Raw genomic sequence first — 234,637 nt, forward strand, 5'->3', positions numbered from 1 at the left:
CTCAGAATCCGGCTGCTGCAATTCAGGGACTCACCACAAGAGGCAGCCATTCCTAGGTCCTGGGAAATTTCAATGAAAACCACACAGAGAAAAATTAGCTGTGTTTCACCCAGGAAGATAAACTATTATTACTGGTAACAATGCTGCTTATACTCCTTTTTGAGCGGATTGGGGGGGGGCGGAATAACTGCATGGATACAGCAGAGTGGGGTTCACCCTGCTCCAAATTCTGCTCCACCCCCTCTCCCTCTGCAGAAGAGCGGAGAAAACAACAGCCCAATTAAATGTATTCATGCATTTAACATACCCAATTAAATGTATTCATACATTTAACATACGTCTAGTTTGGCCCTACGAAGCTGTGCAAGAACTAGGAGAGCCACTTTAAATCAAGAAGCCTTTTGCTAACTGTTTGCTACCACAAGGTCTGGGGAGGGGGGGGGATCTGTTTGTCTCCAGGGCAGAATAGTTTAGAGAGCCAGACCTAATTAAGACATCTGAAATCCATCATTTTGTCCGATTGGGGAAATGTAATGCCTCCCACAGTGCTCATTGCACTGAGTTCAGAGTGTCTAACAACACAATTTATTTTGAAGTGGCATTTCCAAATCAGAGAGACCAATCAACATATTTTTTCTGCCCCACTCGGTGAGTGAAGTTCCCCATGTGACTTCAGTACGCTAAGTTAGAGCTGCACCGTAATTACACTGTGAATTGTCTCAGAAAGCAGCAAAGCTCAGGGGTTGCCCTGGTTACACTTTGGGAAAGAAGGGCAAAGAATCCTAATTTGTTGAGAGTCTCCTCTGCTGACAACAGAAAGGTAGAGCCACTGGTCTGGAGCAGTTAAAACTTTCCTGGGGCCTCTGGAAGTCAGGGGTGGGGAACCCCAAGCCTGTGAACAAATTGTGGCCATCCAAGCCTTTGTATCAGGCCCTTAGGTTTCTCCACAAGCCACACCTCCTCCGTAGGCAATGCCCTTCATTTATCCTGCTCCACATCTTCCTCCAGTTCTTTTGCCTGGTTGAAATGTATCTGGATAAAGAGAGGTGCATGGGGGAGAGACAGATAGAGAGGAATCTCGGTCGTTGAATGTCTTGGCTGCCTAACATTTTAGAAGCCGAACACCGAAAACCCAGAAGTGAATTCTTCTGTTTTCAAATGCACGGAGTCGAACGGCTTCCACAGTGCATTTTTCCCATTTTCACCATTCATTTTGCCGAGAGCCCTTTGATTTTTCGGTTTTCGAACGTTTCAGAAGTCGAATGGACTTCCGGAACAGATTATGTTAGAAAACCAAGGTTCTACTGTACACAGGTGATCAGGGAAGGATCACTTGAAGTCTTAACCATCTTGGGTTTTAGGTCTCAGATGAAGACATTTGAGTTGCCTCTGAATCTCGTGCAAACTACTGAGGCAGAGCAAGCAGGATTCTTCTGAAATGAAACATTTTGACAGAAGATATGAAGATCCCTCTCAGACCCTCCAAGTGACCCTATTTTCCAGGGACAGTCTCAGATTTAGATAAATTGTCCCGGTTTCTGATTTGATCTCAGAATGCCCCACTTTTCTTTAGGACGTACCTATTTTCATCAGAGAAATCTTAGAGGGTATGGAGTTATGTGGCACCCCCACCCCCACCCCGAACCAAGGAGATAGGTAACTAGACAACCTTTAGAAGGCATCTGAAGGCTGCCCTGTATAGGAAAGTTTTTTAAATGTTTAATGGGTAATATATAAATAATAAAATGATGATGATGATAGAATAGGACATCCCTATTTTCATCAGAGAAATGTTGAAGGGTATGCCCTGTTGGATACAGACCAAAGGCCCATCTAGTCCTAGTTTCTAGGCCCATCAGAGGACTGCAAAGCCTGCAAGCATGAACAGAGAGCAGCAGTGGTATCCCCACCCCCTCCAGTTCTCAACAACTGGTACTCAGAAGCATGTTGCAACTGATGTTTGCAATCACATACCCTCCAACATTTCTCTGATGAAAATAGGGATGTCCCATTCCATATTGATAATTTTACTATTTATACCCCCACACATCGGACTGGGTTGCCCCAGCCAACATATATAAAAACATACTATAACCATACCTGCCAAGCTCCCCTCTGAAAAATAAGGGACCCGACCGAAAGTAGCATACCGGAAGTAGCGCAGTGGCCATTTTGGAACTGGGCGGAGCATGCTCAGAAGCGACTTTTGATACTGCTGTGCCCAGTTCCAAAATGGCCACCGCACCAGAAGTCGCGCCGCAGCCATTTTGGAACTGGGCATAGCAGCATCAAAAGTCGCTTCTGAGCATGCTCTGCCCAGTTCCAAAATGGCCGCTGCGCCAGAATAAACCGGGGGGAAACAAAAAAAATGTGGGTTTTTTTGCTGGGGACAGCTGGAAAACGGGGGTTTCCCGGGGAAAACGGGAGACTTGGCAGCTATGACTATAACATTAAACACTAAAGCAACTACTACTACTACTACTACTTCCCTATACAGGAATGCCTTCAGACAGCTTAGGGGGTCGGATAACTCCATACCCTCCAACATTTCTCCAATGAAAATAGGGACATTCCAAGGAAAAGTGGGACATTCTGGGATCAAATCAGAGACTGGGACAGCTTCTCTAAATCAGGGATGTCCCTGGAAAATAGGGACACTTGAAGAGTCTGCCATCATGGCTGGTACTCCTCCATGGAAGCAAAAAAACACGTTTTCCTAGAACAAAACAACTCTCATTCTTTCAGAATGAGTGATATTTGCAACCTCCATTTTAAAGACTTCCATTTTAGAGTATTTTGAATTAGGGGCCTGTTCTTTCCCTTTAAAAAAAAGGAAGTGACAGTATACTTTTTAAAGGCTATATTAACATTGGCCAGAGTGCCATGTAGACAACTAAATGATAGAGTCAACATTTCATTTTAGACCTCTGTTGCTGATCTGGAGAGAGGGCGGATGGGGGGGGGCAGAGCACAGATGTGATTGTTAGTGCCAATTATGGTGTGGTATTGTGATCAGGGAAAGACAATATATGTGTTCAGCAAATCACTTAAGAACAGCTGTTCATTTCGCAAAGGTCAGCCAAATAAAGAACATGTGGGATTGCTGTCTTGCCACTACTAATATGGTACAACATTTATTCGATACCCTAAAGGTGAAAGGTGTTGTTCCTGCTGCCAGCTCACCAAATGTACCATCTTGTTAACATTGCAGATACCGGTTTTATTTATTCTTACTTCTGTTGCTAGATAGAGGAGTGGGGGTGGGGATAAAATCCTTAGATTTTTGATCATCACAAACCTAATCTTTATACTTTCATCACCAAATACCTGCTGAAATGGAAAATATAATAGGCTTCAGAATAATTCCATACTGTGAGCGGTGGCTGCAAAAGGTAATTCTGAGCTAACTTCATTTCCATGGCAATTTCCTAAAGTTTGTTTTTCTCTACTGGAACTTGAGATCTTATGCAAATGAGCTCTTCTTTGTCACAAAATAAACTCCCTCAATTCCCATTCCACTAACTCACAGGCTCTTGGGCAGCCTAACTGCATTTTGTGGCTTCCACACAAGAACCTCCTTGTAGAACGTGTCTAAAATACTAACTAGGGGCTTATCTAGATGTCTTCCACGTCCAAGCAGTTTTACAATATTTTTTTCCTGGCACTTCCCCCAGGAACACCCACATTTTGCCACTAAATCAGAGTAAAAGAAATCCTTGGAAAATCCTATTTCTGTTTGTGGAGTTTCCCAGGAAAAAGTGCTGTGACCAAAACACACACACACACACATATACACCTGGGACAAGGAGCTTTAAAGACGAGGCCTGTGCCTAGAAACATGGTGCAAAAGGAAGTCTGGATGAACCCATCGACTGTTCACTAGGGGTACATTCAGACAGGAGGAATGTTGCATTAATTTTCCTCATTGAATTGCTGGTGCTTCCGCCCTACTGTCTAATATTTCTTTCACACTGCAGTACCTGTGAATTGGGGCTCTTTGACCAATTTGCCAGCATGCTGCACTAAATTTCATTCACATTAGTAGGCGTGGTATACAACAACGAATTGGCAGGTGGAGAAGATGGAACTGAGCCAAAGTACTGTTTGAGACAACAGTCATTAGCTGCAGACAAAATATCATCACAATAACCAGGCTTGCTGTAGCTCAGGCAGACACCTTAATTCTCTTTGGATTTCCTCTACCTCCACAAGCTTAGAATTCCAGAACACTAGGCAGACAGTCACGAAATTAAAAGACGCCTGCTTCTTGGGAGAAAAGCAATGACAAACCTAGACAGCATCTTAAAAAGCAGAGACATCACCTTGCCGACAAATGTCTATATAGTTTTCCCAGTAGTGATGTATGGAAGTGAGAGCTGGACCATAAAGAAGGCTGATCGCCGAAGAATTGATGCTTTTGAATTATAGTGCTGGAGGAGACTCTTGAGAGCCCCATGGACTGCAAGAAGATCAAACCTATCCATTCTTAAGGAAATCAGCCCCGAGTGCTCACTGGAAGGACAGATCGTGAACCTGAGGCTCCAATACTTTGGCCACCTCATGAGAAGAGAAGACTCCCTGGAAAAGACCCTGATGTTGGGAAAGATGGAGGGCACAAGGAGAAGGGGATGACAGAGGACGAGATGGCTGGACAGTGTTCTCGAAGCTACGAACATGAGTTTGACCAAACTGCGGGAGGCAGTGCAAGACAGGAGTGCCTGGCGTGCTATGGTCCATGGGGTCACGAAGAGTCGGACACGACTAAATGACTAAACAACAACAACAATTTTAATCAGAGAAATGTTGAAGGGTATGCCCTGTTGGATACAGACCAAAGGCCCATCTAGTCCTAGTTGGCATATCACCTAGTCCTAGATGGCATATTACCGTATTTTTCATGCAAAAAAGAAGCAATTGTGGATTCAGTCAGGCCATTTTCCTGACCCATTGGTCATTAAAAACAGGGGCTCTGAACTTTAATTGCTCTAATTGCTAGACTAACAAATAATGGGCTTGTTTTAATTAGTGAGATTAATTGGTGAGGGGCAATTTTAATTGTTGGGGCTGCAAGTTAAGGGCATGTTTGCCTATTCATTGAAAAACAGGAAAATGGCACTAGCACAATGCAAATATATTTGGTGTGAGACAGTTCATCATTTTGTATCTGCCATTTTTCATATACGCAGAGTTACTTTGTGTTTTATAAGGCAGCATAATGACTGGGGCAGTCAACAACTAACAATCAAAATTCCATCTTTCCTGTTGCTCATTCAAAAAAAAAAAAAAGAGGATCAATAATTTACTATTCATTCAATCCACTTAAATGTATTGTGTTATATTTCCTCAGCCTTTTTATGCTACTGTAACGACTCTGCCTTTAAACTGTAACCACCAGCCACCATTCTTCCATAAAATTAGCCTGACTCATTTCAAGCCACAAGTGTTGTTCTAAGGAGGAACTGTATAGAGCAGCTGCCTTTTGAAGTGAGACGGTAAGGCACTGAGATCACATCCACATTATACATTGAAAGCAGTAGTGTACAACTTTACGTAGTCATGGCTTCCCCCAAAGAATTCTGGGGGTTGTAGTTTGTTAAGGCTGGTGAGAGTTGTAAGGAGGCCCCTATTCCCCACCACAGAGTTTTCTATGAAGAGGGACTGATTGTTAGACCACTCCAGGAACTGTACCTCTGAGATGGATATAGGGGTCCCTTTCAACTCTCATCAACCTTAACAAGCTACAGTCCCCAGATTTTTTTTGAGAAAGCCATGAGTGTTTAAAGTGGTATGATACTGCTTTAAATGTATAGTGCAGATGGGTCCTGTGACACAACAATCATTGCCAATCTGATTGTCCTGTTTCTTTCTTTCTTTCATTCATTGAAATTTTTAAAACACTTGCCAATGCATGTACAGTGGTACCTCGGTTTATGAACACAATTGGTTCCGGAAGTCTGTTCATAAACTGAAGCGTTCATAAACTGAAGCGAGCTTTCCCATTGAAAATAATGGGAAATGAATTAATCCGTTCCAGACAGTCCGCGGAGTACTTAAACTGAAGCGTTCATAAACTGAAGCGAACTTTCCCATTGAAAGTAATGGAAAGTGGATTAATCCGTTCCAGATGGGTCTGCGGCGTTCATAAACCGAAAATTCATAAACCGAGGTGTTCATAAACCGAGGTTCCACTGTACAGATGTTAAGTCTTGTATCCGCATGGCATCAAAAACAGACTTGGACAACCTTTTGCATTACAGGTTAATCTCACTTCCATTGTGTATATATCAATCTGGAACATCATATATATATTCTTGTGTGTGTGTGTGTGTGTGTGTGTGTGTGTGTGTGTGTTCTTTAAATATATGTTCTTCTTGCTCTCTTATTCTGTGTGTTAAACCTGCAAGTTCTGCATATTTTAACATCTTTTAACATCTTAAATTGCCAATCCTCTTTATCTGGGACCTTGCTCACTTCTCATTTTGGGGCTAACAAAGCACAGGCTGCTGTTGTTGCATAAATAAGCAGGCTTTTCTGACACCTGGGAATTTCTCTCTGGGTTATTCCCAATAAGGACGACTCCAGTCTTTTTGGGAACGTTGTTTTAAACATTTTTTCAACTCATTGTAAATCATTTCCCAATATTCTTTTATCTTTTTACATGTCCACCACATATGAAGAAAGGTTTCCTCCATTTCTTTACAATTCCAACACATCTCTGATTCTACTTCAGGCATCCCCAAACTGCGGCCCTCCAGATGTTTTGGCCTACAACTCCCAAGATCCATACCTAACAGGACCAGTGGTCAGGGATGATGGGAATTGTAGTCCAAAACATCTGGAGGGCCAAAGTTTGGGGATGCCTGTTCTACTTTATACATCTTAGCCAACCTACTCAGAGTTAGAAACTATCTATGAATCATTTTCAGATAGTTCTCTTTCTGTGTGTAACAGGCAGTAAGTTTCAAATTATTTTTTCCAGAGTATCTACCAGAGGTTTAAATCTGTATTGTGTCCTATCTATTGCCCAGTGGGTCATTGTAGCTTTTACTAGCTTGTCTTTTGTTTCCCATTCTAACAGGAGGTTGTACATTTTAGGCAGAAGTTTATCCACGTTTTTAATAGTTCTCTTCCAAATTGTGAGCTTTGGTTCAAAAACCCATTTTAAAAATCTATCTTATCATGTACCTGGTGATATTGCAACCAGTCTGTAACTTGGCTCCTTAAATTTTTCATAGGTTTCAATCTGGGTTGCCTCCCTGTAAAGTCCAGCACATCCCTGTAGGTGGCCCAATGTCTATCCATACTGACTCTCTTAATTATAATTAGCTTTCCCATACCAAAGACATGCATGCCAGCCAAATTTTAATTCATGGCCTTCCAGGTCTAAAATGTCTGTATAGGGCTTCCGGGTTCAGCGCCAGCGCCGATCGGCGGGGTCTCGTCTCGTCTCCGAGACGGCCCGTCCCTGCTAGGAGTGGGGAGGGCAGCGAGAGCGACGCTGCGCCCCTTAGAACCTCGGGAAGGGCGTCCCGGGGGCAATTTGCTCGGCACAGCCCAAATCCGGACTCCCCAACTCTTCGGTTAGCTCTAATAAGAGCTCCGGAGCGAGGAGGGTAGAAGTCGCGGGGGCCATTTTGAGCGGCAACGTTATTCTAGCAGGGAGAAGCTTCAAGCCGAAGGCGGAGAGCGCTGGATTCTTCCGAAAATAAAACGATTGGAAAAGATTGTAAGTAACCTCATGATTTGGATTATAAAACAATTTGGATCTGGGAGAGAGGGGAGAAAAGAGGAAGCCACCCCCCCCCATGGCAACAAAAGAGACAGTAAATAGAAACCCGAAGCCATAAACAGAAGATTTGCAATTCAAAGGATCCCTCAAAGGCATCAAAGAGAATCTCCCCTTTGATGCAGGGTGAGAAGGGGAGAGAGACTGTGGTTTATGACTGCCCTGCAGCAAGAGGTAAAGACTGAGAAAAATCTTTCTTTTCCTCGGGAGCCGGCAGCCCAGGCAACCCAGTGAGTTGATCAGGATTTATGAGTCAATTTTTATTTAATTTAGTATTTCTGGACTTTGTGGAATTTCTTTTCTGGTTTAAATGTTTGTGAAATGTGAGTTCGAACTTTATTGTTAATAAGACTTGAAGAATGCAGCCAGCTTGTTAAAATGGAGTCGAGAAAATAAACTGTGATCATATTCCACCCCACGTGACAAGTTTTGACCTTGGCAGGATTGAATTATGTCAACAAAAAAGTGTTCCCCTGAGTTCCAGCGGTCTGTTTTGACCTTAATGTGGGAAACAAGAATAGAGCTATGTCAAGAGGAGACACGACGGCAAGAGTTACAGAAAAAATTTCAGATGGTGATGGCAGAATATGATTTTTTAGGAGATGAAGCTTTTGACACTGAAAAAGATGAATGGGAGAATGACAATGATGATGACTGTGATTTGGAAGGAAAAGATGAAGATGAGGACTGTGATGATTCAACACAAAATGAAGCACACCACGGAAAAAATGATGACTTTACTCCACAAAAAGTTGGATGGAGTGCCCCGCTTTTGAGGGGGGCACGATTGGTATTATTGGAACTCCAGAACGCCCACAGGGAAGAAGGAAAAAATATGCAGAGAAGAGAAGAAATTCAGGGGCCCTGTATGGTGGCCTGGATGGCAAAAGACTGTAAACAGGGGGTGGGGTGAAGGGAAAGTGATGTTGTGATTACATGGATGGATTAACAGGTTTATAACTGGTCTGCTGATTATGGAATTTGCTGGATTGGGGGGGTGGAGCCGGTAATCGGGGATGTAAGGTTAAATTGAGAATAGTTATAGTTTTAAAAGTGAATGGATTTTGGAAAATGTGAAAATATGGAGGCTTATAGAGGGAGAAAAAATTAGGCACGGGAAGATAAAATGGGAGTTTGATTTTTCAGTGATTTGAAGTTGTATAAGATACAAAGGTGTATTTCTATAAAGTAAGAAACTGTTGCAGATGATAAAAAAGGGATGAAAACCGGGGAAGGGGGGGAGGGGAAGCCCACAAAATATGGTTTTAAAATCATGAATGTAAGAAAATTTTTTCTGTTTTGTATTGTTTTTTTCTCTTTTTTTGCCCTTTCTTTTTTTTCCTTTTTCCTATTTCTATTTTTCTCTTTTTTTTTTTTGGTATGACAATAGATGGTTGGATGGATGGCCTCCTGCGTACTGCCCTGGTTTGCTGGAGCTCCCTGGTGGCAGGGGGGGGGGGGCTTTGGGGTCAGGGGAGGGGGAGGAGGACAGAAATCCAAGCATAAAATGGAACATCTCTGACTGTTCACATACATGGGATACTTCTGTGGCAGGGGAGGACCCATGTGGGTGGGTAGGAAGGAGGTGGAAAAGGTGTTTATGTATGTACCGTTTTTTTTGTTTTTTTTGTATTCTGTAAAATTAATAAAAAGTATGTTTAAAAAAAAATGTCTGTATAATCCAATATAATCCATTCCTTTAACCAACACAAACAAGCTGCCTCATAATACAATTGCAGATCTGGCAGGGCAAAGCCTCCTCTTCCTTTCATATCTAAAAATTATATATATGTGTGTGTGTGTGTGTGTGTGTGTGTGTGTGTCTGTGTGTGTGTATATATATGTTTAATCTTTGGCTTTCCCCCCTGCCAGATAAATGGGGAGGGGGATTTCTCCATTCGTTGAAGCAACTTGAGTTATTTACAATCAGAATTGATTGGAATAAAAACAGCATCCTAGGGAGAACATTCGTTTTAATGGCTGACATTCTACCTAACAGGGGAAGTTTCAGCGTCCCCCAAATCTCCAGTTCTTTCTTAGCCTCTTTCCACAGTTCAATATAGTTATTTTCAAATAGGTTTTGGTTGTCAATCTGGAATGTTTAGATAATTTATCCATAGTGCCTGCTGTGACTGAGATGGGAGGGAGATTGCTGTACTATTGTTAATGAATGATATACACTGAGACCATAAAGCATTGAAGTCTGCTTTTGTGTGTGGATGGAAGGCACTTTTCTTTTGCCTAAGGCAGCAAAATGTCTTCGACTGGCCCTGCTTTTGTTTAATCTATGGGACGATAGCAATCACCTTCTTTATCTCTCCTAGCTGTTCCTCCTCCTACCCCTCATATCTAGCACTGCCTCAGCAGTGATTGTGACCTGAATCCTCTGACTCTCACAGTAGCTTCTTCCATTCTTATGAAACAGGGATGGGGAGCCTGTGGCCCTCAGATGTGGTTGGACTAAGTCTCCCATCATCTCTGAACACTGAGCATCCTGGCTGAGGCTGATGAGAGTCGGAGCCCAGTGAGATCTGAAGGGGGGACATCCTTGTTGCTAAAGCTGCTTCCAAGGCAAGCCTGCCAACTCAACTCTTCTTTTAGGCAGGCTTTTTTTGCTGCTGAGGTTTTAGAGAGTAGGAAGTTTTGTTCTTTTATTTAATAGGTGGCTATATATTACAGGATTTATGTTGTTTTTACTGTTTTATGGAGCTTGAGAGCAACTCACAGTGGTTTTGCTGTAATAAGTGGGATATAATTCATTTATTTGTACTTAATAAATAAAACACAGCTTTCCTGGGAGGCAATATTATGGGTTTTGTTTTTTTTCTTCCTGAAAGTTTGAATGACCGAGTGCAAATACGCCATTCTCGGTGCACCCTATTATGTCCATTTACACGAGCCATCCTTTGAACTGACTGTGCAACATGTTTTCTTGTGGGCTGCCAGGGAACCAGCCACATTTATTGCTGAGTGTCCTCTGCTTCTTCCAGTTGTGAGAAATAGAAGGAGAATTCTACAGGGTTTTGTTTCTGCAGCATTTAGTTTCCAGCACACAAGAAGGGCACAGTGGATGCAAATACACACATCTTGGGCAGGTAGCACAGTTACTATCCTTGCGTCGAATCTCCAAAGAGGGCATCTGCAGCCATGATGCTTCCTCTCAACCTACCTCCAAACTTTCAAGTCTCATTCTGCAGTTTCAAAACTGCAAAACTGTCTGCATCTCACACTCACTCCTGCAAAGTGTGGGTCCCGTGCTGGTGAATTGCCCATTCAGGAATACACCCAAAGGTTGCCTCCAGAGTGGCAACATTTCATGGGAGGGATTCAAGCATGTGCTGGATTTTGGGTTTGTACAATTAAACCAAGCATGCCAAATGGCCAAGGAAAATGCGGGTTGCAAGTCAGCAAGCAGCTGGGGGAGGAGGAGGAGGAGAGGACAGACAGTGCAGAAACAGCTGTGAGTAGAGGGAGACTCTTTCCCCCGTCCTCTGGACCCCCTGGGAAACTCAACAAAACTGCTGCATCTGGAACTGGGTGACGAGATTCCAGCTGAATCAGACACAGTTTTGGGCAGCCAGAGGAAGCACCATCCACCTTGGGCCTCCCCATAACGGGCAAGTCTTAAGTGAGAGACTAGGGTGATGTCCGCTGTTTCCAGGAACTGTTCTCATTGTGAGACTTTCATAGGTGATCTGAGAGTTGCTTGGACCGTGGTGAGAGCTTTAGTAAGGTAAAGGTAAAGGGACCCCTGACCACTAGGTCCAGTCGTGACCGACTCTGGGGTTGCGGCGCTCATCTCACATTATTGGCCGAGTACAGCTTCCAGGTCATGTGGCCAGCATGACAAAGTCGCTTCTGGTGAACCAGAGCAGCACACGGAAACGCCATTTACCTTCCCGCTGTTGTAGCGGTACCTATTTATCTACTTGCACTTTGACATGCTTTCGAACTGCTAGGTTGGCAGGAGCTGGGACCAAGCAACGGGAGTTCACCCCGTCATGGGGATTCGAACCACTGACCTTCTGATCAGCAAGCCCTAGGCTCAGTGGTTTAACCCACTGCGCCACCCGTGTCCCTATACGTATATATTCAGATGCTGTCAGCGGCTCCCAGCTGGTTGCCCAGGAAAGTATAGAGACAAGGGAAAGTTTCTTACCGTCTTTTTTTTTATTTCAGTCTTTACAGAGAGAGGCTATAGAACCCAACCTCTTGGATAATGTGTTGTTCCGAGTGAATCTCCACCCCTTGTCTCTCCCACTTCCTCATTTGTCATGTCTACAGGTGCTGCTACTTGCCCTCTGTCTTTGAGCTCTTTGCTTTCCTACTTTTGAGGCTCGCCGAGTTCTGGGAGATGGAGGGTCTGGAATGTTTTCTAATGGAACTGCGTCAGCCAGCTGCTGCTGCTACTGCTCCTCCTCCTCCTCCTCCTCCTCCTCCTCCTCCTCCTCCTCCTCCTCCTCTCCCATGATTTTCCAACCTCCCTCATCTGCCTCTGAGCTGTGACCTCCCACAACCCCCTGTTGTAAATCTATGCTGTCTTCCTCTTCCTCCTCCCTGGAAGGGTCAGGATGGGGAGGTGGTCTCCATCATTCCTCCTCTGCAAAGTCCCTGACAATGTGACTGTGTATTTTTATAATATTTTGTTTCAGTTGTCTGGTTTCTTTTTTCGTACACTGCTTTGAGATATTTTAAATATATTAAGCATTATAGAAATTAAATCACCAGTCAACATCTGGAGGGCCAAAGGATCCACCCTTCTGGCTTTTATAGCTTGCCTGCAAATTCTTTCACACATGATGGTCAATGTGCTCCTTATACAGAAGCCTCCTTGGGGATGGTAAGACTGGATCTAGACACATCAAAAAAGTGTTTCAGGAAAACATGCTGTAAACCTCAAAGTGGGAAATCGCGTTGGCAAAAGATGGAACTCCACAGCGCCATCTGGTGTCACAGTGTTATAACACTTTTTCTTTACTAATGTAGCTGAGTCCAAAGTCTCCGGAACCCCCAAAAGGTCAAATAAGATAAGATATCTTTATTGTCATTGTCCCCTTGGGAGAACAACGAAAATTACTCGGTTGCTACATCCACTCAGATAAAGCATTCCGCATAATCCAAAATTACAAAACCTAATTAAAAACAGTAAATATAATACAAATAACAAGCAAAATAAGATGACTTCAAAGTCCAGGCTTTCCATTTAAGGCCAAAATCACTCTAGAGAAGAAACTGTTCCTGAGACGGCTCGTTCTTGCCTGCATAGTTCTATATCTCCATCCCGATGGCAGGAGCTGAAAGAAATGGTGACCAGGGTGTGTTGGATCTCTTGATATGTCTAGTGCTTTTCTATGGCACCTGGTGGTGTAGATTTGTTCTAAGGTGGAGAGTGAGCAGCCAATAATGCTCTCTGCTGTTTTAATAATTCTACACAGCCCTGCTCTGTCCTGAGAAGTACAGCTTCCGTACCACACACATAAACCGTACGTGAGCACGCTCTGTATGGCACAGTGATAGAAGGCAAGCAGCAGCTTTTGTGGAAGATGGTTTTTCCTTAAAATTCTCAAAAAATACAGTCTCTGCTGTGCCTTCTTCACAAGCCCCCTTGTATTAACACTCCAGGACAGATCCTCTTGTAACACAATGCCTAGAAATCTAAACGTTGTTACCCTCAGGGATGCCTGTCCCACAAGCCTTCCTCTTGTCACTGGGAGATTATTATTAAGTACCTGAGAATCCCCAGGGTTCCTCATCACACACATTGGATGCTAATGTGCCCTTTGGCATTCTATTGCCTGAAATCGCTCTAAGAGAAAACATTATTTTGCTCAGACGTCTTCTGCAACCACACAGAAGAGCAATTACTTAAGATAATACAAGACTCCACACAATGGGTGTGTAGGACGTGGAACGTTTACCCTTGCTGAATTTGTCTCTTTTTCTTTGCTGCTGCTGCTATTCTTGTGCTGGAAATTTCCTTGACACAAATTGCTACTTGGTCCCTGACTCACAGCTGCCTTTTTTTAGTTTCAACTTGAGTCCTCTGTGCCACAGAATGACTTTCTGCTTTCTACCAAGCAGGCAACTAGCAATTAGTCAAGGGAGTAAAAATACTGGAATACAGCAAGCCATCAGTAAGTGTTCCTTTTTTTTACGACTGGTGAGCAACTACCACATTTTCAGGAGTGGGGGAATCACAGGAGGAGCTGAGAATTCAGAGCATTCAGGACAGAAGTGTGTATAAAGTTTATTGGGCATTTGGACTAGTCTCTCCAACCAAAGATTGACATCAGTAACTGGCAAATAAACTGGCCAATGCACAGAGGCCAAGTCTCTTCACTCTCCACCCCCTCCTTCTCCATCTTATGCTGTTGTCTTTGCCCTTGCAAGCACATTCATCCATGGCTGAAAAGCTCCAGGCCGCCATATTGATTGTCTTAGGAGTGAATGAGAATTTTCAGCTAAACACAGTATGGTGTAGTGGTTAAGAGCGGTAGACTCGTAATCTGGGGAACCGGGTTCGCGTCTCCGCTCCTCCACATGCAGCTGCTAGTCACACTTCTTTGAAGTCTCTCAGCCCCACTCACCTCACAGAATGTTTGTTGTGGGGGAGGAGGGGAAAGGGGAATGTTAGCCACTTTCAGACTCCTTCGGGTAGTGATAAAGCGGGATATCAAATCCAAAACTCTTCTTCTTCTCTTCCAGCACTTCCTTTCCCCATTGACTGCCAGCTGTGAGGAACAGCTTGCCTGAGGCCAAAGAGGTTCCCTTTTCAAAGACACCAGAAGTAATTCGTAAATTTTCCTTACGCTGGATTTGGCTCCTGGTTGCCCACCTTTGAATTAATCCAGCTAACCTACGGCGTGGAGTGGGGAGGAGATATATGTCTTTTTATTGCATTTGTAACATTCACCTTTCCTCCAAAAAGCTCAAGGTGGCCTATGCAGTTCTTCATTTTATCCTCACAACATCCTGGGGGGCCACACACCAGGGGTGGGTGGGGCCAGGGGGTATGGGTGGGTGGGTGCTCCAACATGTGTGCATGTTTATGCCAGCTGTGGGGTGACCACACCCACTTTTTGTCCATGCTTACCATTGGCATGAGGCTCCCTTAAGCAACTGGAACATTGTGATATGGCCCTCTGATCCAAAGAGGTTAGCCAGCCTGAATTAAAGCACAGACAATTAAAGCAGGAGGCAATCAGTGAGAGAAGCTTCCCACTGACACAGCAGGGGAACAAGAAAAGTAAGGTGTGTGCAGTCAAAAGGAGTGAAGTGATTGTTTTAAAGTTTAAGCAAACATATCTGGGAAGGGTCTCAAAGATTCAGGGTGCCACCTTAGTAAAGGCCCTGCCCAGGTGTCACCTGCCTAACATTTGAATAGGGAAGTACCTGGAGAACACACAGAGAGAGAGAGAGAGAAGAGAGAGAACAGAGCTTGAATTCTAGGAAGATCGTATGGGAAAAGACCAAATTGGCGAGGATCATAATATTTCCCATTAAACATTTAATGTTGTCATTATGCCCCCATAATGTTTTCCTTGCTTTGGGCTGATTCGAACCACAAAAATCTTCTTCTTCTTCTTCAGCTCATGCAATTTTGAGCAATAACATTGTCAATTTCTGTTGGTTGGAAAGCAATCACCCCCTAAGTAATGACACAATAAATCCATGCTATTATATCAGGACATCATGTTCTCCAAGTGGCGTGCAACCATTTTAGCGAGGCTATTTTGTATCAGGTTATTTGAGAAACATGGGAAACAATTAGGCAGAATGCAGCTTTCGCAGCAGGGATATAAATAATAAGTGGAACAGAACATGTTGTATCATCTGCAGAGGGAAATTAGTAACTCTGGACACATTACATTATCAAGTAGCCTTATTTACAACCAAAAATAACAATTACGGAGATAACCGGGGTGAAATTAGTGGTATCATGGCTTGTTTCTTGGCATTATAAAAGTCACTGTTAAGTTTTGCTTATTAATCCCTCTCCGCAGGACATAAAATACAGGAAATATACGAGATGGAAATAATTCAGTTTAGGCATGCAAATGATGATATAAAAGGCATGGAAATAATTCAGTTTAGGCATGCAAATGATGATATAAATGATGATATAAAAGGTGATATAAAAGAGTAGGGGAATGAACTCTCTAGTTTGTGATGTTGATGAGGTGGGAGTGGGGGACAGTCAATTTGAAAACTGCTAAATCCAGAAGACAAAACCACTTTGAGTCAGGCAAATGTAACACACACACACACAAATTGGGCAGCAGCAATTTGTCTGCTTTCCCCCCAGTAATGTTTTGTTGTTGTTTAGTCGTTTAGTCGTGTCCGACTCTTCATGACCCCATGGACCAGAGCACACCAGGCACTCCTGTCCTCCACCGCCTCCCGCAGTTTGGTCAAACCCACGTTGTAGCCTCGAGAACACTGTCCAACCGAGGACGAGATGGTTGGACAGTGGACAGTGATGTTTAGCTACAGTAAAATAGGTGACACGGCATTATTGCGTTGTTTGTTTACCTGGGCCCATTCCACTGCATTGGCTGGTCAGAAAACCTCATGAAATGATGATGGGATGTAAGGTCATGCATCTTGGTTTACTAAATATGAACAGCGAAGACAAAGGAGGAGGAGATTCGGAGGCCCTTTCAGCTCTGCACTTCCTTCTTCCTTTGCCTCCATTGTTTCCCCCGAGTTGAATTTTAAATTGGAAGCTCCTTTCAGCAGAGCGGCCTTTTCTCTTGTACTCTGCAAACATAGCTGGGCAACCTGTGGGACTCCCACTCTCATGACACGGGGAATCCAAGACATCCAATGAAGCTGAAAATTGGGAGATTTGGAACAAACAAGAGGAAGTCCTTCTTCACACAGAATGTGGTTAAATGGTGTAATTCCTTCGCAACTTGATAGTTTTCACAGAGGATTAGACATATTCATTGGGGGTAAGGCTATCTGTATCTGTGTTCTACCTCCGCTATTGAAGGAGTATGTTTCTGAATACCAGTTGCTGAGAATCACAAGTGGGGAGAGTGCTTTTGTGATCAGGTCCTGCTTTCAGGCTTCCAATAGGCACCTTGTTGATCATCTAAACCGCATCCAAGATGGCAGACGGAGCTCCGTTCGTAAGTAGAAACATTTGTAAGTAGAGTTATTCGTAAGTAGAGGTACCACTGTAGTTGTTTATCTCCTTGATATCTGGTAGGAAAGTGTTCCACAGGGCGGGAGCCACCATCGAGAAAGCCCTCTGCCTGGTTCCCTGTAACCTCACAGTGAGGGAACTGCCAGAAGGCCCTCGGAGCTGGACCTCAGTGTCCAGGCTGAATGACGGAGGTGGAGATGCTCCTTCAGGTATACTGGGCCTAGGCTGTTTAGGGCTTCAAAGGTCAGCACCAACACTTTGAATTGTGCTCAGAAACGTACTTTAGCAAGCCACCTTATACACTCCCCTTCAATTACAGCTTTGTTCAGAGTTTGTATGTGCGTGTGTGTATGTGTTTGTCCATGTCCATGTGGTTTAGGCTACATGAATTACTACCACGTCCATCCCTTTCTTCATACCATATCCAATTAACTGCCGTGACAACAACTAATTAGAGTGGAGCTAGTAACTTTCGTTCTTCTTTTCCTTGCTGCCGATTAACTTAGCAGACAACAGGCGAAGGCACATCAAATTAGCTTCTATTTTCCTGTGAAATTCATCTAAGGATAGAATACACAAGTCCGCTTCTTTTCTTCTCATTGCCTGCTCAGCTTCTTCTCTCAAGATGGTGCCAATTGCCATAGATTCAATGAGAAAGGGAAGGGAATCAGTGCTTCGTGTGGAGTCTCTGCTCAGTGGCACATAGAGTGATCAATGCAAGGACCATGGCAGCTTAATATTTCAAAGTACAGTTGGGGAATCACAGCTTTTAATAAGCCACAAATCTTGTGGGGAGGAAATATAATTTTATGTGACTCTTGGGTTTTTTTTGGGGGGGGGTAAAAGAATAAATAAAAATCAGCTGGGTGTCTGGGTTCAAAACACAAGGTTGAACACACTCTCCAGCAATAGAGAGGCCCCCAGTAGTACAGTTTAAACTTACAAAAGTCAAGCAGCACAGTTAAGTGTTAGGAAAGCAGGCTGTTAAACTTTTTGTCTCATTTAGTCTGGTCATGGGACCGAGACAGCTCTGGTAGCCTTAACAGATGATCTCCGTAGACAGCTGGATCGAGGTGGGTCGGGACTGCTGATTCTTTTAGACCTGTCAGCAGCCTTCGATATGGTCGATCATGACCTTTTAGATCACCGCCTTGCCGACGTGGGGATTCAGGGCACAGTCCAACAATGGCTGCGTTCCTTCATCTCAGGTCGGGGACAGAGAGTGGCGCTAGGGAGGGAGTTGTCGCCGCGGCACCCCTTGGTGTGTGGAGTCCCGCAAGGCGCAATCCTTTCCCCAATGCTTTTTAATATCTTTATGCGCCCCCTTGCCCAGATTGTCCGGAGTCTTGGGCTGGGTTGTCATCAATATGCTGATGACACCCAGATCTATCTGTTGATGGACGGCTGCCCTGCCTCGGCCCCGGACACACTCACCAGGTGCTTGGAAGCTGTGGCTGGATGGCTACGTGGGAGCCGACTGAAGTTAAATCCTTCGAAGACAGAGGTCCTCTGGCTAGGTCGGGGCGACATGGGGTTGGGGGGCCAACTCCCATCTTTTGCAGGGGCTCAATTGGTACCAGCGCCTTCTGTCAAGAGTTTGGGTGTAACCTTTGACGCCTCCCTTTCCATGGAGGCGCAGGTTGCATCCACAGCAAAGGTGGCATTTTTCCATCTCCGCCGCATCAAGCAGTTGGTCCCTTACCTCTCTCGCCCCGATCTGGCCACAGTGATCCATGCGACGATCACCTCCAGGCTTGACTATTGTAACTCGCTCTACGCAGGGTTGCCCTTAAAGCTGACCCAGAAACTCCAGCGGGTGCAGAATGCCGCGGCGAGGCTCCTTACAGGGTCCCGGCCGCGGGATCACATTCATCCAGTGCTTTACCAGCTGCACTGGCTCCCGGTGGAGTACAGGATCAGGTTTAAGGTGCTGGTTTTGACCTTTAAAGCCCTATGCGACTTGGGACCCTCGTACCTACGGGACCGCCTCTCCTGGTATGCCCCGCGGAGGACCTTAAGGTCCACAAACAATAATATTCTGGAGATCCCGAGTCACAAGATGGCTAGATTGGCCTCTACTAGAGCCAGGGCCTTTTCAGTACTGGCCCCAACCTGGTGGAACGCTCTTTCCCAGGAGACCAGGGCCCTGCGGGATTTGTCATCTTTCCGCAGGGCCTGCAAGACAGAGCTGTTCCGCCTGGCCTTTGGGTTAGACTCAGCCTGACCCCTGTGTTTTTCTCCCTCATGGCTTGGATTTATGGCCTACTTGAAATGAGGCTGCACTTTAAATTTTAATACTGTATTTTAATCTGTATTTTAACTAATTGTTTTTATGTTTTATTGTGGTTCTGTTGGTGTCAGCCACTTATGGCCTACTTGAAATGAGGCTGCACTTTAAATTTTAATACTGTATTTTAATCTGTATTTTAATTAATTGTTTTTATGTTTTATTGTGGTTCTGTTGGTGTCAGCCGCCCTGAGCCCGGTTTTTGACTGGGGAGGGCGGGGTATAAATAAAAATTTATTATTATTTATTATTATTATTTATTATTGCAAAACACTCCCCTCTTTCTGCCACACTTGTAATGAGCAGATTACACACTGTTAAGTATGTTTAAAATGCTTTACTTACAAAATGTTACAGAGGTCAGATTCATGCATTTATCCAAGCGAAATAAGAGCAGCTGCATAGAATTTGGGCACCTAGAAATCAGAACACTCTCTTGAAGCCAATGACATCAGGGTGGGGGAGAGGTGTAAACTAGGAATTTTATCAGTAGGACATAGGATGCGCGTGTGTGTGCATTTGGAGAGAGAGAGAGAATATCATAAAATCATAGAATTGGAAGGGACCTGGGTTTATGTAGTTCATTCCAGGAAGACCATCCCTCATAAGGCTTGGTTTCCAAAGTCCTTTATCAGGGTAATGCAATGATAAACAAACTCTACTTCTGTCTGAATGGGTCCTTTTGTTGTCTGCCTTCCATGCTTCTCAAACTATTGGTTAGCCTGACCATATCAGCCAAATCCTTAGGGGTCAGTCCTCCACAGATGCTGGATTAACCAAAAGGCCACAATAGAATTGTACACAGCTACATATGTACATAGTGGGACACGAGTGGCGCTGTGGGTTAAACCACAGAGCCTAGGGCTTGCTGATCAGAAGGTCGGCGGTTCGAATCCCCACGGCAGGGTAAGCTCCCGTTGTTCAGTCCCAGCTCCTGCCAACCTAGCAGTTCAAAAGCACGCAGTGCAAGTAGATAAATAGGTACCGCTCTGGCGGGAAGGTAAACAGCGTTTCCGTGTGCTGCTCTGGTTTGCCAGAAGCGGCTTAGTCATGCTGGCCACATGACCCGGAAGCTGTACGCCGGCTCCCTCGGCCAGTAAAGCGAGATGAGCGCTGCAACCCAAGAGTCGTCCACGACTGGACCTTTGGTCAGGGGTCCCTTTACCTTTACCTTACATATATACACAAGCTCTTTCCACATCCCTTGCACACTCTTAGGCCTTTCCACCATCCTGTAAGGGAAACTGAGCAGAAATGGCAGAAAATAAATAATCATTACCATTTAAAAAAAAACCAGGCTTATTGCATGCTGATGAAAATCCAGCACTTTGATTTGTTCAGCATAATGCCTGGCTCTGCTTCACTGCCTGCCTGCTCTGGGCTTTGCCTCTCAGTCAAAGCAAAGATGTAATTGGAACTCTTGCAGCGACCTTGGTTGAATTCATTGGCCTCTGCGCTTGCTGGAAAGGGAGAGGATAATGAGAAGCATATTTCATTCGTGCGCAAGTAACAGCTTATCAGTTAAGTACTTAGGACGTAGGTTAGTGTAACCCTCAGAGGAAGGAAGGGATCGTCAAAAGCCCTCCCCTAACCTGGCAGTTTAAAGGTGCTTGTTACTGAGGATTGGGGAGAAATTCAATTCAGTTTGTGTTTGGAGGCAAATCGATCAATCTCATCCTTCCTGAAACAGCATGCAAACTGGGGTAGGGGGGTGGACAGCCATCCTTCACAATTTGCACCTGTTTGAATTTTGGCATGCAGTTTTTCAGCCAAATAATGTGTACCAAAATACATGTACCGGGAGAAGCGTGGGGCAGCTGCTGCCGCACCTTTCCTGGGGCTGCTGAAGATCTGCCTGCCCTGGTAAAGGTAAAGGGACCCCTGACCATTTTAGGTCCAGTCATGACCGACTCTGGGGTTGTGGCGCTCATCTCGCGTTATTGGCCGAGGGAGCCGGCGTACAGCTTCCAGGTCATGTGGCCAGCATGACAAAGCCGCTTCTGGCAAACCAGTTTACCTTCCCGCTGTAGCGGTCCCTATTTATCTACTTGCACTTTCACGTGCTTTCAAACTGCTAGGTTGGCAGGAGCTGGGACCGAGCAACGGGAGCTTACCCTGTTGTGAGCTTGTGGCTTCCACAAAAGCTTGTGTGTGAGAGAGAGGGGGGAGGGGGAGAACACTTGTAGTCGAAAAAATATGAGGCAAATAAAGAAAGGGTGGTTCACAAAAGCTGGTCATGGGGAAAAAAAGCTGACTCACAGATGCAGAAAACAAAGTGGGCACCCTAAGTCACTCACCATAGAGAACAGATACGAAACAGATGCATTGAGCCTCGGAATTTATTGTTTCAGAATGCAACAAATAAAAGCCATTTCCCTATAAATCTGTCTACCTGTGTTGTATTTTGATTCCTAAGGAAATAAGTCAACCACGACAGTGCAGCAACGTTATCTGCCTTCAGGAACCAATCTGAGAGTTGTGGGTGGGGGAGATATATGTGGACTTCCCCCACCCGACCAGGAAATTGCAATTTTTAGCTGCTGTCAAAAAGCTACCGGTCAATTTTGGGTCTCTCTGGAAGACTATATTTGCAGAACGGAGGAATAAGCATATCCAGAATCTGCTAGCCCATGCCAGGCAGGGCAAAAAAAAAAAAACTGTGGAGGAGCAGGTTTGGTAATTCTGATGGGTTTCTCCCTGTTCCTTTCACTTGGTTCTCATGTGGCAGATTCACATCACCAGCTCCATGCCTGGCATCATTTTCTTCATGGTTCTAGTTACAGGTAGGTAGCCGTGTTGGTCTGAGTCGAAGCAAAATAAAAAAATTCCTTCAGTAGCACCTTAAAGACCAACTAAGTTTATATTTTGGTATGAGCTTTCGTGTGCATGCACACTTCTTCAGATACACTAGAAACAGAAGTGTCAGACCCTATATATATACAGAGGGTGGTGGGGGTGGGTGGGAATGGGAGATGGGCTGATGGGAGTGGTAAACCTGTAGATGGGTGTTAATGGCTGCTGATGGCTGCAATTAGTCCTGGGCTGAGGTGCTAAAGAAAGCTTGATCATGCATAATGAGATAAGAATCCGATATCTCTATTCATCCCAGGTGCTTCCATGGTTTTAAGCTTGGTAATGATTTCCAATTCAGCAACTTCCCTTTCCAGTCTGTTCCTGAAATTTCTCTGTAATAAAACAGCTGCTTTGAGATCTTGTATAGAATGTCCTGGGAGATTGAAGTGTTCTCCTACTGGTTTTTCAGTCTTATGGTTCCTGATGTCAGATTTATGTCCATTTATCCTTTGGCGTAGGGTTTGGCCTGTTTGTCCAATATAGAGAGCTGAAGGGCACCATTGGCATTTGATGGCATACACAATGTTAGAAGATGAGCAATTAAATAGTCCTGAGATGGTATGTTGGATGTTGTTGGGGCCAGTAATGATGTTGTCCGGGTGTATGTGGCAGCAAAGTTGGCATCTGGGTTTATTGCAGGCTCTGGTACCAGTGTCCATGTTAAGTCTGGTGGTTGTATTATTGTGGGTGAGGAGTTGTTTAAGATTGGGTGGCTGTCTGTAGGCCTAGAAAGGGAAGTTGCTGAATTGGAAATCATTACCAAGCTTAAAACCATGGAAGCACCTGGGATGAATAGAGATATCGGATTCTTATCTCATTATGCATGATCAAGCTTTCTTTAGCACCTCAGCCCAGGACTAATTGCAGCCATCAGCAGCCATTAACACCCATCTACAGGTTTACCACTCCCATCAGCCCATCTCCCATTCCCACCCACCCCCACCACCCTCTGTATATATATAGGTTCTGACACTTCTGTTTCTAGTGTATCTGAAGAAGTGTGCATGCACACGAAAGCTCATACCAAAATATAAACTTAGTTGGTCTTTAAGGTGCTACTGGAGGAATTTTTTTATTTTTCTTCATGGTGTTTGGGTTGAGAGGAAAGAAGGAGCTGTGCACCCCACAGATCCAAGGCCTCATTCAATCCACATTGCCACGCCACTTTTTTCCCTCCTTGTGCTGTCAGAGGACTAGTTAGTGGACACATTTGAGAAGATGGAAATGTTTCAAAGAAGGAGCCTTCAAGGACAGGTCTCCCTCTCTGCCTGTGGACCTGCCTCTCCCTATGTGGAGATTCTCAGAGACCGCAGGACTGCGCCCTCAGTCAGTGGACATTCATCCTGTGTTAATCCTGATCGTGGGGTGCTTACAGATCTTCCCATTAACCATCCATTCATCTCATACTTTTCAATGGATTTCCACATCACTTTCAAAACCACAAAAGTCTAATCCTTTCTTGAAAGTGGGTTTGTGGCACCAGGAACAGTGAAATGTACAGCCCGGGTAGGCGTTTGAAGCTCTCCTGGAAAAATAATGACAATCTGGTGACATCTATTACATAATTCCCTCATTCAGAGCAATGATGTCGTCCCCCCCCCCTATTAATTGTTTGTGGTTTTCTTCATCTTGAAAATATTTTACTTTTCTTTACTTTTAAAGAAATAGATTTGTCTGGTTTGGAGGAGAATGTGGGTGGGCTTTGTGCTCCTCTCCCCTGGTACCCTGATTTTCAAGGGTAGCTGAATTTTCTGGAAAAGAGTCGAGGGTTAGGCAAGGCTGGGGAGGGAGGTGAGAGGGTGTTATGAGCTGGGGCCCAGATTAGGAACATGGAAAAACCGCTCCTGGAAGTTGTGGTGAGATCCACAGAAGAAGACCTTTGTCAGAAATGCCCAGCGCTGGCCTTTGAGGAAGAACAACCTTTTTATAAAAGACTACAGATGGATTCACCAGTTTATCCAGCTGAGTCAGAGGCCTCTCCATCACCAGAGAGGAGATTTGTTGCTTCTACTCCAGCCTGCCCCACAGCACCCCCTCCAGCCTGCTCCACAGCTCCACCTTTGTCCATAAGCCAGTGCAAGAAACCTTCACACAGGGCTGTTATCATCCCTATAATTTCACCTCAGACAAGCTGGCCAAGGGAATCTTATTCTGCAAGGAAATGTGGTATGGATGTGATCCCTCCCCTCCGAAGCACTCTAGGCCAGTTTCCTTTAGCTTTGCACAGGGGCAAATGAAGGTGTTCTGGCACCTGGGGCAGCACCGAGGGCATGCACCCAGGGGGCATTGCCACACAGCACGCATTTGCGGCATAGCCACACACAACGCATGCACTGTATGCAGTGGCTCCGTACTTGCGCGCTATGCAACAGAGCCACCAGCAAGCTGCCCCAGCGCCATACAGAGATGCAGCCACTGCAGGGATGAAGCCGCTGCAGCCGCTCACAGAGGATCACGGGTGGCAGCACACTGTGCAGCAGAGCCGCCGGGAAACCGCCGTACGGGGATGCTGCCACCCGGGATCCTCCGCTCACAGAGCCACGAGCAGAGGATCCTGGTGCTAGAGTGCTAGAGTGGCGGCAGCGGCAAGCCGCAAGCAAGCCACGGAGTGAGGTTTTAAAGAAAGCCTTGCTCTGCAGCTTGCTCGCTCACCGGCTCGGCGTGTGCTTTGCTTGTTCCTGGGCGAGGGGTGGGCCAGGGAGGGGCATCAGCGGCAGCTACTGACGCCCCTCCCTGGCCCACCCTTCGCCTCCGCCCCAGCAGGAAGAAGCAAAGCACGTGCCGAGCAAGTGAGCGAGCAGCCAGCTGCCGAGTGAGGCTTTTAGCGGGCAGCGGCTGGCTGCTCGCTCGCTCGCTCGTGGGGGGCGCGCCGAGTGTCACCCTCCCCAGAGTGGAACCCGGGGCGCCCCGCCCTTGCTACGCCCCTGACTTTGGTCTGGATAAGCTGGAGGCCCTGCTGTGGAAGGAGCACAAGGTCAAGCTGTGGAAACTGTGTTTGGAGCGAGGCTACAGTGACAGCCTGAAGTTCTTGGAGGTGGTACCTGGTATCAGGCTCAAATCCTCAGGCAAAGGGACTTTCCGGTGCCTTGTGCAGTTGGACCCAGTGGAGAAATGGTGTGGTGAAGCGGACAGAGGATCAGACAGGGAGATCTGGCTTCAAATCCCCAGTCAGCTATGAGGCCCCTATCACATGGCTACAGTGCTGTTTTTAATGTTTGATGCTTTATTATGCTTTATATATTCTGTAAACCGCACAGAGTGGCTGGGGAAGCCTAGCCAGATGGGTGGGGTATAAATAATAAAATTATTATTGTTGTTGTTGTTGTTTAGTCATTTAGTCGTGTCCGACTCTTCGTGACCCCACGAGGCACTCCTGTCTTGCACTGCCTCCCGCAGTTTGGTCAAACTCATGTTCGTAGCTTTGAGAACACTGTCCAGCCATCTCGTCCTCTGTTGTCCCCTTCTCCTTGTGCCCTCCATCTTTCCCAACATCAGGGTCTTTTCCAGGGAGTCTTCTCATCTCATGAGGTGGCCAAAGTATTATTATTATTATTATTATTCAAAAATGTTTGGCTGATTAACAATCCCCCTCCACCAAATACAATAAAAATGTGAGTAAACCTTTCTAGCACAAGTTTTAGAAACAGGCCTCATTCAAGGTGTTTGGTCCTCTCATGACGTCATTCTGCAGAAAAGTAAAAATGCTATTGTTCTGCCATGTCTCAGAGAGATAATTCATGTAGATTCTGTGGTTCTCTAGATTTGATTTTCTTTCTTTAAAAAAAATAAATCCACATTATATTATACCAGCATAATCTGCAAAGCCATCACTTGCAGATAAAATAAAATGATGCTGGCATTAACAAAAGTATAAAATCCATAAACAAATCATATCCTTTCAATCTTCAAAATCATTAAAGTGAAGCAAAGAGCCAAACACAAACTATCATTCAAAATGCTAATATTTCTCTTGAAACATTCTTCTTAAAATAGTGATTTAAATCCATTACAAAATGGTCCCAGGATGCTATCTATGCAATTTTAATTTGTATTTATTTCTTCACTGTGTTTGAGCAACTTAAATGGATGTGGAAAGTTTCAACCATATAGGGTGTGTTCCTGAAACTTTTAAGCCTTTTTTCTATATTTGGTTCTCCATTGCCTTCGCTAGAGGTTGCAGAAAAATTCAGTCTAGAGCACATTTTAAATGCAAACTTCCCTACTTTGCAGTTTCTGAAACTATATGTGAACCTACATGCAGCTATCCTTCAAAATGTAGACTTCTCTGAATATTGTGGTGCAATTCATAGAACTGCATATGTTCACTAATATTTACAAGTGCATTATATTAAGAAGATTGGTTGCAAAAATGGGCACACGAGACAAAATTGCATATAAAATGTATATATTATACCCCGAAAATAAGCCATACCCCGAAAATAAGCCATAGTGATAGGCAGTTTAAACTGCACCATACTGGGCACCACAGTTCAAGAAGGATACTGATAAGCTGGAACGTGTCCAGAAGAGGGCAACCAAAATGGTCAAAGGCCTGGAAACGATGCCTTATGAGGAACGGCTTAGGGAGCTGGGTATGTTTAGCCTGGAGAAGAGAAGGTTAAGGGGTGATATGATAACCATGTTCAAATATATAAAAGGATGTCATATAAAGGAGGGAGAAAGGTTGTTTTCTGCTGCTCCAGAGAAGCGGACACGGAGCAACGGATTCAAACTACAAGAAAGAAAATTCCACCTAAACATTAGGAAGAACTTCCTGACAGTAAGAGCTGTTCGGCAGTGGAATTTGCTGCCAAGGAGTGTGGTGGAGTCTCCTTCTTTGGAGGTCTTTAAGCAGAGGCTTGACAGCCATCTGTCAGGAATGCTTTGATGGTGTTTCCTGCTTGGCAGGGGGTTGGACTGGATGGCCCTTGTAGTCTCTTCCAACTCTATGATTCTATGATTCTATGATTCTATGATTAATAAAAAATAAGACATCCCCTGAAAATAAGCCACCGTGGGTTTTTTTGAGGAAAAATAAATATAAGACGGTGTCTTATGTTTAGAGAAACACGGTAGGAGAAATGTGCACTGGAGAGCCAGTTTCTTCTTTACGATTACAGTGGAACCTCGGTTTACGCCTACCTCCGTTTACGAAAGCCTCCGTTTACGAACACCGTGGACCCGGAAGTGTTTACAGCTGGGTTCCACGGCATCGGATGCGCATGCGCAGAAGCGCTCTATCAGCGCTTCGCACACACGCAGAAGCGTGCCTTCGGCAAGCGAATGCCTTGGCAAGCGAACGCCTCCGCAGAATGGATTGCGTTCACAAACTGAGGTACCACTGTACTTAAATTTTGTTGTATGTTGCAACTGTTAGAGTGAATTACCATTTTTTTCAGATGTTATAAGCAGGGCCCAATACATTTTGGCAGCTGAGGAAAACCCCAAAATGGCTTTTCCGCCCACCAGGGAAGAAGGGATGAAGGAAGGTCTACTTCAGGAGCAAGGGGGGGAATAAAGATCAACATTTGAATCTGCTGCCCCTGTGGCTCCTGCCTCCTTGCCTAATGGTTGGGCTGGCCCTGGTCGTAAATCACCCACAGCAGGCTTCTTCTATTGAGAGATCACATGCAAATAAATCAGCTCTGGAAAATAAGAGACAGGAAATTCCGAAATTGACAGATTAAACCACCCTTGCTCTGCCCATGCTATTGTTATTCCAGTTTGTGTCGTATTATCAAAGAGACTAACCACTGATGGTTTGTATGTACAAAGCCAATTATATACCCTTAGAGAATTTCTAGGGAGATTTGGGGTGGTATTCAATGCAAGTCCTACTCAGAGTAGACGCACTGAAGTTAATGGACATGACTCATTTATGTTCATTAATTTCAGTGGATCGACTCTGCGTGGGACTTAGCTAAACACAACCCTTGGATTTAAATTGGTCATAGGTATTCTGTTGAATCATTTATACATACAGCATCTTCAGAGCACTTGCTTTAGAGTGAAATTAGAAAATCAAATAAAGCAAACAAAAACACTTTAGTAATAATAATAATAATAATAATAATAATAATAATACAAGATCATGTAAACATTCAATCTGTGTTATTTATTAGTCCACATATTTAAGTCGCCACTAAATACTGTGTCCTGCAATGCACATACTGTATGTGAACTAGCTTGCCACATCCAAAAACTCAACTAAATGTTTTCTGCAGTCTGGCCCACTTAGCATTTTTAACAGGCACACCTTGTGCTTTGGAGTTTCTTTGTATGCAGATGTCCCCCCCCCCAATCTTGAAATGGCACCTCCATGCAGCTTAAATAACAACCAAGGTGGAATCTACACACATATAAAAATGTTGCAATTTTTTTTAAAAAAATCGTTTTTGAAAAATATATTGAATTTGCCACAGCTCGCCATTGCCTCTAGTGTTACATTTGTATAATGCACTTTACAACACACTTGCAACATTTTGTTTGCAGCTGTATAGCTGAGTCCCTAGCCATTTGTGCACTACAGGAAGGGGGGGTGGGAGCAGGTGAAGAGAGCTTTGAACAGTTGGAAATGCATTCACCATACATTTCCCAGGTAAGCTCAGTTCAGATGCAATTTTGTACCCAATCCATGCATCCAGCTTGGACTTTTAAGCTCCTGCAAGTGTCTGTGTTTAAAAGAAAAAATCTGAAAACAATGAACATTGAAAGGTGGAGGGGGTGGGGGTTTTTTTGGGGGGGGAGATAATGGAAGAAGGGCAAAAAATATGGAATCAGATTCTTCCCCCTCCCAACACCACGTAATTTCTGGCATGATTGTTGAGAAAATAAAAATTTGCACAAGGCAGAGGGTACAAACCTGTTCCAACCCCCTTTATTATGCAAACCATGGCTTCCGATTCACCCTCCTGGCTAACACTACTTCCATATTCCAAACTGTCTTCCTTCCCTCTGGATGGAAGCCAAGATGGTTAGCTGCTAACTTCTCCACACAGGGACAGCCGTCGAAGAAATGATACAGCCACAGTTGTTTAGGCAAACAGCTTTTTGCACTGATGGGGGAACAGCCAGATGTGACGGCTGGAAATAGCTTAGAAATGTGCTTTTAACGAAAACAGAATAGCAAAGGGTGCCTGACGCCAGCTGCTAAGGTAAATGCAACAAGCTCAGGAGCTGCTCTGTGTCCAGCCACTCAGCAGCCTCCGACATGTCTCTGTGTTTTATTACATACCCGCTGCCATGCAATCACAGGCAAGTGATTCTTACCCCATCAGAGAATGCCAAGCCACAGCTAGAATTTGTAATGTAATGGCCAATTGTGAAATGTTTTGTTATTCTCTTGCAAAAGCCCGAGTGTCCCATCTCAGGGCCCTGTCGTGAGATCTCACATTGCCTTCCCCATTCGTCACTGAATGTCTTTCCTCTCACCATTTGCATTCCTATTTTGAATGGGAGGGCTTTTGCACAGAGAAATGCACTGGAATCTTAGGGAGCACACTAGCTATTGGAAAACTAAGTTTTGATTCAGTCTAGGAGATGCAGAATATGCTGGCTTGTCCCAGAATTTGCATAGATCAGACTCCTCAAGCATCTCTGCCACAAAGGTCTTTAAGAAAGAAGAGGAGGAAGAGGAGGAGGAGGAGGGGTTTGGATTTGATATCCCGCTTTATCACTACCCGAAGGAGTCTCAAAGTGGCTAACATTCTCCTTTCCTTTCCTCCCCCACAACAAACACTCTGTGAGGTGAGTGAGGCTGAGAGACTTCAAAGAAGTGTGACTAGCCCAAGGTCACCCAGCAGCTGCATGTGGAGGAGCGGGGAAGCGAACCCGGTTCACCAGATTACGAGTCTACCGCTCTTAACCACCACACCACACTGGCTCTCCACCACAGTGACTATTGCTGTTGTTATTTTTAATTTTCCATCTCCGCAACCACCGTTGCTAAAACCGACCCATCCATTATGTCTGTCTGGAGAACAGTGTGGTGTAGTGGTTAGAATGATATACTGCACTAAAGGTTCAAATCCCTGCTTGGCCATGAAGCTCACCAGTCTCTGCCTCTCAGCCCAACCTGCCTCACAGGGTTGTTGTGGAGAATCAATGAGGTCAGGAAGACCCATGTATGCCACCTTGAGATCCATGGGAAAAGAGGTAGGATATAAAGGCAATGATAATAACAATAAATAAATATTAAAAGGTTGAGTGGGAAAGTTCCTAGAATGCAAATAACAGAATTTTGGCATGGTGTTGGAAAAGCTATCCTTTGTCTTCAGTCTCCTGCTGAGCCTCTCTGCCCAATTTGCTTATCCGTCTCCTGCATGGATCCTGACTTAGATACAACCGAGCACCAAGGGAGATTTACAGTAAAGAGAAACCATAAATCCATGTGGTATTGTACTGGCGGTTTAATGGAAACATTAAGTATATGAGAATTTATGCATTCTTAGCAGTAGATAACATGCTACAGTAAACAAGAGGCCACTACAAATGTCTACCGTTGCATTTCATCCCAATAAAACATGATAGACTTCAGTGAGTGTTGCAGCGAAGCAAGTTGTGCTGGTGGGAATAAACAGAGATATATAGAGGAAACAGCGCTTATGTTATGACCAGATTTTAAGGGTCACTGCAGACATTTACCCTGATCATTCAGTGCATTTTGCAGGCACATCCCTGCCTGAAAGAGATGCTAAGAACATAACAGAAGATTCCCTTGTGTCAGGTCTGGCTCAAGACATTTTGCTGCCAGAGGAGAAAGACAAAATCCTGCCCCCTGCCCTTTACATACAAAAGTCAACCAGACTGACAACTTAGTGATGGGATGACCCACCCATCACACCTGAAAGCATCTGCCTTGCTTTAGGGCAGGCTGTTTGGCACATGAAGCCCTATTCTCCTGCACATTGTCACCACTCAGTAAACCCTCTGGGAGGTCCTCAGAAAAGTTATTCAAGTGTTTCAATGGAGGGGAGGACCTCTACTCATTTCCAAGCCAGTTCAAAGAAGCTTGGGAGCATTTGCCCATCCCTGGCAATGTGTCAGGGACTGTGCTGAGGAGGGCTACACTGAGGACAATATGGTGGGAGTCACCCCTGCCCCCTGCTCCTGGCTCCTGTATCTTCCCAGGAACAGGAGGGCAGCGTAGATTTGGAACAGTGATTTGCAGAGGGGCATAGTTCAGAAGGCAGAAGCTGGGAAATACTGGATGGGGACAGGGCCAGATTTAGGTTTGATGAGGCCTTAAGCTACTGAAGGTAATGGGGCCCTTTATATGTCCAGCTGTCCTTTGTCAACAACAAATTGTCACTGTTTTTTGTGTTGAATATATGAAACCTGGTAATTTATGGACCTAACAAGTACCTAAAGCCATTTGCACATAACAAAATATGTATTTTATCAAAGTAATTGTTGAACTGAAATACAATTAAGAAGAAGTGTGGGTTAAACCACAGAGTCTAGGGCTTGCCGATCAGAAGGTCAGCAATTCGAATCCCTGCAATGGGGTGAGCTCCCGTTGCTCGGTCCCAGCTCCTGCCCACCTAGAGGTTCGAAAGCACATCAAAGTGCAAGTAGATAAATAGGGACTGCTCCGGAGGGAAGGTGAACGGTGTTTCCGTGCGCTGCTCTGTTTCGCCAGAAGCAGCTTTGTCATGCTGGCCACATGACCCGGAAGCTGTCTGCGGACAAATGCCGGCTCCCTCAGCCTATAGAGCAAGATGAGCAGTGCAACCCCAGAGTCGTACACGACTGGACCTGATGGTCAGGGGCCCCTTTACCTTATATTAAAAGTGAAATAATCATTAAGCTCTAACCGTATGTAGGTTTTATTTTATTTGTTTTTATCTTATATTTTGGAAATGTACATCCAATTTTTTTCTTTAACTTTTTTTGGGGGGGCAAGAGAGTGGGGCCCTAAGCTATAGCTTGTTTAGCTTATACGTAAATCCGGCACTGGATGGGGAACAGCTAGAAGAAGAAGAACAGTGGAAGAGAGGGGGTTAACAGATTCACAGTCGTTGAGCAGCATTCCTCCACTGCCCTCCCCAAATTCAAGAAGAACTCAGAAAGTCTCAGAACAGAAAGCGCAGAGGGTACAAGCTCAGATTACAAGATGTAGGAGTGACGTACATTAATAGGGACGGAGGGGGTGTACCTTAATTGGGAGCAACGCCATTTCAAAGGAGACATGTTCTTTTGTCTCTCACTGTGATCATTAAAGAATCTAACTGGTAAGACATTCCTTTCGTTTGAACTTCTTATTTACTGCCACGGGGGAGGAAGCCGATTCCCGGAAGCCTGGCACTATGTGAGGATGGATCATCATCTAAACAAAGGATGAAGAACCTCAGGCCTTGGGACTGCCCACAGGCCAAACCCAATTCCCTGCCACTCATCCTATTGCAACCTCCTTGAGCATTTTTGTCTGGCTGGAGTGTGTATTCAGTCTCTGACAATGCCTCGTTTGCCTGGATGTAGGAAAGAAAAGAGTGTTGAATGCATGTAGATGCTACCCTTCTATAAAAAGCGGTTCTACTTGCTGTGGGTTTGAGCCCCACTTGGGCAAAAGATTCCTGCATTGCAGCGGGTTGGACTAGATGACCCTCATGGCCCCTTCCAACTTTACAGTTCTATGATTCTATGTGGCTCCCAGAATGTGGCCCAGAATGGAATGTGGCCCTCTGGCTGAAAAAGATTCCCCATCCCTGCCCTAAGTGTTTATGGTTTCCATCCTGTAGCCATGTGCCAGGGAGTAATCTCAGCAAGACTTATTTCTGGTGTCTAGGGATTGCACTGTGTTTGAAATTTTACTTCTTTACTTCCAAATATTTTGCATTTCATAAGTCTCCAGCCATGTAACACCAGGAGAAGAAATATGTCTTTGCTGTCCGTATTCTAATAGTATTAATCCATTTTACTTATTTCTAAAGTATATACATCCTTCAAGCTCAAGGAGCATAAAAACAATCATTAGAAAGACATTGTGCAACAGGCAACATCCATTATAGTACTGCATGGAAAGAATCATCAGCACAGACCCTCCAAAGGCATCAAAATCCAAGCTGTCACTCAGTTAACAAGATTTGTCTATTATCCACTCCCACAGCACATTTGGGCTCGACCTTCAAGTGACCTTGATATTTACAATATTTAGTAGTTGAAACTTTCACAACTGTGGACAATAAATTAAAGACACACAACACAACACGAAACACAACATGACACAACACAGAAGTGGCAAGGGTCAGGTGTCTTAAATTAGGTTGACCTCTATAGATTTGGTTACAGGTAGGTAGCCGTGTTGGTCTGGATCGAAGTAAAATAAAAAAATTCCTTCAGTAGCACCTTAAAGACCAACTAAGTTTTTATTTTGGTATGAGCTTTCGTGTGCTGAAGAAGTGTGCATGCACACGAAAGCTCATACCAAAATAAAAACTTAGTTGGTCTCTATAGATTTATTATTATTATTATTATTATTATTATTATTATTATTATTATTATCCCATACAACCCACTTGCAGATTAAATAGATATATTTTTTTAAAGATCTTGGAAATGGGCCTGTTTGCTCTTAATTTTAGAGATTCTAGCTACTGATGGAAGTGGACCGTGGGATAAAGAGTCAGTAAGCCCCCTTCGGCAGGTGGTAGTTTCTGAAACCATTAAGAACTGAGCTTGAACTCTTACCTAATGTCGGGACCTGACTTATTATTACTACTATTAATTATAGCAGTAATAATAATAATTGAATTTGTATTCTTCCTGTTCCCCTGAAGGAGCCCAGTGCAGCAAACCGATCCACAACTTGAAACGAAACCAAAATCAAAATGTTATAAAAGCATTAAAATGTTCCAAAATGAATTACAGTTAAAAGCATCTACAATCAGTTACAGTTAATTCCCCCCCCCCCCGGCAAAAAAGTAGTTTGTGTTAAAACATTATTCTGAACAGCGGTATCAGAGTTCTTAGAACAGTAGTCTCCAGCCAGCAAATACCTGGGTAAACAGGAGAGTTTTCAAATACCTCCCAAAAGTTAAAAATGATGGAGACAAAGGGCATAAAGGCACAAAGCTGAGCAACAGTCTCCTAATACTATTTTCTGGTACTGATCCTGCAAGTAGGAGTGGAATCACTCTAGTATAGACTCCAACTCCCACCTCCTTCAGTTATTTCAGATCAACACTGTGGCCAATGGCGTCAAGAGTCAAGGAGCGGTCAAGGAGAGCTCACTGCCAGCATGTGCCCACATTTTGCTAGTAAACCTACTCAACACTGTCCATGGAGTTCTCCTACTCTGTCTTCCTGCCCTTATTTCTCAATATAGCCCTGTCCTGGGACAATGCTTCCGGATACCAGTTGCTGGAATCCACAAGAAGGGAGAGTGCTCTTGTGCTTGAATCCTGCTTGTGTGTTTGCCATAGGCATCTTGTTGGCCACTGTGAGAACAGGATGCTGGACTAGATGGGCCACAGGCCTGATCCAGCAGGTTCTTCTCATGTTCTTATGTTCTTATGTCATACCCTCCAACCACCCCCCTTTTACTGAGACATCTCGGATTCACAGAAGCATTCCCGACTTCCATTGGGATCTGGGAATGTCCCACTTTCTCCCTCCAGAATCACCGCCGCGAAGCTCAGGAAGGAGGATGAGCCAGCTGGCTTAGCCTCTCCATGGCCACCACTGCTGGCCTCCTCCCTTTGGCAGCTCATAGTGCCTGCTGGGTGGAAGAGGAGAGGCGGCTGCTGCCGAACCTCAATCCCGGGGGACACAGTGGAACCAGCAGCTGCCTGCTGCAGGAGCTGTCAGCATTGCTGGTGATGGGAGGATGATCTCTCTACAGGGGCTGCTCTCACTGCCACTGCTTCTCTCTTTGTCTTTGTCCCCGGGTCAGGCCTGACCTGGAAGTGGATTTGTGACCTGGAGGCACTGGGCTGGTGCTGAGGAAGTGGCCTCTGCAGCAGTGGCATAGTAATAGGGGCGGGTGGTGTGCTGCCCCAGGCAGCAGGCTGGGTGGGGGCAGCAGGCTGGGCGGGGCTGACCACCTCCGACAGCCGCCGCCACTGCCACGTGACGCGGCCACCGCCATGGAGGATAGGCCCCGATGCAAGCGAGACTGCCTTACTCCGCGGCTTGCGGGGTTTGCTGTGGCGCCGTGGTGCGTGCCTCCTGTGTGCACCTGTGCCGCCGCCGCCACAATGTGTGCATCGTATGTTGTGACGCGTGCGTCGTGATGCATGTGTCGTGACGCACGATGCATGTGCGCGATGTGCACTAATATGCTGGTGAATTTTCTGAGGACTTTTTAATAGATATATAAAAGATCACAGCCCCCGGCGGGGTGCCTTCGCATTTGCCGCCCCGGGCAGCCAGGCAGCTAGCTATGCCACTGCTCAGCAGCTCCAGCACCTGCTGGAACCCAGCAAAGGAGAGATGCAGCACTGCTGCCACCGCCACTCCTCTCCATTGTTCCCTTGTGTCCTGGGGTAAGAATGTTGGTGGGTATGTTATGTATTTCCATTTCTGCTACCTTTCATCTGTGGGATGTACAGTCAAATGCAACGTTCCTTATTTCCCTAGAGTGGGCACAGGCGGGGGCCATCCAGTCAGTGTAACTTCCTGTTCCACTGGTCTGGAACACACACACCCCGGCATGTGACCTGGGAGACGGTCATGGCTCTGGCTGACTCCATAGAAGAGCCGAGTCATGCAGCCATTTTCTCAGTCTTCCTTGCTTGCTTCGTCTTGCTTGCTGTTCTTTTGCTGCCATGCTGCTCTCCTGCAGCCATTTTGTGTTCTTAATGTAATTTTGCTGTCTGCCGGCTCTCAGCCAGCAGCACATGAGTTCAGTCTCCATATGAGATGAACTCACACTGTTTGTTATGCAACTACTAAGAAAAGCCTGCCTTTCAGGGATGAAACTGTGAATTGAAATGTGAGTAAACGTTTTGTTACTTTACTCAGAAAGACCCTCATGTCTTCATTCTTTTAAGAGACATTAAAGGGGACACCAGGAAATGATCTTAACGAAGAGATTCAAATGAATCCACAAACTAGCTTAGCCCACTGCTGTGTCCCTGGGCTTGGCGCGGCGCGGCTGGGGCTGCTGCCGGCTCCTGCCGGCTGTTGCGGCTTCGCGCGCCACCCGCTGAGCCCACTGCTGGGTCCCTGGGCTTGACGCGGTGCGGCGCGGTGCGACTGGGGCTGCTGCCGGCTCCTGCCGGCTGCTGCGGCTTCGCGCACCACATCGTCAACTGCCACTTATTGCTGCCACTCGAAATCTAAAATGGAACATCCCAGCAAACAGATTCATGATGTGGGACTTTCCATTTGTCCACCTTAGCCTGTAGATTTAGCCCATTAAAGAGCAGTCAGGATTTCACAAATAATGCTAATGAAAAGCAATCTTACTTTCTTTTTCTTTCTGTTTTGTCTTGTTGGGCAAAAGTGTTTCATCTTCGTAGACATTTCATGTTTTTGCCTGCCAAGCAGGACGAGCAAGTATTGATGAGTACCTCATTTTCTGCTCCACTTGATACCTTTACAAAACATATTTCACTCTCCGCTAACCTGTTGGATGTGGAGAGGAGGGAACGAGAGGTGAGGATTTTCATATTAGTTACAAGCAGTTGGCTCTCAACACCTTGGAGGGATTGCAGAGCTCATTGAGCGGATGGCATAAAGGGGAATGGGATGCGTCCTTCCATCCAGTCATCATTCAAGCACATTTTCTTCATGGCGGCCATCTGCAAGCGAATCTGGCGACCCCCGATTCCTAATAGGTCGAGTGGAAATGAAAGCCAAATCAACCGCTATGGATGTAGGCTGATTTTGGGCCCAAATGTTAATTTATCTCTTAAATGCTCCCTTCTTCCCCATTTTGGGTTTTCATTGCGCTGCACAGACAATTAAAATGGGATTACAAACACCATCAAAAATGAAGTATAATGGCAGACAAAGTATTAGAACAAACAACTGCATCATTTAAAAAAGGAAATAGATTTCTTTGACCATCCCATGTCGCTCTTTTTTAACCTGCTCTGTATTCAACTATATACATATATGCACACACAAATAAATAAATAAAATCCTTGCTTTTATAAAAATGTGCAAGCTTTACTACAGAGAAAAGAAATGCAGTGAATCACTGTGTTTATTGCTCCGGTACTAAATAAATATTACAGAGTTTTCAACCAATCTATTTCCCCAGTTTGCAGGTATGCAGATTCCCAGGGGAAATGAAAGCAGATTCCAGATTGCACATTCCAGATTGCAAATTTCAGGTCTACCTTCAAAGATTTCAGAAGGAAAGCTCTTTATCTTTTGAAAGCTGACATCCTGGTTAGGCTGAAACTGGAGGAACCTTTTGGGCTATATTAGGCAAAATTGTATACACGAATGGATACATTAGGAGAAACCTGCACTAATATGCTGGTGACTTTTCTGAGGACTTTTTAATAGATATATAAAAGATCACAGACTGATGTGGAAATGTAGAGATCGAAACTTAAGATGGGAGGGGGCGAGAAACTGAAACTGAAATTCACTCAACCATAATGTCCTCAAGCTTTAATTTTCTCAGTTCGAACCAGGCAGTGTGTTGTGGATATTACAGTCATACCGCAGGTTACAGTTATTTCAGGTTGCGTCTTTTCGGGTTGCGCTCCACGCCGAACCTGGAAGTTCCAGAACGGGTTACTTCCAGGTTTCAGCGCGTGCACATGCGCAGAGGCGCTAAATTGCACTTTGCACATGCGCAGAGGCGCCAAATCATGACCCGCGCATGCGCAGACATGCAGACATGGGTTGCAAATGCTGCGGGTTGCGAACATACCAAAAACAAACAAAAACACCTGCACTTAAGAGACTCCAGGCTGTGTTGAATAAAGTGCCTATATATTTCTCTATTTCTCTAAGTCTATGGGCTTTGCAAGGAGGAGGACTATCCAGAATTTGGCCTGTGGTGCGCTGAAGAGTTTGGGTTGTAGTTGTTTTAAAGCGCAGAAGTAGAGACTTTTTTAAAAGTTAAAAGCTGCATTTAAGGCTTTTAAAAAAAGAAAGAAAATCCATGTTGCTCTGCTTTAACAGACAGATTTAGAGCTTTTCTGAACTCCGCGGGTAGCATTCTAGAAAGGCTCACATTGGGAAGCCTTTCAGAGACCTCTAAAGGCCTATGGGGGGAGGCCAACTGGAAGGTACAAACAACCACTCAAAGGAAAGGCTGATGTGAAGCTGCAATGTTTTTTTAATGTTAAAAAATGAATAAACAAGAATATGCACAACTTGGTCACTTCTTGATTATTTTAAGGTAAGAAAGAGACATATTTTCCCCCTGCCACACTCCTCCCCATAGTGAATTGTGGAGCAAAGTGGAAACCTTTTGCTTCCCCCACAAAAGGCCCTGGACCAATTTATCTGCAAACCCACTCATGAGGGGTTCCTGTGCCCATAAATTTCACCCGCTTTGGCCAAAGGGAGGAAGTTAAAGGGGACAGGGGGAGTCATGCATGGAAAGGCACTTGCAAAAGGCACCCAGTAACCTAAGCAAAAGAAAACATATCACTAAAATACAGCAAAACTCCTTCGTCAGCGATGCGTTTTCCTCTAATACATTATCCAAAATTGCCGCATTTGCAGATTGCTGAGTACTTTCGCTTCTCCTGAATTGTGCACAGCATCACTATATCCATTACTAGCACATGTCAAACGGATGCCACTTTTTCAAAGTTTTTTGTTTGCTGTTTAGCATTACTGAAGGAAAGTTCTGCGTAGCTCAGTGCATCAGCTGCAGCTCAATAGATCCCATGGCCTCATTCGGTTTACCCTAATTTTCCAGTTCAGGTAGTTCCCTGAACCACCACCTCGCAGATTGAAAATCTTTTTAATGATGAATTGTTAGCACACCTCCCGAAGCTTTCTCAGGTAAGGAGGGGCAGAAATGGATAGTCGCGGAAGTCTCCCATTTGGGTCGATACCTTCATTAACTACATCTAATTCGTCCAATTGGATTGATACATTAGCTGCAGAATGAGGTCAAAGTAAAGTCCAATCAGATGTTACAATGATTCACTGAACTCCACGGTTGTTTTATAGATTAGGCTGTTGACTTCGGGGACTGGAGCACACTTCTCAGCATGGCTAATTGGATTTCTAGGCACCCAATGAGAGAGCCTTTCATCTTGGAAAAATGTATAGCTTAGGAAATTGGAAGTGCTGTTCCAATTCAGCAGCTTGAGTATAAACCTGATTACAGGGGCTGCCCCGGTGCAGTGGTTACGGCCCTGGGTGTGAGCACTGGAAATGTAGGTTCAAATCTAAGATCAACTCAAAGGGTGGCCTTGAGTTAAGGCAAGGGGTGTGGAGCGTATCTGTTGGTTTGCCTGCCATAGTGCAAATTGCATATTGGCAGTTGCAGATAAATGTCCCAGATCAAGCAACAGCTTTCTGAAGAATCATGGATCCATGAAAAGAGAGGGGAGGGGAGGGAGAGAGAAAGAGAACGAGAGAGTGGCGGGGTGGGAACGCACAAATAGTTGTGTGCAATTGAGCTAATTCACTGTAAAGAATGAGGAGGGAGCATTCGTGAGACCAGAATAGTTTGCTGGTGATTGTTTTAGATTGGGAATGTGGTAGTTGTTTAGCCTAAACACATATACAATAGGTACCCATCCTTTGACATGGTAGGAAATTATGATCAACACACACATTGGCCTGGTTCCATTAGCTCAGATGGTTAGAGTGTGGTGCTGATACTGACAAGGTTGGAGGTTTGATCCCCACATGGGACAATTGCATATCCCTGCATTGCAGTGGTTTGGACTAGATGATTCTCGGGGTCCCTTCCAACTCTACAATTCTATGATTCTAAGCTACCTTCGGTTGTTCTACCCATGTGTGAAACCAGCATGAGAAGAGAAAGCAAGGACAAGTGTGTTAAGCTCTGCTCCCACCACTGTTGGTCTCCATGAGTTGTAAGGTGAGCTTCTGAAGTGGGGAGCGACCTGGAGGCTCCCCATGTAATTTGGAACCCCATGTAATTTGGAACCCTGGAACAGGGCCGGCTCTAGGGGTAGGCTGGGTGGCGCCGGGTCGGCAGGGGGGCGCTGCATGGCAAAGCCGCACGGAAACCACGCTGCGCCCACCCACCAGCCGCGGGAAGAAACAGGGCGGGGCGGGGGCGCCGGAGCGATCCACGCACCACGGCGCCAGGGCACCCGACCCGCTTAAGACGGACCTGTCCTGGAAGAACAAGGTTCTAAACCATGTGCAGATACCTAGAAACTCCCCGCTTCAGAAGTTCACCCTCCAACACATGGAGGGTGATGTGGGCAGCGAAAGGAGGATGTAGCTCTCCCCCTCATACATGTAGGAACACCTGAAGAGCATCTGCACTAACAGGGGAATTAACAGAATAAAAGTGCTGCTTCTTGATTCTGTGTCTGTCATTGATTTTCATGGAAAGTTTAACACAGTGAATGGTAACCACTGAATCACTCCAATTGGATCAGTGTGGGTAGAGAAATATGTTTTGTTGCTATTTATTTTCACTCGGGAATTGCCTCTTTTTTTTGGAAGGGTTACACAGGAAATGTATTCTGGCTATTCAGATGGCTAACGGGTCTTTGGAGAGGACCATGTAACATATAACTGAAATTTATAGTTATTGGTAAAAAGCAGTGATCTTTGCTTTCACAAAAGGTAAACATAAAAAGTTGAGTGCACTTTGGTGGCTTGTTATGTATTGGGAAACTTTATTTCACTGTAATCAAATAGCGCTTTAGAATCCAGACCTATGACACTTCCGACTATAATCATTTTACAGTCTTATTTCAACATTGCTGTCCATTGTACACAGATGAATGAGGTTAAAGAAGGAAGGTTTGTACATCTCTGCATGGCAGACAATCCAAAAGAATGCTTTGCATGCTTAGAGCACCTTCTGTACTGTTGAAATACACGTCAATAGGTTAATATAAACAATTGGTGTTAAATACTCTTTGTACAGAATGCTCCTGGTCATCTGTCAATTCAGAAAATCCAACTCTTTGGTAAGAACACTGGTGATCTTTGCTTCTTTCAGTACACTGACATTAGTTTGCCTGTCTTCCCAAGTGATGTATAAATTTTTTCGGAGACACCATTAATGGAATCTTTCAAGGAGATAGAGATGGCTTTTATAAGTGGTCCATGTTTCACAAGCATACAGAAAGGTTGGTAGCACAGTAGCTTTGTAAACAAGCATTTTGGTTTCTCTGTGAATGTCCTGGTCTTCAAACACTCTGCCCTTCAATCAGAGGGAAAGCTGGATTCGCAGAGCTCAGGCGATGCTGGATTTCAGCATCAGCGTTGGCCCTTGTTGAAAGGTAACTGCCCAGGTAGGAAAAGTGATCGACACAGTGGCAGAGGAAGCTTCTCCAGCACCCGGAGCGGCAACCCGCGACGCCGCGCACTGCATCACGGGTTGCTGCCGCCGGTGCTCCGGCACTGATCCCGGCACCGTCCATATGGTGCTGGAGCGGTGGCGGCAGCAAGCCAAAGGATAAATGGACATAAATCTGACATCAGGAACCATAAGACAGAGAAACCAGTAGGAGAACACTTCAATCTCCCAGGACATTCTATACAAGATCTCAAAGCAGCTGTTTTATTACAGAGAAATTTCAGGAACAGACTGGAAAGAGAAGTTGCTGAATTGGAACTCATTACCAAGCTTAAAACCATGGAGCCACCTGGGATGAATAGAGACATCGGATTCTTATCTCATTATGCATGATCAAGCTTTCTTTAGCACCTCAGCCCTTGCTTCCCCCCCCCCCCAGGACTAATTGCAGTCATCATCAGCCGTTAACAGCCATCCACAGGTTTACCACTCCCATCAGCCCATCACCCATTCCCTCCCACCCCCACCACCCTCTGTATATATATAAGGGTCTGACACTTCTGTTTCCAGTGTATCTGAAGAAGTGTGCATGCACACGAAAGCTCATACTAAAATAAAAACTTAGTTGGTCTTTAAGGTGCTACTGAAGGAATTTTTTTATTTTGCTTCGACTCAGACCAACACGGCTACCTACCTGTAACTGTCATATGACTGTATGTGTTTTCATTCCACAGAGTGGAAGTGACGTAGACAGGATGTTTGTCTTACTGTGTTCCTAAGTGGAACTGTTGTTCCTTTGTTCTCTCTCTTTGCTGTGTGATGCTAGAGAGAGAGGGAGCCATAATGAAGAGCTCCGAATCTGTTTATATGTAAATAAAGTAGCTCAGCCAGAATGCTGTGCTACTGAGTCTGTCACGCAACTGTGCAAGCCTCTGCGGATCCTTAAAGTGTGCTGGTGCTTCACATCACCAGTCACGGTGATGTTCGGGCTGAAGAACACTCAAGAAGCTCCCGAACGATCTCCCAGGAGGGAGGGAACATGCCAGTCGGGTATGTGTCTCTGCCATGACCTTACTCACGAGTAGGCACCCTCCTGGACATGCTGACAGTTTCATGCTTGTTGGTGCAATACTTTGGGTTTTTGGATATTGAGCGATAGGCCAAGGTTTTTGTAATCTTCTGCGGATATATTTAGGATGGTTTGGAGGTCATCCTCTGACTGTGCACACACTAAGTTGTCATCAGCATATTGAAGCTCTATGATGGAAGTAATGGTAACCTTACTCTTTGCTTTCAGCCTTGTGATGTTATAGCAGTCTGGAATTGCCCTAGTGTAGCAAGCTAAGCATATCACTGTAGTTCCATCAGCACATGCGATTCTGTTCATTTGTCACATTTGGGGGAAAGATGGAATTCCTTTCTCTGGCGGGCTGGAAATGCTCCAGGCCAGCTTGCACAAATGGACCCTTCACTATAGTCTTACGCTTCCTTACCCGCAAGAGATTTGTTCGTGTGTCAGTCTCTTAATCTTCGGCTGCGAGGTCCCTATTTGTTTGATGCGACTTTTCAGACAAACCTCACAAAGAAGTGGATGGACCTCTTGAAATCAATAGGATTAAGTTGCTTAAGCCTATTGAGATCAATATTTATTATTGAATAATAATAATAATAATAATTCTCAAGGTGGTTTACACACACCTACCGCTCTCCATTTCATCCCCACAACAACCCACAAGTGTGCATCATGGCAGAGTGGAGATTCAAACCCGGACCTCTCACATCCTAGCCCAACACTCTAACCTCTGCACCACGCTGTCTCTATTCTAAGAGCCTACTCTGGGTATTACCTAGCTGGATATCACCCAATTTACATGAAAAAAATATTAAACAATACAGGCAGTGACCGTTTTAGACACATCCGATATGTGTGCCGAGTGGCACAAAAACATCACAAAAAGGGACGGAACAGGGAGAGGCAGGGACGGAATGGGGTGTTTGCAGGCTTTTTCAATGGTGTTTCAAATATACGTGATTTCACTTAAAAGTGCAGCGCCTTGGAACGGATCCCCTGCATAAAGTGGGAGGTGCCTGTACTTTTCCTTTTTTTAAAGAGCACTCCCAAGCTGCAAGGGAAATTTAAATGTCAGATTCCTCCTCCCCTCAGAGCAAGATTATCTTTGACTAGCCTGTGGTACTGCCAGATTTAAATGGGGAAGGGCTGGAGAAAATGCTCTCCAGGTGGCCCACCCACACCAATTTCTCTCCCCCACCCCCAAGCTGTTTTGGCTGCTGCACCTAACTGTCAGGGGACCACTAGGGGTCAGCAGAGAGTCCCAGAAGTGGGGACAAAGGCTCTCTGATGCAGTTAAGAGCCTGGGGTGGCAGTGATGCGGAGCCGTCCACAGGAGGTGGTGCTGACCCTTAGGAAGCGGTGCAGAGCCTTGAGGATACTGAGGAGGAAAGGTCCTCAGAGGAAAGAGTTGGAGGGTCAGACCAGAGCGCTGGGGGGGGGGAGGTGCCAGAGGAGGCAGCACCAGCCCCCCAGCTGGGCAGTTCAAATGGGGAGGGTTCTCCACCAGCCCCATCACCCCAACAACAGAGGGGTGAAAAGAGGCGTGCAGAGAGGAGGAGATTCTGAATGCCCAGTGCATTCTGTTGGCGGAAGTCACGAAAGGCGGTGCTTCCAGATTCTGATTCGGAATAGTACACTCATGCTTTTTGTTTCTCTGTCTTGTACATATGTATAGAATAAAACTCTGTAAAAACCACCCACAGAGTTTGGAGCGGATTACTCATGAGGAAGCCCCCCAGCACCATTACACTAACAACTTCCATTAAAAAGTGTTTGGGTAAGGACAGAAAAGGGCATCATTCATTCCCTTTCCTGCTGGCTGCCTGCTTGGTCCCTCAGGGTCCCCTGCTTCCTTCTCTTCCTCTTCCTTACCAGGTGGCAGCGGCAATGGCAACAGCAGTCCCTGCAACTTCTTTTAAGAAACCCAGATTGCCTATATGATACCTCCAGTGGCAGAAGTAGAATACCTTTGAATACCAGTTGCTGGAAGTCACAAGCAGGGAGAGACGTTTTTTCATTCAGGTCTTATTTGGGAGTTTCTCATGGTTGTTGATGCAAGGAAAAATAAAATTGGTATATAAAAACTAGCAGGTTCAGAAGCAAAAGAGGATGGGTGGAACAATTACAGGCATACCTCGGTTTACAACCACCTCAGTTTACAAACACCGCGGATCCATCTGGAACGGATTAATTCACTTTCCATTACTTTCAATGGGAAAGTTCGCTTCAGGTTAAGTACGCTTCAGTTTAAGTACAGACTTCCAGAACCAATTACACTCATACTTCGGGTTAAGTACGCTTCAGGTTGAGTACTCCACGGACCCGTCTGGAACGGATTAATCCACTTTCCATTACTTTCAGTGGGAAAGTTCGCTTCAGGTTAAGTACAGACTTCCGGAACCAATTGTGGTTGTAAACCGAGGTACCACTGTAATATAAACTGTGCCTGTGCATACTCACACACCCCTCTGTATTATCCATCCACACATAATAAATAATAATAATAAAATTTTATTTATACCCCTCCCTCCCCAGTAAGAGCTGGGCTCAGAGTAGCTGACATCAATAAAATTACAATAAAACGTAAAAGAAAGAAAAACAATTGATTAAAATGCAGATTAAAATACAATTTAGATTTAAAAATTGTTTTAAAATGCAGTCTCATTTTAAAATGGCCCAAATCAAAACCCAAAGGCCAGGCGGAACAGCTCCTGCGGAAATATGTCAAATCCCGCAGGGCCCTGGTCTCCTGTGAGAGAGCGTTCCACCAGGTCGGGGCCAATACTGAAAAGGCCCTGGCCCTAGTTGAGGCCAATCTAGCCGCCTTATGGCTCGGGTTCTCAAAAATATTGTTATTTGTGGACCTTAAGGTCCTCTGCAGGGCATACCAGGAGAGGTGGTCCCGTAGGTACGAGGGTCCCAAGCCGCATAGGGCTTTAAAGGTCAAAACCAGCACCTTAAATCTGATCCTGTACTCCACGTGGAAGAAGCAGCATTATCAGAGTTGCAGGACATGTTCCAGACAGGCAAGAACAGTCAGGGAGGGTGGAAGCAGGTCTGATGAGCGGTGTCCCTGTGGAGGGGCAAAATTTGGCCCCAGGGTCTCAGGTTCCCCGTGACTCTTCACAATTACGTCTTTTGCTCTTCACACTCCTGTCTTTTGGAGCCAGATTCACCAACTTGCAGTTAACAGCACACAAAACTGAAGCTTAAGAAGACAAAGAATGAAAACCAAGATGCCAAAATTAAAAAATTCATGTTGAGGTTGTAAGGCCAGCAGTTTCCAAGTTGACATTTCAATGATGAGCAGCAGTTTGTGCTACCGCCTGTTTTAGTGGCACTGATGCAGGTTTGGTCAAAGAATGGTGCCTACTGTCACCATCAAATTAGAGGTTTGTGCCTCATAGGACAGAGATGACCCTATGTGCCAGGCACATTTTAAAAGCATTTGAACAGCTCACAGTCCCCAAAATCTGACATGGTGGAACCAGATTAACTGAGATCTAGAAAAAACCAAACCAGATTTTTCATGGGGGGGGGGTCTCTGGGTAGTAGTCAACCAAGAATAGACCCATGGAAATTGCTGGACATGATTAAGCTTGCTCCATCAGTTTCAGTGGGTCAAACTTAGTGAAAAACCCACCCTAAGTCTCATGCGGCACAAACATATCCGCTTACCCCATTCCGTCAACCCATTTCGGGGGCTCATCAAGGTTCTTGCCTATGAAAGCATAAGCCACAGTACATTACTCAGGGTTTTCAATGCATTCCTCTAAGGAGAAGTATTTAAACCTGAGGACCGAGTCCTGGAAGAGCAGTGCGAAGAAGCACAGGGTTTCTCTCTGTCCCTGTCTCTGGCAATTCAGTAAAGCCGTCGCCAGCTGTGCAGAAAAGAGTTTACGGTATTGTGGAGGATAAATGAGGCTGAAACGAGTGGATCCATAAACAATTGTGTTAGTGAAAGTAGAGGTGGCAGTTGGGGTGATATAGAATCCTCTTTTTTTCTCAGATAGCATCAGGACCAAGTGCTCATTTCCATCCCAAGGGAATCGAAAATGATTATTGCAGGGCGGAAAGCTTCCCGCAAACAGGGAAGAAAATCCAGAGTCTAAATGGGTCTCCCCTCTCAGCTTGGCTCTCTCTCTCTTTCTCATCTTATCCACTAAATGGTATGATGATTGTTAATCCCAGGAGGTAAGAGGCCAGCTCAGCAGCCTTTGCTGTAAACACCACAGGGGCCCTGCCCTGCCTCCTCTATAAAAAACAACAACCCAACAACAACTCTGATTTTATGGTTTCCTTAAGGCTCCATTTTTCTAGCTCATGTCGCGAAGCTTAAATCCAAGGAGATAAAAATCTTCCTTCCCTTCTCAGAAGCATTCTTGTTACCGTTAGCTTCTCCCAACACTTTTTCATCATCTCTGTAATAAATGTTGCCTCGGGCCTCCTTGTCTCAGACTCACTCAAAACACCTCGCAGGGATGGTCTATTCCCTCCCCCTCTCTCTCCACCATAGGCCAACTTTCCTTTTCCTATCTTGTGCAGAATCCACTTATCATAAACAGTGGGGGGGGGGTTAAAGGAGGAAGTGCGTCACCCAGAAAGAGGACAACATTCACAGGAACTGATTTCTGCTTCTAGATCTTGGGTAGCCAAGGTGGTGGCCTCCAAAACAGGTCAGCTTCAGCCAGCATGGCCAACCTTTGGGGTTATGGAATTGTAGTCAGTGTCATACAAACATGGGGGGCTGTCCCGGGTGCCATCCTGAGGGGGGGGGGGTATTGACAAAATGCCAGATGAACGTGCCCACTCCTGGCCTCCGAAAGAAAGCAGCGGCTTCAGGCAAACAACGCTGCCACGCTCCTTCCGCCATCAGTTGCCCCTGGCAGGAAGGGAGAAGTGGGGTGGGGTGGGGTGGGGTGGAGGCTGAGGGTGGGGAGAGGTCAGCGTGAGCTCGAACCTCCAGGACACCGACTCTCAAGCCTGGCAGCAGCTCCTCCTCCTCCTCCTCCTCCTCTCCTCCTCTCTCCATCTCCTTGCCTCGTCTCGTCTCCTCTCCATGCTTGCCTTGGGAGGCCTCTGCGGCGGTGAGTCCTTTGGGTGAATGGGTGTGTGTGTGCAGAGGAGTCTGTTGGGGGGCTGAGAGATGAATGGGAGGATGGGACCCAAGGCCTTGCGGCAACCCCCTGGGACGCTCACCCCGCCACTGGGTGCACAGCATGTGTGCTGCTCTGGGAACCAGATTATCTAGCTCTGCCTCTGGTTGTAGTTCAGCAACATAAGAACACAAGAAGTGCCTGCTGCTTCAGGCCTATGGCCCATTTGTCCAGCACCTTGTTCTTCCAGTGACCACCCAGGTGCCTGTGGGAAAACACTCAAACACAAGAGCACTCTTTGCTCCTGGTTTCCACTGGCTAGCATTCAGAAGCATTTCTGCTTCCAACCATGGGGGCAGAGCAGAGCCATCATGGATGGTAGCCAATACCTGGAGGGATACCATCTTGGCTACCCCTGCATATTTAAAAATAATTGCCATAATTGTAATAGAAATTCAGCATAGTATATCTGGAAGATATTTGTATTTCGAGGAGTCAGTGATCTAACTCGGTTGCCCTCTTCCTGCCCCCTGTTCCTCCCTTTCCCCTATCTTTTGTTAAGGTCTTTGATGACTGAGAACAGTCTTTAATGTCCTAATTTGCGGAAGGAAGTGATAGTGCTGGGTACCTTCACTTTCTTTGATGTTAGACATTCTTTGGAGAACGTGAGACACTGGGAGAGGTGGTTAATGAATAATCTTCACATAGCCAGTCGAGCAAGTCACACAGCCTAACAGGTTAGCTATCTATAAATCAGATGGTGTTGGGCATAGTTTCTGAGACGTTTGTGCACAGACTGATGGCTACAGGGCCGTGCAAACAGAGGCTACCTGGGGGGGGGGTCACTTTGCCACTTCTTGAGGGCTTCCAAGTGGCAGATTGAGGTACTAGCTATATATATATATATATTGCTTGCTGTTTAGAATAAAACCCCAATATTATCTTCTGAGGCCCTCCTTCGTGTGCCTCCTCCTCAACAGGTCCAGCGGGTGGCAACACGAGAACAGGGGTTCTCTACAGTGGCTCCCTGTCTATGGGATGCTCTCCCCAGGGAAGTTCGCCTGGTGACTTCATTATACACCTTTATGCGCCAGGCCTGGTGTACACTGACATGCCAGGGATTAAACCTGGGACCTTCTGCACGCAAAGCAGATGCTTTGCCACTAAGTTCCAGCTTTCTGCAAAATAAGATACCTGGCCACCATATTTGCCTCCCACCAGCACAGAGAACAGGGATGAGAAGCCTGTGGAGCCTTACAGACATTGCTGGACTACAGCTCCCATCCAGATGAACTTTTGAGAAGCGTGTTGCAGCATCTGAAGAAGCTTGAAGCGGGGTGGAGAGCTAAAGCTGTGAACTGCCATACATTTAAAGCACATGACTTTGCCCCAAAGAAAACCTACATGTTGCAAAGATTCTATGGGGAAAGCTAAGTCTTTAAAGATTTGCTGCCTACACAGCCAGAGTTTTAATCTGCAGATTAGGTCCTGAACAATTTCCATTCCAGCTAATTATTAAAAGAACTTTGTAACTAACAACCTGTGCTTCTCCTCCTCCCTCCCAACCCGCTTTCCTTTTGTGCTCTGTCTTTTAGATAGGACACCTGTAAGTACAGACTATGTTTATTATTATTAATTACTACTACTACAACTACTACTACAACTACTACTACTACAGTAGAACATGGCTTCTACCAGCGACCCAGATCAACTCACGAATGGACCTCTGGAACGGATTCCGTATGTGAGTAGAGGTTCCACTGTATTCTGAAACCTGAAGCATGGAGATCCAGCATCTCATATTGACAAAATATGAGCAAGGCATCCTCTAATGGCAAAAAAAGAGGGAGAGGGAGAGGGAGAGGAGGCAGAAAATAGGCACGATATCTGTTTACCATACTGGAGCATGGGAAGCCACTGTGTATCATTGCTCTGCCTATGTAACTCACTCAGAATCAGGAGGACTAGAAACATTTCAACAACAATGACAATTGCAATCTTCAGAATTCTAATTAGGGACCATGGCCTGCACACACACACACACACACACGTGGGGGGGCAGGAGGTGGAGAGAACACATTATGTTGTTATTCTGCAGCATCACTAGACAAACTATCAATTTTCGATCCATCCCATATTCGTGTGGAAATAAAACAAAGCCCAGTTTAGAATTGAGACACCAACAGATTTTATAGTTCCTGCTGTGCTGCTGTTTTAACAAGCCAGATATCTGAAGGAGGACAAAGCTAGCAGGTTTTTTAAAAAAGAAAAAGAAAGAATAAAGCAAAATAAACCATGCTAATCATTGTTTGCAGAAGCTACTGAAGATACGAGGAGTGGAGGGAGGAAGGAGAGGCAAAAGTCCATAGAATGAGGGAAAGGGGGTGAAGATAAGAGCTACAAGACTTGGCAGAGTGTAATTGCCTGTTCCTGTAGCCTGTCCGTGACAAGCATGAACTGATAAGGCCTGTCTCTCTGCGTCTCTCCTATTTAATTAGAAGAATGGATAGATATCATCTTCCCAGAGAGACGCTGCGCAGTAGCCTGGCACACAAGGCAAGCCTGTGTTTGAAGCAGTTTCCCCTTCAAAAGAGTCATAATCAAGAAAGGATGAACATGCATTACTGAAGCCCTGGAGATTTCCCTTCAAGCGGGAGGGCAGATGCGATGGGATGGGTGGGAAGAAGGAAGGCTTCACTCTGCCTGCTCTTCCCAGTCAGTAAATTAACTTTACTGCTAGTACACTTTCAAGTCTTGACGCTTCCCTGTCCCACGGAGTGCCCAGTGGTAGGGGCTTCCCCAAGCATCTGCTCTTTCGGCATTCGGCACCTGGTCTTCCATCAGAGACAGATTTAAGGGAGGGAGAATGGGTTGAACGCACTGGGTGCAGAGGCACCACAGAGGGCACCCCAACAATGATGTAGAAGGGGAGAGGTGGGCCACCAAATTTCAGGGTGCCGCTGGAATTTGAGGTACCCCCAAGGTCTGCCACATGACATGGCTGGCGAAGTGCACAGCAAAATAAAAAAGAAGTGCAAATTCCAAAGGATGGCTGTGTTTTGGTCTGCATATAGTTTCGGGAAGTGTAAATTTGATAGGTTCACCACAAATGCAAATGAAATCAGATTTTATTTAGCCCAATACTCTTTCCTAGTATATGATATTTGAGGCTATTAAGTAGTGGTTCGCCTCGTTGCCTGTGGCAAAGAAGACGTACCTTTGGGCAACTTGTTGGCGAAGCTCTTCAAGAGCGGATTCCTTTGTTTCCTTCAGGCCACAAGTGACTAACACAATTACATAACTAATTTGCAAGACTGGGACATTCTGCACCTAAAGCTGCCAGATGCTGCGCTGCTTTTGCATGTGTGTGTGTGCAAAAAATATTCAGCTTAATGAACACATCCCAGCTGCAAACCATTGTTACAATGAATAAATTCTTCCTAATGTTTAACTTAAGAACTTTGGAAGCCAAAGAATAGGAACCACATGGGGACAGCCGATGCCAAGTTTCAGAGAACAGGCACAGTAGGTTGAAATATCCTAGAACAATGCACAACTTACAGGTTTCCGCATGTACAATCTCAGTATGTGCCTGTTTCCTGATACCTGGAATCGTCTGTCGCTATGTGGCACCTATTATTTGGCTTTTGGGGAATGCCTTATTCAAAAGTTCCTAGGGTGAGTTGCAAGCACGATCACCCTTCAGGGTTCAGCTCCATCCTCCTCTTGAAATTTAAATCTCTTGGAGGGTGGGTCTATGTCTATGGCGAGCACAGATAAAAATGCATGCGCATGGCCATCTCAAGGCACCATACAGTGCACAGCATGTCATTGCACTCTCTCCAACTGCTGAGTAGATTCGGAACTGTTGATAACATGCTGCAGGGCTATTTCATTTTTCTAATGTACTTTCGACTAGAGCAGACAAACACCATCTTGGATTTCGTATTGACCGAGCACAAGGCTATTGCCGAGTAAATTAATGCAGCAGACACCCTTCCTATTTGAAGAGCTGTCAGAAGATAGTCCTCTGTTTGTAGGGTCATCTGGGGCAATTCCAGGGTAAAGAGAAAGGGAGCCTTGAAGTTGCCCATCAACATGCCTGTAGAAGGAGCAGGGGTGTGTCCTTCAGAAACCTCTCCCCTAGGCACTGTATTTCAATTTCAATTATAGTAATTCTTTCTGCATTTGGGTCTATACATTTTTAAGGTAAAGGTAAAAGGACCCCTGACAATTAAGTCCAATCACGAACGACTCTGGGGTTGCGGCGTTCATCTCACTTTACAAGCCGAGGAAGCCGGCGTTTGTCTGCTTCCGCAGACAGTTTTTCCGGGTCCTGTGGCCAGCATGACTAAGCCGCTTCTGGCAAAAGCAGAGCAGCACACGGAAACGCCGTTTACCTTCCCGTCAGAGCAGTACCTATTTATCTACTTGCACTGTGTGCTTTCAAAGTGCTAGGTTGGCAGGAGCTGGGACCGAGCAACGGGGGCTCACCCTGTCGGGGGGATTTGAACCGCTGATCTTCCGATCAGCAAGCCCAAGCAGCACAGTGGTTTAACCCACAGCGCCACCTGCGTCCCCCTTTTTTTAAAAAAGAAATGCAAATCAGGGTCCACCAGACTACCTACTACTAGTAGTAGGTTCTTGGTTCATGACCTGCCAATGCTGACTGTGACGGAGCCCAGCCAGGATTGGACCTCAAGAAGTCCATTTTTGCCATTGTGGTGGGGAAACAGGTGATGTGGCCAGAGGTGTGTGCCATGATGCGGGGCAAGGAAGCATCAGATGGGTCAGAGGCAGGTACCGGTAGTGTCATTCATGGAATCTACAATAGGCAGGAGATGAACTTCTAGTCCAGGGATGGTTAAGTTGTGGCCCTGTAGATGTTGTGTGACCCAGCCCAGCCAGCATGGCCAGCAGTCAGGATTGAAGTGAACTGTAGCTTAGCAACATCTGGAGGGCAACTGGTCCCTGATCTTTCGGCTAGAAGCATCGTTGATGCCTCCAAATAAAGGGTGAGGGAGGGGAGAGAACTGAGAGAGCAGGGAAGGAGGGAGGAGGATGCCCTGCCCAGTTCTCACATGCAAATAGAGGACTGTCCTCTGTAAAGTAAAACATCCAGCTCAGCCCCCACTCCCCAATATTTTAAGCAGAATCTGGCCAGGAATGCTAGGGAAATCTCATCCCTTTATTCAAGGGTACAGGTTTTTCTATGGAATCCCATAGAATCCCCACACACACATACACATAAAAGTACAGGAGCGTGTTTTTCCTCTACCCTAATCTAATGATATTATATGAGTATGAGTGGGCACTGTATAACACTGAGAGAACAATTTAAATAAGGGCATTAGAAAGGATATAGCAGAATGGGTGTATTGTAGGAAATCCCAGAAGCACAAATGAATGGCATGTTCATTTTGCAGCAGTTACGACTAAATTCTATATTTTAAAGCCTTGTCCTTAAGACTCTGTGAACATTTATTTTATCTTATTTGAAAAGAGCTGAAATGATTTCTGCTTTTACATAGCACTATGGTGTTTCGAAAGGAAATTAATCAGTATGTCTGCCCCTCTCCCTTGAACAGTTTGATTGCTCTCTCCAATGGAAGAATTCAGGCTTTTAGTGTTCTAGCTCCAGCTCTCTGGAATGAGACAGGCACCTTGTGAAGATATTTAAGTGTCTACAGAAGACGTTTGTGTTTAGGAAAGCTTTCCCTGAGCCGGTCACTTATGGAAGATTAATTTTATATTTGATGGACTAGTTTCATTGTTTTTAGTTTGTATGGATAGTTTTGTTGTTTTAGAGTTTGCTGAATTGATTTTATCATTGCTAGAGGTTGTGTTTCAGTGTTTTATTCTGGTTCTACTGAGTGCACCACTTCAGAGGCTTTATCCCTTAAAGCAGTCTATAAATTATAATAATAGTAATAATATAGAACTGGGGATCTTTCCCTGGTCTCAAATGCTTTTTGCTTTATAAGATCATTTTTTTAAAAAAACTCTCTTTTTTTCTAGCTGCAAAGCTTAAACAACACAAGAGTAATCATCTAGGGTTCTTTTGGGAATTTTTAACAGAAGTGGGGTATGTGAACTCCCTTGAAAAGCATTGCATCTAAGGAAAAAATCACGCATGGCATTTTGATTCTGCCCTTCCTCTGAGGAGGAAAGAGTGACCTATAGCAGGACAGAAGGAAGATGGGGGGGGGGCATAAAAAGCCCTCCTGAATCTTGGCCCTCCAGATATTTTGGGACTACAATTCCCATCATCCCTGGCGACTGGTCCTGTTAGCTAGGGATGATGGGACTTGTAGTCCCAAAACATCTGGAGGGCCAAGTTTGGGGATGCCTGATGTAGAATATAGTCATTGTGGATAGTTGCCATTGACAGTCTTATCTTCCATGAATTTGTCCAATGCTCTTTTAAAGCCATCCCAATTGGTGGCCATCCCTGCCTCCTGCAGGAGGGAGTTCCATAGTTTAACTACGCGCTCTGTTAAGAAGTACTTTTTTTCGTCTTCCCTGACTCTTCCAACATCAGTTTCATTGCATGGCAAATGGGTTCTGGATGAACAAATGCAAACCTTGCCAAATTGTCTCAAGGCAATTTTTTTAAAAAAAAAATGTAGTATGAACACCAACAATTGGGAAACACTGGCCTGTGAGTGCTCCAATTAGAGACCAGCCTTTACCAAAGGCGTCATGGGTATATGAAGACACTCCAACTCAGGAAGCAAGAGAGAAATGTGCTAAGAGGAAGGCACGCTTGGCAAATCCACACCGTGATCAACTACTGCCCAGAAACCTATGTCCCCACTGTGGAAGGATGTGTGGATCCAGAACTGGCCTCCACAGTCACTTACGGACTCATTGTTAAAACCATGTTCAGGGAAGACAATCTTACTTGGCTACAAGTGATCGCCAAAGGCAGGAAGGAAGGAAGTTCTTTTAAAATGAGATTCAGAAGTAATACAAAAGTAATACAAATACAAAAGTGAGTGTGAAGATTAAAGGTTTTATTCTACACAGCAAGCAATATTCTACATACCAAGCAAGCACCTCAATCTGCCACTTAGAAGCCCTCAAGAAGCGGCAAAGAGACTCCCCCAGGTAGCACGGCCCCATGGCCATCAGTCTGTGCACTACCTTCTCTCTCTAACTCTGCCCACAACCATCCGACTTACAGATGGCTAGCCTGTATGGTTTGCCCGACTGGCTTCGTGCAGCTCACTAGCTACGTGCAGAGTATTCATCAGCCACCTTCTCCCAATGCCTCACTTTCTCGAAACAATGTCCGACATCAAAGAAGGTACCTAGCCCTATCACTTCCTTCCAACAGATTAGGACATTAAAGGCTGTTCTCATGCCATCAAATAACTTAACAAGAGATAAGAAGAGGAAGGAACAGAGGCAGGAAGGTCAAGCATGTTAGATCACTAACTCCTCATTACAATTTATATTCCTGATAGATTGCCCATGGTAAAGGTAAAGGACCCCTGGGCGGTTAAGTCCAGTCAAAGGCGACTGTGGGGTTGTGGCATTCATCTCATTTTCAGGCCGAGGGACCAGCATTTGTCCACAGACAGCTTTCTGGGCATAGGTACCAAGTTCCAGATTGAAAAATCTGGGATCAGCAGCGCTGCGGCACCGGAAGTCACTTCTACGCACTTCCAGACATGCGTAGAAGCGACTTCCGATGCTGCTGTGCCCATTTCCAAAATGTCCGCGGCACCGAAAGTCACTTCTACGAACTTCCAGACATGTGTAGAAGGGACTTCTGATGCCGCTGTGCCCATTTCCAAAATATCCTCAGTGCCAGAAGTCGCTTCTACGCATTTCCGGAAGTGCATAGAAGCGATTTCTGGCGCTGCAGACATTTTGGAAATGGGCAGAGTGGCGCCAGAAGTAACTTCTATGCATGTCCAGAAGTGTGAAGAAGCGACTTCCGGTGCCGGCGCGGCACCAGAAGAACATGGCAGCCGGCAGGAGCTCCGTAATCCGGGGGAATACGGGGTATTTTGCCATTCGGGACACCTGCGGGAAACGGTAAGAAAATATGAGGGTTTCATGGGGAAAACGGGGTACTTGGCAGCTATGTTTCTGGGTCATGTGGTCAGCATGACTAAACTGCTTCTGGCGCAAGGAGATACCGTGACAGAAACCAGAGCACATGGAAACGCCGTTTACCTTCCCACCGCAGTGGTACCTATTTATCTACTTGTGCTTTCAAACTGCTAGGTTGGCAGGAGCTGGGACAGAGCAAGAGGAGCTCACCCCATTGCAGGGATTCGAACTGCCAACCTTCCAATTGGCAAGCCCAAGAGGCTCAGAGGAGGCTAGGCTAGATGGACTTTTGGCTTGGCCCAGCAGGGCACCTCTGTTCAACATCATCTAATGAAGTAGAACATCCCAAATCACCCCTCCCCTTCCCAAACACAAACACCCTTCATGAAACAACCCATTTAAAGGAAGAAAGAGGCTTTCATCTCAATTTTTCATTGATAACTTTTTTTCATTTCTGCTCCCTCACCCTTTGTTCACTTCCCCCAGTAGATATTAAGCAACAGGTGAGGTGTCTGTGCGCCTGGAGGGAAGTGAGGAAATCCATTCCTGTTGCAAAGGTCTCAGTGAAAGAGTCTACAGCGCTGAGATTGGCAGTGAGCCATTCCTCACAGAAAGTAATTAACACGGCAGGCAAATTTGGCCTCCCTTTCAGTGCTTAAATGCATCAATTTGTCGAGACACTTAACAGCAAACTCATCCATCCAGCACAGGTCCCTATGTCGGCAAAACAGCACCACCCACATAGAAAAAGTGTGTTGGGGGCTATCAGTAGGCTTGGAGGAAGCTTGAAGTTTGTGCAAGTGCAGAAAATATTTGAGGACACACCCCAAGCTGTCTAATGAGGACTGAGGATGCTCATTGGCCTCAGAATTGTGTTGGAGGGGAAGCAAATGGGAAAGCTGGAGGAGGGAGGGGGAATGGAATGGTATAGTCTGATAAAGGGCTTGGCTGGGTGGAAACCTGAACAGAAGCGCTCCACGCTGTAATTTTAAAAATGTAATTAACTAAATAAATACCCTGCCCTTCCACCAAAAGCAGCCTAAGTCGGCAAATGTACAAGCAATAATGCAATTTAAACATCTAAAGAAATTCCAGTCCAGATGCTGACCGAGAAAGATCTCCACTTAAAAGTCTCGTTGAAAGAGGAAGGTCTTTGGTAGGTGTTGCAATGACAACAGAGGTGGCACCTGTCTAACATTTAACAGGAAAGTAGGACAAACGGCAGCACCCTCGGCCAGTAAATTGAGATGACCGCCGCAAGCCCAGAGTCATCCAGACTTAACGGCCAGGGGTCCCTTTACCTTTATTCCAAATGATAGATACCATGATGTTAGAGGCCCATTTCCTACACTGTGTGGAATGGACCTCCTGATAAGATCCATAGCTGCCAAGTTTTCCCTTTTCTCGTGAGGAAGCCTATTCAACATAAGGGAAAATCCCTTTAAAAAAGGGATAACTTGGCAGCTATGATAAGATCCTCAGGAAGACCTCACCTGTAGAGCACAATGATCAGTTGGGGGCTCCTGGGGGGGGGGGTGAGATGATCTTTCACGGATCCTGGTCAGAGTAACCACTTAGCCCTCTGGCCACTTAGTAGCCACTTAGAACTTGCAAGTGCCAGTTGCCGATTAAAAGAATCCAACATGGCTGTGCTTAGAATAACTGTGTAGGAATGGGAAGGCTTCTGTTTTGTTAACAGAAGTCAGTGCAACAAACATCAAGAGGACAAGATATAGAAAAATAGAAGAGTGAAATTCTGTGCAAAGTGCGGTGGAAGCGACAGAAGATGAAAATGAAACTAAGTAAGGTATGACTGTTGAATCAGTCAATTAGGTTCTACCTCCCTCTTCCCTTTGTCTGTTCCTTCTTTTTCTTTTTTCCTTTTTTTTTTTTGCTGATTTTCTTTGTGTCCATGATAATTATCAACATTATTATTAATAATAGTATTATTATTATTATTATTATTATCATTTTTTTTCTTCCCTTTTTCTCTCCCTTTCTTTCTCCTCTCTCTTCATCGCTTTTCTCCTTCTCGATACAACCGCCAAATATTAGCTTTCTTGGGATTTTAATTTTGAAAAATTGCTATTAGGAACAATAACGATATAGATTTGTTTGTACGATGTAAATGATGGACATGCAAGAATGTAAGTGTATTATTACTTTTCGACTATTTTTTGTTATTTTCTGTTATATAAATAAATAAATAGATTATTTTAAAAAAATAAAAAAGAATCCAAAAGGGAGCACACATTATTTGTCTGGAGAATGTAAAGATGCTATTACAAATTTGTTCGCAGTAAGAATCTTAACTTGTGGGGTCATTTTCCTCAGTAAAAATTGCCTCTCTTTTTAAATGTGGGGCTTGTCTTCTGCTAGTTTTTTCTTCCAATGAAACATTGTGCAAGAGGACAGAGCTCTTTAGGAATTTCTGTTCCAAAGCGGGTGCTCTCCTAAATCAAAAGTAGCCCCAAATGCCTGTAGGGAAAATCTTGCAAGAGGCAAGTAGGAAGAGAACAGTGAGAATTGCAATCAACGGCAAATGCCAAGTGTTGGAAGCTCAGGATTTCATCATCATAGGCAAGCTGTATTCCTGCAACGATGTCTTATCATTATCAAAAACTCCCCCCCCCTTTTCGACTACAAGTTTAATGAAATTATGGTTCATCCCAAGTTCATAAATCAGCACTTGGTGCTCTCAAACTATGGTGAAAGAACCCTCCACAAGTCACGCACAAAAACGGAACCTCCCCAAATTTTAGAAGTAGGGTTGCCAGACTCAATAGAGGACGGGACTTCTGTGCCTTTAATTGCCCTGTTCTCTTTTAAGTCTGGAAACCTTAAAGAGAAACCAGCAGACCCTTTGCTTGGAAATTAAACAAAGGGTCTGCTGGTTTCTCTTTAAGGTTCCCAGACTCAAAAGAGAGCAGGGCAATTAAAGGCACAGAAGTCCTGTCCTCTATTGAGTCTGGCAACCCTATTTAGAAGGCATATAGCTTGGTCACAATGCTTACAATTATTCACATACAATTGTTTTACAAGCCTTGTGGTAGGCTTAGAACAGCCCCCTTCAATCTGTTTTGCTTGTCCCTTGATGCCATGGATATATTGGGCAAAATTGCAAATAAACATGCAGATCAGGAGAAATTTGCACTGAAATCCTGATTCATTTTAATGAGGACCTTTTTCTTTCTTTTCTTGAAAAAATGCAAACTGATTTGGAAATGTGGAGAAGTGGAAACTGGGGGGAAATGAGAAACGGATGCTGGGTGTGCCATGTACTTTTCAAGCAGATTCAAAACGAAACCTTTTCTCAAATGATTCTGGGCACTGTAGTTTACCAAGCACTGCTGGGAATTGTGACTGTGGGAGGGTAAAGTACAGTGCCCAGGGAAAGAATGTGCTCTGAAAATGCTTTAAAGGTAGAGTGGTGCCTCGCAAGACAAATTTAATTCGTTCCGCGAGTCAATTCATTTTGCGAAATATTTGTCTTGTGAATCGCAGTTTCCCATAGGAATGCATTGAAATTTCTTTCTTTTTTTGTCCATAGGAACGCATTAATTAAATTTCAATGCATTCCTATGGGAAACCGTGATTCGCAAGACGAATTTTTTGCAAAACAATTTTGTCTTGCGAGTCACCATCAGATTGCAAGACACATTCGTCTTGCGAAAAATTCGTCTTGCAAGGCATTCGTCTTGCGAGGTACCACTGTATAGCATGCCTGACAGAGACCAAAACTGACAGGTTCACTTATCCCTAACCTCAGCTACCTGGCACACTATACACCGGTCATATTCACACCATATATTTAAAACATTATGTAGATGACCATGGCTTCCCCCAATGAATTCTGAGAGTTGCAGTTTGTTAAGGGTTTTGTCAGGAGACCCTCACAGAGCTACAATTTCCAGAGTAGTTTAGGGCTCAATTCCTGTTCCCAGGAGACCCTGGAAAGTGTAGCTCTGGGAGGGGAATAGGGGGTCTCCTAACTACTCTCAGCACCTTTAAGAAACTACAGCTCCCAGAATCCTTTGGGGAAAACCGTGACTGCTTAAATTGGTATCATAGTGCTTTAAATGTAGGATGTGAAGGTGCCCACAAATGTGCTCAGTTTTATTCTCTGCCCCATTCTTGACGCCTGCTCACCCAGATCTCCTCAGAGTCTCCTATGAATAACAGCTGAAAAAGCCAAAGGTTTCCCTTTGGAGAGGAGAGTTACCTAGGAACGCCTTAATTGCTGCTGGCCTGGCAGACCGTAATGTGTTTGACTTCTCTGTGTGTGCAATACAAGCAGGAGGCTGCCATTGGGAGCAATTCCCTTTGCAAGAAGTGCAGGCTTTTGAGTCATTCTCTAATTACAACACATTCCACTCTGTATAGCAGCCATCAGAGTGTGTGACTGGCCTGGTCTTGTCTGGGAAACGTAGCTCCCTGTGTTTTCCTTCATCTGATGATCTCATAGGGCACAGCTGCTGCCTTCACTCTGTTCTCTGTTAGCAAAGGGTTGGCACAGATGCACGGCTTGTGCAACGGCGAGGGCAGGAATAATAATCGCTTATTTGTACAATTCTGAAGCAATCTGCAGAATGTCAGCACACACACACACACAAAAAGGACTGAAAAACCAGAGTGAGTCATCTCAATTAAAGGGTGACCCTTGGCATCCTCATTGGGCTAAATTCTCTTTTGCCTTCTTTCTTTTTTTAAGAGGGAGATGAAAGTGGAGCTGAGTTAATCTCCATCAATCATCTTGCAGATGAAGGAGTAGAAGGCAATGTTCAGCAAAACATCCACTGCAAGAGGATGGAGAGCCTTTGCTCTTTGAATGGCAATTACAATTCTGTTCTCTGGTCCTCAAAGCGGAGCAAAGTTTGTGGACGACTCATTCCTCACCCAAGGGAAATTACAGGATCCTTTCATCAATGAAAGATGCTCCCTTAGGTTGGCAGAAATAAAAAAAATGATGCCTCTCCCCTCCCTCCAGTATAAGCTGTGTGTTCTACAGTAGGGTGGGGAGAAGCCTTCTGGAACATCTGAAAAAGCAAAAAATAAAAACCAACCCCACCTTTCAAATCTCTAATCCAAATCTTCAATATAGACCACTGCTTTTTTTTCTTTTAAAAATGTTTAGGGGTAGTCTCATTTTGGCTCGAGAAAACCGCCATTTTATAGTTCAAATCAGGGGAAATAAATTCACAAAATGTTCAGGAGTATGCGTACCCCTGTGTGCCCCCAGCAAAAAAGCACTGATACAGACTGTAAGAATGGCAATAACCTGCAACCAAAAAGGCTAGCATTAACTCGTTCATGTTTCATGACCTCAGGAGTATTCAGCTGCCTAGCAGAATTAGTGATGTAAACATTAGTAAAATGTTGGACCATGAAGCTTGTTGGATGACCTTGGGCCAATCACTGCCTCTCAGGGTTGTTGTGGGGATTCAATGAGGAGACAGGAAAGCATGTACTTAACTCCTTGGAGAAAAAAGGTGGGATAAAAATGCAAATAATAATATAGGATGCTTCATTCAATTATCATGTTTGCATCCCACCCTTCTACCAAAAAGTTCAGAGCAGCTTAGTCATCACAACAGCCCTGTGAGATACAGTGGCGAAGTAATGGGGGGCGGAGGGCGTGCCCCCCCCCCGCAGGCTGGGCAGGGGGCAGCAGGCTGGATGGGGGTGCCCACCTCCGACGACTGCCACCACCGCTGCGAGTGCCCATCGCCGCCAACATGGAGGAGAGGCCGGGGTGCACTGCGGAAAGAGCTCCGGTAGCTTCTGAGCCCGGCTCCTCCACGCTGTCTCCTCCCTGCCGAAGGAGCCGCCGTCCGCCATCCACGCAGCCCTCGCCTGCCTCCACGATGGCCCTGAAGAAAGCCAGGCGGTGGGCAAGCAGGACCAGCCCCTGCGGAGCCAGCACAAACTGGCTGTGAGGAGAACCGCTTCGAGCGCGGTAAGGACGGGCGGAGGGAGGGCCAGAGGGAGAGGGGAAGGCCTGCTGGATGCCGCCCGCTGCTGACTGCTGTGTCGCCACGGCGCCATGGCATATCCCTTCTGTGCATGCATGTGTCGTGCGCCGTGACGCGCGATGCATGCGCGCGACAGACAACCCACCCCCCGGCGGGGTGCCTTTGGGTTTGCCACCCCGGGCAGCCAGGCGGCTAGCTATGCCGCTGGTGAGATAGCATTTGACTGATTGAATGGATGACCCATGAGAATCCTGCAATGACTTTTTTGCTGAAGCAAGGAGGGGTGGGGTAGCTCAGTGGGAGAAAATCTACTTGGCATGAAAAGGTCCCACGTTCAATCCCTGACATCTCTAGGTAGAAATAAAGAGGGGAGCCATATCTGATACCCTCGGGGGCTGCTGCTGGTCAGTATGGATTATATTGAGTGAGAAGGACCCAGGTTTGATTCGTTTCATGTCTGCTTCCAATGTTTATGAGCCTACATCTCCCTGATCTATTTTTATACAATAAAAAAATTCCTTCAGTAGCACCTTAAAGACCAACTAAGTTTTTATTTTGGTATGAGCTTTCGTGTGCATGCACACTTCTTCAGATACAGTGAAATGGAAGTTTCCAGGCACTTATGTAGAGAAGGGGTGGGGAGGGGTGGGGATGGGGAGGGGGGATCACTCAGAAGGGTGGTGGAAATGGGTGATTGACTGACTGATAGCTGTTGATGACCGCAAACGACTGTAAATGGTTTTGCATGAAAAAGCAAGGGTGGAGATGGCTGAAGATCGCTTATCATGTATACACACGAAAGCTCATGTTTGCACACGAAAGCTCATACCAAAATAAAAACTTAGTTGGTCTTTAAGGTGCTACTGAAGGAATTTTTTTATTTTACTTCGATCCAGACCAACACGGCTACCTACCTGTAACCAGAACTATTTTTATACAATTACCCTGTTTCTCATATTTTAAGACATACCCATAAAATAAGCCATAGCAGGATTTTTAAGCATTCAAGGAATATAAGCCATACCCCGAAAATAAGACATAGTGATAGGCGCAGCAGCAATTCCGGCCGCAGCAGCAGGAGGAGGGGAAAAAAAGACATCCCTTGAAAATAAGCCATAGTGTGTTTTTTTAAGGAAAAAAATAAATATAAGACGTGTCTTATAATATGAGAAACACGGTATGTCAAATATTTATATATTGCTTTTCAAAGATAGCCCAAAGTAGGATATAACCACAGAAAACACAACCATACAAAAATAATAATCAATGCCCAAATGCTGAAACAGAAATGAAAAGAAAAACATAAAAGCAGATTACAATTGTAGTTCTGTGAGAGGTCTCCTAATGACTTGGAACACCCATAACAAACTACATCTCCCAGAATTCTTTGGAGGAAGCCATGTGCTCTGTGCTTTGAATGTATGCTTAGGATGCTAAGGTCTTGACAAAGTCTGGCTCTAGGATTCCTCAGCTCACCTTAAATTAAGAAGAAAGTCCTAGGGTTGCCTACTGTCCCCAAATCTGAAATTTACCTGTATGGAAGCTTTACTGCTAAATACTGAACAGCATTATATTTGTGCTGGGATTTGCCTCCTGCATTCGACTGTGTTGCAAAGTCACATTCTCCTTCCTCCCCAATTGTAATTATTTGTTTGCACTAGGCGGGCAAATAAGAAGTGTCAGTTCAGACTCCCGCTGAGCCTGAGGATGGCAGGATCTTGTAGCTCCTTTTCATTTGGAGGCCTGGCCTGCAGAGTGATGCAGAGACTCTGAAAGGCTGCAGCATTTAACAAACCACATGAAATCCAGTTGCTTTCTCTCTTTTATTGGAAAAGGCTACTGGAAGCTGGCAAGAGAAATCAATCTGCGTAGGGGCAGCACTTTGAGCGGTGGAGAAGGACTCATTTATGCAACTCTCCTAATTCCTGGTCAGTGAGATTTTAAAGCATGCATTAACCGCCACAAGATGGTGGCTTTCTATAAATCTTAAGGAGGAGAAAAACAGTCAGGAAAGGGAGGCTGTTATTCATGGCATTAAGATAACTCAGGGCTCTGTGCATGCTGGGATTCCATGGGAGTACTGATTAGATTTAGATTAATATCTCTATTAAAACAATACTCAAAGCAGCTTAGAGTAATAAATAAAATATTCCAGAATACAACACTATGCACAGATTTCAGATTTCATTCTAAGAAATGGCAAGCTCCCAGTCCTCAGTGGTAAGATTCCAGGCCTTATGAATGCATGAGAGCCAGTGTGGCATCATGCTTAGAGTGTCTGATCTGGACTGGGGAGAACTAGTTTCCATAATGTCTCCAAAGCCATGAAGCTCACTGGGTAATAACAAGCCAGTCACTATCCCTCAGCATAAGCCAGGCATCCCCAAACTGCAGTCCTCCATATGTTTTGGCCTACAACTCCCATGACCCCCAGCTAACAGGACCAGTGGTCAGGGATGATGGGAATTGTAGTCCAAAACATCTGGAGGGCCAAAGTTTGGGGGTGCCTGGCATACGCCATACCCCTCGAACTGTCCCACTTTAAGCAGGGCATCTCGGATTCGCAGAAGCCTTTATTCCAAGGAGCCAAAGGAAATATATTTGCTTCTTTCCCCACCCTCTCCAGTTTTATTGTTATAACATTTCCAGCCTATGCTTACCTTCCAACATGCCATAAAGGAAAACCAGGATGCACATCTTTCGGGGCTGTGCTCTTGTGGGAGCCAAAACAGTACATCCCGGGATCCAGTCCGAAGTCGGGATGGCTTCCTATGTTCCTCTGAAACAAGATGGCATAAGACATTGAGCCAACAATCAAGATGCCAACAGTTGTATACAGCAGTGATGTTGACGATGCCACACAAATTCACTTTATGGATGTGTTTTCTGGAGCGAAATTTACCATGTGATTTTCATATGTACATGCCATGGTTAACTTTTGCTGTGCATTTTTGAATATGTATACATATTCTTTTATGTTGTGAACCACCCTAAGATCTTGTGATGAAGGACGGTTTATAAAGTTGACGGGCATTGCCGTTCAAACACTGTATTTGCACTGCAGCTTGTGATTGAGTATGCAGGGCGGGGCTTTCCTGCCCTCCCTCCATCCCCATTTTTGTTGTTGTTCAAGTTAGCACTTTTATATGCCTGTTGTCTTTGTCCATGGAGTTTTCTTGGCAGGGATACTGGAGTGGCTTGCCAGTTCCTTCTCCAGGTGGATCACGTTTAGTCAAAACTCTCCACTATGACCTGTCCATCTTGGGTGGCCCTGCATGGCATAGCTCATAGCTTCTCTGAGTTATTCAAGCCCCTTCGCCACGACAAGGCATTGATCCATGATGGTTGGACAGTGTTCTCGAAGCTACGAACATGAGTTTGACCAAACTGCGGGAGGCAGTGCAAGACAGGAGTGCCTGGCGTGCTATGGTCCATGGGGTCACGAAGAGTCGGACACGACTAAACGACTAAACAACAACAAGAAGTTAGCACCCCTGGCTAGTAGCCATGAATAGCCTTAACCTTCATGGATTTGTCTAATGCTCTTTTAAAGTCATCCAATTCGGTGGCCATCACTGCCGTCGCTGTATGCAGAAAAACTTTCTTTTACCTGCCCCGAATCTTCCAGTGTCCAACTTCACAGGGTGTTCGCAAGATCTAGTGTTATGAAAGAGGGAGAAATACTTCTCTCTCTCTGCTTTCTCCATGCCATGCATAATTCTATCATGCCACCTGTTGCTCACCTTTAAGCTAAGAAGTCCAAAATCCCTCCTTTGGTTCTGTGTTCCTTGATGACAGGCTATGAGTCTAGGGAGAAGTATTTTTTCTGATAAAGCATTACTTGAAGCAGTGGAATGGGTGGAGTGGAGTGGGGAGGAGTAAAGCAGAAGCGGTGCTGTGAAGAGCAATAACAAGTGGCAGGCTCCTATTGATTCTATACTCTTGAAATCTCATTAGCTATCAGATGGAACTTGACTACTGCCAACAAATAAACAGCCCCCACCACCACCACCACTGCCCGGCCAATCCTCTGTGCCGCTGATCTGCCAAGAGCCAGCATATTCACATTGGACAGAGCTGTGCTTATTCTTGCTAGAGGTAGAGTATCTTTTTTAAAAAAAATAAAAAAGAATCGGGTTTTAGACACAAGAATTTTGGGTTTAAAGTGTTTCTAAAGCCCCTCCCTTTTCTTTCCTGGTTTTCCTTTAGGCTGTTAAATGATGCTCAGAGTGAAGCTCATTTCAAAAGCTGCTCTCCAAAGCCAGAGGCAGCTTTCCAATTTCTGGGCTGGAAAAAAACCCCAAATGATGAATTTTCTATTGGGCGGGGTGAGGGAGGGAAATCTGATCAAACTTCTTGAGAGGTCTGGCTTTTGGGAGGGGGAAGAAAAAGCCTGTTCTGCCAGCAGCTTAAAAATAAAAGTTTGTTGAGAAATATATATATATTCACCTGGATTTCCAGCTGCTAATTTTTGTGCAATTAATTTTAAATGTCCTGAGTTAAAACTGGGGGAGAGGAATATTTTGCATGTGTACACACAAGCCCTTTTCCGCCCCTTTCCCCCTTTCATTTTCTCCATTTTGTTGATTTATCTGGAAGGGGTAATGCAAAATAGAGGAGAAAGGCTTGCCCGTTCCAACTGAGGACATGAACCATTGCCCTTGCTCCCATTTGGCTTAGAGATGCCATCACACAGCCAGCTCCAATTGCCTGTGAAGCACATTCAGCTTATCATGCTGGCTACGCATAGTCATCACATAGTGAGAACAGACCATTTCCAAATAAATAGCACCAAAGCAGCCTGCTGAGAAGGAGTGCTAACAAAATGGCATGGAAAAAAACAAGCTTTCAGGAAATGCTTTGGGTCTGCAGGCAGTACACCACTAAAGGGTTTAACTCAGAGATGGGGAAACTGTGACTCTCTGGGTTCCCCCCCCCCTTGACTACAACTCCCACAATCCCTGTCTACATCACCCTGAATCCCTTACTATTGGCCGTGCTGGCTGGAGTTGATGGGAGCTGTAGTCCAGCAACATCTGAAGAACCACAACAGAGGTCTGAATCAAGGGCTGTTCCTCTAAGGATTTTCTCTCTCTTTTTGTCAGATCTTTTTTTATTAACCTTCCATGGTTACCATTATCAATCTTTTTTCAACTGCTGTGCAGAGGCCAGAATGTTGGTTGCCCAAAATTGGAAAGGAGATAAAGTCCCATCTATACAGGAATGGTATATCAAATTGGCGGAATATATGAATTTAGCAAAATTAACGACGATAATTAGCAGGATCCCCAAACAAAAAATTAAAGCAGAGTGGAACTACGTCGAGGATTACTTTTACAAACAAGGTATAAACTCAAAGTGGGTGGTATGTTTAGATTAAAATGCACAAGCTGATAAAATAAATAAAAAACAAAGAAATTAGGATATGGTATAGAATTAAAATGATAAGGGAAAAGTCTAGTAAAAATTTCATATGAGAGGGAACCGATTTTAAATGTTTGGAAGTTAATATTTTTAATCTGTATTATTGGTTTTGATGTTGCTTTTTTGTTTTATTTTTTGATGTATTTTTTTCATTTTTCATTTTTGTTTGTTTTTTCCCTATCTTTTCTATGTGCTGATTGAAGATTATGTTTGATTATGTTATATTATGTTATGTTATGTTGATTTGTGTGGATTTATGATTTTAATTTTAATTTTAATTTGGAGTTCTAGTTCTCCAAATGTTGCTGGATTCCAACTCCCAACTTCCTCTGCCCAGCCACCATGCTGGCTCAAGCTGCAATCCGGGCACACTTACTTGGGGGGCCAGAGGTTCTCCACTTCTGCAATGCAGCAATCCAAAACTAGCTATGATTTGAAATGCACCCTTCTCTAAATTTTGCAGTGCAGTTCGACAACAAAAATAGATATGAAGAAGCCTGTAATGTGGGCAGGACTTGCTTTGTGTGCCCCAACCATCTGGGCATCTCCAGATCAGTGGCTCATAAAAACACCCAGGAAGAGTGAGTTCCTCTGAAGGGGGATAATTCTTATTGTTATACCCTCCGAACAGAAGACGCTGCCTCAACCACAGTCAGACCATTGATCCACCTACTTTAGCATTGGCAGGCAGTGGTTCTCCAGGGTTTCAGTCTTCCCTGCCTGGAGATGGAACCTGAGGCCTTGTTTGCTCTCCCACTGAGCAAAGAGAGATGCACCCCTCCTATTTCAGTTCAGAGCTATCAAAACATTTGAGAAAGACTGAGGTAGGTGAAGAACATTAGCTTTGGGAAGACAGACGACTCTGTCAAGTTACAAGCGCACGATGTTATTGATGTGTCAGAGCAGTGCAGACGTCTTCTCAGCAGCTAGTGCTGACATGCCCTCAGGTGAGTTCCTCCCATGCCTCCAGCACCCTGCCTGCAGGTGACGTGCTTGCTCCCCTGGCTGTAAGTACAGCTAAGAAGACAGCCAGCAGACTGGCATGGGAGAGGGGATGCTTTCAGGTTGATGGATATCTCACAGAAGATGATAAAATGAAAGCATTCAAGGATCCCCTTCCACTTTTGTGGGTGTTAATTCTCCACCAGCTTCTCACAAATCCACACAACATGAGTGATAACTGCAGTAATGGATCTGCAGAGCTTTATTTTATTTTTCTGTTTGGCTAGCTTTGGATCTCAAGGCCATGGGTTCAAGCTCCATGTTGGAAAATGATTCCTATATGGCAGGGGTTGGGCTAGATGACCCTCATGGTCCCTTCCAATGCTACAATTCTATGATTCTATTATTGTTACCCACAATTTCACCCACAAATGTGGCCACTCCTTAGGAGGTTCTGGCTGGGAGTGATGGGAGCTGGTGTCAATGGGAGCTAGAGCACAACAGATTAGATACCACCCCTACTCAGGTTTATGGGGGGAGGTTGATTTGAGCCATGTGCAATTCCAGAGTATTTTCCCAGAGTATTTCCCCAAAAAGTTGTGTGGGGTCTGCTTCCCCTACCTTAAATTCAGAATAGCTTGAACACAGAGGAATGGAGGGAAATATTTCTGGCTAGCTTTTTTGTGAGTTTGACAGCAAATTTCTAAAATGCCTGTCTGGATATCACACTGACATCACAGACATAACAGAAACTGATAGTCGAAACAAAAAAAAAATCCTTCCAGCAGCACCTTAAAGACCAACTAAGGTGTTTTTTTTTTTTTGGTAGTGATTTGTCTGCACCCTGCACATGAGCAGAGAATATTGCTTCACGTTTTGAGGCCTGAGCCATGCATTGCAAGTACCTCCTGATGTGCTCTGATGTGCCATGACTCAGATGAAATGATCAATTGTTTTGGTCTATTGAGTAGAATACCGTGTTCTTTCAATACAGAGAAAAAAGTGTTTTGGATAATGAAAAGGCAAATTGATGTTTATGTTACTTGTTTGCAGAGAGGAATTCTACATGCAATTGGAAGCAAGTGTTGCTCTCATTTGAGGTGTTTGTGTGCTGAGCTGTTTGCAGTGGATGTGTAGGTGTAATCAATACATGAATTGAAAATCTTAAGTCATGTGGTATGGATTAATTTCAAAATAAGAGGTACGGAGTCAATCTTGTCTGAAAACCACACTCGCACCCTCTTCCCCTGTCCATAGATGTGCAGAGAATACCTGATGGTTTTAATGAGGAGACAATGGCACCCTTTACAGTACATGTGTGATGGCATACATTCCTATACATGCAGTACAAATCCTAATGTGATGAAATCAGCAAGCTTGCAAATTGTAGCCCTGCCAAGTCAACATGTTACCAGTCTGCACTGCTCTTAATGCTAAGCAGCCCACTGGTCATGAATGCCAATGTCTATATGGTCTTAAAGAGCTCAAGAATGATACCTTACGAGGCATGAGTAATTGCTAAGTTATTATTGCTCTCAGAAAGGAGGCTGTGTGCAGAAATGCCACGGCACAATGCTTCACTTTTTCTTTCACTTGGTAATAAGTTTCAGCCAACTTTGGTTCGTTTCCCCTCTACGCCCATCACATTTCTGCAGGCTGAAATCCACAATTGATTTTGCTATCATTTGCTGAACTAATCTTTTAGACCTAATCAGTATGCACCCCTGGGGAGGAGATGGAGAGAATAATAACTTATACCTCAACTGATCATAGTTGGCTCAACAGAGAGCTGAGCTGCATGATCAGCGAAGTCAATTACTCCTACATTCTTGCTAAACTGTAGATTGCACTCAATGTCACATAAGTCGAAGGCAGCTCATGCAACTGATCTTTCCCTTCCCTGCCTCTCTTCTGCAGCTCCCACAAGACAGCCTCTCCAGAGAGTCAAGGGGAACTTGTAGGACAACGGGGAGTGTATCTTGATGGGTTATAGTGCAAGGGGCAAATAGCCCAAAGTCGGGTGAAGAAACATTTTACCTGAAGGCAGTTCTCCCTTCCCATGGAAGCCCTGTCGTGGGCACAGCACAGTGTTCAGAAGGTCTCCTTGACCCTCTGGAGAGGCTTTTTCAGGGAGGAGGAGTGGGAGATCAGTGGTTAGAGTTGATTCTTGCTCATTCAACACTAGAATTATAGAATCATAGAATCATAGAGTTGGAAGAGACCACAAGGGCCATCCAGTCCAACCCCCTGCCAAGCAGGAAACACCATCAAAGCATTCTTGACATATGCCTGTCAAGCCTCTGCTTAAAGACCTCCAAAGAAGGAGACTCCACCACACTCCTTGGTAGCAAATTCCACTGCTGAACAGCTCTTACTGTCAGGAAGTTCTTCCTAATGTTTAGGTGGAATCTTCTTTCTTGAAGTTTGAATCCATTGCTCCGTGTCCGCTTCTCTGGAGCAGCAGAAAACAAGATACGGTTTAGATTTCAGGGGGCAGAAATAGCCTGTCAACTGCTTCCACCTATGAAAAACTTCCAATCTGCAGGAAGCTAAGCATGTATGTACATATAGATACATATACATATACATTGATTCATATACATATAGATTGTAACATACTCAAGGGAATGCTTGCTACTGTGTTTCCTGCCACATATGTCAGCAGGATGTGCAAATGTCCATTCCGCCCCTGCTCCACCCCATTCTGCCCCACCCCTTTTCAGACCCCAAAAACGTCACATGTGTCAGCGGTTGTGTGTGTGTGCTGATTAGGCGCAAGTGTGGAGGTGCCTTGATATATATATCCAAGCTGCAGCACCACTGTGAAAAGCAATCATTGGTTTTAACCCACCCATTTGGCATTCTGTTGATCGTTTGGTTCTTCCTTTGAAAGTTATTGGAATGAAAGTTATTGGCCTGATGAAAGGGAGGATGGAATACCTACACCTAAAACAGTTGAGTAGCTGGGAGGATTTCCACAGGAGCCACCTGTCATGCAAGCTAACTTCATCTGAAGAACTTCCCTGTTTTGTACGGCCGTTATTAAGGTTCAGGAAACCTACACTCTTTTTCCATTGCATTTAATGGAAACCTGGAGTGGAATTGGGGCGGAATGCTGTGCTATGAATGTTGCCATGTAGTTTGTGTTCTCAGGCTTTCCTTTCTTCTTCTCCAGTCAGTCTTTCTTCGTCCCTAAAATCAGACCTACCTTTTTTTTAGGGCTGCCATACGAATTTCTTTGCCCTGGAAGTCAACTGTAAAATTGCTCAACAACTTTCGGGTTTGTCTGAAAGCAGCTCAACAACAAGTTCAACAACAAAACCAAAACCCAAACTTTTGGTTTTTACTTTTTGAAATATGGCAGCCCTATTTTTTTCACCTCAAAACTCCACAATGACCACATGTAGGCTTGTACTGCGTGTGGCTTTGCTTTCCAGGAGTAATAAACCTGAAGTTTCTTTCTTCTTTCTATCAACAGTCTTTGATCAGACTGTTTATTTTCTGCACCCCACTGCAATATATATCAAATTTCAACACTTACTGTAGAAAGAATGGTTGGCTGGAACACTGAACAAGGAGACTCCTTTTTTGAAGGAGGATGCACTGCAACATTTCATTGCAGACCTCACTTGTACCTGTAGCTGCTGACATATTCAGAATCCTTCTTCCACAATTTTATTTCCTTCTGAAAATCATCTATTCTAATCAGGATGTCACAGATTCCCAAACACTACTGTAGATTTCTCAGCTTGCTTTTAAAAAGAAGAATCCAAATGAGAGCAGGAGCAAGGTTTCTTCTTCTTCTTCTTCTTCTTCTTCTTCTTCTTCTTCTTCTTCTTCTTCTTCTTCTTCTTCTTCTTGGATTCAAAGAGAAATTTGGGCTTTAATGTACTCACTTCACAGATTAAAGCCAGAGGTAGGGAGAGAATGAGAGATGAAGTATGTTGGGATATGCTGGTTCTGCAAATAACTCACCTGATTGACAGTGTTTGGCTTGAAATGGGATGGGATATGCAAATGATCATAATGAGTGCTTATCTACAGGAAAAGGCCAAGGTCAGTATAGATTGGAAAAGGTGCATGTATTCCATTATTCATACCTAATGTAATTGGAAGCATATAGCATGCTTTCCTTCTCCATTTTTGGATTCTTAACATATGCAGAACTTTCAATTCTCAAAAATCCCTTGGGAAAAAAATATACGGAGCTCAGCCCTTCACTTATTAGGTAGTGTTCCTCAAACTTGGGTCCCCAGCTGTTGTTGGACTACAATTCCCAGCATCCCCAACTACTGGTCCTGCTCACTGTGTATTATGGGATCTGTAGTCCAACAATAGCTGGGTGCCCAAGTTTGAGAAACACTGAATTCCTAAGTAATACCGCTAAGGAACATAGGAAACAGTCAGGCCATTCTGCCCTTAGCTCAGTATTGCCTACACTGACTGGCGGAAGCTCTCAAGGTTTTCAGACAAGAGTGTCTTTTAACCCTACCAGAAGATGCCAGGGATTGAACCTGGAGCATCTGCATGCAAAGCAGATGCTCTTCTGCTGAGTGAGATTTTGCCAATTGAGGCACCCTGTTACTGATGTCATGTGGGCTGAGTTTCAGTCCAGGGCTTAGCTGTGAGGAAGTCCTGATTGTCTCATTTGCTGTAAAAACGAGCAAAGGCTCAGTCTGGAATGCATGGGACATCCAGGGATCTGAACTAACCCCATGATGGGCATCACCTCTTGCATGCCTTTGTTTATTATCCTTCCAAGAACACTGCAAAGGCTGGGCTCATTTGCCCTTAACCATTCAAATGTATTCAATTGACATTTTCTTTCTGCCTCTCTCCTTACTTATACACTCAATTGGTTTCCCAAGAACTGAAGCAGCTACACCGCTGGTTAATTCCCAACATCCTCTTAAGGTCATCGGGCGCCCTGGTGCAGATCCCTCGGGCACACACCCCCACACTCTTTTTTAAAAAAGGAAAGCTCCGCTGCAGAGCAGAACAGGGTCCTAGTGCCCCTGCTCCGCTCATTTACCTTTCTCCTCCGAGCGGCGCGGCTGGTGGGTGTCCAGGAGGAGGGCCCTGGTGCCACGTGGCATGGAAGAGACCACAAGGGCCATCCAGTCCAAGCCCCTGCCAAGCAGGAAACACAATCAAAGCATTCTTGACATATGCCTGTCAAGCCTCTGCTTAAAGAGCTCCAAAGAAGGAGACTCCACCACACTCCTTGGTAGCAAATTCCACTGCCAAACAGCTCTTACTGTCAGGAAATTCTTCCTAACGTTCAAGTGGAATCTTCTTTCTTGTAGTTTGAATCCATTGCTCTGTGTCCGCTTCTCTGGAGCAGCACAAAACAACCTTTCTCCCTCCTCTATATGACATCCTTTTATATATTTGAACAAGGCTATCATATCACCCCTTAACCTTCTCTTCTCCAGGCTAAACATACCTAGCTTCCCTAAGCCGTTCCTCATAAGACATCGTTTCCAGGCCTTTGACCATTTTGGTTGCCCTCTTCTGGACACGTTCCAGCTTGTCAGAATCCTTCTTGATCTGTGGTGCCCAGAAGTGGACACAGTACTCCAGGTGAGGTCTGACCAGAGCAGAATACAGTGGTATTATTACTTCCCTTGATCTAGATGCTATACTCCTATTGATGCAGCCTATGTATATGTATATGTATATTGATATATATAGATATATTGTCTTTTAAAAGCAAATACTAATTCAGAACATAAAGCTTTATTACAGGTGTCCCCAAACTGCGGCCCTCCAGATGTTTTGGCCTACAACTCCCATGATCCCTAGCTAACAGGACCAGGGGTCGGGGAGATGGGAATTGTAGTCCAAAACATCTGGAGGGCCGAAGTTTGGGGATGCCTGCTTTACTAACATAGGAGATCAAGAAAATACTTAAAGCAGCCGCATTGGTTGGAAGGTCATTTCCAGGCCCAGTTTAAGGTATTCATGGTAGTGTTTAAAGCCCTAAATGACTTAGGCCCTAAATATCTGAAAAACTGTGTCCACCCTTACAGACCTTCTTGGGTGGTCAGATCAGCCGAGTTGGTCCTCTTGATAGTTTAACCTCCTCAAAGCTCAGAGTGGTGGGGGCCCAGGAGAGGACATTCTCTGTGGTGGCCCCCTCCCCATAGAGGTTCGATTTCATATTCCCGCTTTACCCCTTATCCATTATACCTCTTTACCCTTGCATTTGACCCTTCAGATATAGATAGATATAGATACAGGATAGAAATAGAAATACCCTGTTTCTCATATTTTAAGACATACCCATAAAATAAGCCATACAGGATTTTTAAGCATTCAAGGAATATAAGCCATACCCCGAAAATAAGACATAGTGATAGGCGCAGTAGCAATGCTGGCTGCGGCAGGAGGAGGAGGAAAAAAATAAGACATCCCTTGAAAATAAGCCATAGTGTGTTTTTTGGAGGAAAAAATAAATATAAGACGTGTCTTATAATATGAGAAACACGGTAGATGACAGTAAATTGTTTTAAACTGTTTTTAATCTTATATTTTAAATTGTTGTGCGTGGCAAGCAATAAATCAAATCAGCAAGCACAGCGAATATTTCAATAGTTAATAAACGTAAGCTCACTCTCTGAATTATTCTGCTTTCTGTCTGCCTTCATGGATAGCAGATCAATGTGGCCATAGCTGCGTAGTCAAACAATTTTTGTCTCTAAGTCTTGGAATAGTCTCAGATATCCCATAATTTGCATACGGCATTCATGCCATATTAGAGGCTAAATCTCTCTATTTTCTTGAGAAACCTATGGTGTAAGTGAGGAAGATCTAGATTGAGACTTATGCTCTTGTTTTCAACAATTTTTTGTTCAGTGGGAATTGTGGCAGAGGAAGAAGCCCAAGCAGCCAGCTGAAAAGCCCCAGGGATGTTTCAAACCAGAGCTTCTGTTTTCCATCAGATCATTCAGGGTTTAAACAGAGCCAGGGCTCTGCAAAACTCAACACCAGTGTCTTGCTTACAAATGCCAAGTCTCAGCACTGGAAGTTGTGAAAGTGTTTTGTTTGTTTTTTTAAGTGTTTCTGAGGATGTACAGAATGCAGTTTGATTATTTGGGCTAGGGCTGCACGAAAGCACAGCCTATTTTATTACTCCCATTTGGGCAATTGCAAGGGATGCAGGTGAATGGGTCAATGAGAATCTGGAGTAGCAAGGTTCTCCCTGTTTTGTTTTGTATTTAATATATCCACAGCAGCCCTGAGAGGTAGGCAGGGCTGCGAGATAGTGACTGGTGCAAGGTCCTGCAGTGAACTTTGGGGCTGGGTGGGGATTTGAACCCTCTGGTCTTAGTCTGGCACTCTAACCACTATACCACACTGCTCACATTTAGAAATGCATGAGAGAGTTGCATGTGGCCAGTTTTCTTCTATGAGGAAGGGCTGTAGCTCTGAAACCCTGGACAGCTGCTGGTGGTCAGCAAGGACAATACTGAACTAGATGAACCAATGGTCAGATTCAGTATAGGCAGCTTTCTATCTTCCTAAATCCAGCAAAACACACTTCAGCTACAATTTTGCAAAGATGAAATGGCAGGGGGAGAGGATGATTCAAAGTGAAAAACCTCAACCCAGGGGACACAGGGAACAGCTTTCGGTGTCTGCTAATCATAACCATAATAATTTTATTATTTATACTGCACGCATTTGACTGGGTTGCTAAATTTCAGGTGGTCGATTTGCTGCTTTATCAAAGCAATGCAGTTTTTCAGACTGGCATGATAGTTGGTGAGGAGGCTGATATAAACAGAAATAGCATCCATTCCTTTGCAGATCCTACATGTTGATAAAGCTGCAGCCTTTTTTAACAACGGAAAACTTCTTTCTGGCCTTTTCCATCATACCTCCTCACAATGCAATTTTCAGATTAGTACCGCAGCACCTTTGTGGGTTCCCAAAGGTTCTTCAGTGCCGGCAAAGTCTGATACAAATTGAACAATAGTGAGAAATGAATAGCCATATTGAATGCAATCTACAGCTGCCCGGACATGACCTGATCTGTCAAGCATGGTGATGTTGTGGCAGGTTTCAGAAGGAGTGTTGTGCAATGTACTTTGCAGAACTTCATGCCACTCTAATTCTTTGACACAGAAGGGAAAGATATGGAGGAAATTTTCTCTTCAGAGATATTTGGCTTAGTAAATATCCAACTTGGTTCACATGTTAATGAGAATCAGCTTGATTCACACTTCCTGAAAGAATTCACAAATGAAATAGGCAATCCTTTGAATTTTGCCTTTCTGAATTTTGCAAGGCACTTCTCCAAATAAACCAAAAAAAGAACCCTGTGCACAACATTGCATATATTTGGGGGGAAAGTGTGGCTTAAAATGCAGGTGTTGGTGGAAATAACCTATAAAAATGCACTATAGTAGTGAAACGTTCCTGCAAAAATATGCTCTAAAATACTGGGAAATTGTTATAAAGAGTTTTCATAAAAGGTTGCAAAATGTGATGAACTGAACTTAAGATTTCAAAAATGAGAAACTGAAGCTCACCGATTTGCCCAATTCTATTGCACAGTGTCAGGGACAGTGCTGAGGGGGGCTGCACTGGGGAGGAATGATGGGAGCCTCCCCCTCCCCCTGCTCCTGATCAGGATCCTGAATCTTCCCAGGAGCAGGAGGACTGTATAGATTTGGAACAGTGGTTTGCAGAGGGACATAGTTCAGAAGGCAGAAGCTGGGAAATACTGGACAGGGAGAAGAACTAGGAGAGAGAGAGTTAACAGACTCACTGTCACTTGAAAGCATTCATCCGTTCAGCCCAAGGTCAAGAAGAGCAGATAATGTGGCAGCACAGACAGCACCGTGGTTATGAGCTCAGGGTAAAAGACACAGTAGTGACGTGGGTGGCTAGGGAGGAAGTGGGTGGAACCCTTAATTGGGAGCACTGCCATTCCTAGCATATGGATTCTTTGTTCTTTTGCTGTGATCATTAAAGTTTCTAACTTGTAAGAAGACTCCTTTTCCTTTGTTCTGCTTATCTACTGCCAAGGGGGGGGGGGAGCCGATTCCCTGTAGCCTGACCCACAGGCACAAGACACACACCATAGCAGAAAGATAACCCTAAGTAATCCAGCTGTCCTCTTAAAAATGCAGATGTTATCAAAGCTTTTCCTTCTTTAAGCCAAGACAAATCCCTTGAGAAATCTCCATCCTGCTTAATATTAAGTGTCAACCAGATGCTCAGATTCCCCCCACTTATTTTGTCACTCTTATGGCTATTTACTGTTTTAATTACTCTTGCATAATTAGGATCCAGACTATCTTCACAAATTGCCCTAGACCAAGTTCCTGCTTTTATTCCTTTATTTCAAAAGTGGGTGTGGGGTCTTGAAGTATTGCAGAAGAAACTTTTCCAACTTCTTCATCATGGACTCTTCAGCATCTGTCCTACTTGAGTGGAACTGTCCTCCCTTTCAAGCCTTGTGCTTCCTGTTCCTTTCGTCATCATCTCATCCAGAGCAGAATGTTTGCATCTTTTCCCACCCTGGAAGATGAACAATCTCACACTGCAGGGGCAGCTTGTGGATTTCCCAGGAAATGATGGAGGCGCATTCAAGTGTTCTGTTTTGATAAAACAGAAATCTCCTTCATGCATTTGTAACACATGCTGTGGTCACTCCTTGACTGTGAAAGCATCCCTAGGTTTTCAGAGTTAGCGCACTGAATGAGCATCGCCCTGCAAACAAGGCGGAGAGCTTAAAAGCCCTTTTCATGCTGGGTCCTCTTGGGTTACTAAACTTGCTAGCTCTGGGAGTGTTGGGCCTGCTCTTTCTTGCTTCCTCACCTTCCAGCCACGGGGCAGTTCCAAGGGTTTCGTATCTGCTGAATCCTTGAAACCGAATCTCCATGTAAGATGCGGTACAGTTTTGGTTCAAGAAAATGCACAAATGTATCTGAGCAGGGGAGTGCATTTTAGAGGAAGAATGCCTACAGAATGTGTATACTTTAATTGTGAAATTGTCCATGCATTTTAAAGAAAAATAGAACACTGCACGAAAAACTCCAGGACAGAACAGAAATATCACTGGGTGCATATGAAGCTGGCATGGAATGCAAATAGGCTAATCTGCCTGTTTGAACAGACTTGAAACTGATGGTTCTGCTCATTATTATCTGTATATTTATTTTTATTATTGAAGGGGGCTAGAGTTAGTTTTTTCCTAGTTCAGTGTGATGGAAAGTTTGCGCAGAATCAAGGGGAAAGGGTTAGGTTCTGTGGCTTGCCCTGTGTTCTTCAATTACCAAATAAGGGAAGATAGCAAGGCGTCTGTCTCACAGGATACAGAGATGTTTGGGAGCGTGGGATCTCGGGAATCGGCAGCGACCTTCTAAACTCTGTTACAATCTTATTTCACACACTTCATGCCAGTGGCCGCAACTCTCTGTGGATCTAACTGGTAGAGAAAGAGGTTAGGACATAGCCCTGTGATGCAACCCCATTTCCACGGCAATGTTTTTGCCTTGAGAATACATTTGCATTCCGTGCTTTCCCTTTGCCTGACATTTCCTTCCTTCTCCCCTCCGACTGATGCGACAGCGGCCAAACTATTCTGTGCATCCCATGGGAGACTAGAAAGCATTGCCCTGGAAATCTAGCATGCTCACAGTTACAACTGTTTATTTTCCATGGTATAATCTTATACGTTTCATGTTGCAGCTGGAGCCAAGTGTAATTCTCGGGATGTGAAAAATATGGGCTACTTCACTAAGCATTGTGAGGATTTCACACACACACACACACACATTGCAGAGGAAGAACCCTGCTAAGCTCATCTCATCCAAAATCCTGTTCTCACAGTGAGCAACCAGACACCTATGAGATCACACATTACAGGCATACAGAGCTATGTTCCTAATGTTCTCTTGGGGAAAAGCCATGGTTCAGGATGCAAATGTGGTCCTCCACAGTGCTTTATCGGATCCTTATAATTCTCCCCAGGTCACACCCCACCTTCTAATCCTGAGTGGTTTTGCCTGGTTGAAATGTTTTTTATGTTACATTTTTGTGTTGTGAGCCATGGTCACGTGGCCCTCGGAGGGTTGCGCAGAAGAACGCAGCTTGAAAAAATTCATTAGCCATGGCATTTTCCAGGAGTCCTTGCAATATCTAGTGCCTCTGCAAAGACACACTCTACCCATGCTTGAACTCAAATGCAATACTTTGCAAGAGAGACAGCTCAAATGTTTAGGAGAGCCAATCAGGGCTGAGAAACCGAGTCATGAGAGACATCAAGTAGCATAGGTAAAATAACACAAAAAACTGTAAGGCTAAACACTGTTACTCAGGGAGCAAGCCCTATTGAACACAGTACAGTGGTACCTCGATTTAAGTACACAATTGGTTCTGGAAGTCCGTACTTAACCTGAAGTGTGCTTAACCTGAAGCAAACTTTCCCATTGAAAGTAATGGAAAGTGGATTAATCCGTTCCAGACGTGTCCGCGGAGTACTCAACCTGAAGCGTACTTAACCTGAAGCATAGCTGCCAAGTCTCCCGTATTCCCTGGGAAACCCCCATTCTTCCAGCTGTTCCCAGCCGAAAATACGGATTTTTTTGCTTTTTCCCGGTTTATTCTGGCCATTTTGGAACTTGGCGGAGCAGGCTCAGAAGCGACTTTTGATGCTGCTCTGCCCAGTTCCAAAATGGCTGCAGCATAACTTCTGGTGCGGCGGCCATTTTGGAACTGGGCAGAGCAGCATCAAAAGTCACTTCTGAGCATGCTCCGTTCAGTTCCAAAATGGCGGCAGTGCTACTTCCGGTCTGCTACTTCCGGTCCGATCCCTTATTTTTTGAGGCAGGAACTTGGCAGGTATGACCCGAAGTATGAGTGTAATTGGTTCTGGAAGTCCGTACTTAACCTGAAGTGCACTTAACCGGATTAAAGTGGATTAATCCATTCCAGGCGGGTCCGCGGAGTACTTAAACTGAAAGTTCTCAAACCAAAGTGTACTTAAACCGAGGTATGACTGTAGTACTTTCCTCTGAGTAAAGCTGCACAGGATCACTCTGTGCAGCAGGGGATAACCTCTGCGAGACGACTTCAACGATCTTGGTCCGTTCCAAATGAGTCACAGGGGAGAAATAAGTTAGAATTCTCATTGACTTTTAGTATTATTTTGTAACTAGATTAGGCTTCCTTAGTGACCCATTACCTTGATTAAATGCTAGCAGGCACAGACATTCAAAATTGGCTGGGAAAAGGGGGAAACAGCACTGTCGTGAGAAATGGAAATGGTGAGCTTTTAAATGGTCTGCCCCATCTTTCTCAGATGCATCTAAACATATAGGTTCAGAGTCACTTAAAGTGATGGAGAATAATCCGTTCCGCAACATGCCCCATGCTACAGGCTGCATTCAGACACAGTAGAGTGTGTTGCATTAGTCTTCCTGGCTTGCTTAATTACTTACTGCATTTTTATCCCACCATTTTCTCCAGTGAGTCCAAGGCAGCATACACAGTTCTCCATCTCCTCACTGAATCCCCACAACAAGCCTGTGAAGTATGGGTTCTCTATTGCAGAGGTGGCCAACTTCCAAGAGACAGCGATCTACTCACAGAGTTAAAAACTGGAAGTGATCTACCCTCCTTTTTGGGGTTCAGGTCAAAGTTGTTGAGCTTTTTTTTTTTAAGAAGGAAAGCCCTGTTTTGTTGTTGAGCTTCTTTAGGGAAGAAAGCGATGTTGAGCTTTTTTATTTGGAAGGAAAGCCCTGTTTTTTGTGGTTCAGATCATTTTTGGGGTGCAGGGCAAAGATGTTGAACTTTTTTTAGGGCACCCAAAGTTTTCTAGCTTCTTTGGGGGGAGCCACTGATCTACCAGTGATCTACCACAGACATCCAGTGATCTACCGGTAGATCACGATCTACCTGTTGGACATGCCTGCTATCAGAATTCTTCCCAAAGTGCCATCATGAAGGTTGACACAGTTGGCAACTTCAGATACTCCAAGCCAGACTCTCAATGATGTCCCTGGGGACATCAGAGTGGCATTTATCTAGGGTTGCCATATTTCAAAAAGTAAAAAATCTGGACAGAAAGGTTGTTGAATTTTTTGTTTGTTTGTTTTTGCAAAATCACAAAGAAATTGGGCAATTACAGCTTTTTTTTAGGGAAATCGGCAAAAACGACACAGCTGACATTTGTTGCCATATGTCCAGACTTTTCCTGGACTGATATCTGCCCTGCTTTCATATGCAACATTCTGGGTATGTCCAGGAAATTCTGGACGTATGGCAACCCTAATTTATCTAAACTGGTTCTTAGTCACTGTTGAAAGCTCTCTCAGTGGACCTGATCTCTCTCTGGAATACAGTTGGAAAGGATGGCTCCCAACATTCAATTGAAATTCGTAGTCATGTTCTGTAATGCACCCTAGATCTATTCTCATCCTTGATCTTTAATGTCTCCCACCACTAATTTTAGGAAAGGGTGATGGGTCCAAGCACCACCTCAAATGGACCTGTGCTCCAATTATTTTTCTGCACTAGCCTCCTTAAAAGTGCAGCAAACATTTAGCTCGAATCCACAGAAATAGCTCAGCCTATGCTTAACCTTAAAGTTAAATCTGGCTATTAATGCTCAGCCAGGAACCTGTAGTTCTGAGCCCATAAAGGATGAATTATACCCTCCAGGAAAAATGTCTTCTAGAATCATTAGCAGGCACCATGTAATAACATCTGATATATAGAGAATGTAAGAACAAAACCAAGTTATTTATAAAAGGTAGCAGGGACAACATTAAAGACCTTGAACTTCATCATAATAACTCAATTCATAAAAGAATAAATTATGGGCTTGGAGTAAAGTGAGTGAAATTCCCCAATTCAATGCTCAAAGTCTTTATTCTGGCCTCCTTAATGGGGAACAGGGTGGATGAGTCCTTCCTATGGGAACTTGGGTACTACTAAGAATACTGTACAACAAACACCAGTGGTGTGAAATAATGTATCATAATTTTTATTTTTATGGAGTTTATGTGCTGTCCATCCTCCCCAAGGAACCTGGGGCAGCAAACAGACCCACCATTTAAAAACAGAAACAAAGCAAAAACATTCCAAAACAGTTAAAACATCATAAAAATAATTACAATTAAAAGCATTCTTCTTTCCAGTGATCTCAGGTTTGCCAGGAACAGCTTTCTTCAGCCATCAAATGCCTGGGTAAGGAGGAATGTTTAATTCCTGAAAGTTTAATAAGGGTGGAGACAGGTGCACCTCACTCGAGAGAGGCATTCTGCAACCGGGGAACCACCACTGAAAAGGCCCTGCCACAAGTCAGCACCAACCAGGCAGCCCCCAGTGCCAATACCACTGGCAAAAATAATATTGCCATTTCAAAGGATTAATTTTAGAGCAGAAGTGGCTTGCCAGGTGGCCAGAGTTGTTAGGCTCGCTTCCTAGCAGGTGGGTTGCTGTTGCATACCAGGAGGGAAACAGGGAGAAGCGACCCACCAACTGTTTCACATCTCTTCCTCCTAAGAAGCAAGGGAGACGCACCTGCCAGGAAGCTAGCACAGTGGCTCCATCCCCGCCAATGAGCTGTTTCTGTTTTAGAGCATTGGTGCTCTAAACGTGCTTTAAAGCCCTAAACGGCCTCAGCCCAGTATACCTGAAGGAGTGTCCCCACTCCCATCATTCAGCCAGGATACTCTGGTCCAGCTCTGAGGGCCTTCTGGTGGTTCCCTCACTGCGAGAAGTGAGGTTGCAGCGAACCAGGCAGAGGGCCTTCTTGGCAGTGGCACCCGCCCTGTGGAACACCCTCCCATCAGATGTCAAGGAAATAAACAACTATCTGACTTTTAGAAGACATCTGAAGGCAACCCTGTTCAGGGAAGTTTTTAATGTCTGGTGTTTTATCACATTATTATTATTATTATTATTATTATTATTATTATTATTATTATTATTTCTGTTGGGAGCTGCCTAGAGTGTCTGGGGAAACCCAGCCAGATGGGTGGGGTATAAATAATAAATTATTATTATTACAAGAGTGACTGGATTCATGATTGCAGATCCACTGCACAGATCACACACACACCCCCACAAACAGGGACACTTCCCTCTTAAAGGCTGGCATTATATCTCATTCTCGCACAGAATAGCCTTGAAATATTTCATTTTCAGGCTACAGCAATCAAAGGATGGGAATTAGAAAACAGATTGCGTGGGCAGAGGGCACAGTGTGAAAAACTCTCACCGGGGCCACTACACTTGTCAGTTTCCTCCAATTTTCTGCACCATAATGAAGATCACATTGCAAGGTCTGTTCCTGTCACTGTTGGTCAGCATCAATGGATGTAGTGGCATGAAGTAAACCAAATGCAGAGCGAGAAGGGACTGAGAAGAAAATGCAGTGTGAGCACACAACTCGCCCTTTTCCACACAGACGATGGCCGTGGCAGAAAGGTTGTAGCTCAGTGACAGAGCATCTGCTTTGCATGCAGAAGGTCCCAGGTTCAATGGCCGGCACCTTCAACTATGGGGGGGGGATCCCTGCCTGAAAGCTTGGAGAGCTGCTGCCACTCAATGTAGGTAATGCTGAGCTGAAATGACCAATGGTCCGAGTCTGTGTATAGCCACTTCCTATGTTCCTTATGGAGAAGAGCCTCAGGGGCCAGCCCTACCGTTAGGCATAACTCAGTTCAAGAAGTTTACAATGTCCACTGGGGAGAAAACCACACAGACAATTCCTGTTCACCATGCCAGGATAAGGTAAGTTCAAAATGCTACACTGTGAACAGGAGAATCTGTCAAATTTAGTTTCTCTTGATTTCTCATCTTCTCAACCTCAAATTCAGTTCCTAAGATCTTCACATCATTTTGTCGTTGCTTTTTTAAAAGGGTCCTCTTGAAAATTCAATAACATCTTAGTGCAAATTTCTAATACAGTGGAACCTCGGTTTATGAACACCTCGGTTTACGAATTTTCGGTTTACGAACACCGCGGACCCATCTGGAACGGATTAATTCACTTTCCATTCCATTCCTTTCAATGGGAAGTTCGCTTCAGTTTATGAATGCTTCAGTTTAAGTACTCCGTGGACCGCCTGGAACGGATTAATCCACTTTCCATTACTTTCAATGGGAAATTTCACTTCAGTTTCTGAACGCTTCAGTTTATGAACAGACTTCCGGAACCAATTGTGTTCATAAACCGAGGTACCACTGTATGTCTATTGCTATGTAATTTTGCCCAATATACAGGCTTTTGCGAAACAATTTCTGCTAACATATCACACTTCTGTAAGCTGTTTTTTGCTAATACTTGTATTTTCAATGAACCTTTTCTCCAAGTGTTTGCATTTTTTGACATACTACTTGGCAGGAGAACTCTCTTGCAAAATTCAGAGAAGCACAAATTTTGAAGGCGTGCCATGTCTCAGATTGCATATTGTTTAAGAAACTTGATTAAATGTGAATTGAACTGAAATTTCTCCCCCGTCCTACTCTCTCACCTACTGGAGCTGTAAAGAAATTCTTACATGCCCTGAGAACTGATTGTTCTTAAATAAAAATGGAAGCCACTTTCACGGGGGTGGGGGGACTTTCAAGGAAATGGAAATGGGATCCCAGCATCACACTGGTTCTAATTCTCTCTGTTCAGAAACTTTCCATTACCATTGTCTGCCGACTTGTGATTATGAACTAAAAGTTGCTGAATGATTTTCACTCTGTGCCCTCTTGCTTTGAACATGCTCCAGAGTTAATATTTCCTTCCTTGGCGGGGTGTGGCGTGCTTCCACACATCAACAGCGGTGGCATTTGCTCCTGGGATTGGGGAAAGAAATAAGGCATGAATTTCCCATTGCTCTGCAAAGCAGAAACATCTGTGGGAGACCCCAGAGCTTTGCCAGCAGAGTTCAGCAGCATAAAGGCCTGCAGTTCATCAGCTGCGCTCTCATTAAAGAATCAATGTGAACCATTATCAAAGCTTTCTAAGGGACACACACAACCATTCAGCTCCACGAGGAGTGGGAAATGTATAATCCATTTTATTCTTAAAAGACTCCCCCCCCCCCTTTCCAGATTGACATTCTATCACACAGCGATGTCGCGGCAACATGAAAATAGTTTTTATACTCAAGGGCAGATGAAGCGAGGCGCTGCCATGCTAGGAGAGGAAATGGACCGAGAAATAAATAAATAGCAACCAGATTACACTTCATTGAGAACTTGGGAGTAAAAGTTGTTTCTCTGGCCAAACGGATGCTAGGGTTCGTTTAGAAGTTGGGGACAACGTTGATGTGGAGGTAACACGTTTCAATTTGTATAGGAAGAGGCAGAAAGTGCCCAGAAGCCTTATTTCCCAGCTCAATCACAAAAAATCTATTTTTTCATTAAATTTGTATACCGCCCTTCATCCATAGATCTCAGGGTGGTTCACAACAGGTGATCATCTGCAGGAAAGATGCTGCTCATTCCCTGAATGGGAGAGGAAATAGTGGGGCAAAAGAAAGACGTATGAGCAATGATGGCCCAACAGTAAAAAAGTAAAGAGACCCCTGACCGTTAAGTCCAGTCGCGGACGCCAAGGGATGGTTCTCCCATATGTATTGGGAATGCCCAGAGGTAGGGGGATTTTGGAATAAAATCCTTAAGGTTATTAATGAAGTTTTTAAAGTGAAGCTACCTATAGACTTCAATCTTATGACAATGGGTATACTAGGAAACACGGCCATAGAGAAAGGTGACCAGCATACCTTCAAAGCAATGATACTAGCAGGAAAGGCAACAATAGCTCTAGGTTGGAAAGATAGAGAAAAATGGACAGTAGAGGTCTGGACTAATTATCTGTTTGAATTTATTCAGTCAGACATCGTGGCAGTAACGTCACAGGATATGACATGGAAGGCCAAGTCTACTGCGATAAGGACCAGATGGAACCCCTATCTTCAATGGATAACAACTACTGGACCAGAAGACATTCAGTGGAAATTAAAGACATTGTGCCCGTGGCTGAGGACAACTGTTTGAACCCTTCCAATGGATTATGGGTGAGGGAGGGGGTGGGAAGGGAAAGAAAAAATGGTACGGGAAATTAAACATTGGAAGGAGAGAATATAATGTATGTAAAAATTCTCGTACTTCAATAAAAATCTTTAAAAAAAAAAAAAAAGTCCAGTCGCGGACAACTCTGGCGTTGCGGCGCTCATCTCGCTTTACTGGCCAAGGGAGCTGGTGTACAGCTTCCAGGTCATGCGCCCAGCATAACTAAGCCACTTATGGAGAACCAGAGCAGGACACAGAAATGCCACTTACCTTCCCGCTGGAGAGGTACCTATTTATCTACTTGCACTTGACGTGCTTTCAAACTGCTAGGTTGGCAGGAGCAGGGACCGAGCAACGGGATTTGAACCGCTGACCTTCTGATCAGCAAGCCCTAGGCTCTGTGGTTTAACCCACATTGCCACCCGCATCCCAATGGCCCAGCAGTATCATGTTGAAAAACTCTTGTCTGCTTTTGTCCTAAGTAGTTACAGAGCCTTTTGCAAGAAGAATCTGAGCTCATCTCCTACCCCACGAGCCCACTCCTCCACGTACCAACCTGTGGAGATCCCTATTATGTTGTTATTGTCCATTGATTATATGCTTTCAACATAGGCTATAATTTCTGAGCTCCCAGGCTTAAAATAAACTTAGATCTTTGGGGTCTGTCATACACTTCTTCCCTCTCTGCCTTCCCCTCCCTCCCCTCCCCATGCAACACACACACACACACACACAAACACACACACACGCCTTGAAGGATTGCCAGTTCAGAACCTTATGTTTACTCTCCATTAATGCAGTCTGCAAGTCGCATTAATATTAATGAGAGTTACTTAGTGACTTAACATCCATGCATCAGATAGGGAATAGCTGTTTCTTAATGGATTCTTCTCCGGGATGTAATCACTTGTTTCATTTTTCGCAAGCAACAAAAAGTCTGATTGCCGGCATCCGTGTCAAACAAGATGTTAAAACCCTGGAGAAGCACCGCAGCTGCACATGTTTCAGGAGGTGGCAATCAAAGGCCACAAAGCAATGCAAGAGCAGAGCCTGCCAAAGTCAATGGGGCGAAGCACACCTGGAGCACAATCTTGTCTGTACCTGCCCAGAAATAAGCCCCTTTGAGTTCGACAGGGCTGGCTCCCAGGAAGAGATGGAATAAACCTGTCCATTTCAGTTTCTCATTTTACCCAGTCTCCAAGTTGGGAGGTGAAGCTGGTGGTGGCCACAGATAGAGGTTCAGCTCCAGCACCCCACTTCTGGAATGAAGTCCCCAGCTAGGATCCTCCGGCACCAAATTTCGCATCTTCTCTACATCTCTTTATTTGCAAAGCTAGCTGTACCATCGTGGTAGGACGTTGGGCCACAAGTCAAGGTCCCACTCAGCTGAAAGAGCAGGAGGCCCTTCAAATGCAACAGAAGGAGGCTGGCTTATCACATTTCAAAGTAAGTGAAGTAATACGAATTACCATCTAAAAAGCGTGGGTCAACATGAGAACATTGAGTCTTGAGTCTAAAATTACCCAACTCCACTGCTGTTTATTTGCCCAGGACATTTTGTTCTTCTGTCCTGTTGTTCTTAAACTCCATTTTTTAAAGCTGAATTTCGTTGCCCCTCTGCCATTTCTTATTCTGATTTGTTCATCCTACTTTATGATCGTTTGTTTACCATGCCTTACAAGCTCCTCTGGAAGTCACGCTGGAAGTCCCAATGGGGAATAAAGAGCAGGGCACAAAATATCCAAATAAGCAAACAGAAAAATAATACTATTTCTGCAGGGTAGCCTGTGGAGCAAAGAGGAAGTTCCAATTCCCACCCCCCACCCCACCCCACAGCCTCTGCTACAGGCCCATCTCTTTCGCCCTCAAGGGAAGTTAAAAGAATTGCAATAAGATTAGGTTTTTAAAAAGTGTGTTGAAGGGTAGGGATGTTGGAGAATTTTGATGAAAGCAGAAACAGGAATGGAAATTGCTGGTGCTCGCTTATTCCTTCCAGGTCCAGAACGGAAATCAATCCAGTGACTACAACTAGTATTTGCTATTGCTGCTGGTGTCAGTCTGCAAATGATACATAATGGATTACGTCTTCCCCTTTGCATTGCTTTTCCTTTGCACTGAAATGTATGAGATGCAACAACATAAACAATATAATGCGCTCAATTTACATAATTAATTTCACCACAGTGGACAGCGAGATGAGTAACAGTTTTTGGAGGAAGATGAACTGCAGTGGAAGGGAAACGTGCTGCATATGAAAATCGGAGGGGAAGGTATGGAAACATGGGAGCCAGCTCCTAGGGGCTTAGGACCAATTCCTCCCCCCCAATAAAATATTTGAGGGGGCAGAGCCCCACAAAGTTGATGGGCATTGCCATTTAAATGATATGCATGCACTGCATATTGTGACTGATTATGTGGGTGGGGCTCACCTCCCCCACAAAAATATTTTATCCAAGTTGCCACCCCTGAATGTGCTTTCTTGCACCACTTAATTCATCACTGCATCCCTTAATTCAGAGGATAAGCATAATTCAGAATGGTGACCTGTACATTAGAGAGATTTTTCCTACATTACTTCAGAGTAACCCAGCCCCACTCATGCTGCATAAGTCAAGGGTGGAGAATCTGGACTTCAGTTTCCATCATTCCTGACCACTGGCCATGCTGGCTGGGGCTGATGGGAACTGGAGTCCAAGAATATTGGCAATACTATAGTAAGATGTAGGGTATAACATACTATAACTGGAGGCACTCTATTCAAAACTGCATGCAGCAGATGACTCAACTGGCACAAATACATTCATCCTCAGCCAGCAAATAGCACACGGTCATTTTCTGTTCCAAGTCCAAAGAAATATTGTGACATCTCGAATATCTTATTAGTTGGTGGCTGTTGGCAAACGAGAGAGGAAGTGTTTTTACTAGCTCCCTCTGCGTTACAAATAAATGGCAGTTGATTTAATGACCATATGCAACAAATACAAACTTTATTTATTTGCTTAAGCTGAAGCCATGACAAAAGATAAAATATATAAACAGGAATAAAAAAACTGAATAAAATGCATATAACACTGTTGAAATAATGATTAAAACAGACATTTTGTCAGGCAAGAGTTTGCTCTCCTAAAAAAAATCTCATTCCCATAAACCTTGCTGCTTAAAATTGCTGATCTAGAAGCAAGACAGGCCACCTTTTCAGATGTGCAAGGGGACTTGCCTCTTAATGAGAACTTAATCAATTGATCCCAATGAAGAGTTTTAAATCTTTAAACCAGGCTGTTCTTAAGTCCTTGTAGACTGGGCAAACCAGTAAGTTGTGGGGGTCAGTTTTCAAGCACATTGCCTGCACATGGGCAAACTGTCTCTTCATAGGGTTCTGGAGATAGCATCTTTCAACTATGGCAGAGGGCATGGACTGCAGCGGCAGAGCTGCTAAGGCTTTGATTTAATGACCCATCAAAATGGATGCCTCAGTGTGGTGTAGTGGTTAAGAGCGGTAGACTCGTAATCTGGGGAACCAGGTTCGCGTCCCCGCTCCTCCACATGCAGCTGCTGGGTGACCTTGGGCTAGTCACACTTCTCTGAAGTCTCTCAGCCTCACTCACCTCACAGAGTGTTTGTTGTGGGAGAGGAAGGGAAAGGAGATTGTTAGCCGCTTTGAGACTCCTTCGGGTAGTGATAAAGCGGGATATCAAATCCAAACTACTCCTCTTCTTCTTCTTCTTCTTCTTCTTCTTCTTCTTCTTCTTCTTCTTCTTCTTCTTCTTCTTCTTCTTCTCAAAGACAATACCAATTGTCACCAACGTAAAACGATCAGCAATCTCATAAATAACTGTGATATGAAAAAGCTAGGCTGCGTCAGCTCTAGACCACATGATGTGGGGAACATGTGAGTTGCAACTCTTTCTGTTGAGCATTTGACAGGATGAAAAGTGGCCTGCATGAAGACTTGACTTCAACAGAGATCTCTTGGGGACTTGTTTACGGCTATAGATCCTGTCACTGCAGGGTATTATCTGTCCCCAGCCCTATTGGACTGACAGCTGGCACACACCCACACACCGGGGCTGGAGGAAGACTTGGCCACTAGGAATTCGATGCCCCCTCAATGGCTCCTGGCAGAGAGAGCCAAACAGGATGACCCAGGCAGCCCCTTCCAGCTCTTTGGATCCCACTATTTATTTTTCACAAGGCAGATGAATTGGCAATTATGTCTGTCTTTGTTCAGCTATTTTCCTTGGCCTGGGGTACTCCTAGCTAATGGGAAAATGATATAGGTACTATAACCTTTGAAGGCTGGAATGCAATGTCTGTTTTCAGGAACTGATGCAGTCTTTAATTACATGTTGTTGAAATTATTGATAGTATCTGTTCATTCCCCCAACCTTCTTCCAGGATGCTTCATGACCTCTGACTCCAGGTTGCTGACTAACCATCCACATGTTTTTACATCATTCTTCGTTAGGATCAGCATTCTGGAACAATGTGACATGTGAGAAGTGAGTTCTTGTTGTTTTTCATTATTTACTTACCACATTAAGCATGTTCCTTTTGGCCTAAAAATCTCTTGCCTGGGTTTCCAGTGCTAAGCAACCCCATAGGACCCCAGAGCTTTCCTCCCAAATCTTTCACTCAAATCCACCTCCCTGTGATTCAAAGCTGTTTCCCCCTGACAAAACGAATTTCTGCCAATCATGCAGCTGTGATTCACAATGGGCAAGTGTCAACCCTCTTTAGCAGGTTAAGAGCAGATGGGCCCACAGCAAGGACAACAAAGCATTAGCTAAATAGATACCATTTCCTCAATTTATGAGAGCTGGATACCTGCCACGATGGCTCTGTTAAGAGCTATCGGGTCTCATGCAGGAAATGGAATGGCATTAACATTTTTTATCTAAATTGCTATCCTATGCACATTTACCTGGCAGTAAGTCCCATTGAAGATTTACTTCTGAGTAAACAGTGGCTATCAATGGCTGCTAGGGATAGGGAAGAAATTCAGTTCGGTTTGCATTTTTTAGGTAATTCACACTTTTCAAAACACTATGCAAACTGAAACACAGCCATCCTTTGACATTTGTGCTTCCATGAATTTTTCAGTGGAGCTTTCCAGCCAAGTAAAGTGGACATGAATGTGTTTACTAGGGGGAAATGTGAATATAAACGCACATATTAGTGAAAATAGCATACAGAAATGCATTGTGTCAGGCAAAATCGCTTTGCAGTAATGTGCATGTTAGTTTACCCCCCCCAAAAAAATGGACCCAAAGGTGTTTATATGAGGAGAAATCTGCACTAAAATGCAACTGAATTTTCATGAGGAGTTTAAAAATAAATAAATCACAAACTGGTGTGGAAACGTGAAGAACTGAACTTATGAATGAAAAGGGAGAAACTGAGAGATGTCAAAACTGACTGAATCACCAATGCCTAATAGCTACAAGCCATGGGGGTCTATGTTCTGTCTTCACTGCCAGAGACAGCATGTTCCTGGGAATCACAAATGTGGAGAGGTATTGAGGCACTCAGATCCTGCTAGCGGGCCACATTGCTAGAGTTTCCTTCTAGGCTTGACCTGTTCCCCAAAGAAAATTATCTAATTATTGAATGATACAATTCTGTTGGGCACCGGAATGCTTGTGTAGCCCTCTTCATTTATTCAACAAGAATGTGTGAGAGCTTAAACTGGATCCCTGAAAGGTCTCATTTAGATATGATAATCTCCACATTATTATGTTCTTGGGAATAGTGGAAGTGTGCAATCTGAAAAAATATTATGAATGTATGAATTGATCCTTGGGGAGAAACTCCAGGTTCTGCTACCACAGGGGTGGGGAACATTTATTTATTTTTTAGCCTGAGGGCCAGATTTCCTAGTAAGCAACCTTCTGGGAGACATATTCCAATTACAAGTAGGTGAAACTGTGAATACAAGTTGTACCTTTGTACCAAAGGCCAGTTTCTACAGAAACTTTATCCTACATCCAGACAAGCGAGAGGCATCTCTAGGGCAATGGGGATTGGGGGGGGTGGAGCTTAAAGTACTCATCTCCAGCTTCCCCTGATCCTGTGTAGGTTTTACACATGAGCAGGGCACCCAAACAGGCCAATGGTTAGAAGTGAGCTGCAAAAAATCTGCAACAAATCCACAGGGTCTGTCATCTCAAGGCATAACTATAATATAGCTCCCTTAATCAACTCTGCATAGATTTTGTAATGTTGTATATTGAGATTTATTTCCCACTAGAGTTCTCTTTCTCCTGAGTTGATGCTGCGTGTTTCCTTCCCCTCCTCCTCCTCCTCCTCCAGTTTAAGGAAAATGTATTATGATAGTAATTTGGCCTTATAGGCAGATCATATGCCCTCAACCACAAGGAAATGAAAAATGAGCGTGTTGTTGCTGTTGCTTTTTGAAAACCACACCTTCAGCTACACAGACAATATTAATATTTACAGCGATTAAGCTGAAAAGCAGCTTAGGGGAATTGTTTGAGGCATGAGTTGTGTACTGCTTGCTTGAGTTGGATGTCAGCTGTGAATTACTATATTTCCACCTGGATCAATAGGTGATAGTTCAGCTAGCAAACAGGGCATATGAAGCATCTCACAGGTCCATCTACCCAAAAGCCCGCCCTGTGGAACGCCCTCCCATCAGATGTCAAAGAGAAAAACAGCTACCAGATTTTTAGAAGACATCTGAAGGCAGCCCTGTTTAGGGAGTCTTTTAATCTTTAATCGATTATTTTATTCATCTGCTGGAAGCCGCCCAGAGTGGCTGGAGAAACCCAGCCAGATGGGCGGGGTATAAATAATAATAAATTATTATTATTATTATTATTATTATTATTATTATTATTATTAGACTGATTGGCAGCACCTTCCATATTCTCATGCAGGATGTGTGTTTTTTTATGCATTCTACTAAACCAGGCATCCCCAAACTTTGGCCCTCCAGATGTTTTGGACTACAATTCCCATCATCCCTGACCACTGGTCCTGTTAGCTAGGGATCATGTGAGTTGTAGGCCAAAACATCTGCAGGGCCGCAGTTTGGGGATGCCTGTACTAAACTAACAGTTGTTTAAGTGGAGGTCCTGGGGACCGCCCAAGACCTTCTACATACAAAGTACATTCAGAGGTGTTGCAAGTGGTTGGCAAAAGGTTCTTGCCCAATGAGCAGCCCCCCAATGCAACGGACAAGCAGGTGAGCACAGTCTTGCTCATGGGTGGCTGCAGGCAGGGTCTGAGCTAGCAATGGGGGAGAAATGCAATTAAGTTTGCATTTAAAGGTGAACCTACATAATTCACACTTTCCAAAAGGTTGTACAACTCAAAGCACAGCCATCCTTTGTAATCTGCACTCCCCCCATACAATTTTTGCAGTGCAGCTCTTTATATGGGTTGTTGTTGTTGCCATCCATCTGTCTTGAAACAATGGAGTGCACATCCAGGGGTGAAGTCAAATTTCTGTGTTCAGAGCACCAAAGTTACTTCCCCGGGGCAAAGCCTGTGTAGTGTATATGGAGGTCTCCCTCTTGACCCCATTGATGTGGTCCAAAGGAAAGCAGAGCAATACATTTAGCACCAGCTTGGCTGCAGGAGTTGCCAGAAGGTGATATCTAACTGTCTTAGGGAGACTCCACTCCAGATTTGTGTATGGTTCACTCCTTAGCCTTTTCTTTGCCCAAAGATGTCCCACAAGGTAGCAGGTATGGATTTTTCCTTAGGGTTTACTCCCAAAGCCTTTCTCATGAATGAATACAGCCACAAGGCAGTGAAGGTTTAGGATCAGAGCTTCCCTTCTCCTAGATGGGCTACCTTTCCAGGTTGACAAGCCCTATCTGCCCCTCATTTCCCTCTACAGCCCATGAAGAAACCACCTTCTTGACCATTGGAACCAGTATTGGTCCCATCTGTTCAACCTGCCAGAGCCTGTCTTTGCATGCTGGGAAAGTCCCAACCTACCAAGGGTTTGAGACCCATCAGCTGCCTTCACCAGTCAAAAAAATTACTGGGGTGTGGCTGCTGTAGTGTGCTGGCAGCTTCTAAGAGCCACAGGTGAGAGCTGCGTGCAGGGTGGGGACCAAAGGTGAACAAACCATCCCAGAAGTAGCATGGCATGCCCCACACCAGAGGTACTACCCCTCCTCTAACACCCGATAATCCTTCTAGTCAAGTACAGTCATACCTCATGTTACGTCTGCTGTGGGTTATGTCTTTTCAGGTTACGGACACGCCAAACCCAGAAGTCCCGGAACAGGTTACTTACGGGTTTAGAGCGTGCACGTGCGCAGAAGCGCTAAATCACACTTTGTGCATGCGCAGAATTGCATCACGTGCATGCGCAGACGTGGCACATCAGGATGCAGCCTTTTCATGTTGCAAATGGGCCTCCGGAACGGATCCTGTTCGCAACCAGAGGTACCACTGTAATGTGTACCAAAAATGCATAGGCTAGGGTAAAGTATACATATATGGGCTTATGTAAAGCAAAAATGCCATCAAAAATGCATTGTTATGGGAAATTATTTGTGTTTGGGTGCATTGTGAACAGAGTGGTGTAGTGGTTAAAGTGTCAGACTAGGACATGGGAGACCAGGGTTGAAATCCCCATTTGGACATGAAACTCACTGGGTGACCTTGGGCCTCTCACTGCCTCTCAGCCTAACTACCTCCCAGGGTTGTTGTGGGGATTAAACAGGGAGGGGAGAGAACCACATGTGTCACCTTGAGCTCCTTGGAGAGGAAGGTGGACTATAAATACAAATAATAAATTATCAATGAATTCTCAAGTTTAACTGTGCACTCGGTGAAGAAGTACCTTCTTTTGTCTGAATCCTCCAACATTCATTTTCATCGGATGGCCCCAAGTTCTAGTATTATGAGAGAGGGAGCAAATCATCTCCCTCTCCACTTTCGCTTCTAAAGGCCAAGAAATTACATTTGTGATGGGGAGGGAGGACAGCTCTCTCCATTCCATCTTCAACCTTCTTTGGCTTAAGCTTCAACCTCTCCATATGCTAATAGGTTGAGTTAATGCTTTGGGGCCTGATTGAACTCCTGTAGTTTTCCTTCCGGGCACAGCTGCTGGGTGGAGCTTTTCGCTCATTCTAGCTATGTTGCAATAAAGTTAAGCTTGTATTGGAACACCTGGGTAGGTACTGATTTTCTCCCTGAACCCCAACACAACAGGCTGTCAGCTTGCATACTCCCCTTGCCGTGCAAAATGTGCTTCCACAATAGAGACAATGTGGCTTGTTTCCCAGCAGAGGTGCGCCAAGCAATAAGTCAGCACAGGGGATGGAATAACCAGCCAAGCTATTAGTGGGGCACCATTAAAGAGAACAGCCACCGCCTGATAGCGGGAGAATAAATCACAAGGTAATTAAAGCATCCAAAAGGAAGCACAGGACAAATTGAGGGAGCTTGGGAGAAACAGCAGGCTGTTCTAAAATACCCTAATAAGCATGATGAGTTTAGTTGACAGAGTTGCACACTCATGTGTTTTCTATTGTGCCTGCTAGGAGCGCTTAATTCTACGTACAGTGGAACCTCCGTTTACAACTACCTCTGTTTATGAACACCTCCGTTTACGAACGCCGCGGACCTGGAAGTGTTTACATCCGAGTTCCACAGCGTCGGATGCACAGCTCACTTTTGCGCAGCTCACACATGCGCAGAAGTGCTCTATCGGCACTTTGCGCATGCGCAAAAGCATGCCTTCAGGGAGCGAATGCCTCCGTTTATGAACGCCTCCATGGAACGGATTGCATTCATAAACCGAGGTTCCACTGTACAGAGGTTCTGAGTCTCATGTTGGTCTAGAAGAATATGTTCTAGCCAGGAACCCCTGAGTTGCCTTCAACTAGCTTTTACTCATAGCAGACCTACTGAAACTAATGGAAATTAAGCCTACTGAATTTCAGTGCGTCTACTTTGAGAAAAGGTTAGTTGTCTACAAACCCCTCTAATCAGAAATGAGACCCAAACAATGGTAACTTTTTAAGAAAACTAAACAGCAACAACGACACCCTGATAATTTAATTTAATCAACCTCTCTTTTTAGTCTTCTATTAGAACTAGAACTCTAGCATCTTATAACAGCAGCCACAGCTGCAAGACCAGCAGAGATAACCTTCCTCTATCCTGGCGGTTTCTAACTCAGCACTGTGTAAATGATCTGGCTTTCAGAAGCTGTTAGCAGCGCCTCCTGACTCAGCGCTGGAATTGGGAACAGCCTGTGCGAAGACAAGGGATGTGACCATCAATATTTCCAAAGGTCGTCCAGGTGGCTTTTGAGTGCATTAAACAGCTGGCTAGCTTCCCCACATTCTGCATCAGCCGCATTTGTTTTGTGCCTGCTCGGAGCCTCCAGGGACCTTTAGATAAACAGGGTTGTATTGAAACGAAATAGAATGCAAATGAGGCATTGTTTATGAGCCCCGGAGTGCTCTTGAGAAACTGAATGGAACCAATTTGGAGCCCAAATCCTCCAGACTAGGAGGTGCAAAAACATAGCGCTAATTCAACCGGCTCAGTGTAATAATAGTAATCCCTACCTCCAGCCCCATCGTGCGCAAGCTGGCCCCATGAGATCCCCACAAGGCACTGTCTCATCTTGAAAGCAAAGACAGCGTTTCCAAGGTTAATGCCGCCAATAAGGTTGCTATGCCGGAAGAAAGCCATGCTCATGCCTAATCCGTCCACGGTCTGCCTGCAAAGGACACAAAAGCACCTGCCGCATAGAGGAACAGATCAAACATCTTTCCAGGCTCCATCACAATGGTTTGGATCCTCGGGGTGCTTCCAGGTGATCTGCTTGATGAGAGCTCATCCTGCTTTGTTTGCAGGGAAATTAGATGGTGTTGCCCCTTTAAAGTGCATTCCTTCTGGTTCTTAGTAGGGTAGTGTCAAAGCAGGTGCTATCCCACAATTTCCAATGCATTTGCCCACCACTTGTCAGTGAAGAAAAAGCGAGTCTTCAGGGGAAATGGGTTTGTTGCACAGGAGCTCTCCATGAATTAAAATCCACAGGTGCAATGTGCCAGTTTGTGGTTGAATCTCACCTCAAAATAGTGGCAGTCTAAAACAGGCATCCCCAAACTTTGGCCCTCCAGATGTTTTGGACTACAATTCCCATCATCCCTTACCACTGGTCCTGTTAGCTAGGGATCATGGGAGTTGTAGGCCAAAACATCTGGAGGGCCGCAGTTTGGAGATGCCTGGTCTAAAAGAATCCTTGGGTGAATTAGTTGAAGGACATTCACAGAATGAAGGTTTTCCATTCTATCCTCTCCTCTGAAACCATCTGTGCACCCCCCAAGGATGCGGGCCTTTTGAATGATGTGAGATAGGATAGGGGGTTGCTGGTGGATATTACGCATATGACTATGCTTGGGGCTTGTTGTAGGTTGGTTCATTAATATTGAATTTACAGAAGATGTGGGCTGAGATTATATGTACAATGGAGTAGACCAGTGGTTCCCAAACTTTTTCAGGCACTTGCCCCTTGATTACCACTAAACCCATGCCCAGTGCTCCCTGCCTGACCCTTAAAAAGCATTATTTAGAATAGTGGTTTGCACAACCCATTAAGGAAGACAATAACATAATAAAATTCAAAACACTAACAATTAATTGCACATTTAATCAAAAATCCAATTAAAACTAATTAGTTTAATTAAGTCAATAAAACTAATGAACTTGATCCAGTTGATACCAACTTTTCAAAGTCAGGTACACATCCAGTGCCCCCCCCCCACTTGCTTCTTAGCACCCCCTAAGTAATCCAACCTCCCACGGGGCACCACCACACACTTTGGGGACCACAGGGTAGACTACGGATAATGGGCTTATATTGGGTGAGGATTTAGAAGGTTCGAAGTCATATAGTTAACTTCTGAAATAGTAAGTGAGAATCCTATTTCTTTTTCTTTATACAGTGCGTTAAGTGCAATCATTAAAGTAGTATGCGAGAACTGCCAGGCCATTGCAAGAGAAAAGAATAATAGGGACACTGTTACCTTCATTTGAATAATTATTGCTTTCTATAAATGCACTGCTTAACCATTATTTATCAAACTAATTAATTTAGCAAATGTCCAGCAAGTGCTGAAAACCCAGAAATGCATAGTAGTGATATTTTACTGTAACAGAGCTAGAGATCACAGGATATTCTGCAAACATGCCACTGAAATACATTTTGTTGAGCCATGTTACCATTATACTAAAAGGAGGAGGAGGAGGAGCTTTTTTCTGTAGCATTTGAAAGAACAACTTGGGAAAGAAGGAGGAGGGGGAGGAGGGGGAGGAGGAGGAAGAGGAGGAGGAGGAGGAGGAGGAGGAGTAGTTTGGATTTGATATCCCGCTTTATTACTACCTGAAGGAGTCTCAAAGCGGCTAACATTCTCTTTTCCCTTCCTCCCCCACAACAAACACTCTGTGATGTGTGTGGGGCTGAAAGACTTCAGAGAAGTGTGACTAGCCCAAGGTCACCCAGCAGCTGCATGTGGAGGAGAGGAGACGCGAACCCAGTTCACCAGATTACGAGTCTACCGCTCTTAACCACTACACCACACTGGACTATGGCTAAGATTCAGCCAAACGAAATGGGGCCAATTTGGATAGATCCAGGTTTGGCTGAATTGGCTTGAAATAGCCCTAGATCACCTGAGGTCTGGTCAGCTCACCTGAAGCTAACTGGGGCTGTCAAAAGATGAGGTGGTTGGGCAACAGCTCCAGGAGCTGCTGTGGTGCAGTCAGTAATTGCCAGCTCATGGTGCCAAAACACACCTCCATCAGGCACCACTTTCTGACTGGCTTCTGCCTTGCACTGCCATTTTGTGTCTGGTGGGCCTCAGGCACATTTAGCCCTCTGAAGTAGAATTTGGGAATAGAAAGTTTGATCTGATCTTCATCAGAACCTGTGGGGAACCTGTGGCCCTATGAACGTTATAGCTGCCATCATCCCACACGTTATCTGGGGGCTGACGGTGTTGGAATCCAACAACATCTGGGGGGTTCCAGTTTCCCCAGTCCTGGCTTTCTGTGAAGCTCTGAGTCCTCCGTGCAACTTAAAAGTTCGTTGCAAGGAGGAGGAACCAAAGCTGGAGAATTTTGTTTCTGTGAAATTGTGTTACTGTATGTGCGAGAAGGGCTGTCACTTTGTCTTGTTTACAACATGATCAAGGAAGCTGTGGTTCTGTAATGGAGTTGTTCATGTCATCCCCCAGCTGGGGATAAGCCCCACTAACACATTTGGAAAGGTTTGGACTCCTGTCGTTTGCTTCATTAAATGACAAAAGAACTGAGTGGTGTCACATTGTGGCAAAACAATCCAAAACGCAGATGGAACTCGAAGGAGCAATAAATCGAGGAGCTGAAACAGGAGACTGATAAAATTACACATTATCGTAGTGTAAATCAAATTCGCAGCATTAAAAAAAAAAGTGTCTGAGACCCAGTTCTCCCCTCCCCCTTAATGCTATTGATTCCAGCTTGATAATAGAAGAAATGCAATCTGTAAACACACACAAACACACCAACTATGCTAATAAAATAAATTAGATCTGACAGTGGATTCATCGGATTGGGGGGGTGGGTTATGAAATGGAGGGACGTGGGTGACGCTGTGCTCTAAACCTGTGCTCTGAACCTCTTGGGCTTGCTGATCAGCTTGGCAGTTCGAATCGCCGCAACGGAGTGAGGTGCCGTTGCTCTGTCCCGTTGCCAACCTAGCAGTTCGAAAGCACACCAGTGCAAGTAGATAAATAGGTACCACTGCGGAGGGAAGGTAAACAGCATTTCCATGCGCTCTGGTTTCTGTCATGGTGTTCCATTGCACCAGAAGCGCGACTTGACCCACGAAGCTGTCTGTGGACAAACGCCCAGCTCCCTCGGCCTGAAAGCAAGATGAGTGCCACACACCATAGTCACCTTTGACTGGACTTAGCTATCCAGGGTTCCTTAACCTTTTACCTTTAGCTATGAAATGTTTCCAGGAGGATCTGATCCTGCATGGTACTCATGCACTCCATCCCTAACTTTTTAAACCCCATTTTAACTGCATGTTTGGAAAGGGTTGAAAAACCTTTAGCCCCACCCTGTGAATTATTTCAGGGACTGATCCAGTGGTGGCCCCCAGGCAACACTGGGTAAATGAGCCTGATCCTGGGACCACATATCAGGGCCATAGGGGTGGATCATGGGGGTCCATGCATAGCCCTAATAGTTTTGACTTCATCATGTAGAACTGAACAGACCTTTCTCCCAAATACCCCGAAAATTCCCATTAAAATTAGCTTTGCAGGCTGGCTGCAAACAGACTTGCTAAAATCTGAAGTGTGTGGTGTTTTTGTTTTGCTGCCTTTTTCATATCTCATCTAGTCACAGCACACAAGTGTCAAGCAGTGCCAAAATAGGAAGGGCTCAAAGACTCATCATTCCCTCTGTCCTTCCCTGCAGGCAAAATAGATACAAGACGGTTGGTCTTTTCAGATAACTTCAGTGCCTGTTGCTCCCCGTTCCCATCAAATCCTGTGAGCCACACAGGGTCTCCTTTCCCTGTCTCCAGACTTGCTATAATAGAGATAGCAAAGATGCCTGAGGGAGGGGGACACATATATATCTCCCCAACATTGAGAAAAAGTCTGGCATTCTGAACATTCTGAACAGAGGGGGGGCAGGAGAATGCCTGTAGCATCCTCAATGTAGCAGGGGATGAGACTTTTTCTTTTCTTTTTAAGGGTGCTTCTAGTCTGTCACTATTTCGAAATGATATTCAATCATAGACGGCCAAATTCAGGTTGTGCAATTATAGCTGATTTGGGGGGTCTTGTGCAACAAACCCGTTTCTCTGGAAGATCAGACTTTCTGCTACAAGAAAAGTGATGGGAAAATGCACTGGGAGGTGTGCGATAACACAACATCATCTAACCTCCCTGCAGAAAAAATCAGAATGAATGCTTATTAAATATCCAGAAGCTAAAAACACCTTTCTAGCATTGGGACCAACTACAGACGTTTTCCAGGACTCCTTGCCCTGAATGCCTGAGAAGACCACCCTTGAACCTTTCTCAGAGCCCAGAGAAGGCAGCAAGAAAAGAGGTGAAAACAGGTGGCAAGGTGGACCACTCCCAAGCTGAGTCTGCATCCAGCCAGGCCCAACGATAAGTAAGTGGTTCAGTGTGGGGCCCTTCTCAGCCCTGGAGCCCTGGAGCAGTGCCTCACTTAGCCAACCACTGGCACCCAACCTTTTCTCCAAGATGTTACGAATGGGACAAGAGGTGCACATTACTGTCCCCTACAGTTGGCAGGTACCATGAATCCTCTGCATTGGCCAGTAGTAGTAGTAGTAGTAGTAATAATATTTATTTATTTATTTATTTATTTATTTATTTATTTATTTATTTATTTATACCCCGCTTATCTGGCTGGGTTCCCCCAGCCACTCTGGGCGGCTTCCAACAGAAAAATGAAATAAAATAATCTATTAAACATTATAAGCCTCCCTAAACAGGGCTGCCTTCAGATGTCTTCTAAAAATCTGGTAGCTGCTTTTGTCTTTGACATCTGATGGGAGGGTGTTCCACAGGGCGGGTGCCACCACCGAAAAGGCCCTCTGCCTGGTTCCCTGTAACTTGGCTTCTCGCAGCGAGGGAACCGCCAGAAGGCCCTCGGCACTGGACCTCAGTGTCTGGGCAGAATGATGGGGGTGGAGACGCTCCTTCAAATATACTGGACCGAGGCCGTTTAGGGCTTTAATGGTCAGCACCAACACTTTGAACTGTGCTCGGAAACGTACTGGGAGCCAATGTAGATCTTTCAAGACCGGTGTTATGTGGTCTTGGTGGCCGCTCCCAATCAGCAGTCTAGCTGCCGCATTCTGGATTAGTTGTATTTCCGGGCCACCTTCAAAGGTAGCCCCACGTAGAGCACATTGCAGTAGTCCAAGCGGGAGATAACTAGAGCATGCACCACTCTGGCAAGACAGTCTGCAGGCAGGTAGGGTCTCAGCCTGCGTACCAGATGGAGCTGATAGACAGCTGCCCTGGACACAGAATTGAGTTTTGAAGATGGCTGCCTAAAGCCCTTTCACACCTCTCCTCTTGAATACTTGTTGAAATTCCCTTTCTTTCAAAAGCACACTTGTGCATATGCATTCATACAGATGCCCCCTTTGAAATGCAGTGAAGAACTATAACCCATTCTCAGCAGAACTGTACATTTTCCTGCTTTCGCATCAGAAAGAGCTGGGGGGGGGGGAGCGTACTCATGCAATATGCTCTCAGCAGCTTTTTCCTCTCAATGCCATCGCCCACTTCTGCTCCTTTCACTCTACACTGCCACCAAGTGGAGTAGGGCAGGCCACTGTCAGGAGCTGCTGGATCTGTGTGTAGCTCCAGTAAGTCGCTGAACTGTGGGAGGCACATTCACAAAACACCTTCTGGGCCAATACTGACTCCACCCCCCTAGCCTGACCATTGGAGCCTTCTGGCTGAGAAAGGAGTAGAAGAAGACTTCCTAGTCTATATGCACTTTGCTCAAGCAACAATGTCTTTCTGAGCTCTGGTGTGATTCTTGGCCTGAATTCTCTGCTCTTTGGTTCCGACTCCTGGATTTCTCCTTAAACGTGCAGCCCTTTAGTGCTGGCCTGCTATACACTTCTGTCTCCTACGTAGCTTGCATCTTGACCCTGACTCCTGGGCCTAAAGCTTATTATTCCTGGATTACCCTAGTCAACTGCCTGTGGTTCAGCCTGGGCAGTAAATGAGCAGAAAGGGCAGCTGCAGCTCCTTTTCCTTCCTTCCTTGCTTGCTTGCTTCTGATCAGCCTCTGGACCAGATAGATTGAGTGGGTGAGCTGGTTGCAAGTGGAAGAGGTAGAAGAAGCAGGACTCAAGGATCAACAGAGGGCTTCTTGCTGAGGAACATGCATTGGCAGATGCCTGATTATTGATCCCACACTACATGGTGACTTTGAGATACATTACAACGATTCTCCAGTTTGTTATCATGTGTGCAACAAACCCTTTGATGCCTTCACAATGGCAAACTAACTGGCATGCACAGAGAATAGAAAAAAATTCCTTCAGTAGCACCTTAAAGACCAACTAAGTTTTTATTTTGGTATGAGCTTTCGTGTGCATGCACACTTCTTCAGATACACTGGAAACAGAAGTGTCAGACCCATATATATATATATATATATATATATATATATATATATATATATACACACATATACATACAGAGGGTGGGGGGGTGGGAATGGGTGATGGGCTGAATAAAGGCATCGGATTCTTATCTCATTATGCATGATCAAGCTTTCTTTAGCGCCTCAGCCCTTGCTTCCCCCCCCCCACAGGACTAATTGCAGTCATCAGCAGTCGTTAACAGCCATCTACAGGTTTACCACTCCCATCAGCCCATCACCCATTCCCACCCACCCCCACCACCCTCTGTATATATATAAGGGTCTGACACTTCTGTTTCCAGTGTATCTGAAGAAGTGTGCGTGCACATGAAAGCTCATACCAAAATAAAAACTTAGTTGGTCTTTAAGGTGCTACTGGAGGAATTTTTTTATTTTGCTTCGACTCAGACCAACACGGCTACCTACCTGTAACTGTCATATGACTGTATGTGTTTTCATTCCACAGAGTGGAAGTGACGTAGACAGGATGTTTGTCTTACTGTGTTCCTAAGTGGAACTCAGGTGCTACTGAAGGAATTTTTTTCTATTTTGCTTCGACTCAGACCAACATGGCTACCTACCTGTAACTAGAGGCATGCACAGAATCGGAGTGGCAGATTTGGACCTATAAAAGCAGGAGAGAAAATGGTTTCTGATTTTGCACCGGAGGACCTCAGGCTGGCTTTATCTAGGAGGATTCAAAGCAGTTGCTGGTTGTTACTTTGCTTGCTTTCCTCTCCTCTCCCTGCCTCGTGGTCTCCATGGTTTCTGTACATGCATATTGTCATACAAATGAACAGAACTGGATTCATGCACGTAAACGTGACATACCCCCTGCTCCAACGACACAGAGAAAGGGAAAATATATTTATGCTGCAATCAACAATAAGGTTCTGAATATGGCCGGTTCCCCACCAGCTATTCTGCTCTCTAAACCTTGCAATTAGAGATTCCCCGCCACCCCGCCCCCGGCCACACACATTCCTCGCCAAATGGATCGGTTGGCATTGCAGGGAGATGTTTCCCTTGAAAACAACTCACAAGAAGTTGCAGCCATGGTAACCTGAGCTAACCTCCCATTATGTCTATCTCAACTAACCTGCCTATTACTGAGCAACTGGAAAATGGGGGAAGTGGAGGAATCAAAGTTGTTCGGCGTAAAAGACTTCTTTCCTTTTCAAGTGCAAGACTGGAGGGCAGCTTTCCTTCCTAAGCTCCTCTGTGTCGTCTATCCCGGGGTCTCCTTTCAAACTCTTGAAAGTGGAGTGAGGTGTTTTTTTTAAAAAAAATGATTATTTCTTTGTATGCTTTTCATGCTGTGAAATAAAATGGGAGCTTAGAGAAACACACCTCCTCAATATATTTGGCTTTCTAGCTTCCCACCTTCAAGGGGGCTTGAGCTAACAAAATAAATGAGGAGACCTCAACCTTGCTGTGCATTAAGCAGGGATTGGCCAGTCTGCCACTTTAGGTTTCTCTCCGTTTCTTGTTTGTCTATTCTTCCAGTTCTCCATATTTCAGCATAATTTTGCAATACTATACGTTCTCGTGAAAATTCATCAGCACCATTGCTTAAAGTACACATCTTTGCAACGCAACTTTCCCTAATGTAATGCATTTTTGTGTATGCTAATTTCTATGAATATATGCATTTTTGTGCACAATTTACCTAAGCATATTCATTTTTGTGCACAAACCTGCCTGGAGAACAGCATTGCAAAACTGGGAGAAGTGTAAATTCTGAAGGAAGTCCATAGTTCACTTTGAATATTGTATTGGAAAGTGCCCATTCATTCACAGAGGTCTGTCCTATGTGTTCATAAATGTTTCCTCAAGACTTAACACGTCTCCCCTCTGCAGCTGTCAGTCTCCTCCCCTGTGTTGCTTCGCAGCTTGTAAGCAATATCTACAGAACAAAGGTCTCAAACCAGAAGAAAGCCCTGACATTGGTGAAATGGAGGGAATTTCCTCACAATATATATTTTTATTTTGATACAACTACATCACTGCTAGGAGTGGGTGGATTTGTCCGTTTCGGTTTCTCTCAGTTTTCCAATCTCCAGTTTGGTTTGCTAAATTTTCATATCAGTTGCAATTTTTAATTATTATTTTTTTAAAGAAGTCTTCCCTCACTGCTTCCCTCTGGAAAACTTGCTCTTTGGTGAGAAATCAGAGCAAGCGTCAATCCAGAGAAAACCCGTTTGATGTTTGCTCTGATTCAGCAGTAAAGATTGGGTTTCCTCAGGGGGGAGGACAAGCGGAACTCTGAGTGAGCCCTCAGTTACACCAGTCAGCAGGGCCAATGGGAGTTGCAATCCAATGCCATCTGCATGCCACCAAACAAATATTTGTGTGCCCAGTCGCAGACCCCTCATCCCTGGAATTCAGGCCCAATAAATTAGACACAACACAGCGTAGTTATGGGATTAAAATTAGACCACAACTTTATTAAATTTCAGGTGTAGGAAAGCCTTGGCTTAGGCATTGGCCGTATATCCCTCTCAACCCCCGATTGGGGACTGAGGCTGAGCGGGGCAAACAGGAATTATGGGGGGCAATGGAGAACGTATGTTTACGCAACTGGCCTCCCACTCCTCCAGGGAATCTGACCATACACCAAGCACTCATGGTCAGTGACACCCAGCATAAGACCCCTCTAACGGGGTCCTGCTAACACCGTGTGAGGGGTGTGCTACCACGCTACCAATCCATTCAATTGATTGACTAAAGCAAGGCTGTCCAACCAGTTGATCGCGGGCTGTCCCTGGTCAATCCTGGTCTATCACGTGATCTCCAGAGGTTGACCAAAAGGGGGGGGGAGCTCAACAACTCTGATCTCTCTCCCTAAAGTAAGCTCAACAACTCTGGTCTCTTTCCCCTAAAAACAAGCTCAAAAACTCTAGTCTATCCAATGGGTAGATCACTGCCAGTTTATTTATAGTGGGGGTAGATCACAGTCTCTTGGGAGTTGGACACCCCTGAACTAAAGGACTCCTCCCAAGGCCTAAAACTGCCAAAGTTGTGACAATTGCTACGGGGAAATCCTTCCCGGCTCTGGGAAACAGCAACCATCGTGAGACCGTAGAACCTAGAAAGGAAAAAGGTTAGCCTGCAAGCAACAATAAACAAGAGGGAAGGTTGGGTGGGTGATGTTCTGAACCAAGTGGCTGACCTGCGTCATCGGGAGCCTCCTCTTCTGGCTCCTGGCTTCACCCCCCCCCCAGGCCGCAGCCGATTGGCTGATTCAAACCAGGGCCAGGCAGGAACCCTGCAGCCTCAGCAGCTGGCCTAGGGAACGGAGCAATGGGCAGCAAGTGATGGCATGACCTCAGGGTGCCAGGGGAGTCCGCGCCGGGTCTAAAATGCTGCCCACGTCAAGACTGGCGAGTTTCTTCTTTGATCTGCTGGACAAAATCCAAGTATGAACACTTTTACAGCTTCCTTAATGGCTACTTGCCTCAAAGGCTATTTTCTACCTCCACTGTTGGAGGCTATATGGCTAGAAATCACAGGTGGGGAGAGTGCTGTTGTGCTCAGGTTCTGCTTGCAGATTTCCCGTAGGCATCTGGTTGGCTACTGTGAGAACAGGCTTGATGGACTAGACTGAACTTTGGCCTGATCCAGCAGGGCTTTTCTTGCGCCCTTACGTTGCTGTGCTTCTCCTCTCCCTCCCCCCCCCCAATTTTGCCTCTAACGGCTCTGCCATATTTTGTCAAGCTGAAATGCAATGCACAGCAAGCCGTGTTGTTAAGAGAGTCACCATAGTTCATGGGCTAGCAAAAACACAGCTGACATTTGAACGCTCACCAGATCAAAACAACAACAACAACAACAAAGTTGTTTCACGGCGGCAGCCTGCGTTTTCTCATCCCCTTGTCAGTCTCAGCAAAGCTGATATTAAGGAACCAGGGTTAACCACATTAGAGAACAGACATTTTGATGCAGAAAGCTTTATGAAAAAGCTAATAAAAGGCAATTACAGCCCCACTTTGATTCGGGACCTTTGTACGCCTTCATATATTTTTTGAAAAATTATATATATTTTTATTTCCCTGCCATGGTGCTATATTTTCAGAACAAGGGTTAACCAAGCAGGGTTAACCACATTAGAGAATGGATATTCTGATGCAGAAAGCTTTGTGAAAAAGCTAATAAAAGGTAATTACAGTCCCAGTTTGATTCAGGACCTTTGTGAACATTCATATATATTTTTTAAAAATTCTATATGTTTTCTCCAGCTACAATGCTGTCTTTCCAGACCAAGGGAATTTGGTTTACTGCTTTAATTCTCTAAAAGCAAATTCCACAGCCTCTTAGGTATGTGTGACAGAACATTTCTCAGCACTTCCCATGAAAGAACTATCAGTTGCTTTCTATTTTTTTTCTTGATCATTTATGTTTTGGTGCAGAGCCAGTAATGTAACTCTGTACTATTATTCTGTGATGGGAGGATGACAACTCATTTGTGCATGCTAATTTGTATCTCATAAACACTTTGAAAGAAAATGGGTCATTTGTGCATGCTGTAATTTGTTCACATTTAAATTGATGTAAACAGCACAATGTCTAGAATTAGGAGGCTAGTGATACATTTCTGATTTTCATTTACTTACTTATAGTGCAATCCGAGAGAGAGAGAGAGAGAGAGAGAGAGAGAGAGAGAGAGAGAGAGAGAGAGAGAGAGAGAGAGAGAGAGAGATGTTCAGATGTTCCCAAGTAAGCGTGTAGTATATAGGATTGCAACTATAATGTCAGGGATGGGAGAACATCACTTTCTACTTCATCCAGCCTTCAACGCAGTTCTCCCCATGTCTTCATCAGTTTGCAGGAAAATATACTGGGGATGTTACATCTATTGGGGGGACGGGACTCAACCTGTGAGCCAAATGTGGCCCTCCAGACCACTCTTTCTGGCCCCAGACTCCACCCCTAAGTGTCTCTGCTTTGCATCCTGGATATTTTTGCCCAGCTGGAATGTTGTTCTTGAATCCTAACAATACCTTCTGTTTGTTTGGATGGATGAGAAGAGTGTGAAGAATGTGTGCAGAGTTTGTGCAGAATCCAACCGACTATCCAGAGTTAAAGCAAACACTAATTGCTCCACTCACTTTTGTCTCTGACCCTGCCACCACTGACGAATGCCCCACAGAAGGCTACTCAGAAAGGAATTTGGCCCTCAGGCTGATAAAGGTCCCATCCCTTGCTTACCTGGTACCAAATCTGGCACTGTGCAAATTTGCCCCAGCTCTCCTGCAAGTCATCTAGCTGGTTTTTATTGCATTTATGTTGTTTTTGCTTTTCCTGTGTCATCTGTTATTGCTTTCTTTGTATAGCACTTGATATTGGATGGTGTGTGTGTGGGGCGGGGGTGTTTTTAAGTTTTAATCTTGGTTGCCCTGGAAGGTTTCCTAAACTGAAGAGTGACATAAATATGTGGGTTGTATCCAATACTAGTCAATCTTAGAGCAGGCCCATTGAAATTAATGGACATGGCTCAGGCCTCGACTGCAGTATACATTTATTTTATTTTATTTTATTTATAAAGATTCCTTTATTTGCATATTTTAAAAGAAAACACAAGGGAACTCAAAAAATAATACAGCTCAAGAATCATACCAAGATTATACATAATTCATAGCTGCCAAGTCTCCCGTATTCCCCGGGAAACCCCCGTTTTTCCAGCTGTCCCCAGCCGAAAAATGGATTTTTTTGTTTTTCCCCAGTTTATTCTGGTGCGGCGGCCATTTTGGAACTGGGCGGAGCATGCTCAGAAGCGACTCTTGATGCTGCTTTGCCCAGTTCCAAAATGGCTGCTGCGCGACTTCTGGCACGGCGGCCATTTTGGAACAGGGCAGAGCAGCATCAAAAGTAGCTTCTGAGCATGCTCCGCCCAGTTCCAAAATGGCGGCAGTGCTACTTCCGGTCTGCTACTTCCGGTCCAGACCCTTATTTTTCAGGCCCGAACTTGGCAGCTATGCATAATTATACATTTTTTTTTAAAAAAAGTACAAATTAATGGACATGGCTCAGGCCTCGACTGCAGTATACTTTTTTTTTTAATTTTTAAATTTTCCTTATGATTTTCTAGTGATATTTTCTTGTCTTTTTTTCTTCTTCATTTTTCTTTTTTTTCTTGCTACTATTTTCTATATTCCATTATTTGTAAATGTGTATTTGTGCAGTATACATTTAAATGAACATGATAACACTTCAACCAGTCATGGTTTTCCCCAAAGACTCCCATAGTTTCTTAAGGGTACTGAGAATAGGACACACCTCATGCCACTGCCCCCCACCTGCCTTCACCCTCACCCTCACCCTCCTTGCCCACCCATGCTGCTCTTCCACCCACCACATGAAATTGGGGTGCCCCGAGATGAAGGCAGAGCCCAGGGCACCTTCAAAAAAGTGGGGCACCTGGCAAGTATGGTATAGTGAAATTAGAGCCCTGCAGTTTCCAGGAAGTTTGTCGCCCTGTTCACCAGTTAAGCTTGTTGAGATGTCAAAATGAGGGCTGACTATTGTCGCCTTGGACATCGTTCTGGAGGTAGGAAGGGGGGGCAAACGTTTAGCTTTGCTGCTTGCAAAGGAGGCAGGTGAAATAGCACAGAGGGGCAGCAGCCAAAGGCAGAGTCTGTGACTTTGTCTGTACGTTGCACTGTTCAGGTGATTCCTCCTCTTCATCCTGGAGAGAGGTGACTAGTGGGGTGCCACAGGGTTCTGTCTTGGGCCCAGTCTTATTCAACATCTTTATAAACGACTTGGATGATGGGCTTGAGGGCATCCTGATCAAGTTTGCAGGTGACACCAAATTGGGAGGGGTGGCTAATACCCCAGAGGACAGGATCACACTTCAAAAGGACCTTAACAGATTAGACAACTGGGCCAAAACAAACAAGATGAATTTTAACAGGGAGAAATGTAAAGTACTACACTTGGGGGGGGGGAATGAAAGCCACAAATAAAGGATGGGTGACACCTGGCTTGAGAGCAGCACATGTGAAAAGAATCTAGGAGTCTTAGTAGACCACAAACTTGACATGAGTCAACAGTGTGATGTAGCGCTAAAAAAGCCAATGCAATTCTGGGCTGCATCAATAGGAGTATAGCATCTAGATCAAGGGAAGTAATAGTACCACTGTATTCTGCTCTGGTCAGACCTCACCCAGATACTGTGTCCAGTTCTGGGCACCACAGTTCAAGACGTGTACTGACAAGCTGGAACGTGTCCAGAGGAGGGCAACCAAAATGGTCAAAGGCCTGGAAACAATGCCTTATGAGGAACGGCTTAGGGAGCTGGGTATGTTTAGCCTGGAGAAGAGAAGGTTAAGGGGTGATATGATAGCCATGCTCAAATATATAAAAGGATGTCATATAGAAGAGGGTGAAAGGTTGTTTTCTGCTGCTCCAGAGAAGAGGACACGGAGCAATGGATTCAAGCTACAAGAAAGAAGATTCCACCTAAACATTAGGAAGAACTTCCTGACAGTAAGAGCTGTTTGGCAGTGGAATTTGCTGCCAAGGAGTGTGATGGAGTCTCCTTCTTTGGAGGTCTTTAAGCAGAGGCTTGACAGGCATATGTCAAGAATGCTTTGATTGTGTTTCCTGCTTGGCAGGAGGTTGGACTGGATGGCCCTTGTGGTCTCTTCCAACTCTATGATACTATGATTCAAAGGCTGAGATCCATGCATGTCAACACTGACAGGAATCTGCAATGGAACCAAATTCAGCCCAATGAAAACTCATAGCACCATGCTCTGTGCAACTGTTTGGGGGCGGAAAGGAAGGGAACAGACAACGACCGTCTTCTTGTGCACTGAGACTAAGATGGCACAGGGACACCATTTTCTTACCTCCAGTCTCCCTCAGCTCAGCCCATGTAAGTTATGCTGTGTGGGGCTGATGGAAGTTGTAGTCCAACAACATATAGAAGGCACCACATTGGTTATCCCTTGTGATGACAATATGTGGCTGGATGGAACAGCCTGACATCGTAAAAGGGAACTTTTCCCCTAAACCTTGAGATATTCAAGCCCAGCTCTGATTAGCTTTAAATAAGTTTCCCAGAGCAGTAACCTGCCAGTTTCTCCTTTAGCCTTCACACAGGGGTAGACACCTGGCTTTGAGCTAAACTGAACAGAAAACGCATTCAGACCCCCAATGGGAAGCAGCTCCTGAGTGTTGATTAAGACAGCAGCTTCTAATTAGTGTCGTTTTTAATTTTCCAACATTACAGGTAATTACACTTATTAAGCGAGTAAAATAAAAATTAAAATTTGTACTCTGCTCCTAGCTATGAAGGGATTAAAAAGGGAAAAGAACGCCACCATCAGTGCCAAATTCACTTTGACATGAATAGCAATCCTGTATTCCCATCAGGGTGAGTCCTAAAATATGCAGAAGATTGTCAGCATTTTGCAATATGGGCTAGGCTGTTATGAAACCGAGGCACAACTCTCAAGAAAGATCTTCTTCATATAGTATTTCAGTGCCAAATCTTTAAACAAAACAAGGGAGGGGGGCTGTGTGACCTACTGAGATCCTATGAGAATTTGGGGGGGGGGAGAGAGAGAGAAAGAAAGAAAGAAAGGTTCATTCCTAAAAACTGAGCTATGGCTTGCAACCCAGGAATAACCATCCACAATTACATTTCTGGTAGTCACTAAATACATTGTTGGATGTAATCCATTGGAGCAGTCAAATGCAACATTCCGTATTTCCCTAGAGTGGGCACAGGTGGAGGATATCCAGTCAGTGTAACTTCCTGTTCCACTGGTCTGGAACATCCTCCCCCTGCATGTGACCTGGGAGACGGGCGTGGCTCTGGCTGACTCCATAAAAGAGCTGAATCATGCAGCCATTTTCTCAGTCTTGCTTGCTTGCTTCGTCTTGCTTGCTGTTCTTTTGCTGCCATGCTGCTCTCCTGCAGCCATTTTGTATTAATGTAATTTTGCTGTCTGCTGGCTCTCAGCCAGCAGCACATGAGTTCAGTCTCCATATGAGATGAACTCACACTGTTTGTTATGTAACTGGAAATATCTGTTTGATAAAATAATTAGATTTGGACAATAAACAGACATAGTCTGGACTGAAGAAGACTGAGAAAAAACCTGCAGAACTGCAGAGTCCCTGGTATTTAAGCTCGGACTTCAAAGAGATTCTCATCATGGTATTTGGATTACAGAGGTGATTGTTACGTTCTTTTTTTCTTCTTTACAATACCTACAATTGTTTTTCTATGCCAAGCCTCATTAAAAAACCTATTTTTTTTATTTAAAAAAGTACAGATGGACTTTTCTTTATAATTAAGTATTCAATTGTGCAGCTTTACTTAGACTTGAAATACTTGATAAAGATAAAAGAAGAAACAAGATCGCTCTTGTTAATATGACGCAGCAAGGAAAAATGATAATTCCTCCCTTTTTCAAGGGAAGTGGGAAGCTGACTAGCTGACTTTATAATGATTTGAGTCAACAATTTGGGATAACATACAGTGCATCTGTTTGCATAATTTCTTCATTATGAGCGAGAGAGGTGACTAAGCGGATGTCTAGCAACCCCCCTTCTAGGGCCCGGGGGGGATTGTGTGGTCTCCGGGGGGACTGATCAATCGCCAAGTGACTTATATCTGTGCAATACAGTTTATTTACATTGCAATATTGCAAACAGTATGCGCAACAATTAAACAATGGGAAATCAGTAACAACTTAACAACATGGAAGTTACTGTGTCATTAAATTTCAAACGACAGGCTTGGACAACAGCCCAGATTGGAAGATTGGAATGAAGTCAGGAAAAGCTGCGCTGGCAAACAGACAGTTGAACACACACACACACACACAGACACAATAAAGCTGTAATTGATGGATGAAAGGATATATGATTTCTGACATGATTGAGAATCGCATAGCCAGGGACAGAGAACTTCAAAGCATTAAGATCGGAATGTGGGAAATATGAGAGCAAGAAGAAGAAGGCAGGAATGAAGATATTGGAGATATACTTCCAAGGTCCAGACTATGGGAAGCCCGGAAAAATTAATAATTAATAATTTGGATTGTAATTTGGTTGTTTTTCTATTTTAGTTTATTGTTTTTAATTGGATTATGATTATGATTTGATGGATATGTTAATTGGCTTTTTTATTGGAAAATCAATAAAAATAATTTTAAAAACAGGGGAGGACACCAGGAAATCTTACCTAAGAGATTCAAACGAATCTGCAAACTAGCTTCCAGCTATATTGAGGGGAATCTGCTCTGCTACATCACTTACTAGTGTAAGTGAAGGAAGGATAATACCTATCCAATATATCCTTTCCTACTATCCTCATAGCTGCCAAGTTTTCCCTTTTCTCGCGAGGAAGCCTATTCAGCATAAGGGAAAATCCCTTTAAAAAAGGGATAACTTGGCAGCTATGACTATCCTTAAGATTCCCACATATATTACATTCATCTACATCCCCAAACTCGGCCCTCCAGATGTTTTGGGACTACAACTCCCATCACCCCTAGCTAACAGGACCAGTGGTCAGGGATGATGGGAATTGTAGTCCTAAAACATCTGGAGGGCCTAGTTTGGGGATACCTGAAAGAAGGCATATTCCTCATGACTTGCCCAAGGCTGCAATGCCAAATTTCTGAACCATTACAATAGAGGCTCACTTTTAGAAATGAAAGATGAAAATCCAAGAGGGTGTGTGTAATATTTCTGACATCTTAGGCCACAGACGGAGAACCTGCAGCCCTCTAGATATTCTTGGACTCCAACTCCCATAATCCCTGAACTGGCTGGGAACACCTGATTGGAGCTGGAGTCCATCTGGAGAACCACAAATTCTCCATTTCTTCTTCTTCTCAGTTGCCGATGGTCAACTCAACCCCACACACCTGCCATACATGATTCCTTCATGAGTGCTCCGAAATTGATCCACTTTATCAGCATTTAAAGGGAGATCATTAATATATATATACATTTCTTGCCTGGGAGAGAAAAACATAAGCCAAAACAGCAAAAGAGAAAGGAGTAGAAAGGGCAGGATAAATATTTATCCACCTCTAAGAAGTGCCATGGAGTGTGTTTAATTAATATTTGCTCAGCCATTCTTTCTGTTGAACTGTGCTACATAAATGCAAACTAATGTATTAAATGTGCAGGCTTTCCCCTCTAGGTTTGATCTGTCTTCAAAAGAAAATCTGCTGCATTGTTTGCTTAATTTCTTCCTGCATGCCAGATGACAGTGTGCAGTTTAACTATATTGAAAATGCTGATCCAGAAGATATAGATCACATGTGGCTTTTTAAAGGGGGGGGGCTGCTCAGCCAAAACTGGAATGATAAAATAGCAGATGATGTGACTCCTTATAATTTAGTTGGCATCCATCTGACTCGGGAGACAATGGGAGTGTGCGCCTTTGAGGACGAAGTCAAACCGTTGGAAGGTTGCAGTGCCTGCTGTGGCTGTAGAGACCGATATGGGAGAGACATGTTTTGTTGCAGCTGGGGCAGAGGAAGGTGTCTGGTTGTGCTGCTGCGGTTGCACCATGGCGTTACTTCTCTCTGCTCTCCTCCCAGTGGTCATTCCTCCTCTGGCCTCTGCTATGGCTGCACAACTTGACTGTCTGCCTCTAGGCACTGTGGTTGTCTGCAAGAGATTCCCATATGGTGGGGTTAATGTTGCCAGCCTTCATGTCATGTTTGCAGACATCTTTGTAATGCAGAGTTGGTCTTCCAATAGGCCTATTATTCACTCCAATTTAAGTTTCTACCAAAATGTATTTTCTATCCCCTTTCTACCTACAATTTTCTTTTGTATCCAGTAGTCACCCTGCCTTCTATTGCATAATCATATAATAGTAAAAATCTATCTATCATCTATCTATCTATCTATCATCTATCTATCTATCTATCAATCATCTATCTATCTCTCTCTCTAACTACAGTGGTACCTCGGTTCTCAAATGCCTCCGTAGTCGAAGGTTTCAGAACTCTAATGCCGAAAACCTGGAAGTACAGTGGTACCTCGGTTTAAGTACACAATTGGTTCCGGAAGTCTGTACTTAACCTGAAGCGTACTTAACCTGAAGCGAACATTCCCATTGAAAGTAATGGAAAATGGATTTATCCGTTCCAGACGGGTCCACGGAGTACTTAACTTGAAGCGTACTTAACCTGAAGCGAACTTTCCCATTGAAAGTAATGGAAAGTGGATTAATCCATTCCAGACAGGTCCGTGGAGTACTCAACCTGAAGCGTACTTAACCCGAGGTATGACTCTAATTGGTTCTGGAAGTCCGTACTTAACCTGAAACATATTGAGGCTTCCACTTTCAGTTTTCGGATGCTTCAGAACTCGAACGAACTTCCAGAACGGATTATGTTCGAGAACTGAGGTGCCACTGAATTTATCTCTATAATATGTGCAAAACAAATGGAACAATCGTAGTAACACTGTGAAACCTACTGTTCTGCCACATGGCTGCAGCCCTTCCCCAAATGTGCAATATAGCAAGGGCACTTAATGCCAATAGGCAAAGATTTCCAATGTGAAAGTGCTGTCACCCCAAGAACCAACTCCTTGCAACTTCTGCAGATATAAGAGGTCAGATCAACACATATGGGGCAAGACTTGGGCGGAGGGGGAATTTCAGTTCGGTGCACATTTAAAGGTGAACCTATGCAGTGCCAGATTTACGTGTAAGCTAAACAAGCTATAGCTTAGGGCCCCACTCTCTTGGGGGGGCCCCAAAAAAAATTAAAGAAAAAAAACCTGGATGTACATTTCCAAAATATAAGATAAAAAACAAATAAAATAAAACCTACATATAGCAACAGTGTTTGCTATATGTGGTATCCTTAAAATACCACTGGTTTGTTCATTTCTGTATATAGGATGTCTGCATTCTATGTATGCAAATGGCTGTGGATACCTATTAGGTCCATAAATTACTATACAGCATATATTCAACACAAAAAAACAATGACAATTTGTTGTTGACAAAGGACAACTGGACCTATAAAGGACCTCATTACCTTCAGTAACTTAGGGCCTCATTAAACCTAAGTCCGGCCCTAAACCTATGTAATCTATAATCCACACTTTTCAAAATGATACGCAACCCAAAACACAGCCATTCTTTGGAATTTTCCCTGTTCTGAATTTAGCAATGCAGTTCTCAAGCCAAGTAATGTGTACAAAAGATGCCTAAATAAGGGTAATGTGTGGCTATAAATACAAACATGTCTGAAGACACAAATGCATTATATTAGGGGAAATTGCTTTATAAATATTGTACATATATTAACGAGACATTCACACTAAAATACTTAAAACATATATAATAAACACAAAGTGATGTTGTAATGTGGAGAGCTGAATTTAAATCTGGAAAAATGCAAAACTCAGAAACCTAAACTGATGGGTTAGCTGATCCCTAAGCAAGGTGATCCCTTAATGTGGCAAACTGAAACCTGGGGAGGGGAGAGCGGGTTCACCATCATGGAGAGCACGTGTTGCAGTGGGGGCCAGAACAAACCACCCTGAATTGTTGGGTGGGGGGGGGGCTAATGAGTTGGCCACTGTTCTGATTGGCCTCGGGCTGTAGTTGGGGGAAAATGTATGTTGCAATTTTGCTGTTCGGCCATTGGGGTATAAAAGGGCAAGCACGAGGTTTGTGTTTCTCTTTGGCTGCATTTTCAGGATCACCCACCCTCCCTCCCTGTTTCTAGGCCTCTGTGTTGACCTTGCTGTGCCTCTCAAGGGGTCGCCTGTTTTCAGGGGCCTGGTAGGAATTTTTCCCATTTGGCTGACTGGCTGGTGCCATCTGGTTTTTTTGCCTACTGCATAGCAAATAGTCAGAACTTGTAAGGTTGGCGGTTAGGCATTGGTTATTGTGGTTGTATCAGGGGTCTTGTTTGTGTTGGCCCCAAAAGTTAATGCCTGAGTTGGGGAAATTCCAGTCAGGAATGCAGGGGCTCGATACATAGTCCGTAACCCCCGGCGGGGGCCAGGGCTACACGAGAGCCCCTGGGAGCCTGAGGGGAGGGATGACTCAACCCGACCCCCTGTCTCTCCCTGTAGGGTTTCCCCTGTTGACAAGGCTGGTTTAGTTCTGTCCTTAGTGGACAGGTGGAGTATCAATGCCTGAGTGATGGGGTAATTCCGGTCGGGACGGCAGGGGCTCGGTGCGATGTCCGTAACCCCTGGTCGGGGGCCAGGGCCGCTGGAGAGCCCCTGTGAACCTGAGGGGAGAGGGGAGGCATGATGCAACCCAACCCCCTGTCTCTCCCTGTAGGGTTACCCCTGTTGACAAGGCTAGTTTAATTCTGTCCTTATATATTTTGTATTTTAATAAAGTTGTGGCCAAATTCATGCCAAAAACCCAAAACTAAAATTCTGTCTCTGCTGTGAATTATTTCTTGAGGGGTGGTTTTGGGGACCTCCACACGCAAATGGAAAACTCAGAGAAACTTGAATCCTAATAATTCAGCTTTCGCTACCAGGAAGGCAGGTGGAGTGAAATGTAGGGCCATCCAAACCCATGAAATAGTAATGAAGTGGAACAGAGGATCTCCTCTCATCCCTAATCCTGTACCTGCCTCTGAGATTGACAGAGATTGCCGCCTTGATTATTCCACCGATAAGCCGAGCACCTATGACAGCAGCGCAGAGTAAGCTACTTACTCGTAATGGCTGCTCCAGAGTTATGGAAATCGATTCCTCTGAAGGCTCCGAAGTATGAATACTGAAGTGTGTGAGAGAAGGAGGACACTTGGAGAAATTGGGAATGGCATACATCAAGACGGAAAGAGGCAGAAAATGAATGTGCAGACAACTGAGCTGCACGGGTCTGCTCCCTGCCCCCACCCCCAGTCCCTGTTGAGTTGTTTTCAGAATTTTTCAGGCCTAGACTCCCATGCAAATTAAATAAATATATATTTCCTGTGCAGGAAAAAAAAAACATTAAGCATGGACACTTGGAAGGATTTATACTTCCAATCTGACACCCCCTGTATTTGGGTTCAGCTCCTATTAGCTTCCAGTAACTTTTCCAAAGTAATAACTTGACATTAGCCAGTTGCAAGACAGAAATAGGCCGAGAGGAAGCTTATAGAGCAGTCATTTCAGCTGCTTTGGGGAGTGGGCGGGGGGTGGAATATGCAGCCAATTTTCTATTTTTAAAGAAAGGTCTTTTGAAAAAGAGATGACTATGAAAATTTTTGTAGCGACAGACATAGAGCTTCCTTGCTCCTCAAGCTATTCTGGACTCGCCAGTCCTTTATCAGCAGCTTAGGCTACTTTTGTACTTAACCATTTAAATCAATAAACCTAAATATAGCCATCAATATGGGACACAGCTTCTTCCTCTTGAAGAGGGGCACCAAAGAGCCATTTTAGTAGGAGATGATGCCCAAAATGTCCTCATTTTCACATTTACCTCTGTTTAGGCAACATCCACCCCAAGGACACATCATTTCCCATCCTTTCTATAAATGTTATGGGCTTTGCAAATGAATGAAAAGAGGAGTGGTTCTTTACTGGGCATCTACTGAAGATGATCTCACTGACTGAGCCGGGATGTAACATTTCAGGTGATCCTGGAGGTACCCTGGACCTAAGTTGTCCAGGGCTCTGCAAATTTGTAGTACAGTAGCAGTGTGACCCAATAAATTATGTTGCTTCAATCGCTGGACCTGACAACCTTTCAGGAACCACCCAGCTGTGATGCTTTGAATTCCGACACCAACATTTAATTCTTAGAAGGACGTAGGCAGCAAAATCTCTTCCATAACAGGATGCTATATTTAGGCTGCTGACATCTTAATCATAACTTTCCTGTTGACACGGAGTCTGACGAAGAGTGGAAATTTAAATCACACGCATGAGAAAAGCTTTTAATATGTGGAGAAAGAATGAACAGCCAAGCCTTCGATGTAAATGGCTGAACTGCTTTGCTCCTAATACGTTATAATTTGTGGCTCTGACCAAGCAGTGCCTATTGCTCAGTAGACTGAGAATGGCTCAGTTATATTCTGAGTCTGTGTTCATTGCTAGGCCTCATCCTTCTCACAAACAAGAAATGAGGACATGGCTGACCCTGCCATTAGGCTGTGGGTGCAACCGATGCAGGACTCCAGCTCCCATCAGCCCCAGCCGGAATGGCCAATGGTCAGGAATGATGGAAGTTATAGTCCAACAATATATAGAGGGCCACAGGTTTCCCATTCCTGTCTTGAAGAGACTTCAAGATGCTGTGAGTGAGAAGCAGTGGCAGGATGCTGGCAGATGCAACCTGCCTCATGCCATGCCCAAGCTAGCCTGAAAAAGACTATGCCGGGTGTGGAGAACCTGTTTCTCTCCAGGTTTTTCTGAACTACAACTCCTATTAGCCTCAGCAAGCATGGCCAATGATCAGGGGTGATGGGAACTGTCATTCCACAAGACCTAGAGGGCCAACGATTCTCTACTCCTGCACTACCCCATTGCCAGTGCTGAAATATTATCCCACTACAAGTCTGGCCAGTTTCTGCACATGGAGCAGGAGGTCAGGTCACCATTTTTCCATCTCATGCAGCAAAATGCATTGGGTTTCTCCCTGGATGAGGAAGTTAGCATCTCTCTCCCATTGTGCACTAAAGACTGCAGGAAAAGATTCATATGAGATAATTCACCAATTCACCAATTCACCAATTGATTTTTTTAATTAAAAAAATCTATGCACTTTTTTTTAGTTAGTGTGTCAGGGTGAAGGCTACGCTAGGAAACCTTCATAACTCCATACCCTCCAACATTTCTCATATGGAAATAGGGACATCCTAAGGAAAAGCAGGGCATTCTGGGATCAAATCAGAAACCAGGATGGCTTGTGTAAATCCAGGGCTCTCCCTGGAAAATAATGACCCTTGGAGGGTCTGTATTACCTTTTCAGCTTCCGACACCTTCTCTTCCCAGTCTTCTCCCTTTTCTCCCTCTGACCACTCATCAATGTCCCACCACCACTATCTGGGCTCTGAGATTTCTTCCCTTGGTGGTTTCCCAGCTGGTTCCTCCCACCATTTCTCTGCATCCAACCAATACATGACATCCCCTCTTCCTACTCCCCGTCTGGGAATTATGACGCAGTGTGGAAAGGAAACTGAAGTTTTGGCTCACTATGCAAGCAAGTTTTGGAGCTCCCTAAGATGGAGGCCGTTTGTTTTACAATCGCCCGCTCGGTGCATTTGGGACCCAGGCAGCAGGAATGTATGGATGGCAACTTAAGTTTTTATAAAGCAGGGGGGGGATGGGGTTTGGGAATACTGCAACATGCTTTATTCATCCAACCAGACTTCCAAATGGAGTGGTTGCAAACAGGTTTGATGCTCAGCATTCCTGACACGTCCTCCCTCAGAGGACAACTTGCACATATCACAACTGCTTATTGCAATCATGAGCTATCATTGTGAACACCACACTGGGATAATATAGAAAGCAACCTTGAGAGTAGATTCTTCTCTTACATATTAATGAAAAGTATCAAGAACAGCCCCCACCACAGTGTAGCCTGATTTGTGAGGGGTGTAAGTGGATGGGGGGGGGGTATTATTGCTATGTGAGGCTTAAGGCCTTGAATTATTCTGGATTTTCACCCCCCCCCCAGGCTTAGATTAAAGTCATTTTTGGTGTTTGCAGCTTTTTAAGATTCTAACCCTGGTTTCAATCTCTTCATTTTCCACCCTATCCACAGCTGATATTTTTTAACGCGGTCTGAAATATCCACCACCACCCCTCCTTTTGGCTCAGTAACTGTGTCGACGTATGAGACAGAAAGGCTGCTACACCTCGTAGAGATTTTCCTGAATATAAAAGAGATCCTCACATGAATATATATAGGTCTTTATGCACAGCCACCTGCATATGAAGCATAACTCCACGAGCATGAATCTGATTCAAAATGAGGGGTCAGTGGACCAGCCTCCCACTGGTGTTGAGAAGCATTTGATTACTGGAAGACCAGATATATTATTACTGCAACATCAGAGGTGGAAAAGGTTCTGGAAAAAGACAACCAAAATGATCAAGGAGCTGCAGATACTCTCCTGTTAACGGAAGGTTACAATGCTTTTGGGGGTCTCTTAGTTTGGAACAAGGATGAGGAAGGTGGGGACATGGTAGAAATGTTTGCCCAGGCGGACACATTATGAGAGCAGCAAAATAACAAGACGGATGGGTTAAAATCAGGCCAAATCTTTATGGACACCAGCAGGCAGAGTGAGGGTTGGGTCGGCATTGGATCCTAGGATGAATTCGCCATTCCACAAGCAACATGTTGATGGAATGGACCCACTGGGTTAGGACCGCTCCATGGGAGTCGGCCAGTGTTGAACCTTGCCATGGTAGAAGTCAAGCAAGCAAGGTCTCATTGGGCGACCAGGGTGCAGATTCCTACCATGCAGGTACCCCAGGTTTGGGGGTGCTGTGGTCAATCCTCCCCTCAGGCCCTTTATGACCACACCCTGTTGATCCTGCCCAATGCCATTTCCGCCACAAGGTGTGGAGTAAGTATATCTAGAGCAGCGTTCCTCTGTCAAACCCAAAGCCATCCAATTAAAGCTGAATGCTCAGAGATTCGGGACAGACAAGATGAAGCACTTCTTTATCCAGTACATAATCAAACTAAGAAATTTGCTCCCAGAAGATGTAGCAATTGGCCACTGCAACGAAATCCTTTTCTTTCGTCTTTTCCACTTCAACCTCTATACTGTAGTGTTAACTCGTTACAGCCACCAACCTGGACAGCTTTAAAAGAGGATTCACAGAGGATCAGACTTATCAATGGCTTGCTTTCGTGATGGTTAGGTACATTGTCTGCAATACCAGAGACATTATGCCTTCAGATACCAGTTGCTGGAAATTGCAAGTGGGAAAAATGCAAATGCACTCATGTCATTTGGGGGGGCATCCCATAGACATCTGGTCGGCCACTGTGAGAACAGGATGCTGGTCCACTTGGCCTGTTCTTCTGGCAGGGTCCTTCTTATGTTCTTACGACCATTTTCTTTTTATGAGTTTTCAAAGCCTGGAATAATATCGCCGCATTTGAAATTCTCACTGTGATGCTTGCGCGATCCTAAGTCTACTTAAAAACAAGCAAACAACTTCATCCCACATGGTGTTTCTCTAGCAGATTTGAAAGAATATAACATATATTTTGATGGTCTGTTTCTTAGACCCTTCCTTTGGGGTGTTTTGTATTAGTTAATGCCCTCAATATCTATGAGTGTACCTGTTGAGTACAGCAGAAGTCTGGTGTTATACACACACACACACAGAGAGAGAGAGAGAGGTACCTCGGGTTAAGAACTTAATTCATTCTGGAGGTCCGTTCTTAACCTGAAACAGTTCTTAACCTGAGGTACCATTTTAGCTAATGGGGCCTCCCGTTGCTGCGCGTTTTCTGTTCTCATCCTGAAGCAAAGTTCTTAACCCGAGGTACATAGCTGCCAAGTTATCCCTTTTTTTAAGGGATTTTCCCTTATGCTGAATAGGCTTCCTCGCGAGAAAAGGGAAAACTTGGCAGCTATGCCGAGGTACTACTTCCGGGTTAGTGGAGTCTGTAACCTGAAGCATCTGTAACCCGAAGTACCACTCTATATATATCTCACAGGTTTGATTCTCAGCATTTCTGACATGTCCTTTCTCAGAGGACAAGTAACACAAATCGCTACAGCTTACTGCAGTCATGGGCTATCATTCTGAGCATCAAGCTGGGTGGATGTGATCCGTACTAAGCAGACCAAGCAGTAGTACGAGCTCACATAGAGAAAGGGTTGGCACAAAGCAGAGGCTTTGTCTGAGGTGCCAGCAGCTTCCATATTCCCTGTGCTCCATATCTCAAAGTGATCCCGGTTTGCAATTTAAGGCATATACTTTGATCTATGATGCTGGACAAAATGATTAGACTTCCTCCCCTGATGCGCCATAGTGACAGCTGAACTAATTTGCCATGTTAAAAATGCTTTACTTACCACATGTGTGGTCTCTTTCTGTGCATGGGAAGAGGGGAACTTTGGAAGCAACTTAGAAGGGGATATTTTACTTTGCTGCATATACTATATTTACTGTATTTCCTGGGTTTACTTTGCTGCATATTTTGTGATTTTGAATTTCTGCTGGGCAGTGCTATTTTTCTAGAAAAAGACGTGCCGGTACTCACCATGAACACCTCCCTTGTTCTCTTAAAATGGTAATGGCGCCCACCTGAGAGGTGCGAGAACTGAGTTCTAGCAAGTTCCGGCTGGAAAAAAAAGCCCTGTTACCAGGGCCGGATTGAGGTTTGATGAGGCCCTAAGCTACTGAAGATAATGGGGCCCTTTATATGTCCAGCTGTCCTTTGTCAACAACAAATTGTTGCTGTTTTTCTGTGATGAATATATGCTATATGGTAATTTATGAACCTAATAGGTATCTAAAGTCATTTGCACATAACAAATAGGAGCCTACACAACACAGAACACTGTTGCTACCGTATATGTAGTTTTTATTTTATTTGTTTTTTTATCTTATATTTTGGAAATGTACATCCAGGTTGTTTTTTCCTTTAATTTTTTTTGGGGGCCCCCAAGAGAGTGGGGCCCTAAGCTATAGCTTGTTTAGCTAATACGTAAATCCGGCACCCCCTGTTGCTAGGGCTCTCTCACCAAAGAGTACTTGCCCCTAACCTGGATCTAGACTTCCCGGGCATTCTAAAAGTTTATTATGAGCTGTGTGAAGAAGTAGTTCCATTCATCCCTCTTGAATCTACAGACAAATCGTGTCCTCCCTCAAAGAGGGCACGTGTTGTGGTGAGACGTGGCAACCAACCCTTGTGTTGTGGGTGGGTACGATTGGATAGCCACAACACCCGATTGGTAGGTCCCTTGATGCTGGGTTCAATCTGACCAATGGGACGCTAGTCAAAATGGATCAAGAGACCTATATATGCCAGTGCACGTGGCCCTGAGCTTTCTCTATTGGTCAGTGCATCGGAACACCCGCCCACCTCTTCTTATATTTAGGGCTTGCACGCTTGACCTTGCTATGCCGTCGTGTGTCGTCTGTCATTGGGACAGGGGCACGGCAGGAATTTTCCCCACTTGGCTGATTAGCTGGGGGCATTTGGGTTTCGCTTGCCGCGTAGCAAATTGTCACAACTTGTATGGTTGTGGATAGGCTCTGGTTCAGGTGATAGGGGTGGGGGAACGCTCTCGCCATCCCTATGCGAAGGGGTATTCCGTTAAAGGAATCCAGGGACTCAATGGTTTGGTCAACCCTGTGAGGGGTTGTGCCCGTGCCTGAGTCCAGGGGGACATCTGGGTGGTGGACATAGCAAGTCCCTGGCTTTCTGGCATTCCAGGTGTTCACCCTAGGCTGACCTATGCTGGAACCCTGGGTCAGTGCTACCTGCCACGGTGCAGGGAGCTAGTCGAACCAGAGCCTATGCAACCACTCACTTTCTGTAATCAATAAAGTTGTGGCCTAAATTCTGCCAAAAACCAAACCAAAATTTGAGTCTTGTCTGAATTTATTTAAGGCGGAGGTTTAAAGGTCTTCACACGCAACCTTTCCATTTCACACACCCCACCAAAAATCCTAGTGCCACTTTGCCGTGCCCAGCTACAAAAACGTGGTCCCCCACCCGTGCTTTTCACTCTGTGAAAGGAAGAACAAAGAAGCTTTGTTAAGCTGCCAGTTTTCTTTGTTTGGGCATATATATTTTTATGAGAGAGGACTGGAAATCATACCAAGGCCATATCTTATTCATGGCATATTACAGCCATTCCAGGTGTACTCAGTCACTGTCAGAGTATCCTAATTAGAAATTTCTTCTTTAGAGAGAGAGAGAGATCCATCTCAGCAGAAACCACTTCACCATATCCTTTTTCGTAATTTATAGTAAATTAAAATTTTATTTTATTTGCATCGTGGCTCCTGGTAATTCAGCCCTTGCAACAGCTTGAATAATACAGCAGAATTGGATGCAAAAATCATTGCATGAAGGAACACACTTCACTCTCTCTGCTTGACTCCTGACATTATCAGTGCTCTTAAGACAATTGATGCTTTTGATAACTATGCATTTATTAATTTCCATTTATCAGGGCTGGCTCCAGAGGATGGAATGGTTGGGCATTTGCCAGGGCCCAAAAGCCAGCAGAGGGACCCACTGCCTGACAGTGCTGCTATTTCCACTTTGCACAGAACAAATGCTGTCTAAGAGAACTGTAAGGTTTGCATACTCTGCATCTTCTGGGGACTCAGCTATACAGCTGCAAATAAAACATTTTAAGTGTGTTATAATGTACAATAAACAAATGTGACACTAGATGGCGAGAGTGAGCTATGGCAAATTCAAAATACTTTTCAAAACGTTTTTTAAAAAAGCATTTTCACAGCCTTTTTTATATGTGTGTAGATTCTACCTGGGTTAAGTGTGGGGGGTGTTTTGAGAGTGTCAAGCCCAGGCCCCCAAAACCTTGAAAATACCAGATTTAAAGTTTATTACCAGTTACTATTGAACTTTTCAGGCTGCGATTCTCTACCCACTTATCTGTGAGTAAGAGCCACTGAGCCACTCCAGTATCCCTGCCAAGAAAACTCAATGGACAAAGACAACAGGCATATAAAAGTTATGACACTGGAAGATGAGCCCCTCAGGTCGGAAGGCGTCCAACATGCTACTGAGGAAGAGCGGAGGAAAGTACAAGTAGATTCAGAGCTGATGAAACGTCTGGGCCAAAGCAGAAAGGTCGCTCAGTTGTGGATATGCCTGGAAGTGAAAGGCAAGTCCAATGCTGTAAAGAAAAATATTGCATAGGAAGCTGGAATGTAAGAACCATGGATGAAGGTAAGCTGGATATGGTCAATGAGATGGCAAGAATAAATATTGACATCCTGGGCATCAGTGAACTAAAATGGAACAGATCGTGAAGCTGAGGCTCCAATACTTTGGCCACCTCATGAGAAGGGAAGACTCCCTGAAAAAGACCCTGATGTTGGGAAAGATTGATGGCACAAGGAGAAGGGGACGACAGAGGATGAGATGGTTGGACAGTGTTCTCGAAGCTACGAACATGAGTTTGACCAAACTGCAGGAGGCAGTGGAAGACAGGAGTGCCTGGCGTGCTATGGTCCATGGGATCACAAAAAGTCGGACACGACTGAACGACTAAACAACAACAAAAAGATTAATAAAAACAGAAAATTGCATAATGGCATAGGTGCCAAGTTCCGGATTGAAAAATCCGGAATCAGCAGCGTCGCGGCACCGGAAGTAACTTCTACGCACTTCCGGACATGTGTAGAAGTGACCGAAAGTGTGTACAGTAGAAACGACTTCTGGTGCCGGCGCGGAAGAACATGACCGTCGGCAGGAGCTCTTTAATCCGGGGGAATACGGGGTATTTTGCCAATCAGGACACCTGCGGGAAACAGTAAGAAAATATGGGGGTTTCCCGGGGGAAACGGGGTACTTGGCAGCTATGCATAATGGATGCATTATGAATTACGTTGGTCCCAAAATAAACCCTTCCAAAAATCTGCATCTCCTTAATAGTGTATGAATCGTGATAAAGAAGATTCCTTTACATCTGGGGAGTCTAAAATGGTTTACATCCGGGGAAGAAGAAAAAGAATAAGAGTTTGGATTTGATATCCCACTTTGTCACTACCCTAAGGAGTCTCAAAGCGGCTAACATTCTCCTTTCCCTTCCTCCCCCACAACAAACACTCTGTGAAATGAGTGGGGCTGAGAGACTTCAGAGAAGTGTGACTAGCCCAAGGTCACCCAGCAGCTGCATGTGGAGGAGCGGAGACGCGAACCCGGTTCCCCAAATTACGAGTCTACCGCTCTTAACCACTACACCACACTGGCTCTCAAATGGTCTAAAATGGTTTATGAATTGCAATTCCAGCCAATAATTTGACATAATAATCTATATTCTGTTTGGCATTGAACATGTTTCCAATCAAAATCCAGTCTCAGGAATGTCACTTGGTACAAAGAAATAAGAAGAAGACTGTGGAATTTGTTTTGAACTGTTTCAATACTCAGAAAATTAGTACTGCCCCAAACTGGGTAATTCACACACTTCTAAAACAAATATAACCCCTTATTTCTAAGAGAGCAATTGTCACCTAAGAGTTTGTCTTCAACCAAATATATATTTTGCTCCAGACTCTTTCAATTTCTGTTAGCAGAAAAATAGATGTCTATATAATTGAATGAGTCAACCTGAACAGTTAAGTGGCATTCTAACATCAAGTTATAATGTGAAGGGTTGTGTCAAAAACAACAACAACATGATCTTTATTTTTGGCATAATGAATTACTAAATAGGTTAAGAAGAACCATCTGGATCAGGCCACTGACCCATCTAGTCCACTATCCTGTTCTCACAGTGATCAGCCAAGTGCCTGTGGGAACCTAGGCATTCCCACTTGCAACTGAACTTAATTTCCTCCCCTAGTTACTGGCATTCCCCCCAAAAAAATATAACCTGAGGGATGCTCCATTATCCCTTATATCTTCTTTCTTCTTCTTTGTCGATCACTCGTAGCCAAGTGAAATTGTCTTCCATGAACACGGTTTTAACAATGGGTCCGTAAGTGACTGTGGAGGCCAGTTCTGGATCCACACATCCTTCCACAGTGGGGACATTGGTTTTCAGCGGTGAGGGTTTGCCAAACGTGCCTTCCTCTTGGCACGTTTCTCCCTTGCATCCTGAGTTTGAGCGTCTTCACATACCCAGTCGGCCACTGTGCTTTGAGAAAGGACTCCAGGAGGTTCAACCTCCAAAGATATCAGAAGCCCACTCCATGTTAAATCAGTGCAGGGCTTTTGAGTGTGGTTACCCCACTTCTGTCGAATGGCACATTCTGGAAACAATGGAAGACATTTTTGTTCTGACCGGCCTTCACAAGTGGAGGAATATGTTTCTGCCATGGGTGTCTACTTTGAATTACCGTATTTCCAAATTCATCTACAGTTGTTTTCTGTGTTGTTTTTAACTGTTTTTAAGTTGTAATTTGCATATTGCCCCGAGATATGTGTGGAAGGTGATGAAATAATTGTTACTGCTTCTTTTTTTAGAGTCCTGATTTGCTTCCTTTGGTTTGCGGCCTCTAAAACGAAACACCCTGTTTTGTTCTGTTTGTATTTTTTAGGCTAACCCGATAGCCTCTCCCCCTAACAGCTGCCATTACCTTTACTTGCCATCACTCAGCCAAGCAATTCTCAAGTTTTCCAAAATTGCCAAGTTAATATTTCCCATTCTTTTCACCTCCAAAGCAGTTGCTGCTCCCCTCGCCAACTTTCTTTTTCTTGGCTCCTAGCAATAGCACAAACATTTGTTCCTTGCTGACTTGGCAGGCAGGCAAGAGGACGCCCATCACCCTTTATTACCTCGCGTCCTGGTTTTCCCTCAGAAAAACTGCCTGAAGCCCTGACTCCACACAAGAGTGAGAAAATGTCAGGCATTTAGAAAATTGTTTGTTTATTTATTTATTTGGACCACCTCTTCCGTGTGAGGACCCCGTCACAGCGAGTGGACAAGCCCACAGCCTGTGAAGGAAAAGTGTTTGGTGTGGAAAATCCAGCCTTGCTTAGTGATCCCAGAGTCTCTTGGCGGCAAATGTAAAATGTGATTACAGCACATGGAGGTGTTAGGAATCAATTTGCCTGAAGCAGGGCAGAGGGGGGAAAACACAAGCGACTACCTTTCCTAAAAAAAACCCTTCATTGATCCTGTTGTACCTTCCCGCTCAAGAAGCTTCTGAGCCGCAGCTTTCTATAAATGTTTTCCTTGCGTTGCTTTCATATTTATTGATAGATTAACATGCCAGCTTCCATGGGGGATCCCTGGGCTATTTACAAGATCAAGAACAAGATGCAAACAAAATTCATGCTACAATGTACAGTATCCAGAAAACATTAAGCAAAAGTGAGCAGGAAAAATCAAACTGTAACTCTTAAAATAAATTTTTTAAAAAGACTTAGAACAACTTACCCTTCCCGACGGTCACCTCCAGTAGACGGTCACCTCCAGGCTTGTCTACTGTAACTCCCTCTAGGCGGGGCTGCCCTTGAAACTGTCCCAGAAACTCCAGAGGGTGCAGAATGCTGCAGCGAGGCTACTCACGGGGTCCTTGCCATGGGAGCATATTCACCCAGTGCTCTACCAGCTGCACTGGTTCCCGGTGGAGTATCGGGTCTGGTTTAAGGTGCTGGTTTTGACCTTTAAAGCCCTATGTGGCCTAGGACCCTCGTACCTATGGGACCGCCTCTCCTGGTATGTTCCACAGAGGACCCTAAGGTCCATGAATATTAATAGCTTAAAGGTCCCGGGCCCTAAGGAAGTCAGACTATCCTCCACCAGGGCCAGGGCTTTTTCAGTGATGTCTCCGACCTGGTGGAATGCTCTGTCCCAGGAGACTAGGGCCCTGCAGGACTTGATTTCCTTTGCAGGGCCTGTAAGACCTGAAGACCGCCTGGCCTTCAATTTGAATTAGCCTGATCCTCCATTCCCTATTCCCTTTCCTTCTTCTATGAAGAAACCCTTCTGGGACCCCACATTTAAACTCCTCCCTGGTCTCCTTGCTGGCCCCAGCAGGACCAACAAGTTAGCCCTGGCAATCACTTGATGTTTACTGAACTGGGTTTTTTTACCCCCAAAATGACCCTGAATTTTTGAATTTTATTGACATTGATGCTGCATTTATGTTGTATTTTATGCTGTTTTTAAGTCGCATTTTAATCAATGTTTTACATTTGCTGTTAGCCGCCCTGAGCCCAGTTTTTAAACCAGGAAGGGCGGGGTATAAATAAAAATTTATTATTTATTATTATCATATGACATCAAAGGAAGAAAGGAAACCACCTTATACTGAGGCCCCATCTGCATTATACATTTAAAGCAGAATCATGCCACTTTAAACAGGCATCCCCCAAAGAATCTTGGGAACTGTAGTTTGTTAAAGGTGCTGAGAGATGTTAGGAGACCCCCCCCATTCCCCCTCACAGAGCTCAGGGTGGTTTAATAAGCAATCCCTCTTCCCAGGGAACTCTGGCAATTGTAACTCTCTGAAGGGAATAGGGGTCTCCTAACAACCCTGACGTGGGGTGTGGGTGGCGCTGTGGTGGGTTTACCTCTCCGGTGGGAAGGTAAACAACGTTTCCACGTGCTGCTCTGGTTTCACCAGAAGCAGCTTAGTCATGCTGGCCACAATGACCCGGAAAAACTGTCTGTGGACAAACGTCGGCTCCCTCAGCCAGTAAAGCGAGATGAGCGCCGCAACCCCAGAGTCATTTGCAACTGGACTTAACTGTCAGGGGTCCTTTACCTTTACCTTTTTAAACCATTCAGCCCGGACACTGAGATCCAGCACCGAGGGCCTTCTGGCGGTTCCCTCATTGCAAGAAGTGAGGTTACAGGGAACCAGACCGAGGGCCTTCTCGGTAGTGGCACCCGTCCTGTGAAACGCCCTCCCAGCAGATGTCAAGGCAATAAGTAACCAATTTTCTTTTAGAAGACAACTTTAGGGAAGTTTTTAATGTTAAATGCTGTACTGTTTTAATATTCGGTTGGAAGCCGCCCAGAGTGGCTGGGGAAACCCAGCCAGATGGGTGGGGTATAAATAATATATTATTATTATTATTATTATTATTATTATTATTATTATTATTACAACCCTGAGCACCCTTAACATTTCTCAGGACTCTGGGGGGGGGAGAGAGATAATGGTTTAAAGTGGTATGGCGCTGCTTTAAATGTAGTGCAGGTGGAGCCTGAGTCAGGCCCCTGGGACAATGTTGTATACACTTGACTGGCAGCTTTCACCAAACGTGTGCATTATATAATTCAGGCATCCTAACCGTTCGCAAGATGAGTCGGAGTGAAAATAGCATGCTAGCCAGCCCCCATGTCACTATCCCTAGGGCTCTATACTGCATTCAGCCAGTGTACAAGATTTCAGAGGGCTTTGGGTGAGTCAGTACCCACAGACACAGATCATTGCAAGTCAGGTTGAATTGGCCCAGAGCAATCTGTGGCTATCAGGTAGGGGATCGGGTATGAAGGAGAGGCATGGAAGCTCTTGCTGGGGTGGGGGGTGGGGAGGATGTCCCTTTTTCTGGGACATTTGTAGGGTATGAAATACAGGGAAACACTTTCCACCCCTTTTTTGAAAGATTGCTTTGTCTCATATGCAAATGCAGGCCCATTTAATTGATTAATTAATCCATTAGTGGGCTAACGTTTGTACTATTAGTCAATGAAGGTTTTTGTTTGTTTGTTTGTTTGTTTTCTAACAGGGAGACAGAATTTGTTGGATTCTGAACCCCGTGTGCTTTCCTTGGCACTGATAGCATGCAGATCTCACAAGTGACAAATCTGCACTAAAAGATGCAGTCGCTGTTGCGCACTGTGACACAAGCATCCACCAGTATAATAGCACACGTATTTGCTCTGTTTACAATAACAGTTGGATATATATTTCTCCCTGGTGTTATCTCATCAGATCCTGGGAGCTGGCCAAGAGGATGAAGCTACAGCCAGACCAGTAGAACTCTAGGTGGAAATCTGACCAGAGGTGGCTGGTGTTCAATGAGATGAGTAGGGAGGAAGGTGGGAGGTGGAGCCAATGAGAGACAAAGCCAGCTAATTCTAGTTTTGTCTCCATCTTCCTCCTTGCTTTGTTCTACATGGGGCAACACTGAGACCAAGAAGGAGGAAGTTGACAGGCAGTTCCATCCCCCTGGAGTGGTAGTAAGGTAGCTGGGGGCTGGCTGAGTATAGATTTGCTCTAATGGACCAGCCTCCACTGAATCTGACGGAATCAGCAGCTACTGTGGTGTAGTGGTTAGAGCACTGGACCAGGACTTGAGAGACCATCACTAGATCTACACCAGCCAGTTGAATTCTTTTCCCCATGTTTGTATCCGAATTATTTTGCTTTTATTTGGTTTATTATTATTATTATTAGTAGTAGTAGTACAGTATTGATTTTATAAAACAAAACATACAACACAAAAAACACACAAATTACACAACAAAACAAAATAAAAACACTACAATAAAAAAGATAACCTATCTATCTTCTAACATAAATCTTTATCAACTTCCTCCATTCCCTCCCAACGACGTTTCTTTATATTACTTCCTTAGTACTTTCCAAATCTTGATTCCAATCTTTATTAATAATTATCTAAACCTATTAATACTCATAATGACTTATCAATACTATAAATCTACACCGACCACTTTAAAGTTATTTCCCCCTACATGTCGACAGCAGCCCGGATGCTAGTAACCCAGAGATGAAAAGAAGATAAAGTCCCTACCAGAGAAGAATGGCAAATAAAATTGTTGGACTATGCTGAAATGGCAAAAATGACCAGAGAGCTCTGGAACCAAGAAGAGCAAAACTTTAATAAGGAATGGTTATTAAATAATGGTTAAGAGCAGTGTTCTCATGAACCAGGTTCAATTCCCCGCTCCTCCACATGGAGCTGCTGGGTGACCTTGGGCTAGTCACACTTCTCTGAAGTCTCTCATGACTGTCTCATGACTCTCATGACTGTCTCGCCAGAGTGGTGCATGCTCTAGTTTTCTCTCGCTTGGACTACTGCAATGCGCTCTATGTGGGGCTACCTTTGAAGGTGACCGGGAAACTACAACTAATCCAGAATGCAGCAACTAGACTGGTGACTGGGAGCAGCCACTGAGACCACATAACACCAGTCTTGAAAGAACTACATTGGCTCCCAGTACGTTTCTGAGCACAATTCAAAGTGTTGGTGCTGACCTTTAAAGCCCTAAATGGCCTCGGTCCAGTATACCTGAAGGAGTGTCTGCACCCCCATCATTCTGCCCAGACACTGAGGTCCAGTGCCGAGGGCCTTCTGGCGGTTCCCTCGCTGCGAGAAGCCAAGTTACAGGGAACCAGGCAGAGGGCCTTCTCGGTAGTGGCACCCGCACTGTGGAATGCCCTCCCACCAGATGTCAAAGAGAAAAACAACTACCAGACTTTTAGAGGACATCTGAAGGCAGCTCTGTTTAGGAAAGCTTTTAATGTTTAATAGATTATTATATTTTAATACTTCTGTTGGAAGCTGCAGATGGGCGGGGTAATAATAATAATAATAATAATAATAATAATAATAATTGTTGTTGTTGTTGTTGTTGTTATTATTATTATTATTATTATTATTATCTCAGCCTCACTCGCCTCACACTCACCTTCTTCTTCATCATCATCATCATCTTCTTCTTCTTCTTCATCTTGGAGACCACTGTAAACAGTTGAAAACATTAGCAGGATTGCAACAACATTTGTAATGTAACAGGTATTATGGAGATAATGAAGTTAAAAAAAGAAATGGAGTATTGAAAAACATGCAGTAGAAAAGATTTAATAACAGGACCCATGGAGGGGAAGGTGGGAAGTCCAGAGATTTGGAGGAATCTCTTAATTGTGTGTGTGTGTTATGTTATTTTTATAATATTATACTTGTAAAACAAAAAAAATTCAAAATAAATAAAGTTATTTCCCCCTATTAGAAAAATCTTAGATAGGTCATTCTAAAAGGTCACATGGCATACTTCTTAATTAACCCCCCCCCCTTTTTTTATCAAATGTGAAGAATACCCGGCTACCCATTTTCCAAAATGTGATTTCTTTTCCTGCTCTTGGTTGCTGGATGCTCTTCTCCATTCTCTGGTGACACATTTTAATTCTTCTATCTCCCTTCTATCTCCTCTGTGTGTGTCAGAGTTTGAAGGCAGTAAAAAAAGGTAAAACACTACATAGGGACAAATGAGCGGTGTTTCACTCATATAGCAGCATGGAAAGATTAAAAATTAAGTGATAAAAAGGCAGGGTAATAACACATTATGAACATAAAAAGTAGGATGGCATGTGTCCATATACGTTATCAAAAGCTTTCTTTAACCCTTCCTCAACGTTAAAGACTATGAGTGTAGACCTACCCCAGGTTTCAAATCCTACTCATCCATGAAGTTTATTGAATGACATTCAGTCATAAAGGGCCTAAGACGAGCCCTGCTGGAATTGACCAAAGGATTTTCCAAACCAGCCCCCTGTTCTCACCATGGCCAACCAGATGCCAATGACTAGTCACCACCTCTCAGGCTACCCCACCTTGCAGAGTTATGACTTAAAATGGAGTGAAGAAGACTTCAGTCACAATCAGAGAGGAAAGAGGCCAAGAGCTTGTTAAGAACAATGGTTTAATGGTGTTCTATTAAACCATTAAACAATGGTTTAATTGGCACTGAAATGAGAATGCCTAAATGTGTATGGGTGAAAAGGTTCAAAATAGGGATTTTTCATGAGGCTATACTGTATTGAAAGCAAGAAGACCTCTCTCTAAAGCTGTAACTGGTTAATGATTACCTGCTGATTGGTTCTCTACTCTCTGCTGAGAGTGAACCTTTGATCATGTGATGGAGGTATTGAGTTGCAAATTCTCCATCTTGAACAGTTGGTGGCTCTTAGTCTCTCTGAAGCCTACAGGGAGAACTACAGTATGCCTGTAAATGTCTCTCAAAAAGTCACACAGTCTAACATCAATGGAGGCTGGAATGGAGGAGAGACACAATTTCGAATTTTTTGAGACTTTTATTTCTAAGAAAATGCCAAACCTGTGCTGGACAGCATAATACATTGTATGGATAGTTTGGTTGTATCTTTGATGCTTATGTTCTGTTTTTGAAGAGTTCTGCCAGTAAAACTTTCAATAATATTTTTATGGACCTGGACACTGATTTCTTCCAAAAAGCAGTCAGTTCTCATGCTTCCAATCACTTCAAATTGCACAATATTAATATCTGCAACAGAGCTCAAGGGTCAATAGGTGGACAGCAAATGGAAGCTTGTCTTTTTCTCTCTCCCAAAAGTTCTAGTTGAGGTTGGGAAGTTCTTACTACATTTTTTAAGTTTTTGTTTCAGTCCTCTCCTTTACTACATTCACAATAGGAAAGTTAAAGGAAATGGTACAACTGAAAAATTGAGACATCCAAGGGTGAGATGTAAGTAGATTCGGTGTTCAATATATTCTTCTATATATTTTTCTTTCGAAAAGGAAGACAAATACGGCTTACCAACATAAGTGATGTTTACAAATTAGGCCACCGAAACAAGGCTGCAATTTGCCCACAGCACAAAAGACCCGTGCTTTATTCGTAATTCAGAAAGCATTTGGAAACCATTAATGACTCTAATCATCTTAATGAACCTCTTCAAAATGAACAAGGAAGGCAGCTTTCATTACATGAATAAATGTTTTTACAACCAAATGGTTCTTTGCCAGGCAGAGCCCTAATTAATGCTCTGCACATTCATAGAATGCAAAGCATTCTAGGGACAGGCCAAATATTGGATTTATCCCAAGGGTGACAGGCTATCTTGATAGGACTGGCAGCTTGGGTCAATGCCACCATTTTTCAATGCATTCAAGGTGGTCATGATAAGCATTTGTAAATATTGCTGGCTCTAGGTTTTTGGGGGGAAGGTGAGGATTGAGCAAAATGGCCTCAGTTTGCCTCTGTCCTCCTTGCCATTTTCATCTGAGGATCGGATAAAATTTCTCCAAATTTTGCAGTGCAGTTCTCAAACCAATGTATGAAAAAAATGCATTTTTCCCAGAACAAAATCTGCATTAAATTACATATATTTGTGACAATAATATATGAAAATCCATTCCACTAGGGAAAATGTCTTGCAAAAATGTGTATACCTGTACAGTATTAGGAAAAATTGCATTAAAATGTGTATATTAGAAGGAACTCGTACTGAAAGGCTGGTGAATCGTGAAAATTAAAGAATAAAAACGCAAAATGATGCAGAAATGGTGATAATTGATCACAAGACTGAAGAAAAGAGAAACTGAGAGAAACCAAAACTGATAACCAACCCAGTCTTCTACCATTGCTCACTTGCATGCTTTGTCCTGCTGGCCCCAATCCACACAACCTACCAGAGGCAAAGTGGAATGCAAAAAATAGTAAGAGAAGCATTCAATTATGCTTTCTGTGTATGTGCAATATCGTGGGATTCTCTAAAAATGAAAGCTAACTTTGTAAGCAAAGGTTATGTGCCTTTGCTCTTTTGTTAGAAAAGGACACTTCTCGAAAGGTCACTCTTGGTGCTCCCAGTTCTGCAGTGATTTTAATTGCTAAAAGGCCGAAATAAACATACAGTAAATAAATCCTAACTCGTTACATTGGCTTCTGGTGCCAAAGATAACTGAGGATCAGCTTCGAGCTATTAAAGCTGCTGCTGTAAATAGCTTTTATTTGAAGTTTGCTTTTCATTTGCCTTGGAAATCCAAAGTGTGATTTAACATATAGATCGGCAACATGCATCTCGGAGCGGATTTAGACTCAAATGGAGTTTTCGGAGTGCTGGCTCTGGCTTTGCCGCTTGCAAATCACCAGAGTAGCATGACCATTTGCTGCTGGGATGAGGGAAACTCTCTTCTCTCTCCTTCTTCCAAACACTGTTGCATCTAACTCAGCTTCCTTTGAGGAGACATCCTTTTACCTTATCCACAAGAACACATGCCTTGTGGTATTGCTTTGCGGTAGTGACACATGTGGGATAGCAGAGCTCTTGCCTGTTAATTCTCCAAGAAAGCAAGAGGCAGTAGCTGACTCATGACCAAGAATAGCCTTGATCAGATGGTTGATGATAACACCAAGCAACTGTTGAATGGATTGAGTCCAGCCAACCTCCAGATAAGTGACATATCAGATCACACCTGCATTCCCACAGTAGTCCATGGCCATGTAACAGGGATGGGGAACCTGTGCCCCTACAGACACTGTTGGACACTAACTCCCATGAACCCCTGCCAGCCTGGTCACTGGTCAGGGATGATGGGAATTGTAGGCCAGTAATATTTGGAGGGTCACAGGCCCTGCTATATAGAGTGAAGGACCACCACAGCTCCCATTTGTAGATGTGGTTCTTCATCCAGCTAAGCCAAGGGTGGCCAACCTGGTGCACTCAATTTGTTTGTTGTCCTATAACTCCCATCATCTTTGACTGTGAGCCATGCTTGTTCGGTGTCAAGGAGTTGTCAAGTGAGCCCAGGTCATCAACAGGGCAGGAAAGAATAGGAGGCACGGAATGCAATTAGCTTTTTATTAACAGGAAAGAACAGCACAGCAGAGTCCTCTGGCTTGTCTTAATCAAGCTGAGAGGTTGCTGAAATGGAGTACCCACCCCATCCTCCCCCCTCTAGCCTCTCATTCTGTATCCCTCCCAAGCAGACAAAGACTGTGTCGAGGGGGTGGGCTCCTCCTCTGGACCTGTCTGGCCCATTACTCAGCAACATGCAGAGGGCAAACTCTGACTCTTCTCTCTCTGAATCTGCACCCCACACTGTAACTCTCAGCCTCTAACCCAGGCATCCCCAAACTTCGGCCCTCCAGATGTTTTGGACTACAATTCCCATCTTCCCCGACCACTGTTCCTGTTACCTAGGGATCATGGGAGTTGTAGGCCAAAACATCTAGAGGGCCGCAGTTTGGGGGTGCCTGCTCTAATCCATAGCTGTCAATTTTTTCCTTTTCTCGCGAGGAAGCCTATTCAGCATAACAGAATTTCCCTTAAAAGGGGGGAGAACTTGACAGCTATGCTCTAACCCTGTCCTGGAAGGGCCTCCTTCACCTGTCGTCATTGTCTGATCACTCAAACCCCTTGCTTCTAGCACATCTCAGCTTGCCCCTTCCCCAGACTGCTCCTCAGTGTCCCACCACCATAATCCCGGGTCTGAGTTGTCATCTTCTGTGTCCTCCCTGGGGGGGGGGCTCTTAGGAGGGCAGCTCCCATCACTCTTCCTCAGTCAGCCAGTCCCTGACATTCAGGATGGCAGGAGCTGGCAACAAAAAGCATCTCAGGAGATCCTCTGAGCCTCTGAATAACAGTAGCTAAGGGGAGGGGAGTCATTTAAGTTTGTAACCAGCTTTATTTGTTATCATTGTTTCCACTGCCAAAGAGAAAAGTCAGCTATCATCGGATTCCAAAACCACTTTGTCTCTCAGCAGTGCGGAATTGTGCACAAAAACTGAAAAACAAACATCCCCGTGTTTGTTCGGATTGCCGTAAATGTAATGGAGAACTGGGTCAGAACTCATTTCAACAGAGATGGGTGTAAAGTTCTGCATTCAGGCAGGCAGTGTTAGATGCGAAAATACAGGGTGGGCGACAGCCGGCTTCCCAGCAGTACATGCAAAAAGTGTCTAGGGGTTTTAGTACACCACAAGCTAAATACTGTACAAGCCAGCAGTGTGACGAGCTGCCTAAAATGGTTAATGCTATTCTAAGCTGTACCAGCAGATGTGTAGCGTCCAGATCAAAAGAAGAAATGCTGACCACTCTATTCAGGACAGCCTGACTCAGACGATGGGTGGACTCTTCTTCATTAGAAGGTGTGAAGCTGAGGATGGAATTCCTACATCAGCCACTGGATTACACTTAATAATGTTTGTGGTCCCTGCTGACTCTGCAATTCTAATGCTCACCCACCAAACTTCCACAATATCTGCATTGTGGAATACATTGTGTGTATTTTCCAGAATCAAAGAAATACATTTTTTGTTAAATCAAACTTTCTGGGTGGGTCAAAAGGTGTTTATTTTTTTGTTGCTTAGCTGTTCTTTTGTACTGTTTTAGGTGTTTTTATGTTGTGTTTGTAAATCTCCTTGAGATGCATGCAAAAAAAAACAATTGAATGAATGGATGGATAATACTGATGGATCTTGAGCTTATTTGAAATGCAATAATGCAGTAAGTCTTTTCAGTATTTATGAGGGACTCAGAATGGATATAAACAGAAGACTCACTTGCAATTAAGCCTATTACTTTTTAACAACAGGCTTCCCACCCACCCACTCCATCCCTCTTATTCTATGAGCTCACACATCTTGCATTTCATTTTATTTTTACGGTATGTTAGGATACAAAGGGAAAGCTAGAGAGAAGCTATTTTTTAAAAAATTTTGTCCTCGGTAGCAGAACCTGAGAAAAACTTCAGAAATGTGCTTCTCCTGGGTATTTTTGGTTTTATTTTTATACCCTTTGCTTTCTACAACTGCCTGCAGCAAAGAAGCTTTAACAAAGAGAGAGAATGCACCATTTCAATTTTTTTTCCTTTGCCTTTTCTTTCACGGGTGAGATTGAAGTTGTGAGGGAGGGAAATTGCTAAGCCGGGAAAAAGTCCTAGCAGTCGTAGAGATGATTTTAGCGGAAACTTTTTGTTTGTTTCCTTGTTTATTTATCCTCCCCCCTCCCCCCCTTTCCCCCTCGTCTGATCTGAAAATGAGACAGTACAAAAACAGCTGAAGCTCCAGAAGCCAGGAGCCTCTTATCACACAACCCAGAGCTAGGTTAGCCATCTAATATACTCAGGGCTGGCCCTACCATTAGGCACAATGGGGCAGCTGCCTGCATCTTTTCATTATGGACCTTTATACTTCAATGTTTTAAAGAAATGTGTTTTAATTATGACAGGGTGGGTTTCTTTTTTAAAAAAACACGTATTGTGTATTATAACAAGGTTGTGTGATTGGCTTGGGGCGTGTGTGTTATGGGTAGTATCCAGGGCACTCATTTCACCTGGCGCCTTGCATCCTCCCGAAATCTGTTCTGGAGTGTTAGAAACCCAGATGAGCAAGTTGAGCTGGGATAGCTCAGTTGGTAGAGCACTAGACTTCCAATCTCAGGGTCAAGGGTTCAAGCCCATGTTGGGCAAAAGATTCCTGCATTGCATAGAGTTGGACTAAATGACCCTTGTAATCCCTTACAATTCTATGCTTCTAAGTTAAAGCTATGGTTTTCCCAGTAGTGATGTATGGAAGTGAGAGCTGGACCATAAAGAAGGCTGGTCGCCAAAGGATTGATGCTTTTGAATTACAGTGCTGGAAGAGACTCTTGAGAGTCCCATGGACTGCAAGAAGATCAAACCTATCCATTCTTAAGGAACTCAGCCCTGAGTGCTCACTGGAAGGACAGATCCTGAAGCTGAGGCAGAGGAAGCTTCTGTGTCACCCGGGGCGGCAAATTGCCATGCCCGGGGGTGGGACGTCGCTAAGTAATGACGCATGTGTTGCTACGTAAAGATTCCATCAACGGTGTCTCAAAAAAAATTGACACATCACTAGGGAAGACAGTTGAACTAATACCAGTGTACTGGAAGAAGCAAAGATCACCAGTGTTGAAGCAATGATTCTTCAACATCAACTTCGTTGGACTGGTCATGTTGTGCGGATGCTTGATGATCGTCTTCAAAAGCAACTACTCTATTCTGAACTTAAAAATGGAAAGCGTAATGCTGGTGGTCAACAAAAGAGGTTTAAAGACTGTCTCAACACAAATCTTTAAAAATGTAGTATAAACACCAAAAATTGGGAAACACTGACCTGCGAGCGCTCCAGTAGGAGAACAGCCTTTACCAAAGGTGTCATGGGGTTTGAAGACACTCGAACTCAGGACGCAAGGGAGAAACGTGCTAAGAGAAAGGCACGCTTGACAAATCCACACCGTGATCAACTCCCGCCCGGAAACCAATGTCCCCACTGTGGAAGGACATGTGGATCCAGAATTGGCCTCCACACTCACTCATAGTGAAAACCGTGTTTATGGAAGGCAATCTTACTCAGCTACGAGTGATCGCCAAAGAATGAGTAACGCATGTGCTCTGTTGCTGAGCTCTGTTCCCTCCCCAAGGAATTCTCCTTCTGTTCTCCCATTTCTTGCAATAACAATCCAACTTTGGTTAAAGCCAGCTTTCTTGGAGCTGAGTGAACGTGTGCCTTCTCAAATATATGCAGATGCATTTTGTTCTACTTTTCTGCTGGTAGAATAGGTGGGTTTTTTTAAAAAAAGAAAAGAAAATGTGGTTATATGACTGCTGTGTGTGTGTGTGTGTGTGTGTGTGTGTGTGTGTGCCACAGCTATGGGAGGGCATGCAATGCAGCATTCGAAATAATCACAGGATCTTAATGCAAAGCAAACAAGGTGTCCTTTTTAAAAGATTCATACAGAAGAACTGCTGAAGGAGCCTTTTCACAGTTTCCCGCTTATGTTTTATGCTCGCCTTAATGCATCACAGTTGTGCTCGAAAGCAATGCAAAGCAACCTCATGTTGTTGTGTTGTATTTCATGCTAGCGCTCCATGCAAGCTAAGGGAAAGCTCAGTGTGATATTTTCACACTTCCGATTAAATCTTGCATTGGAGAAGTTTTAATTGTTTTCCTTAACTGCTCAAAATAAAACACCCTACCTTGCTGAGCAAGCACACCATCATTGTACTACTGGTAGTTATAAGATCTCTTGGTCTTTCTCTGTATTTATCTACACTGCAAATGTACATTGGTTTTATTCTTGTTAAAGTAGCATGGCTTCCCACAAGGAATCCTGGGAGTTGTGGCTTGTTGAGAGTGCCAATAATTCTTTGTTAAGCGAATGTGAAATCAGTGGTGTAGTGGGAGGGGGACAGGGGGACCGTGGCCCTGGGTGCAAATTTCTGAGGGGGCACAACCAGACACCCCCACCCTCTCATCAAGGCCAGAATCAAGGGGAGGTAAGCCACACCCTGGCCAGGACTTTGGGGCTGGGGTGGCAGTGGTTCCTTCTCCTCGTGGCTCACAAAGGGATGCCCATGGATGCCCCACTCTTGGGCTGGTTGAGAGGGAGGGAAGGAGGGGGAGGACACTGCCACCGCCCACCAAGGAGGGAGGGAGGAAGAGGAGCCAGATGTGTTTCCCAGAGCCCCTTGCTGCAAGGACAGGAGGGTGTGGCGACACAGCGGTGCTCTTAGAAGGATTTGCTTTAATAATAATAATAATAATAATAATAATAATAATAATAATAAATTATGTATACCCCGCCCATCTGGCCAGCTTCCCCCAGCCACTCTGGGCGGCTTCCAACAAAATATTAAAATACAGAAATCCATCAAACATTAAAAGCTTCCCTAAACAGGGCTGCCTTAAGATACCTTCTAAAGGTCTGGTAATTGTTATTCTCTTTGACCTCTGGTGGGAGGGCATTCCACAGGGTGGGCGCCACTACCGAGAAGGCCCTCTGCCTGGTTCCCTGTAACTTGGCTTCTCGTAGCGAGGGAACTGCCAGAAAGCCCTCGGTGCTGGACCTCAGTGTCCGGGCAGAACGATGGGGGAGGAGACGCTCCTTCAGGTATACTGGACCGAGGCCGTTTAGGGCTTTAAAAGTCAACACCAACACATATGAAGCTGACTTAAAGGGTAAAGGGGCCCATGACCATTAGGTCCAGTCATGACCGACTCTGGGGCTGCGGCGCTCATCTCGCATTATTGGCCGAGGGAGCGGGCATACAGCTTCCATGTCATGTAGCCAGCATGACTAAGCCGCTCACGGACTCAGCACACGGAAACTCCGTTTACATTCCCGCTTGGAGCGGTGGATGTGAGGGACAGGGGATATCGCGAAGTCCCTCCCCTCCTGAGTTCAAGCCCGTCCTCGAGCAAAGGGGAAAGCAGGGAGAGTTCCGATTCCAGTGGGGAAGCAGGAAGTCGTGTCCGAGGCTCAGGCAAGGTAGAGGAGCCAGGGTCCCAGGTGGGACAGGAAGGGGCAAGCAAGGGGGGAAGACCCATCCCTCCAACTCCAGAATTACGCAGGAAGAGGAGGGGCAAGAGGATGGGTCTGCCAAAGCTTTTGTGTTGGAGAAAGACGCGCCAAAAGCCATTAGGAGGTTCTGAAACCGACTGACAACATCGCTCCGTGTAAATAGCAATGACTTGAGCACTGTAAATACGCAGCACCAATAAAAGAATAAAATGCAGAGCTGCGTAGCGTCGTTACTCTGAAGCAGTCCACTCCGGCCACTGTGACAGCAACCTCCTAATCCTTTTTGGGCTACTTCGGAGTTGCCGGGATGAGCGTGTCCGAGGCGGAGAAGTGGCGGCAGATCGCTGAGCAAGCCCAGCTAGAACTGCAACAGCTGTCGCTGCAGGCGCAGGGAGAATTGAAGGCAGCTAAAGAGGAGACTAAGAAGGTCCAGGACGACCGGCTACAACTTGCGGAACAGGTGAGAGAGCTCCAGGAAAAAGAGCAGCATTTAAGGGCGGTGGCGGTAGACCTCCAAAACAAGCTGGATGCAGAGAAAAACAAGGCGGGAGGGGCTCCCCAAGTCCAAGTGCTGCCAGGAAGGAGAGCAGGGACCCTTGTAAGCAAGTTCAATGGAGACCCGAAGGAGTTTCAGGGCTTTGAGACTGAGATCGTGTATGCTCTTGAGCTGCACCAGAATGAGTTCCCCGATGATGAGCACAGAGTAGCGTTTATTGTGGAACATCTCACCGGAGCAGCCAGGGAGTGGCTAAGACCATTAATCGCAACCAAGAATCCTTGCATGAAAAATGTCCAACAATTTCTAGAAGGTTTGAGGACGATGTATTCGTCCGATAGTCATTTGGACCAGACTAAGGAGGAACTGCATAATTTACGCCAAGGAAATATGACAGTTCGCGCATATTGGGCGAAATTCACCATGCTGGTGCACAGACTGGGGTGGGTTTTGGATTCGCCTCCCATGCAAGCTGCGTTTTACTTGGGTTTGAGCGAGGAGGTGAAGGATGAACTCTCGAGAGGTCCAAAGCCCAGTACTATGGATCAGCTGAGCAAAGCAGCTCTGGCGGTGGGGGTGAGGCAGGAATCCCGGTGGAACGACAAGCAAGCGACGCGCGCAAAGCGGGCTTGGTTCCCACGGTCGCAGGAGAAGCCACTCCCTCAACAACCCTTTCAGGCCACGCCTGGAGCCAGCCAGGACCAGGAGCCCATGCAGATTGATAGCGCGCGCGCGCGGGCTTTTCAAACCCCAGCGGCGCCAAGACGCAAGGAGGGAAGGGGCGGGAATTGCTTTCTCTGCAACTCACCCCAGCATCTCGTCAGAGACTGCCCACATCGCAGGGAGTGGCAAGGAAAGGCGGGAACGGTGGTGCCCTCCCCCACTGACGCAGCACCACAGCAGGGAAACGGGAAAGCCTGGCTGCAGGAGACAAGGGGCAGCAGCCAGGCACAGTCAGCAGACAACAGCCCCAGCCCGCCCACCCGCACAGAGAGGTGCAGAGCCAGCCCACCCCTCCCAGAGCAGGAGTGGTTCTAGAAGTGACGCTAACGCTCCCAAATGGCTATCCCCTGACGGTCCTCGCCTTAATTGACAGTGGGGCGTCCGCCAACTTCTTCTCGAGAAGCTTTGCAGAAGAGCACCAAATCCAGCTTTTGCAGTTGGATTTTCCTCTGCACGTAGCAACCATTGACGGCAGGGAGCTGCTGGGAGGGGCCATCACACATCAAACCCCCCCCATGAGAATGACGGTGGGAAGGCACTCAGAGACACTGGCGTTCAACGTCACCACCATCTCAGACCCCCCCATCGTCTTGGGCATGAGCTGGCTGGCGCGCCACGACCCCTCCATCAGTTGGCACCAGAGGTGCATCACGTTTGGGTCAGACTTTTGTCTGGAACATTGCATGCAGCACCAACCAGGGGAGGGGCCTCCGATAGCCACGGTGGCCACCATGCATATCAAAGGGGGTGAGGCAATACCCAAGCAGTACTGGGACCTGCAGGAGGTCTTCAGCGAAGCGGAGTCCGACCACCTACCCCCGCACAGGCCTTTTGACTGCCAGATCAACCTGGTGCCAGGGGCGACGATACCCCCAGCCAAGCTGTACGCCATGTCAGACCAGGAGCTGGAGGATCTGCGCGCTTTCATCGACAAGAACCTCAAGCGGGGGTTCATAAGGGAAAGCAAGGCAGCAGGGGGCAGCCCGGTCTTCTGGGTGGACAAGAAAGACACGCAACAGCGCCGTCTTGTGGTGGACTTTAGACGGCTGAATTCGGTGACAGAGCCCGTGGCTTTCCCCATGCCCAGAGTGGATGATCTCCTGACAGCGGCACGCAGGGGCAAGATTTTCACCAAGCTGGACCTAAGGGGGGCGTACAACTTGATCAGGATCCGGGAAGGAGATGAATGGAAAACCACGATGTTCACGCCTCTGGGCTCTTTTGAATATCTGGTGATGCCCTTCGGTTTGCAAGGGGGCTCAGCATGCTTCCAGGCCTTCATGCACCACGTCCTGGGGTCCCTCCTCTTCAGGAAATGCTTGGTCTTCCTAGATGACATCCTTATCTACTCGAATGACCCAGTGCAGCATGTGAAAGATGTCAGAGAGGTGTTGCAACGCCTGAAGGAGAACCACCTGTATGTGAAGCTGGAGAAGTGCAAGTTTCACACCAAAGAGGTGGACTTCCTGGGCTACAAGCTGTCAGACAAGGGGCTGGCGATGGACAAGGACAAGGTGCAGGCCATCCTGGACTGGCACAGCCCCAGGACGCGCAAAGATGCCCAACGCCTACTAGGCTTCGCTAACTTCTACAGGAAGTTCATCAAGAACTTCTCTCGCGTTACGGCTCCCATCACGGACTGCCTGAGAGGCAAGCAGAAGTTCAAGTGGACACCAGAGGCGCAAGCAGCGTTCGAAAGCCTCAAGAGAGTGTTCGCCTCAGACCAAAACCTGTTCCATGTGGTGCAGGACGCGCCCCTACGCATTGAGACAGATGCTTCTGAAAAAGCTGTGGGCGCAATTTTGTTGCAACTGGACGCCAACAGGGAGTGGAGACCCTGTGCCTTCTTCTCCAGGAAGCTGACACAGCCTGAACGCAACTACACAGTGTTTGATAGGGAACTTCTTGCGATCTACGCTGCGTTCCAGCACTGGCGACACTTCCTGGTGGGCGCGAAGCACCCCATCCAGGTGTGCACAGACCACAAGAACCTGGAGTTCTGGAGAACTGCCAGGGTGCTCAACCAGCGGCAGATACGGTGGGCAGAGTTCTTCTCGAACTTCAACTTCTCCATCCACTACATCCCGGGGGAGCAGAATGTCAGGGCGGATGCCCTCTCCCGCAAGCCAGAGTACATGGAGGAGGAGGCGCCACCAGCCCCAAGGCACATTTTCCCCCCGTCGGCATGGTCCTGCGGAGCAGCTGTGGTGAGCGAGGCAGAACTCACAGCACTGACGGCAGCGGATGAATTTGCCAACCGCATCTTCAGAGAACTGAGAGGGGGGAGGGAGCAGGCAAAAGACTTTGCAGAACGCAGAGGGCTGCTTTTCTACAAGGGTGCGCTGTACCTACCCACCACCCAGCTTCGACGTACGGTCCTCAAGCAGATGCACGACAACCCTACAGCGGGGCATTTTGGAAGGGACAAAACCGCTCACCTAGTCATGAGACACTTCTGGTGGCCAGGGGTGCGGGAAGATGTTCGAGACTATGTAAGGGGCTGTACCACCTGCCAGCGGGCGAAGGTGGTCAGAGCAGCGCCACCAGGGTTGCTGGAGCCCTTAGCCACACCACACAGGCCGTGGGAAGTGGTGTCCATGGACTTCATCACAGATCTGCCTTCGTCCAGGGGTAAGACTGCAGTGTTGGTGGTGGTGGACCTTATGTCCAAAATGTGTCACTTTATACCGTGTGCCAGGGCAGTCTCGGCAGAAGAGACAGCCAAACTGTTTGTTGATCACATTTTCAGACTGCATGGATTACCTTTAAGGGTTATTTCGGATCGTGGCCGCCAATTTGTTTCCAGGTTCTGGCGGCGGCTCATGAACCTCCTGCAGGTGGAGGTCAGCTTGTCGACGGCTAGACACCCGCAGACCAACGGACAAGCGGAGAGGGTCAACGCCATTCTGCAGCAGTACCTGAGATGCTACGTCAGCCAGCGGCAAACGGACTGGGTGGATCGCTTGCCACTAGCAGAATTTGCCTACAACAATGCAGTGCACGTCTCCACAGGGGTGTCGCCCTTTAAGGCCAATTACGGGCGCGACCTCAGATCTTTCCCAGAGAGGGAGAGGGAGGAGGAGGAGGAGGAGGGCCCACAGGCTGAGGATTGGGCAGAGGAACTGGAGACGGTGCACCAGCAGCTCAGAGACCACTTGGAGAGGGCCAAGGAAGCGTACAAAAAGGGGGCAGATCGCCACAGGCGACAAGGGGAGGTCATCAGGGTGGGGGACAAGGTGTGGTTGTCCTCGGAGGGCCTTCCCACCAGAGGGAGGTGCAAAAAGCTGGCACCCAAAAGGCTGGGCCCCTTCACGGTCACGCAACAGGTAAACCCGGTGGCATACAGGCTGGCACTGCCAGAGGACATGAGGGTGCATCCAGTGTTTCATAGATCGCTGCTGTCGCCGTACAGGGAAAGCAGCAGGCTCCGAGACAGCGAACAAACCCCCGAGGGAGGGGGGGAGAGGGAAGGCAGGGAGCAACTCAATGAGGCCACGGCCATCCTGGATTCAAGGTGGGGGGTGGGGGGACTGGAGTACCTCATGGCATGGGAGGATGCTCCACCGTCCCAGAATGAATGGGTCCCAGCCACTCAGATACAGGAGGAATTCTTGGTGGAAGAATTTCACGCCCTCTTTCCCCACAGACCCAAGCCCTGGCACATGGAAAGGGAGGGGGAGGAGGAGGAGGCACGGGAGAGCAGCTCACCATGGCGCTGGGAAGCGGAGTTTGAGGAACCAGAGGATGAGGTATGGGTGTCACCGAGATCCACCCAGTCAGAGGAAGGAGCAGATTGGCAGAACGTTTTTACCCCCACCAGCTCTGACGCCACGGACTTTTTGGGATTCCCGTCCGCCCAGGCGGAAGGGGGGGGCTCGCAGGACTGGGGGGAGGTATTCACACCAACGGGCTCGGAGAGCACTGAGTTCTTAGGCTTCCAGTCGTCACCGACACATGGGGGGGGCCTGGGGAGGGGTGAAGGAGAGCTTGGGAGGGGGGTGGATGTGAGGGACAGGGGATATCGCGAAGTCCCTCCCCTCCTGAGTTCAAGCCCGTCCTCGAGCAAAGGGGAAAGCAGGGAGAGTTCCGATTCCAGTGGGGAAGCAGGAAGTCGTGTCCGAGGCTCAGGCAAGGTAGAGGAGCCAGGGTCCCAGGTGGGACAGGAAGGGGCAAGCAAGGGGGGAAGACCCATCCCTCCAACTCCAGAATTACGCAGGAAGAGGAGGGGCAAGAGGATGGGTCTGCCAAAGCTTTTGTGTTGGAGAAAGACGCGCCAAAAGCCATTAGGAGGTTCTGAAACCGACTGACAACATCGCTCCGTGTAAATAGCAATGACTTGAGCACTGTAAATACGCAGCACCAATAAAAGAATAAAATGCAGAGCTGCGTAGCGTCGTTACTCTGAAGCAGTCCACTCCGGCCACTGTGACAGTACCTATTTATCTACTTGCACTTTGATGTGCTTTCGAACTGCTAGGTTGGCAGGAGCTGGGACCAAGTAATGGGAGCTCACCCCGTTGCAGGGATTCGAACCACCAACCTTCTGATCGGCAAGCCCTAGGCTCAGTGGTTTAACCACAGCGCCACCCGCGTCCCCATGCAGCTGACTTATACCAAGTCAAATCATTGGTCTGTTTAGCTCAGTGTTACCTATTAGGGATGTGTGCCACTCAACTTGCATCTGTATCTGCAGCTTTAGGAAGCGGTCCAGCCTGTTTCGGTGCCACGCTGCATCTTCCCAATTCAACCTCCATCCAGGAAAGCAAGAATCACTCTTGAACAGGTAGGAAGTTTCCTTACAATCAAGAAGTCTGTCCATTTTGTTAAACCAGTAAATATCAGCATTCACAGAGACATTCCAGGTGAGCAAAAGCATTCAAGAATGGAGCAAATCAGAGCTGGTGAGGAGTGTGTCCTGGATAGGGCCCCAAGGGTCAGGTAGAGAGGCTGGAAGAACAGCTGTTGCCACAGGCTCAAAAAGCAGCACAGTGAGGCCTTCCAGACGCAGTGCTTAGAGGAACAGACTTGCACCACAACATACCATTTAAGCGCCATGATGCTACTTTAAACATTTCTGGCTTTCCCTAAAGAATTCTGGCAACTGCTTGTTGTTCGAAGGCCCCTATTCGCCCCACAGAGCTGCCTTAAGAAAATGAGATGGTTAAACCATTCTAGGAATTGCAATTAACCAGGGTAGCTATGCTCTCTACCTTCACAGCTGAAGGCAGCAGCACTTCTGAATACCAGTCTCTGGAAGCCACAGAAGGGAGAGTGCTCTTGTGCTTGGATCCTGCTTGCGGGTTTCCCATTAAGGGCATCTGGTCAGCCTTTCTGAGAACAGGATGCTGGGCTAGATGGACCTTTGGCCTGATCCAGCAGGCTCTTACATTGATACGAACCACGATGAGCCCTTTACCTATGAATTTGTGCATACAATTTATATACATACCTGTACGGTATCTTACTTTGTCCTTTTCCCCTTTTGGCAACGGGCAAGTGGCTGTCCTACCAATACAGTACTGTATATTTGGGGGGGAGGGATGGTGGTACAGAATAGGCACTGGAAGAGTCATTTTGAGGAAAGGAGAGGGTGGTGCTAAGCCAGGCCTAGCTTTCAAAAGTGTGTATGGTTCGGATGCATCTACTTCTGGCAGTTCCCTCACTGTGAGAAGCATAGCTGCCAAGTTATCCCTTTTTTTAAGGGAAATTCCCTTATGCTGAATAGGCTTCCTCGTGAGAAAAGGGAAAACTTGGCAGCTATGGTGAGAAGTGAGGTTACAGGGAACCAGGTAGAGGGCCTTATCGGTAGTGGCACCCACCCTGTGGAACACCATCCCATCAAATGTCAAGGAAATAAACAATTATCTGACTTTTAGAAGACATCTGAAGGCAGCCCTGTATACGGAAGCTTTTTAATGTTTGAGATCTTACTGTGTTTTAATTTGTTGGAAGCCTCCCAGAGTGTCTGGAGTAACTCAGTCAGATGGGTGGCATATAAATAATGTTGTTGTTGTTGTTGTTGTTGTTGTTGTTGTTGTTATTTGCAACTGTCCCTGCAGGCCACCATTTCTGGGGAGCAGGAGAGCGGTGTGGACAGTCAGCAGTGCTGACAAACCCAATCCCGGGGCCCGTTAAAGACATTTGGGTACCTGAGGCCAACTCCAAAATGGCAGCTCCCCCCTCCAGGAAGAAGGGGAGAAGGAAGGTCTACATCAGGAACAAGGAGAGAAGAAAGATTGATGGAAGGATTGACTGTCCTGAAGATTGGACCCCATGTGAGGGACCCTCATTGTGAGAGGCTATGAGAAGAGAGGGATGAGCCCAGGTGAGAGCTGGGGGTGCGCACACCTTCCTCTGCCGGGGATGAAACTTAAGATACATTGATGAGGGAGGAACTTCTTGTTTCCATTTCATCTTTCGTTAGTGTTATGTACTGAGCTGAATCATAGAACAATAGGATCCAGAATCAGCAGTCTGATTGGTCTGCAGGAGCCACCCAATCCAACTCCAGGTGGAAGTGAATCCGCAAGCTGATTGGCCTGCAGGAGCAGCCAATCAGGCTGCTGGCAGAAGTCAATCCACAAACTGATTGGCCCACAGGTGTAGCCCTGAAGTAGCCAATCACGCAAAGCCCATTGTGTAAATAATGTATATAAGCTGATGGTTTTGGGGAAAGGGCATTCTTCTCTTCTTCTCCTTGATGACTACGAGCTGAATAAAGAGCATGAAATTCACTCTCGACTCCGAGTATACTTCAGTTAGTTTCTCTCTTTTCTTTATTTCCTGTAGGTTGGTTCGTTTCGTTTATTGTATTGTAAAAACCTCAGAAGCGTTGAATGTCCTGGTGGACCCTGCCGCCTGAGGTGGTCGCCTCACCTGGCCTCATGTGTGGGCCGGCCCTGAATAAAGCTCCACATCAGCATCTGCTCTCCTTGGGGATCCTATTGCCTGGCCTCAGGGTGAATGGGGCTGACCCTGCCTGATCCTATTGCCCCTTTTAAGAAACCAAGGCTGAAACTGAGTGGGAGAATGCCAGACCCACATACACACACACAGAGAGAGAAATTAGACGATTCTCAATTTTACACATATTAGTTAGATTTAGGTTGCTGAAACAAGGAGTGTGTGCCTCTGTGTGTGTGTGTGTGTGTGTGTGTGTGTGTGTGTGTGTGTGTGTGTGTCTTTGTGTCCTGAACTCTCTCAGTGGGCATGCTTTCTCAGTAAGCCAGTGCAATGCATTTTCTTTGCTTTCTCCTTGAAATAACTTCTGATGCTTGGAGAACATAGCTAGGGTTAATTATGAAATGTTAGCTCTGTATTCCCAACTTTAAAAATATGTGGAGAGCTAACAAGACTGCGACAGCTTGGGCAGGAATGCCTTGAATTCATAATTGGCCTTCCTCTCCTTCCCGCTTTTCGACAAGAAAGGAAAGCACAAGAAGAAAACGAGAGCATCAATGTTTCACGTCACGTTGGCCACCGAGTTTTAGATCCAGGATCCAGGATTCATTTCAGTGCGCTGCCGAAAAAGTATTTATTTATTTCTATGATTCCGTATACAATATTTCAGTTAAACAGAGTTTATACCAGGCTATGCCTTAGAGGTGCCTTATATTTAGATTATGCCATTTTATATTTATTTATCAGTGTGTTGTCCACCTCCCTTTACCGTCCAGGGATCTTTAACTGTAGTTCTTCATATCAATTACCATTCTCTGTATATCAGCATTTTAAAGTACCAGAATAATTTTCTTTCTATGTGAGCTTTTGTGGATGTCTTGATGATTTAGCTGTTCTGCTTTTCTGCTGTGAATTTTGAAACCTTTGTTGGAGGTTCTCCTAGTTTTTATTTTTGGGGAGGGTGTTATTTCGCTTCCTCACTGTTTCTTTGTTTCTTTTAATTAAAAAAAAACAAAATATTATTTTGAGAGCAAAAAACAATTACACAATTTTATATATGAAAGCAAGCATAACTCTTACAAAAGAACAACTAAGAATGTGTTTATATGTAAAAACAATTTCAAATCCAATACAGATGCAGACTGGGAATTTTAAAAAAATCTGTTTGAAAAGGCCTTTATCACATACTCATCCAACAAGACAACAAGAAGAACCGGCCAATAGCATTCGAATCAAGCTGGCTAACCTGATCCAACACACACACACACACACACACACACACACACACACACCACTCGCACATGAAAACAAAGTTCACCACAGCCAATCACAACCAACCAACCACACCCTAGGGCCAACCCCAACCTCTCTCACCACAGCCAATCACAACCAACCAACCACACCCTAGGGCCAACCCCAACCTCTCTCACCACCAAAGGAATATCAGCATTCACACCAAAGGAATACAAGTGAATAGTAAAGAGAACCCATACAAGTGATGCTGACACAAAACCCCCAAATAAAATAGAAGCATCGCCACCCGACCCCGACCCCGACTCACCATGTCCCCCTCCACCTCTTTCCCCCTTTTCTTCCTAATGTATCACTAATGTCTCAACAAATGAAACTGATCTGTAGAAAATGTAACTTGAAAAAAGAGACATTGCACATACTTTTGTAAACCAAGAAATCTTTAATTAAAATATATTCAATTAAAATATATAAAATATATTTAATAATAATAATAATAATAGAAAAGGCTTTTTAGAAAAGGATGGTCTTAAATGGGTCCTGTCTGATAAGAGCTGTCACTATGTTGAACATCCAGTTCCTTTATCATACCCAGTGCAGTGATCAGTTCAGTATATGAGGGGTAAAACAATTGGCATCCACATTTTGTAGGGCTTTTATAGAATCTCAAGCATGGAAGGATAGGAAATGGCACCAGTGATGAGGGAAGAATGAACTAATGAGAGAAGCTGGGCTGAGAGTGTCAAGAACTACTAAGATCTGTGGACAGCTGCCTTGTGTGGTGATACACTGAACTGCAGGAGGAACATTTTGAGCGGGCCCTGGATTAACTCTACCCAACCAGGTTGGCTGCTGGATCTTTTGGGATGGAAAGGAGTATGAACAGGCTTTCTGTCCCAGTTGAGCCTGGTCCGAACATAAACGTCTTCATGAGATCTGCCATATTCCTGTGTCCTTTGTTGACCTCCAGTCTTCACTTCTGACATGCTCCTCAAGCCAGCTTCCTTGATTCTCCTTCAGTCTTGACTTGTTCTTCAGTCCTAACTACTGGCTTTGCCCCTCAGCTCCTGATTTCTCACTCCCTGCAGACTGCTGACCAGGGCTGTGTTACTTACCTGGCTTCCAAAACATGGGTACCAAGAGGGGTTGGGATCAAGCAGCTGGGAGCCCAGCCCTGGATTGGCGCAGTGGCAGAACCAATCCCACTCAGTAACGGGAAGTGATCTGCAGTGTTGGTAAGCCATCTAAGGAACCCCACCCTGCTCATGCCACCCCGCCGGCCCTTACTGCTGCTCCTCACAGCTCAGCCCTGATGGGAATAAATGAAAAACACTGGCTAAAGGGGGCTCAGTTTCCTGCAGTGTTTCTCTGTCCAGAGGTTGTTGCAAGACCCAGATTAATGGTCTGGAGGGCCCATGTTGCTCCCGTATTCTGAACCCCATAAGGCCGCAGGCCCAATTAGACTCCCCGGGACTCCCCATTTGGGTTGTACTGGCCAAGCCCCATGCACTTACAAAGTGCCATGCTTCTGCCGGTACAGTTTGATTTCTCCATGGAGTCAGGTGACTGGCAGGTGGACATCTCTGCCCACTTGTCAAACCTGGCCCGCAGAATATAGAAAAGGCAACAATCCAGAGGGTGGCAACAAGAGAACAGGCCTTTTCTGTGGTGGCTCCCCAATTGTGGAATGCTTTCCTCAGAGAGGCTCGCCTGCCACCGTCATTACATGTCTTTAGGCGCCAGGCAAAAACATTCCTCTTTACCCAGGCCCATGGCTATTAAATAATCTAGGGCCTGTGGAAGTGTGCGGTAGAGGACTGTTCGAGATGGTTGGACAGTGTTCTCGAAGCAACCAACATGAGTCTGACCAAACTGCGGGAGGCAGTGGAAGACAGGAGTGCCTGGCGTGCTATGGTCCATAGGGTCACAAAGAGTCGGACACGACTAAAAGACTAAACAACAAAAACAATTCTATTATGCCTATATGCTTTTTATTATGTTTTTATCATTGATGTTCTGTTGTATATTGTCTCCCTGCTTATTTAACTTATATGCAGAATTCATCATGCGAAAGGCTGGACTAGATGAATCCCAAGCAGGAATTAAGATTGCCGGAAGAAATATCAACAACCTCAGATACGCAGATGACACAACCTTGATGGCAGAAAGTGAGGAGGAATTAAAGAACCTTTTAATGAGAGTGAAAGAGGAGAGCGCAAAATATGGTCTGAAGCTCAACATCAAAAAAACCACGATCATGGCCACTGGTCCCATCACCTCCTGGCAAATAGAAGGGGAAGAAATGGAGGCAGTGAGAGATTTTACTTTCTTGGGCTCCTTGATCACTGCAGATGGTGACAGCAGTCACGAAATTAAAAGATGCCTGCTTCTTGGGAGAAAAGCAATGACAAACCTAGACAGCATCTTAAAAAGCAGAGACATCACCTTGCCTACAAAGGTCCGTATAGTTAAAGCTATGGTTTTCCCAGTAGTGATGTATGGAAGTGAGAGCTGGACCATAAAGAAGGCTGATCGCCGAAGAATTGATGCTTTTGAATTATGGTGCTGGAGGAGACTCTTGAGAGTCCCATGGACTGCAAGAAGATCAAACCTATCCATTCTTAAGGAAATCAGCCCTGAGTGCTCACTGGAAGGACAGATCGTAAAGCTGAGACTCTAATACTTTGGCCACCTCATGAGAAGAGAAGAATCCTTGGAAAAGACCTTGATGTTGGGAAAGATGGAGGGCACTAGGAGAAGGGGACGACAGAGGACGAGATGGTTGGACAGTGTTCTCGAAGCTACGAACATGAGTTTGACCAAACTGCGGGAGGCAGTGGAAGACAGGAGTGCCTGGCGTGCTATGGTCCATGGGGTCACGAAGAGTCGGACACGGCTAAACGACTAAACAACAACAACAATGTGTTTTTAATGTTGTACGCCACCCTGGGATCTTTTGATACAGGGCGGAATATAAATTGAATTAATCATCATCACCATCATCATCTAGGCTGCCAACAAGATCTGTTTCCCCACTCCTTTGACAAAGCGTATTTTATTTTCCTTGTGTGTCAGTAATTGCAAGAAATGCTAGCCACCGACAAATGCACCAACATCCACAGCGTCTCCTGCATTCCCTTCTTCTTCACCCTGTGTTGACCTTCTGAGATAGCGAGAGTGCTGCGCTCCTTTTCCTGGACTGGAATGTCAGTATTTGAGATGCACAGCAGCAAGCCTCCCATTTTCCTTCTGAGCCACAGAGCTGACCTACAAGAAGCAGGAGGTGCAATCGGTAAATGTGACTGACCTGGCCTCCAGGCTGGGTCAGGCGGGCTTGACCCAGAAGTGTGACTGAATCAAACAGATATGCCGATCCCATCTTAACCTCCTCACAGCTTAATGGGAAAGTGGTAGAGCTGAAAGTGTGTGCTAAAAATGCCCTACATTGGAATGGTGGGGAGGGGGGGGCAGATTACCACTGCAGCCTTGTTTTCTGTGAGGTCAATAGGTACAATGTTATCCAAAGCAATACATAAATATATATTTAAGAAAGTCAGGTCATGCACCTTTATTTTTGCATTCATAAACTCATAGATCATCCAGCCATGGTCAGACCACACATGGAAGACTGTGTCCAGTTCTAGGCACTACAATTTAGAAAGGATGTTGACCAAGCTGGAACATGTACAGAGGAGGGCAACCAAGATGGTCAAGGGTCTAGAAGCCAAACCTTATGAGGAACAGTTGAAGGAGCTGGTTAGCCTGGAAAAGAGAAGATCAAAATGGGATATGATAGAAATTTTCAAATATCTCAAGGGCTGTCACATGGAAAATGGAGCAAGCTTGTTTTCTCCTGCTCTGGAGGGTAGGACCCAAACCAATAGCTTCAAGTTTCAAGAAAGGAGATTCTAAATAAACTATGGTTACCAGATTCCCCCCCCCAATGAATCCAGGGACACTTTTTTAAAAAAAATTACATGCTTTACTATCCCTTACAAGGGACGCGGGTGGTGCTGTGGGTTAAACCACAGAGCCTAGGGCTTGCCAATCAGAAGGTTGGCGGTTTGAATCCCTGCAACGGGCTGAGCTCCTGTTATTCGGTTCCAGCTCCTGCCAACCTAGCAGTTCGAAAGCATGACAAAGTGCAAGTAGAAACATAGGTACCACTCCAGCAGGAAGGTAAACGGCGTTTCCGTGCACTGCTCTGCTTCGCCAGAAGCGGCTTAGTCATGCTGGCCACATGACCCGGAAGCTGTAAGCTGGCTCCCTCGGCTAGTAAAGCGAGATAAGTGTCGCAACCCCAGCGTCGTCCGTGACTGGACCTAACTGTCAGGGGTCCCTTTACCTTTTACTATCCCTATTTTATTTATTTTATTTTATTTTATTTTATTTTATTTTTTCATTTCATTGCTGTCTTGAGAAGTCTGGAGGAGAGAAACCTGGGGGGTGGAGTTGGAAGCAGAGTTTGAGAATACGACTGTAGGATGATCACAGAATCACAGTTTTGGAAAGGACCTCTGAGGGGCATCTAGACCAAACCCCTGCAATGGAGATACCTCAGCTCAAGCAGCCTCAACTTAAAAGAACATAAGGCTTCCGTGCTCCAATTTGACTTCTGCAGTTCCCGGCCATCAGGGACATGCTCTTGTTCACGCTGTCTCTCATGCTCATCTGCCTGGCTCTGCACCAGCTCCGCCGCTGCTCCAGTTGGCCGAGGGAATCGAAGTCATCTCACCCCTCCATGCCTTGCCCAGCAGAGAAACCGCACACCTTGCGACTGAACGCCTCCCGCCAGTGACTCCCAATCCTCCCCCGATCTCCTGACCCTTCCCCCCTTCGTTTTGACAGATTGGGGGAGGCAGAAAACCCTATGTTTCAGTAGAGTGCATTGTGCCTAGGGTTGCCACCCGTCCCTAGAAAAACATGAGGGGTGGGAAGGTAGTTTTTGCGCAGGCTGGGGAGTCATGGGTGGGTGGCACGCTGTTGCCCAGGACGGGTGCAAGGCGCACGGTTTCTCTGCTGGGCAAGGTGCAAAGCCCTTCTTTCGCACTCTTTGACCCCCCCCCACCCACCTCTGCATCTGCCTGTGCAAAAACCTCCCACCCCTCCAGCTGCATATTACTCCAGGAGAGCAGGGTGTCACATTTCCCGGGGACATTTAATGAAATCCAGGGACATTCCGGGGACGGAATTTGTCCGGGGGTGGAATTTTCAAATCCGGGGACTGTCCCTGGGAAACGGGGACATCTGGCAACCCTAAACTAAACATCAGAAAGAACTTTCTGACAGTAAGAACTGTTCAACAGCAGAACAGACTTCCTCAGAAGGCTGTGGACTCTCCTTCATTTGAGGTTTTTAAGCAGAGGTTGGATGGCCATCTGCCATGGATGCTTTAGTTGAGATTCCTGCATTGCAGGGGGTTGGACAAGACGGACCTCAGGGTCTCTTCCAACTCTTCAATTCTATTATTCCTCCACAGATATGACTTACCTCCTTTTAAAGCCATCTAAGCTGGTGCCCATCACTTCATTTTGTGGAAGCAAATTCCATAGTTTAGCTACGTATGTGCTGTGTGAAGGAATTGGGTGCCTTCTATCAGGGATGCTTTAGTTGAGATCCCTGCATTGGTTCGGCTAGATGGAGCTCGGGGTCCCTTCCATCTCTACAATTCGATGATTCTTTTATTCCAGTTTGGCTGGAGCAATGGTGAAGCCAGGGACGGCTCCTGCATCAGCCTCCAACATAACCGGGGTATCTTCACCCCACAAGCTGCAAGGATCTGCTCTGCCTTCGATTGCACAGGGTGATGGTGGTAGTGATGCTGTTGTCATTCCATTAACAACTTTCACTTAACTACAGGAAAACACTGCGCACTGGAAGATACTACAATTTGAACAGTGATAGGCCAGACTTCACCAACAAGATAGCTGGACTACATCTCCCATCAGACCCAGCCAGGATGCGCCAACATAGTAGCCTCCAGGTGTTTTGGGCCACAACTCCCATCAACCCCAGTCAGCCTTAGCTAAGTTTCCAGATTTATTTATTTTTTTGGACTCCCATCAGCCCCAGCCAGCACAGGGCAGAGGGCACGAGGCTGCCAAAGGTTGTCGCAGGCAAGTGAATTACTCATTCCTGTGGACGTCTCTCCCTCTTTTCCTCGTGAACTGTTTTGCCACATTAACTGAAGTGTTTGCCTTGGAGAATCTGAGCACAGAAGAGGTTGCTAAGTGCACATAGCAAGCTGCTAATCACGAGGAAATTATAATGGCTTTTTCATGGTCTATTGTCATTTTGTTATCTTCGTGGAATTACTGTCCTCCATTTGCAAAAAAAAAAAAACATGTCCCCATTAGCACAGGTGCATAAAAGGCCTGTGTGTATATTTTCCAGCATGCAATCGCAGCGAAGGCTTACCCACTACACGCTAATGCGGTTCATCGTGTTCCTCCAGTGCTGTTTTGTAAACATCGAAGCATCTTCAAGAGCAGGTTATTTAGAAATGAGATGCAGCGTGGGTGTTTAACCTGTTCCCTGACCATTTCACACCTGTTCCAAATCATGCAGCTAGCAGCTTTTCTCTCTGCAGGGCTCAAAACGTGTTTCCTTTTACAAACCAGAATTTTGAACCCAATGGGGTAAGTGGCTTGGGGGAGGAGTGGTTTGGAGGGATAAGGCAATGAGTGGAGGTGGATCTGAACACCTCCAGATGCTGCTTTTTTTTTTTTTTGCTCTAAATTCCTCCTCTGCTTTGAAAAAGAACAGAGCACTATAGTAAACCATAAGCAGTTACATCATCATTTTTGTATTCTTACCTGCAGTTCACCATAAGGTCCCAGGGAGCATTGCATCAGTTAAAAAACGCAATGTCAAAAACAAATTACAGTCACAAGAATAGGGTGGGTCCTAATATCTGCCAGTCTCCCTATCTATCTCTCTATCTTGGATCATGACCCTCAGATTTCTGCTCCTGGGACATTTACTCCATTTACTTGGGAAGTAAGATCAGCTTTATTAAATATGAACCCCCAAATCTGGGATCCCCTCCAAACTGATGCCAACATTTTGTACCTCTTTGTAGGGGGTGGTGGTAAAAAAAATGTGGTACAAAGTGGCACAAAACAATAACAAATCGTTGGCTTCAGTTTGGAGGGGGAATCCCAAATTCCAGGGCTTGTGTTTAATAAAGCTCTTCTACATGCTAGTAGGGTGGGCGAAGTTTGATTCAGTTTGCACTTAGTGGCGAACCTATCTGATTCACTCTTTCCAAAGCACAAATTGAAATAAGGGCCCATCTTTCAAAATTGGCACTTCTCCCATTTATGGAATACAGTTTTCCAACCAAGTGATGTGTACAAAAATGCAGAAGTTGCACACAGTAAAGTGTGCATAAATATGCATATAACAGTGAAAATACTAAATACAATATGTTTCATATTAGGATAAATTTGTTTGCAAAGTGGTACATTTTAGGCAATACTGCATACCAAGTGGTGTATAGCTGTAGAAAACTACACTGAAATGCAGGTGAGTTTCCACAAGGACTTCTTTTAAAAGGATTTACAAAGTACTGTGGAAATGTGGAAAGCTGAAACCGAAAGTGGCAGACTCATCCCTCCCTGCTCTGAACAGCATGGCATAAACAACTATGTGCAGTTCTGCTCAGCCCAATTAAATAAGGAAGTTAAATTGGAAGTAACTGAAGAAAGATCAATATTTCCCCTCCCCGCTCTCCTAATACTATATCTCGGAGGTCACTCAGTGAAGTTAATTGGCAGCAGGGTCAAAAGGACAGGCAAAAGAAATAACTTTTGCCACCTGATACGGAATAAAACTGTGGAACTCTCTATGGCATAAGGTGAGTGTTGTTGCACTAATCAAGGGTGGTGGTGCATGAGAATGTCTTCTCTGTGCGCCTCCCCCCCCCAAGTTATGGAGTGACCCCACTCTGAGATGTGCACACTTTACGATGACTGATCAAAGCACGCACCTCTTGACCCAGGCATCAGACTGAGTGGCATAGCTGCCAAGTTTTCCCTTTTCTCGCGAGGAAGCCTATTCAGCATAAGGGAAAATCCCTTTAAAAAAGGGATAACTTGGCAGCTATGCTGAGTGGGTCGCTTCCCTTCTCCTGCACTGCTGTTTTGTTAATGGTGCTGTTTGTTTATTTTATGGTTTTGCTTTATGGTTTCCAAGTTCATCTGCATCTTTTTTTTTATTGTGATATTTTTGTAACCTACCCTAGGGCCGTGCACTGAAGGGAAGACTATAAATACAAATCATAAATAATTTGAGAGGACTTGGTGGGCTAGCCATGTAGGAAGCTACTCATCTAGAATCATAGAATCATAGAGTTGGAAGAGACCACAAGGGCCATCCAGTCCAACCCCCTGCCAAGCAGAAAACACCATCAAAGCATTCCTGACAGATGGCTGTCAAGCCTCCGCTTAAAGACCTCCAAAGAAGGAGACTCCACCACATTCCTTGGCAGCAAGTTCCACTGTTGAATAGCTCTTACTGTCAGGAAGTTCTTCCTAATGTTTAGGTAGAATCTTCTTTCTTGTAGCTTGAATCCATTGCTCCGTGTCCGCTCCTCTAGCCCCAGACCAGGTTATCTCGAGGAGGAGAGGAGGGTTAAAGTGCTTCCCACACAATGCCTGGCAGAATTTTTGAAGACTGGGGATAGAATTGCCTGCATGTTGCTTTGGCAACTCTCAGAACCCAAGAGCTACATGGGATTGGAGCAACATCTGACTGGTAGGTATCCATCTGGTGGGGTGGAGCTATTCTTCAGACACTGGTGTCACGAGAGAGAGAGAGAGAGAGAGAGAGAGAGAGAGAGAGAGAGAGAGAGAGAGAGAGAGAGAGAGAGAGAGAGAGAGAGAGAGAGAGAGATGGAACAGGTTGTGGCAGCTGCAAGGTTGGAGCTTTGCAGGCGCAACTGTGGGAGTGGCAGGTTTGCTCAAACTGGTGTGCTCATGCAGCCCTGACCTTAGAGCGGTAGACTCGTAATCTGGGGAACCGGGTTCGCGTCTCCGCTCCTCCACATGCAGCTGCTGGGTGACCTTGGGCTAGACATACTTCCCTGAAGTCTCTCAGCCCCACTCACCTCACAGAGTGTTTGTTGTGGGGGAGGAAGGGAAAGGAGAATGTTAGCCGCTTTGAGACTCCTTAAGGGGAGTGATAAAGTAGGATATCAAATCCAAACTCTTCGTCTTCTTCCCTGCCCACAGTTCATCTCAGTAACTTGCAGCGATGTCATTGTCAGGAGGGTGGCTCAACCACACCCTGCAAACTGCTACTGGTAATGGTCTGTCTAGCCCAGCATCTTCTCCCAGAAGACCAGAAGTAGGAGGTGGAGGCCATAGCCCTACTGCTGCAGCCCAGCAGATGGTATTCAGTGCTCTACAGCCTCTAAACCTGAAGATGCCACAGTGATCATAATTTGTAGTCACTTGTAGACCTCTATCTTCCATGAATTAACCGGATGCCCTTCTGGAGCCATCTAAGCATGTGGCCAGCACTGCAACTTGTGCAGCAGCAAGGTCCATCAATCCATCATGCTCTACGTCTAGCACATCAGCTGCTTTCTTATGGGCAAATTGCTGGATCAATCCATCATTTAGAAGGGATTGTTTAGAAGGGTTGGGTCCGGCATCACTTTCACTGTTCGTGTGTGCCAGTATCCATACTCAGCAGTTACATCTAAACACAGCTCCCTCCTCGGAAGCGTCTTTGGGGTTGAAGGTACACACAGTAGGCAATAAACACTCATTGACGCCATAAAGATTCAGTCAAGTGTAGAAGTTTTACTTGACAGGCATAAAAGCATATTGGTAGCATATACAGTCGTACCTCAGGTTACGAACACCTCGGTTTGCGAACAGTTCGGGTTATGAACTGCGCTGCCCCCGGAAGTGTTTTCGCCGCGTGTGCGCGCGCGCCAAAGCGGTGTGCGCGGTCTGCGCATGCGCAAAGCGCGAAAATTGCAAAAATCGTGCTTTGCGCATGCGCAAAATGGCGCTTTGCGCAGCGTTCGGCTTACGAACTTTTCGGCTTACGAACTGCGATCCGGAACGGATCGCGTTCGTAACCCGAGGTATTACTGTATATACAGACATTCACCACTGCAGTGATCAAGGCATGCTTAGAGTCCAACAAGAGACAAAGACTCTCTCTCTGCTTCTCTCACCACAAGGCGCAAGCAAGAGAGAGAGTCTCCTACTCTTGTTGGACTCTAAGCATGCCTTGATCACTGCCGTGGTGAATGTCTGTATATATTTGCTACTACCACACCAAGGAAACACCATACTAGACACTGACTCCCAGTCGGACAAGTTGGACCAGTCACTATATACAAGCGGTGCTTGCAAGAAAGGTTGTGTGTGTTCACTTCTACATTTATCAGCATATGTAGGTAAAAAGGTAAAGGACCCCTGGACGGTTAAAAGTCCAGTCAAAGGCAAATATGGAGTTGCAGCACTCATCTCTCTTTCAGGCCGAGGGAGCCAGCATTTGTCCACAGACAGCTTTCCAGGTCATGTGGCCAGCATGACTAAACCACTTCCACAATGGAACACCATGATGGAAACCAGAGCACATGGAAATGGTGTTTAGCATCCCTCCGCAGTGGTACCTATTCATCTACTTGCACTGGCGTGCTTTCCAACTGCTAGCTTGGTAGGAGCTGGGACAGAGTAAAAGGAGCTCACTCAGTCCCGGGGATTTGAACTGCTGGCCTTCTGATCAGCAAGCCCAAGAGGCTCAGTGGTTTAGACCACAGCACCACCCGCATATGTAGAGGATTTTGTCAGGATGCTGAAATCCTGCCTTGCTTCTTGGTGGTCCCTAACATTGGCCTGGGCTACCACAGTGGAAACTGCAAGAAGCGAGAATGCTGTTGGGCTCAAGTCCTGTTTTGGGGTTTTCCAGAGGCATCTGGTTGGGCACAATGGTAGCAAGATGTTGGACTAGATGGGCCATTGGCCTGATCCAACAGGTTCTTATTCTCTTATGCCCATTTGCTGTTAGAGCAGGGGCAACTAGCCATCTCCTTGGGGGCTGATGTGGTCCTCCAAGGAAATTTTTCTGGCCCGCCAGTGAATTTGCTTCCGGCAGCAAAAAAATAAAAAAAATGATGGCACCCCTTCTTAGCGGGCCTGCATGTGTTGTGGGTGTGGGTGTGAGAGAGGGTGGTGTGGCAATAGCCACAACTGATATGTGGCCCCTGGATGATTGGTGAAGGCTGAATGTGGCTCTTGGGCCAAAATAGTTTAGCCAGCCCTGGCCTCGAAGGAAGGGTAATGGTTGCCAGTTAGGGATTGCAGAGGGAGCTGCCAATCATCCATGTCTTAAGACACACCAACAGGGCTGTCTCTAGGCCTGGCCACCAGGGCACGGAAGGGGTGCTGAACGGCTGGTGTCTGGGAGCAGCTGCTGCCGGCGCCCCCTACCACACGGCGGCAGTAGCGCACGGCCATTGAGCTTCCTCCATGAAGCAGAATTAGCGAGACTCCTGCCTAGAGTGGCACCATGCGCCTGGGAGTGAACACCTGTTCCCAGTCCGTGATCGGGGTTTGTGCGCTGGAGGGAGCGCCGAACTCGTGCTCCTCTCCCCGATCCTAAACCTTGCTTCCCATTCTCACAGCAATACCTGCGGCTCTTCTTCCCCTGAGGAGTCTCCCCCCTCCCCTGCAGGTGCCTCTGAGGCCTCCCTCCCGATGTCTCGCTGATGTCTTCATAGAGGAAGCTCAATGGCCGCGCACCACTGCCGCGCCCCGGAGCAGCCGCTGGAGGGAGGGGCCAAGGAGGGGCCGGTCCAGGGCGGGAGGCCCTCTGCGGGAGGTGGGCTCTGCGCCCAGGCCAGCCCCCTGCAAGGTGGTGCGCGCCATCCAGGCTCCACTATCCTCCATCTCTGCACCTCAGCCGCGCGCTACTGCCGCCGGGGTGTGTGTGCTGGAGGATTATTGAACCACGGCGCTGGATACCCTTAAGACGTTACTGCAACAAACTCAGCCAGGTTGAACAGTAGAAAACAGGAGACATTGCGAAAGAAGCAGAGTTCAGGACAAGAAACAGAGTTAATTCAGAGCCCTTTGCACTAACAAAGCAACCAGCATTATCTTCCCTTTTGGACAACTCTTGGAGAGAGATGCCATAAAGGATGGAGATATTAGCCTCCCACTCCACTGAGTGCAATATATGAAGGGTGTGATATGAATCTATTCAAGCAAAGACCTTCATATGCTTCACAGTTCTGAAAATTTGTGATTTAAATGCTTTTTCCAAAAAATTAAAACAAAAATAGCTATAAAACACACCCACACAAGCAACATAAGATTATCAGGGCCAAAATTCTGATTACAGCTTTGGGAGGCTGAAAAGGCAAATTACTTTCCCCTCTAAAAATAAAGTGCATTTGGTAGCTCACTCTGGCTGTTTTTCAAACTTCCTGTCCTTAAAGCTCAATAAATATTGATTTCAGAGGCTTCTCAGTAGACTGGGTTTTTAATTTGTTCCCTTAACGTTTACTGTAGATAAATGTAGACATTGGCTTTCCAGTAGTTCTGTAGTCTTGACTCTGCTTTTGTCTTGTTATTGCTCTATTGAGGCCGGTCATTTCAACACATCCATTCCACACAAACACAAATACAGTAATATTTATACAAGGCTTGCGGTAAATGGATTAGATACATCACACCTGTAAATAGGATGCTATGCTAATGGTAACTCACTCATGCTACTAACCCAGGCGATGAATACCTTGAAAGCTAACTGAAATGTCATTTCTACCTACCTAATGCTTTTAGCATCGATTTTGTTTTATTACACAAACTATATAAAATTACTGTTTAGAAACCGAATAACAACACATACCCATCATAATGAATAGATAGGTACACCCACCCCAATTAAATTAACTCGTCTGCTGAGGAAAACCTGCCATAGCTTGGAAACTTGAAAGAATAAAAACCCCTGACCTGATACGCTGAGGTGTCAGTCATCTCGGTCAGCTAACCGATTATCTTCCAGCAAAGACACCCCACACTCCAATAACTAACCCGTAAATATTTAAGAGCCCTGCTCTTTCAAGCTGACTGCTGAGTTATAGCCCAACATCCTGTTCTCACAGTAGCCAACCAAGATGCCTATGGGAAGCTGACAAGGATGACCTGGGCTCAACAGCTTCCACTACATCTTCTGGGAGCTAATTCCTTAGTTTAACTCTGTTCTGGAGGTAGATCATAGCTATTGTGGCTAGTAGCTAGCAGTGGCGTGTGGTCAGTGGACTAGCGGCACTAGGCTAGTCCCCTAAATGTTCCATTGGCTCCTCCATCCCAAAGCCTGGGAAGCTTCTGCCCAACTTAGGGAATGAGGCACAATGCACATTTGTGAGATATCAGGACCTTGTGATGTCACATGAGCAACGTCCGCCCGCCCCGCCCCCCCCCCCAATCGCCCTCGCCTCTGGCCCTATCTGTTCCCCTAAGAAAAATTCCATCGCACAATACTGGGTATTAATACCAATAATTTACAAAGCCTGTGTTGGTATTTTTCAGTGGCTACATTGCAGCTCAATATTAAGCTCTACTTATCTCCCGCTTGAACTACTGCAATGTGCTCTACGTGGGGCTACCTTTGAAGGTGACCCGGAAACTACAACTAATCCAGAATGCGGCAGCTAGACTGGTGGCTGGGAGCGGCCAAGACCACATAACGCTGGTCTTGAAAGACCTACATTGGCTCCCAGTACGTTTCCGAGCACAATTCAAAGTGTTGGTGCTGACCTTTAAAGCCCTAAACGGCCTCAGTCCAGTATACCTGAAGGAGTGTCTCCACCCCCATCATTCTGCCCGGACACTGAGGTCCAGTGCCGAGGGCCTTCTGGTGGTTCCCTCGCTGTGAGAAGCCAAGTTACAGGCAGAGGGCCTTCTCTGTAGTGGCGCCCACCCTGTGGAATACCCTCCCACCAGAAGTCAATAGAAAAAACAACTTCCAGACTTTAGAAGACATCTGAAGGCAGCCCTGTTTAGGGAAGCTTTTAATAACTGAAGGACTATTGTATTTTAATATTTTGTTGGAAGCTGCCCAGAGTGGCTGAGGAGACCCAGCCAGATGGGCAGGGTATAATTATCATCATCATCATCATCATCATCATCATCACTTAGATGCACTGATTGCTGCAAAACTCTTCTAGTCAACTACTATGGCATGAGATGAAGGTAGCCTGGCTAAAACTATGAATACCTGTTTGCAGCTGAGGACATGTGGCAATGTTCTGTTGCAGGCACAGTGTATTAAGAAGCTAACATTATTTACCATACCTACCTCTGCCACAGCATCATTCTGAAAAGCAGTGTTGGTATTTCCCTTGAAGGCCAGAGGATTAAACACTGGAAATGAGCTCCAAATACAATAGCAGCTAGAGGGAGACACAAAGCACTGCAAAGAATTTGCTTCCTGCACAAAAGTGTTTTTTAAAAAATAAATAAATAGATAAGTGCACATATTTGCTATCATGCAAATCCAGTCCATTGAATCACACAAGTCATCTCATTAACTTCTGTGTGCTAGTGCAAGCCTCTACCTGCCACCTTTAAGAAGATCCCTCCTGGATCAAACCAATGGCCCATCTAGCCCAGCTTCCTCTTCTCACAGTGGCCATCAAGATGCCTGTGGGAAGCTGCAAGCAGGACCTGGGTACAACTCTGCATTTGTGATTCCCAGCAACTGGCATTCAGAAGAATACTGCCTCCAACAGTGGAGGCAGAACCTAGCCATCCTAGCTAAGAGCCATTGGTTAGACATATCCTCAATGACAATTTCATTTCCCAGAAGCAAAATAAAAAATTCCTTCAGTAGCACCTTAAAGACCAACTAAGTTTTTATTTTGGTATGAGCTTTCGTGTGCATGCACACTTCTTCAGATACACTGAAACAGACCCTTATGTATATTCAGAGGGTGGGGGGGTGATGGGAATGGGTGATGGGCTGATAGGAGTGGTAAAACCATGGAGACACCTGGTATGAACAGAGACATAGGATTCTTATCTCATTATACATGATCAAACTTTCCTTAGCACCTCAGCCCTTGCTTTTTCCCGCAAGACCAATTGCAGTCATTAACAGTCGTTAACAGTCATCAACAGGTTTACCACTCCTATCAGCCCATCACCCATTCCCATCACCCCCCCCCCACACACACACCCTCTGAATATACATAAGGGTCTGGTTACTTTTGTTTCAGTGTATCTGAAGAAGTGTGCTAAGGTGCTACTGAAGGAATTTTTTTATTTTGTTTCGACTCAGACCAACACAGCTACCTACCTGTAACTATTTCCCAGAAGGTGGAATAAGCAACAAGGGGATCATCTGTCTTGGACCTAGTCCTCACCAACAGGGAAAAGCTGATGAATAAAGCAAAAGTACTGGGAACCATTCCTGCCAACCTAGCAGTTCGAAAGCACGTCAAAATGCAAGTAGATAAATAGGAACCGCTACAGCGGGAAGGTAAACGGCGTTTCCATGTGCTGCTCTGGTTTGCCAGAAGTGGCTTTGTCATGCTGGCCACATGACCTGGAAGCTGTACGCCGGCTCCCTCGGCCAATAATGCGAGATGAGCGCGCAACCCCAGAGTTGGTCACGACTGGACCTAATGGTCAGGGGTCCCTTTACCTTTACCTTTACTGGGAACCATAAGAGGAAGTGATCATGTCCTCTTGGGTTTCATGATTCAGAGGCAAGGGAAAGCTGAAGGAACTACTGGGTGAGACGCCATACTCAATGAGAAGGAAGCCCAAGATGGATGGGGGTTTCTTAATGGTGAAATACTGAAGACACCAATTCCATAAGGAGCTTCAAATATCTCAAGGGCTGTCACATGGAAGATGGAGCAACCTTGTTTTCTCCTGCTCTGGAGGTTAGGGCTCAAACCAATGGCTTCAAGTTACAAGAAAGGAGATTCCAACTAAATATCAGAAAGAACTTTCTGACAATAAGAGCTGTTGGACAGCAGAAGAGTCTCCCTCAGAAGGCGATGGACTCTCCTTCATTGGAGGTTTTTAAGCTGAGGTTGGATGGCCATCTTCCACGGATGCTTTAGTTGAGATTCCTGCATTGCAGGTGGGTTGGACTAGATGGACCTTGGGGTCCCTTCCAACTCTTCAGTTCTATGATTCTATTATTCCTTCACAGATATGACTTGTCTCCTTTTAAAACCTTCCAAGCTGGTGGCCATCACTTCATATTGTGGGAGCAAATTCCATAGTTTAGCTACAGGTGTGTTGTGTGAAGGAAACGGGTGCCTTCTGCTTTGGTTATGGTTGCTTTATTAAACGCGCAGCTGGGAGGAGTAGTGATGACATTAACTCAGGACATGAAAGCAATACCAGATATATACGAAGAGCGAGGCGGGCTTGAGTGTCACTCCGAGCTTGGAGACCAATGGAACATGGCGGTAACCTAGAAACAAACCAAGAAGGAAGCAGATTTATTTTCTTCCAAAAATGTGCTAAATATAAAATGCACATCCAATAATATATAATAATAATTATTATTTATTTATACCCCGCCCTCCCCAGTGAGAGCCAGGCTCAGGGCGGCTGACATCAATAAAATTACAATAAAACGTAAAAGAAAACAATTGATTAAATATTATGAATATTAAATATGATGAAGGAAGGAGCTTTAAAAAGAAAACCACGCCAATTGTTTTTTTTAAAGTAAATCCACACATGTGATGCATACAGACCATGCTTTTAAAGCACATTGCTTCCCACCCCCACCCATAGCTGCCAAGTTTTCCCTTTTCTCACGAGGAAGCCTATTCAGCATAAGGGAATTTCCCTTAAAAAAAGGGAAAACTTGGCAGCTATGCTCCCACCCCCACCCGAATCCCCAGTTCTGTAGTTTGTTAAGGATGGAAGGAATCGTAATCCTGGGAGGGGTAAACTACAGTTCCCAGGATTCTTGGGGGAGGGGCAGTTATGCGCTTTCAATGTGTTTCAAAAGCATGTTGTGTGTGCAGCCATGTTCATACAATCCTTGGGGAACTACCTATGTGGAAAAGCAAGAGACCAGGTTCTTCCAGAGAGTTAATGCAGCCTGGTCAAAGAAATTGGGTATGCCCAGTGGAGAATTTGCTTTTTCTCTCTCTGCCACCCCATGGCACGCCCCACTTTCTGACCCTGTGGATCACTGCCCGATGAGAAATGTCAGTGGAGAGCTCTGAGAGGCCTCATGTATGGGCCTCCTACTCTGCCACACTAGAGAGGCCTCCAACCATGGACCTCCTGCTCTGCCCATGGCAGGGGTGTGGACCCTCATCAGTGGACCCCCTTGGCTACCCTCCCAGCAACTATGATTGCTCCTTAAGAGACCTATGTGTCCCCTGCAGAATACACAGAGTATTGCATAATATGGAGATCTGGCCCTCCGATTCTCCCCAGGCCACACATGCTCTGCAGACACAGCTCCTACTGGCCCCTGTTTTGTAACCCCATTGAATGGTTGGAATGTATCTTCTGAAGGTGCCTTCTGCTTGCCTGAGTGAAGGAGAGGGGGGGTGAGTGTATGGTTCCGGGTCTCCCTGTCCGGTCCTCGAAACTCTCCCCAGTCCAAACCCCTCACTGGTCCTATTCGTCTCCCAGGTGCTTTTGCCTGGCTACAATGTGTTCTTAAACACTCACATAGCCTCTTGCTTGTCCGAATGGACAAGGTCCATTGTAGAAATTAGCTGACCATATGAAGGTAAAATTTGCATCCATGTGGTCCCTGGAAGGTTGCCCAGGAGGGAATATGGCCCTCAATCTGAAAAATGTTCACTGCTTCTGTCACAGAAGGAAAAGTTGATTTGATCTTGCAAAATAAACAAAGAAAGTTGTCTAACTATTTTCCTTCTTTGTTTCTTTTGGCACTCTTGACAGTAGAGATTTACTTTAGCTTCCCCAGAAAAATCATCCTTGTATGGCATTTAAAGTAATGATCTCTCTTTATTTTGTACTGCTAACTTCATACTGGTAGATTTGAATGCATTTTTATTTGTGGTTTTCCTGCGCCTTGATATTGATAAATAGACATCTTCCTCTTCCATAATAGCATTGCTAGATTCAGTCTGACAGCACATAGACTTTGTTGTCTTGTTAGAGACTAAATATTTCAAGACCATTCATGTAGCCTGAAATACAATTTAATAATTCTATGGATATTTCATTGGGTTGTGGATGTAATATTAAACTCAACGAAATATTTTATAAACTGATTTTATGTGGGGGGTTTTATAAAAAAAATTGTGGCTACAAAACAAGTATGAACCCGTTTGATGGATTTCTTTCACACAAACTTTTAAATTCTCCTAAAATGACTATATTGATTTAAAGGCTGCCTTTGTTATGGCTGATTTGGCTAATTTAACTCCTCTGTACAACATTGTAATCAACTTATTTCATCCCAGCCTAGAGCTCTGTAGCCATTCCAGTGGGTGCAATGAGCTCCCAATGAATTGCAATGCAATAGGGCAGCTGTATCAGCACAGAGGGACCGCATGTGCAAAATTGTCTCAAACTCCCCACTGAATGGGGAGACCCATGCATGCACAAATATTGTGTGTGTGCACGCTGACTCCTCCCATCCCTGCTTAAAGGTAAAGGGACCTCTGACCATTAGGTCCCGTCGTGACCGTCTCTGGGGTTGCGGCGCTCATCTCGCTTTATTGGCCAAGGGAGCCGGCATACAGCTTCTGGGTCATGTGGTCAGCATGACAAAGCCGCTTCTGGCGAACCAGAGCAGCACATGGAAACGCCATTTACCTTCCCACTAGAGCAGTACCTATTTATCTATTTGCACTTTGACGTGCTTTTGAACTGCTAGGTTGGCAGGAGCTGGGACCAAGCAACGGGAGCTTACCCCGTTCATGGGGATTCGAACCACCGACCTTCCGATCGGCAAGCCCTAGGCTCTATGGTTTAACCCACAGTGCCACCCGTGTCCCTCCATCCCTGCTTAATCTTACCTTTATTCATGCTCATAACTGGCAAAGTAAATTGACCGAGGAAGTCATTTGCAGTTAGTGCATTCTGATCTTCTACAACAAAGCGTATTAAGGCAAGATCGGGAACATTGATGTTAAACGTGAATGTTTCATTCCATCTAGGATTCAAAGCTGCAATAAACAGGAGGGGAAATCTAGTTGTTGGACATGTGTTTTTGAACAGAGCTCCACTGAACATCTTACCCAAGTTCATGGTGTGTTAGACTTACCATTGTTCTTTATGACAGAAGTCTGCTGTTTATTCATATCTCCAGGAACTCCATGAATCTCTATCTTGACTACAGGATCAGCCTTATTACTCTTGGAGAGGTTGCTTGGAGGCAACTGACAACCACTGATAATCTGCATAAAGGAAATCAACCGCCAGCATGAATAAACTGCTCAAATTACTGAGATGCATTCCCACAAGAATCCACTTTGAGACTTCTCCTTTCTTTTTTTTTTTTTTTTTTTTATCATCATTTTTTATTTTATTTAAACATTTCTAAGTTAGGTACATACAGCAATAAAATTAATATACATACAGAAATAAAAACAAACATACAAATCTGTGTACCTCTCCAATAAACTTACATTTGTACAATCAAACTTTGGTTGTGTCATATTTATCTTTACTTCTCTTATAGCGTTCATCTTCTCCACTTGTTCTTTCGGACTGGACTTCCTCCTGTTTTCTTTCTTGGTTTTATTTATAATTTCACCGTTTTCGGTGCCATACTTTTTCTTGCCTGTCCATTTCCCTTTATATATATATATATGTTCTTTCCATTTATTCTCATCTGTATTTAACACGTAGTTTTACTTATATTTTTTGTGGACAATGGCTTTATAATTCTTTGTTGTATTTTAAATGTAATTCTACTAGTGTTTTTAGTCATCTAACATAATCCTTCAAATATTTCCTAAACTTATTCCATTCTTTTCGGTACCTTTGTTCTTTTTGGTCTCTTAGACTTCCTGTCATTTTGGCCAACTCTAAATATTCTGTCATTTTCTCTCTCCACTCGTCTACACTTGGGACCTCTGGTGTCTTCCACTTTTGGGCTAAGACGATTCTCGCTGCCGTAGTAGCATACATGAAGAGGTTTTGGTCTTCCTTCTTAATCTCCCTCCCCAGTATACCCAACAGCATTTCTTCAGGTTTCTTTGGGAAAGTGTAACACAATAATCTTTTTAATTCATTGTAGATTAATTCCCAATAGATCTTTACCTTGTTGCACGTCCACCAAAGATGGTAGAAATCCCCATCTTTTATATTACATTTCCAACATTTCTTATTATTTGTTTTATATATTTTAGCCAGTTTGACGGGCGTGAGATGCCACCTGTACATCATTTTCATGATGTTTTCCTTCAATATTATACAGGCAGTGAACTTGATCTGGTGGTTCCACAACTTTTGCCATTGATCTATATTTATATTATGGCCTAGGTCCACTGCCCACTTAATCATACATTCTTTTGTCGCCTCGTCTTTCGTGTGCCATTCAAGTAAAAGATCATACATTTTGGACAGTAGTTTCTCGTTACCTTCCACTAATTCTGATTGGAATTTAGATTTTTTGTTTTCAAATCCGTGGTTCTTCCTATCTTTCATGAACAGGGCATTAATTTGATGATACTGCAGCCATCCTATTCCTATTTCTTTTAGTTGTTCATATGGCTTAATTTTCCAGCCTTCTTTCGAGTCTATGAGGATATCATCATACCGCAACCAATTTGCCTCCATGTTTGTCTTTTTTATACTTAGGACCTCTGTTGGCGACAGCCACCTTGGAGTTTTCCTTTCTAGGAGATGTTTGTTTCTAACCCAAACCTCATATAGTGGTTTCCTAATTACATGGGTTATAAACCCTTTATGTCCCATTTTTTTCTCATACCAGAGGTAACTGTGCCAACCAAACACGTTGTTAAACCCCTCGAGGTCCAGGAGGTCAGTATCTTTAAGTGTCACCCATTCTTTCAACCATGTAATACAGGATGCCTCATAATACATTTGGAGATCTGGTAATGCGAAACCGCCTCGTTCTTTTTTGTCAATTAGGAGTTTATGTCTTATTCTAGGCGGTTTCCCCTGCCATATATATTTCGAAATCTCCTTTCTCCATTCTGAGAATTGCCCGGTACCTTTTATAACCGGTACCATCTGAAATAAGAACAGGAACCTTGGCAAAATATTCATTTTCACGGTGGCAATCCTGCCCCATAACGACAGCTGTAGATTCTTCCAGATTACCAAGTCCTTTTTAATTTCGTTCCATGTCTTATTATAATTGTCGTTGAACAGATTAATATTTTTGTTGGATAGCCAGATTCCCAAATATTTTATCTTTTTAACCGAATCAATACCAAATTTTTCTTGCAACTCAGTCCTTTCACTCTTCGTCAAATTCTTTGTAATCATTTTTGTCTTTTTCTTATTTAGCTTAAAGCCGGCTAAATTTCCAAATTTTCCCAATTCTCTTAACAACTCTTCCATGCTAGATCTGGGTTCTTCTATCGTTATCACAAGGTCGTCGGCAAAGGCCCGTTGTTTATATTCTTTATTTCCAACTCTTATCCCCTTTATATCTTTATTTTCTCTTATCTTGTCCATCAGGACCTCTAATACTAATATGAATAGCAAGGGTGATAAGGGGCACCCTTGCCTCGTACCTTTGGATATATCTATCTCCTCCGATAATGTGTTATTTATAATTAATTTAGCCCTTTGCTTTGAGTAAATTGCTTCGACGGCCCCTCTAAATTTACATCCCATTCCTCTTCTCTCCATTAATTTCTTCATGAATTTCCAGGATACATTGTCGAACGCCTTTTCGGCGTCAACAAATACCAGAGCCGCTTTTTTATCAAATTTCACCTCCAAATATTCAATAATATCGATTACGTTCCTTACGTTGTTTTTCATGTAACGACCTGGTAGGAAACCTGATTGCTCTTTGTGTATTATTTCTGACAAAACCTTTTTCAATCTGTTCCCGACAATATCCGCAAATAGCTTATAGTCTAGATTTAACAGTGAAATAGGTCTGTAGCTCTTTACATCTAGTAAATCTGAGTTTTCCTTTGGTATTAAGGTTATATGTGCTTCCTCCCAGGATCTAGGTATCTGTCCTCCATCCAGAATCTCATTCATCATTAATGTCAATATTGGTGTTATTTCGTCTTTCAATTCTTTGTAGTATTTTGCTGTAAACCCGTCTGGGCCAGGAGCCTTTCCTATTTTCATTCTACTGATTCCTGCCTGCACTTCAGCCGCTGTTATTTGGGCATTTAACATACTGACCTGTTCTTCTGATATTTTACCAAGTTTACATCCTTCTAGATATACTTCAATCTCTTCCTCCTCTTCTTTCCCTTTCCGATATAAGTCTTCATAAAATTTTTGAAAAGCTTTTCTAATCTCTTTTGGGTTTCCTGTCACCTTATCTTCCTTCCAAATTCCATGTATGTAGTTTTGCTTTTGTCTTTTCTTAAGTTGCCAGGATAATAGTTTCCCGCATTTATTTGCGTATTCAAAATTCCTTTGTCTTAACCATTTTAATTTCCATTCTACTTCTTGATTAATTAAGATAGAAAATTGGGTTTGCAACATCTTTATTTCTTGTTTTACTTTAGTATCTCCTGGCTTTTTATTCAGTTGTTTTTCGCTCTCAGCGAGTTGTTTCAATAGTTCTTCCTTTTTCTTTTCTCTTTCCTTCTTCTTTATACTATTTTGTTGGATTAGGAAACCCCTCATGAAAGCTTTCCCAGCTTCCCACACTGTGTTTATATTTATACCTTTTTTGTGGTTAAAATCCAGAAATTCTTTGAATATATCTTTTGCTTTATCTATTATCTCTTGGTCATTGAACAACCCCTCATTCATTCTCCAACGAAATGAGGGCGTCTCCCCTGCTAATTCCAAATATATCGGACTATGGTCCGAAAAAGTCCGTGGCTGTATGTCTATTTTTTTGATTTTTGAACTCAGTTCTTGGGATATCCAAATGTAATCTATCCTCCCTGAGCTTTGATTAGGCTCAGAAAAATGTGAGAATTGTTTTTCGATAGGGTTTTTGAGTCTCCAGCTATCAATTAGACCTAATCTCTCTATCATATTGAAAAATGTTTTTGGGAGTTTACCCTTCTCATTTATTCTTTTCTTTTCAGTTCTATCTAAACTTGGCATCACTACCCCGTTAAGGTCTCCCATCAATATTACTTTGTCTTCGAGGTGTTTTGTCAGTGTTTTATCAAGTTTTTTGTAAAAATCCGCCCTCTTCTGATTTGGTGCGTATATACCCACTAGCAGTACCTTTTCCCCCTGCACCGTTATGTGTACCCCTACTACCCTGCCCTCTTCATCCTTGAAGAGTAGCTCTGGTTTAAATTTCTCCTTCACATATAATGCCACACCTCTTTTCTTTTTTTCGTTAGATGAGACAAAACCCAATCCTAATTTTTTATTTCCCAGGATCCTTTCATGCTTCCTTGAAATGTGCGTTTCTTGTAAGCATATAATATCTAATTTTTCTTTTATCAGCACATATTCTAATTTGTTTCTTTTACTTTTGTTATTTAATCCATTCACATTCCAGGACTTTATTTTCAATGCCATATTTTGTTTTATTTATTACTTGTTTATTTATTTATTTTTTACAATATTTAAGTTTGAATCTCCTTATCTAAATCTATCTCTGTATCTACTTCTCCTTCTTCTTCACTGCTTTTCCCTTCATCCTCCTCTTGTGTCTCTACCTCTTTCTCCTCGCCTCCTATTGCCCCTTCTTCTTTACCTTTTTCCATTCCTAATAGTTGGCCGTACTTCCTTCCGAACTTGTCAATCTCCTGTTGGTTCCTAAGTATGAATCTTTTGCCCTTAAGGTAGAAGGAGACTCCGTCCGGAATCTCCCATCTGAAGCTTATTCCATTCTTTCTTAGAACTGTTGTAAAATCCCGAAATTTTTCCCTCTTGCGCAACATTCTTGTTGGGACTTCCTTGAATACAATTATCTCCCTTCCGTCAATTATCAGTTTCCGTAGGAAGCTCTGTCTTAGAATTTCATTTCTCATATACATTGAGTTGAAAATTACTAAGCAGTCTCCCGGTAATTTTTTTGCTTTTGCTTTGACGGATTTTACCTTGATTCTAAAAGCATTTGTGATGACTGCTTCTATTTCCTCTTTACTTACCCCTAACCATTTTGCAATTTCGGTTGACAGTTTCTCTTTAATGTTCTCGTCTTTCTCCTCTACCAAACCTCTAAATTTCAAATTAAGTTGTCTCTGTCTTAGTTCCATCAGAGCTAAGCTATCTAAGATTTCCTCCTTCTCCTTCTTTAGTCTATTAATCTCCTCTCTAAGGCCATCTGTCTCTTTCTTAATTTCTTTCACCTCCTTCTGTACTTTCTTCGAACTTTCTTCTAGACCTTTGGATTTTGTTGCTACCTCTTCAATTTGTTGGGATAATTCCCCCACAACTTTTTCAAATTTTTGATCGATTGAGTTTTGAATGTCCCCCAATTTTTTTTCAAGATTCTGTTCACTCTGTCTTATTTCTTTTTTGATCTCAGATAAGAGTCCCTCCCAGTCTCTACCCTCCTCCTGTCTGGAGGGACGCCTGTCTGAGGGCGTTGCAGTTGTTCTTATGCCTTTTTTATCCCCCATGTTTGTGTGAACTTTTAGCTTTTCAGGCTATCTTTTCCAAACCCCTAAAAGCAAGCACCTTAAGGGGGGGATGACTTCCTTTCAATCCAAAACCAACACCTTATCAGATTATCCTTTGGGACTTCTCTTTCCACTCACCAGGCCTAATCTTTTCCCACTTTTCCCCCCTCAATTTCCCCCTTAAACACTTAGACAAGAGTAGCAATATCAAAGTAGCAATATCAGAATATCAGAATATCAGAAAATCTTACATCATCCAGAACATTTACATGAGGCAGTAATCTATTAATTCTCAAAGAGAAAATAAGATAAAGATTCTTTAGCCTGCACCTCAGTTCAGTGATGTCCTATGTCTCTATCGTCTTAGAAGAGGTGGCTATTTACTTCTTCTTTTCTTCCTTTCCTTATTTTCTCTTCCTTCAGCCCAATCAGTAAATTCCGAAGTGAGGTTGAAAGTTCTTAAGGGTCCGGGAATCAAGATATGTCCCTAAAGCAACGCAAACCAATAATCCACAAAGTCCGGTCCACAAAGTCTCTGGACTCTTGAGCAACACTTAGTTTCACAAAGTTCCTGAAGTCAAGTATGTCCCCAAAAGATGTATCCCAAAACTGTTCAATAAGGTAAAGATAACAGCTTTTCTAACTCTCCCAGTAGGTTCCTCTCAGTCTTTTCTTTTCTTTTTCCTTCTTCTCCCCTCCTTTCTGTTGGGTCGGCTCTTTCCCAGGAAGAATAAGCCCCTTTGTTTTTACACAAAGGCTTTGGTCTTTTTCCTTACCGCCAGGCGTGCACCAACAGCGAGCCGCCCCTCCGCGGTTAGGGAACTCTTCTTATCCACCTCGTAGAAATCTCTACAACAGCTGTTTCCTACAACCCCCAGCCGGGCGCCATTTTAACGCCGAGTCAGAAAACAGGTCCATTTGTGCTCACCCAGTCCCTCTGCAGCTGGTAAGCTTCTCAGGTTACTGAAGAGTCTGCCGAAGCTGCAGTTTAACCCCCTCGGAGGCAAGCCGCTTCTCACGGGAGCCTGAGGCTGCGTGAAACGGGAAAGGGCGATGTACCCCCCTCGCGTCCACCACTCAATCCTCCCTCGGAGCCCCGAAGGACTACGAACGGGAGGAGAGCGGCTTTGGACGCCGCTGGGCACCTCTGTCGTCAGGGTAGCCCCCCCTGACGTTTGCGGGTTCGGTAGCCTTACGAACCCCGCGTTCTCCCCGTTTCAACCGGAGCGGACCCAGGAACGGTCGCTCCGCGCTCCCTTCCGTGTCCGCGGCTCACCGGAAGTCCCCACCGGAAGATCTGAAGTGGCGCGCTGGTGTCTCTGAAGATGCTGAACTCAAGGTGCCTGCTTGTCTGCCCACTCCCCTTTTTCTGTCTACACATGTTCACCCCACACACTTAAAGAGAGCTAGTGTTTAAGAGGGTACCCACAGAAGGTTCCTGGTCCCCTTACTTTCTGTGGTGGCCTTTTAAGCTACTGTTTCTGACGGCTACACCAGAGGGGAGTGTTTGTTTGGCTAAAATTGGGGTAAGTCAGCAATGGGGCTTGTGAATTTCAATTAAAGTGTGATCATGCAGTTAAATGTTTCAAGAGGTTGTTTTTCAGTGTTTTTAAGAACACTACTGTGCTGAAAAAGGGGCACGGGTGGCGCTGTGGTCTAAACCACAGAGCCTAGGGCTTGCCAATCAGAAGGTCGGTGGTTCGAATCCCTGCGATGGGGTGAGCTCCCGTTGCTTGGTCCCTGCTCCTGCCAACCTAGCAGTTCAAAAGCACATCAATGTGCAAGTAGATAAATAGGTACCACTCGAGCAGGAAGGTAAACGGCATTTCCATGTGCTGCTCTGGTTCACCAGAAGCGGCTTAATCATGCTGGCCACATGACCCGGAAGCTGTCTGTGGACAAACGCCGGCTCCCTCGGCCTAGAGAGTGAGATGAGTGAAATCGATTCACTCTACCTTTTTCTGTTTTTGCTCTTGTTGCAACAACAACATGGGATTGAATCCAGGTAAGAATTACTCAGAATAACTCTAAGTAGGTCTACTCTAAGTAGGACGAGCATGGGAGACAACCCATCATTATTATCTTATAACAACAATATTGCTAGTGTGGTTATATTATGACAGTAGACAGACCCAGCATCAAATGATGGAGGGCACTCTCTGAATTTACAAATTTCACATGATACAACCCCAGCCAACATGGCCATTGGTCAGAAGTGATGGGAGTTGTAGTCCAGCAACCTCTGGACTACAAACAGTGAAATTTCACAATCCAATTCAACCCTGGGATGAGAGCTTTGGAAATGCCACATAAATAAATACTATAGCACTCCATGGTGTCATCCTCTTTAAGTCTCTTGACATTTTCAGAATTACAGCCATTAGCCCTAGTAAGAAGATTGCTATAGCCATAGCTGCCAAGTTATCCCTTTTTTAAAGGGATTTTCCCTAATGCTGAATAGGCTTCCTCGCGAGAAAAGGGAAAACTTGGCAGCTATGGCTATAGCATGGATCCCTATATAGTGTTCAATCTTTCTCCCACTGTCAACAACAGGAGCCATCCATTAACTGCTGCGGAAGGAGGAAAAACATCCATAAGTATATATGATTTAAATGCTTTAGAAAAGATTCACTTTACCATAAACATAAAAATAAAATGTTATAAAATCAGCAGAACACAGACTCGTCCAGGACCAATATTGTATAACACAAAATGCATAGGCATAGACCCCCATAGTGCTTGGGTGATACCTATATCTCAAACACTTCCTTGCTTAATATGATTCACTAACTTTCAAATTAGGCTTTGGAGAACTTTGGGAGTTTCTCGGAAGCTTGTCAGGGGTTTCTTAATCAGATGAATCATAATGGCAGACAAGCTTTCCTGATAGAAAGCTTACCAAAACCCCAAAGCTTTTTTTGTTTTTGTTTTTTTGTTTTTTTAAAAAACAGCTATGATGCAATAATTCATTAATCCAATGAACCTGAATGTTGGAAAATTCAGGATAGATAAAAAGGAAGTGCTTTTTCACACAGTGTATATAGCTGATTTCGAAAGGGCAGAGGAACCAGAGACCAAATAGCAAACATGCGCTGGATTATGGAGAAAGCTAGAGAGTTCCAGAAAAACGTCTACTTCTGCTTCATTGACTATGCAAAAGCCTTTGACTGTGTCGACCACAGCAAACTATGGCAAGTTCTTAAAGAAATGGGAGTGCCTGATCACCTCATCTGTCTCCTGAGAAATCTCTATGTGGGACAAGAAGCTACAGTTAGAACTGGATATGGAACAACTGAGTGGTTCAAAATTGGGAAAGGAGTACGACAAGGTTGTATATTGTCTCCCTGCTTATTTAACTTATATGCAGAATTCATCATGCGAAAGGCTGGACTAGATGAATCCCAAGCAGGAATTAAGATTGCCGGAAGAAATATCAACAACCTCAGATATGCAGATGACACAACCTTGATGGCAGAAAGTGAGGAGGAATTAAAGAACCTTTTAATGAGGGTGAAAGAGGAGAGCGCAAAATATGGTCTGAAGCTCAACATCAAAAAAACCAAGATCATGGCCACTGGTCCCATCACCTCCTGGCAAATAGAAGGGGAAGAAATGGAGGCAGTGAGAGATTTTACTTTCTTGGGCTCCTTGATCACTGCAGATGGTGACAGCAGTCACGAAATTCAAAGACGCCTGCTTCTTGGGAGAAAAGCAATGACAAACCTAGACAGCATCTTAAAAAGCAGAGACATCACCTTGCCGACGAAGGTCCGTATAGTTAAAGCTATGGTTTTCCCAGTAGTGATGTATGGAAGTGAGAGCTGGACCATAAAGAAGGCTGATCGCCGAAGAATTGATGCTTTTGAATTATGGTGCTGGAGGAGACTCTTGAGAGTCCCATGGACTGCTAGAAGATCAAACCTATCAATTCTTAAGGAAATCAGCCCTGAGTGCTCCCTGGAAGGACAGATCGTGAAGCTGAGGCTCCAATACTTTGGCCACCTCATGAGAAGAGAAGAATCCTTGGAAAAGACCCTGATGTTGGGAAAGATTGAGGGCACTAGGAGAAGGGGACGACAGAGGACAAGATGGTTGGACAGTGTTCTCGAAGCTACGAACATGAGTTTGACCAAACTACGGGAGGCAGTGCAAGACAGGAGTGCCTGGCGTGCTATGGTCCATGGGGTCACGAAGAGTCGGACACGACTAAACGACTAAACAACAACAACAACAACATATAGCTGAAACTCAAACACCAAATTGGCTGGCTTTAAAGAGGGTTAGACAAATTCATGGAGGGCAAGGCTTCTTCTATATCTTCTATTTTTACTTGTCAGGTGAATTATGCCTCTTAATGCATTAGGGTTCTACTGCTTTTGAACATGGAGGTTCTTTTTCACCAATACTCTTTGATAGACCAATTCTCCACAAATTAGTCCAACCTCTTCTTACAAATCTCCAAGGAAGGAAAGTCCACTGCCTCTCGTGGAAGACTGTTCCAATGCTGAATCCTTCTTACTGTCGGAAAGTTCTTCCTGTTATTTAGTCATTAGCCTCTGGAGCAGGAGAAAACAAGCTTGCTCCATTTTCCATGTGACAGCCCTTGAGATATTTGAAAATTTCTATCATATCCCATTTCTATCTTCTCTTTTCCAGGCTAAACATAACCACCTCCTTCAACTGTTCCTCAAAAGGTTTGGCTTCTAGACCCTTGACCATCTTGAGATATTTGATGATGGCTATCTCATCTCCTCTCCATCATCTCTTTACCCAGGCTAAACATACCAAATCCCTCAACCATTCCTTATGAAGGAGGGAGGAAAATATCTGGCTTCGTTTAACATGCATTTTTTATTATTATTATTTTTTAAAAGGTGAACAAAATCTTTGTTAAAGGTTGGCAAGATGGGAAGAGAATGCTTATTCTGTAGCCAGACCACCACCACCCTCCCCCCCCCAAAAAAACCCACACAATGTACACCGCTGGTATTTAATAACCTGCCAAATGTCTTTGATAACTATTTGCAGCTTGCTGGCCACAGAATTTATAGCATTTGAGGTATTTTCAACAACAAGCATAGGAGAGTACCAGGAAATATTACAGATAATAAATCAAACCTGTTTGATTTATTTTTGTTCAAACAGGCAATTTTCCAGAACCATCTCTGTACATGAATATCACAGCTTGCCCTGAAAGGTTTAATTCAATTTGCCTCTCTCTCTTTTTTCAACATGCTACGGTAATGTTCTAAATTGCAGCTGAAGAATGACCTAGGTGTACTGAGAACGAGATCCTTGTAAATAACAGTATTTAATGAGGCTGCCTTGTAAGCAGAATGCCAGACTTTTTGGAAAGTTCCGTTTCGTTCTTGGATGCTGCAAATTAGATTTAATCCCAATCCGGGGATGTATTGTAGCTATAATCCCTGCATTCCTAGCCCTATTGAATTCAGTGGGACTTACTTCAGAGTAATGCATGCAGCATTGTTTCTGTTCTGCTGCAGTTGGTCTTCTGCCAAAAACTACATTATTTGTCTCGTAGTGGCAAAATTTACATAAGTTACATAATTAATTAGATAAATCGCATCAGTTATGTTGTCATGATGTTATTCCACCCCCTTCATTTCCGTGCAAAGGAAACACAAAACCAATGGGGGAAACATAAGCAATTATGTATCATTTACAAACTGACAGCAAAAACAGCAGCTAATACCAATTGTACTTGGTTTCTGTTCCAGACATGGGATAAGTAAGTGAACCATGGCCATTTCTGCTCCTGTTTTTGAATTCTCTGCCATCACTAGTTTTGAGTAGGCATGATTAGGGTTGCAACCTTAATGCCCACACAAAACTCTGCCTCCAGGAAGGGTTTCCCAGTTCAGAACTGCCCTGCTGGATCAGACCAAAGATCCATCTAGCATTCTGCTTCCAAACACGGCCAACTTCATGTTTCTGTGAAGATCGCAAGTGGCCGTGAAGCGAGTGCTGGGTCATGGGTGACAGTCTGGAGAAATTCGGGAGCTGGGAAATGAGAGGCTGGAGTAAAAATTAGGAAAGATCCAGCAGCAGCAGGGAAGTGGGCCAAAGAACAAGCCAGGAGACCAAAGAATTATCAGGATGCAAGAGAAAGGCAGGGATCCAGATGAAGAGGGACAATACAAGATACAGGTGGTGCTCAGGCAGATCTTGTTGCTCAAACAAGGTTTAGCTTGAGAAGAGATGCTCTTTAAACTCTCTCCTGTCCAGAAAGATCTAGCGATCAGCCTGGGTGGGCAGAGTCAATCCAGAAGGTCAATCTGAGATGATTGTCAACTGCAGTTCAACAGTTCACCACATGGGGTAGCCACATGGATTCCTGCAGTTCCTGGCATTGTACCGCCATCACCTTTTTTCGGTTTCAGTCTCTGGTATGCAAATGTACATATCCTGAACATAAAGTCTGTACTTCCGAATATGGAGCCCCCATTTAGCTCTCATAATTAAGGCTGCTCCTAACATTTATTGCATTCTTCTTAGTTCAAAGTCTGCTGTTTAAATCCATGGGTTGTATTACTCCTATTACTATTACTCCTACTCAGAGTATACCCATTTAAATTAACTTAGGTCTATTAATTTCAGTGGGTCTGTTCTGAGCATGGATGGAAGGATCTGTGAATTCTGGTTTTCCCCATTTGTCACTGTACCAGTCTTACATTCAGTTCTCCACATTTCTACAGCAAACTGGAAAATCTTGTTACATTGTCATCCTCCATTTTGAAATTCAAACAAGTTGTGAAAGTTTATTCAAATCTTGACCATTTCTTTTTGTTGTTTCTGCAAATATCTTGTAAAAAGTTTCCATTCCTTTTTAAAGTCACTGTTGTCTTTTTCGCTCTGGTATTCTTTCAAACTGCTAGGTTGGCAGAAGCTGGGACAAAGCAACGGGAGCTCACCCCGTCGCACGGATTCGAACTGCCGACCTCCTGATCAGCAGGCCCAAGAGGCTCAGTGGTTTATAGAACATAATATAAGTATCATATATGAATGATAAGTAAAAGGTTGAATGAAACTTTCTTACCCTTACTGTAAGTGTAAGTGCTTTGAATTTGATGTTTACGTCATGTGGGTTGTAGTCTGCGTCTCTCCTCCTCAGGAATTCTGGTTTTAAGACATAACCAGAGCCACCATTGTCCAAAAACTTTCCATTCAGTAGATCCATCTGTACTCCGGGTGTCTGGAAGTTTAAGGCCACTGCAAGCGGGGGAAGAGATATTTTTCAGTTCAGTTGCATACAAGGTATTGTGTGAACAGTTTTTTGTTTTAATGCAACTGAAGTAATGGCTGATTTTCAGAACTATTTCCCCCCTACACACACACACACACACACACACACACACACACACACAGGGCAGTCTCGAGCAGGTCAGGCGCCCTGGCGCTGAGGGGCGGAGATCGCTCCGGCGCCCTCGCAGGGCACAGCATGGTTTCCGCGCGGATTCACCGCACAGCGCCCCACCTACCAGCCCGGCGCCCTAGCGCACCGCGCCACCGGGACTCTACCTAGAGCCAGCCCTGCACACACACACACCAGGATCTGATGAAACACACACATACAGACACATTGAAAAAACAAATGGGGGGTGATGAAACTGCAAGGGCTGGGCCTCTGAATTTCTGGTGCATGTAATGATCACATATCCCAACACTTGCATATTTTGCTCTATGCATCTCTTTCAGCATGTGCTTGTAGCCTCTTGCCTTGCCAGCTAAGGTGTGGGACTCTGGCTCCTGTGCACATCTCATGGGGATTGTGGGATAGTCTTTAAAATGCAGTTCGGAAAACCTCTTGATAGTTTCATAATCTATCCTATGCAACTGCTCCATGGGGCACAGAGCTAGGGACAGCTTCCTAGAGGCTAGAAGGGTGTTTGCATGTGTATCCAGAGCAGTGTGGGAGTTGCTGTAAGTGCATGTTTTTGTCAATAAAGAATTAACTATCAGATGTGTACCTTCCTTAGCTGGGAGGGTCTAGGGCAGAATTGGGTGGAGCAACAATTCTAAATTTCATCTTTGTACAGCAGGCTAGTTTCTACACATGTGGATAGCTCAGTTGGTTAGAACGTGATGCTCAAAAGGTGCACAGAAGCAGCCTTGTGCCAAGTTAAACAATTTGTCCATCTAGCCTGGTACCATCCATTTTTTCTCCCCTCGGCAGTCCAATATCTTAGGCAGAGAAAGCTATTTTCCATTGCCTGCTATATGAACCTTTTAGCTAGTCATGCCAAGAGGTTGGAACCTAAAGATTTTCTGTCTGTTTAGACAATCTTTGGATCTTTAATTTGCCTAATTGATTTCATCTAGATTTACTGGCTGCTGTTTAGCTTCTCTCTGCCTGGCATTCTTTTTGATAGTTTTATTGTTCTGTTTAGGTTGTGTTTCGTTTCATTGGGTGTTCTGTTGCTGGAGAATACTTCAATGTGATGTCGTGAATTAAATAAAACTAGATAGGTAAGGTAGATATTTCCACCATAACCTACTCATCTATCCTGTAAATCAGCCTTCACTAACCTGGGGCTCTCCAGCTGTTTTGGATTGCAACTCGTGTCAACCTCAGCCAGCATGACCATGCAGGCTGAAGCTGATGGGAATTCAAGTTGAAAACATCTGGTGGGCACCAGGTGGGTAAAACTTTCATCTGTTAGGCATTTAAACGGAACAGAGATTATAATAAATATAGGTGATAAGGAAGCATGTAGACCAGGCACCCCCAAACTTGGCCCTCCAAATGTTTTGGGACTACAATTCCCATCATCCCTGACCACTGGTCCTGTTAGATCATGGGAGTCGTAGGCCAAAACATCTGGAGGGCCGCAGTTTGGGGATGCCTGATGTATACCTTAAGGCTGCAGTTTTGCTTGGGAGGAATATCACACCTATGCTATGCATTTAAAGAACACTTATCACACATGGCTTCCTCCAACAATCCCAGGAACAGTTGTTTATCCCCTCACAGAGCTACCATTGCCAAACGTCTTAAAAACCTACAGTTTCCATGGGGTAGTTTTTTCAGCCATGTGCTTCAATTGTGTTTTAAACAGCAGGTGTAGATGTGGCCAAAGTCTCATTGAGCTTGATGGAACATATTTTCAACTCAACATCCATGCATAGCTTCAACATTCACAAGGGACTCTCTCTCTCTCTCTCTCTCTCACTCACTCAAGCTCAAGCTCAAAATAGTTATATCTCAAAGGGCAAAACTCTTTGGTTCAGAACCTTTATAAATTCATAGAAATAAAGTCACTCCTTCCGCATGTCACCCATTCAGTTCTGGGTGCTGCGGTGACATTTACAAATCACCCAATTTCCTGCAGTGCAGGCTGCCTGAGTCCTGAGTGGCACTCAATAAATGATCCTTTCATGCCAGGAAACTGTCCACTGCAAACAATGCACCCAGTCAAAGCTTTTAGAGCCGAGGAGTTAATATCACCCAACAGATCACTTTATCTTTTGTTATGCATTACACACATGCCATTAAAGAGGAGCAAAAAATGAAAGCAATGAGCAGGAAGAGATGTAATTAGTATTTTTGTTCTTCCCCCCAACTGCCGCAGGATGAAACAAAGTACATGGCTTCATATAATGAATTTGTTGTTACATTTCCCATTGCAATGACAAACAAGTTAAGACATAAACATTAGGCAGCGTGCTACAGGAAGAGGACTTAGACATCTGTTTGGGAGGCCAGCACGGCACATTTTTGAGCATGAGGGATTGCAATTTTGACTCAGCCATATGTCTGCTATCATCAAGGCAGCGTTCAGGTCAGGGCTGGGGAACCTTCCACCCTCCATAAATTATTGGACTACAACTCCCATCAGGCCCAGCCAGCATGATGATGGCAGTTGCAGTCCACCACATCTCCGCCTCTTTCCAGCCTCCTCTTTCAAGCAGATTGGATGCTTTCATTTCTGATTTTAAACCATGTACAGCCTTCCATGACATCCAAATTGAGGCAACTGCCCTTTGTTTAAAATATGGTTAATGAGTAATGCTCATACCATGGCTTCAGAACCTGGCTTGTGCTGGTACCATAGTTTACACAAACCACGGTTTCCTGAGTTCAGATGTCACAGGGAACTGTGGTTAGTCTGTTACAAAAAGATACTTTGCACATCTCCCAGTGCACAAAGAGAGGAGGGGGACCACATGATCCACCCTGCCCCGACTCTCCACTATGGTTCTCCATTACATCTCAGACTGACCAATGTGTTTGATGCTTCTTTGCTTTACTGTCTCCAGGTGTGTAGAATCTTTGGCTCTCCAAATGCTGCTGAAATATCACTCCCATCAACACTGACCATTGGCCATACTTTCTGGAGCCGATCAGAGTTCTAGTTTAGCAATATATGAAGGGACAGAAGTTCCACACACCTACCTTAACTTCATTGCCCTCCCTCAGCCCTCTGGCCTGTGACAGCAACCCAAAAGGCACTCTAGATTCCAATACATGTCAGCCCCCAAACCGCTATCATCCATGTGAGATGTTATCAAATCTAAGCCACATATCTAAACCTATTGTGGTGTTTCCTGCCTGCAAACACATCACATAAAATTAGATGGGAAAGCCTACCCATTTGGCACCCAACGTTCCAGAACTCTTGAGGATCATAATTTGAAGAGTCTGTCCTGGTCCCTTTGGGGTAGATTCTTGTAATGAAGTTCATTGTGTGCGCAATGAAGTCAGGAGCTGCAAAGAGGGACAGAGCACATATTTTAATATTTCAAAGGTAAGATAATTTGATGCGTGTTTGTGGCAAAGTCACCATGCAATATTCGTGCCCACAATGCTTCGCAATATTTCCTTACATCTCTTCTATGAACTCATATTCAAAAGTAACACTTTAAAAATAATAATAAACATAAACATAAACCTCGCCAGGGACCCTGGAAATCAACATAACCATGAACCAGTTGTAGATGATGGGATATCAAGGATAGAGTCCACTGGAAGAAATCTCTGATCTTATTATTATTATTATTATTATTTTTAAAAAGGGCTGTAGTCCATATGGACACAGGGAGAACATGTAAAAATGTTCCTGTTGTTCAAAACAAACGGGGAGAAAACATATGTTCAAGCTAAGGTTCAGTTCTATTGATTACAAAAGGGAGGGTAAGTATGCACTAAACTCTCTCCCACTGGAAATGATGTGATTTATTATTGTTTATTTTATTCACTGATCACTGCATTTACTGTATATCCCGCCTTTCCTCCAAGGAGCTCAAGGTTATGCCCCTCAACCATTTTATCCTCACAACAACCCTGTGAGAGGATGGTGAGGCATTCTGCTCCTTCCAGCTCTCATCTCCTGCAGCCCGACTTATGATGTAACTTCCTGGGCCTCCAGCTGCTGCCATGATGGCAACCAAGCTACCCACCAGGGTGCTCCCTTGTACAGAAGAGGGCACTTCTGCATTCTAGTCCCCAGCATAGCTCTGTTCTGGAAGAAGTCTCGAGAGCCGCAGAAAGGGACTAGAATGTGAACAGAGTGTCTGTACCCCATAGAGAGCTCTCTCACTACAGGCACAGCTATAGGAAAGTGAGGCCTACAACTGGCCAGAAATATACTCCTTACCGAAGAAGGTCCTTGCCTTTCTCCTGCTGCTTTGCACTTTGCAGCACACACGGAAGTGGATACAGCGAGTATTTCATCTGATCAATGTTTGCAAGAGCCCAGGCACCCCTGTAAGTGCCCTTTCCTTTTGGTCAACCTTAGCTGGAATCCAACATGGCGGCAACAGCTTTGCCGTGACCCACCTGGGACGGCCTCACAACCCACCTGTGGGTCCCATCCCACTGGCTGAAGATCTATAATGTAAACCTTTCAACCACCAGACTATTAGAGAAATGAACTAATGATAAACTCTGAATTCCATTTTAGCTTCCACTCCACAAAACAAATGTTGTGATTATGCAAACTACAGGAGGCCCAATTTGCATCATTTATTCCAGTTCGGGGGGGGGAGGTTTATTGGGTAATTTGAGAAGCCCCGAGAATCATATTTTTTTCTACAATTTCTAGGCAATCCATCTCTGCCTGCTTCCAGTGCTGTGTTATGTCTCAGCCAGAAACCCTTGATATGAAATGGGAATCCCTATGCGATGTAGCAGTAACCAACATACGAGCCTGTGCTATTTCTTGTACTCATTTGAAATATTTATACTCTGCGCTTCTGATTAAAAGCCTCCAAGGTAGCTTGCAACAACCACTAAATAAATCCTGCACAATATTAAAAATGAAAAGGATACAATTATTTCAAATGGCAACAGCAGAAGTTATGAGTATAAATGAAGCAGGAAACAGGGGTGGGCAGATTAGTTCCCTTTCACATATATTCATTATTTGTAAGTCTTTTCCATCCGGTTTCGGCCTCAATCAAAGAGTGTTTAGAAATGTGTGGTTTTTTAGGAAAGGCATTTCAGAATATATATACATTCCAGAATATGTGTGTGTGTAACATATACAGTTATTTTTTCTAAAAAAATGTTTAGGGGTACTCTCATTTTCCTACTCATATTGAAATACTTCCCCTCAATGAGGCCAAACTTAGATTCACAAAATGTTTAGGGGTATCATAGCTGCCAAGCTGCCAAGTTCCGGCCTGAGAAATAAGGGACTGGACCGGAAGTAGCAGACTGGAAGTAGCAGACTGGAAGTAGCGCTGCCGCCATTTTGGAACTGGGCGGAGCATGCTCAGAAGCTACTTTTGATGCTGCTCTGCCCTGTTCCAAAATGGCCGCCGCACCAGAAGTCACGCTGCAGCCATTTTGGAACTGGGCAAAGCAGCATCAAGAGTCGCTTCTGAGCTGCTCCGCCCAGTTCCAAAATGGCCGCCGTGCCAGAATAAACTGGGGGGAAACAAAAAAATTCGTTTTTTCGGCAAGGAACAGCTGGAAAAACGGGGGTTTCCCAGGGAATACGGGAGACTTGGCAGCTATGAGGGGTATGCCTACCCCTGCGTACCCCCAGGGAAAAAAGCACTCTGTGTTTGTGTGGTGGGTGGGTGTGGGTGTGAGTGGGTGTGTTCTTGCCCACACCCCTTGCCATAAATGTCCCAGGGCAGGTTATAACAAAGCAGTATAGAATTATAACAATAGATTTAAAAACTTTACAGTTATAAAACGGGGGTGGGGGCATTCTAAAGGTAAAAGAACAGTATACATTCAATATAAAAGGGGTTCCACTGGAAAACAAAAATGCTTTGATCGCCAGAGACCAAGGTAAAAAGGTGCATATTAACTCAAAAGCTGTACAATGGAGACAGATACTCAACACACTTCGACAGAGGGGGAGTTCCACAATTTAAGTGCAAATCTTTGTGCAGATTTTTAAAATCCCTACTTGGACATTTGCACTTCGATGCATATTCCCGAAAGCTTTCTCTCACAAAAACAATCATTTCTAAACAGGTTTTTATACTTTTTTTGAGCTGACAAGTTCACCCCAAGCTTCAGAGAAGTGTGAAATCAAGAGGGTGAGCTGCAAGGTTCTTATCTGCATTTTAGTTCAGGAAGTGCAGAACAAAGTCGGGTCATATCAGAATTCACAAAGATCAAAATCCTCAAGCGTCATCCCTGGCGGTGAAACAGATCGTCCTCCAAGGACATGAGTAAACAACCTCAACCCAATGTCTGAACGACAGCAAGGTTAGCAGCCTCTGAGGATGTTCCCGGATGTTAGTACCATGGGCAATGAATGACCTGTCGCCTCCTGCCTAATTTCAGAAGGTGGGGAGAGGCATCCTTAGAATGATCTCTGAATAATATGGCCGAGCTTCTGTGGGAGAAGACAATTCCTCTGATAGCTCCTGGCTCCAAGTTTCTGGAGACGGTAGTACCCAAATAATGGTTCACATTATTTTGCTCTTTATAGAGAGATCCACACAAAGAGTTAATCACACTCCATTATTTCTGTCTCAGCTGGGGTACCCAGCTAATTATTACAATGACTTTTCTCCTTGCAGATCAATATAAGCTGCTGACAGCCGGGGGGCGGGCGGAAAAAACCTCCATTAAAATAAGGGCTACCAAAGTGCCCAGAGTTTGTATCATTTTAAAATTCCAATAGATTTTAGTCATTTTACCCACTCAGTAGTGTTTATACTTGTATATATTTCTATTATGCTTATATCTGGAAGCAAATGACTGATGTCTCAGTTGAGTTCGGTAATTTTCCCTGCTTAATTGTTCACATACGTGTGCATTTTATGTTGTGTGCAGATTGCAAAGGCCAGTGGCTGAAACAAATAAATTGTTGTTGTTTAGTCGTTTAGTCGTGTCCGACTCTTCGTGACCCCATGGACCATAGCACGCCAGGCACTCCTGTCTTGAAACAAATAAATATCTATTTATTTAGAGTTTTATTCCATAGACAGAACTTCGACTTCTTCGCAGAAGCAAACTGTAAACCAGTAAAGACCTCTTGATTGGATTTGGCTCTCGATGCAGTAGAGTAGGGCAAAGATCAGTAATACCACAAAGATGCAATCTTATGTTCACCTCTCTGGAGGTAAATCTCACTGAATGATGTTCAAATGACATCTGCAAGAGAGTCCTTAGGACTGATCGTCTTGCATGTTGCAAGTTTAAGCCTACTTACTTGGAAATAAGTTCCATTAAAATCATTATGACTTATTCCCAAGCACAGAGGCTTACAAACTGGTTGCAAAAGGCATTCTGGAAACTGCACTAACTATGAAACATATAGGGGGTATTATTATTATTATTATTATTATTATTATTATTATTATATAATAATATTGTATTGTATTCTTCAGTGTATCTGAAGAAGTGTGCATGCACACGAAAGCTCATACCAAAATAAAAACTTAGTTGGTCTTTAAGGTGCTGCTGGAAGGATTTTTTATATTTTGTTTTGACTACGTCAGACCAACACAGCTACCTACCTGTAACTACTACTACTACTACTACTACTACTACTACTATTAATCTTGCCTTTTTCCCACTGGGACACAAGGGGTATCCATCTAGTTCCATTGAAGTTAATGGACATGACTAATTAAAGAGTCATTAATTTCATTAATTTCAATAAGTCTACTCTAAGTGGAACTTAGTTAAATACCATTCTGTGTAACAGCGGAAACGTGCCATGCATAAAGTTTAGTTCTTCCAATAGTTTAAAGAAGCAAATAGCAGCAAGTGTCAATTTTAGAATCTTGTAAATTACCTCTCTTGCTTATAAGTTTTTGTCCTTTCACCTCCCCGATGGAATTATTTTGATAAAACTTCTGCTTCTCCTTTGAATCTTCAAAGCTGACAAAAGACCGGGAAGCTGTGTATATCACAAGTTCTGACAGCAACATGGCGACTTTAACCTTATGAGTCTGTGAATAAAAAGTTTAAAAGCATTACAGCCGTGCAAAGTGAGAAATATGAGGTGACTCTCTCCTGGGGTTTTTGTATAACTGAATAGCTAAGATGCCCTGTTCATTGAACACCAACCATCAGTTAATAGTCACTGAGACAGGCAACAATGTATGGCTTCTGCTGGAGGTTAAGGATAGAGGAATCTATCAATCTCATTTTCCCAGTCTTAAATTTTGTTGTCCGCATTTTTACAAGCAATTTGCAATTTTAAAAAAACACCTCTGATTGGTGCTGATGAACACATTTTGTGTATATCTTTGACTAATATACACATTTTTACAAGCAATTTGCACTAATGCAATGCATTTTTATGCTGTTTTCACTGCTACGCACATCTTTAATGCACATTTCCCTCAATATATGCATTTTAGTACACAATATTTGATTAGAAAACTGCACTGCAGAAATCAGAGAAGTGTGCATTTCAAAGGGTAGCTGATGTTTCTGTTCATGTTTTGGTTCAAGAAGTGTGGATTAGCTACTTTCTCACTGAAATGCAAACAAAATCTAATTCAGCCCCCCAATTGAAGGTATATTTACCTTCTTGTCCTTCTTATCCTTTTTGGTTCCTGATGTCAATCGAGCAAGGGGCTTCTTGATCAAGTGCGCTTTAGGGTCTTCATCAAGAAGATCATCTTCTGACTCCATGACCTCCTCGAGCTCCGCTATTTGGCCCAAGCATCTCTGGCCCCTGCGTTGCAGGGTTTCTTCCAGAGTTCCGACTTTCTTATTTTTTATCAAGATTTTGAATTTCAGTTGCTGCGGGAAGAAATTTGAGGGCATTCAGCACATTTGTTCAGGTGTCCACTCTGGGGAAACGTTATGCAAACCAGACCAGCAGACACTGTGAAAAGGAAACCACGGCTATCCACTCCACCCTTCTTTCAAACCCCAGAAGCCATTCATTTGTTCAAGCCATTCATTTGTTCCAAGCAGAGGCTTGACAGGCATATGTCAAGAATGCTTTGATGGTGTTTCCTGCTTGGCAGGGGGTTGGACTGGATGGCCCTTGTGGTCTCTTCCAACTCTATGATTCTATGATTCTATGACATCCAAGTCATGGACCAACATTATACCATGGAGATTTGACTTGCATGTAGGGATTAGCTTTTGGGCTAATGAAAAGGAAACCATTATTATCCATTTCACCCCTTCCTGCAAATTAGAGAAAAGACAGAAGCTGCGCTATGACCACTTCTTGTGGTGAGCCCTGCCAGAGCCCTGACTGTACGTGTTTTCATTCCACAGAGTGGGAAGTGACATAGACAAGATGTTTGTCTTACTGTGTTCCTGAAGAGGAACTGTTGTTCTTTGCTCTCTCTCTTTGCTGTCTGATGAGAGAGAGGGAGCCATTGTTACAGTGCTCCACGTGTGTTTATATGTAAATAAAGTAGATTAGCTAAGATGCTGTGCTACTGAGTTCTGTTACGCAACTGTGCAACCTCTGCGAATCCCTAAAGTGTGCTGGTGTCTTCGGGCACCAGCAGGACCGCCCCTGAGGCAAGGCTGGGTGGCGCAATGCGCCAGGGCGCCCGCCAGACAGCCACGCTGGGAAACAGGGGGTGCGCCGGAGGGATCTTCGCGCCATGGCACCAGATATGCTTAACACGGCCCTGGGCACCAGTCGCTGTGATGTTCAGGCTAGTGAGTGCTTAAGAAGCTCCCGGATGATTGCCCAGGAGGGAGGGAACATGCCAGTTGGGCATGTGTCTCTGCCAAGGTTCTACTTGTGAGTAGGCAACCTCCTGACAAGCCCCACCCTTGAGACTTGTTGGATAAATTCTCCTTCTCCTAGAGAAACCTGGTGGCATTTCTCCACTCCACAATCTGAGTGCAATTTTGAGAAGCATATAGCTCTAAGAACAATTCAGCAAGCAAGGGAGCCCTAGTTATGAGTCAGTTTACACAAGTGTGGTCCTTTCTTCAGGACCGCAGCACCGTGTATGTGTGAAGAAACCCAGGCAGCACAACTCAAGTGTTGCACACCAGCACGGCATGTAGCCTCATGTTGCCATCTCAAGGACAATGTGTTGTTCCTGAGATATCGGCATGGCTTGTCTATAGCTTGGAATGTCTCACATCTGACTATTTGTTTTACCTGGGAAACAATTGTATTTCAATTTGTTTGAAGAATTGGGGTGGGCAATGTGTAGACTATACAGGAAGCAGCCTGTCAATCCATGCAACAGAGGCTCCTCTCCCCTCTCATACTTGCAATATTTATATCCTTCCAAGAAGCTAAAGATGACATAAGTGGTTCTTCCCGTTCCCCATTTCTATCCTCACAACAACCCTGTGAATTAGGCTAGGCTAGGAAATTGTGACCATCACAGGGCCATTCCTCATCTTCATGGCTAGGTGAGGATTTGAACCTGGGTCTCCTCAGTCTAGGCCTGACATCCAGGGCGGCTAACCTGCAACACCCCAGATGTTGATAAACTCCAGCTCCTATCACCCCAACCATTAGTCATGCTGGCTGGGACTGATGGGAACTGCTGTCTTCCAACATCTGGAGGGCCATGGCTTCCCAATCCCTTGCCTAACCACTACACCGCACTACTTCATTTCACTCACAATTTTAAAGGATCCAGGGTGAGCTATGGTGAGAGGAGGGGTGGAAGTGGAAGAATGGGCTGGAACAAGAGTGATATTGATCACAAGCCCTATGAGCACCATCTCATTTCCCCCTTCCCAACCTCATTTTTTTATGACTAAGACATTCCAAACTCCAAATACAGTGGTACCTTGGTTTAAGTACACAATTGGTTCCGGAAGTCTGTACTTAACCTGAAGCGTACTTAACCTGAAGCGAACTTTCCCATTGAAAGTAATGGAAAGTGGATTAATACGTTCCAGACGGGTCTGTAGAGTACTTAAACTGAAGCGTACTTAACCTGAAGCGAACTTTCCCATTGAAAGTAATGGCAAGCAGATTAATCCATTCCAGACAGGTCCGCGGAGTACTTAAACTGAAGCGTACTTAACCTGAAGTGAATTTTCCCACTGAAAGTAATGGCAAGTGGATTAATCCGTTCCAGACGGGTCCGCGGAGTACTTAAACTGAAGCGTACTTAACCTGAAGTGAACTTTCCCATTGAAAGTAATGGAAAGTGGATTAATCCGTTCCAGACGGGTCCACGGAGTACTCAACCTGGAGCGAACTTAACCCGAAGTATGAGTGTAATTGTTTCTGGAAGCCCGTACTTAACCTGAAGCGTACTTAACCTGAAGCGAACTTTCCCATTGAAAATAATGGAAAGTGGATTAATCCGGTCCAGAAAGTACTCAAACCGAGGCATACTTAAACCGAGGTATGACTGTAATCATTACGCTGCAAATGTGCACAACAGTTGCAGAGCTCACACACAAACACACGCAAACTGACACACACCGAAACACCCCAACACATGATCTTTTACAAAAATAATAATAATGTTGGGGTTTTTTTTGGGGGGGGGGTGTTACCTCTGGGGAGGGTAGTTCAGTTGGCATGGTATCGTCCAGTGTTGAAGTACAGAGGGTGTCCTTGAGAATGTCTAGCAAATGACCAGCCATCTTCTCCTGTTGTGGAGCGCTGCAGTGGTTCTCCAAAGATAGTGTAAGGGGATAATCTGATGCCTGAAAATTCAACATAAATTCAACTGTTGGTATCCCTCCCCTTTTTGAAACTGAGGTAGTCCATTAACAGAACAACCCAAACCTCAACCCACGTAAGCTCAAGGGTGGTTGAATGTGTCATGGGTAGAGATGGGAAAGCCAGTTGTTGTTTTTTTCCATTTCTTTCCTGAAGCCTTTTTTGTTTTTTTCCCCGAAAAATTGGAAAAAAATAAAAAAATAGATTATGGAATGTTTTATTTTAACATGACGAATAAAATATTTTAAGATAAGGGGTTCAAATATTTTATAAATCATTTCTTTAAAAAATATGTACGGTATCAGATTATTCTAATTTCTGTGACGACAAGCAAGTCCTGGGTTACAAACTGAACTCTCCAATGCAAGAACAAGATACATTTCTTCCTTTAGGAGGTGCTGTTGTCACCAGAAAAGAAAAAGGTTTCAGTTTTGTTTTTGCGTGCATGCGGTATGCATTGGTTCCTCTTCACTAGGCCTCAAAGCACTGGGAGAAAATATAGAGCAACAAAAAGGGCCTGAAAGTATATGTGCTGTCGTGGCAATCAGAGAAGTGTTATGAAAGAAAAAAAGAAATGAAAATATTTTAAACATTAAATGCTGTAAAACAGTCTTTAAAAGGTGAAATAAACTAATTTAAGCATATAGTAGTAGCTAAAGTGGTTAACAGACCACACACTTCAGTGTGAAGAAATACTTAAGGTCTCATGGGCAAAACATGGGAGGTGGAGTAAGCATGTTGCATAGCAAACAGTGATGAATGACAAGTTAAATTTCAGTTCCTGTTTGGATACACTATATTTTTAATATGCTAGTTGTGGTAATTTTATGCCCATTAAAATGATCCATAGTTACATTTTATGTTTCTAAAGTAACAGAATGACTTTCAATCTGGAAAAGAAAAAATAAGTGCTAATGTAGCATTTTTTCAATTTTTCTGAAATTTCTGGGTTTTTTCCCGGGGGGGGGGGGCAGAAAAAAGCTGGGTGGTTTTCCAAGCTTCAAAATTTCCAGAAATTTTACATCTCTAGTCATGGGCCATCCAGAACTACCTGGCTGTTTTGGCCTCTACCAGTGGGGAGAATCCACAACTGTCATAGGAAAAGTGGGGGTGGAAGGAAGCTACTGCTGGCAATGGTCAGTGTAAACCCTAAACGGGGTGTTTCAGAGGTAAGGAAGAAGCAGATCTGAGCTCCCCAAGGATCCTAGATACTAAGCCATCGGCAAATGGTTGCTACTTCATCCTTTCTTCAACACTGCCGTTGCCACTGGAATACAGCTGCACTGTCCCACTGCTGCTCACCAAGGGTAAGGATTGCTCCCTGAATTACTTTTGTGAGGGAAAAATACATTCTCAGTTGCAGATAATGATCAGGAGCAAAGTTGAACTACAGAATTTCCTCCCGCAAGAGGCAGTGATGGCCATCAACCTTGAAGGCTTCAGAAGAAGGTTAGACCACCGCATGGAGGAGAGGGCTACCAATGGCTAGTAGTCAATGATAGCAATGATAGCAATTACTGGAAACCACTGGAAGGGAGAGTGCTTTTGTGCTTGAATCCTGCTCGTGGGTTTCCCACAGGCATCTGGTTGGCCACTGTGAGAACAAGATGCTGGACTCGATGGTTCAGCAGGTTCTTCTTATCTTCTTATGTTCTTAGGAGGATCCCAAGGGCTACGTTAGGCATCTTCTTCTTATTTGGTGATCACTCATAGCGAGTAAGATTGTCTTCCATAAACACGATTTTAACAATGGGTCATTTTAACAATGGGTCCATAAATGACTGTGGAGGCCAATTCTGGATCCACATGTCCTTCCACAGTGGGGACATTGGTTTCCAGGCAGGAGTTGATCATGGTGTGGATTTGCCAAGCGTGCCTTCCTCTTAGCGCGTTTCTCCCTTGCATCCTGAGATCGAGTTTCTTCAAAGCCCATGACACCTTTGTTAAAGGCTGTTCTCCAACTAGAGCGCTCGCAGGCCAGTGTTTCCCAGTTGTCAGTGTTTATACTACGGTACATTTTTAAAAGATTTGCCTTGAGACAGTCTTTAAACCTCTTTTGTTGACCACCAGCATTACGCTTTCCATTTTTAAGTTCGGAATAGAGTAGTTGCTTTGGAAGACGATCATCAGGCATCCGCACATACGTAAGGAATGACCAAGAGCTCATCCATGCCCATCTGGGATGACTCTGTTTTCTTTTTAAATGCCTGCAGCTGCCACATATTAGGAAGTGGTTTTACAAAGAATGGGGATTGCTGAAAGCAGGGGAGGGAGGGAGGGTAGGATACAAATAAATAATAATTATTGTTGTTAATTTATTATAACAGTGGAATGCTGCTTTGCCCCTGAATTTCAAGGATGATTTATTGGAGAGATGCTCCAGTTTTGGAATGTGAATCTGATCTCTGGCGACTTTGACACTATGAAAGTGGGAATTGGCTGTGTTTGAACTGGGTGCTTGATGTAATATTGCTTTCATAAATGTTGGTGAACAACTTAGTTCTCCTTCACAATTGAGAAATCTTCAGATAAGCAAATAAATAAACAGCAGTCACACAAATGCAGCCAAAATTGTTACGAGGAGCAGCCGTTCTAGAAACATATTAAGACAGGGTCCCCAAACTACGGCCCGGGGGCCGGAGGCGGCCCAATCGCCTTCCTAATCCGGCCCGCGGGTGGTCCAAGAATCAGCATTTTTTTACATGAGTAGAATGTGTCCTTTTATTTAAAATGCATCTCTGGGTTATTTGTGGGGCCTGCCTGGTGTTTTTAAATGAGTAGAATGTGTGCTTTTATTTAAAATATATCTCTGGGTTATTTGTGGGGCATAGGAATTCGTTCATATTTTTTTTCCACAATATAGTCCGGCCCCCCACAAGGTCTGAGGGACAGTGGACCGGCCCCCTGCTGAAAAAGTTTGCTGACCCCTGAGGTTTTCCTCAGTGCACAGCAACTGTGCTGTTCTGCCCACAATAATTTCCACAAAGGAATTATTTGTGTATCTGTTATCCAGCCCTGCCATGTGTCCCAGGCTCACATCTAATGCTTTTTGCTTTCTGTAGGTCAGCTGACAGCATTGTATAGGGCTCTCATAGGTTGGCAGACTACTCACCCTCAGAGTCATCTGATACTGCTGTGGGACAAAAAGGTACCCTACTGTGCCCTGTGAACATTTTTCAGAGCTTTTGACCAACTACATGCACCTACCTCAAAGGCATGCTTGTGGACCACATCAATGACATTCTTGAAGGTAATTTTACTCGTCAAAGTATGTCCGTGATAAACCACAGGCTCATTATTCGGACCATCCCAACAATCAATTTCTACACAGCGGCACCCCTTCTTTAGGGAACTTTAAATTGAAAAAGAAATAATAATAATAATAATAATAATAATAATAATAATAATAATAATAATAATACAATAAAAATATCTGTGGCCCATTCATCAGCACTCATGTTGCTTTCTATTTTTCCAAATAATGCTTGTTTAGCTATGGAGTTGCACTCTGCTAGAAGCTCAGATAGGGTATCACACATTTTGATGATCCGCAGTTTTTAAGAAAACAGATCTTCTCCGAAGGAGTTTGCACTGCCATAGAGATATGAAAATATTAGAGAGCCACAGTCTTATTTACAGTTCTGAATTGGAACCACCCTTGGTCATCACTCTGTGTATTCAGATAGAGGTATAACTTTTTATCTCTGTGCTGGAAGCCCCTATTTACCTGGCATTGACAATTTCAACCAATTCAATTTAACACCAAAAATACCATCGAAAGCCATGTTGTGACTGTACCAACATCAGAATTATAGGCTAAGATGTAACTCTTTATTCAGTCATCATATTGATCTATCTATATCCTGCCTTTCATCCAAGGAGCTCGAAGGCAGCTTAGGGGAATCCCATTCGATCTTCACAACAGTCCTGTGAGGTAGGATTGTGACTTATCCAAAGTAACACAGAAAGCAAGGATTTGGATGCAAAAGCTCATTGAGCAGCATGATATTCCAAAAACCTTGCTTGAGAGCACCATATTTTGTCATTGCAAGACCCAGGTGATATTTTGGAACATTTGGGATCCTGGGAGGCAATTTCAGAATAATTATTCCTGCTTATGAAACCCACAAGCTTCAGATGACTCTGAATTCCAAACTCTGGCTGTGTAAAAACCTTTCAGGAGCAGGAACTAGGTGTGCCATCTACCTATTGACTGGAGGTTTCCTTGCAACTGTGAAGGGCTAACTTAATAATTGACTTGGATTGCCATTCTTAAATCTGTGGACTCAATTCTGAGTAACCAATTCTGCTAAAGCAATGTGAGCTAAGGGAACCTGCTCCTACAAGCTGAGGTTTCCCAGCTACCCTTTCTTCCAAAGAAGCAGCAATACAACCTTGCAGCAACATAGGTGAAGGGGAGAGAGAGACAAGGACCAGGCACAATTATTGCCTGGGACAAATCACATGGTTTTGCCAATGGTGTCACAGAGATCTGCCATGATGCCACAGGTACTCATGATGAAAAGCCATGGGATTTGTGATTGCCACTCACAATACAAAATGCTAGTGCCAAAAAGATTGGCAAATGGAGGAACAGAAAACCCACCAGCCAGCATTGAAACAACATTGCACACAAGATTTCCCATGCATTTGGCCAAAGGGCACACTGTAGGCACTGGGTGGGACGCCGAAAGGGGTTCAGCAGAGTCCCAAAGTTCAGAAAGCACTAAATCAGAACAAATGAATAATTCTGCCATTGTATGATTCTGAGTCCTATACAGCTGCAAATAAAACATTTTAAGTGTGTTTTAAATGCAATATACAATGTGACACTAGATGGCGAGGGAGAGCCTTATGGAAAATGCAATGTATTTTTTAAAAAATTGCTTTTTTTATATTAAAAAAAGCATTTTTGAAGCCGTTTTTATATGTGTCTATATTCCACCCCTATTTCAGTCCCAACTCAGCCACAGGTTTGCTTCCAATGAAGTCATTATTGCACTAGCAGGATGATTTTCATTCAAGCATTGGAACTTTTTTCTTTTGCACCCCCATCAATCCCCCCAACTCTCCAGAGCAGATTTGTTGGGGGGAGTAACAGTCATTCCATTGCCTGAGCAGAAATCATTCAATGAGCGCAATAATACAACCCATAGGAATTTTTCTAAGTTATTTTTTCTTTAACGGCTGCAAACATTTGTGTTTATTTTAAATATGAAGAAAGAACACCATTAGGAAACACACTTTTGCACAGTTTAGTTACTCCACACCCTAGTGGCCTCACCTCTCCCTGCCCTACCCCATAAATAAATATACATACTTGGCGTAGCCCCACAAGTGACTTGGCCCTACAAGCTGGTCTTGTATCAGGTAGGTATTGTGTGACGATGATATAAAGTAGTCACACAATGGGAAGTTCATATCTTGGTAAACCGTCCTGTGCCTTTGTTTAAAGATGCTGCACTCTTCCGAAAGCATGTACCGTATAAAGCCTTCGAAGGTCATCTCCCTTTGGCTTCTTGCTAAAGTGGGAACATTAAAAAGGGGGGCCGGGTTAAAATTAAAATTGCTCAGATACCTCCACCATTTTCTTTATGCTGGAATTAAACAGAGGTTGGAAATATTCACACTACGTATGTGTACCCCTGAATTTCACCTGGTGCTTGGCTATGATCCGAAGCTGAACATGCGTAATAATAAGCCGAATGCTTATTCATGCCTTTATTTAATGCCAGGAACCAGACCTTTGCCATGTTAGTTCATGTGCTTAGTCATAATACACTCTGCTATAGCAGTTTTCATTCTGGGGGAACCCAGTGGTTTGTCCAGAAGCTCATCAGAAGATGAGGAGATCAGTCATGGCAGATCAGCGGCTCTGCCCCACTTGAAAAATGTTTCGGTCACCTTGTCTAATCTTGCACTGGTAAGCCACACACTTGGTACATTCGAGCGTAGTGGTAATCACTGGATGATTTGCAAAGGTTTCTGGTTCCCAGTTGCTTATCAATACCAGCAGCAAAATGAATCATTGATTTGACTCAGATTTAAGATTTGTATCAGTACATGCAGGTCAACGGAGAGCCTAATTTCAACACACTGCAGCAGAGAGCTTATCCTGCCTTAAAGAAAATACTGCAATACTAAGCATGGGGAGGTCTCCGATCAGGACCACAGCATGCAGGAAAGAGAGGTTTAGCTCCTCCCACCTGATGAAAATCTTTGGCCTGCCGATTAGTCCAGTTGTCCCGATGGGAGCTTTTTCTAACCCCAACGGCAAGATGGGGGTCCATTTCTGTGAGGATCGCAGTTGGGAAGGGAAGGGTTAAGCCTACCCTCTCTCTCTCTCTCTCCACTCTGCAGTCTTAATTAAAATCGCCCCCTCCTAGCCCAAAGTGTTAAAATAATACTAAATGCAGATGAATTTGTACACTGTGCACTTAACATCATGGGAAGTTAAGCCCCCCCCCACCTAGTATAATGGCACACAGGATTAAGTAAGCAGTTAGCTCCACCCCTCAAGTTGCCATTATGCATGTTGCTCAGGAAGGTTCAAGTCAAAACCAAAGCAGATTCCCCAACAGAAATCTGTTCATTCCTGTTCTAGGGTGCCTCCACACAGATTGACCATATGTAGAGTCAAGTTTGGTTTCTTTCAGTTTCTCATTCTATCCGTCTTAAGCTCAATTCTCCACATTTCCACATCAGTTTGCAATTTTATCTTATTTTTCAAAGAAGGAAAATTCAACAGCTTTTTACTGCACATTTCTCCTAACATACACGTTTGCAATTTTGCCTAACGTTCACATTTTTGCAAAGCCATTTCCCCTAATGTAACACATATTTGTATATTATTTTGCTAATACATGCATTTTCATGCACACGTTACCCAAATGTGTGTGTGTGTGTGTGTGTGTGTGTGTGTGTGTGTTTGTTTGTTTTTACACATTACACAGCTGGAGAAGTGCATTGCAAAAATCAGAAAGTGTGGATTTTGAAGGATGTTTTGGTTTGTGTGTTGTTTTGGAAAGTTCATATTTAAATGCAAGCTGAGTCAAATTTATCCCACATCTCTAGATGTGACTCTACTGCTCTGACCTTAGCACCAAGAATGAATTGATATGCCCCAGAAACCTCCACAAACAAGGATTAGCCAATTCTGTTTCTAATACATGAAGCAGTGGTTCCTTGGCAAACCACTGAACATGGAGAGGATTGTTGTAAAACAGAACATATGAAAGTCACTGCTGTATTAATGCAATCCTTGAAGTCTACACCAGGTTAATACTGCTACCATGTATTTGTCATATTGCTGTTTAGAAACCAAAGACACCATTTTTGTCCTATTTCCAGTACAAAAAAAAGCCTTTTCAATTGGAATTCTTATAACTTAATTATATTAATGCTGTGTTTTCTGGTCTTTCTCCTTCTCATCTTGAAACTTTTGCAGAAACAGAACTCCTTTGCTAATGTGCAATAGCAATATTATTTATTCATTTGTTATGCATACACCCTTAATAAGCTATCATTATCTATCCACTCTTAATAAACTATTATTTTCTATCTATCCATTACAAATCTTCAGAATACTCACAGCTGAAACTTCTCCTCCCTGTGACTCTTTTCCTAAACTCCCATTTCAGCTCAGTTTCTTTATATGTGCTGCCAATTTTCATACTTACCGTTAAGTCTCTCAATACTTTGGGATCTTACCTTTTCTTGGTGATTTCTTGTCGCATTCCAGTCTGGGCATTTTATCTTCCTCTCTTCTCTTTGGGATGCATAAGAACTCTTCTCTTGTCAAACATCTCCGGCTTTTTACTCTATACTTCAGGGGTGGGAAACCTGTGGCCGCCTAGATGTAGCCAGACTACAACTCCCATCATCCCTGACCATTGAGCATCCTGGCAGGGGCTGGTGGCAGTTGGCATCCAGCAGGTTCCCCACCCCTTGCTGTACTCCCCCGAGCCTATTTGGCACCTCCATCACTTTCTTTTATAAAGAAACGAGCAGTCTTGTGCCAGGCGTCGTTCGGGAATTCTAAGAAACCAGAAGAATCATTGCAGTTTTGAAATCAGTGGTTAAAATCTGTGCAGTTTTGAAAGGTTCAGTGTACGATCTTGATTCAAAACTGTGTCCAACTGTAGTCAAAATCCTGCACCTTCATCTCAAGAACCACCATGCAAACTTTGGTTAAAATCTAGTGCAGTTTTGAAAGCTTAAGTCTGCCTTCAGGAACTAAAATGGCACCCAACTGTATCAAGGCACAGATGAAAACCTCCTCCTTGACCTCAGGAACAGTAATTTGGTACTGATAGCTTAAGAGGTGTCCAAATGCATAGCGAACATATAAGCAACTTTCTGAAATATATCGTAAATGCTTCAGCTTGGATCCTTTTGCCACATAACTCGTATGTGAAGGTGATTATGACAGTGTTGCATCACACTCTACTAAAAATCAGGAATACTTGGTTCCAAAAAAAACATCAATATTAAACATACTTCCTTGGATAGAAACCCATTGAAATCAGTGAGCCATTCTTCCATGTAACTATGGTTAGGATCAGGCAGTTCACTGATGTGTGTGTGTTTCCTTTCCTCTTTGTTGACTCCCTATATTGCAAAGCTTAACGATAAAACTACACTTTTGTAACCCAAACTGTGCTTTTCACTGTATTAAATCTGCTATTATTTTTATGATCCCTGCTCCCTCCTTTCTGCCACTGTGCCCCCCCCGCACAAATTCCTTTATGATTCATGTCAATTTAAGCTGCTTTAGGCAGGGACCTGTTTATCCAACCCTTTTGTAAAGAGCTTAGTATATTTTTTGGTGCTATAAAAGTAAGCAATAATAATAGCACATGTCATATGGAGCTATGAGCGTTCAAGGCTATTATCCAGGGTTCCGCCCACTACACCAATTGCAATGATTTATTTAAACGATAAATATCACTCAAACACAGAGGAAAGGGAATTGCTTCTAACACTATTAGACACATAGAAAGCAGTTAACTAGAGTCTGGGAGTCACAATCAGCTCAGGATCCAGTTAGTATGCAGGTACTTGTATACTAGAATTTGGGGAGCATTCTGTGGGATTTTCTTTTCTTTTCTTTGAAGGACAAACAAGGGGGTTCTATTCAAGAAGCAGCCATTGTCATCATATACGTCCATACTCAAAAAATTTCTCAATTTTTTTTTCCTGTAGCACAAATGGATGAACTTTTGCCTATTAATGACTAAAATGAGGTATATTCCATTGAAATATTTTAAAAGGTTACGCACAAACCGTTTCTATTTTTTTGTATGGCATTCTACCATTTCATAAAATTGTATTAACAATTCTATATATATTTCTTATCAAATTTGGACACAACACCACATTCCACAATGGGGAGTGTTCTTAGCAACATAGGGTATACAAATGTTAAACCTGCACAAGGTAAAAGCCCCTTTTTGGGACCTCAAAACTCAGCCAGCAGACCCTGCCAGACATGCTGGGAGAAGAACCTACAGGAGAGGTAGCAAAACATCGTCCTCTAGCGGCGTCTATACTGTTACTGCAGCTACAAAAGGCTTCCTTGTGTGTTTGATGGTCCTATATAATGTTGTATATATGTGACTCTAAAGCTTGGGTTCAATTTTATATCTGCTTACAGTGACTTAAAAAATGGTCGAAAAACTGATAAATAAAAATTTTTCAATCATTTTGTGCGTGAGGTTGTTTTTTTTATCAAATCTCTTTGGAAGTAAGATTTTATCTAATCTTTAATGAAAGCTCATCAAATTATGATACAGGGAAATGAGGTTGTAAAAAAGTCATCACCCTAGTCTGTACAAATCCAATAACAGGAGAGGGAGTTGCAAACACATGTCAATGCTGGCTACACTCTAGAAACTTAGGTGTCTGATTATTATTATTATATATATATATGTGTGTGTGTGTGTGTGTGTGTGTGTGTGTGTGTGTGTGTGTCAGTCAGTAGGGGGTGAGCCTTTGGTGTGGTCCAAGTGCTCCCTCAGAAACTGCTGTGGGCTTGCCAAATCAGGTGAATGGAGATGGAGGGTCCATGTGAGGGCTCCCATTGGATGCAGGAGTCTCTCTGAGGTTTGGGAAAGCCCGATAGTGAGGATCTGGTGTGGGATTCTGTCAACCTCCTATCGCATCTCAGCCATCTCTGCAACAAGAGCTGCAAGCCCTATCTCCCTCTGTGTCCCCCACCTGCCTCTCCAAGGCTGTTGGAGCCTCTGACGGACACTTTCATAGTGCCTGGCACACCACACACTCCAGCGCTATCAGACACAGCTCTGCCTTTCCAGGTGGGAATGTTTTGCCAGTCCCTGCCACCTTTCAGACAGCAGAGACACCTCCCCTGTCACCCAGATCTAGGAGGTGCCCAAATGAGAAGGGAACAGACGGTTCCACCTACTAGGACTAGTGAGAAACTGCAGGAACACTTAGTGAACTAAGTTGTGCCCCATTCTTATATACAGGATAGCAAGGATCAGTGTCGGATCAACATTTATAGCTTTGGGAGTTAAAGCACTTGCCATTTTGTAGCTTTGTTTAGGATTGACTACGTGTATTTCCTGAGGTGCCTTAAACTAGCAATGTGCACAGATACCACAGTAATCTAAACATCAAAGCCTTTAGAAAGAATCCTCCATGAAATCTTTGTTCTTCAGCAACTAGGGGCTGGGACAGAAAAACATTTCAGCTGAGAACAAAGGTCCTTTCTTGGACAGCACTCCAAAGTGGAGTCAGAGATTCATTGAAGCGGTGTTTCCTGCCTTCAAGTGACAGAAGGACTACAGCCTGCTTGATGTTGTCCTGGTGCCTGCTTGAGAAACTTCTCTTCTGTATCAGGAGATGGGGAATCTTTTTCAGCCTGAATGCCATGTTACTTCATTGGCAACCTTTTGGGGGCCACATGACATTGTTGGGTGTGACCAGTGGCAAAAGTCGACAGAGCAAAGCAGGTTCTCCCCATAGAGGAGAACACGTGTTGCAGAAGGGTTAACAAGACATCCCAGGGTTGGAGAGGCGGGTCAGTTTGGATGGCCACATGTGTGATTGGTGGGTGTGCTGTTGCTGGGGAAATTTGCATGTAGCAAATGATTGATTGACAGCCTTACCCTATATATGCTTAGCGAGCAGCTTTCAGTTCCACTTTTGCTGCTCGCAACGAATCTCCCGCCCGCCCTCCTCTAATTTTAGGCGTTCTTACATTGACCTTGCTGCGCCTATCATGGGGTCGCCTGTTTTGGATCAGGGGCCTGGTAGGAATTTTGCCACTTGGCTGATTGGCTGGTGCCAGGTGGTATTTGCCTACTACGCTGCAATAAGTCACAACTTGTAAGGTTGGCGGTTAGGCTTTGGTTCAAATTGGATGGTGGAGGGGTACAGATTTTGGTTGGGCCTGCCCCTCATGGTTGCTGCTGCCTTTAGGGGTATTCCTTTAAAGGAATCCTGGGGCTCTACATGTTTGTCCGTTTATCCCCCTTAGGGGCCAGGGCCCCTAGCCAGAGGCATGAGCCTCGGGGAGCATCTGAAGGATGAGGTCAAGGGTGTGGGCCCCTGCCCCGATCTCTCCCAGAGGGTGCTTACCTACTGGCTCCCCTACTAGGCTAGTGGGAGTCAGATCTGTCCCAGGCGGGGGACAGATGGCAAGAACCAATGCCTAAGCAACCACTCACATTCAGTTGTATTTAAATAAAGTTGTGGCCAAATTAATGCCAAAAACCTTAAACTTAAAATATTGTGTGAAGTGTGAATTATTGGGGGGATGTCTTGGAACCTCAGCACGCAAATAGATGTGACTCTTACCTTGTACAGTAGGCTATATTCCACCCATGCAAATACTAGAGGTTACTACAGTACACACACACACACACACACACACACACACACTTAATCCAAGCAAGCAAGAGGCATTATCACAGCTCTAGAAATAATCAACTAGGCAAAATTACTTGAAGGAAGGTGGAGAGCAGGACCGGTCAGAGGTATGGCCTGGGGGGGGGCAGAGAAGAGAATTGCAAGGGCCAGATAGCACTGTGAAGGGGGCACACTTGGCCTCTGGGCTTGAAATGATCATTTTCTGGAGATTTCAATTGTATCTAGCAACTAAGCCTATAACCAAGGCTGAACACATGCAATTGAAACAATTGCATATTTTTTCCTTGTGCATCCTTGCCTCTTCTTCCCTTTCTTCCTCTTTGCTGAATGTTATACTGGAAGCTCACCAGGATGAGGACCTGTCCTCTTAAAGCAGGGTGCCACCCAGATGTTTTGGGCTGGGATGCCTACCAGTCGCAGCCAGCATGGGGCCTGAAGCTGATGGGATCTGAAATCCATAACACCTAGAGAGCACCAGCCAGGTGAGATAAGGCTGTCTCATTGTCAGCACACTGACCGAACTAGATGGGGGGAAATGAATAAAAATACATTTTGGAGCACTTTGATATTTTATCACCTTTCACGCTGACAAAGCTTGAAAGCACGACTGCAGCGTACCAAAGCGTACCGAACAATAACAATTTAGATTCCTCAAGTCATCCTATTAAAGGGTGGGGAAGAGACAGTTCAAGTTAAACTCATTAGAGTTTTTGAACATCGGAGGTCAGCAACCTATCTATTCCAAAGGGCTCTTTCTCACTGTAGCCTTTGGTGTGCTGCTGTTATCAAAACTGCTTTTGAGACAGAAGGAAAAATAAGTGTCTTCTCAGCACAAGGCAGAAAGCAGCTACTGTACTTCCTAATCCCCAAGGTAATCATGATTCTAATCTCTGAACCTGGAGAAGCATTCACGCAAAAAACAAAACAAAAACTACCCCAGAAAACCAAAAAAGATGATTTTCAAGTTCTGTGCATTGTACTAATATCATATGAATAGGGAATTTGGCACCTGGAATACTATGTAGTTCTGAAATGATCTTTTCTACTTAAAACGTTTCAAGCAAACATCAAAATAAGGTTTTAAGGCCTGGGGGCTGCAATCCCATGCAAATTAGCTGCCCTGCAGTCCAGTCCTAGGTATGTGTAGTCTGAATTAACTCCTAGTGTGTTCAGTGGGGCTTCCTCCTAAGTCAATGTGCGTAGGAATACTGCAAGCCAATTAGATATCATTACAGGTGAAACTCAGAAAATTAGAATATCGTCAAAAAGTGCATTTATTTCAGTAATGCAACTTATTGTTTTTTATTTTTATTTTAATTTTTACAAATGCTTTCTTTTGGAAATTCCACTGTAATAAAACAAATAGTTACAATAATACAAAAATAAACAAAAATAAACATCACTATTACATTTCATTAATTCCATTCCATTTATAATTGACCCGCCTAATGACAAATAATTACAATTACAACAAATAAAGGCTTGACATATCTTGCTTTGCATGTCATGCATCTATCTCATACATTGGTTTCACCTTTTAAGTTGCGTTACTGAAATAAATGCACTTTTCGACGATATTCTAATTTTCCGAGTTTCACCTCTATAGAGTAGGGGAAAGAAACCTCTGGCCCTCCAGATGTTGTTGGAATTCAGCTCCCATCAACCCCCCCCCACCAGCACAGCTAATGGCCAAGAATGATGGGAGCTGCAGCCCAGCAAGATTTGGAGGGAGACAAGTTATCTAAAAATGAAAGGGACAAATACAGGATGGGTGACACCTGGCTTGAGAGCAGTACATGTGAAAAGGAGCTAGGAGTCTTGGTAGACCACAAACTTGACATGAGTCAGCAGTGTGATGCAGCAGCTAAAAAAGCCAATGCAATTCTGGGCTGCATCAATAGGAGTATAGCATCTAGATCAAGGGAAGTAATAGTACCACTGTATTCTGCTCTGTTCAGACCTCACCTGGAATACTGTGTCCAGTTCTGGGCACCACAGTTCAAGGGTACTGACAAGCTGGAACGTGTCCAGAAGAGGGCAACCAAAATGGTCAAAGGCCTGGAAACGATGCCTTATGAGGAACGGCTTAGGGAGCTGGGTATGTTTAGCCTGGAGAAGAGAAGGTTAAGGGGTGATATGATAGCCATGTTCAAATCTATAAAAGGATGTCATATAGAGGAGGGAGAAAGGTTGTTTTCTGCTGCTCCAGAGAAGCGGACACGGAGCAATGGATTCAAACTACAAGAAAGAAGATTCCACCTAAACATTAGGAAGAACTTCCTGACGGTAAGAGCTGTTCGGCAGTGGAATTTGCTACCAAGGAGTGTGGTGGAGTCTCCTTCTTTGGAGGTCTTTAAGCAGAGGCTTGACAGGCGTATGTCAAGAATGCTTTGATGGTGTTTCCTGCTTGGCAGGGGGTTGGACTGGATGGCCCTTGTGGTCTCTTCCAACTCTACGATTCTATGATTCTATTATTCTAATTTCTCCACACCTGCTGCAGAGAACGAATCTCTTAGGCAGCAAACCTATGTACACTCATCCAGGAGAAAGTTCCATTAAATAAGACCCCCACCTACACTGATGCGTACAGTTCTGGGCACCACAGTTTAAGAAGGATATTGACTAGTTGGAATGTGTGCAGAGGATTGCAGCCTTATAGTGGGCTTCAAACCATCCCTCCATGGTCATGTTGCTAGTAGTACTGAATAGTTTCAAGTGGGAACATTACCGGATGACTGTGGGGCTGTGATATGTTACATCACATAAGATTTATAGAATGTTAGTGGTGTTGATTTTTTTTTAAAAAAAAGGAGAAACCTAGAAAAATGCATTTCCTGTCTTTAAAATGAGTTGAAGAACAAAAGAAATCTCCTCTAATATAACTGTTACCAGTTTAGCAACTCAGGTAAGCAATATTCAGTGCAATATCTGTTTGTGCTGTTTTGCAAAAAACAAACTCGCCCACTATTCCTCAAAGTGCTGTAAATGCACAAATGCCATCCCAATTAATGAGGTCTTCAACAATGAAGAGGTAAGAAATTCGGAGTGTTAAAAATGTGTTTATTTGTGGGCAGTGTTGCTTTTTTAAAATCACACGATAAAGTTATGCTGTAACTAGAACACTATAAACTAATATTTTAAAAGATGAGAATTGTAACAGAGAAATTGTTTAATGCACTCATTATACAAGGCAAGACATCAAATGCATTTCATACAAGATTAGTAGACTATTTAGCTAAATCCCATCAACCAACATTTAGCTGTTTTGTGCTTTTGTTTCCAATGTTTTATCAAGTTGCATTTGTTACCTTCTAAACAGATTCTAAAAGGTAAAAATATCAGACAGCAGGCTAATGTGGAAAGAACAGCCCAAACAAGGATATCCTTCATCATTTATCATTAATTGAAACAACACATGCATGGTCTCACTTAGTATCTGAACGGAACATTTACTCACATGATGCATACAAATTAGTCCTGGTTTATTCAAATTATAAACAACTTCTCTATTTTAAGAATATCCCAAGTGGTATATAAGAATAATGCAAAAAGAACTACAAACAATAATAAAGCAAAAGCAATGGAAACAATTATTCACATAGTCTATGAAAATAGGAGAATGCTTCAGCTATTGTACAAGTTGATATATAAATGTACATTTTTCCTTGTTTTTTAGATTATGCTTTTCTTTCTTCCAGAAAGCAACAATGAAGAATGTGATAAATTACCACTGTAATCTGATGAATTAACACAATCTGTGTTTATACAAACATGCATAAGAAAACACAGTAGGTGCAGTTTTGGAAGCCTTTACACTTAATTGCCACACTTAGAGAAATATCACCACAGCAGAAGACTCCATGCCTGTTAGCCAGTGGTGGGGGGGAGCTGGATTTCCCTAAAATTTCTCAGCCCTCCTAATTTATTGATTTACTTTATATATATATATACAGAAATTTTAGAAAACCAACAGGAAAACTTCTGCTCTTCTTCCTAAAGGTATGGATGCTATTATTTTGGGGTGCTGTTGCAGTGAAATCTGCTTACCACGAAAAATCATGTGATGAGGCCAGGAGGGAGAGTTTTAAAAGGAGAAGAAGAAGCTTGGCAGGTCAATTTGTGCTTCGGTATCTAAATTTGCCAACCGCAAACTCAGAAGGTAGGCGGAATTTTCCGATCTAACAAATGCTGGGGTTAAAGGTACGACCACATTGCCTCTGAACAGGAGTTGCTGTTCTCTCTCTGCTTTCTGGCTAGGATATCCAATCAAGAGCAAAGGCTGAAGCAGGGAGGTGGGATTCAGGTGTCTCTGCTTGATAGGCTAAGAAAGGAGTCAATTAATGGAAGCAGCAGGATTAAAGGGGTTGCATGCTAAGCAAATGGTGCTCCTGGTTGGTTTGCAGTTGGCTGGTGTATGTGCTCTGCTGAGAGTTGTGGTGAAATTAAGTTATGCTTTCCCTTGACTGGGGGAAATGCAAATCCCCTGGTCTAAACCACTGAGCCTCTTGGGCTTGCCGATCAGAAGGTCGGCGGTTCGAATCTACACAACGGAGTGAGCTCCTGTTGTTCTGTCCCAGCTCCTGCTAACCTAGCAGTTTGAAAGCACATCAGTGCAAGTAGATAAATAGGTACCACTGTGGAGGGAAGGTAAACGGCATTTCCGTGCGCTCTGGTTTCCGTCACAGTGTGCTGTTGCGCCAGAAGTGGTTTGGTCATGCTGGCCACATGACCCAGAAAGCTGTCTGTGGACAAACGCCAGCTCCCTCGGCCTGAAAGCGAGATGAGTGCCACACCCCATAGTCGCCTTTGACTGGACTTAAACGTCCAGGGGTCCTTTACCTTTTACCTCTACCGATTCTCATTGGGACCTCAAAGCAAGCATTTGTAAGTTGCTTTGCTGGAAATAAATCTGAAACAGCAACTCCTGTTACAGGCAACATGGTGGCACCTTTGCCATAGCACTCATGAATTGGAAAACAAAATTCAAGGAGAGAGGCTAGCTAGCTATTGCATTTATATCTCAGCTTTTCTCCAAGGAGCTCAAGGTGGTAAGCATGGTTCTCACCTGCCTCATTTCATCCCCACAACAACTCTGTGAGGTAGGTTTTGCTGAGAGGCAAGAACCGGTCGAAGGTCACACACAGTGAGCTTCATGGCAATGTAAGGATTTGAACCATGGTCTCTTGGGTCCTAGCCCAACACTCTATAACAGCTACAGCACACTGGTTAATTATAGGTATAGCTTACAAGCATTTGTCCCAGCCTGGAAATGAGGACAATTTGAACCCACTTTGTAAAATATTTAAACATCACTTGGGCAACCATAAAAAGCTAGAAAACTTAAAATTGGAACCTGAGTTGGCAAAATTCCTTATTAAAGAATGACCATCATTAGCACAGTTTGCAGATGAGCTCAAAAATCATGGGCCTGCATTTCCCAGAGTTGGCCTTTTGGTTGAAGCAGCACCAATAATTCCAAGCAGAACTGCAATACATCTCATTAACATCAGTTTTAGGTCCGCAGCAATTGTTAATGTTACAGTGAACATAAAGCCGATCTTGCATTGGTTTTGGATGAACCTGTTCTACATTTGCAGCTTCGAAGACAAGAAAACTTTTGTTATAAACTATAAGAACATTCCCATTGTAGCTTATTCCTAATAGTAGTGGGTTGTTCTTGAATCATTTATTTTTTTTACCTTTTTTTCCGAACTGGTGGCAAGAAAAGCAACAATTGTTGTTTGCTTAGGAATTTTTTTTAAAATGTAAGTTGCAGCACAGCTGCGAAAATCAGGGTTAAATAAGAAGAGTTTTTAGTTTGATTGTAAAAAGGCCTGCAGACCAGATAAACTGCCCACCCTCTACTTTTCTGATGTCCCCACCAAAACTTTTAGGCTGGCTAAGGGCCTGGGAAGCTCCGTTCTCATGGAATCCTGAATGACGCAATAAGCATGGGTAGCACTTATCATGGGACGTGGAGGGCAAGCCTCTTCCACCATTGCTCCCCCTTTCTCCACCAAAAGGTAGTGGCCGCAGAAATAGGAATCAGCACTGGTCTTCATTAGATGTGCTCATAACGGTGCAGCACTCACAATCTCAGGCACTAAATGGAATGCATTTAACCTCCTTGCTATCATTGGAGCTGGCTGAATGTCCAGGGCAGACAATAAATTTAGAAAACAGATGAGCTTTCTATGTAAAAACAACATTTTCGCTTGGAAAAATAAAGGCTACATTGCCACTACTGTATCTACATACTCATTATTACTCACATGTTCGATATCATTATCAACACACTAAAAGCTATGGTTCCAAATTAATTAAACGGTAACGTTAAAACTTTAGTGTACCTTCGTCAATGGGTTCAAACTTATTAATGAGTGACACAGCTCTTTCTTCATTAACACCAAGTTCAAACTGTTCCTTTCTAAGAAAGTCACACAGATTTGATACTGATAGAACTTTTTTGTTTGGCGAGTAGCTGCTGAAGAGTTCGTGAAGTTCCGGTCTGTGCAGAAGCGTTCGATAAATTGCCCTAAAATCTTCCATGGTAATATGTCCAGACTTCTGTTTGTCATTTTTCTAGGTAAAAAGAAGAAGAAGAATTGGCAATAAGTATAAATAAAGCACTATGTGGCAGTATCACACCAGAACGATGAGCACTTTGACATAGTTCGAAGCTTTTCTAAGAAACATTCGTTAGAGTCAGCTTGTCAGCCTTCATGAGGTCAAGTCTAAACTTGTGAGAAAACAGTAGGGGGTGAAGTGAAAAGGCAACTGGGATTGTTAGGTTACATGCTGCACCTTAAATTAAAATCTGGGACCCAATTCAGTTACTCTTACATAGCTGAAAAGCAGATCTAGATGCATAAGTCTTCAGTTTGACCCCTTCATCTCCCATCCTATATGCCAATTACTGGCTTAATAAGAAAAATTAACGGGGAAAGGAGCCCAGCCAATTCATCCACTTCAAACTCAAGTTGTAGGGCTCATCATCTGACCAAGTCTCTCTCCTCCTGTCACAGCCAGGACTCCATTGGAATATAAGAACAGCCATAATCGGAAGAGAAACAGCATTGAGTGTGTGTTTTTTAAGCTTCCAAACATCTCTGTTTCTAAGACCATTAAGGGCACTGGAAGGCAAGTGTACAGAAGAATCAAACCTCCACTTTATATGACGTTCAACAGGTGAGACAGGTGTTACCAACCCATCCCAAATGATCAGTAGTTGGTTTCTGAAAAGGAAACACTACCCAAGAAAGAAAGAAAAACCAAGGGCGCTTGCTCATGGGTGAAAAGATAAGTACTTAATTACACAGTAATAACGCAACTTGCCTAGAAGCAATAAATTTTCTACTCTTAAAGAACTTTAGTCTGGAAGTCCTGTTGGCATGTGGTAAGTTTACTTTGACAGCTATGGTCCACTGAATATATATACTACTATATATATTTTAATACAAATGTTATTTTCTCACCTTAAACACCTTTTTCACATGAACGTAGTCGTAACTGACGTCAAACTTATTTAGCAGTTTCAAGGTCTTATCTAGATTGATCTTGCCATCTCTAAACTCATCAAAGATGAGGTCCATGAACCATGTAGAGAAAAGCAAATTAAGGAATTTTCCAGCTAATTTTGCCATTCTCTCTTTTTCCCTGTTCAAAAAAGTGGCTGATGTCAGCAAGGGGCCACGATAGGCTTTTTTTTCTTTTTGCAAATGGCCTAGTCCATTTCCCACTTGTGAAGCAGGAGCTGGGGGTAGAATTAATTAGATCCATTTAAACTTTATTGCGGATCAGGTTCTAAAGATGTCTGTGGAATAACAGCATTCCCAGGCAAAGGATCACTGCAAGAGGAAATCTTTCCTCTTGTGGGAGAGGTGACAAATTATCCCCTTCTATAAACATAGTGGCATGTGCATTGAAGCAGGGAACCTTTCCGTAGACTGGAAACAACACATTTCTGTACAAGTAGATGAGACTTCAGTGTATGAAAGAAGAGAAATGTACAATAGAAAGCTGGTAATAAGGGAAAGCTGGCCAAGGAGGGGAAGTCATTTTGGAGAGTCACTTCGCTTTGTGGCTGGCATTGTCCCCCGAAAGGGAACTGGGCTCAAGCGCTTATTGTGTACAGGGAGATGGGTTTGCATCTGGGCATCTTAGTAATGTAACCGTGGATCAGGAACTCTCAGCTTTGGTTCTCGCTTTGTTTTTAAAAAAATGTGGGGGCAAGATTTTTGTGAGTCACCTACCTGCATGTGATTGGAAATTTATAAAGAGATTGGGAAACAGATAATAAAGTATGAATGAGGGCAAATTATTATTATTATTATTATTATTATTATTATTATTATTATTATTATTATTTACCTGCCCTTCACCCTAAAGTCGTAGGGTGGTTTGTTGTTGTTTGTTTATTATTATTATTATTATTATTATTATTATTATTATTATTATTATTATCCCACCTTATTCCCAGTCTAGGATTCAAGGTGGCTTAATTCAAATGCAAAGTTAAAAAAACAGTTCGAAACAATTTACATTTTACAATCACAGAAAAAGGTGGGTCCTAAAAATTTACATCTGAGGCATCAAAAGGCAGGGTAAAGAGAACAGCTCCTAGGTTTCTACTGATGCTTGTGGAAACATCCTTCTTTGGGTACCTGTCTTCATCTTCAACATTAATATACGGTACTATATTATCATTCTGCTGACCAGGCAGCTTATTAAATGCCATGTGTGGCCCAAATGGCGTGGGAGGAGGTAGTTTGTGACAGGTTAAGTTCTGGGGGAGGAACACATTATCTGTTTGAAGGAAGCAGGGAGTGGGCTTTACTGAGGAAGCAGCATCCCTCAAGCAGGCATCCCCAAACTCGGCGCTCCAGATGTTTTGGGACTACAATTCCCATCATCCCTGACCATGGTCCTGTTAGCTAGGAATGATGGGAGTTGTACTCCCAAAACATCTGGAGGGCCGAGTTTGGGGGTGCTTGCCTCAAGTCTCATGCCAGGGGTGTATGGACAGCTACTCCTACTTGTGTTCTTCCAAGAATTGTTCATTTATGCTTGTTGTTCTTTTTTAAAGAAAAAAAATCCACGGAGTTATTGACATGTTTCCCAGTCGTTGCAAGAGAGGTTAGCTGGGAAGCAGGGTGCAAAGCTCGTGACAATCTACACAGTAAGCCTGCAAAGCCAAAATCGCGTCTCGTCAAAGACATGCTGGGTGCAATGGCAGGTAGCGTTGCCATTTTTCTTCCTGGACGCCCACCCTCTTTTTAATTTTTTTTCCCTGCCTAAAGCTGAACGCACCCAAGTTGAATATGCGTAAAGTTGCCGGCTTACTGAATTTATTCTGTTTATGTCTGGGCAGCAGGGTGCCAACTTGAGTAAAATATTGGGGGGGGGGGGTAAACCCTAGCCTGCATTCAGCAGATGTACAGTGGAACCTCGGTTTATGAACACCTCGGTTTATGAATTTTCGGTTTATGAACGCTGCGGACCTATCTGGAACAGATTAATTCATTTTCTATTACTTTCAATGGGAAAGTTTGCTTCAGTTTATGAACGCTTCAGTTTATGAACAGACTTCCAGAACCAATTACACCCATGCTTCAGTTTATGAACGCTTCAGTTTAAGTACTCCGCGGACCCGTCTGGAACGGATTAATCCACTTTCCATTACTTTCAATGGGAAAGTTTGCTTCAGTTTATGAATGCTTACTCCGCGGACCGTCTGGAACGGATTAATTCACTTCCCATTACTTTCCATGGGAAAGTTCGCTTCAGTTTATGAACGCTTCAGTTTATGAACAGACTTCCGGAACCAATTGTGTTCATAAACTGAGGTACCACTGTACACTATTTGAATAATGCCCTGTCAGAGATTTTAAGGGGGTGGGTGGGTCAAAGGGACCTCAGACCCTAGGAGTTGGCTCCTATGCTGGGGGGGGGGGACGTCTGCTGAGGACCCCAAGGAGACCCCCTTCCTTCATCCCTCCATGGGGGCTTCTCGCCCCCTCATTCCACGACGGGGTGGGCGAAGTGGCTCCGTTCCCTCGCCCCCCAAGGAAGGATATTTATTCTCCATGGTGCTGCTGATGTTGGTCCTGCCTCCTCCGCCTACTCTTCGCGCCTGTTCCTTACTGCGATGGTCTCAGCAGCTCCCAGCGCGGCATAGCCCGCCTACCCGCCCGCCCGCAGGTCTTCCAGGCTCCTTGCCCGGAGGCGCGACCGCCCTCGCCGGTGTCCGCGAGGCGATGGAGGCGCGGGGGCGGGCGCGGTGCCTCCCCACGGGCGCGGAGCGGGGGAGCTCCCTGACGTCACACAATGGACCGCGTCACACTCAGCTCCCGACGTCATAACAGCGCACGCCGTTGCCAACGAAATTCCTCGGCTTGCGTTTTCTTTCTCTCGCGTTTGGCTCTTTCCGGTCCCCCCCGCTGCAGCGCACACGCAAACAAAAGTGTCAGTCTCCTCCTCAAGGAGCAGCGTCTGTGTGAGGGCTGAAAAGCAAGCCAGCAAACAAACAAACAAACAAACAAACACGATGTATACAGTTTTTTGGTATACAATTCGCGCTTTGCCAAGCTGAAGCTTACAATACACTGCATGGGGGGGGGGAGTGTCTGAGCACGTGCAGAGTGCCTTTCCTTCAGATGCTTTGTTTTTTGCATCTTTGTTGTATTTTGATATTTTGTCTCCAGTACCCGTTTCCCTTCTCTATCCTTTCAGTAGCCTTTTACTGCCATATCTTTGTGTGTGTGTGTGTGTTGTTTTGTTTTTTGAGGGAGGAGGCAGCAAAAAAGGTATGGAAATATTAATAATAACCAATTCCTGCATACAACCTAGAGATGCCCACAGGCTTGGGCACTGGAGACCAGCTTGCAGTCTCAAAGCAGAGGATGTGATGTGAACTAACCTAGATATGATCTACATATTTTTATTATGTTTTGAAAAGATTCCACTTTTATCGTCACAAGAAACCTGCAATGCAGGTTAGGCTGAGAAGTGGCCTCTTGTGCAGGATCACCTAGCGAACGTTGTGGCTGATTGGAGGATTTGAACCCAGGTTTCCAACATAAAACACTTACATAAACCATACTGGCTCTCAAATACTTATGCCTACAATCTGTCAATGTGTCTTCTCTCAGACCCTTCTCCAAGTAGGGCATAATTTCATAAATCTGGACCATGTATCACCAATAGTCTTATCCCCCCCCCCCCCCCGCTGAAAGTCCCAGGTTTGTTAGATTGTCCTCTGTGACAAATTCTATGGCAATATCCTCTTTCTTTCTTTCTTTCTTTCTTTTTTGGTATGCTGTCTGCTGATAATGTTTTTCTGGCTTTTTTTTCTAAATGCAGCTATTTGCTTTGTGGTTTAATTTGTTGTGACATTTATAAACTAGTATGATTGAGTATGTTGGGAAAGATTGAGGGCACAAGAAGAAGGGGATGACGGAGGATGAGATGGTTGGACAGTGTTCTCGAAGCTACCAACATGAGTCTGACCAAACTGCGGGAGGCAGTGGAAGACAGGAGTGCCTGGCATGCTCTGGTCCATGGGGTCACGAAGAATCGGACACGACTAAACGACTAAACAACAACATGATTGAGTATGATTTACCATGGAAATGCAGGGTATTCAATTTGGAAGATAGAGAGATGCCCCAATTCCTTTACAATTTTGGCCACCCTTCTAACATAGTTTGCAAAAGCAGGATTTTGCAAAAGCACTTTGATACCTGTGAAATAGGCAGCAAGTCACATGAACTGCTAATCCTGCCAGATGAACTGTAAGAACACTGTATTCACCAGACGCAAATTAAATAGTTTTAGCCAGGATTAAAAGCTCTTGATAATAACCATTATTATTATTATTATTATTATTATTATTATTATTTATTATTATTATTCGAATACACCAATTGCTTTGCTACCCTTATTGCATTTGTCCTCACAACAGCCCAAGCATTTTTCAGATCAAACTATAAAGAAGTGGTTTGCTCAAGACACTAAGGTGTCCATGGAGGAACAGGATTTAAACTCGGTGCTAAGAAAAAATACTCCATCTACTTTGCTGTGCAAACTTGGTTGCCCTCGTGCCTCAGAGACACAGAATTCCAGGGACCCTTAACAAACTACATTTCCCAAGGATTCTCCATGGCTGTTAAAGTGGTACAAAATGCAGGGCTGTAGACCACGTAAGCTAGCTGCTTCCCCCCTGTGACCTCTATGCTACTGACATCACAATAAAGGTGGCCAGATTTTGACTTTAGAGGCAGGATCAGGTGACGGTTGCATGGAAGACCCAGACCAGGACAAAAACGTAATATTTGTGAACTGCACCTTCTCCCAGACTACAATTCTCAGTATGGTACTAATACTACTCCCGATCTTTCGATATGGGGGCAGGCGGAAAATAAGACTATGGTCCAAAAGTCAACCACTGGTCAGTTTCCAGGGCTGGTTTTTTTCCCACCTGCTGACTGCTTGGATTCTTTTGACAAATGTTGGATTAAGCAGAACCAAGGGAGGCATGTAATGTAAAGTTGCAAAGTGCAGTGCTCCTGTTCAGTATTCCGGCCAGCCATGACTTCTTTTGGGGTATTCCATTTCCTTCCCTCCCTGCTGCAGTTTCCATTTCTCTTTTTCAACCAAGAGTCAGCCTTCTGTGGTGACTGAATATAGTCGTTCCTTTTTGTTTGTTTCGTTGTTGATGTTTTAGGGAGTTGCCTCCTTAGGATATTTCCCCCTAAATACATTGGTACCTCGGGTTACAAATGCTTCGGGTTACAAACGCTTCAGGTTACAGACTCCGCTAACCTGGAAGTAGTACCTCGGGTTAAGAACTTTGCTTCAGGATAAGAACAGAAATCATGCAGCGGCGGTGCAGCGGCAGCAGGAGGCCCCATTAGCTAAAGTGGTACCTCAGGTTAAGAACATTTTCAGGTTAAGAATGGACCTCCAGAACGAATTAAGTTCTTAAGCAGGGGTACCACTTTACAGTTTAAGTACGCCTCGGTTTGAGTATTTTCAGTTTAAGTACTCCGCGGACCCGTCTGGAACGGATTAATCCACTTTCCATTACTTTCAATGGGAAAGTTCGCTTCAGGTTAAGTACGCTTCAGGTTAAGTACAGACTACTGGAACCAATTGTGTTTGTACACCGAGGTACACTGTATGTATTTTCCCTGCATCTGAAAAATGTGGGATGCTGATACCTCCCCGTTGTTTTTCAATAACCTCATTTTAGTTACATACCTGTCATAAGTTAGCACCCAGGTTTGCTGTTCATTATTTATTCTTCTTCTTTATTACATTTATATACCACCTTTTCCTTCAAAGGGCTCAAGGTGGTGTACATGGTTTAGATTTCCTTCACAATAAAAGTACAGTGGTACCTCTACTTACGATTTTAATGCGTTCCGAACGCACATTTGTAAGTCGAAAAAAATTGTAAGTCGAATCCCATAGGAATGCATTGGGAGAAAAAAATCGTAAGTAGAAGCAACCCTATCTAAGAATTCGTAAGTAGAAAAAATCCTATCTAAACCGCATCCAAGATGGCGGACGGAGCTCTATTCGTAAGTAGAAACATTAGTAAGTAGAGTTATTCGTAAGTAGAGGTACCACTGTACATACTCTGGGCATCTTAACAATTAAGGTATAATCTCTGTTAAATGATCCTGAGCATGTAGGTAAATTTAAAACACACCAGGGAATGCTTGCTTGATAGTTGTTTGCTGAGCAAACTTCTTTTGAACTTGAGTGCTGCAGAGTACCATTACAGGAACAGCCTGGGGCAGATGCCTCTGAACATTGTTAATCCAATTTCTATATAAATGGGAGTACCGTATTTTTCGCTCCATAATACAGACTTTTTTCCTCCTGAAAAGTAAGAGGAAATGTCTGTGCGTCTTATGGAGTGAATGTGTGGTCCCTGGAGCTGAATTGCCCAGGGGCCAAAGGCAGTTTGTGCTTTCTTTTTTTAAAAAGAAAGAGCTAAAGGCTAACAAGAGGGAGAGTGTTGAAAGGACCCACTCAGCAGCTGATTGCAAGAGATCGGTGAAGGAGATAAGGGAGCTAGCTCCCTTCCTGGCCCCACCCAGGCCCCTAGCCCAGCCTCAATTGTTGTCTGCAGAGAGAGGCTGCTTGTTTCTCCAGCGACATGTGACTGGCTGATTAGATTATCTGTCTGGAAACTGTAGAAATGGGTCCCTTTCCTTTCCAAGAGAAGCTGCAGAACTGTGAGTTGAACCCCATAAAACAGGATTATTTTCCCTTTGCAAGGTAAGCTCAACAACTTTGAGCTGATCCTCAAAAATGGAGCTTTCCCCCTTTGCAAAAGAAGCTTCCTCAAATATTTAATGGGGGGGGCAAAGGCAGTTGGCTGCTATGCCTAGGACAATTCAAGAAAGCAAAATATTTTTTCCTTGTTTTCCTACTCTAAAAAACTAGGTGCGTCCTATGGTCAGGTGCGTCCTATGGAGTGAAAAATCTGGTGCTTTTGTAAGAGGTAACAAACATTGACCAATTTCCAGCCCAATCCTATGCTCCAGGGGTGTGAAACCTGGGACCTTTCAGATGCTACTGGACTGCAACTCTCATCATCCCTTTCAATTGCCTGGCTTGGACTAATGGAGTTAGAGTCCAACAATGTCTGAAGGCCACAGGTTCCAGTTATATATGTTTACTCAGGAAAAGAAGTTCCACTGAATTCCATGTTAAGTTGCACATAGCATTGCGACCTACAGTGTCCACTCTGAATTCAGATGGTCAGGAGATCTACATTCAGCCATTGTAGTTACGATTCCACTGTCAAGTTGAATGATCTGTAAAATTATGTTTCACTGTACAACAATGAAAACTCCATAAGCAACATTTTACAGTAGAACAGCCTAAAATGTTTTAAGGATCTAGTGCAATAGCCCATAATATCAATGGCATAGCAGCAACACTACTGCTATCGAATAGGATGGTATCAATACATTGTGGTTGCATGCATCTCTTTCCTGAACTCTAACACAACACAGAACTGGGAAGATTCAGGACTTGTCCACAGGAGAGCTTTATTTAGCTGTTGATCCACTTCGCTTCCATTTGAACTAGACAGGAGTAGTCCAAAATCACATGCATTCGAATTTGCATATAAGGAGCAACTTTGGTCTTTCCTGTTCATACCAGTAGGTGATTCCTTTTGTGTTCGTCCCTGATGGGGCATGCACACAAATAACTGCACACACACTTTGGGAGAGGGAACAACCCTCTCAGGAAGTGTACAAAAGCACCCAGTCATACAACTGTAAATTTCCACCACTCACTTTTGCTATTTTCTGGTTTTGCGCAAATATGAGATAATAAAAAAATCTATTTATCTGTGCTCTCCCTGAGCTCAGCTGTAAAATAAATGAAAGCCATTGTCAATTCTCAGCATGCACTTTTCAGATAGCTGTGCAGTATCTGGTGGGGAAAAAAATTGTTATGTGGTTTGCTTGTGTAGTTTTCTAGTTTTGTTCAAATGTGAGGGATCAAAACAAATATATGTGCATAAAGCTGTTTCCAGGAGCACACTGGAAACAGTTATGAGCACAGGCTGAAAAGAAAAGAGGGCATATAAAAGGGATTAGCAGAAAGTGATCATTGATCCACCCACCCCAAAACACCTAAAACAAATAATCTGCAACCATGAGTGGAGCAGCTTGGAACCTAATCCCCCCCAATTATTGGATTATACCCATATGCAGTAAACCTAAATTTACAAAGGGAAAGCATATAATCTCTGGTGTGGGCAAGTCCCCAGAGTATAACTGCTGATAAGACCATACATATATGACAGGCCAAAGATGAGATGGAGTAGAATGAAATGGCTCACTTAAGACAGCACAATAATGCAGATTTGTGCCCAGTAACTTGTAGTAAGTAGACTGTTGGGATGTGATTGCAACTGACATAAGACATAGTAGAATGGAACTGCCTCACCTTACTTGAGTAAGATATCCTTAGGAACAGGGTGGCAAATTCAAAAATCCTAGTTACAGGTAGGTAGCCGTGTTGGTCTGAGTCGAAGCAAAATAAAAAATTCCTTCAGTAGCACCTTAAAGACCAACTAAGTTTATATTTTGGTATGAGCTTTCGTGTGCATGCACACTTCTTCAGATACACTAGAAACAGAAGTGTCAGACCCTATATAAGTGTCAGACCCTTATATAGGGTCTGACACTTCTGTTTCTAGTGTATCTGAAGAAGTGTGCATGCACACGAAAGCTCATACCAAAATATAAACTTAGTTGGTCTTTAAGGTGCTACTGAAGGAATTTTTTATTTTGCTTCAAAAATCCTATTCAATCTTGCAGCCAAATACTCTCCAATGTGAGTAGAAAGCAATGCCTGTTTAATATATTCCATGGTTTGTATGTTTTATTAATAGCATTGCTCCATCAACGGCTCTTTATTCTGGAAGGAAACAATTATCCACCAATGTGCTTGTAAATATCTCCAGAATTAGGACTGCAATCCTATGTACAATTGCTTGGAAACAATTTCCACTAATGGCGCTTACTACATACTAGTCTTGGGGTTATCTGCAAACATTGTATATTGAACCTGCATTTTGGATGAGTTATCAAGATAGTATATCTAGGTATGTGTATCTATTAGTTATTTCATTACTTTTTAATGCTCTAGCAGTAGATTCCAGTCTAGATCTTTTCATTATCATATTTGTTGTGTTCAGAACAAATTGCTCTGATTTTCACAGCGACTATTTTAGGCTGAAAATTCTGTATTGAACCAAAGCCCTCAAATGGTTCTAGTTTGTGTTTAGATAAAGCTTTGAAGATAAGGATAAGAAAAAGCTCAGGAGCACAAATGTTTGGTGCTATTTTGCCAATGATATTAAGCCAACATTTTAGTGCTGATTTTTTTTAAAAGAGCAAACAATATTTTCCTTTACACATTTAAAAGAGCTGATGCTTATTGTCCCCTCCCTCTCCTCTCATTTCAATTCCATAGGTAGCTTTATCACTCCAAAGACAAACCGTGATGTCTGATGAATGTGAATTATCTGAGGAGGAGAAAGCAAATGTCATCTGCAGCTTGCTTCAACAGGCTCCCCCAGGCGAATACAGGAATGTTTTTGAAGACCTCCGCATTTTGGCTCATGATGATCATCTCATGAGGTACGAAGCTGCTCAGGTGTGTGCCAATCACACCAGGAAAAACTTCACAGCTGTGCGTGTAAAAGGGGAGAATGCTCTCGTGACTCGCTACAACGATCTTGGAGGAAACCGCTTCTTTGATCCACAGATCAAACTTTCCTTCAGGTTTGATCACCTGACCAAAAGAGTTGATAAAGTTTTGCTTTATCACAGCGTCAGGAAAGATCGTGCAGAGCTATGGAGAGAAACACTCAATATCACTTTGGAGTCATACATGAGGAGACACTTCCTTTCAGGAGACTGCCGTGTCTACAAAAAAATGATTGGAAGCAACCCCTTCTTCGTTGTCTGCGTTGAAGGCCATCGGCACGACGATATCTGCAATGCCGTTTGGAAATCTGAGTGGACTATCGCTTTTGCGCCGCCAACAGCACAGGTCACAGGGAAAATTGATCTGCAGGCACACTATTTCAAGAAAGCTAACCTCCACTGGACAGCAAGCAAAGATGTTAGAGAGTCCATATACATAACTGGCCGCGTCCAGTTTGCTATAGAGTTTGTGAAATTAGTTGAAGCCGAAGAGAGCAAATTCCAAACTGATTTGGTGGAAAGGCTCCAGAAGTTGTCAGATAAAATATGGAGAGCACTGCGCAGACCGCTCCCAGTCACTCGAACTGTCATCAACTGGGATAAACTGCTGACTAGTTAGAGGAGAGAGGTGGAGGCATCCTGAAGCGATGTCCCATTATGCTTGCCGAAGTGTCTTGTGTGAATGAAATATTGGCCAAATAAAACAACAATCGCTGAGTACATTCACATTGATTCCCTTGATTTATTGCCGGATAGTTCATGGGAACGCAGAGTCCTTCAGCAGAATGAATAGTACGCAGGTCAGTAGTGTCTCGCCAGGAGTTATTTCATTTCATTCCTCATGTGCTGGGCAAAATACCGTACCAGCATCCGTTGCAAAATAAGGTTTTGTCCTTTAATATGAAAAGGAAGATGAAGAGCGGGACGGCAAAACAGAGAGAAGCACTATAGTGCATATGTACATCTCAGAATATTATTTCTCTTTAAACACCCAACTGTTTGCGAGCCTCGGCTGGTTCTTTGGAGAAAACTAGGGAGCTAGATTCGTTTCTTGCTTCCATATTTCTGAAAACACTTGGATGGTTGATGATCCTAAGAACTTTCCCCTTTCTCCTTTTCCATATGATGCAGAGTGGCTTCCTTGAGCTGACTGGGTTTTGCATTATTTCCGCTCTATGTACCATAGAATCATAGAGTTGGAAGAGACCGCAAGGGCCATCCAGTCCAAACCCCTGCCAAGCAGGAAACACCATCAAAGCATTCCCGACATATGCCTATCAAGCCTCTGCTTAAAGACCTCCAAAGAAGGAGACTCCACCACACTCCTTGGTAGCAAATTCCACTGCCGAACAGCTCTTACTGTCAGGAAGTTCTTCCTAATGTTGAGGTGGAATCTTCTTTCTTGTAGTTTGAATCCATTGCTCTGTGTCTGCTTCTCTGGAGCAGCAGAAAACAACCTTTCTCCATCCTCTATATGACGTCCTTTTATATATTTGAACATGGCTATCATATCACCCCTTAACCTTCTCTTCTCCAGGCTAAACATACCCAGCTCCCTAAGCCGTTCCTCATAAGGCATCATTTCCAGGCCTTTGACCATTTTGGTTGCCCTCTTCTGGACATGTTCCAGCTTGTCAGTATCCTTCTTGAACTGTGGTGCCCAGAACTGGACACAGTACTCCAGGTGCTGACCAGAGCAGAATACAGTGGTACTATTACTTCCCTTGATCTAGATGCTATACTCCTATTGATGCAGCCCAGAATTGCATTGGCTTTTTTAGCTGCTGCATCACACTGTTGACTCATGTCAAGTTTGTGGTCTACCAAGACTCCTAGACTCCTACTAAATAATTTACATTTATTAAATGGATTAAGAAATAAGGACAGCTCTGGAGAGGACTTTGACCCGCTGCTAGAGATAAATCTTGGGCCCAGTATGCCTGAAGGAGCATCTCCACCCCCATCGTTCTGCCCGGACAACGAGCTCCAGCTCTGAGGGCCTTCTGGCAGTTCCCTCACTGTGAGAAGTGAGGTTACAGGGAACCAGGCAGAGGGCCTTCTTGGTAGTGGCACCTGCCCTGTGGAACACCCTCCCATCCAGATGTCAAGGAAATAAACAACTATCTGACTTTTAGAAGACATCTTAAGGCAACCCTGTTCAGGGAAGTTTTTAATGTCTGGTGTTTTATCACATTGTTGTTGTTTAGTCGTTTAGTCATGTCCGACATCTGAAGGCATCCCTGTTTAGGGAACTTTTTAATGTTTGACGTTTTATCACTTTTTTAATATTCTGTTGGGAGCAACCCAGAGTGGCTGGGGAAACCCAGCCAGATGGGTGGGGTATAAATAAATAAAGATAATGATGATAAAATCATAAAAGCCTGCTGGATCAGGCCAATGGGCCATCTGGTTCTGGATCCTGACCACACAGTGGCCAATCAGATGCCTGTGGGAAACCCACAAGCAGCATTCGAAAACAAGACCACTCTCCCCTCCTGTGGTTTCCGGCAACTGGTATTCAGAAGCCTTACTGCCTTCATGTGTGTTTGTGGGTTCTAGTGTTGTGAGAGGAAAAAATACCTTTCTCTGTGTCATGCATAATTTTATAAACTTCTATCATAACAAAAAAAAACACCTCAGTTTTCCCTGATATGCTAGCCCTCTAAGCACGGGGACTGACTGATTGATTGATTGATTGACTGACTGAAATATTCACACTTCCACTTTCAGTCTTCTGTGGTGTAATTCAGGCACCACAGTGAGAACGAGGCTGTTATCAAGTTGCTTTAAGGACATGCTTTGCAGCCCACCATGAAAAGCTCAGGAACATTTCTGAGAGCCATTAGCATTCAGCTGAACACTGCCCAGTTAGACAAAGAAAAGTGATACCTGAAGGGGGAACAGTGTAATATGAACATTGTCTTAGACAATTGAATTATTTATTCATTAAGATTTCTCCCCCTCCGCCTTTCCCCACTGGCACTGACTTCTGCTACATTTGCTGAAGTGTTTGCCTTGGAGAATATGTGCATAAGGGTAGTCACTAAGTGCACAGAGTAGGCCACTAATCACAAGGATATTATAATGAGTTTTTCATGGTCCATTGTCATTTAGTTATCTTCATGGAATTACTACCCTCTCTTTGCAAACGGTTCCCATTAGCAGGAACATTTAAGAGACCTACATATATATTTCCTGGCATGCAATTTCAAAGGTGGCAATCCTTTCTGGTGCAATGGGCAATCTTCTGGACAGGATTATTATGCATCTAGGCGGGTTTAGACACGGGTCAAATTCCATTCCCAGGTATTTGGCAGCGGATCGGGCTAAAGCAGAAAGCGTTGCGTCCATGTTGCACCAGCAGAATTCTGCTCACACAATTCTCCTCCTACCCTGCACATCTTCAAAATTTGCTCTGAAAGGTCTCACAAGCCTCCAAACCCTAAAGAGATACAACATACATAATGAGGTCCCCAGTATAGAGCCTTTGTGTTCTGTAGCCAAGTCCTAGAGGAATGAAAATATTAGTTTCGCAATCGGTGACAGACAGTAATTCTGAGTGGCCAAAACTGTAGACCAGCATCATGATTCTTCCCCACATGATCCCAGGGCAGATTACAACACAAGCAATGCAAATAAATAACCACACATATGCAACAAAAGTCAAACATTAACAATTACAGTATAAGGTACGAGGTCTCAGAAATACTTTTCAACAGTTGAAAGCTGAGTAAAGATGGATCTAGAGTAGTGATGGCGGAGAAATTCTATTCCGTTCCCAATAAAGGCAGACATATCAAATTTGCACTTTCTGAAATACGTGAACCAAACAAAACACAGCCATCTTATGGAATTTGCACTTCTCCAGATTTTGCAGTGCAGTTCTCCAGCTAAAGGAGGTGTAAAAAGATGCATTTACTGGGGTAATATGTGCATTAAAAATGCATGTACAGGCAACTCCCCATTTGTGCGCATTCAGCACACGCACAACTGCTAATGCCAGTGTGTTTTCGGCATCAGAACGGGCCGAGGTGAGCTTCTGCGCATCCTGGCGATGCGCACTGTGCCTCGGAACACAACCCCTGCATGAATGGCGAGTTGCCTGTATTTTTTAAAACACCATGAAAAAAATACATCAGAGGAAATTGCTTTGCAGGAATTTGTATACTATGGAAAAAATGCACTCAAATGCTGGTGACTGTTCGCAAAGTTCTTTTTTGTAATTGCAATTTGAGATGGAAATGTGAAAAACTGAAGTCATGATTGAGAAACTGAGGAAAACTGAAGTTGACAGATTCTCCCGTTCCTAACTAGACAGACCTATTTAGAAAAGGATTTCCACAGTTTGAGGTCTGCCACAGAGAAAGTCTTCTTCTGGGCTGTCACCACTCCAACATCTCAGTGTGGCCGAGTGGCCAACAGGGCCTCCTCTTAACACCTGCAAAGTTTTGTAGGGAAGTTGGAGTGTCAGATACTTCAGGTGTAAGTCATTGAAAGAGTTAAGCACCAGTGGGAACACCTTGCAATAATCTCAAAAATAAAGCACCCAGAGTCCTCCTTTAAGCACACCCAGTCTTGTACATTCCTAATGGGATTTTTATTTACTTATTCTTCCTTAGTGCCAGAAGTGATTTGCCATGGGGACACAGGAGTGGCTGTTGAGAAACAGAACTCCAAATCCCCTCGAGCACAAGGAATAAGCCAGGTGCATCTTTGGATTCTGGCTGTGGCACAATATTATTACAATGGATTTTGACTAGTACCAGTAGATGACATTTTGGTCTGCAGATGACTGAACCTGGGTGGACACATGACACACAAACACTCCCCACCACACGCACCAAAATACAATAGTTTTAAGGCACACAAATCAGACTTAAGGAGCTTATAGCTTTGAAAGCTGTTGGAGCCGAAGGATAATTGCAATGTAGGAAAAGAAACAGAATTTGGATAAAGTAGAATATACTACGCAGTGCCAAAAATGACTGGTGGTTTCCGCCATTCTTGGAACAGAGCCACCATATTGCCTGGGGAAATCAAACTCTTCCAGCTCCACAATTCTATGATTCTGTGATCCCCTGATGAAGAAAGAAAAGCTACACGAGCAAATACATTAAGATGCCTCCACAGTGCTGAAAAAGCAATGAACTGTTTTCTATACAGAATGGAAACTCGCTGCAAGCAAATGTGAAGTATAAATTGGATGCCGGAGCCACAATTTTGGTTGTAGGCTGCCAGAGATGAAGAACAACTCTTGTCTCTCCAAATGCAGGGGGACCTCATTGCGCCTTCATGCACTGGACCCTTCAAAAGTAACAGACATCCAGATCTGAAGCTTTAAACACACCAGATAGCTGGATTGGATCCATGTGTTTATATACTGCTTCCTCTTCCCAGATTGCCCTCTAGCCTGCTAAGGGTGTAGTCCTAGCCCAGGCATAGGCAAACTCTGCCCCCCAGATGTTTTGGGACTACAACTCCCATCATCCCTAGCTAACAGTCCCAAAACATCTGGAGGGCCAGCTTTGCCTATGCCTGTCCTAGCCCCACTTGCCTCAGAGTGCCAGTGGAGGCTGGTCCATTGGTGCAAATGGCACTTCTCCCACCAACCTTCTTCACACAATGCATAATCTGCATAATGGCTTCAACAGATCAGGGTATGGCTGTCAATGACAGGCCCAGCCCAATACCTTTTGGCGCCTGAGGCAAGGGGTGCCACTGACGTCCCGTTCCAGATCCAGGCCTGCACTCCAGTGTGGTGGGAGGAAACCACTCCTTGGCTGTGGCTTTTTGGCTTACCTGAAGCTGAGTTGGAAGCTGCCGCCGAGTATGGATCTCGGGAACATGCCACCCCGAGGCAGGTCATCTCACATGCACTGGCCATGCTCTGACAGCAAGCTAGCTTAGCGGCTGCAGGGCAGACCACATGACACAACTTTCTAACCACTTTCCACCCCTCAAAATTTGCTGTCTGAGGCAGCTGCCGCACTCTGCCTCGTGGTAGGGCCGGCCCTAATCAGTGGCTACAAGTCATTATGGCTGTGTTCTACCTCCAGTATTGGAGGCAGTGTGCATAATAATTCCAGTTGTTGGGGAGCACAGGAGGGGGAAATGCTGTTGCACTTATGTTCCTGAATGTTGGCCTCTCTACCAGTCCCACCGGGCACCAGCCACCTGTGGCAAAATACCCACTGAAATCAATAAGATTTCATTTTTAGTAGACATGGTCAGGATCACAACGTAATCCAGTAGAAGGCCTGAATAAAGTATCCTGCAGTCTATGATCAAAGAATGGATCCAGGTGCATATACGCAATCGGCCCCTGGCACCCATCTTTTCATTGTTAACCAATTTACTAACCTTGAAATTCAATCAATATTTATTTCAGACATCTGTTTAATGTCTTTGGGGGTTTCTTTTTAGCTGATTCTGCTGAAAATAAATGGAGACATTTTCCCCACCCACCCAGGGTTGCTGGCACCATGTCTGCAATGACTTTCAAACCACAAAGACACATGGCTTTATTCGTGAGAATGGTGTTAAATAAAAAGATTTAAAAGACAACGTAGCAATTGCAAATGATAATCAATCATACTAGATGCACCATCCCATTTTTAAAAAGTGCCTAGAATGTCACTGCAATCTATTTCTTCCTCTGTTCTCATCTGTGCCTAAAGCACTTACTTGTCCCCTCATTTCTCTTTATTTTATCTAGCATCTGTAAAGTTAGCAAATTAAGTAGTCACAGCTGCACAAGTGTGTTAATTCATGCACTAAAGTTTTGAAGAATGTTTGGCTTTTTATATATAAAAAATAAATATTATCTAAAATAATTGTGGGTTTTACTCATCAATGAATTCTTTTCTCAGCTGCACATTTCAAGTTATAGAATGGCATTGGCCTACAATTCAACACAGTGTTAGGTGTGCATCAGCCCACCAATTTTGCCTAACTATGGTGGATAGTAGCCCTGGTTTGTAAGACTGGTTTGTGCCTGGATAGAGATATCAAAATCATAGTGGTAGAGAGTTGCTGAAACTTTGAACTTGGCAAAATATACAGTTCAGTCATCCATTTCATCTAAGTGGAAAACCTTTATCCATACGCTTTCTGAAAATTATGACTATGGGCCATCCTGAAATATGAGCCATCCACAAAAGTCAGGAACACAACTCAGAGTTCATGGAGAGATTTCAAGGCAGCAGTAAAACACTTCATGAACAGCACTTCTTTCTCTAGTTGCAGATAGTTTGCAAATTTGTCAAGTCTGGTATGAATGCCAAAATATGGCCGTAGATGAAAAAGCAGCAGATAGATAGATAGGTAGCTGTTACGCTGTGCAACTTCCTGATGTGCTCTTAGACCCAACAATATTGCCACTACCACCTTCCCTGTCACATGTAGTTTGCATCTGACACTAGTTGTAGCTATGGGATCTGTAAACTAAAGCGGAAAACTGGGGGACAGCTCGATGGTGGATAACTATATTTTCCTCACCTGCCATTCTTCTAAAAATCCCTCCCAAGCTGTTTTTTGCCCTGCAAGGCAAAAGGCGTGGCATACGGCTTGCCTCCTGTGCTGTTTTCCCAATTTAGTGTAATCTTGGCATTTTCCTCCTAAATGGGAACAAGCTACATGTGACTGAGCATCACATACATTTTAGCTCTCAGAGGTTTTGAAATGAAATCTTAAATCAAGCCATGTTGGACCTTAGTCACTAGTAAGCTATAAACTGCAAACTGTTTTCTTAAGGAATTATTTTACTGGATTCAAAAAGTATAGCACAAGGCAGCTGCTCATAAAACAGAAAATTGGGCCATTGTTTTTCTTATCTGGCATTAATGATACTCAACATGCCAGATAAATAAGGAATGCAAGGAACAAAAAATATCCACACTGCGAACTTCCCAAACTACATTCATCTCATTCCAAGGAGCAATACACCAATTGCTCTCATGTTAAACCTCCATGGTTGGCATGCCCTGTACCTCTAATCAGTGCTGGGATATCTTAGAAAATGGGAAGGATCTGGGGTGCTTGAGAGATTGCATCTTAACAGTGTGCACTTAACAAATGGAATTCACAGCCCCAGGATGTACCGTAATGGCCGTCACTAGCTTGGGTAGCTTGAAATGTAAATTACAGCAGGCATAGCTGCCAAGTTATCCCTTTTTTTAAGGGATTTTCCCTTATGCTGAATAGGCTTCCTCGCGAGAAAAGGGAAAACTTGGCAGCTATGACAGCAGGGGTTCACAAACTTTCTATCACCAGAGTCCATTTGAGACAGCTGAGAATTATTAAGGCCCATCAGGCACAAAATGGCCATGAAGTCAGTCACAAAATTATGGTAGATGGATCAGAGCTGGGCATAATCAGCTGGCAATTACTAGCATTATTTTCTACTGGTATCTTAATCAGTCTTCAGAAATTCCTAAATTCTTTCCCACAGCATTTATCTTGTGGGAAGGAGTTCCATAGGCCAGCGTTCCTCAAGCTCGGTACAGACATTTGCTCTGGAGGTATTGTGACAGCCTTCCTATTTTACCCAGAATGTGTTGCTCCAAAGGCTGTAGGTGAAGATGGCATTTTCCAGGGGTTCCAGGCACTTATCCAAAGTTTGTGTTTACTTTTGAAAATAAGGCACAGCGGAGACTGTAGTGTCTCTATAATATATAATTCATAGTATATACAACCTAAGCCTATGATGGTGGGGTTCACAGTATTAACACCCCAAAAAGGTCTTGTTTCTCCCATACCCACAGCCTTGGATTCAAACAGAAATCAAACATTGCTCTCAAACTTTGCTCTGACTCTCTTTCCAGTTCACTGCTTTATCCTCGAGGAAGGGGGCCCCACCCATTTGCCACCTTTAACGAAGCCCCTTTATGGCCCACCACCAAGGTTATCACTTCACCAGGAGGCTATCTTAGCTATTCCAATAATTAGAACCTTGATTAAATTCTAACACTTGCTGGATCCAGGAATTAGATGCTTCTGGCACCCAATTTAAACACTGCTTTCTCTTCTCACCCCCACATGCATCTCAAAAACTTTTTAAGCCACCACTTGCAATTTCTTCTCCCTTTGTGTTTTCACACTTGACTTAGACCTTGTTTGTTCCCCTGACAGTTTCTTTCATTCCCCTTTCCTTGTCTGTGTATCAGCTTTCCACTCTTACTCTTTCTATACCCATTTTATTATTATAATCATTAATGTACTAGCTGGCTCTGCACGTGTTGCTGTGCGTTAGTCTGTGAAATGGAGGGTAATAGCCCCCCTTCAGATCTCCCTGAGCCTTAGAGTCCCCGAGTCGAGGCGAGATACTGTGGAGAGGGCAGGTTTCATCCCTGTGTCTCCCCCCACCCTGTTCTGACCCATTACGTATCCCTGCCCCCTATTCGGTCCCCATCCCCAGCAGGCAGGCCCCTACCTCCACTTGGAAATGTTGGGCCTTGTTGCTGGAAAAGGT

General features: G+C 44.3%; 2 protein-coding genes across 2 annotated transcripts; one reads left to right on the plus strand and one right to left on the minus strand.

Moving 5' to 3' along the window:
* Positions 1-60,421: 60,421 nt before the first annotated feature.
* On the minus strand, positions 60,422-215,565 carry LOC118091191 (1-phosphatidylinositol 4,5-bisphosphate phosphodiesterase zeta-1-like). The gene is made up of 14 exons (XM_060279445.1): positions 215,398-215,565; positions 214,273-214,504; positions 201,348-201,549; positions 199,235-199,379; positions 195,859-196,011; positions 192,934-193,152; positions 192,194-192,350; positions 187,576-187,692; positions 184,024-184,196; positions 171,527-171,659; positions 171,279-171,428; positions 168,658-168,730; positions 61,385-61,557; positions 60,422-60,483 (listed from the first exon to the last, which is right to left on the minus strand). The coding sequence occupies exons 1-14, from the start codon at positions 215,563-215,565 to the stop codon at positions 60,422-60,424; spliced, it is 2,157 nt and encodes a 718-aa protein (XP_060135428.1).
* Positions 215,566-224,962: 9,397 nt separating this feature from the next.
* CAPZA3 (capping actin protein of muscle Z-line subunit alpha 3) lies at positions 224,963-225,787 on the plus strand. The gene has a single exon (XM_035127868.1). It carries the CDS (start codon positions 224,963-224,965, stop codon positions 225,785-225,787), a length of 825 nt encoding a protein of 274 aa, XP_034983759.1.
* Positions 225,788-234,637: the final 8,850 nt, after the last annotated feature.

The sequence above is a fragment of the Zootoca vivipara genome, chromosome 10 (genome assembly GCF_963506605.1).
Source record: "Zootoca vivipara chromosome 10, rZooViv1.1, whole genome shotgun sequence".
NCBI classification, from domain to species: domain Eukaryota; kingdom Metazoa; phylum Chordata; class Lepidosauria; order Squamata; family Lacertidae; genus Zootoca; species Zootoca vivipara.

Excerpts from the sequence above, each read along its gene's own strand:
- LOC118091191 (XM_060279445.1), bottom strand. The coding sequence starts at position 215,565 with ATGGCAAAATTAGCTGGAAAATTCCTTAATTTGCTTTTCTCTACATGG. Across the intron at positions 214,505-215,397 it reads ATGTGAAAAAGGTGTTTAAG|AAAAATGACAAACAGAAGTC; the intron begins GTGAGAAAATAA and ends CTTTTTACCTAG. Across the intron at positions 171,429-171,526 it reads TTCTGTCATAAAGAACAATG|CTTTGAATCCTAGATGGAAT; the intron begins GTAAGTCTAACA and ends TGTTTATTGCAG.
- CAPZA3 (XM_035127868.1), top strand. The coding sequence starts at position 224,963 with ATGTCTGATGAATGTGAATTATCTGAGGAGGAGAAAGCAAATGTCATC.